Genomic DNA, 271339 nt, shown 5'->3' with positions numbered 1-271339 from the left:
AGAGCTATAATTTTTTTTCGACAGCATTTGTTATGTTTGCACGCAGATCAAGTTTGTTTCAAATTTTTGCCACGCCCACTTCCGCCCCCGCAAATCAAAAAAATCGAATAACAAGCGTAATTTTGAAGCTAGAGTTGTGAATTTTGGTATATACTATAATTACTATAGTAGTTATGATCCCTGAAAATTTGGTTGCGATCAGATAAAAATTGTGGATGTTATTAAAGAAATACTTTTGTATGGGCAAAAACGCCTACTTACTAGGGGTCTGAGTTGCTTTGGCCGACAATCTGGTACATTGTGCCGTCTATGGTATATTTTGAATGGTGTGCTGTATCGATATACCAAACATACAATTTGGTATATTTTTAGTATTTTTTTAGTATTTTCGGTATATTTTGAAAATAATACCGCAATATTTTGCCCTTATTAAAAATGGGTAGCGGGTATCCCACAGTCGAGCACACTCGACTGTAACTTTCTTACTTGTTTTTTGTGAGTGTGGCTGCTATTTGAAATGGAGCATTATTGTTATGTCGAGTTCAAAAAGCCAAATGAGTGCATTCACTTTGTGAAATTCGATTAAACAATGTGATTGAATGAATGGTCTGTACTTGGGCAATCTCCAAGTCCCTCCTAGCCGAATGTTTAGCATGTCATAACATGTTATTGAGAGGTATACATAAATATTTATTAGAGTATCATCGCCTTAGACAGGTTTTGCGGCATTTTTATTTTGGCCAAAATAAAAGCTAGAAATTCCAGAAATAAAATATTGATTTTTATAATGTACAATCAATAATTCGCAGAGCTGTGAAAATGATGGCAACAAGTTTGTCTAAATTATCGATCTTAACTGCGAGTAAACCCCGCAATATAATTATATAAACAATTGGCACGCGAATTCTTTGAACATTTTCGGAACAAAAATAGCCAAAAAATATTAAGGTTGAATTTATCAAAAAGTGACCCGAGCTGCTTGGTGGATGGTACAGGTAACACATATACTATATATGGACCCTAGAATCAGAACAAGTTATTTGTCTCGTTACCGGTTTTGGGCATTTAACTAAATTAATGCTAGAAATTCCAGAATTAAAATAAAATACGTATTTAAATAAAAAATAATCTCATGTCGATATGAAATATAAACAAGTTTCGCTTAAATTATGTAAGCTTAAAACATATTCTCGAGTTATACATATAAATACTTATGTTGGAAATGAAAGTTATCGATTAACGATAACGATTGCAAATAGTTTGAATTGATTGTAGTTAAAGATTTTACACAACTATTTGTAATTCAGATTCATCTTTAAAGATTTAATATAAAGAAAAACTTATAAATACTTAAAAGAATCGAAGCGATAGTTATTGATTAACGATAACGTTTAAATTTGAACCATTTCACAACTTTGCACCTGTGATTCATATTCATTTATTAGCATTTAGCTAGAAGTATAACAATATCCATCATGGGTTATTGAACTAACCAAAACAAAGGCCTAGGTCATTTGATTTTATTGTTTTTTTCTTTTTGGCGCTATGACTTCTCGCTCGAGAATGCATGGAGGCCAAGAAGGGGCTTTACTCATGTGTCTTTCCACTGCATTGATTATGAGTAGTGGTTAAGCATTTATGATACGGATATTTCTAATGGGAGTGAATCAGCATAAGCTCTATACTTAGAGCTGACGTCAGGCTCCTTTCACTAGATCAAGGCATCAAGATAATATAAGATTGATTGAACTTTAAATGATATGATAAACTGTTCCTATTCGAATCCTGTTTCAAAGCAAACAAAAGAATAATTAATAAAGCTTAGACAGTAGTTCAAAAGTCTTTAAAAATAATATATTTGTTTATGAGTTAATACCCTGGCAGGTTGTTACCAATAGCATTTATATTATTCGATTGACCATAGAAAGATTGCGACTAATTTGCATAGAAAGAAGTAATACTCTACATTCCTTTTTGGGGGTACAACAAAAAACTTAATCTGCAGCTCAACTCACAAAACTACATTTACCTAATAGAGTATGAAAACGATTTAAATTTATTGAAGAGCTGCATAATGCGAATGCGTTGAACTATTTTTGGTGCTCGAATTTGTTTGGGAAATATTTAAAAAATGTGATAATTTATTTAAAATCTCCACACTGAAAAGCCGAAATGTGGGTGAGACAACAAAACTATAAAACTAAATAGCCAATAACATAATATAAAATCAAATTTGATCTTTACCGGCAGTTTTATGACAAACGGAACTAAAGTCTTTGGCATTGTCAGAACTATTTCGTGGCGAGTGGAATATTTTTGTATATATCGAACTTGTCTTGTGTTTTTTACTTGTATTTTTTTCTGTATTTTGTTGTCGAATATGTTAGATAATTAAATTACATTTTTGGTTAAAATTAATTAGAATACGCGAGTTCATCATTGAAAAAGCAAATACCAAAAGCCACCACAACCAGCAGCCAGCAGCGGAAAAATTGAAAATGTCTGCGATTGATCGTGGTTGTGATTGTGCTCGTGGTCGTGGTGCCAAAATGCCCATTAAATCTATAAAAGTTGTAAATGGATTCTTAAAACATGCTCAGATCAAGTTCCAATGCTGCTTTATTAATCAGTGAAGCTGACAAATGTCTTTAAGCTACCGTATGCGCATGAGAGACTACCAAAAAATAAAAAGAAAAAATAGAAAAAATTAAGAAACCAAGAACACACACATTAAGAATGACACTGAACGACAGAGCGATGCTTCGACTACAACATACTCCACATTGTTTGGCAAGAAGAAGCAATCAATTAAATGTAAAGCTATACGATATTGATGAATTGCCCACAGATATTCACATATTGTCTCTGAGTATTTAGTGTCAGATTCTTTAAATACTTAAATTTGAAATTGTTAAACAGTCAAAAAATTTTCTTGATTCTCCTTGACTTAGCGGGAATTTGCAAATTAAAAAAATTTAATTAAATTTGAAGTGTTTTTAAATATTCATTGATCGGTTTTTAAGTCTAAGTGGAATCATTGAATTTTTAATAATTTCAGAATACTGTGAAATTTACTGACATTTAATTTCACTTTATATGTACATGCCCTATAATTGACTAGGTCCACTTTAAGGGTATGCCAGACCCAAGAAATTTGTCATTTTCATATTCTATTTAATTTTACACTTTAAAAGATAAACTCGTATGTATACTACAGAAAAGTTTATACTTTAGTGCAATATTTATTATTGTGCAGTTTAGACTATAGTGCAGTATAGACTATTATGCAGGATATACTATAGTGCAGAATATACTAGTATTCAGTATATACTATTATGTACTTTATACATAAGTGCAGTATATACTAGTATTCAGTATAATACTATTATGCAGTATTTAGTATTGTGCAGTATATACCATTATGTAGTATATACTTTAGTGCAGTATATACTAGTATTCAGTATATACTATTTTGCAGTATTTAGTATTGTGCAGTATATACTATTATACAGTATTTACTTTAGTTCAGTATTTAGTATTGTGTAGTATATACAATAGTGCAGTATATTCTTTAGTGTTTTGCCAATAATCCATAATAATAACTAATTATTTGCTCAATGCTTAGTATACCCTGTAAACCAGAGCTAGCAATACAGGGTATGTTAACCCAATGAACCAAATCGAGCAACTTTGTTGTGATTGCACCCCGTGGTGTGATGGCTCCCCTCATAAAAGCGGATATGCATATGATTACCGATTGTGGGGCCCCAAAATCGTGATAATGACTGCGGCCATAGATTCTATAGGTTATGGGTCTCGTGCCACTAAGCTGACGTAATTGAGCGCTGTCGTCGCATCGTCAAAGGCTCACTAAAAGGCGTTTGCGATTAACATAAGTTTGGCATAATCAAGTCGTTCAAAATTTCTGAATCGCTGTGCGAGAACTAGAACTATTTAAAAATTTTCTTGGATATCGAGAAGAGTCAGATTGAACTGGTTTCTGTCGAACCACATTTCGATATCATTTTATCGCACTAAATCAAGGCGCAACAAATTCAGTTTAATAGCCAGCTGACCCACAGCCAAATTTTAATTGGACTGCAGAGAGTGCGAGCTACACAACAAAAAATTAAAAAAAAAGAGAACTTGAATGGGGAGTTGTGTTGTACGAGATGATGCCAGTCATCTGGTTGCGTAGTTCCGACAAAGTCACAAAGCAAAATGTGTGTGTAATCACACACGTAGCTCTCTGGGCCATAATTATGTGGGTCTAAACCACATTTTGTAACAACATACGCTCGCAGCGCAGAGCAATTTCTTCTATTTTGTCGGCTCGTCTTCTTCATCGTCGTCGTCGTCGTCGTCGACGTCGTCTTCAGTTTCATCAGCAGCGTCAACAAACGGCCTTGAAGGCGGCAGCAAGTGAGATCTTCACATTGCTGTGGATGCTACCCAAGACTTGACCACAGTCAAGGTCAGAAACAGATGGACAAAGAATGTCGCTGCAGGAAAATCCCCAAGAGTGCAACATTAAGTGGTTCAACTCTTTGGTTCTTAATGTGGAATGTGGCCGGGGCAAGTCTGTTTTTAGAATCTCTGTAAATTAATCTGTTGACCATCTTCAGCGTTTGAGTTAATTGTGAAAGTCGCAATTAATGAAAAATTTTCGTGTCTTAACGATCGCAATTAAGTTTATACGACTGTTTTTGGTCTGTTGACTTCACACACAGAAAAATGTTCTCTTTCTCCGTTTTCGAAGTGACAAACAAACAAGTTTCGCGAATATTCGCGAATTTAAATCGAAAATCAAAAATCGCTCATTGCTCATCGATTATGTTTGCATATTTATGACAAATTGTACCTTTGATATTATAATTTTATTTTTTGATAATTGATATTTATTAGATTTTTACGAATGTATTTCTGGTATTTCCGATATGGTAAAATAATATTTTGTAATTAATTCAAAACAGCGTAGAACAATGGCAAATTCATATAGTCAACTCAATATTGCGATTGATTCGCTTCGTTTGATTAATGTCCAGACTCTGACTTAAAACTTGATGTGCAGCCCGAGTTGAGTTCTCTGGCAACACGTGTTGGCTCTCAGAAACTGATCCCAACCATAATAATAAAACACACTAATGCACACACAGTTGAGCATTTATAGCAAAAGTTAATATTTTATTTTCATATTTTGATCATAAAAATTTGCTTAATATGCAAAAATCATAATGGCCGCATATCAATCAATGGCTCGAAATAATCGTTAAACAACAATGGACAATTTTGCACAGTAGCTCTCAAGTTTTTAATCTCATCAGGCATGCGCATAAAATGTCCATTTGCTCAATGATTTCAATGAGATTATTGCGATTATAAAATAAAGAGAAGAAAACATCAGCAAAAGGGAAGCCACAACAACAGCAGTTAAAACGAAGGCAGACCGCGGAATGCCCTTTGTTAAATGACGATCATAAGTGGCAAATGATCTTAATTCGTATTTATTTCTCTCATTCAGGGCAAACACACTTTCAAAACTAATACACCCAATGCAGAAGCAGTGCAATGGAAACGAACGAATCGATAAAAATCAAATACAAATTATTGAAGCAGCCAAAGATTGAAGTTTACAGCATTTGGCCACAAGGCTGCAGCAGCAGCAGCAGATGTAGAAGAAGAATACAAATAATATTTGATAAACACAACAAATAATGTTAAGTTGTGAAAAATTGACAAGCAACTGGCAGTCAGCGAAGGAGGGGGAAAAAGAAGGGGACACACAGACAGACAGAGACTGCAAATTCAGCTGTCACTTGTTGCATTTTTTCTGATTACTCTGACAAATAACAAATAACCGTTAATATGTTGCATTAACATAGGTCAGTCATGTCCAGTCGGTGTGAATGGTGAATCATTATTCAATCTGCCAAGACAAAGCCTTGGATCAAAATGCCACTCGAATGGGGCGTAAGTTGTCCGTGTCGAGCCATTTGACTTGGACCCAGCCCTCCTCCATAGCCATACAAAACATTTAACGATCTGAACAAAATTAATTATTAAGAATATTTTTCAATATTAAATTTGCCGTTTCAACTCGTAACGCTATAAACTTGATGAGTCTGTCAATAATTAAAAAACTATAAACTGAAATTAGCTAATAAATGAACAAGATATCTTGTTGCTGTCAAATTGAATTATATTGATATTCACATATTTTAAAATGATTAAACTATTTTTAATTAAAATAAAAACAAGCAAAATATTAGTTGAAAAAAATATATTTCAAAGAAACTTTTTATTTTAATTATTTTTATATAATTTCAAACATGTTTCAGACAGAGTTTATCTTGTTGAATTGCAATGATAATATTGACATTATAATATGTGATTTAAGTTTAATATTTAACATAAAATTTATTAAATAAAAAAATATTTTCTTTGGTAGACTTATTAATATTTACATTTATTTCCATTGCTGCACATTGAAACGAAAAAAGTTTTTTTTTGCATTTTTAGTTGCATTTATTGAAAAGTAGAAAAAACACAGAGAATAAAATTGATGATTGCAGTCGAAAGCATAAATTAAATACAGTTGCTTGTGATTTTCCTTTTGGCCAACAGCCTTCGTGGTTTATTCTGTTTTTTGTTTGTGTTTATTTTAATTAAAATGCTGTGCGCACCACACGACGTATGCGCAATTTTGAATAGTTAAGCGATGCAGAGAGCAATTTATAAGATTTTTAATTGAGTTCGAGCTGCATTCGAAGCCTTTCAACTGGCACTTATAAATGCGCCGTCTGAGATAGACGAGTTTTGTATGCAATTTTCATGACAATTGCAAACAGTCAAAGCCTAAGTGAGAGAGAGAGAGAGAGAGAGAGAGACATATAGCGAAAAACTACAAGTTGAAGTCACATTCAGATTCAAATTAGGCGTAATTAATTACAGCTTGGAAGCAGGAATATTTAGTCAAAACAAGACATTGTCACTTAATGTGCGCTCATCAATAAACATTGTGCCGCAAAGGAGCTGATAGACAGAACTTTAAAAGACCCACACACACCTCCAAAAAGTTTAAATGTTGAATGTTCTATGCGGCCAAAAAGTAGAAAAAACCCGTTGCACAATGGCTGAAAAACACTTGGGCAGACAGCTGAATTAATGAGCGTGTCTACGAGAATAAAAGATGTTGCCTTCTCTGGCGACAAAAGCAATAAACAAAAGTAAAAGTTTACCCACCAACTAGTTTCCAAAGAAAAATAACTAAGAATAGTGCTAAAAGAGAAAATACGCTACAAGTTCTGAGAATTTGTTTTGATTGTAAAGCATTTAAATTCATAATGGGACTTGGTTGAAATATTTTTAATAGCTGCGAAAATGTATTTAAAATAGAGTTTAAGAATTCTTTTCGTTATGTAACTTCTTTCTAAGAAATTATTTTTAATTTTGTATGGTTTTAACTTAATCACAAATATGATAAATTTAACATATATTATTTTAAATCCCTTTCGCACATAATCTTTTAGCTTATCATTTAATTGCTAGTAATTTATTACAAATATTTTAAAGACGAGGATGCAGCCATTAAATGATGGCAGAAAAGATTATGCTAGAAAGAGATTAACAATATGTTATACTTTTAATGGGTTGTGATGTAAGTGTTGCCATTAAAATGTGGCACAAAGACATTAAGAATATAATATTCTGTTAATATGATGATATTCTGTTAGTATTATATTCATAATCTCTTTCTCTTTAATAGAACATCATATTCTTAATCTTTTTTAACATAATCTTTTATGCCATTATTTAATGGCTACACCTTCATCACACCCCATTCCGATAGCCATCAAACTACTGGGTATTCTTAATCGAAATGATTTTATTAAGGAGTTTGTTATGGTTTCATTCAGTTTCTGAAATGGATTTGTGCTGAAGTGTGCCGGCAATAAAACGAAATTAATGATTGCAAAACTGAGCATTATTTCAGCCTGAGAACTGAGATTCTAAACGGACTGAGAATCAGATAACGACAAAGTTATTCTGAACTATATACGATATATGCATATTTATGTTTATAACTCGATCATTTTGGCGTTTTTTATGCGCTTTTTATTGTTGTTCAGCGATCATTGCTTTACGCGGGGGAACAAAATTGATTTGTATTCATTTCATATTAATTAACCGATTGAAGTTTGCTAATTTTTTGTTTCTGTTGTTGTTTTGGGTTGAGCATAAATTAATTTATATTTATGAACGTGTATTTTTTGCATAGAGAACTTGCTTAAGGCTCAGCTTGATCGATATACGTTTGTCTTCCTCAATTCGTCGGCTTTTGTTTTTTGAATATGCAGCGAACATCTACCATAACCATATCAATATAACTTAAATACATATCGTATTGAAATGTTTAGGTGTTGTTCTTAAGAACATCAAATCGGAAAGAAGCTCAATAAGAAATTAACGTCGACGACGGCGATTTGCATATTGATTTAATTTGCATTTAGAAGAGCACGTAATGAGATCAGCTGAACGGGGATGATTCCCTGTGATTGAGGCGGCATCACAAAAGAATTATATGCATGCTTAAAGCCATTCCCATTGTCATTAGATTCCACAATAATTAACAGTCAAAGACAACAGCAGCGAAAAAACAGAAGGTGCGAAATATCAGCTGAACATGCTTCTTGGCCACTTTTATGTCTATTCTCAATGTCATTTGGCCATTGGTATTTGTCTTGGCTGTTGCTGTTGCGGTTGTTGCTGCTGCTGTGTTTACGCTTCGACAAATTGCTCATAATTCTACACCTGGGCTACTTTAAGTGCGTTCGTGTCCTCCGTTTTTCACACGCTAACACAATTTAATTCCGCCACATAATAAGCAATAATCGCCAAGTCTGTGTTTGCGAATGCGGAACTCTCCACTCGCAAAGCGCGAACAGCCCTTTCCTCACTCACTTGATTCACTCCGGAAAAGAGCGTGACAGTTTTATTAAAATTGTATTAGAGCATCCTCAAGTTTTTCTCACACACTCACACAGTGCAAACAGCTTTGTAAGCACATAAATGATATGAACTGAATGCCTTTAACCCAAACACATTTCGTGACTTTGAAACAATGACAACGCTTGGTTCGAGCATAATTGTAGAATTCAATAATTAAAGCACAGATTTATTTTTGCTTTAAAAGCACATTAACTCTTTTAGTGGCCACTAAGTTCTTCGAAACTGTAAAATCTAAAAATAGCATTAATAGACCGTGAATGTTTGGCATCTAGCTTGAGTGTTTGGCACTTAAATTACAATTTAAATCATTAAAGCATATTATTAATATCCATTAAAAAGAGATAAACAGACTTGCAGACTTGCAATAAATACTATAAAAGAGCCTAAGAGTTGACTGAGCTAAAGTACCAGCGACTTTAAAAGCTCTTAGAAGCAAATAGTGTACATTAAAGCTCAATAAAGCATTTAAATTACGTTTTAAATTTTTAAAGCATATTAAGAGACGACCATTAGAATAACATAATAATTGCAAAATTGCAATAAATTATTAAAATTTCCTAAAAGGGGCTTGAACTTAAATACAAGAAACTTTGAAAGCTCTTAGAAGAAAACAACTATAATTTTCAAGCCTTAATAAAAACTTAAAAGTCAATCTAAATAAATACTGCACTTTATTAAGGGGAATAAAAAAAATATTTGTATACTTTTATTAACATAAAGAAATTGTAGCTAAGATATATTTATAACAACTTTGAAAGCTCTTAGAAGGATAAGATTCGATAAGAAATCGAAATTACAATGTAAATAGTTAAATCCCATCAATAATGCTTATTAAAAAACATAAATAGATACAGTGTTGCTATGAATTATAAAAAATGACTAATGTTCTTAATTTTTTAAAAGGATTTGAGCTAAGATTCTATCAACTTTGAAAGCTCTTAGAGGAAAATACAGTGCTTTAAAGCTCTGCCAAGAGCTTATCCTACAAGCTTGACTTGCTTGCCTCAATTTGAGTCGCATTCAGTAGCTGTATTCCATAAACGATGAACTATTAAATCCAAATTTAAAATCAAATTTGTTACACTTGCCAGCGCAAGGACATTGACACTTTGCCAAGCAGCAGCGTAACGAACGAAAACAAACCTCCAAGCAGAGTGCCAAGTGCCAAGTTCGAAGTGTCAGTGGCAGTGGCAATGGTAGAAAAGGTAGCAGAGGCGGTGGCGATGGCGGTGGCAGTGACTTTGATTGATGAAATGAGCAAACAATAACAAAACGCGAGGAAAATAAAACTGAAACTGAAAGTGAATTAAAGCGCATGAACAACACAAATAATAAATAGCTTATGACATCAACCGCAGGCAATGAAGCTCATCAAATGTGTGTGTGAAGTGTTGTCGACCCGAGACGTAGAGAGGAGGGAAATCCATCTTGTGGTTGTTGTGATTGTTGTGGGCGTGTAACAGCCAATGGCTTTTTGATATTGGCCCAAAGCCAATCACGTAATCGAGGCGAGTAATACGACTCTGAGTGCGATTGCGATTGAAATTCAGGCAGTGACAATTTAAGCTCTTCAAAGTTGAGAGTGACCAGAGTTTGTCACATAGTTCGAGGCGATTTCTATAGGAAGAAGTTTGGATTATTAATCAAAAAACTTTTGGATTGTCCGATCAGCTTTTAATCGGCTCTAAAACCTTTCACGCTCCAAGCAACGAAGGTCTCCCCAGATCGGCGATCATTGATCGAAGCTAAGTGATTGCCCTATAGGCCCAGACCTGTCTGTCACTTAGGAAATTTATCGATTAACTGTTGTTTTAAACATGCCATTAGGTAGATCCCATAATTTGTTTGCCGCAGCTGTCAAAGCAATCGAATCGCTTATTAAACCATTTGTAGGCAGCATTTAAATGCATTTGCTTTGCCAGTTCGATTGGGACTGCGATTGCGATTGAAAAGGAGCCAGAGACTCGTAATGAGATTATTTGAAATCAAGAACGCCGACAAATATCAAGAGTCAAATTTGCAAATTCACGTTAGGCATTCAATTGTTTTATATGCATATAAATTTTTTGATTTGTTTATACTTTTAATTGGCCAACCATGTGTGGGGAAACTTTGACGACAGCTTGTGCTTCCCGTTGCCAGCAACTGTACTTCGATCGATCGAGCAGCAGACTGGAATTAAGAAGGCGTTGCCAAAGATGACTGTTCCAGTAGTCGTATGGCTAATTAGGTTGACACTTAATGGGTTAACATGTGTGTCAGCAATAATCGATACAAATTAATAAAAAGAAGCTGAATAAAAGTTGAATTTTTTTATATAGAACTTTTAATATAAAACAAAGAACTTTCTGAGAATAGAAAACTACTGAAGCTTTACCTAATTTGTATTTTAATTGTACGAATAAAGTAATAGTCAACATAAAGTCAAAAGTCATGAAGAAAGACTAAGAACGAATGATCTTGAGATTGCTGAACTGTGAGAACTCATGCGAAACTGATTCGCCTATTGGTTTTTCTTGTTTCATGTAAATTTTATTTTATAATTATATTTTAAATGCACTTGCAGATGGTAATAGCGTAGAACTTTGAGTGCCTGTGAAATTCACTAAAAATTGTTCAGAAGAAAGAAGTTTTTAGTTTTCGAATGCAAAACAGAGCAAGGAAATTGTCGTATATAGTTAGATAGATGTACAATCAAACATAAACTATAAATTTAAACGAATACGCAGTCTAAAAATTGCATTAGTAACAAAAACCCACCTAATTTCGAATTAAATCTTGCCTTGAATTCAAGAGTCACACAAGACGAAATTAGTAGAAAATGTGTCACCATTAAAATGTTTAATTGTTATCAAAAGTAGTTTAACGCCATCTTCAGGAAAAGTGTCATCAGCGAATGTATTGTGTTCAAATCTAATCGCTTAGAATCAGAGTCGAGTCAATGCGTTGTCAGTCTAGTGTAACGCCTTTAATGTCCACAATTGAATTATGTTCTACGGCGAATGCGTGACGCAACTTTACGGCCACAAGACGCAGCAGTCGTGGGCAGCAACCAAGTGGGCAAGTGGCAAGAGGTGAGTGGCGAGCAGCAAGTGCCAAGTGGCAGTTCAGTGAAACGGAAACGCCAATGCATAGCGACATTGCGGCAAAAGGCTTCACGCTGTGAGCAATGTGTGTGGCTTTTGGCCAACATGGCCTGCCTGTTGGCCAGCATGTTGTAGCTGCTGCTGCCGATGCCGCCGCCTGTTTTTGTTTATTATGCGTAAATAATGAGCGACATTAAAAGCAACGCGTCGCCAGTTGAACATAAACTCAAGCATCGCTCATACGCCCCATTGGACTGACTGTTTCGAGTTGTCTGTCCGTCTGTCTGTGTATCTGTCCGCTTGACTGCCGCCCGCTTTGCTGGCTGGCGGTCAGCCACATACTCATAAAGTTGCTCACTTTACTCGGCGCAGCAGAACACATCGACGACGACGACGCCAAATTGGCATCTGCATAGAACGAACTTGGCTAAAATACTTAGAAGAAGAAGCCACTAATTAATATAACGCCGTCAAGGAGAAACGATATTTATTTACTTACTTAGCTGCCTGTTGAATTCTTCTGTCTGTTTTTCTGTTTTGTTTTTTTTTAAATGCCCTTGCAGTTGGGTGTTCTTAGTTTGTGAGGAAAAGTGTAACGCATTAAGAATCGGGTGTCATTTAAGACTGGCTTAAAACTTGTTATTTTTATTATAATGGTTATGCACAATTTTATGGCCAACTTTAAATAAAAATATATAATATAAATTTGCGTTTTAGTAATTGCCAAATAAAAAAAGTAGTATTATTTTTGCACATTCACGTAAAAAATATGAATTTAAGAGATTATATATAAAATTGAAATATATTTTCAAATTGTACTATATTTTATTGTTTCAAATTTATAATAGAATTTAGGCTTCGTTAGATGTTTGCATTGCTTAAATTTGATTAAGAAAATACATGTAAGTAATACTATATAATATATTTATATACTCTACAATTGTTTTATATTGATAAATTTTAACAAATTTAAAAGAGCATTTAAGCTTCGCTTACCTTTTGCTTTGCTTGTTTGCTTTTTTCTGTGACTAATTTGCATTGATGCGACTCGAAAAAACTAATAGATCAGTTTCATATCAATCACGCATTATGTTTTCTATGAACACTGAACTGGTTTTAAAAAACACATAAACAGACTTCACACACACATAAACAACATCTACACACACACTCTTGCAATCGTCAGAATCGCGGAGCTGAAACTTGTTTTTGTTTAAAGTGTCAAATAAACATTTTTGAAATATTCATTTGGCGCCACATTTGGCGCCAGCTGCGCCCCAAACAAATTTTCCAAAACAACTTTGCATGTGCCTCATGCCTCACGCCCCATGCCCCACGCCCCATGCTGCATGCAGCGTTTAACACTCTGCGTGCTGCAGTTGCAGTTGCAGTTCATAAATAACGCAAATTTGGCGCATTTCAAATTATCTTATTAGAGAATTTCAACAGTTTTGGCAACAAGACATTGGCCAATATATTTTACAGCATGCATGGCTTCAGCTACTGTCTCGAACTCTGAACTTTGCGTAATTCAATTGATAAAATATAAAAAACTGCTGCTGCTGCTGCTGAGAACAGCATTCAGAATCGCCAAATAAATAAAAAAAACGCAAAAAAAAACTTACATTCAACTATTAAAAGAATGCCCATAAAGTTGCTAAAGCTCACAGCGAAAAAAATTTGATATCGATAATAAGAATTTAATTGGTTGTGCCTTTTTTTATGAGGAGATTTCTGCATTCAACCATCAAAATTCCATGTGATTTGGAAACGAATCAAACAACCGCAAAATGATGTCTTAATACATGAAGCCAAAGCCAGTTAGTGTTAACTGTAGTCAAAGTTCGAGCTTGCAATTGATGCAATTTAATTGCAGCTTAAATGCGATTTTATAGTAATCAGTCAACAATTAACATTTTAGATACTTAGATAAGATAAAACCCAAAGCTGCACAATTGCTTGCCGTAGTGTTCCTAATAGGACTTAATTGCAATGCAGTTTGCTTAAAGCAATGTGTTTTTAATGCATTTTATGTGGGGTGGTAATAAAGAGATAAAAATATCGATTCCGAATAAGATTTAATTCGTTGATAAGCTTAAGAAACGTGGCGAAATAAAGTTAAACAAATTTGTTAAAATTTTTAAATATACATATGTTAATTTATGAAAATTAAGCCGCTTAATTTAAAAATTATGAAATTATATATTTAATGATCTATCACTTAACTTAAAATATTCACAAATATTTTATAGAGCATTTTTTTTATAATATTCATTAATATGTTTATTTTTAATTATTTTCAAAATTTCTAGTTATGAAATTAATATATTTAAATTATACTTTTAACATAAATTTACATCAGCGCTTGCTTTGTTTAAAAATACCTAGACGAATATTTGATATGTTTGAAGCAAGCTGCATTTCAATTAATGAATTAAAGCTATATAATTTAGTTAATGTTTTCTATTATTTTACAGTGCAATATTTTAATAAATAACATTATGTTTAAAATAACCTTTCCATGACATTAATATTTAAATTATCAATAAATTTGGCTAATTTACTAATGTTCAAAGCACTTAGTCGGATGTTTAATTTATGTATCTAAGCCATAAAGCAAACTACAATTAATAAAATTTGAAGACCTATATTAAATTAATTAATATTTTGAATATTTTCTTATATTTTTAAGTGCAATTATTATTTAGTAATTACAAGTATAATATATAATCCCTTGGCATACATATTCTTTTTAATATACTTTAAATGCTTTGGAATAACGTTTCAACAAATCGACTTCAAGCTTTAATTTACTTTAGCTTTGCTCCAAGCATTTGTTCAATATGTCTAGTTAATTACTTTATATATGCAGCTGCATCATTAAGCAAGCTACTATTTAATTATATTTAAAATTAAAATTGAATTAAAATTTGATATATTTTGTAATATTTTGCAGTGCAATCATTTAAGAGTTAATATTTTAATTAAAATAATTTGACGTTTATTTTTTATTTATTATTTTGTGCTTTTAAGCAATGTCACTTTACTTTACTTAAGTTAACTATTTAATATTAGTGCACCTCAACAATTAAGCACGCTGCAATAAAATGCAGTTCACAAAGTTGCGCCAGCATAAAGCTTTAATGTGCTTTCGCAGCTTCGTCTGCATTCGCATGGAAATGAATTGCTTGAGATACGAGTACGTACATATATGTATGGTATGTGAGTGCATTTGTGAGGGTCAATTTGTTGATAGCCATCGATCAGTTAGTTGCAACATGCACATTGGCGTGACAAAATAAGTAGATTTCAAGTTGCAAGTGGCAAGTCCCGTTTCACTCATGACTTGAGACAAAAGCGCGTGCATTTTCGCTGCTCTTTTATACATACTATATGTGTGTAGTCACAATTTCAGATCCGATTCCGAGGCAATGCGTTGTGATCCGGTCAAAAGAGCTGGCTAGCTTGCTAGCTGGTCAAGCAACGTGTGTTGAAGTCGGTGTCGTGGCTTCGACTTGGCTGGCCCTCTGTTGATGATGTGACGTGTTGTCTGTCTCCATGTTGATGTGCAGCCGCTGGCTGAGTGGCGCTCAAGTTGCTGTGCATGTCACGTCTGACCTTGACGCCTCCTTCTGGCCAACAACAACAACAACAGCACAGCAATGAAAACAACAAATGAATAAACAAACAAAAGTGAAATGAAACACAAAAAATGTAGCAGAGCCAAAGATTATATCTGTGTGTAGCAGCAGCTGTGAGGCAAATGAAGCCATAAGCTATAAGCCAATGGCCATAATCATTGAGAGCAGGAATGCCATCTCGTGACGTCAACATTGAATGAACTCAAGTGCCAGCATATGTTAATACTACTCACATGTATTCACACTTGACCATTAAATCAAAGTCGAGGAAGCTAAAAAGCTAAACACTTTTTTCTGACTCAATGTCCGGGCTGTGGCACTTTAATTAAACACCAAAAACAAACCAATAAAATCAACTAAATCAAATTGAAATACACACCCCACAAAAAGTGATCATATTTATGATTCACTTTTATGGCATAATTAAGAGAACTGATGAGCTAATTGAAGACAACAAATGCAACACATTCTCAACTGTCCTTCGACTGTCGTTTTTGTGTCTGCCAATTAGAAAGGTTTTGGCAGCTTTATGACCAAGCGAGGCAGATGCAATGGGTTCTATCATAAATCCATATGATTCAGTTATTTTGTAACAGTTGCTCAACTGCTTCCGATAAAAGGCAAAAGCTAAAAGCCAAAAGCCAAAACCTCTCTCAGAGGTCTCAGTTTTCGTTTGCTGAAAATTCGGCTGAAGAGTTTTGCAAAATGTCTGAAGGCGCGTTAAACAAAGCGCTTCCGTTCAGAATGGCTTAAACCGTCTGCGAAAAACTGGGCCAACCATATAAACCATGGACCAAACAGTCAGCACCCAAGCCGCTAGCTTGGGCTGGGGCTCAAGTTCATTTCAACGGCTGGTTGGGCAGCAATGATCGCAGACCTTTTCCACTGTACCCCGAAAAACAACAAAAGCAACATAAACAGCAAAAGCAACTGCAACAACGACAATGGCAACAACAACAACAGCAACAACAACTCGTCACATGCAGTCAAATTTATTTGTTCATCTTGATCTATGAAAGCATAAAATTTAATGGAGCATTATGAAAGAGTTTTTCGTTGTAGTAGAACAAAAGGCAAACAGCCCAGACGATCGACGATCTCTCTCGCCAGCTTAAAGTATTACAAGTGAAGTTTCCACTTTGACAGCCACTGACAGACATCTGCAGACCCCGCACTACAGTGCCAGCGGACAGTCAACGGACAGCTCGTCACGTCAATGGCTTTTTGGCTTAAACATCGTCGTCTCTCAAGTGCTCAAGTCTTTTGCACATTGCACGCATTTACCGCGCGTTAATTGCAGATGCAAAAATGGCAAATGGTCAGCGTGAGACACGCCCCCTCCTCACCTTCATTCCCCCCCTCACTATCTGCCTCGGGGGCAGGGGCTGACATTAGACAATTAAAATGATATTCGGCTGCTTGATAATTACAGGCAGACGCGCATTGCAGCTGTGCAACTTTAATACAATGAATGCCCGTCTCCTCCCCCCGCTGCTGCTGCCCCTCACTCCCCCTTATTCAAGCATTTGTAGTGCGATCCGTTTGTGTGTGAAAAGTCATTAGAAAACTGAAACTGCTGAACCGCTGAACAAAGCAAATAACTGATTATACCCCGCAGCATCCGCAGTCAAGCTAATGAGGTAGTTTCACATCAATTATGCCATAGGGGGGCATAACTGTAGCTAGAACACACGAGCTGCAATGCCATGCTAATATTACGTATACGTAACGGATTGCCAATGTCTTTTAAAACTGTGTACATAGTATTTATTTAACTCGAGTGAACAGCGTTGAGTTTTTCATTTTCTTAGAGTGAACAACAAAATTTGCTTCTAATTCGAATAAAATACATTTTAAATTTCATTTATTTTTAGTTCATTCACTAATTCAATTGACTTAAAGGGTATCACAGCATTTAATATTCGATACTCATAGTGTCAAAAACAAAAAACAGGTTAAATTTATTTAATTCTAAAACAAAGGGTATCACTGCATTTCACACCATATTTTATCTTAGTGTCAAAAACAAAATTTGCGTTTTATTTGAATAGAAAACTGATTAAATTTCAAATAATAAATCATTCAACTAACGATTACTAAGTTTTATTTGCTTTTTAAGGTAGTTCAGTACTAAATACTTTATATTTAAATTCAAAATAAACTATATTGTGTATGAATATACGAATAAAAAAATGTGTTTTAATAGTTTATATAGTTTGCTAGCATAAAATATTAAACAACCTTTTTTGTAGGGTATCACAAAGTTGTAAGCATGCAGTTGCAGTATGAAAAATCGAAAATTCCCGCCATAATAAATGCCCTAAATTCGTATTCGTTTGCCATTAGATGATGAGCTGTGTGAGCTCGATTCGAAGCGACAGAGAGTCAGAGTCAGACCCAAATCCGCCCTGGCAACGCTTCTGTAGGCGGATGTGAATTTCGGGTTTTTACCAACAACAACTGAGAGTTGAGAGCGAACGACAACAGCGACAAAAACTTGTTGCTGCGGTTGGAACTTAAAACTAGAATTTATGACCGATTGTGGGGGGGCTTTCGTTAGACGATGTAAATTGCCTGTGACTGTGACTGAGACTGCGACTGAGACTCAGATTGCGATTGAAATTGAGACAGAAGTCTCGCGAACTGTGACGAAGATTGAAATTAGGATGAGCGAGCAACTAAGTATTAGATGCTTTTTAGCTAATTTTGTGCTAATTTGTGTGACTTTGGATCTCAAATTATTACACGATGCGTGTGAGTGTGTGTGTATTTAAAATGTATTTCATTTTAAGCCAAGATCAGACCAAAGAAGGTCAACGTGAATCAGCGCTGAGAGCGCTAAGAGGAGAGCTCAAAACAAAAGCTACACCCAACCTCCGCACAAATATAATACATACAACAAATGGACTTTTGTCGGTTGATTGAAGTCATCAGTTCTTGATGATTATTGTCTGTCTGCATAAATTATAAACGTACAATTCCAGAGGTTCGATGACTCGCCGAAAGAGTCAAATGAATTGGAAGACAAAAAAACAGGCAAAGAAACCACACACAATGTGATCGAACACTAATAAATACATAAACATAACATCGATGATCATCGCCCACAAAAGCAACAAAAAGCGCATTGTATGCCGATACCGATGCCGATGCCAATGCAAAGCGCAGCGATCATTAATCTCTCAACTTAACTGTCAGCATATTAGTTTTATGCTCAATAATCACAACACATATATCATACATTATAATAGATCAAACGATTCTTTTCTTCTTTTGTCTTATGACTGCACTTTTTAGGGGCGTATCTTAAACAATTTGGCTCTTCTAAGGTCTATGGAAAATTAATGCTTACACCAGAAGGTCGGATTCTGTTTGGTAATTGTAGATCAGCGAAGGTTTTTGAATGGAATGTTGTGGCATCTTCACTTCTTGTAGATCAATTGATCTATGTAATCGAGGTAAACTTCTGCTCACTTATTTGCTATGTAATCTTGTTATGGATCATTGCTTCTTTCCCAAATCATCTTTAATTGATGTGGCTCACGAAAGACATGATTATAAAGAATTTTCAGCTTCTGGATTACAGCAACAGTATTATTAACAATTGTAGATAAACAAAGCTCGTGTTGTAGTGTGAAATCTTCACGGCTGTTTCTCAATCTAAACTTTAAACTATGCTATCCAAAGATCTATTGAAGTCTTTTCTTATTATGTAGATCATAAAAGAGTTCTTATGGCATTGAAATCTTGTTAATCAACTAAGGCGTTTATTAGATTAATAACTATTTCCTAAACAACATTTTCCGATGCTACAGATCAACAAATAGATTGTATAATAATAATTAGATTCCGGAAACAAGCCAATAAATTTTATCGAATACAAATGTTTATTCTCCGAAATTACTGATTTCTTATCTCAAATTAAATATATTTACAATAGATTTTCAAACAAAGCTTCAGCTGCTGTCCACAATGATTTTTCTGTATCAAACTTCAGGTGTTGAAAACATTTTTTAAAGCCTATCTCGCAATTGGATTTTCCCACAGTTCAATTAATTTGCATATAATATGTTTACCGTCATCAGTTTACATTTGCCTCTTGCGCATCCATATGCATGACAAATAGGCTGCTGAGGGGGGGCCAAGAGCAAAGGGGAAACTGTTCGGTCTGACGACAGCAAAAAGGGCAGCAAAAGAAAGAAATAAAATAAAATACGCCCACATAAATTAACGAGCATTTTATTTACAACCAATCGACACTTTTACCGCATTGCTCTCTTTTTTTGTGTGCTTTTTTTGGTGGCATTTTTCTTTTATTTTATTTTTATTGGCATATAAATTTTAATGCCATTTTAATTTGCTCGGCACCTTAAGCCCCATTTGCATAACTTTTTGCAACAATGAGTTAATTTGCTCCTTTTTAGTCGCTGCGGCCGCTCGTGCTGCGTTTTAAATTTAACGTTCAATTAAATTTTATTGTTTCGTACATAATGAAGAAATAAAATGCGCCGCAAGGCAGCAGCCACAGCCACAGTCACAGCAGCAACATCATGAAGAGCAGCAACTGGCAACGGCAGCAGCTACACACTGCAGCATATCCAATCGAATGGAACCGAATGCGACGATGCGAGGTGAAGTGAAGTGCGACGCCACCAAATTGTTGCATGCCGCGGCGCTGACCTTCGAATTTGGTTTTTGGCTTTTGGGTATTCGACTGCGTATGAAACGCGCTGCACTTGATTTTTCAATTTCAATATTAATACCCTTGCCAAAGTGCAACAGAAGAGTCAACTTGTTAAGCAGATACTACGACTAGACCACTTTCAATAGTTGTGTTAAACGAAGAAGTATAACTTAATATGTACATATGTACAATAAATATGAATTAAATGATAATTCATTTAACAAAGAAAGAAATATTGTATTACATTTTAATTACGATTTAAAGAATTTTAATTTTTTATAAGTTACATATACATACATTTGATTGCTCTAAATAAGAAAATTTATATTTTGCATATTTATAACATACTTTTTTGAAAGAAAATGTTTTTCATAGTAATAAAAAAATGTTCTAGAAATCAAGATGAGTTTTCTTTTATAATTTTTAGAATCAAATTATTAGTACAATTAGTACTGAAAGCAAAATATATATATTTTTTTTTTAACTTTTATCCTACAGCTTACTTAAAATATCTTCCAAGAGCAATAATTCTAATACACCTTATTAATTCTCCACGTCAAACCAAAGCTGCCCCGCAAAAAACTCAAGAATATATCTTTATAAAATAAATAATTTAGTTGCTTATTTTCTAACTTGATATCTTACTAAAGAGTAAAAATATATAGTTTACAATTACAAAATAAAAATAAAAATAATTTACAAAATAAATAATAATTAATATCCTGAAGTACAATACTTAGTTACTCTCTAATACGTGCTTGTTAAATTCACTATTTAAAACGAAGTCAATTCAACAAAGTATCTTTATACAATATGCAAATTTTAGAAAACACTTTACTCAATATACATTCAACAAAATAATTAAATTATTATTATTACATTATCAAAATAAATGATAACAATCCAAAGTCCTTAGTAACTCTGGCAATAATGTTGCATTCTAACACTTCATTTTAATCCACAATTAAGTAAAAAATTTAATACTCATATCTAAAGGCACATATTACACAACCACTCATTATGAAAAAATGTGAGAGTAATTAAATTTTTTTATGTGTCATGTTTTTTATAATCTTAGCAGTTATAGTTAAACAAAATTATGAAATTGTTATTTGCACGACGTCCGGTTAGTCAGCAAATGTATTTTGAAGTTTCATTAAATAAAATATTATACAAAATCATTGAAAAAGAATTTGCAGTTAAAGTTTACTGTTTAAAATTTTCGTTACTTTACTTTGAGTAAATAACAAAATATTTCTTTTATTTATTTTATTCACTGTCACTTTAATTTTTATTAATCTAGGTGTAGATATAAATTCTTTTTTATTTATTCCACTCACTGTCACTAGAATTTGTATTGATTTCAGTGCAGGTATATTCTCGTCAATAAATTTTAGCAACATTTCGCGTGCATTCGCCACTTTTGATATTTCGATTTAGCGCTGACTTTGTTGAGGTATTTGTTGGCTGATTGGTTGACTTGTCGACTGTCTGGCTGACTGGCCGGTAACGCCCCATACATTTGAGGCGCCCCATGCATGCTATCATTTGTTAATTATGCGTATTATTTGCAACATATTTTGAGACTGCGACTGCGACAGCGACAGCGACAGAGACTGAAAGATTGAGCGTGTAATTTAAATTCGAAACTTGAATTGAGTTTTGGTTGTATATATTTTAATAGCGCAGCTTGCAGTGGCCTTTGAGCAAATGGTTAAACAGACCTTAATACAATTTGCCAGCGGCAAGTTGAGCGTATTTACAAGATTCCGCATACGCCAAGTGTGCCGGAGCCGCCCTCAGCATTAAAGTTAACTACACTTGTATATTTATAAACATTTCAAAATAGTTTATGATTTCAACAGTCAATTTCGTTTTCCCTTTTTTTTATTTTATTTTATTTTATTTTATATATATTTTAGGTTATTTATTTTTTTTGTTTTGGTCGCCGACTTCGACTTCGACTACGACTTGGTTTTCGTTTTCTGTTTCGGTTTTTTTCCTTCTCCTTTGCGCAATATTTCCGGCTGATGGACTCCCCGTGAAGCGCACGCATTTTAATGATAACATTTAATTTGATTCGATTTGCGTTATGAGTTCATTTCGTCGGCGGTTTAATGAACCTGGCCAAAATGGCAAGGACATCTGCAGCACGCTCAACACTAATGTTGATGGTGTTGCTGCTATGTAGTAGTAGTTCGGTGGCGCCAAAACATCAATTAACATGCACCGTTAAGGTTGTTAATAATCAATTTAAAACTGAGAAGCCACCGCAGTCACAGTCACAGTCACATTCACAGCCGAAGAAGCAACAGCAGCCGTTGTTATGACCACGTTAAGCAAAACCGTCAACAAAAGCAAAGCAAAACCACAACAGCGAAAAACGAAATCCACTAAATTAATGATGTCTTTTTCTCGAATCTTAAATCTCGTATTGCGAATCTCTCAAGTTTCAAATATCATTCGGTTTTCAATCATTTGGCAATTTGGCTAAAACACCCACCACCTGCAATTCCGGCTAAAACAACACAATTGCCATAAAACAACTATTTTTTATACGTTACGCATTGTTTTCTAATTGCCGAACTTGAACTTTGCTTTAATCAAGCGTTTATTTCAATAACTACTCTTTATTGTTTTTGTTTTTGTTTTTGCGCGCTTGTTTATAATTGTTAATTGTATTATTTGCATGGCAACTGACCTTTCCAGTTCTTAAGACTCTCTCAAGTCTACGACAGTCCTCTAGAGTCTAGACTGTGGCAAAGTCACCTCTCTTGACCAGCAGCAGTTATACTGCCCCCCGCAAAGGCCAAGCAATTAGCCATTTGCCAATGTTAAGTACCGGCTTTTTGACTCATTGTAAATTCTTTTCTTCTTCATCATTAGTTTTGACTGTCTGCTACGCAGTCATCTAAATGTGCTCAATTATGATAAATCTGCACGGATTATTAAGGCGAGGTTTACTCTTTAAACTACGCAGAAGTTGAGAAGTTTTATATTCGCATTTGTATTAATAATTGATTAAAATATTTTGGATTATAGAAGTATCAATTGAACATTGATTTTGATTATTATTCTTATTATTAATTTAATTATATCTTTAACTATTCAATTAATCATCAATCGATTATGATTAACAGCATTATCATTATAAGTTTTATTCATATCATTTTTATCCAAAATATTTAAATATAAATTGACTCATTGAATCTCTTGATTCTGATTATTATTGTCTAAAATTTTAAATATAAATTGAACATAAACTGATTCTAATTATTTTCATTATTATAAAACTTCTTCTATCTAAAATATTTAAATAAAAAATGACTCATTGAATCCTTTGATTATGATTATCATCATCTAAAATGTTAAATATAAATAAAACATTATCATCATTATAGTAAATTTTGGGCAAATCACTTTATCTAAAGTATTTATATATAAATTGAACATAAATCATTATCATTAATATACTTTTTATTCATATACGTTCTACCTAAAATATTTGAAATCTTTAATAGAGTATCTCGTCGCCTACAACACTAAACTAGACAACACAAGTCTTGGCTATTTCTTAGTTATTTCTAGAGTTATTAATAAATTGTTCATCAACCAATTAAAAGCGATTACAATTGCTGGAATTGCGATGCGTGCCAAAAATAGCTTTAAGATGCGCAAATTACTTTAAATTGAGATGTTTGAATAGTCAGCCAAAGTATTAGAAATAATTAAGATGCTATGTGATTTGTGATTCGTATTTTTTTGGGCAGCAGAGGAAAATCCCCTTGCGAGGAATAATCTAGAAAGTTTGTTTAGCTAATGAACGAGCGACAGACAGCCTCAGACTCAGACTCAGTCTCAGTCTCAGCCTTAGCCTGGCGGGCACAAAACCACACAAAATTCAACGCAACTCAATCTCATGTATGCAAATATCTAAAGTCTGGAATGCGAACAATGCAAACATCTCAGCTCGGGGCAACAGGTTAAGGTGTAAATTGGCAAAGTATGGGTTTCATCAAATCAGTCATTCACAGTTGGGCATTTGTTTGATTGCATTTCCAATGTACAGATCCATCAATCTGAGAAGTCAAAGCACATAACAATAACAAGCGACAACAACAACCGACATAGACAATGAAATAACCATAATCGACTATAAATATTTATTAAATTTAGCCCCAAATTGAAGACACAAATGTGCCGACCATCTAATTTATGGTGAAAGTATATTTTATTTTTTGTTGTTGTCCATGTCTTGACTACTCAGTCGCCGACAGGCTGTGATTATATAACAAGAAACACGTACATAATTATAGTATGTATTTTTTTTATTGAATTAATTTAAATGAGTTTGGGCCGAGTTCAACTTACGACCTGTCGCCAAATTAATTTAGATAAACGGCTGACGATTATCGCATTGCCATACAAGCTGAGCTATGGCTAGTCAGCAAATTAGTCAAAAACCTGAACAAATTATTACTAAATATGTCAATGACACTGGCTGAAAATATCTATGAGCGAAGCCTCAAAGATATTTAATATATTTTACCTTAAATGTCAATGACACTGGCTGAAAATACCTAAGAGAAGAGCATCACATTTATTTAATATATTTTACATTCAATATCAAACTGAACAAATTGAATACAACAAGCTTATCGAATTTAACTTTCAGCTCGTGTCATTAACAGCTGAGCCAGCCAAATAGCTTTGCTCGCTCCCACAGTCGATGTCAGATACACAAAAAATGAGTTAAGTTGACTTCTAGGGCACTTGAGAATGCCAAAAATAGATAGTTCCCTTTAGCTGTCGGTACACATTTCTTGGTGGGCATCAACTTCATCAAAATTCTTGGTGCGGCATACTTCCGATTGCTATTTGCGTTTTTTTGAAACCAGAACAAAAGGTCTGAGACAAATCTCAGTGTCAGAGCACACACAACAAGTGCGCAGCTGAACTGAAAACTATGAAGATGAAACTGAAACTGATGCGAAGCAGGAACCAAAACATTAACCACATGAGAGACAAAAGCCAAGCACAAGAAATAGTCAAATATGATAATTTTTTCGACAAGTCTTTAGCCGCGCAATGGAACTCTTGTCCATTGGCCCATTGTAATGAGCCCCGTTGGCGGGCACGACTTGACCTCATCGTGTTAATTGCTATTTTCCAAGGGGTCCAAAACCAAAAACTGTTAATCTCTGCCTAAATGCGTACAGCTTCAGGCAACTGCTTTGGCAGATCTCTCGCAGAGCTAATGTTAATGTGAATGTTAATGTTAATGGCAATTGCTTGTGTGTTGGTTACTTATGTGCTTGTCTCTCGCTGCTTGTGTTTGTGGTTTTGTTGCGCCGGTTGCGCCCTTTTCTTGTAGTCGCACTTGTCTTCTCTTTGTGGCGCTACCAATTGCGCGTGTAATTGACCTCGCATTTGTCTGCGTCCACTTGAACACTTTTCTTCTTCTTCATCGTCTTTATCTATGTGTTGCTGTTGCTGTTGCTGTTGTTGTCATTGTTGTGGTTGGTCAAGTCAAGTCAAGTCAACTCATCAGTTTTTCGTCTTTTCCCCAAACCAATTTGTTGTTTTTGTTGGCTCTGTTTCAGTTCAAGCTGCAAGTTGTTGGCGGAAATTGGCTTTGAGCTGCTTTTGTGTTAAGCTTCTTGTAACAATGTTGTAAGCATAATAAAGCTGCGCTGCGCTCGTACTTTGCCACACAAATAAAACAGCCATCAATTATGAAAATTAATTGTCATTTAAGCGCGCCCCAAATTGCCAAATACGACAAAGAGTTCCGAATATTCAGTTCGAATATAGTTTCATTTATACCTTAACTGCAATAAGAATTTGTTCGGCATTACAATAATTATATTTTGTAATAGTTAAATACAGATTCATATACATATATTAAGTGTCACCTTTAAGCACACATTTATAGCGAAAGTTGATTTTTTGTTGAACTATGTAACATTACAGAAACTATGTTGCATACTTTCAGGCTGCAGCATAATCTTCATGAATTTTTCAAGCGCAGCCTGAAGGTATGCAACAGTTTTTATTCAATGCAAAGCAACTTGGATATGCAACTAGTAGTATTTAATATGCTTCAAATAGGAAATTGCTGCATTTAATTAGCAGTGTTTGAAGAGTAGTAACTTAGAGTAATAAGTAACAGCAATTAAGGGTGCAACTACTTGAAACAATTTTCAATCTTCCCTCACAAACATTTCGCAATAATGGTAACGAGATAAATGCCAGTGAATGGTAATCAGCTTTTGCTAATAAGCCAACAACAGCAATTGTTTGGCAGCTGTCAAAGCCATCTCATGAATACTTACGCACAGCAAGGAGCTCAGCGTAAGTGGAGATACCGAAAGGTACATCATAACTGGCCAAACAGCAGCATGTCAGCTGGACACAAACACACATTGTAGTTTACCTTTGCTGCCTGTTGTTATTATACTCGATGTGGTTGTTGCTGTTGTTGTTACTCTTTGCTGTTGCTGTATGCTGCATTTTAGGGCTCAGCTTCAAGTGAGCATCTGCTCTTGCTTGGCATAAAATTTCTGAACCAAATGCCGCCGCAGGAGTCTCTCTCTCTTTCTCGTTGTGGCAATATAAACAAAAGGGCAAGGAGCATACATCGAGAACACACGTATCGCATCGATACATTTGGCACACTTTTGAAGGCCTGTCCATATGTGGCATAATGCGGAATTTGATGGCCCGGTAAGGGGATGCCAACGAAGGGGAAGTCATACCACATGGCAGCCAGAGATGTCGATAAGACGTGCGAATACTCGTACGGCAGCATGTGCAAATAAATATGATGGCAATGTCCGAAAGATGTCTGAAGCAATACCGAAAGGGAAGGGCTCACCCGAAAGAGGGAGTAACTGCGAGGGAAGAAGGTGAAGAAGTTGGGGTGTGTGTCGACTCATAATACGCTTACACATTCATAAACATCTCTCATGTTACTCAAGCAATATAAACGCCAGTGGCACATGCGACTATTGACAAATCATTAAGGTATGACCAAAAACGAGGGGATCTCCACCCCGTTCTCCCACTCTTCCTGTGATGTCTGCTCCTGCCCATGCCCCTGCCCCTGTCTCTTCCCCAGCCACTTGGCAATACTTATTTGCACAAATATTTGTGTTATTTTGTGTTTTTTTTTTGCACTGGGGCCAACGCTTCAAGTACAATTTCGAGTTGACGCTGAAGCGTGTAAACGAAAGGGAGAAAAGTGGGGTGAAAATTGTTTGCATTACTTTTTCCCTTGTTATATTGACATACTCTACTCGCACTCGCAAAGGCTTAGTTAGCTGTTGGAAGCGGCTTAAACATAAGTAAAGCATGAATATGAAGAGGCATACATTTGACGAATAATTGTAAGATATTCTTGATAAAGGAAACTAAAAAACTGACTGAAGAAGGAGATATTTTTATAGATTGGGGATTTACTTTACTACTTAACCATTTCAAGATATTCTCTAAATCTAAATTTATTCATTTTTAATAGAGTTAATCTTACATTAATTGATAACTAAAAGAACGGGTTTCCGTAAACATTTTCAACAGCAAACAGAGTATTAAGATTGTCGACTTTCCCATAATAATTATCTTTTCGCTATTTACTTTTACTTTTTATGCACTTGTTGTGAACCTTTTTTTACAAAAAGGAATTTAATGTACATGGGAATGTGAGTGGCAAAGGAAAGGGAAAGGGAAATGGAAATGCAAATGGGAGTTGGGTTATTGACCAGGCCATTTATGCTCTATAAAAAAGATGAAATATTAAAATTTTGATGGCAATATTTTTGTTGCCAGAGGAAACGACTTTTTTAATTGAAATTCATTGTTTCATTGTCTGCGGCGAAGTACAGAAATTGTCACATTGGTTGTTAATTAAGCGGCAAAGCGAAAGCAACCCTCAGTGTAAGCAACTACAAGATGAGGAAGTTGAAGGGGGGACTGAGGCTAAGCGACAACTGATTTACGTATTTTAATTAGAAAAGTTGTTGGGGAAATACAGACATAGATACAGAGAGAAGGAAGAGAGGGTGTCAACCGTTCCCAGGCATAAATCTGTTAACAAATTGTGCAGCAATTGAAATTGAAATTGATAATATTCGAAATTTGGCCAAGCCCTTTGCCTTTGGCTTGGCCTTTGACTTATGGGCCAAGTTGCGGCAATTTCCGGTGACCGCACAAAGCGGCACAGCAACAAATGCGCCAATATAAATCTTGGCTCTGCTCGCGGCATCTAATTACGGCCAACAAACTCAAATATCCGGCTACCTGACGGTGTCTCTCTTACGCGCAGCTCTCAAAGCAGAATTCTACACAATTTTTGTTTGTTGATTATAGTTTATGGTCACCGAAGGTAAGGAGAGTAAATGACTTTTTTATGATCTAGTTCTTGCCACACACAGCAAGCGACTTTGCTTCCACGAAAATCTAACGCTGTGATATTTGCATTGCTTCCCCCCGCTGCTCTCTCTTTTCTGGCTTCTCTCCCTTTATTTTTTGCTCCATTTGCTGTTTGAACAAATGCTCATTAGGGGGTCACGTGCCGTGGCGCCACCTTATCAGCCATGGCGTTAACAGCGAATGCCTTGAACAAACACAAATTATGCTCAGGGGGCAGATAAAGTCATCCAACCCAAAGTCCACCCAGCAACCCTCTGCAACCTTTCTCCCGTTTCCCACACTCCCACACATCCTGAGCATAATCAAAGGAAATTGTTCGATTATTTTGTAAGCGACAACTGATACCCAGAGTAAAGCAACGCAGTTAGCACTCAATTCTGTGCAATTAATATATCAAAAGTGAATGTGTCGCATCTGAGACACTTTTCCAGCTGCCTCTGGGTTGGTTTGGCGAACTTGCCACAATCGGTTGCACAGCATGAGATACCACAGGAAATGCAGGTTCACCTGCTCTCGTCCTCGTCCATTTATCAAACTATTTGCCCAGACTTTACAATAGAGTTAAAAATCAATTCTAAATGCAGTTTCACAAAAGCAAACGAATTCAATTGTTACAATTTGCCATTATGTTTGCCAGAGCCAGACAAACAGTCGAGTCATGTGGAAAAAAAGAGGGACGGGTTTTTCAACCAAGGATAGTTTTCGCTACCCTGCAAGCAGGACAATTAGGTAAAGGTGGCTTGAAGTGCCAGAACGTTGTGAAAATCGATTTGAATCGCAACAATAGGAATACATTTTTTACTTAAGGTGTTTCTATATATTCTATTTTTTTTATTTTTCCTACTTTGGTGACAGTAAAATTAAAAAGTTTTTCTAAGTGTTGTAAATTTACATACCCTGTAAATGTTAGAATAGCATTATTATTTAACATTGCAGACAACAACACGAAGAATACTTGCGGCTTAGTAGTAATCTATATAATAATATATATCCTAATAAAATATTTAATAATATTTAATGAAGTCTGAATTCACACATAAAGATTAGCAAAAAGTAAAAATTAATCTTTTGCGCCGAACTCTTTTTTCAACCTACTTTATATTATAGTATTAAAAAAGAAATTAAAACAACCATTAGCAATTTTACAATAAGATAATTATTATTATAGTAAAAAAAATGCTTACAAATGTTAAGCACTGTAAGTTATCTTTATAGAAAATGTTAAATATTGTTTTAGGGTATTTCAGCAATCTCTGCAATCGGATAATGCTTTGCTACCTGTTTCTTTGCAGGGTATTCACACATCTCACGCTGCCAACTGCTAATGAACTGCTACCTGTCTTGGCCGCATTCTGCTATTGACTGCATCATTTTTTTTATGTTTTTTGGTAAAAATTCGCTTTAAAGCGAAATTTAATTGATATAATACACCTCTGCTGCCTTTTCTATTCCCATTAGGAGGGCCACTTTGCTGGGGAAAAGCAATTTATATTCCTTTATCGTTTATCGCCTTTTTGTGTGCGCTATTTTTGGACAGGCATTCGAAACGCACCCAGAGGAGCAGCCGCTGGAAAAGATAACACAATAAATTAGCCCGAATGTCTAGTAAGGCAACGTTTGGGGAATTCCCTCTAACCCAATAGGCAAACGCTAAGACAAATAGCACAGCGAGTGTCCCCACAAACGTCCCCGCCCACTTGAGACAACACCATACCACAGCTCACCTCCATCATCCGATGTCCCTTTCCACGCTATCGATTTTAAATTTATCAGTTTTAGTGTAATACAATTTAAGAACCGCGACTGAGGTGAACACTGAAGACAGACAGCGACTGATAAAGGAAACCAAAGCCGCCGCATCCTGTCTGTCTGCCACTTGCCAGACATCCTCTTAGACACACACTCATCGTCGTCGTCGTCTGCTCGTCCTTGCGATACGCAATTCAATTTGCCAAGGCTTAGAAACGCCAGACTATGGAAAATTAATAGCCAAATCACATTAGCACGCGACGAAAGGCCTATTACACGGGCTACCCCCAACAACAGCAACACCAACAACAACAACACAGACAAAATGGGGGTAGCTATAAAAAAAAGAAGAAAAAACGCACCAAAAGAAAATCACAAATGCGAAATTTCCCTTTTAGCCTTTGTCGTTGTCGCTACTGTGCCAAATTGTTAAGTGCAGGGCATAAAAAATGCGCGAAATTCAAAGTTGAAGCACAACAACTTACGGATACCCTGAAAAGAGATACTTTTTATATTTTAAATACAATATTTAGCGTATATATTTTTTGTTATTATTTTTATTTTGTAATTACCAGAATTTTGGTTGTTTACTCAAATGCCTCTAAAAGTTGTTAAATTATTTATGATATCGAAAGTTGTGTAATTATTTCTGTTCTCAAATATAAATTCCAATAATCAAAATTTCATCTGAAATTTATTTAAGTTTTTATTTATAATCTTTTTAGCATATTTCATAAAAAAATGTGCCAGAAATTGACACTGCGAATATATAATATTTTTCTCGATTTTGTATAATCAGTAATTAGGTAACCCTTTCTGAATCACTTAAGTGTTTTGTTGGGTTAAGTAATTATAATCTCAGATTGCAACAGCAATTATACAGAATATTTAATTATACTTGACATCTGTTTATATACTTCTTTCCGACTTGATCTCAAATTGAAGATCGTATGAGTTATATAATTACACTATTTAAAACCCAAAATTTAAGATCATGTGAGTTATATAATTACCCAAGCTTATGCCCCAAATGTAAGATCATATGAGGTTTATAATTACCCAAGATAATGATTACATTACAACACTGATAATTACAGACTTTCTGTTTCCCACTGTGTCGATTTTAAGACAAAGACAAGTCGTTTGATATCTTTACACACAAAATGCACATCATTAGCTATGTACTCACAACTCTTTTGTAGAGTATCTGCCAGAGTCAAGCACGCATGACAATGGCAACCCTCGCTCACAGTTCGAGGGGAGTTACTCTGATGCTTCGACAACTGTTGAAAATTGCAAATTGATGCTGGCTATGCATTGATGCGACTTTGATTTAAGCGCAAAACTAACTTTTCAGCATCAGCGAGTTTTTTATTTCCTTTAACTAACTTTGCAGACAGTTTAAACTAATTTAAAGTTGTGCTGCTTTCTCAATTGCTAATTCATATAGAGACAGAGCATGTGGGCTGAGATTTCTTTACCCCCTAGATAACCGATTCATTGCCAGCTCCCCTGCCCTGTTGAGTTTGTGTAAGATTCGCGCTTCGCTGACTTTTACAATTTTGTTGTTCTATGCGGGGGTATAGATTCAATGCGGGGTACGGGAGGGGATAAGAGTATAGAGCACATCATAATAATGCAATAAAGGACCACATGGATATAGATGAGACTCTCTCCATCTCTCCATCTCCCTACCTCTATCTCTTCCTCTTTGTCTTTCACGCTCTCTCTTGTTTTCTGTTGGCTTTTATCAATACGCATGAAAAATAATAGCAAAAACTATCCAGGGAATCACAGACTGCAACACATATAAGTATTAAACACACACACCCCGCAAACACACACTCTCACACACACTACTCACACATTTACAGGCAGTACATGTGTGTTATATGGTCAATAAAAATAGCTCCTTTGGGTCTGCGCTATATTTGCTGCATTGACACTAATATAAATCGAATTTTTGCTTTCAACTTGCCCCACAGGACGCCTTGGCCAGGAATATGAGCTGCGAATTCATTTGCCACCAGAGCACACATTGCATACATTACACCAGTGGGGTTTTTCTTTTTGCTGTTGTTGTTGCTGAGGGTTAAAGTTACAATTCTGAGTCGTCTCTTTATATATGTATGTATGTTGAACTTGCGGTTAAACTGGCTTTTTAGCTTCGACTCACACCTTTCAAATGATGCCGAGAATTTTGAGTAGAGCTTCATTTATGCGTTGTCTTGTGGTTTACGCTTCATGTGCAACAAGTTAGCAGAAGCTGTCAACTTCAAATGTGGTCAGAGTGCATGCGAAATATGAATTGCGGTTGACAGTAGAGCAGAAATGCCTTTCAGACTTTAAGACTGATAAATTCCACATGATTTAAAAGCGAGCTTAGTGTAGAAAGTGATTGAAACAAAAGCTGACTGCTATGTAACTCACGTTACAAGTAATTAACGCATAAGCTCTTGTCTTTGACACTCAATTAAAATTGATAATTACACAGCGTGTGTGAATTCTATATAAATTAATTAAGTTAAGATAAAAAAAAATCACGTGTGTTTTGGAAAACCCCTTAGGGGAACAGCAAATTATAATTAGCTAATATGTAAGTCAGATATTATGAATAAAACATTTATTAAAAAACGTACTTAACCCAATTGGGAATTCAGAACTAACGTGATTTCAATTTCAAATGCGCATTAAAGCGATACAATAAATGATGATCAACTACTAAGCGCCAGAGGCTTTAAGATATTCTTCAAAGAGCTAACAATACCCTTAGGCAGTACTCGAGTTCAATTGAAACAATTGCGTAGCTTTTTGCATACGCCTTCCAAATAGCTCCATTAGATCAAAAAGCAGGCGGAAGGATTTGCATGCAAGGGGGGATGATGATGATGTGAAGACACTCCCACAACTCCCAAGACAATCAAAATGCGGCACACACACATATATAAATACAGATGCGTGTAGTTAGGCCAAAGTCTAATGCAATATCTTCAATAAAATTCAGTGCACGGGATCTTCAAGGGGTCGTCCATGCACAGTCAACCCTCCCCTGCACGGACAACGTGATAAAACGTGACAAATGCGAAGCTCTGCGGATTATTTGAGAGTTCTGAGAGACACGGGAAAAATTGTGGAATGAAAATTGTGTTGCGAAGAAAAGCGAAGAAAACTGGAACCCAGCTGCGTTGACTCTCGGCCGGCGCTTTAAAATTGATTTAAAAATGCATTTCTATTAGATGGAATTTGTTAAGCGATTTGAACTTCCCCCTCGAAAGTGGAAAAACGACCCCAGAATGCACTTGAACTTGTCCCTTATCATATACACACACACACACACAAAACACTCACACTTGCACTCACAACACAACTGTTCAGATTCGTGTGCAATTGAGTTTTCCGAGTTGGGCACTCATTTTCATACCCATTTTCCTGCTACTCCTCAACTGCTGCTGCTGCTGCTGCTTTAGCGTTCGCTTTGCCTGAGGAACCGCTCAATTAATTATGCGCATTTTCAAACGCTTCGTTGGCTAAATGATAACAAACTGTAAATAGTTTTGGGCAGGGTTGTCTCGACTAGGAGATATCCTAGAAAAGTTATGGTAGATATTTCTTAAATACATATTATTATTGTTACTTCTTTCTCCACCTTAGTTGCCTGTTGATATTTGTAGAAGAATTTTATGGAAAAGTATTTGTCTAAATTTTTTCTAATATATCTATGGTATACATATAGATACATATATAATAAGTTTCTTGTAATTTGTATATATTTATAATAGAAAATTCCCCAATACTTTTTTACTTTTTCATAAGTTATAAGATTAAAACACTTCTATCGAAGTGATCTACTGTATTTAACTTAGTAAAGAGTATCTCAATCAAAACATCAGTAAAAAAGTTTCTACAAGAAACATTCAAAAATTTTCTTTAAAATTTCGTCATTCCCTCATTGCTCTTAGTCACAGGGTATTTTAAGTCGAGGCTAAATCTCAGACCAACCACACTCGCACAAGTGTTTTTATGCATGGCTTATGGACGTTTCATGTTCAAACCAAAAACGTAGGACCCTCCCATGTGTCCCATTGCCCCGTTCCCCCTCCGCCGCAGTCGTCTGTGGTGCCTACCGCATTTATGGTTGCCGCTTGGGTGCTGATAACTTAACGGCATCAAGTACTTTGAAATGTACTACCATCAATATTGGTATGTGTGAGTGAGTGTGTGTGTGTGTGAGAGAGGATGGCATTTCCTGCTTTTCACGAGCGTCGTCGCTGGAAAATTGATTTGCTTTTAATTGTTTTTCGCTGCACTCGAGCGCGTTTTGCAGTTCGTGCATGAAAAAAGGCAAAACTCGAGTGTATTTCGAAATGCACTTGAAATGATTTTTTATTTCTTGCTTCCCAGACAGGATGAGACATGTTCGAGGGCACTAAAATGCGGGAGGTAATAACAACTATCAACTGCAATAGAGATGGAGAGATAACGATTAAAACAAATTCATTTAGCATTCCTGGAATTCAGATTTTGCTTTGACATGGCATTTTTGCCACAATATTTATTGATTTTCACAGCACTCCTTATGCAACTTTGTTTCGTTATTTCGTTATTTCTTATTTTTGGTATTTCTGTATTTTTCTACTAAAAGGAAAACACCCCCGAAAATGTTGTATTTGACATAGAATACCGCCCCCGGCATTGACATCAACACAGCGGGTTGCGGCCAGACATTCTACACTTCTCCCTCTCTTTCTCTCACTCTCTGTTTCCCTCTCTCTCTCGCTCTACTCGTAGAATTCTCATCGCTGTGGCAATTTATTTTGCTCGGGTTTCGGAGCTCAATAATAAAGTCCTCTAAATCTTTTTTTGGTCAAATTGCATTTGGGTTTTCGTTAGGCATAAATGAAAAGGATATGTTCTAGCTCTGTTCCTATGTTGTATATTCCTGCCTCCCCCCACACAATCGTATTCTGTGTTCCTTTCATTGGGGGTTGATCTGCTCCCTGCTCCCAGACAATGTCAACAAGCAAAGCAAAACTGGCCCATCAATATGTACGACACTCGTCCTTCGTCGCTCTCTCTCTCTCTCTCTCCCTCTCCCTTCTTTAAGTCCTGTGCAAACAAAAGACGAATTTCAATTGCGGCCGTAATATCGAACATAATCTTGTCAAAGAACTGCCAGCAGTAACTGTAAAGCGCATTTACCTTTAGAGTAGACAGGCCTAATTGTTTGCTCGTCTCTCCTCCTCGCTCCTCGCTGCCTCTCACAATCTCTTACTCAAATTGTATCTCATAGTTTGATGACTCCGCAATGAAAGCAAAATAAAAATTGTTAACTTAAATCCAACATAATAGTGTGCCAAATGAAAACCCTTTTTTTGCCGCTGCTTCTTAAAACTAGAGATGAAACCAAGCGTGAGTGAATCCAGAACTGCTGCTGATGAAGGCAAATACAATAAGAGAAGCCTTTGAATGAAACCAAAACAAGAAAACATAAAAAAATATAACATATATTGATGAGTTGTAATGGGGTTTCATTGACGATTAAATTTGCTACATATAAAATGCTACTAAAGAAGAACTAAATAGACAAACATAAATGTATATTAAAATTAAAAGTAAAATTAATGATTTTTCAATATAATATTTTAAGCACAATATTTCAAATAAGACTTTTAATTCAGAAAAATATGTTGAGAATAGACAGATATTCATGGGAAAAAAATTAAATGTCTTGTAACATGCTCAATTTTCCAGCATAGAAAACAAAAACTTAAATACAAGCCTTTAATGAGATAACTACACAGACAAAAAATCAAGAATAAAATTTTGAATCACGATTATATGATGTCCAAATTGAACCAAGATGGTTATATAAACATTAATATTCAACAAAAAATGTAGATTATTCAATCTTTTAATTCAAAATTTTAGTGATAATAACGAAATTATAAATATAAATTCTTTATTTGAAAAAATGAGATTTTCAATATGAGTTTTAATAATGTAAAAATTTAAAGTAAATAGACAGTTTTTTTTTTTTTAATTTCGATGAAAACAACATTTTCGATAAGAGTTTTTTTGATAAAGAAAACAATATGCAATAAGAAGTTACAATTTCAGATGTAATTAAAACATAACATTACCCAATATACATACGGCTTTTCATCATTGTCATTGATATCACTGAATCGTGCCCAACCCAGGTTGAGGTTCATCTCGAAGAGAAGCCACGCGCAGCTTCAATAGGAACAGAGGCAGAGGCGGCTAAAGATAAATCTGCAATTCGGTACAAAAATCAAATGTTTGAGGCAAATAAGCAAGCGAAGTTGCCGCTGCCGCTGACGCTGCCTCCAGGGCGCATCGGTCGGGCAGCTATACAAATGTATCTTAAAGATACGCCAGCAAAAAAAATATTTGAAAAATATAACATAAGTTGTGTTTTCAAACATTTCTCGCCTGCGATTCGCCCCGCGATTTATGTTATGTTATGTTATATTTTTAAAATATTTGAATATAATAATTGAAGTATTATTAAATAACTAATAATCGCGGGGCGAGAAAATTTAATAATAATAATCCGCCTGCGATCCGCGTGCGATCCGCCTGCGATCCGCCTGCGATCCGCTTGCGATCCGCCTACGATCCGCGTGCGATCCGCCTGCGATCCGCGTGCGATCCGCCTGCGATCCTCGTGCGATCCGCGTGCGATCCGCCTGCGATCCGCGTGCGATCCGCGTGCGATCCGCGTGCGATCCGCGTGCGATCCGCCTGCGATCCGCGTGCGATCCGCCTGCGATCCGCCTGCGATCCGCCTGCGATCCGCTTGCGATCCGCGTGCGATCCGCGTGCGATCCGCGTGCGATCCGCGTGCGATCCGCGTGCGATCCGCCTGCGATCCGCCTGCGATCCGCTTGCGATCCGCCTGCGATCCGCTTGCGATCCGCCTGCGATCCGCTTGCGATCCGCCTACGATCCGCGTGTGATCCGCCTGCGATCCGCGTGCGATCCGCCTGCGATTGTTAGTTATTTAATAATACTTCAACTTATGTTATATTTTAAAAATATTTGAATATAATAATTGAAGTATTATTAAATAATCGCGGGGCGAGAAAATTTAATAATAATAATCCGCCTGCGATCCGCCTGCGATCCGCTTGCGATCCGCGTGCGATCCGCTTGCGATCCGCCTACGATCCGCTTGCGATCCGCCTACGATCCGCGTGCGATCCGACTGCGATCCGCGTGCGATCCGCTTGCGATCCGCCTACGATCCGCTTGCGATCCGCTTGCGATCCGCCTACGATCCGCGTGCGATCCGCCTGCGATCCGCGTGCGATCCGCTTGCGATCCGCTTGCGATCCGCTTGCGATCCGCCTACGATCCGCTTGCGATCCGCCTACGATCCGCGTGCGATCCGCTTGCGATCCGCCTACGATCCGCTTGCGATCCGCCTACGATCCGCTTGCGATCCGCTTGCGATCCGCCTACGATCCGCGTGCGATCCGCCTGCGATCCGCGTGCGATCCGCTTGCGATCCGCTTGCGATCCGCCTACGATCCGCGTGCGATCCGCCTGCGATCCGCGTGCGATCCGCTTGCGATCCGCCTACGATCCGCGTGCGATCCGCCTGCGATCCGCCTGCGATCCGCGTGCGATCCGCGTGCGATCCGCCTGCGATCCGCGTGCGATCCGCCTACGATCCGCGTGCGATCCGCCTGCGATCCGCGTGCGATCCGCTTGCGATCCGCTTGCGATCCGCCTGCGATCCGCCTGCGATCCGCTTGCGATCCGCCTACGATCCGCGTGCGATCCGCCTGCGATCCGCCTACGATCCGCTTGCGATCCGCTTGCGATCCGCCTACGATCCGCGTGCGATCCGCGTGCGATTCGGTTGCGATTCGCTTGCGATTCGGTTGCGATTCGGTTGCGATTCGCCTGCGTTTCGCCTGCGATTCGCTTGCGATTCGGTTGCGATTCGGTTGCGATTCGGTTGCGTTTCGCCTGCGATTCGCTTGCGATTCGGTTGCGATTCGCCTGCGATTCGTCTGCGATTCGGTTGCGATTCGCATGCGATTCGGTTGCGATTCGGTTGCGATTCGCCTGCGATTCGGTTGCGATTCGCCTGCGATTCGCCTGCGATTCGGTTGCGATTCGCATGCGATTCGGTTGCGATTCGCATGGGAATCGCCTGCGATTCGCTTGCGATTCGGTTGCGATTCGACTGCGATTCGCATGCGATCCAATACTTCAATTATTATATTTAAATATTTTAAAAATATAACATAACATTAATCGCGGGGCGATTTATTCGCTCGCGATTCGCCTGCGATTTATTTGCATTATTATTTAAATGATTTTTGAAAAAAAGTTCAAACCTTAGTTATTTAATAATGCTTCAATTATTATATTCAAATATTTAAAAAATATAACATAAGTTGTGGTATGTCTGAAAACACAACTTATGTTATATTTTTTAAATATTTGAATATAATAATTGAAGTATTATTAAATAACTAAGGTTTGAACTTTTTTTCAAAATCGCAACCGAATCGCAGGCGAATCGCAGGCGAATCGCAACCGAATCGCAAGCGAATTGCGGGGCGAGAAAATGTCTGAAAACACAACTTATTATATTCAAATATTTAAAAAATATAACATAAGTTGTGTTTTCAGACATTTTCTCGCCCGCGCTTCGATTCGGTTGCGATTCGCCTGCGATTCGGTTGCGATTCGCCTGCGATTCGCATGGGAATCGCCTGCGATTCGCTTGCTATTCGCCTGCGATTCGACTGCGATTCGCATGCGATTCAATACTTCAATTATTATATTCAAATATTTTAAAAATATAACATAACATTAATCGCGGGGCGATTTATTCGCTCGCGATTCGCCTGCGATTTATTCGCATTATTATTTCAATGATTTTTGATATTCAAATATTTAAAAAATATAACATAAGTTGTGTTTTCAGACATGTTCTCGCCCCGCGATTCGCTTGCGATTCGGTTGCGATTCGCATGCGATTCGGTTGCGATTCGCTTGCGATTCGGTTGCGATTCGGTTGCGATTCGCTTGCGATTCGGTTGCGATTCGCATGCGATTCGGTTGCGATTCGCTTGCGATTCGGTTGCGATTCGGTTGCGTTTCGCCTGCGATTCGCTTGCGATTCGGTTGCGATTCGCCTGCGATTCGCTTGCGAATCGGTTGCGATTCGCTTGCTATTCGCCTGCGATTCGAATCGCAAGCGAATCGCAGGGCGAGAAAATGTCTGAAAACACAACTTATGTTATATTTTTTAAATATTTGAATATAATAATTGAAGCATTATTAAATAACTAAGGTTTGAACTTTTGCGATTCGGTTGCGATTCGGTTGCGATTCGCCTGCGATTCGGTTGCGATCCGCGTGTGATCTGCGTGCGATCCGCCTGCGATCCGCGTGCGATCCGCGTGCGATCCGCCTGCGATCCGCGTGCGATCCGCGTGCGATCCGCTTGCGATCCGCCTGCGATCCGCCTGCGATCCGCTTGCGATCCGCCTGCGATCCGCTTGCGATCCGCCTACGATCCGCGTGCGATCCGCTTGCGATCCGCCTACGATCCGCTTGCGATCCGCCTACGATCCGCTTGCGATCCGCCTGCGATCCGCGTGCGATCCGCCTACGATCCGCGTGCGATCCGCCTACGATCCGCTTGCGATCCGCTTGCGATCCGCCTACGATCCGCTTGCGATCCGCCTGCGATCCGCGTGCGATCCGCTTGCGATCCGCCTACGATCCGCTTGCGATCCGCTTGCGATCCGCCTACGATCCGCGTGCGATCCGCCTGCGATCCGCGTGCGATCCGCTTGCGATCCGCCTACGATCCGCGTGCGATCCGCCTGCGATCCGCCTGCGATCCGCGTGCGATCCGCGTGCGATCCGCCTGCGATCCGCGTGCGATCCGCCTACGATCGCCTGCGATCGCGTGCGATCCGCTTGCGATCCGCTTGCGATCCGCCTGCGATCCGCCTGCGATCCGCTTGCGATCCGCCTACGATCCGCGTGCGATCCGCCTGCGATCTGCGTGCGATCCGCTTGCGATCCGCCTACGATCCACTTGCGATCCGCTTGCGATCCGCCTACGATCCGCGTGCGATCCGCGTGCGATCCGCGTGCGATCCGCGTGCGATCCGCCTGCGATCCGCGTGCGATCCGCCTGCGATCCGCCTGCGATCCGCCTGCGATCCGCTTGCGATCCGCGTGCGATCCGCCTGCGATCCGCCTGCGATCCGCTTGCGATCCGCCTGCGATCCGCGTGCGATCCGCCTGCGATCCGCTTGCGATCCGCCTGCGATCCGCTTGCGATCCGCCTACGATCCGCGTGTGATCCGCCTGCGATCCGCGTGCGATCCGCGTGCGATCCGCCTGCGATCCGCGTGCGATCCGCCTGCGATCCGCTTGCGATCCGCGTGCGATCCGCCTGCGATCCGCCTGCGATCCGCTTGCGATCCGCCTGCGATCCGCGTGCGATCCGCCTGCGATCCGCTTGCGATCCGCCTGCGATCCGCTTGCGATCCGCCTACGATCCGCGTGTGATCCGCCTGCGATCCGCGTGCGATCCGCCTGCGATTATTAGTTATTTAATAATACTTCAACTTATGTTATATTTTAAAAATATTTGAATATAATAATTGAAGTATTATTAAATAATCGCGGGGCGAGAAAATTTAATAATAATAATCCGCCTGCGATCCGCGTGCGATCCGCCTGCGATCCGCGTGCGATCCGCTTGCGATCCGCCTACGATCCGCTTGCGATCCGCTTGCGATCCGCCTACGATCCGCGTGCGATCCGCCTGCGATCCGCGTGCGATCCGCTTGCGATCCGCCTACGATCCGCTTGCGATCCGCTTGCGATCCGCCTACGATCCGCGTGCGATCCGCCTACGATCCGCTTGCGATCCGCTTGCGATCCGCCTACGATCCGCGTGCGATCCGCTTGCGATCCGCCTACGATCCGCTTGCGATCCGCTTGCGATCCGCCTACGATCCGCGTGCGATCCGCTTGCGATCCGCTTGCGATCCGCTTGCGATCCGCCTACGATCCGCGTGCGATCCGCCTGCGATCCGCGTGCGATCCGCTTGCGATCCGCCTACGATCCGCTTGCGATCCGCCTACGATCCGCTTGCGATCCGCCTACGATCCGCTTGCGATCCGCTTGCGATCCGCCTACGATCCGCGTGCGATCCGCCTGCGATCCGCGTGCGATCCGCTTGCGATCCGCCTACGATCCGCGTGCGATCCGCCTGCGATCCGCCTGCGATCCGCCTGCGATCCGCGTGCGATCCGCCTACGATCCGCGTGCGATCCGCCTGCGATCCGCGTGCGATCCGCTTGCGATCCGCTTGCGATCCGCCTGCGATCCGCCTGCGATCCGCCTGCGATCCGCTTGCGATCCGCCTACGATCCGCGTGCGATCCGCGTGCGATCCGCTTGCGATCCGCCTACGATCCGCTTGCGATCCGCTTGCGATCCGCCTACGATCCGCGTGCGATCCGCCTGCGATCCGCGTGCGATCCGCTTGCGATCCGCCTACGATCCGCTTGCGATCCGCCTACGATCCGCTTGCGATCCGCTTGCGATCCGCGTGCGATCCGCCTGCGATCCGCCTGCGATCCGCGTGCGATCCGCCTGCGATCCGCTTGCGATCCGCCTGCGATCCGCTTGCGATCCGCCTACGATCCGCGTGTGATCCGCCTGCGATCCGCGTGCGATCCGCCTGCGATTATTAGTTATTTAATAATACTTCAACTTATGTTATATTTTAAAAATATTTGAATATAATAATTGAAGTATTATTAAATAATCGCGGCGCGAGAAAATTTAATAATAATAATCCGCCTGCGATCCGCGTGCGATCCGCGTGCGATCCGCCTGCGATCCGCGTGCGATCCGCCTGCGATCCGCGTGCGATCCGCCTGCGATCCGCTTGCGATCCGCCTGCGATCCGCTTGCGATCCGCCTACGATCCGCGTGTGATCCGCGTGTGATCCGCCTGCGATCCGCGTGCGATCCGCCTGCGATTATTAGTTATTTAATAATACTTCAACTTATGTTATATTTTAAAAATATTTGAATATAATAATTGAAGTATTATTAAATAATCGCGGCGCGAGAAAATTTAATAATAATAATCCGCCTGCGATCCGCTTGCGATCCGTGTGCGATCCGCTTGCGATCCGCGTGTGATCCGCCTGCGATCCGCCTACGATCCGCGTGTGATCCGCCTGCGATCCGCCTGCGATCCGCGTGCGATCCGCCTGCGATCCGCGTGCGATCCGCCTGCGATCCGCGTGCGATCCGCGTGCGATCCGCCTGCGATCCGCCTGTGATCCGCTTGCGATCCGCCTGCGATTCGCGTGCGATCCGCCTGCGATCTATTCGCCTGCGATTCACCCGCGATTCGCGCGCGATTCGCTCGCGATTATTAGTTATTTAATAATACTTTAATTATAATATTCAAATATTTTTAAAATATAACATAAGTTGTGTTTTCAAACATTTTCTCTGCGATTCGCTCGCGATTGAAGTATTATTAAATAACTAATAATACTTAAATTATAATATTCAATTATTTTAAAAATATAACATAACATAACATAAATCGCGGGGCGAATCGCAGGCGAATCGCGTTATATTATTATTCGCTCGCGATTATTAGTAATTTAATAATACGCGTGCGATCCGTGTGCGATCCGCTTGCGATCCGCATGCGATCCGCGTGTGATCCGCGTGCGATCCGCCTGCGATCCGCGTGTGATCCGCGTGCGATCCGCCTACGATCCGCGTGTGATCCGCCTGCGATCCGAACTAAATAGACAAACATAAATGTATATTAAAATTAAAAGTAAAATTAATGATTTTTCAATATAACATTTTAAGCACAATATTTCAAATAAGCCTTTTAATTCAGAAAAATATGTTGAGAATAGACAGATATTCATATTCATTCATATTCAAAATTTTAGTGATAATAACGAAATTATAAATATAAATTCTTTATTTGAAAAAATGAGATTTTCAATATGAGTTTTAATAATGTAAAAATTTAAAGTAAATAGAAAGTTTTTTTTTTTTAAATTTCGATGAAAACAACATTTTCGATAAGAGTTTTTTTGATAAAGAAAACAATATGCAATAAGAAGTTACAATTTCAGATGTAATTAAAACATAACATTACCCAATATACATACGGCTTTTCATCGTTGTCATTGATATCACTGAATCGTGCCCAACCCAGGTTGAGGTTCATCTCGAAGAGAAGCCACGCGCAGCTTCAATAGGAACAGAGGCAGAGGCGGCTAAAGATAAATCTGCAATTCGGTACAAAAATCAAATGTTTTCAGTTCAACGAATTTCAAATGAGGCAAATAAGCAAGCGAAGTTGCCGCTGCCGCTGACGCTGCCTCCAGGGCACATCGGTCGGGCAGCTATACAAATGTATCTTAAAGATACGCCAGCAAAAAAAATAACAAAAAAAATCTGAAACTGAAAATAACTCATTGTTTTCTTAGATTTGCATCTACTTAGGCTCAGTCTCTTTCTTTCTACGTGCGTGTGTGTTTGTGTGTATGTGAGTGTGCTACATGTTTTGCTTGCGGATTAGTTTAGCCCATAGATTATGTTGGCGAGATAAGAAAAATACGCATACAGAAAAAGTGTATTTTGAAATTGCTGTTTTACTCGTATTTCAAAACTGAAGTCTGCTGCTGTTATTGTTGTGCTCGAAGCTGTGTGCAAAGGGGCAAACAACAAACGCCCTGAAAGATCTCGTTTTACTCTTCTCGTTGTTGTGTTCATGTTTTCATAGTTCATTATGCGAGTTTAACACGTTGCATGCGCACACGTGTTGCACACGTTCAAGGGATTTAAGCACAACCAGGATTTGCCTGGATTTTTTTGCGAGCAACGGAAATATTAGCTTCATTAAATGAAGGGAACAACGAGCGTATAAGTGGGGTAAAGGGAAGGACATGGAAGGGGGGCATATTTCAGTTTAATTAGAGACGTCATTGTCCCAGACAGTCTCACTCTCAGCTGTCCTGTTCTCCTGTCCATCGCTCACACACTTTTCACAGCTGTGCTGAGTTCTCTGTTCTCTGTCGTAGCCGACACACATCCTGTCGCATCCTTTTTTTTTCTGGGGCATGACTTGTGGTTTCGTATTTCACTTTAAAAGGCAATCAATGAAGCGCTCGCTACCCTGCCTCTCGTTTATTATCATTCGCTTTTCTTTCTCTCAATTTTTTTTTTATCTTTTATATATACGTAGTATTTTTTTGAGGTACCCTTGAAGCATACATAAACTACGGATCAATGTAATTTTATACTTTATACGCCATTGATTTCGGTTTTTATGAATGTAAACAGGTTGACCCTAACGAAAATATGGCATTAATAACGTAAATACATAAATATTTAATGGAGCAGCAGACCATGCTACGTATACGCAATATTTGTGGTATTTCTTTCATCTTTTTTTCAGAGTAGCAAAATGAGATTTTTCAGACAACTTTAAAGTAGGAAGAAACAGTTCAAATGTGGTTCAACTTTTTTAAAGCTACTTCGATTATTGGATTTAGCTGAAATGATTATAAAAACAGAATTTTAATTAATAAATATTCTTGCTAAAAAAGTTAATAATCTTTATTTGTATATGGAAAATAACAGTACAATCGCGTATTTATAAGGAATTCTATTTTGTTTACTTCTTTACCCAAAACTCAAGCTTGCGTCATAAATTTCGTAGTATTCTAAAAGTTAAGGGTTAAACTGAAGTCCATCCCTTAGGCAAGCAATTCAATTAGAACTCATTCCAGTTGAATTATGCATATTATCAGGGAACATGACCATAAAACCATAAAAAATAACAACACTAATGGCAACTGTGCACAAATTATTTAGAATGCTAGTCAAACTAAATTCACTCACAAATTATGACTAATCGCCAAGGGTTTTCAGGGTGACCATATGGGACATTCCTGGCCGACGCCATCGAGTCAATTAAATCCAACTAATTGTTATGCACCCCCCGGTGCATCGAAATAGAATTAAATTTGGTGTTTGAGGGTAGCAAATGTTTAAAGTTAGATACGAAAGTAGCTGCGCTTAATTAAAGCATATGACTAATGCGAAATTTCATTCATTTCATTTACCTGCGTCATGATAATTTACGAAAATTTCATTATTTCATTATTTTTGTGCCGACAGTTTTTTGGCCTCCAGCCAGCCAGCCAGCCAGGTAGACAATTCATTTAGTTAGCTCGGTCGGCCACACAGCGAATTATTTACAGTCCATCCATCAAAAATTTGTACAAAGGCGCCGAAATGGCAAAATAAGCCAACATATGGTCAATTTCTACTCGTACATTGGGCAAATCCGCATCTGAGGGTTATCCGAGGGTTAGAACTTGCAGATATTATTTTGCCATTCTTTGGCAAAAATGTAGCTGTTGATTGAAATGTGAGATGATCTCTGAACATGTACGTCTAAGTGGAACAGGATATGAAAACTAATAATAACCAAAAAGAGAACTTCTTGTATAACTTTTGTGTTTCTCTAGCAATTGTTCTGAAATAATCAGGATTTTCAGATGATATGCTAAAATATGCACACACAAAGTGTCGAGGGTCGAAATTGCAGATTGATATCTTTAAACGAAGTCTCCGATGCAAAGGATTTGTCTATACAAAAGATGCTTTAATGAATATAGTCTCCGCAAGTATTATTCCAAAATAATAGGGATTTTGAGGTGACAAGTGGAAATATGAAACGACAAGAGTAGGGGACACATTTTGTTTACTGAAAAATGAGAGAACTCTTATTTTGTATAACCCGACCTAAGTAGCTAATTGAAAATTTGTATGCAAGATAAAAGATTATGAATGAGCTACTTCTCAGTTTCTTTTTTTTGCTGAAATATATTACAAAGAAAAATATGATAATGAAAATGGAAACATTTCTTAAGTAACTAAACTTTGAAAAGAGGGCTGAACCATTATTTTTTGCTTATCATAAATTAAAAATCGAAAATATCAAACTACAATAATAGCCCAATTATTGAAAATTTATATGGGAGAAAAAAGACTACGACAATAACTATTTTGCTTACAACTTTAAATATGCAAATTTCCAAAACTTTTGAGTAACAAAACTATGATGAAGAAGTTCAACAAATTATTTTTTAACTTCACTAGCTATCTGAATCTATCAAAAATATTTGCAAAACCGAAAATATCAAGCCACAAGCTAAAGAAGTTATTGGATATATGCAAAGAAAATAAAAATTATCCCATCACTTCCCATGTTTTATTTTTTTCCAACTCCAATCTACCTTTAAGCTTGCTTTGCCTTTACAGAGTATTATTTATTGGTAGTTTTTGTGGCGAATATCTATTCAAAGTACGAATGCAATTTATGACAGCTGTCAGCTGGAAAAAAGTGGCTTAATTTTTGGCAAAATACTATAGGATTTTAGCATAGAAATATCAGAGGGAAAGAGCGACAAGTTAAGGCATTCAACTGTAAAACGATAAAATATATAGCTGCTGGCATTGTCTGTCTGTTATGCAGAGAGTTGACAAATTTCACACGCACTCGCCGAATGCCATAAAATGCTATGAAATTGGGCTCGATGGTGAAGCAGGGGGGAAGGTTACGTCAAGAGAGCGAGAAAAGAGAAACAATGCGATGCAAAACAATAGGCAAAGCATTTGTCATAGATATATCTATAGAGGGGTAAATGTCATTGGACAGAGGGTGTCAACCCTGGCAGCGCCTTTTGTCCGGATTGCCATCTTTCACACGAAAACAAAACTAAAGAAATCTTATGTAATTAATACAAGTAAAAACCAAAAGGGCGAATTTTCATTTGGTTCACATTTTGGAAAAATCGTCTCACATTTCTCGTTTTATTTACACGGAAATGTGTTGCGTATTTTGTCAACTAACTGACAGGATGTGTCTCTTCTGTCCTTGGCTCCCGCTGAGTTCGACGATGATGACGAAATTCAATTAAACACAAAGCTTCAATCCACATTCGAAATCGAGGCTGCTAAACTAAAATCATTATTTGTTGCCACTCGTGAGTCTTGAGCAAATAAATACTTAACGGTCTGCCAGCTACTTTGCAGTATTTAATGAGGCAAACGTCGAGTTGAGGGGCAAACATTGAGAAAAAAAGATCCACAAGCAGACAAGAAAAACAATTAGAAACAGGCTGACAGACAGCCGCATCCCAGGGACAGCCGCAGTCAGTCAGACAAGGACCTGAAACAGGACTCAATGTGGCATACGCTAAGTAGAAGACGGCAAAATCAAATTGCCCGACGTCGCCAGACGCCAATAACAAATTTAAGAGGCTGCACACCCAATGCGTGTGTGTGTGTGTCTGTGTGCGTGTGTGTTTGAAGACCCAGCTGAAAATTTTAAGTGCCATCAACTACAAAGAGCATGAAGATGATGCAGACACATGTCATGCATTTTTAAATAGACATCTCGATTTCTAAGGCTTTTCAGAAAGAAATTTTTGATTTTTGAGAAACTAATTGCTTAACAAAACTCTGTCATAAAGTCAGTTCTTAACATTTTAAATGACAAGTCGAAAGTTCCGTATAAGCCTTGTTGTTTTGATCAAAATAAACTAAATTAAGTTTAATATAGAAAACAATAACACTTCAGGATACGAAATATTTGAAAGAAATGTAAATATATGACAAATAAATAAATAATATATAATCATATTTTTCATTTGAAGTTCGATTTCAAGAAAGTATAATAAAAAAAAGATGATTTTTTCATTCATTAATTTTTATTTTATCAGTTACAATTGCCTGCTTGATAAAAAAATCCCATTCACAGGGATATCTTTGATCTTTTATAAAGTTTCGTATAATCCCCGATATAAAATTTTTAACTGTATTACAAAACTAAACTAAATTATTCAAAAAATAAACTTAACTTCTGAATACTTAATATTTTAACAAAAAAATATATAAAAATTTAAATGCTTAAATTAACTTTTCTTTTTATTTTCTATAAAAATAAAGTGACTGAATAGGCAACTGATTATTTCATGTATGAAACACGCATTTGAAAACAGTATTTCAACTCAGTTTGTAATTAGTTGCATTGTAACAAGAATCCCTTTCATAGCAAAATGAGCATGCATTGTTCAGCTGACGATTCCTCAGCATCTTTGCTGCTGGGTCTGCCACGAATCGGGTCCAGTTTTTGGGTGCCTTCATCTTGTTGCCTGTGTAAACAGTTGCCATGCCGCTAAATCAGGCGTGTACAATTTCAGTTTGCTGCATTTTATGCCACACATTTTGTTGATGTTCCTCCTCCTTCTCTTTTTCGGTCTTCTTCTTCATCCACATCCACATCCACACATCTACACATCGACTCCTCGTCTCTGTCGGGGCAAGAAATTTCAAATGTTTGGCAGCAGATGTTTTTTTCATTTATACGAGAATATCGGCTTTTATCTTGGCAGCATTTTTGTGCTGCACTCAAAGGCTGTCGCTGATGCGATCTCTTGTGGTTCATTCTCATTCTACTTGATATGAACATCTTTTCGAGCCGTTCACCAAATTATGATAATGATAATACATATTGTGTGCTTCCCCTATCCACGCTCTCTCTCTCTCTCTCTCTCTCTCTCTCTCGCTGTCTCTGTAATTTCCTTTGTCCAACAGATCCTTTTGTTTGAGAGCGAGATCCTTTTCACACCGTTCACCTTTGCTTGGCTCTAACTAATGAGCCAAACCTTTGATGCCAAGCCTTTGATAAGGGAACGAAAAGAAAGGGCCTAGAGAAATGCGGGGCGTGCCGGATTTGTCATTTAAATTATGGACCAAGGCACTTGGGGAATTGAATCGAGGGCAGGTCCCCGAGTTGCAAATGCACTCCAAATATTTTCGAAAACGAAAACAAATTTGGAAAACTTCAACTTCCTGACATTTACCATGCGGTTGTACTAAGCAGAGCATTTAATCATTTACACACTTCAATTAGGCTAAACAAATGCGTGCAGTGAAATGAAACTGAAACATAACATTCGAAAGGGGAATTTCGGAAATTCAGTTGTAGTTCCGGTCGAAGGCGGAAGGCGGAAGGAAACGCGTGCCGAACGCGTGTGAGACGAAGCGAATCAATCCAACAATAATGCGAAGCAGCTGATAAAAACCAAACGAATATTTCACATTTCACATAAACCAAAACCAGCTGCAATGAAATTTGAGTCCCAGAGGAAAGAGAGAGAGTGCAAAACAGCTGTGATCTTTGCGTTCTTTTTGGGTACAAAATTTGCATGCAAAAATGCAGCCAATTTTTTTTCTTGTCTTGGCATTTGTCAGCTGCAAATTTTGCAGATGACTTTTTTTTGTTGACACTTCCGATGCAATTTAGCTGTAACCCAATGCTGTCAATGTCCCTACTAAACATCCTGCCCGGCCAGCTAGCCAGCCATGGGTGTTCCTTCTTCCTTCCGTGACTCGGAGTTGTCGCAAATTATTTGCCAAGCCCCGTTAGCTATGGTCATGTCGTGTCTGGTCTTTGTACACCCGCTTGCATCCTCGGCATCCTCAGTCAATGTCCTGTCGGCATATTGTAATTTGCTCAAGGTAAATTCAATTTGTACGGCCCCGGCAAACAAAAGGCGTCGGCGGGCGGCGTCTGTTTACACAAACGACGACATTACTCGTACTGCACTGTAAAGTAGCATGACAAATTGCCAACAGTCGCTCAAAGTATCTGCAACTCACAATCGAGTATCTCAAATTCATTGGTTTGCAAGCATAAACTTGCACATTATCAATTGTCATTTGACGGGCACTGTACTGTGTGCTACGTGTCGGACACAGTGAGTGCTGAAAGAATGCAGCTAGTAGAGAGCAGACATGAGAAAGCAACAGTTTACCTAACTATTTCAAAGATCTTTAACGCAATGTAATCTCTAATATGGCTCACGATTTCTATAACTATCAACTGATTAGTGCTTTACGTTGTTGTGTAGAACAGAGAGATTACAACCCAGAAGATTAATCATCACATGGTAAGAATTTAGCTAGTTCTGTGAAATTATACGACTCTTTGTCAAGGCCAAAATTAAGAAAAGAGAAATGTAGATTAAGTAACAAAAAATACAAATAAAATAAATCAAAATTAAAAGATGTCTTGCAAAACAATAGCGACGTAAAAACGAGAAAAACTTTCTTAATTTTAGTCTTTAATTTAAAAGGCATAACTTTGAAATATATTTTTATTAAAATTTCTAACGAATAAAATATAAAAATAAAATAACTCATTATAAAGATAATGTTTGAATGCACTCCACCTTAAACATAAACAATCTGAAAAACTACATATATCCAATTCTGATATATGTATCTGAAATTAAATAATAAACAGCAAACTTTCAACTTGATTAAAAATTATATTTCTTAAATTTGCTTAAAGTACAAATTTCTTAAATTCCACCTAAAATATTTCACCAATTACTCTTCATTCTCAAGTTCATAGCACGTAGCTTTTGTCAGTCTGCATGTTAGCAATTGCCCCTGAACTTTTCCACTTCATTTTCCCACTAAATCGCGACTGAGAAAATGTTTATTGTGCTTATACAAAGTGTGCGTATTTCGTCAGAATCAATTGAAAATAATTAAATATTTTTGTAAAGATTTTCGGGGCTACTTTTCAGCTGAATGGTAATTTGGCAAAGAATGCTGCTGTTTGATCTTCGCATCGCTGTTCAAATTAACGTAATTGTAGCAGCTAATTAATCAATCAGCCACATGTGCAAACTATCCATGAGATACACATAAATATTGATCCACAAAAGAAAAGTATTGACCACGCCTCAACAAAGCTTTTAATCCATTACATTTGACCTTGCCCTCGGTTGAAGAGCTCTTGAAAAAACAAGTTCATTAAGGTATTGCCTTATAATCAATATAGCCTAATCTAATATGTAATAACGTATGTAACCCACACTCACACAGACACACACAAACACACACGCAAATACATAAACACTTATGTATTATGAACTAATAGGCATTTCTCGTTAAGCAGAAATAATTCCCCTCAATATTATTAATGGCGTTTTCAGCACACGCTGTGCACAGTGTGGCTCAAGTTCAGCGCTCAGAGCTCCACAAAAATCAAACAGAGAGCTTGTCGTTTTTTATGACTAGCAATCCTAAAGATACAGATACCGATTCAGATACCGATACAGATACAGCTAAGAAGATGTCTAGCTTTGGAGCTGAAAGTCCGGTACTAGCCGTTTGCCCGGCACAAACTAATGAAAAATCAATTTAATGCTAATGCAGTGGAAGTGGGGGAGTACCTGAAGGTAGACTCGAAAACCTGGGGGCGGGGTGTGTGTGTGTTTGTGTGTGTTGTTTCGTTGTGTTCATTTTGTTGAAACGATCTAACAGATACGACGACGACAAAACTGTGCAAGATCAAAAGGTTCAGAAAAGTTTTCAACATTTTTTAGCAGCATCATAAAAATGTACATAACTTGCTGTTGTTGTTGCTATTGTTATTTTAGGCTAGAGTGGCCCTTTTACAACACACACACACACACAGTTACATGCATATGTGTGTGTCAGAATGATGTTGTGTCTCGCAGCAGTAAACAAACAAATGGCAACAAAATAAACAAATTGACGCGCTAACTCTTTGACATGCTGCTAAATATAGATGCATAGATAGATAGATAGAAATACAGATACAGATAGATAGATAGATAGATATTCAGTTGGCGGGATTCTACTTGATGAGCCAAATGAATATTGACCATTTCAATGATGAGAGAGCTGGACTAATCAAACAATAGACGTTCAGGCTGACTGCGAGTGAGTTATTTGAGCTGTCGCTGCACTTAAGTATCTTTGTGATACGCGAGTATCTTTTGTTTGCTTTAGCTAAATGCCATGCTAATGGCACAGCTACTCGTCTTGCCAACTAGTTAATCAAGCTGCTAATAATACAATTTGTGCCAATTACAAACCATTCAGTTTGTTTCTTCTTCTTTTTCTTCTCTCGAAACAGATTTGCATTAATTTCCATTTCGGAAATCGGAATTCGAATTTCGAACTGCATTAATCAAATGCAAATAGTTGACGTTTTTGGTTTTTACGTTCCTTTTTCGGTTTTGGCTTTTGACAATAGCGGAAACATTTGTACACATTTTTTGTTATCCGGAAACTGTAGAACATTTGATAACAAGTTTTGAAATTAAAAACAAGTCTGACTGTCGACGATAAGCTAGCCTCAAATTTCCGCCATCAAAGTGAAATGTTTGTGGTTTTTTTGGTTTTTCTACTCGACCCTACGTAATTTGATAAGCACAAATGCCGACTCATGTGGCAGCCACAGTCTGAAACAGGCAGGTACATCGTAGGACCCCAAGTGTTGTATGCAACGTGACCACAAAAAAAAAACACTGAAAAACTGAAATACAAAAGCCATGAGACAGCAACTTAACTACTACAACATGCAACGCCAGTTGAGGACTCGATCCAACCAAACAACCAAACAACCAACCGACCAACGAAGCACAGCTAACCATCCATCAACTTGGCCATGGCCAAGACGTGTTGAGCGCTGGCCGCAGCGAAAAATTGAAAAGCATCTAATTGGTAATTATGAGCTGAGCGCGTGCTTGTCCAAAAAAAAAAAGACAGCAAAACAAGAAGAAAACAAAAAACAGAACATAACATGCAGACAACACAGAAAAAAACAATTTTAAATAAAATAAAAATGATCCAATTGATGTTGCTCGACTTGAAAGTGCCCTGTATGAAAATGTACAGAAAAGTGTGAATAATAGATAAATGTGGTTAAATTTGGTTAATCTCTGAATTTATATAGCAATTTAGCTATTCTCATTAGTATCTAGCAGTGGTATCTCATAACTATATCTTCTTCACAAGAACTCTTACTCTACTTCAGCAAACCCCTTAACCTTAACCTACAGGGTATTAAAAGGGTATGGGTCAGGTCCCAAAACACAGCGACTCAGTTGCCCTGGCATTTTGAAGTCGCGCCTAATTTGCTCAAGAGCGCTGTATCTTATGATTAAGCCACATTTTGTCTGCGGGCCAATTGCCAAAAAAAAAAGAAGAAAAATACAAAAATAAAGACTGCAGAAGGCTAAGAAAAAGGTTGAAATTATATGGCAACGATATGCGTGTCTGAACAGATTGGTAATTGTCTAAAATGTGCAGTCGCCGTGACTTTGCGACTGACTCTCAACAATTTCTCTTGGCCTCAAGTCGCAGGTCCTCATTCTCCATCGAGTGGCGCTAATTTGGCCGAGTGGCCCGATACAAGTGTTATTAGGCTAATAGCCATTAGGCTAATAAGCTTACATCTCTGAGCTGAAGATGCGTCTTGTGTCAACATTTCAAAGTTTTAGCTCTGTTTGTCTGTCATTCCTTCTTCCTTCGTCCCCCTTTTGGAGCTGCTGAAGTACTAAAAATAATGGCAAATATTTGCATTCGTCGCTTTTGTGGAGTGGCACTTGAATTGCAGCAGAAAGCGCTTACAATTCACAACAAGTTAAGGCCAGAATTGAAGAGCCATCATCTAAGGAGTAAATTCCAATTTTTTTATTTATATATTTTTTTTTTGGTTTCTATCTTTATTTTCTGATGTTGTTTTGCTTTCACAAATGCTGCATTTTAATTAAATTCCTCAAAAGGCAACTGCAAATAAACTGAAGCATAGAAGAGAATACGTAAAAGAAAAAAAAAAGACTAGAAATTATTCCATATTATTAGATGGAGAGAGATGAGGTCCAAAGGGAAGATTTCATTGAAACTGTTCTGCAGCACAATAACAATATTTCACCCTCGCCAAAAAATGATGAGGCATTCAACACACAACACAACTTTAAGTAAGTGTGTGAGTGCGCGTGTATGTGTATGTGAGTGTATCTTGTAGATAGATTTCTGTTGCATACTGGGATTTTGTGGTGTTTGAGTTTCGAGTGCTGAGCTGTGCTGTCCCTTCCTGGCCACAGTTCTTGTTTGGCTTCATTTGTATTTCTCTTCTTTTGGTTTCTGGCCGAAAGAGAGTACAGGAGGAGGAGAGGGAGCGGCAGATACGCATCAGATGCGGGCCCAACCAGGGGCGCTACAGAAAGCCGCTCGTGATGTTCTTTTAGTAAAAGTGTGAAAAATTGAGCGCAGGAGCGGCACCATTAGAACATGGACATAGCATGCGCAGGGCCCAAGTGGTTGTTCCGCTCCTGGCTGGCAGCCATTCAGAGAGCACGATGTAAACAACCAACAAACATTGAAAACAGAGAGAAAGATTGAAGCGAGAGAGAGAGAGTGAGAAGGAGAGTTGAAGCCAAAAACTCGTCGGACATCTTTAAACGTGAGTGAGCGCGAGGGAGTTTCTTGTCTGCGCTGGTGTTTGTGCGTGCGAGTGTGTGTGCGTTGGTGTGCATGTTGTTTTGGGCTGCTCGTAGTGCAGCAGCAAGAGTGACGTCGCGACGTCAATGAGATGCAGCGCACGAAGTTCAACTTACTGTGTTGCTGCTGGTGGTTGTTTTTGCACCGAAACACATTAGCGACGTCGACGTCGTCACGAAGCCAAAACTGAGCGAGAGAGCGACTCGCACGAGAGAGCGTATTTGAAGTTGAAAAACCAGAAGCCGTAAACAACAAACGCATCAACAATACAAATCAGTTTTTGGCGGTACGCGCACCGAGAAGGTTCATATCACGACGGCAACGCAGCATCGCAAAACGTATTGTAGAAAATTGCTGAATGCTGCAAAACTCGTGTGCGTAAAAATTTTTTGGCGCGTACAGGCGAAAGTCGCAGTAAATAAATCTATAACAAGTTTTTTAGTGCTACAAAATGAATTAAGCTCTTGGCCAACTCAAGCAGTTAGGGACAACCACAAAATTGTGTTAAAGTGATTACAGCAAAAAGAAAATAAAGTGATTTCAGTGATGATGCCAGCCACGCCTACAATTGTGTTTGAGAACGGCACCATGCTGGGTGCTATGAGCGGCGAGCAGAGGAAACTGCAGCCGCCGAGCGCAGCATTTGTCATACCGGAAATTGTGATTAGCGGCAGCCAAAGCAGCAACAGCCTCAACCGGAGTCGCAATGACGTTGCCCACGAGGAAATGCCCGCGGAGTGCACAGCGCTGCTCGAGCAGCAACTGCAACAAACTGGAGCCGGAGCTGCCACCGAGGAGGACAACGAATTCGACCAATTCATATTGAATCGCACCACATCCGAGAGCAACATGCTCGAGTCGAGCATCTACAGCGAGCTGCAGTTCACCACCAGCAACAACAGTCCAGCTCCACCTGCAACACAATCTGTGGCAGCTGCACTCAACACGAGCGCCTGCTCTCGCAGTGATTCGCGGCAGAGCAAGCGCACGCGCCGCAAGTTGCACAAGAGCAAAAGTAAATGCAGCAACAATGTTGCCGTCGTTGCTGGCGCTGGCGCCACAACAGCAACAACAACTGTGGTGGCGCCACCTATTGGCAGCTATCCGCCACAATATACGGCCATCTTTTTGGATCATCATCAAGCAGCGGCAGCAGCAGCAGCAAACGCAGCAGCCGCATCGCCATTCCTGAGTGCATCAAATGCAGACGCGGCTGCAGCCAACTATTTGCAATATCATCAGTACTATCAGCAACGTCCCATGGGCATGGGCCATCCTCACCAGCATCCACATCATCATCATCTGCGCAGGTAAACTTAAAAGTGCCATAAAACGGACATAAAGATGACGCTAAAGTGTCTTGCTGCTGTTGCCCTTGGGGCCATTGAGGCTGCCACACAAATCGCGCCGCTGTTCAGGAAGTGGCCATTAAAGCCAAAACAACAACGAAAAAAATGGCCACTGTCTGGCCTGGTCAACAGGCAGCAGTAGCTGTGGCGGCTGCTTGAAACCGAAAGTTTTGACAGACGCATTTAAAATTATAATTGGCATGCTCCCGGGCGGAATGAGGCTTCAGCTTCTGCTTCAGCTTCTTCTTTTCGTTTGGCTTCTGTTCAAGAAATAAAACTTTATCATTCAACAAAAATCATGTCACGCACAACAGCAAGAGCAGCAGCAACATCGCAGCGTGCTCCAATCCCCATTGCCCCCGTACTACTTAAAAATAAAAAACTGGAGCACAGATTTGTTGCCTCTCGAGACACATACAAGGGCAGCCACTTCGTCTCTCTCAATCTCTAGACTTCCCCTACAACAACAACAATAACAGCAACCACACCATGGAGGGCAATTCATGCCTTATTGGGCAGATTAACTGACATTGATATGCACGCCAGAAGAATTCCATAAAGCTAAAAAGATACGCCCCAGACTCTCTTGTACTTGACGGCTTTACTGCAGAACCGCGTGCTGTGGTTGGTGGAGAGGGGGAGGAGGGAACGTTCGCGGGAGGGAAGTTGCTGCTGTTTAACATGTCACATGTACGGCCTCGGCGATTATCGCAAAGCTGTGTAGTAGAGTAGGCATACATAAAATACCCTGTAATCCGGCAGCAGTCGGGTATATTGTTTAAATAGAGCGGGAGTGTGTAGGAAAGCAAAGTTCATCAACTCTGCATGCATTTTAGTGTTATCGATAACTATCGATAAGATTATTCAAAGTTGCTGTTATACAAAATTAAAATTCTACAAGCAAAAGAAGAATATAAAAACGCAGAAAGTTATACGTTTGCATATATCGATTGATTGTTATCGATATTTAGAAAGTTATCGATAAGGTTAATCTAATATCAACATAAATATGATATCTTTACACAATTGTAATAATAACTTTGAAATTTTAAGTTTATACTTTCATAACTTAATTAGATATTCATTCAAACACCCTACGAAAAACTGTCATAAGGTATCTCGCAGTTTACTCCACCCCATGGTAGACTCATCAATTCTCGGAACTTCGTGCTAGAAGCATAAAAATTAATAGTGGCGCATAAATTTTGTCAGGCCGACAGACAAGAACACGAGACATGGCCCAAAAGTGCCTTTGATTAATTGTCATAGTTTATTTTCCGAGTTATTTTAAGGGAATTTTTAACTAAAAATTCCAAACAAAAAGCAACAGAAACAGAAACTGTAAAAATATTAATTAAAATAGTATATCAAAGTGATTAATGGAGTGTTGTGTATTGTTGTAATCTGAAAAAAAAGCGAAAAGCAAAACGGAAGCAGATGAGATATTAATGTTGTTAGTTACGCAATTTTACGAAACTTTTGATCGACACCTCAGCGATGGATCAAGGTAAGCTCCCCATCATAAAACTAAAATCCATTTGATCCAATCAAACCAAAGATCAAAAAGAAATGGATAAATTGACATGAGAGCTCGAATTGATGGACAGTGCAATTAGTGGACTAAAGAGCTGTCTACTGAGGCTGATAAGTTGGGAGTAATACTTTCTCTGCGGGAGAGAACCCCAAAGATCATTAAGAATGTAAAGTTATTATGACACGAACGCAGGCTCGCAGTCATAAATATTTGCTGTCAAATGAAAAGTGTTTGATAAGATGGAAATAAGTCTGAGTTGGAGGTTAATTGAAGGCAATGTTTGCTGTTTGTTGTTATTGTTGGTTGTTTGTTTGTTTGTTTGTTTATTGTTCGACTGTTGCCATGTCACAAAATATCAATTTCAAATTTCGAAAATATGAAACAAGCTCAAATCGAAACAGAATTCAATGGAAAAACGCTGAAAGTAAACTTCAGAAATGCCTAAACAAATCAAAAGAGACTTCAATAGTTTCGTGTGTGTGTATATTTGTTGTGCCCATAAAATCGATACTTTGTAACGCTCGAGTGCATCTGACAATTGGGTCTACGTAGAGTTCGTTTCGATTTTATAGCCAAGACACGAAATTCAGTTTGGTTCCTTGAACTCACCTCAAGGCATGCTTACCACTGTCATTTGACACCCAACAGAGCGAGACAGACACATCGACGGATGACAGAGTGAGAGAGAGGAAGTCGAAACCATAGACAGTTTTGGGTTTCAGTCTTGTGGTTATTTGCCTTCGACTCGACTCGTCCTCTACTCGGAGCACTTAAATAGCCAGCTCAAGCGCACAAGTCCTTGCGGCATGTCCTGATGAGAGTTCCTCCTCAATTGAGCACTTGCATATCGTATATCATATATCCCTTCTAATCTCTGCCACACACTGCTCTAAACTCATCAACCCATAAAATACTCATTAATTTTGTTGTTTGAAATCCTCAAGATGATTTTCTAAAAATTCGCCCCTTTGGCGTTTATTGATAATAAATGCTGTGTGTATGTGTGTGTGTGTCTGTTACCTTCATCTCGACATTTTTGTCAGCAACCCCAAAATCCAAATGTTGTCCACAATCCAGCCCCAGTCGCCACCCTCCCCCTTTGAGACGTAGCAACTACCCTTGTGGAAGTCTCGCTTGATTTTAGAACAAAATTGAATTTGGTTTTTTGGCACTTTTTATCAGCTCAATACAGGCGAAAGCTAAAATTTGAATCCAGTTGAGTGCATATTACTAGTAATAATTCTTAAGTGTTAAGCTTAGGGGTTGTCAAATGCTGTACCTTTTTTCTTTTTTTCTTTTTCCGGGTTAACCTTTGAGAAATCGTCAGTCAAAGTTTAAATTTAATGTAAATAGATTACAATTTCATATTGACTTTAATATACAACACTTTAAATTATGAATTTGATTTACAACATTTTGCAACACTCTCAGTCACAGTTAAGAGACTTTACCATTTTGCAACACTATTAATAACAGTTAAATGGTTTACAGTCAAACGGTTTAACCTTTGCAATAATTACTGATAATTAGCTCCGTAACTAAATGCACTTTTGACACCTTTAACCCTAGGCCTTGAAAACATTTATTGTTGACTTTACAACACTACTGTTTACCGTTACAGCGGCTTAAACTCTAAGGTATCTCTGCCTAGTATCAAACGCAGAAAAATCCATTAGTTGTAGTACAGTTACGACTGAAACTCTTAAGTAACTTAAGTGCAGCTTAATGTGGGGGCATTCATTAACAAAAGGCCCGCCACAAAAGAGCAGGAGAATTGGGAATACACCGAGAGTTGGAGAAGCTTCGGGTCAACCCCGAAAAGAAAAGCGAGCGAGCCGAGGGCCGTCAGAATGCGACTTGAGCCGCAGCTTGGTTTAATGATAGGCCGCCGGTCAGCGATGGCAGCTTAGGCGGCATCTCAGGCTCATCATCATTTTTCTTATTTTTAAGACTCGTCGCGAAGTGGAAACAGTAGCTCCACATAACACACAAACGTGCTTCGTCCAAAGCCGTAGGCCCAGTTAAGCTGTAAACAATAGCAAGAGCTGTGTATAGGGGCAATTTATGGCCTAAGCGGCTTAGGCGTTACAATTTAAGAACCATTTCGAGCTTGCAGCACGAAGACGAAGACGAAGACGACCTAAACCAAATTGATGGGGAAAATAATTTTGAATAATTCTAATTCACTTTTAATCATTTTATTATGTTTGGCTAGAAAGCTGCAGCCACGCCTCGAATGTAGAGGCGGCTAATTTCAAATGAAAACTATTTTAAGTACTTTAAGTGCATTTACATACATACAAGTCGCTTCCCTTTATTCCCATTTCCCTTTACGCACTTCCTACCTAAGTTTTTCTCGATTCTTTTCGTTTTTTTTTGGCACCCAATTACGGTTCTATTGTCTCCGGCACGTAGACAAACAATTTGCGCTCTAATGGCGTACTTAATTATGCCTTAAGAGACATGCGCAGCTGTTCTCAGCTCTCAGCTAAAGAAGTCTCCACTCGGGAGAATTGGTCAAACTCTCCGCGTTACGCATGCGCAATGTAAATGAATGCCAAAAAAAAATGAGCTGAAGAAGACGAAGTTAATGCTATTAGGGAAGTAATTATGCCTAATGACAGCAAACTGTTGCTCAGTCACAGTGAGGCAGTGAGTGGCCCTATAACTGGGTCAGCAAGTGGCTTAATGTCTTCTCTCCACTTGCCCGCTATCTACCTCTCTCTCTCTCTCTGTCTTGTGGTTAATGGCTAATGACGCGGCAAAGAAAGTCTAGTCTATTACGGCCAGACAATGGGCCGCTAAATTGCAACGGAAGTCGAGCCCGAGATTGTGTTGTATGCAACGTAATAACATCTAGCCAATGTAATACCCTATGTAATTAAATACAAAGGGGTTGTTGTGCATACAGCAGAGAATTAGCCAAGCCTCTAAGAAATTAGCTATAATGTTATATTGAAAACACTTACTCATTCCTACTGAACTCATTCCTAGTATTTACAATGGGTAAAAATGTTTTTATATCTAAAAACTTATACTATCGATAATGTCTCTATATGGATGTCATTGCATCCAAATACTATCGATAGTCTTAGTGAAGTCAGCGCTACTCTCCATAGACTCTCCATACATCTTTTACAATACTTCTTCTTTTATTGCTTCTTCAGCTCAAAACTTATGACATTTTACTGCCTCCATTAAAGTCTATCGATAGTCTCAGTGAATGCAGCGCTACTATCGATAACAGCTTTTTGTGTGTCAATTGAAAGAAAGGCTATCGAGCAGAAAGAAGCTCTGCACTTTTATAGTTATTTTATGTTTATGGTTCAACAACTGTCGCGCTCGCTGCCTGCCCCATGTTGCACGTTGAAAACGCGAGAAAATTGTGATGTGTCTGTGAGTGTGAGTGTGCGTGTGTGTTGATGTGTGTGCTGTCCCGATGCTTGCCCCATTTCAATTTCAATGCGCGCTGATTGAGCTTAAGAGCCGAAACTGAAACCGAGGCGAGAAATGTTTACGAGCTGCGCGAGTGCAACGAAACATTTTCGAATAACAATAAATGTTGCACACTACAAAAGCTCATAAATTAGCTCTGTGTGTGTGTGAGTGTGTGTTTGTGTGTTGGGTGTCATTAAAAATGGTGGCACTGTCAAAGGCATTGAAATCAAAGTACCAGAAGACGCCTTCAGCTTTGCCTTTGCCCGCGAGGCCAAACAAATATGTATCTAAGTATCTTTTTGTAGCATTGTATCTTGTGGATGTTACTACGATGTTCGGTAACAAATGATAAAAATTCTAAGCCAAGATCATTAGCGCTGTGGTTAAAAATATAGATTTGTGAGCCACAACTCCTGCTGTGCTCAATTTGGCTTTTGATAAAGTATCTTTCAGATACTCAGACTGCTTCCTATAGCTATTAATATAATGATGCGTAAACCTGCTTAAATGCACTCCATTGTAATAAAATGTGAAATGTAAAAAATAAAAAAAATAACTAGCGTACGTGTTGGCAATTGTTAATGAAGTCCACAGATTGAGTTATTCTATAAAATTTATGACTCGTCTTCCGTGCGTTGAACGAACATCAGTTTGATGTATGAATCATTTTTATGACATCTACAGAAATGTCATAAATAAGTGTGGCAATGTGTGGCTAAAAATAATATTAATAACTATGCCTACATTTTATTAAATGTACCAAAAGGGCTGCAACACTTTGATATATCTGAAATTGATGGCTCCGTGCACGCCCCAATTACGACCACAATTCCGATGTGTGTGTTCTGTATACTATATATTTTACGATGGGAATACCCCTATATTTTAACAGATTTTACGATGCTCTAACAGCAGGGTATTATCATTTACCCTATGAAAATACGAGTGTCTATGTGGAATTTAGCTGATGCAATTAAAGAGAACTATTTTTAGTCAGCACTCATCACTTAATGAATATTAATAATATTCCTCTGGGGAAAAGCCAATTTAAAAACCGCTCTAAACTATTAGTTTTAATGTTGCGTCTGAAATCTTTTAAGTAAAAATAACTAAACAGGTGCTGCACATATTTTCGACTTTCTTTTGTTTATTTACAAATTCGAATTATATATCAAATGAGCTATTCTTTATAGAGTATTTTCTTTGCGTTGTTCGCTGCTTAATTGATTTCCCTCGCAGTCATTTTTTCTAATTACTTTTCTGAGGGGGAAGTTCTTTCTTTTCCTTTTTTGTTAGTTGACAAATTGCAGACAATTGAGTGTGACGCTGTCAAGTTTGAATTAGCTGAGGGAGTTTGCACCCAGAAGTCAAACCTCGCCCGCAGCTGTTGCCTTGTTTTGTAATTAAACAGAAATCTCAAGTTGCCGCTAGCCACAGTCCCATCCCCATCCCCAACTCCTCCTCCCTCCCCCCAATATCTATGCTTACATGTGGATATTTTTTAAGAGTTTTCAAACGTTTCTTTCTTGGGGCTTTTTATGGCTTTATGCTTCCTTTTTGGGCATTCCCAAAAAAAGGGGGCGGGGCAACGCATTGATTTATGCGAAAGATTTTTGGTTTTTTATGGCGTAACAGAAATTTGTTTTCACACCTGAAAGTTCTGCAGTTTCATAGTTTTTTATAGAGTTTTAATATTGTGCGTTGTTTAAAAAAAAAACACTAAACAATTTTCGAATGCGATTTATGACTCTACAATATAAAAACCTGTTGCAAGTCGCCTTTTGTTTGCCACACAGAGCAAAAAATAAGAAACTCAACTAACAACAGTTCAAACAGATGAAAAGATACAAAACAAAGATAAAGCATAATAATAAATGCGACAGAGAGGGAAGAGAAAAGCAAAGAGCAAATCAAATGGGAAACAGCTGCCTATTTCTAAAATCAAATGGGACACGCACACGCACAGCAGGATACGCGGAGTATTGTCTCGAGGCGGGGCCACAGGATCAAGGGACAAGACAGGCAGGTGCAATGTGTCAGGCCGTAAGATTTTCTCTAAATTTATGCAGGCTCTCTCTCTGTCTGCAACTGGACAGCAACAAGAACAACAACTACTATCCACAAATATGTGTGTGCGTGTGTGTTCTAAATCATATATAGACAAAGGACAGGCTAAGACTAAGAGAGTGGGAGAGAGTGCAGGATAAGTGCAAAAGGAGCACCACATGTGGCAAACAATTCAAACTCTGCCATCATCATCCACTGTGATGTAATGTGAGACTAAGCAGCCACGACTCCACAACTCCGCTTTGCTACCTGCTTCTGCATCAGCTTCAGGTAGTCGAGAACAACTCGGAATGCTGATGACACTTTAACGCGTGCATCAGACACTGAGACAAAGAGGCGAGGACGAATGCAAGAAATCAAAAAATAATAGATTCAATTAAATTTATGGATTTTAGGCAGCTGAATTCTTCATAGAATTTATTTCGATCAGCCCAATTTTTTTATAAGCATATTGTTTATTTATTTATTTTGATATTCTTAATATTTCACGACATTCAGTGGGAATACTAAGCTTATTCTTTAGTATATTTATTTGCTAAGCTATCCTGAAAATTTCATGATGCCAGTTTGAATATACATATATATAAAAATCATTATTACTCATACTATTTATTTCTTTATTTAAAATTTCTTATTAATGATTATCGCTTCTTCATTCGCTGCCTAAGGTTGCCATTATAATTATTGTTTTCTCAGATTTATCCTAGAACTCAAATCTTCCTTTTCTTAAACCACAAAATAAAGCTATTTAATAAATCATTACTCCACAAAAAATATAGTTTTAGTTATCTCTATATGTTTAAGCTTATCCCATGCTTAAACTTTGTCCCCAACAAGACTTCTCACAGTGTAAACTAACGTGCATTCTCTTCCCTCCTCTCTCTTGCAGAACCCTCTTGGACGTGGCTGTACCACTCGCTGGAGGCAGCGGCGATGTGGCCACCAATCTGGCCAGCACCAATGTCAATCTCAACATGTCCGGCGTGGCGTCAGCCAACGGAGTGCTGGGAAGCAGCGAGCTGAGTGCAGCGCCACTCGGCTACAGCTTTCGGAAATGGTTTGCGCGACCCTCGCTACCCTTTGTCATTGGCATCTTTGCGCTGGGGGGCGTGGCCTGCACACTGGGCGGAATTGTGCTTGGCTCGACGGGATTGATCGAGCACTCGACACAGTATCTGAGTGCAGCGCTGCTCATGATTGGAATTGGCGTCTCGCTGCTCGTCATCTCGGGCGCCATTTGGCGACTGAGTTTGCCCGATGATGTCGACGATTGTCCGTGCTTCCGACGCATGGAGACGTGTCGCAACTGCAATAGTCCGCACTGCACGAATCGCCTGTTGCCGGGCAGTTATCTGTATCCCGAGTTCCAGCATCGTCCGCCGCCACCATCGTATCTGACCTCGTTGAACGAATACGCCTTTGTGTATCATGCCAGTGCGCATCCACAGCAGGCGGCTTATGCCACAGTTCGCATGAACACCCCGCCACCGCTCTATCGCTCCACCTACTCCCTGAAGTAAGTTGGTCACATCTTTGTTGTTGCCACTTGACACCTGACTAATCAATTGATTTTCTTCTATCTACTTCAGCACTTCGACGTCGCATGTGTTGGGCGGAGGCGTGGCATTGCCGCCCACCAGTGAGCAGCCAGCAGAGGAGCAGTTAACGGTGCTCTGCACACGCGAAGCCATCAGCCAGACGTCCTTCAAGGAGCTGGAGATCGATGAGCTGCATCACGAGGAGCCGCCCACACGAGAGGCCGAAAGCCAAACGCTCTTCAAGGAGGTCGAACTGGACTAGACTGTGCTGCCAAAGGAATCTCAATTCTGTCACCTGGTTCCCAGTTCTCAGCTCCCAGTTCACAGTTGTTGTCGCCTCCCCGCCCCCATCAACTCTTGACTGATTTTTACTATATACAAAACTTGATGCGTATCTTCAACATATGGAAATCCCAGAAAACTGTACAAATTATTTAGCGAATTTTAAGTGTACATAATTTATACATATTATATATATATCTCCTTTACATCCTATTAATATACATATACAATGCATATTATATACATATATCGATATACGATTTAATATTTAGTGTAGCGTTTAACTGCAGATGTTTTTCAGTTTTATGTTTATGTTGATCATATTCCAAATGCCAAATTTACTCGTAAATTAATAAATGTCTTTAAGTGGCCTAAATGTGAAATCAATATAGTTTTCTTTATGGATATGGGTTCGAGGGGTTGTTGCTTGAATGAAGATTTTCATTTAGTTGTTATATGGTGAAAAGTTGAACCTGAAAAACTTCCATAACATCAAAAGAACCAAGTCAATAAATTAAAAGGAGCCAACTTTTCAATAAGGAGAAAGACTAGTATGTCTGTAATGTATTTACTAAATATACAATAATTTATTTATGTATTTGTTGACAAATCTGTAGGCTTATATTAAAAAAACACAGTGAATAGAAAGAATTATTGCTACTTAGAGTCTCGTCGCTACAAAAAGAACTATTCATTATTAAATATAAATTATTGGAACAAATAAAATAAATTGATTCAGTTCTTTTAGAATTTTAAATAGTTAACTCGATTTTAAGTAACTGGATTCAATGGCTTGCTTATTTTAGACACCACTGTAAGACCACGAAAATATTCAGCACTGCTTCTTTATTTTAGACACCACTGTAAGACCAAGAAAATATTCAGCACTGCGCTTAGCAGATACACGAACCAATGGATGTTGTCCCAACTATAGTTCACTTGAAATAGAATCCACCTGTTGAATGTGGGCTGAATGAATGCATAATTCAAGTTAAATACAAACTGACCCAATTTTAAATTAAAATCGATATACTAATTACTTAATTATCGCCCAACAAAAAACAAAATAACTGTTAATTACTATGTGTAAATATTTATAAGCACATTGTTTACAGCATGTAGGGCGTCAAGTCATACAAATCAGCACCAAGTTCGGGAGTGTCCTTGACAGGTCCAGCTCACTTTCCTGTCGCTTGATTAAAATTTTATGGGATTTCCATTTAAAATGTACAAATTATGCCACATGCGACAGACCTATAAAAAGTTTTAAATGAGGACAAACAAGAAAATAGGGAATCAAAAGAAAAGGAACACTTGAGCAGTTCAAACAGTTCAGGTTGTAATGTATCTGAAAGTGGTTGTAGTGTCCTTTGTGGTGTTGCTTTTGGGCGCACTCATTGGTTTCCTAGCATTTCCCATGCTATTTCAGGAACTGGTGAAGCGAGTAAGCATTGGAAATCTATTACAGAAAAACATTTCTTAGTTCCCTTTTATTATGCAGAGCGTAAATTTAAAACCTGGAAGTGAAACGCGTCAGATGTGGGAAAAGTTGCCATTCCCCATGATCTTCAAGCTCTACGTCTTCAATGTGACCAATCCACAGGAGATTGAGGCTGGAGGCAAACCCAGGCTTCAAGAAGTGGGACCGTTGGTATTCGAGTAAGTCTCTGTAGATCAAAGTAAATACTTGCTGACCTTTCATGCTTTCTTAGAGAGTGGAAGGACAAGTTTGATGTGCTGGACATAGAAGAGGAGAATGCGATTAGCTTCAAGATGCGCAACACTTTCATTCTGCGTCCCGATTTGGGTCTCAGTGGTGACCAGTTAATAACAATGCCGCATCCGCTGTTGCAGGTCCTCTCCTTTGATTTCATATGCTAATCCAACTGTTGCTAATCTTCCACTATTGCCACACAGTTTATGGCCATTGGCACCTTGGGTCAGGCTGACGAGCTGCAGGCAGCTGTTGCCATGGGTCTGGAACTCATCTTCCAGCCACGCAGCGCCTTTATCACAGCCACCTTGATGCAGCTCTTCTTTGACGGCATCGATGTCAACTGTGCACATGAGGAGCCAGCGGCACAAGCCATCTGCCAGCAGTTCCATGCGGGTTCTGTGCCTGGTGCAGTTCCAGTGAATGCCACGCACTTTAAATTCTCACTAATGGGAGCGGTACGTTAACTAAATTGCAGCTAATCTTACATTTCGTTAGGCTATGTTTAAATTGTAGGGCAACCACACAAATGCTGGCAGCTTTAAAGTGGCGCGTAGTCGCTCCAAAGGCGCCACAGTGGGTCGTGTGCTGCAGTTCAATGGTGCGGATCAGTTGCAGGTGTGGACGGAAACGTTTAATGGCAGCAGCTGCAATCAATTGCGCGGCACCGATGGCACCATCTTTGCGCCCTTTATGCGACCCCAGCAAGGACTCTGGAGCTACTCTCCCCAATTGTGTCGCTCGCTGTCACCCAAGTGGGTGGGCAAGACCAGCTACAATGAGCTGCCGGCGCAGCGCTATGAGCTCAGCCTTGGTGCATCACGCGTAGGTACCAAGCTTGATAAATTGGCTCAATTTACTAACAATTTCTCTGCCAGCTGGAACCAGATTGGTCCTGTTACTGCACAAGTTATCCGGATGATTGCCCTGCTGATGGCACCATGGATCTAGTGCGATGCAGTGGTTTGCCCATGGTTGCCTCTTTGCCGCATTTTTATCGAGCACAGCCAGAGTTGGTGACACAAGTGGAAGGTTTGTGGCCATCAAAGGACAATCATGCGAGTACATTGATCTTTGAGCAGTTATCCGGCACTGTGCTCTCCGTGTTCAATCGCCTGCAGTTCAGCTTGAAGGTATCGTCAGTGCCGCAAGTGGCAGTGATGTCACAGCTACGCAATCTCACCATGCCGCTCTTCTGGATCGAAGAATCGCTGCAGCTGGATAAAACTATCACAGCTGTGTTGCACAAAAAGATATTTAGGTAGTATTAGTTTACGGGAAAGATTAATGAACTTTTACTAATGACAACTTTTACAGCGTGTTGAGTGCCAATAATTTGTTCCGCTGGCTGGCCATTGGATTGGGCAGCTTGGGCTGTGCATTGGGGGGACTTTTTCTGCATCTTCGGCGCGGCGATGCGAAGCGCGTGGGCGCCTCCGAGGAGCAGTAAAGGATTAGCTTTTAAACAATGATTCATATAACTCTGCAAATGCTCTTCGATGTCCATATATTTTGTTTATAGTTAATTTGAATGTATTGGATTAACGCTTTGTAGTTTCTATTTTTCTTGGGCCACATCCAGGAGGATGGCGGCAGCTTGGAACTTAAGTATTAAGCATATCTTAATCTTAAAGAGAGAGAATGTGTGCAGTGAATGTGAGTGTGATTGGGTGTTGTAGGTTGCTTGTGCTTGGAAGTGGATACAGTTCTGGGCGCAGCTTTAGTTTTGTCGACGCGATTGTCGCATGCCTTTCTCAATCTCAAACTGACGCAGATCCGTGCGCTGCAAGAAGTCTTGGCGCTCCAAGTAGCTGTAAGCAGAGTCATTAAAGTAAGAATTAATTTCCTAATTTACGTTCATTGAAACTCACCCATCCTTGCCCTTGTTGTGGGTGCGCAGCTCTTCATCGATGCCCTCGTCGCTCTTGAAAGACTTCCAATCCATCTGCGACTTCTCCAGTACTGACAGCTTTTTCTTCTTGCCCAGCTGATTGAGCAATGAACCTAATCCGCCGCCTCCGCCTCCCCCTCCGTTGGCTGGGCGTTTGCCGAACCCGAATGGCGGACGTGAGGTTGCCTCCTTGGCACTGACTGTGGCCGGCTGCTCCTGATTCTCTTTGGCACTGGAACTGGAGCTGGGTACACTTTTCACAGGTTCGCCGGCAAATTCCAGTACATCACTCGCTTTACTTGTGGCTGGAGGTGTGCGTTTGACGGGCGATGGCGGCTTTTCTTTGGGTTTTGTGTCGCGGCTGGACTTGCTCGGTTCAGTTTTAACGTCGCCCAGGAAATCGGCCCACAACGCATCGGAACGGGATTTATCCGCCTCCTCATCGGATTCCAATTCGTCTTTTTCGGCTGCCGCTCGCCCATTCTGTTTGGCTTCTGTTTGCCGCGTGCTGCGTGTGGAGGATGTTGAAGACTCAGCAGTGTCCTTTACTTTGTTCTTCACTTTGCTTTTCGCTGATGCTTTGGCTTTTTTTTCACTTGATTCGTCGTCTTCCTCCAATTCGCTCTCGTCGTCGTCTTCTTCCTCGTCGCCGGAAACGTCTTCTTCGTTTACGTTATCGGGACAAAAGTCTTCGTCGCTCTCGTCACTATCTGAGGCATGATCTTGCTCCTTGTTCATAATTAATGCAATTATTCTCTGTTCGGTTTAACACAATATAATAGTTGCGATTTTTCTCCGGCGTTTTTCCGGGCGCAACGAAAAACACTCCACACAAAACGAGCACAACGAAAAGTGTGACCAAGCGATCCAAAATATCATGCAGCCTAAAATAAATACTATTTTTAAACAGCTCCAATCACAAAAAAACGTATTAAACAAATGTAATTAAAAAGATTAATTTTTAGTTTTTATTAAAAAAAATTTTTAATGACATTAACTATAATAATACATTTTTTTTTCACAATATTGGAATATGTTTTCAAATAAAAAATTTAAAGTTATGACACCAAGATACTATCAGTTATTGAATTATTTTCATAGAAAACACTCCATTAACATGGTAATACTGGTCACACCTAGTAATCGATGGAAGTATATCGATAAGCAATGAAACAGCTGAGAGCTCTGCTTATCAAAGCCTGTTTCAGTTCCCAAAACGTTCCAGCTGCGTTGCTATGAAAAATAAAACCGCAGACGCGAAAACAATAATAATTAAAAGCAAATACAAGCACTAAATTGCTTAGTTCAGATCAGTTGTGCATTGTCACATCGAATATATTGCAATTCGCTGTGCAGTTAATACACAAACCAAGATGCTGAGCTAGGATACGGTGAATCACTGCCCACTGCAAGTTGGCCTTTGTGTGGCCTTTTTAATCGATTCCCCCAATTTAGGCTGCCAATCAAAGAAGCAACAACAAAAACAAAACCCATTTTGTTAAGTGAGTGTTGTTTAAGGCAGTCTAAAATAGCAACATCGAGAAGGCTTCGGCTACTGTGTGAATGTTGTGCTTGTGTGAGTAGTGCTCGAAAAGGCCAAAAGGTCAACTCATAACTGTTAAATTACAGGTGCAACAAAAATGAGCCAGCAACAACAACAACAAATGCAGCAGAAAAACAGCTAAAGCAACAAATGAGTAAAGAGGCAACGACAAGGAAAGCGCTGGCGCAACGCAAAGCAATAATTAGCAATTAAATAGCAAAGCAACAGCAACAACTAGACTCCTACTACTCCTCCTCCTGCATCCCTCGTCATGTTCTCCGAACCCAACGACGCCGATGAACTGGACGCCATCATCGATGTGCTGGGATTGCGTTCGCAGGCGCATCTCAACACCTTCCGTGAGATGTGGTACCATGTCTTTCTCTGGGCACTCTTCTCCTCCGTCTTCATTCACACCTGCGCCGCCCTCGTTGCGTTTGTGACGCTGCGCAAGCATAAATTCGGTCGCTTCTTCTCCATACTGATCCTGGTGATGGGTTTCCTTTCGCCGGCGGCAAGCGGCATCATCAGCAGCGCCGTCATTGCGTTTGTGCATCGTGCTTCCAGTTTGCCCATGTCACCGATCTATGCCATGATCTGGGGCCTCGGTCAGACGATAGTGTCCGCCTGTCTCGGCTTTACGCGAATTCTGGCCACGCTCTAGACCCCCGTGTGCCACACGTTGCATGCGACACACCACACGCCACTTGACGGACTGAATTCTCTCTTAGCATCCAAAAACAATATCGCAATTTCGTTTTGCTTTAATCTTAATTTAATTCGTATTATCTAGCTTAAGCTAATTATCAACCAAATAATGTAAATATTTAAATACGATAATTAAGTCTTAGAATTCATTCGACAAAATCTATCAAACAAATTATTCAGGTGTAACATCATTTCAAAAAACAACTAATTGTAGAAATCAAATTACAACAATTATGCAAATTTGTAAAGAATTATGTGATTTTTAAATATATAAACAACTTTCAACTAAAAACTTCAATTGAATTAAATACTGTACAATAGTTTAGCTCTTTTTTGGTAATAAATAATTCAACTCAAGCAGGGATTTCAAGTAATGGTTAAAAACTGAGATCTTTTATTTTTTACATTACAATTTCAATTTTTATTTATTTTTTTATTTAAAATGTATGAATATTATATATAGTGCATCGACGGATGTACATATATTATATTATCTAACTCCTTTAATTGAATTCATAATTATTTATAATGAATAATATGTAACTCTTAATTTATTTTTATTATATAAAAAAAAACTTATTAGGTAACCTTTAAATTCACAAATTTTTTAAAAATTATTTTCTTCTTATTCTTGTAAATGAGATTTATTTTTTAATTCAAAAATATATGGACTAACTATTAATTTACATTTCTTGACAATTTCCGGTTTTTAAACAATCACAACTTCTAATTATACCCGCTACCCATAGGGTAGAAGGGTATTATAACTTTGTGCCGGCAGGAAATGTATGTACCAGGTAGAAGGAGGCATCTCCCTATAAAGTATATATATTCTTGATCAGCGTCTACAGCCGAGACGATAGAGCCATGTCCGTCTGTCCGTCCGTCCGTATGAAACACTGGATCTCAGAGACTATAAGAGATAGAGCTATAATTTTTTTCGACAGCATTTGTTATGTTTGCACGCAGATCAAGTTTGTTTCAAATTTTTGCCACGCCCACTTCCGCCCCCGAAAATCAAAAAAATCGAATTACAAGCCTACTTTTAAAGCTAGAGTTGCGAATTTTGGTATATACCATAATTACTGTAGTACTTATGATTCCTGAAAATTTGGTTGCGATCCGATAAAAATTGTGGAAGTTATTAAAGAAATACTTTTGTATGGGCAAAAACGCCTACTTACTAGTTGCTTTGGCTGACAATCTGATATATGTTACCGTCTATGGTATATTTTGAATGGTGTACTATATCTATATACCAAATATACCATTTGGTCTATTTTTAGTATTTTCGGTATATTTTGAAAATGATACCGCAATATTTTGCCTTTATTAAAAATGGGTAGCGGGTATCTCACAGTCGAGCACACTCGACTGCAACTTTCTTACTTGTTTTATTATCAATAAGCCTCTCTCAGTCAGAGGTCATCGTTGAATCTTATCTGTCGTTTAGACCACAGATCAGCAATTGGGAGCTAAGCTCTTTGTAGATTATACGAAAAATTTAGTTCTTTCTTCATCTTGTTTCAATGCAGACATTCAATATGGGAAGAATAAAATCAAATGTAGTTCTGTTATTGATAGTCCTCAAAATATTCTTAGTAACCACAGCCACAGGACAAAAGGTAAAAATAATGACATACAACATATACTTACAATTAAAAGAGTGCTAAATCTATAGTATTTTTTTCTTATCAGACGTGTGAGCACGATCGACATATGGAAGAACTATGCCGCAGTCATACCTATAAAAGTATGAAGCCTTTGCTAGATTACTTTAGGCAAGTTCGAAATGAGTTAGACCAAAGTGAAATTAAGGAAAAGCAAATAAGTGAGATAAATTCTGATCTTATGAACAAGTATCATGAAATTGTAAAAATTCATGAAAAGCAAATAAGTGAGATAAATTCTGATGTTATGAACAAGTATCATGAAATTGTAGGAATTCATGAAAAGCTGATGAAGGAGGCATTTCAATTAGATGAGTATAAAAACGAAATATTAAGAAAAGAAAACGATTTGCAATTGTGTCAAAGTAAAGTTGATAAATTAGAATCTGACATTAATTCACAACAAACAACTATAAACAAATTAACACTACATGCAAATTTTCTTGCGAGTTATGATAAATGTAAAGAAGAACTATCAGATAAATCCGACCATTTGGAAATATGTGAAGATCAATCCAAAAAACTTAATTCTAGTATTATTGAAAAAGATGAGAAAATTTCTAGATACTCTGCAACAATTCAAAACATCACAGAACATCAGAAAATAATTAGTTCAAAATTAGAAGAGAGGCAAGCCATGTTAAAAAAAAAAGATAAAGACATAGAAATATGCCATGCAGAAATTACTAAATTAAATAGGACATCACATCTAAATATTCCTTCAAGTTGTCTCCCTTTCGGGGAACATTCTGGTGTGCATGAAATTAAAGTTTCTGGTGTTGGTTTCTTCGATGTTCTATGCGATAGTCAGTTAGCTGGGCCTGGTTGGATAGTAATACAACAGCGAATTGGTGGAAAAGAAAACTTTACCAGGGATTGGGCCACATATCGCAAAGGTTTCGGTCCATTAGATAGTGACTTTTTCCTAGGATTGGAAAAGATGTATCGACTAACGAGATTGCAACAATACGAACTCTACATACATTTGGTTGTCTTAAATGGCAGCATCTTCTACGCTCAATACGATGACTTCAAAATATCTGATGAAGACCATGGATACGCACTAAGCTTGGGTAAATTCAAGGGAAATATTAGGGATGCGATGAGATTCCACGAAAACAAGAAATTCACGACATTCGATCGCGATAACGACTCTGCTGATAATAACTGTGCAGTTGTGTATAATAGTGGCTGGTGGTACCAGAATTGTTCTTATAGGTAAATATTTCAAATTGTTATTTTTGATGTATTAGTTCACATGTTTAATAATTCATTCCTATTCAGTAACTTAAATGCATTATACGGCATGTATCTATCTTGGTGGACTGAAATAAGAAATGAACTCAAAGAAGCTAAGATGCTGATTCGCCCCAAAGAAAAAATTGTTTAATAATCAACTGAAAAGCGCCAAAATGTAATTAAAAGATTTGGGTATAACTGTCACTGCAATATATGCTTTTTCAATAAAAAGGAAAAAGAGATTTGGATATATGTATTTGGAATGTCTCAAAGAAAGAGGTGAGATTGTATTGTATGTATGTAGCTTCATCTTTAGATGGTCAACAATCTGGTTAATTTTGTACGTTATGGTTTGTTTTGAATGTAGTTGATTTTTGATGTATTTTAGCATTTTCTCAGTATATTATTTTTTTTATTGATGGATTTGAGGTACCTTTCTTACTAAAGAGTGGTTGCCAGAGTTCATCACGTCGAGGGGAACCACACAAGATTTTGGCGTGCAATCTGAAGATTAGTAAGGCAAAGAATCTGCTGCCAGTTGAGTTGATGAACAAATTATTATTATTTTGATATTCCTTCTGTTGAATTAAATAATATAACCAACATTATAAACGTATAATGTAATATTGTTCATTATCATAGTTTCACAATCTCATCTTACGACCTTATAGTACGTTTGCATCCTATCATCAATTGATGTCTCCCATTGGAGCTTAATCTAAGTTCTTTGCATACGTATTTGCTTTATATATAAACAGATCAGCAATTTAGAGCTAAGCTCTTCATCGATTTCAACGAAATATTTAGTTTTAGATTCATCTTTGGGTTAATCCGGTCAATGCATTCGAAATGGGTAGAACAAAAATAAACGTAGTTTTGTTAATGATCTTCAAACTATTCTTGGTGGGCACAACAACAGGAGAAGAGGTGAAAATAATGACATATGTATATACAGTTAAGAGAGTGCTAAATCTATAGTATTTTTTTCTTATCAGACGTGTGAGCACGATCGACAAATGGAAGAACTGTGCCGCAGTCATACCTATAAAAGTGTGAAGCCTTTGCTAGATTATTTTAGGCAAGTTCGAAATGAGTTAGACCAAAGTGCAATTAAGGAAAAGCAAATAAGTGAGATAAATTCTGATGTTATGAACAAGTATCATGAAATTGTAAAAATTCATGAAAAGCAAATAAGTGAAATAAATTCTGATCTTATGAACAAGTATCATGAAATTGTAGGAATTCATGAAAAGCTGATGAAGGAGGCATTTCAATTAGATGACTATAAAAACAAAATATTAAGAACAGAAAACGATTTGCAATTGTGTCAAAGTAAAGTTGAAAAATTAGAATCTGAGATTAATTCACAACAAACAACTATTAACAAATTAACACTACATGCAAATTTTCTTGCGAGTTATGATAAATGTAAAGAAGAACTATCAGATAAATCCGACAATTTGGAAATTTGTGAAGTTCAATCAAAAAAACTTAATTCTAGTATTATTGAAAAAGATATGAAAATTTCTAGATACTCTGCGACAATTCAAAATATGACAGAACATCAGAATACAGTTGAGTTGAAATTGGAAGCGAGTCAAACCAAGTTAATTAAAAAAGATAAAGACATTGAAATATGCCATGCAGAAAATATTAAATTAAATAGGACATCACACCTAAATATTCCTTCAAGTTGTCTCCCTTTCGGGGAACATTCTGGTGTGCATGAAATTAAAGTTTCTGGTGTTGGTTTCTTCGATGTTCTATGCGATAGTCAGTTAGCTGGGCCTGGTTGAATAGTAATACAACAGCGAATTGGTGGAAAAGAAAACTTTACCAGGGATTGGGCCACATATCGCAAAGGTTTCGGTTCATTGGATAGTGACTTTTTTCTAGGATTAGAAAAGATGTATCGAATAACGAGCTTGCAGCAATACGAACTCTACATACATTTGGTTGTCTTAAATGGCAGCATCTTCTACGCCCGATACGATGACTTCAAAATATCTGATGAAGACCATGGATACGCACTTAGTTTGGGAAAATTCAAGGGAAATATTGAGGATGCGATGAGAGTCAGCGAAAACATGAAATTCACAACGTTCGATCGGGATAACGACCATCATGCTAATAAAAATTGTGCAGTCGTATATAATAGTGGCTGGTGGTACCAGAAATGTTCTAATTGGTAAATATTTCATTTTCCTATTTTTGATGTACTATATTAGTACTCGTATACATGTTAAATAATGTTTTCCTATGCAGTATCTTAAATGCATTATACGGCGTGTATCTAAATTGGTGGACTGAAATAAGAAATCAACTTAAAGAAGCTAAGATGCTCATTCGCCCCAAAGAAAAAATTATCTATTGATCGACTGAAAAGCTCAAATCCAAAATGTAATTATATGCACTATATGCTTTCCCAATAAATATATGAAAGGCTATTTGAAAAAGAGATTTGGATATATTTTGAATGTCTCAAGGAAAGAGGTGAGATTGTATTGTATGTATGTAGTTTCATCTTTAGATGGTCAACAATCTGGTTAATTTTGTACGTTATAGTTTATTTTGAATGTAGTATATTTTCGATGTATTTTAGTATTTTCTCAGTATATTACTTTTTATACCCGCTACCCATAGGGTAAAAGGGTATTATAACTTTGTGCCGGCAGGAAATGTATGTAACAGGTAGAACGAGGCATCTCCGACCCTATAAAGTATATATATTCTTAATCAGTGTCAAGCCGAGACGATCTAGCCATGTCCGTCTGTCCGTCTGTGTGTCTGTCCGTCTGTGTGTCTGTCCGTCTGTCCGTATGAACACCTTGATCTCAGAGACTATAAGAGATAGAGCTATAATTTTTTTTCGGCAGCATTTTTTATGTTTGCACGCAGATCAAGTTTGTTTCAAATCTTTGCCACGCCCACTTCCGCCCCCACAAATCAAAAAAATCGAATAACAAGCGGTACTATTTTGATATACCAAATATACCATTTGGTATATTCTAAGTATTTTTGTAGTATATTTGGTATATTTTGAGAAAAATACCGCAAAATATATTTATTTTATTCAAAATGGGTAGCGGGTATCTCAAAGTCGAGTACAGTTGACTGTAGTTTTCTTACTTGTTTTTTAACTTTCTTACTAAAGAGTGTTAGAAAGCGTTCAAAAGATTTTGGCGTGCAATCTGAAGATTAGTGAAACAAAAAATCTGCTGCCAGTTGAGTTGATGAACAAATTATTATTATTTTGTTATTCCTTCTGTCGAATTAAATAATATAACCAACATTATAAACGTATAATGTAAAATTGTTCATTATCATAGTTTCAGAATCTCATCTTTTGACCTTACGTTTACGTACGTTTGCATCCTATCACCAATAAATGTCTCCCGTTAAAAAAATTTGAGCTTAATCTAAATTTTTGCACACGTATGTATTTGTTTTATATATACATAGATCAGCAATTAAAAGCTAAGCTCTTCATAGATTTCAATGAAATATTTAGTTTCAGATTCATCTTTGAGTTAATCCGGTTGATGCATTCGAAATGGGTAGAACAAAAATAAACGTAGTTTTGTTAATTATCATCAAACTATTCTTGGTGGGCACAACAACAGGAGAAGAGGTGAAAATAATGACATATGTATATACAGTTAAGAGAGTGCTAAATCTATAGTATTTTTTTCTTATCAGACGTGTGAGCACGATCGACAAATGGAAGAACTGTGCCGCAGTCATACCTATAAAAGTGTGAAGCCTTTGCTAGATTACTTTAGACAAGTTCGAAATGAGTTAGACCAAAATGAAATTAAGGAAAAGCAAATGAATGAGATAAATTCTGATCTTATGAACAAGTATCATGAAATTTTAAAAATTCATGAAAAGCAAATAAGTGAGATAAATTCTGATCTTACGAACAAGTATCATGAAATTGTAGGAATTCATGAAAAGCTGATGAAGGAGGCATTTCAATTAGATGACTATAAAAACAAAATATTAAGAAAAGAAAACGATTTGCAATTGTGTCAAAGTAAAGTTGATAAATTAGAATCTGAGATTAATTCACAACAAACAACTATAAACAAATTAACACTACATGCAAATTTTCTTACAAGTTATGATAAATGTAAAGAAGAATTATCAGATAAATCCGACAATTTGGAAACTTGTGAAGTTCAATCAAAAAAACTTAATTCTAGTATTATTGAGAAAGATATGAAAATTTCTAGATACTCTGCAACAATTCAAAATATGACAGAACATCAGAATACAGTTGAGTTGAAATTGGAAGCGAGTCAAACCAAGTTAATCAAAAAAGATAAAGACATTGAAATATGCCATGCAGAAAATATTAAATTAAATAGGACATCACACCTTAATATTCCTTCAAGTTGTCTCCCTTTCGGGGAACATTCTGGTGTGCATGAAATTAAAGTTTCTGGTGTTGGTTTCTTCGATGTTCTATGCGATAGTCAGTTAGCTGGGCCTGGTTGGATAGTAATACAACAGCGAATTGGTGGAAAAGAAAACTTTACCAGGGATTGGGCCACATATCGCAAAGGTTTCGGTTCTTTGAATAGTGACTTTTTCCTTGGGTTAGAAAAGATGTATCGACTAACGAGATTGCAACAATACGAACTCTACATACATTTGGTTGTCTTAAATGGCAGCATCTTCTACGCCCGATACGATGACTTCAAAATATCTGATGAAGACCATGGATACGCACTACGCTTGGGTAAATTCAAGGGAAATATTAATGATGCATTGAGAAACAGCAAAAACATGAAATTCACAACGTTCGATCGGGATAACGACTCTGCTGATAATAACTGTGCAGTTCTGTATAATAGTGGCTGGTGGTACAGCCAATGTTACGATTGGTAAATATTTCAATTTCTTATTTTTGATGTATTAGTCTACATGTTAAATAATATTTTTCTATGCAGTAACTTAAATGCATTATACGGCGTGTATCTAAATTGGTGGACTGAAATAAGAAATCAACTTAAAGCAGCTAAAATGCTTATTCGTCCCAAAGCAGAAATCAATAATTGAACAACTGAAAATCCAAAATCGTAGTCTTTTTTAAATCATTTAAGTTCCACTAAATATATTTGATAAACAGATTTACTTTAGAATGTACCAACGAAAGAGGTGAGATTGTATTGGGAATGACATTTCAAAACTTTAGTTTAGTAAACTTTAGATCTATACATGCTCTCCTACTTTTAACTTTTGATACAGCTGCAAATTCTGCTCATTTTCAGTGAGTATCAGATTAATCTTGCTTCTTATTTTGATTCGTGTTTTCGCATTCATAATTGCTTCAAAAATTGATTTATGTAAATAAAAACTATACAAGTTTACTTCAAAAATGTATAAATAATTTGTATTTTCCAATGTTGTACTTACTGAAGTCAAAGATAAAGACTATATTAAAGTGTTCGGATCCCTGGTGTTGTACAAAGTGTGCAGCTTGGTGCTGAGCACATTGCCAATGCGCCTCTCCGACTGCAATGGTTGAGGTCCATTGCTTCGCTTGATCTTGATATCCGCCAGCAGCTGGATTGCATCTTTAGGATCGTTATGAAAGTGCGCCAGCAGTCGCTTAGGACACGGGTACTGGGCTATGATAGATTCAGCTACTTCCAGCGTGACGAGTGGCAATCTATTTAGATGCTGCTGCCAGAGGCGACCAAAGCCATGTCCTTGCTCCACGCGCACACATTGCTTGTTGTCGTTGGCCAGATACTTTTTGAAGCTGCCGAGTATCGCCTGACGCTGCCGCTTGTAGGGCGTCTCAGCAATCGCTTTAGTGTAGCGCTGAAGCAGACCCAACAGCTCCTGGGCATGGGGCGGAGGCAGTTGCTCCACTTGCAGCTGTTGCAGCAACTGCAGCTCAATCAATGCATTTGCCTCGTTACCACGCAGTCGCGGCACAATCACTGTGAATTTACAGTTGGATATGGTGAAGGCTTCATGAAGTTGGACTCCAAGGCAGCCCAGTTGTTGCTCCTGAAATTCCCGCTTACTAAAGATTTTTAGAAGTTGTGGCTCCATTTGCCAGGCATCGTCCAAAGCAGCTGAGCCCGCCGCAAAAGTCTGCTGGCCCACATTACGTTCCCAGAGAATACAATTCCTTGCCGGCAAACTGCGTATTTCATATTTTAAATCTGTGCTATTTAGCAGTGCAATTAATTCCTGGCCCAGGGAATGTTGTTGCAGGCCGGTGTCCAACACGAGCCGCACATATTTCAGGCACTCGCCGGGTCGGATACGTTTCTGCTGCTCCCTGATGGCTTGTTTTTGTAATTTATCCACCTTGTTTGCCATTTTTAATTAAATTAAATGAATAACACGAAAATCGAGCGCCAACTTGGACAAAAACAATAGGAACAGTGTTGCAAACCTACGCAAAATGTTCCATTTTCCAAGCAAATTATTCCAGCGTTCCACTTACGATAGGTAGCTAGTAATCGATATGTCTGGCAAACGTTTTTCTTTTTCAAATTGGTCACACAGTACTTTGCACGCCACACGTGTTTATATTTTTACAGCGAAAAGACGCATAGCTTTTTAGAATTCATTTAATTCAAAATGTATCTCATGTACACAATTAACGAAAATGGCGAGCGCGTCTATACGCTGAAAGTAAGTGGCACTTTGCGCAACAACAATTAACAACACTAATTAATATATGTTTAAATTCAATCTAGAAACGCACTGAAGATGGACATCCCACCTTGTCGGCACACCCAGCGCGTTTCTCGCCCGAGGACAAGTACTCGCGTCAACGCATTACCATTAAGAAGCGCTTTGGACTGCTGCTCACCCAGAAGCCCGAGCCCATCTATTAAACTGAGGCAGTAGTTTTAAATTAGCTTACATGTGTATTTACAAATAATAAGATAATCAATAACAATAATCAAATGCGTCGCTTCAAGCCTGCAGTGTAATCAAACAATTGGGGGTTGCGGAACTCGCCACGCATGTCCAGCACATAGTAAAGCGACTTATTTTTCACCTTGATCGGTAACTGGACGCGTGCCAACTCACGGGACTCTTCTGCTGAGATGCACTTGAGAGGCACAGTCATAATGCGATTGCGATTAAACGGACCATAGGTGACAAAAGAGACACTTTGTCCGCCCTTGCGTAGAATTAGAAATCTTACAGAACGCAGCGTAAACATCCAAACAGCAAACAAGATGCCATAGCCTAAGCACGCACATTTTAATGATATTGGAATGTGAAATTAATACTCATAACTTACCTATCAGAAAACTGCAAATGGTTATGCCATTCTTATACTTGTTCTCGCCCAGATTGATACGTTGATACCATTTCAACTCCTCGCCTGGCTTCTCCACAACTGGGGCATCCTTTAGCGTGGTGAAGGCGAAATGAGATAAATATGTCCAAAACACAAACTGACAGACACCGAAGAAGTTTAGCATATTGTAGAAACGAGGATTTTCATACTTGAACAGCATCACATCCTTCGACACATTCGTGCTCATGTCAAAAGCAGCCCGAGTTGATTGAGCTCGAAGAGGCGCCGTAATAACCGGCAATTTGTGTGTTATCGCTGGCACGGTACACCTAAGGTTTTGCAAGGTGTGTCGCTTAAGGAAATTGACACCTTGTCGTAGTGCAAAATTAAGTAAATTGCTCATTTTGATTGATGAATTTGTTTCTACTGCATTTATTATAAAACCAAACTAACCTAACAAATAGCCAAACAGCTGTTTTTGTTTTGTTTCTCGTGGTCGCTCGCAAACGAACTAGTTTTGTTTACTGAGGCCAGGGCTGGTGACGTAGTGAACCAGTATTGCAGAGCAGTGAACATCCGTGCTTGAGGTGCAGCAGTCATCTAAATTTTAAATATTAATTACTATCATTTATGTCCTTAGATTTTAATATTCATATTGTAGTTATTTCATTTAAAAATTAACATTTACTTAGCCAAAAGTAATCCGATAGTATATATAATAAAAGTGCATATTATTTCTCCATACCTGCAGTTCGCATTTGTTTTTGTTAGCTAGCAGCAGTTAAGTTCCGTAGCGAACTAGTTGTGGCTCTGCGGAATCAAGAGGCGTTCAACTGGTTCATGGGACGCCACAATTGTTGTTGTCGGTTCAGATTTTAGTCTGCGTTTGGTATTCCAGTTGTTCAGGGCGGCAGTCCACAGTTCGGTGTAAACAAATCCACAAAAAGCCGTTTAGATTGTTGAATATTTAATTATAAATATATATAGCATGTTTTAAGTATTGTATTTTAATCCTTTAACGTGAAGTAAGACTAAAACCCAGAGGAATTCCAATCGGTAAGTCTATAGATAAATTAATTCAGATGTAGATACAGTGCGATGACTTCCATCAATGTCGTATAAGAAGATTGTTATTACTATCGTTTATAGACTAACTATAAACAAGTTTCACATAACGGAATATATTAGACATAATGAATTTAGTTTTATATTTCAGATATATATATATATATAAATATGTTTAATGAGTCCTCTGTATTGTTTGTTTTCGTTTTTAGGGTTGTCAAGCGCTGGTAGTGCAGCAACCCAAAACGTCAAACAGTCCCTACATTATCGTGCTTCTTTTGCGATGCAAACATTAAATGATAGTTTTGGTTTTTTATGTTTGCTGCTCTGACCTTGTTGAGATATTTTTTGATATTCCGATTTATGCATATAGTCATTTGCTGGCGATGGCAACTCTAATTATGTATATATATATATATATGTATATGAAAATGGCATGTGGGCGATAATTGCATGTATATATGTATATCTACCTGCATATATGTATGTATGTATGCAATTTATATCCAACATAATGTCAATTGGAGCCACTTGGCAGCCCTACAAACATTAAAATGAACAAACACAAAAACTACTTTGTTGCCCCGCTTTATATTGTTTACTTTTGCGCTTGACACACTCTGCACGTGATGTCTAGGATCGTTAGCGCCAGCAAACATATCGATAAAGTTAAAACCTTTCGACCAACAGATCCGTAATACTCAATGGAGTATATAGGGTTTTTCAACCTAACCTAACTTTACATCAAAATCGATACGTAACCTAAAAAGAATGTGAATGCGCCGCAAAATTATATACACACGTAATATATATACATACACACCTTGTTATACACACACATTGCCACTTCAGCAAGCGCAAGCTTGTGTGTGCGTATGTGTGAGAGCGAAACAGATATAATAGGCTTATAACTCCCAAAACAGGTCTGAACATATTTTATGCTAAATGCAATTTTCGGCGACAATTTATAGTAGAATACTGTTTTATATAATGCTTGCAGAGCATGAATAAAGAAAACCAAACAGATAAATTAAAAAAAGAGAGAACAAGACAAACAGAGAGAGAGCAAGAGAGAGAGAAATTTTAGTAGAGCGAATAAGAGAAACTGAAACATAATGTTAGATGTTCCGAAATGAAATCCAAGTACAAAGATCTGTTCATCCGATACTTCAGAATTATACGACTATATTATAAATTTAAAGCAGTCAATATGGCTGCCGACGCCTCAATTTGTCTGTATGTGTGCTTGCGTCTGTTTTAGTTGTTGCTTCTTTCTCGGTGTGCTGCTGTATTGTATCATTATTCCATTCATTCGGTACGCCTCGTTGTTGTCCGACAACCAGCGACTTTTCACGAGCGGTCTGGTAACACTTTTTTTTACATCTAATACTACACACATAAACATACATATGTACATATAAGTATGTATGAACATATAGTATCTTTTATAGAACATGTACATCTGTGCTTAAGTGCATATATTTTTTGTACCGCGTGTAAACATCCAACAGCGTGCCCCCCCTCTCCACCACCCCAATTAGCTTACGCTCTTGGTCGCTGCCTCTCTCTCTCTCTCACACACTCTCCCGATACCAAACCGGTATCCTGTCGAAAGTCCTAGTCAAATGCTCCAAGAAATAAAAAGTCCTCAGTTGCAGATCTTAGGCTCTTGTCACTTCATTACTCTTCCCCATCGCCCCCCTCTATCGACGTTGTTGCTCTTATGCGTCTAAGCCAAGTTGGCAGCATTTTGTGGGTTTTATGTGATTCCGCTGCTGTCGCTTGTTCTTCGCCTACATTTTCTTTAATATCATTCGAAAATAATAGTTTAAGATACCCATCCCCCCTTGCTCCCATGGTCGGCCATACAATGTAGCCTGTATCGTTGTCTCGCTCCAACACATAGCGTTCAGGCATCACGCTTGTTCGCTCGCACTGTGTGCAGCGTTGCTCAATTGTTGAAAACGAATTTACGGCAGCTTTACGTTTTCTGCTGATTTCTGTTCATTTTATTCAAACTGAACTGTCCAAAGATCCCCTACAGTAGCAACCGCGATGTGTGTTTGTTTCAACCCCCTGCCCCTGCCACTGAACCCCCATAATATTGCAGAGTTGCCAGACCGTTTTTCAAAATCGGTTTAAAATGCGCTTTGATTATTTCGCTGGGATGTATGTATGAAAATAATGAAATTCGCATTCTTGTTACAATTTGTCGCACCAAAAACACAAATACTCACACATTAACACATCGAATGTGGCTAGGGGTAAGCTTGTTGCCATTTTAAAGATGTGAAAGTTAATTTTTGTTTACTATTTCGGAAAGTAAAATCTTATCGAGCGTTATCAATTCAATTTACAACACCCGCGCCCGTCCCGCCTAGTAATCAAACCTCACACTCTCTCTCCCTCTCTCTGTCCCACTAGCGCTTCGCTCTCTATCTCTGTAGTACTCTCTTGTGTTGTACTCTTTCTCTTGCTCTCTCGCTGTCAGCTGGTTTTTTGCGTTCGCGTTTCGCGTTCACTTCGGGCAGTGTTTTAGTGTTGCCTTGAACTCGCTAAGAAATCTAGTTACAACAATTGTTTTTGATTTCTTCGAGTGTACATAAATCGTATTGAATACAAAGTTTAATTGTTAAGTCACACTGTAAGATGTTAATCAGTTCGTTGATGGTTCGTATGTAGGTTTATCTCTTCATTATTTATCAAATTATGTAAAAATTGTAGGGTACTCGCTTCAACATAACCTCACATTTGTTAACATATATCGTCGTTGAGCCTTAAAAACGCTATGTATCATATATCGACATAGTACGATATTTCGTCTGATTTGTCCAGATTACTTCCTCTTTATGTTCTCTGGTTTATCGCAAGTTCTTGCTGTATGCACGCTTAATTCTCTTGCCCGTTTGCTTTGTGTTTGCTTTTCTGCTGCAGTCATCTTGCTGTAGCGACCGCTGTTTCTTGTTGTTGTTGTTGGTGGCGTTGTTGCGTACGAACGAACGAGCGAGCGACCGAAAGACAGAGCAGACCGACCGTCCCACTGTCTGGTAGAGCGCCAAGCACACCGGTTAGTTAGGTAGGCACAATAGATACATACCGAAACCGAAATAGCGTCAGGCGAAAAGTCGTTGTGGTTTTTATATATTTCCGATTATTCGAGTTTTTGGATAAAACATCGGACACATCGTACTCATTGCTAGCATTTAACTTTTTTTTTATAATACCAAAAGCTTTTGAATAATGTGGAGCAGGAGGGGGTGTTGGGTGCATTAGGGGGGTACCGTTCAAGTAAGATTAACCCAACAACATTTTACCTAAATTAACAAATTTAATAATTTAATTTCCATTAACATTCATTGTTATTATTTATTCCACTATGAAATTGGCAACAAAAGCTTTCGCGGAGCTTTTGATGTAAAGCTTTTTTTGCACGACTATAATGCTTAAAATAATTTAATTAAAAGTAATGCAAATTTTAAAAATTGAAAGGTTTAGATTAATAGTTAAGGTCACAGGGTTGCCACTTTCGTGTTTAGTGTTGCCATAGAGTCACGTGGTATATATAACATACATACAATACTCTTGTCGCCCACAGTTCAATGTGTTACAAGTGAGCGTTGTATCTAAAGTTATCGCCTAAAAATGATGGAAGTAACGCAAAAGGTTGAACTGAAAGAATTGCCAACCGAAGATGAAATAATGCGAAGCATTGCTGCAGAACTCGACGAGGAAGTTGACAAACTAACCACCCCTGGTATGTGACAAATACGCATTAATCGATAAATATGCTGCGAACAATAAAAATCCCTTTGCAGACATTACATCGCCAGTGGGAAGTCGCAACTCCGTGGATGTGGAGCTGCAAAATGGTTTGGAAACCGACGAGTTGGACAATGGTATTGAGACGACACCGCCAAGTACCGAAAGTATTTCCAAGGACTGTGAGGATCAGGCTGCTGCTGTCATGGGCTTAAGCAAGGAGCGTGATGCAGGTAGCGATCTGGATGCTTTATTGGATAAAATAAGTTCTATTGTGGACTGTGATCCAAAGGAGTCGGTGGAAGAGGAGACTAAAGAAAACTGCGCAGCCGTGGAGGCTGGATGCAATGAACAGCATTCCGGGGATATCGATAACAAAAAAGAATGCGAGCCTGCTATCGATAACACAGATGCAGCAGTTATCGCTACTGACGAGGAACAAAAGGAAGAAGCTCACGATAAGAACGTGGATGCTGAAGTTCGTGAAGAAAAAGTCAAGGAATTGGAAGAAAAAGAAGATAAGCAAATAATTGCAGATCCCGTGGAAGACGCGACTACGGAAGCAGAAGAAAATATTGTGGATAGCAAAGAGGAAGCTAATCAAGCGAAAGCAATAGATAATCCTGAAGATACGTCTGCAGCTTCCGATATTTGTGAGACCGATTTAAATACCGCCAATGATGAGATTTTTATGGATGCATTGGAAACCATATCCAGCTCTGATGAATTTGATGCAGATCCAGAAGCAAAATCCAGTGCTGAGAAGGAAACAACAAACGGTCTAGAAGACATTACCTCTGAGGATAGCCTTGAGAAAAATAATCCCCCTGCTGAAAAGCCTATTAAAGAACCATCTATTATTGATCTAGACATACTGGATGAAAAGGCCAAAGAAAACACTGCGGGAGATACCAAGAAGGCTATGGAGGTTGATGCAATCAAAGAGAATGTCGAAGAGGAGGCAGAGGAAGTAAATGAGCACCTGGAGAAGGTTGATGCAGTAGAATTGACGGCAACGGAAGAATTGCGAGATGATGCCATAGATGACATGCTCGTGGAGACGGCTGAAATGTGTGAAGCCATAGACGAGCAGGCCAAAATTGAGGCAAAACCCGAAGATGCCAAGCCGAAGGACGGTAAAGATCTAGTCGAAGTAGAAGGGGACGATCTGGAACCGACTGAGAAAGTCAAGATAAATGGAACAGACGATAAAGTGGATGAGCAGAGCTTGAACGAAGTTTCAAAGAAAGATGAGGAAGAAGATGATGAAGTTATATTTTTTGAGTCCATTGAAAAGACAACAAATGAAACTGCAGCTACAACTGAGACTGCTAAGGAAACCCCCAAAGCAGACGACGAAGATGTGGTAGAGGTTAAGAAAGATGATGAAGTGGTGCTTGTGTCGGAGGATGAGGAGGAAGTGTCGGTGCCAATGAAGCAACTCGCTGAAGGGGAGTCGAGTAAAAAAACCGACGCAGCAGAAAAAACACCTCCCAAAATCGATGTAAAATCCAAGTCGAATTTACTCGTCGATAACTCCGACAATGCCTGCGATCAGTTTGAGAAGCAACGAGCACAGGAGAAGACACCCACGAAAGTAGGATCTGGCGAAAATAGCAACTCTAGCAATCTGCTGCAACCATCACTGAAAAGTAGCGATGAGATGGTCGAAGCTGGAGTCGAAGCCGAACCCGAAGTAGAAGCTGAAACTACAGTTGAGGGAGATCAGGGCGATGTGGAAGCCGAAGAGGAAACCGAGGAGCCATATGTGCCGGCCGTGAAGCGTATAAGACTGAGCACCGATGACAAGCCGGAGGCTAGCAATAGTTCCAGCTGTACAGCCGAGGCAACAACGTCCACTAGCAATATTACAAGCACCTCCAACATAGCGGACGAGAATGAGAATGAGGCTCAGCCCGCAGTTGCCAAACGGAATCACAGCGCCTCAGAGCCAAAGGATGATATACCAAGTAAAAAGCTCAAAACGGATGACACCGATTCGAACAGTTCCTGCGACGGCAATCTACAAATCGATCTAGATGCACACGATAATACCGAGGAATCAGATACGCCAGCAGACGTCACGAAAGAGAAGATTAAAGAGCCACCCATCGACCTGAAACCCGCACCGGAACTCAAGAGCGATGTGAAACCTTTTCGAATGGATTTTGTTCAGAAATTCGGCAAGAGTTTCGACAAAATGACGCGTTGTGATCTCGAGGAGCTGGTGCTCCAGAAGATCGTCGAGTGCATGCTGGTGAAGAGCGATTTTGCTGAGATCCGGCGTCAGGTGGACAAACAGGAGGTGACCCTGGCCAGCTACAGACGCAAGATCGCCGAAGTATCGAAACAGTTTCTCGATCTGGAAACTGTGCACAAGCGTGTGCTCAAGGATCTGGAGACACGCAACTCACAGTTTACAGCACCGGTACGCATCACACGCGCCGTTGGTCTTCAGGTGGGTATGGCGCTGATGAAGAAGCCCAGCGAGGAAGCGACACGCAACCAGGCTAGCCACCATACTGCAGGCAGTATGTCAGCTCCAGCTACATCAAGTTCCAGTACCGCGGCAGCTGCAACGTCAGCGCCCTCAACGAGTCAGCCTCAAAAGGCAACCACGTTGCCTAAGCCGGCACAACGGTCGCCACTGCGTGGCATGACCCGTGCGGCTCCCGTTATGCAGCATCCGCCACCGCAGCAACAACACTTACAGCAACAACATCAACAGCAGCACCAACAACAACAACAACGCTCGTCGTTGACCTATAACCAAACTGGAGGTAATGCCACACCGCCCGTGCGTCGCGGCTGCATGCAGAAAGTGACGCCCCAACGCCCCGTGAACAACTCACCTCAATCTTCTCCGGGACCAGCTGGTATGCAACGTCTGCAGACCTCACCAGGAAGTTGTTCCCGCATTTATGCTACGAAGCACACCGGCACCGCCGCAACTGCTTCAGCTGCCGCACCGACAACTACGCGTCCCCGTGGAGTCGTTGGCAAACCCGGTGCTACCTACATGTCAGCCAAGCAGCTCATGCAACAGCAACAACAGCAACAGCTGCAACAACAACAACAGCAGCAACAACAACAGCAACAATCACCTATGCCGTGAGTAAAACTCGATGCATCCCAGAAGGAAACCTCTTTAACCATAACTTTTTTTTTAGCGTACGCATTGGTCGCACTCCTGGCAAACAGAATAATGTTAAGTCCCGCCAGATGCCCATTGGTGGCGGCACTGTCTCTGTGCCCATGTCAAATACCGCGGGGGACAGTGCTGGCGGTGGTTACGGTCAGCCCAGTTTGGCGCCAGCTCGACCCAAGGAGAAGGCTGTCATCGATCTGACCGATGAGGATGATGCGGCTGCTGCGGCCGCAGCTGAGGTCACCGCTCGCCTGCGTCAGAATCCAAATGTGGGCATCAAACGCAGCGCGCAGTCAGCTGCAAGTGGCCAAGGAAGTGCACGTCCAGTGGCGGGCAGCGTGGTGCGAGTGTCGCCGATGAACGTGGGACGCGGTAATGTCGTTACCAGGCAGATTTTCAACAACAATTCAGCAGGTAAAATTGCCAAGTCATTAATTAAGCGTAAGCGATCGTGTGCTGGCTTTTTACAAAATTCTGGCTATCACGGGTATTATGCGCGTTCTATCAGCTTATTAAAAGAAATAAGAAGTGAGATACCCGCTACCCATTTTGAATAAATACAAAATATTGTGGTATTATCAAAATATACCACAAATATACTAAAAATGTGATATATTTGGTATATTTATATGAGGCTATATTCAAGAGATACTATAGAGAGCAAAATATACCAGATTGTCAACCAAAGCAACTAAGACTCCTAGAAAGTAGCGTTTTAGCGAATAGCAAAGGATTTCTTTAATAACTTCGACAATTTTTATCTGATCGCAACCAAATCGGAATCACTAAGACTATAGTTATTTGTTTATACCAAAATTCGCGACTCTAGTTTTGAAATAACACTTGTTATTCGAGGTAGTCAATTTGTGGGGGCGGAAGTGGGCGTGGCAAAAATTTGAAACAAACTTGATCGGCCTGCAAACATAACAAGTGATGTCGAAAAAATATATAGCTCCATCACTTATAGTCTCTGAGATCTAGGTGTTTACCTGTATTTTGAGGCCCGGGCCCACACGAAAACAAACTTTTTTCCGGCCCGGCCGAATACGAAACTTTTTCATCAAGGCCTGGGCCCGGCACGAAACTTACTTACACATATAATAATCATTCGAGAATAAAAACAAGTTAGAAAGCTACAGTCGAGTGTGCTCGACTGTGAGATACCCGCTATTTGAACCAATAAAAAAAAAAATTGTACCCTGACCGGGCTCGAACCCGAGCAACACAACATGTTCGGCTTGCAGTGCAAGTCTTGCACTCTATCACCAGAGCTATCGCAGTGCCTCTATGCATACAGATACAAATATAGGCGAGCATGTATATACGTATACGCATACATACAATACATACATAGCAGGCGTTTTTGCCCATACAAAAGTATTCCATTAATAACTTCCACAATTTTTATCTGATCGCGACCAAATTTTCAGAAATCACGAAGACTGTAGTCATTACTGTATATACCGAAACTCGCAGCACTAGCTTAAAAATAAGGCTTGTTATTTGATTTGCTGGGGCGGAAGTGGGCGTGGCAAAAATTTGAAACGAACTTGATCTGCGTGCAAACAACAAATGCTGTCGAATAAAAATTATTGCTCTATCTCTTATAGTCTCTGAGATCTAGGTGTTCATACGGACAGACGGACATGGCTAGATCGTCTCGGCTGTTAGCGCTGCTCAAGAATATACAGTAGATTCCGGTTATAGCGACATTCAAGGGACCGACGATTTTACGTCGTTATACCCGGAAGACGTACTAACCGAAAGGAGCAAAACACATTTTTTTTTTTATAGTTGCCATGTTCGTAATAGGGTTTTAAGATAAAACAAATTAATTTTTAAACAAAACAAAAAAAAATTATAAATTTCATTTAATCAGGCATGCTCCGGTTTTCACTTTCGGTTTTCGTTTTCAAAAAAAAATTATAAATTTAATTTAATCAGGCATGCTCCCGTTTTCACTTTCACAAGATTTTTTTGAATTCCAAAACGAGAAAATTTGTCTTGTAGAAATGAAAAGTAAATGCCTTTCTATATTAAATCGGATCTTATTTGCAAAAGGAAAAAAGTTGTCACCATAGAAATAAGTAATGAATGCATAATAATAAGTAATAAGTAATGAAGTCAAATATTTCAGTGGTGTGGCCATGCATTTTTGGTTTTTACCATTTTTATATCAAATGTAGGCATAAAACGGTTGTTAAAAATGGTCACACTAATATTTCAAATTTATTTTACAGGTCAACGCAGCTCGGCTGGAGCTAATGTCACAATGCAGATTCGATCGGAGAACACGCCGCCAAATCCAAGTCGCCTTCGCTTCTCGCATCCTGCACCGCTACCGCTGGCTCCCGCGCAAACCTTCCATCCCGACTGGAAGTTGCCCCCATCTCGTCCCGTAATTCGCATCAGTTTGCACGATACGGGCATCGTCATTTCGTGGACGCTTGAGGATACGGGCAGTCGGTTTGCCGAGTGTGTCACGTATCAGATCTACGCCTATCAGGAGACGATCAATGAGCCAAGCACCGATTCGTGGCGTCATGTGGGCGATGTGAAGGCCATGCTGCTGCCTATGGCCGTAACCCTGAATCAGTTTCAGGAGAATCAACGTTATTTCTTTGCGGTGCGCGGTGTGGATGCCCACGATCGTTATGGAGTATTTAGTCTGCCCAAGACGTGGTAATCCACGTTTTAATCTGTAATCTGTTTTATTTTAAGTATTACAACGCTGTCTCGTATCTTATTTTTTTTTTTATTTATTTTAATAATTTATCATTTTATTTATGGATCCCATTAATTAACCACTTCCACTCCCAGTAACCATCACAGATACATAGATTAACATCTTTGTTCCTTAAAGATCACTCACTCATGGGCAGCTGTTAATTATAATATTCGCCTTAATCCTAAGTTAGTCCTAAGGCAAGTGTTGATCTATATTAGCGCTTTGGAAGTTGAACCAATCGTACTCAAATTTTAGCTATCGCTTCGACTTCATAGACATGAAACGCAACAACACGAATATGTTAATAAATTGTAATTTAATTCTATATTTTAAATAAATAATTCACACTGAATAAATATCAAATGGATAAATCAAATTTGATAGATATTTTGCATTAAAAGTTTCGATTAGCTTATCTACCATTTAGATCGCGAAACTACGTTGAGAAAATATCCAAATACTACAAAGGGTAAACAGTATTTTAGTATTTAAAATACACAATTCGGTTACGCTGAGCGGTAGACGTGGTGCGTTTGTACGATAGCTACACACCATGTCTATCGCCAATATACGATTCCCAAAAATTGTTAGAGCATTAAATTTTAAGGTCGACGGTTTTTTAGTCGCCTTTCAATAAATAAATATAATTAAATACTACAAAGTATTTAAAATATCTAAGAAATAGCAAATTATTATTTTTTTTAAGCCAAAATAACAGGCCTCTGCAGTGCTGCCAACTTTTGACCAGCAAAAAAAGCTGTTTTTGACGGAATGAATGGAGAAAAAAACTCACAAAATTATTAAAAAATCCAAAAAAAAAAGCTAAAAACAAATGTATAAAAAAAAAGAGAAAAAATGTCTTCAAAAATAACAATTTATTAAGTTCATTTTTGTTTAAAAGATAAAGATTTGCATTATTTAATCGTTATCTCCTTAGTCTGTCTCATTTGCGTATAACATATTAGTGCCTATCATCTGTAGATATTTTATAGGCACTTCATAGTCGACGCAGCATTTTCCCATCCGTCACAATCCGATTCTCTATATTACAATAAAAATGAATAGAGTATATCTTTTGCTTGAAATTAATACTTTAACTTATGCTTAGAATGCATTCCTTAAATTGGTTAACCTGGCAAATAGCCAGATATCGCGTATGACCAGGGCAAACACAGTATTTGGATGGCCACAGTTGCCAACTCAAAAAATCTCCGGTTTTTACCAGAATCTTTAAAGATCAAAATTTGTTTGTGTTGCTGATGTTGGCCCACTTGATCAAATTGAAATGGAAACACTAAGCGAGTGATGAAATTAGCGTATTTCGAGAAAACAATCGATACACCAACACATTTTCTGGATTGTTTATAAATGACTATCGTAAATCTGTCACTTTTCCATATTTTGTACTTTTTGTACTTTTGTGTTAACAACACAAAAAAAGTCGGGAAAAAGCCAACAGTATTTCTAAAAAGCTAGAATTCCCGCTTTTCACAATTCCCGCAATTCACAAATTTTTCCCGCATTTAGCCTTCAAAAAAAGCCAGTTTTGACGGGAAAAAATCCAAATTGGCAGCACTGGGCCTCTGCTAAATTGAGTGATTTTCCCTTTTAGGTCTTGCAAATTAGCCAAATCTGGCTAGAAAATACCTAAGTTGGCAACACTGCTTTTAATGTGATTCTCTTACAGCCGGCCGCTAATTGGCATATTTTCCGCTAGATTTAGGACCAGCTAAATAGTTGAACTGACAGCTCTGTTAAGCACTCGCCGATCGATTTTATTTTTAGCATGAATAGTTATCGTTGAATGAGTATTTTTTTTATATTTTTACAAAATCATTCGCCAGAAATAATCTGCAATTTTCTCATAAAAATATAAATATTATTGAATAATGTATATTTGAATAATGAGGTGAAAGTATTATTAAATAAACATAAGTGCAATGATTTATTTCATTTTCTTGAAAACAATTTTAATAACAACAAAATATTTCTCATTATGAAGAACATATAAAGCAAAGAAAATTAAAAGGAAAATAGTGTTTTTCTTGTTATACAAAAATTAAACAATTTATAATTTAATTAACTTGACTTAATTAATTTTAACTTAAAACTTGATATGCATTTGAAAATGAAATAAATTAGAGAGTAGAACGAGGTAAAGAAAATTGTCGAAAGCTTTTTTCAATTGCTCAAGAGCATAACAAATTATAATACGAAACGAAGTTCGATGACGATAATGACCGGTTACAGATAAACCTTTGTCAGTTGAAGCCTAGTATTATGGCAATTTAAGGCTCAATTAGCCATTGGCTGGCAATAACGATGGCTGGCCTTAGGCAAAGGTTGAACGATTTTACAAATTAGCACAAATTGATATTGCAGAAGGCATGAGTATGCCAAGAGGGGAAGGGGAAGGGGGCAAGGGCATACGAGCAATGCAAAACGATGACACATAAAATATAGATACGCCCATTATCCATTGCCGTCCATTTGCCCAGGGGCAGGGGAGAAGAGGCTTTTGGGGCCTCAAATGGAACATGGCAACGTTGCATGTTAAGTGCCTCTCTCCCCCCCACACTGCCATCTCTGTCCCATTGCCCCTTTTGGACGCCATTGCCAGGCCAATTGCTCTCATGCACTTGACATTGGCTAAGCGTCGTGTCGCGTCGCGTCGCGTTCCGTTGCTTGAAATTTTCCTCACCATTTTCCTTTGCCTCGATGACCCGCTTTCCTCGCCTTTTTGCTGTGTCCTTTCCACTTGGCTGTTGCCTTGCATTTTTCCTTGTCGTTTGCCTCGCCAATTTCATCGCTTTGCTCTCACTATTGCCTTCATACTTGTGCTCAGCCCATTTGCTTCGTAATTTTCGCAATGCTTTTCCTTGGCCATTTCCTAGCCTGCTGCTGCTGCTGTGTCCATTCATGCGCTGCAAGTGGCAGCGAGCTACGTGATTGGTGGCACTAGAAGCGTTGTCAAGGCGCCGCCATGCAACTTTCGGTGGCAAGTTAGCAACGTGCCGCGTGCGCCACGTGCCACCGCATTTTGAACAGCAGCCAAAAAACCTTGACATTAGGCGCAGCCTGCAAGTGTCACTTTGTCTGTCTGACTGTATGTGTGTCTGTGTGTGTGTGTGTGTGTTGACTTTTGGGGCTGAGTGTGCTGAGTGCATTATTGAGTGGTGTGGCATGCATCCTGCTTCCTGTATCCGTATCCGGCGCACATAAGTTTTGTTTGTCGCTTTAATTCATTTGCGGGCGCAAATTGTTTGCATACATTCTATATACTTAACTGAACATGTTCCATCATGTCCTGTCCTGTTCGTGCTTGTTCTTTTCAGCTGTCCAGTTTAGTTGTTGTCATTGCCGCTCCAATTATTTGGCAATTGTCAAGGCAGCAACTCATTTAAATGAAATAACAGTAACATGCACACACACACACACACACACACACAGACTGAGACACGCATACAATCGCACACACAACAGCTGCAGTTGCGCCGCAATTAAATTGTTGTTGCTGCATCAGTTCCGGGAAATATCTTTGCACCTCTTCACCCCCCACAACGAACGCTTTCTCAGTCAAATACTTTGACTCCCCGCCACCTCCCAGTGTCACTTGCAAAGCATAACAAAAACACAGATGTTCAACTACTATTTGCGCTCAGTGTGCACTGCGCATGCGTTACACTTTCTGCTGGAAAGCAGCTCGGCAACACTGGCAACGTTTGTTGGTAGCAACTGCTTCGTCCTGTTGTCAGTTGTTTGTTATTCGCTCGCGAAACGCGCCACGTAACGGAACGTGCAACGTGCAACTCGCAACGCGTAACGCGGCAATCGTGCAACCTGCGGCGGCATGACGAAATTTTTGGACGTGTGTGTTGAACAACTGAAATTATGAATAATTATTGTTATTATTTAAATGCAATGACGAGTGAAGTGCAGATATAACTTTAAATAAATGTCTAGCGATAATCAAAAATTATAAATACGTATACAAGAAATATGTGTAATTGAAATGCCGCTTAAATATTGGCCGATTTAATTGTGTAATTATAAATAAACTTTAATTAAAATATCGATTAAAAGGGCAGCGGAATCGCGTCAATCGCTTTGTAAGTGTAACAATGCCCCAAAGCGTTCTACATTTTGTCCCCAGTGTATGCGCCTCTGTGTGTGTGTGTTTATGTATGTTAATTAAATTACCGTTATGTGTGCTTAACAGCAATGCCACAACACACACACAGACACACATATATATATATAATATAGAAACTTAGTGACACGCACAGGCAAACATATAAGGCGTAACCTCCATTGCCAGTAATTATAAAAAAACAACAGTTACATCAACAACAACAATAACAGCACACAAACAAAAACAACAACTATTCACTAACACACACGCACACACACTGACATACAACAATAACACATGAACTAGCGTACGTCAACTCAAAACCCATTTTCCCCCTTTTATTTTTCACGACTCCGTCTCCAACTTCGTCTCTCTTTTCTGTCTTGGCCCTGGCCACTTGGGGCCACATTTACGTTTGTATATTTGTATGTGTGTGTGTGTGTGTTAACTAGGCTATGCCTATGTCTATTACTTGTTTGAGCCATTTGCACGTAGCGCCTTACTATTATTAAGCGTCTTATTGCACAATGAGAGCAAGCCCACATAAGTATGCTACGTTTTCTGTGACTCAAGCAGTAGCTCAACTTAGCACACTAACACACGCACACACACAACCAAACTGGGTGTCTCTGTGAGTGCAATAAGCTGGCATTAGCCAACCGCATGTATTCTGAAGCTGCTTGACAGCTTATGAAGACAGCTTGAAAGCAGCTTGCACCGCAAATCGATGCAAATCGATGCAAATCATCGATAGAAATAATCCCCTTAAACAGCTGCCAATCGTCCCAGTTAATAACTAGATTTTATTTCATTTTTGCAAGCATTGAAATTTAATTCTAATGAATTTACGCTTTGCCACTGTGAACAAAACTTAATTGAAAATCGAAGTAAGTCTAATAAAGTGTCATCAATCTATATGTTTTATGTGTAAATACGACAAATTTCGAATACGATACTTTGATATGGTTTATGTGTGTTTTGTTTAGTCAATAAATTTAAGGACAACATTTGAAATCAACAATCTTACTTTGAGATTACAGATTAAAGACCTTTTGACACATCTGCTTTCTTTAACAGAGTGTTTGTCATTTTAAATGTTTGGGGTAAAGATTGATTAGAAACAATTCAACCTAATCAAAAGAACATATGTGAAACGTTTTAGCTTAAGTTGTTAATATCAAATTTCTAATTTTAAAGAAAGTTTATTAAAAAATTATATGAAATTATTATCGATGAAGTGCACACAAAAGTATTTAATTAGTAATCAACTAAAGGTGAGCAGCTAAATCATAGCTAATGACCTTGGGTGCCACAAAGCCACCATAGCCTTTGTTTCCTGCAAGGTAGATGCCGATGCCAGCCAAAGGAACTGGCGGAATGCAGGCGACATCTTGTATATCAATAAATGGCACCGTTGTTTGTGCTGCATCCTCAAACATTCCTGTGTTGGTAAATTCAACATATTGATCATCCTTTGACAATGGCTCTGCATAGTTGTAAGATCGCGTTTGTACATCCACATTGTCGAGATATATTTGCTGCCTATTGTAAATGTTGTCCTTCGATATCCAAATGCTATTCACCTCCGGATTGACTAATTTGCCCGTTACAAAATCGAATTTACTAAAGTGCACTTTGAGATTGAGATGATCCAAAAGCTGAAAACGCACGCCGGTTACCACAAATGTGCTATCAGCTGTTTTCAATGCTTCGTCGAGGTCAAGAGCACGGCTTTGGTAACTCAATGTGTGGAAATCGATTCCCTCCTTAACGCTCGGATCATTAATATCATATTCATCGACTGGTATCCACTCCACAGTTGATTCATTGATGACGACATGGGGCAAGAATTTCGCCTGCTGTATTTGCAAATGGAATACACGATGCTTCTTCACAAATCGCACGCCAGTCACCACTTTGTTGGCCTTAATATCCGAAAGAGTTGAACGCAAATTGAAATAACGATCCGACTTTGGACCAGGCTCATCACATAGACAAAAGCAGTAGCTGCATTCAATGAAAAACCATCTCCTCCAGCTCTCCGCACTATTGACATTGCGCCAACACTGTTTGGTCGATCCTTGGCGCTATCCTTTACTATCTTCAATATAGTCATAGCGACGATTACTGTTCTCTGGTGATTGGCAGATCCATATAGGCGAGTCGATGGATTGACAGTTGTGAATGCGACCCAAGCATTGAGGTTGTTGGGCACAAAACTTCGAATCGAAACAACCCGAGCGAGTTGTGTCGTAATAATTATGACATGACTGAGTACAGGACTCATCTTTGTTGAGATCCACTTCGTTCTCAATATATCCTTGGAGAACTCGTGTCACTTCGTCGTAGGTAACGTTCAGTTCGTGAGTGAAGTCAGAGTGCTCACAACGCCAAAGAAAACGATCGGCTTTTGTCGTCACATTTCTCAGAGAAGTGAGATCTTTTGTAGCAATCTCATCGAAGTTACGTCGAACAGTATTTCGTTTCTCGATCAAATCTCCACTACCAGAAACCTTTTGTATCATTATGGAATACTCAATGAGAAGATATGCCTTCAGTTTGGTTAGTGCGAGATCTTTATACAACGAGTAGAACAGTTGTTGTGGCGATTTTTGTTGCTTGCAACTTATTTGATTAGATACTTCATTAATATTCGGTAAATCGTTGATGTCCTTTATGAACAATCTGCAATCCTCATCGAACTTATCACATTCAAAACCGAAGAGTGGCATATAAAACAAGTGAACAGATCTTGTATAAAATTGTTTTGTCTGAACTATTGTTGCAGTAAAATTGAAGAGTGTATCTTCCTCCATTTCTCTCATATGTTTCATATGATCAAAGTGATCAGATATCGTGCCTATTGCTGAGTCTATATGACAGCCATAAGTCAAATAATAATATAAGCCCTTTTCAGACTTCTTTAAGTGCAGTTCCTCGATTCGATGAACTATTTTAGTCACATTTATTAAAAATGTTCAATCACCTTGCGTTGATTTTCGCGTTTCTTTGCTGCTTTAACTTCGCCCATCTCCTTATCCAATTCTTGAATGTCAAAGCGCACAAATGAGATAATCGCATTGGTAGAGTTTATAAAATTCAGGTGCACATAATTCGGCATCGATGTTAAATAAGAAGACTGACAAAAAATTGTTAAAGCCAGCATAAATGGCAACAGAAGCCAATTCATCACGTAAATATTTATTTTGGAAGTGTTTAAATAATTCAATAACTTAGCAGCGACCGCTCGCGAATAAAACGGAATTAAAACTGAACTGATTAAGTAAATTTTTCTAATCTATGCAATGTTAGCAAAGGTCAATCAAAAATATTTGGTACAAATTCGAAATTCGTTGGCTCATTAAGTATCACCCTTATTAAATGATTATTATAAAAATAAAATAATATAATTATGTATCTAATATAATATTACTGCAAGTAATATAAGTAAAATTGTAATTCCTTTTAATACAACCAGTCACAGTTGAATTAACTAAGCTCCAGAATTTGGACTTTGTCATAAAAAATATGTCAAAGTCAACGCATGAAAACACAAATGTGAATGGTCTCGATGTTTCAAATTAGTGAATTTCAATCTTGAACTTGGCAAAATATTTACATCTTTGAACAACTACTCAGAAAGACAATATTTCATACTGATTTTGGAATTTTTAATACGACTTGTCATTTCAATTCATTTGATAGGAATAAAGGAGAAAAACAAGGAGTTTATATCGAAAAGGTTTATAACCATAAAATGGCAAATCTTAAGTTATGCCATTATCGATATCCTTAGAAGTTTATTTTTCAACAGAACAAAAAACGACAACAAAATATTTTCATCAAAAGAATTTTATAAATTAAATTACATGTCTGTTTTTTTTTATTAAATTGCTGGATTTCTGCTGCTATTGTTAGCAATGCCTCTTTAAATTTGCTCATGTTTCGTTTGAGTTCTAAGGAAATTTATTTCGCGTGGTTCAAAGTTTGACAAATTCCTGTATCTCATGAACTGTTGATTAAAAACAAAATGTTTATTATACAAATAAAGTTGCTATTATAATAAAATCTATATATTTTGCGTTCAAAAAGAATTTCATTTTGCTTAGCAAAAAATATTAATTTTATGCATATTTTAAACGCTGGCAAATTCGTTTGGTGTTCCAATTTTGTATTTAACATTTTAATGGATCATGCAAGTATAGTTCTTTGATAAACTCTGTTAGAATTTTCAAACTAAATGCAAGTTCAAAAAATGAACCAATTATTTGCAATATTTTTGTACCACAAAAACTTTCCATTTTTATTATTATTATTATGTTAATCAATTTGTTGTAGACTTAGCTGGATAACAGTATAAAACCCTTTTGCTAAACTGAAACTCAATTAAATTGAGAATTTTGTTTGTTTCGCACATTGCTTGCTTAGAATGTCAGAAATGAGCTTAACTTTTCTTGGCTGCCATTTGGCTGAGGGCTGACAGCATGTTTTGGGCTTTAAGGCGATGTCATGTTTGGCCACAGGATATGTTTGCCCTCGACGCGTCGAGGTGTTGTAGCAGGGTGAGAGGGCAGACAGCGAGACAGAGAGAGAAAGAGAGAGAGAGAGGGAGAAACAGAGAAAGAGAGTTAGAGAGTGCGAGGAAAGGCGCATTAAATTGTGAGTAAGAAAAATGCATAGCTGTTGGATTTTTTCATGCATATTTCAACGAAATTGTGGAGACAAGTTTCTGCTGTTGAACAGAGCGAGAGAGGAGATGAAGTGAAAAAGAGAGGGAAGAAAAGAGAGAGAGAGGCGGAGGAAGTAAAGTGTCCCAATACACGTATGCAAATGTGCAAAGACCAGCATAAATGTGCCATAATAGCCGCCACTCGGCGAGTTGTGCATTGAATACTCATATCGAGCACTCACTACTGCGAGTGTGAGTGTGTGAGTACTCGCTATACAGTCTGAGTATTGAGTATTGATTATCAGTTTTGCATACTAATAAGCGAGCGCTTTGTTATTTCGATGATTGTGGAGACCAAGCACACAACACAGAACGCAGAACACAGGACATTCACATACAAATGTGACTGTAAGTGTCACTCCCTGTCCAAGTGAGTCAGTGTGTGTGTGTGTTTATATGGGTGTGCCATCTGTCTGTCTTTGTGTGTGTGTGTGTGTCTTGCTGTTTGTTGTTTGCCATGGCAGCTGCTCAGGGAGCGACCCACAGCAGTCGCTAAGGACGTGGTGCTCAATTTATTAGGGGTATTCCTCGCTGCGATAAATATGGGGGGCATCGTAAAATAGTTATTAATACTTAGGACATGTTTTCGTATTGCTATGATTTGCGCTTTATCGAAATTGATTTCCGTTCATTTATGATTTCAATATTCATTCACACTGCATACCCCTACTGTATTTTATTTTCGCTACAAGTACCGAGCATAGGCCCTTTGTTTTTTCTCGGCTTTTTTTTTTTGTGTTGTTCGATTTGCTTGGCGGCGCCTCAAAGGCTTTTTTCTGGCCTATTGTTTGACGAGGGGCGTCGGCAGCCATTCCCTTTTTATGCGTATACCCTGGAAGCAAAATAATATTAAGAAGAGTATTTGGAGAGGAGTATATTGTTTAAGTAAAGCTGATACAAATGACATTGAACAAATAAGGCAAAAACTATCAACGTAAATAAATTATATAATGAATGAAAAATATGATAAAAAATAGAAAAACAAATTTAAGGAAAATATAAAATAACTACTTAACAATTAAAAATAAATGCAAATGATTTACTACACTGAAATTAATAAAAAAGATGTGAAGCAAAATATATTTTTGAAATTCAAAATATATATTTGTAATAATATTTAAATAAGGAAACATTTTATTTACTATACAACTTTGATTAAAATTTAAGTATATGTACATGAAATACATACCTAAAATGCAAAATGTGAGCTCATAATAATAGAGACATATCTATATAAAGAGACATATTAAATAAATTTTACATAAAGAAATGAAATACAAAATACATTTAAAAATACTGCATGCTCATTTATACAGACGCCACTGTAGACTGTGACAATGCAATCTTTGGTCTTCGAAGTTGGTCACGCTGTGATTTTATTAACTCCAACTTATATGTAGGGTATCAAGAAGTCTGTCCACTTGACTTACTTTGCCTTTGTTTACATTTGCAGCCGTTGCCGTTGCCATTGCCATTGTTTTTTTTTTTTTGGGCCTGCTTCTGGTATTACGTATACGTCTAGTGTTTTTGGTGCGTTTTTTTTATTTTATTGGTTTTAGTTTTATTTCGCTTTCTCGTTCTCGTTCGTCGTTCGTAGTTCGCCGTTCTGCGCCTATTTCTATTTCTATTTTTATCGGTTAGTGTGTTAGTGTTGCCTGCCACTTTCCAGAATGTTTTGTTGTTGCTTTGTACATTTCCGCTACAGTCATAACACGACTAGCAAACAGCTGATAACACACACTAGAGTCAAGCTTGAGGGGAAGGTTGTTGCCCGGCTACTGTCCAGAGGCTCGGAAGTGGGAGGAAGCTATAAAAAAGTGTTGCCTCACGTTTTGGGGCGTGCAACGAGTGTTTTTAATTTTTTTTTGTGGGGTTGGGCTTTGCTGTTGTTGCTGCTGCTGCTTAGAGGGAGTTCCTGCTGGAAACGGGGGCACAAGCATTGTTTTGACGCCCTTTAGAATTTTGCCAGACGCGGTCTCAAGTTGCAAGCAAGCTCGATTAGGCGAGAGAGAGAGGGGAGAGAGTGGGGTAAGTGGGAGGCGACGTCGCGACGTCAGGAGAAATCAATACCCGCATTATAATCAATCATGAACCTGAGCATGATAAACGCTTCAACAATGCAAACAACTAAAACAACAAATAATCAAAATGGATGAACTTGTCGAGGGGGCTCCCACAACGCCTCCAATTCATCCTACTTTTTTACCCCTATACGTATATATACAGGGGAAGTTGGCAGTTGGTACGAAAGTTTGTGTGAGCTGCGAATTATTATTGCATTTGCCATTTGAATGGCAATTTTCTGATGAGAGATTTATGACTCTAGGCATGTGTGCGAGCAAAAGAGACAGACATGAAGAGAGGGAGCGGGGGTGTGTTGAAGGGAAAGTTTGAAGTGCCAGCACACGGGGCGTATGATAAATGTAAGCCGCATACAAATTTGTTAGCGGATATCGAATAACGGAAGCGCTTAAAACGAATATACCGGAAGCAAACAAACAAACAAAAAATAAAAACAAACAAAATAACCCAGTTGCAAAGTTGGAGCATGAATGTGCTATGGAAAAGGGAAGGCAGCTATTCAGCAGCCTATTGCAAATTGCCATAAATTCACGGAAATCGTTCACTTATTATTTAACTATAAGACAGACACTAAAAAGCTTCAATAAAACAATTGTTGCAATCGATGCTGAACTTTCTAATGAACAACTGCGGAATTTTCTCATGAATAACAGCTGTGTTCTTTGTTTGGCATGAGTAACTGCTGAACTGGCATGTGTTTCATGTGATCTGTGGTGCAGAGTCTAATTTGGACAGCATGACAGCCGCACACACGTGCATGCACGCACACTCGCACTCACACACACACACTCACAGTGAGCGCAAATAAAATGCTTACGCATTGATATACTTTTGCAATATTAATGATGTTGATGCTTATGTAAATGTAAATGTAAATGGAAGCGAAAACAGCAAATCAAATAAAGCAGAAAAATACACATACATATAGTAAACATAATCGACAACACACACACACACACCCACATCCATACACCCACACATATAGTGTCTGCAAACTACTAAAAGAAAATTGTTGTTATTTTTATTCATTTTTGCAGATAGAAACTGAAATCAAAACACTGGCAAAGACGAAGGCAAACAAATAGCAAAAGATACAGATACATATTGAGAACATACGTATATACATATATTTGTATGTGTGTCCGTGTGCGTGTGGATGTTGAGCATACGCCGCATAGGCCGACAACGACAACGGCAACGGAAATGGGGCCAACCAACAAATCCCCAAGCAACACTTAAGGCATAAATCTAAACTCAATCACGCAGCAAGGTAGCTACTAGCTGCCTCTTCACATTCACATCCTCGATTGAGGAAGGGGATCGAAAAAGAGACTGCGAGCAGTTACAATTTTTGTTTTTTTCGGGGAGACGGATACCGAAAACAGAGACAGAGACAAACGATGTAGTGTAGCTGCCCCAAGTGGCTGACTCTGATAGCATTGCCTGTAATCATCATCAGAGCATCATCAGCTTTATCTCTCTCGCCTGCCGCCTCACTCCGCTCTGGTTCAACTGACTGTTGAGCTGCTGCCCCCCACTCCTATGACAGTGCCTTCCAAAAAATGTTGATTTAGTTTGCGGCCAGGAGCTGAGCATTGTAAACATGCCAACCGAGCCCAGGAACAGACACTCAATGACATTTCGAGCCTGATTCAAGGACGACGTACAACACAACGGCAAAATCCAAAACGAAGGCCAAGAATTAGGCTAACTCCCGGCGCCTCTTGCTCTTTCCCTTACATACACACACACCGAGAAAGTTTCCTCCTCCGTTTGCATCAACAATTTCCACAAGGCACAAAACCTGAGCATCTGCGGGATATCAACATGGCACGGTAAGTCAGCTTCTGGTACTTCTTAAACGCTCCACCTCCAGCTCTCGACTTGCATAGCTTTGCTCTGCCCCTCAACAAGCAAATAAATATATAAAGCACAAATCATATAAAAAGAAAACAAGTCACAACTGTGCCAAGTTGACTAATAACGATGTGTTTAATACCCTGCGAATTTTAAATTAACTTCAAAGTGATTCAGTGAGTGATCTAAGTGATTTTCAAAATAAGGAATGGCAATACAATTTGTATTCCTCAGACAAATATTTTTTTGATAATCTAATGCAATTTATTATTATTTTAATTTTGTCATTTTAAACAAATTTCTGTAGTCAAATGTAGGGCTGAAAATCTGTCAATATTGAACAGCTTTTAATGCCATAATAAGCTTTCAATTCTTTATAGAAAATATGTATATTTAAATGCCATAAAATATAGCAAACTTTTATAATAATGCTTGTATATTATTATATGTTTTATTTACTACTATAAAAAAAGTCTTACTTGTATGCTTATCATATATATCAGGCTTTGATTTCATTATATATTTAATTTCCATAAGATAAAGCAATACTTTATAATATCAGTTAACTGATAAGCAAGTTAAATAAATTCTTATTTAAAAAAGCGTATTCATATTATTACTGTGATTATTCTACATATTGCCACATGACATTTAAAATTCATATGCATGCCATAACTCAATCAAAGTGCTAAGAATAAATCCCTGTTTTTGGGTTGCTCTAAACAAACATAAGTATTAAAGTTAGAGTATCTGGCGGCAGTAGAATGACTGGCAAATGTTTTCAGTTGAGTTCTCAAAGCAAACCGCAAACATTTTTAGGCATTTTCAACACAAACAAGACAAACAAAGCGGCGCAAACTCGCATTTATCATGCTGACTATGTAAGTTATGTTTGAATGTTGAATGTTGGCCATAGATAAATTTGCTCTTGAATACAGGCAACTTGCAAAGCGCAAGTTCAAAGCAAAATGAATGAGGTGAAATTCAGATTCGCACTCAGATTTATCGCCTTGAAATTAAACAACATTTTTGGGGTGATAAGAAAAATTGCAGACACCGCAACATAAATCAAGTGCTTTTCTTTTCCATTGATGCGTGAAGCTGTTTTTTAAATTTTGAAATGTTTAAAAAAAATAAATCGAAATATGTTTTCCCTACTTTAAAAATGTCTCAATTGATGGAAGTGCATTAAGGCTTTACAGCAGGACAGTTTTAACTTTAATTTCTTTTTTACTGCCACACAATGTTCTCTCTCTGATTTCTCATCTTTTCATATTATATCTGTGCTTTTCATTAATTTGAATAGTTTTGGCTTTTTAATGTATGGACGCATTTCTTCTTTAATATTCTTCAACAATTTTAATTCCTCATTTATATAGATGCGTATGAGTTGATTTTTATACCCGTTAACCATAGGATAGAAGGGTTTTATAACTTTGTGCCTTTAGGATATGTAATGAGAATTTGATTGTGATCGGATTACAATTTTAGTATTTAAAAAATACTCTTGTGTAAAAAACTCATACTGGTATATTTTTATATGGTATATTTTGAATACAGAAGTATATCGATATACCAAATATAGAATTCAGTATATTTTAGCATTTTTCGGTATGGTAATTTGGTATATTATCAGTACATGATTTTATTTAAAATGAGTAGCAGGTATCCCACAGTCAAGCCCAGCTTTCTCACTTGTTAACTTATATTTCTCAGTTCAGTTCAATTCAATTCATTTTCTTTTCTTTTTCCCTTTTCAATTCTATTTTAAGATAAAATATAATAATCTTCATAGCACGCCTTCAACTGTTTTTCTTTAGAATGTTTTTATTTAATTTCTCAATTCGCAATCTGTTAAAACTTCTATTCATGTTTTCAATATGGGCTAACCGCAAATGCCACTTTGAGCCGGGCTCAAAGGCATGTGCATGTATGTTATTTATTAATTAAATGCAAAAATTCTTCTGGGCTTAGGCGGTTGGATTCGATTCGGCAACCTCAGAGCACAAAACCGAGAAATGCACATATTGAAATTGCTGAGCACAAATCAAATTACATTTAAGCAGTATGTGTGTGTGTGTGGGCGTGTGTGTGTGTGTGTGCAACAATCAGCATGCAACGTGCAAACCTGCAACGGTGGCAGCTTCTAAGCTGACAAAGCCAAACCACAACATAGGCTTTTGGGCAAAGCTCTGATTAATTTGCCAGGGAAGGACAACGACGACGACGATGCAGACTTCGGGCTGAATTTGCAATTGCTGAGGCTGAGCAAATCCTTGAATTATCCTGTCACCTTGGTCCTTTGGACCAGAGCTTTTCATTTCCTTTTGCTGCCGACTGTGTGTTGACCGCAGGCAGCTTGCATAATTTGTAAATTCGTTTGATTTGCGGCAAAGTGTGAATAATTGAAAGCAAAGTCAACATAAAACAATGACACATTCGTCATGGTAACACGACAAAGGATTCCAACAGCCGATGGGAGACAGAAATCTGGGAGAAAAATGAGAAAATTCTTGGAAAACAAAATTGCGGCAAAGCAATTGTGTTGTTTATTGTTATTTGTCTGTATTTGCATGCGTTGCAATTGAATTGTGCAAAGTTGGAACGTTAATGACGGACTGCACTGTAGGCGAGTAAATCAACAGCTGAGATACCCTGTAAAAATTGTGGATAGACCTGTGAGTAAAGTACACCAAAGGGGAAAATTGAGAAAAGAGGTAAACGAAAGGAATCTTAAATTTCGGCTTAAAGTCGGATTTGACCGATTTTATGAATAAGAAATTAGTCATTGTAGATTAATATTTATAAAACTAAAAGTTTGCATTAAATAAAGGTTTACCATGTTAACTAAATTTAAAATTGAGTTGGTTAAAAGATAAATAAAAGGTTTACCATCAAAATTAACATAAGTTAGCAAATGAATTATTTTTCTTTATTATAAAAATAATATCGAAAATATCGAAGACAGTCCAATAAAGATCAAGACATTAATGAAAAGTCAATGAAGATTATAGCTATGAAATCTTATAAATGTAAAAATATTAGCATAAAGTTGGCAATAAATAATAGTTTACGATCTTAACTATAATTTATATAAATTTCAGATACTAAAAGATTTAACTGCTTTAATATAGAGTAAGGATATTCTTGAAATGTTAAAGCACTACTAAAGAATATTGATTTAGTACGAATTCTAGTTGAATTTGTTATGAAGATTTATAAAACAGAAAAGTGTTAAATGGCAAAAACAAATCTCTTATAAAGCTTGCCATAAATTAATGAATATAAAGCACCAAAAAAAGCAAATTGCGAAAAATAAATTGCAATCGATGGCTGAAAATGTTGACATATAAAAGAAAACTTGCCGTTTGCTCTCAGCATATACCCTGTATTTACAATGTAAATTTTACATGCATTTTATGGCCAAGAAGCAGGAAAAACTATGCCAACAAAAAAAAAAAAAAGAATAAAAGAAAAATGTTAATGGCGCAACTTGAGCTCAAACAATGGCCACTTCAATCATGGTCAACTTCCGACTTGTTACCAACAATTTCACGGCCAAAGTGCAGCGCAGGCAAATTGCAAATTGCAATTGTTTATGTCAGTGTGTGTGTGTGTGTGTGTGTGAGTGTGTGTGTTGGGTGTGTTGGGTGTGGCTGCAACTAAACGTTTAATATGCAAGGGGCGGAGACGTAGGCAGATGGCGAGTGAGGTCAAGTGAATTGTTGGCACAGCTGTCAATTATGGCGGCCCATTGGGTCTAATAGGGTCTGGGATTCTCCAAGTTGACCATGTCTGGCCATAAGTTTTATGATTCCTAATAGCTGATTCCCCTCGGTAGTAGCTGCTCTCTCCCCACTCTCCCTCCCTCTCTCTCTCTGCTGGTCAACCCCTTTCTCAGTCAAGGAGCTTTTAGTCAGGCAGCAGTTAACAGCTGTCGCTTTATGGATTCAGTTCGAGTTGTGACCGCTTGCCATGACAATTTGCAAGGTTCAAGAAGTGGCAAAGGGAAGAAGACGAGTGGAGAGGTGGAAATAGGCTCAGACTTGGTTGCGTCGGGCTGTTATATGGCTTCAAGGCGCCTTTTATACGGCCTGTAATTACGGCCTCACATTCGCAACTCGCAACTCGCAGTTCGCATTCCCATTCACTCAATCCCTCCTTCCCTTCCCCTTCTTTGCTAGCGAGGAAACAATGGAAAAATTTCAAACGGATGTGGATACATTTCCTGCGCGTGCAAAGTACGCAACAAGCCAAAAGACAGAGCAACAACAATCAACTGCAAAAAAAGACAATGAAAAGTTGTTTGTCATTAATTTCATTTCACTAAGCCAACAACACACGCACACCCAACACACACACACACCCACACACACGCACACATTCAGCAGACAGAGCGTAGGTGTGCAGTTTTAAATTTCACTTAATGTGCGACAGACACTAATACAAAACACACACACACTTACACGCACACAGCGTGAAAAGCACAAAAGGAAAAGTTCCATTGAGGATTCGCAGCAAAAAAAAAACAGATAAAGGGAAAGGAAAGGAAAGGATTGCTGGAAGGAGGAGGCCTGCTTATATGATGAGTAATAAACACGGTTAATTGTGAATGCGAAAGTGTAAAAAGCAAGTACTGAAGATGGAAACTCAGACAAAAGAAAGAATACTTGACTGTGGAAATGAATGTTTGAGACATGGCAAACTGATTGACGTTAAGTTAATGCAAACTTAAATGAAGCAATCTAAATTGTTTGCAATCGTAATAAATTAATTTGGTGACAATTTGAAGTGAATAGAATCAATGCAGAAGACAACAGAAAGGTTGTTTTTTATAGATTTATTTAAATGGATAGAAATAATGGGTTAAGATTCACAATAGAAATACATTTCATTGATTATGAGCTATACATTTTTGTTAAAACTACTTTGTTTGAGAAATATTTATATTTTCTACTTTATTAAATTAATAATAAAATTACAAAAATATGTATCTTTATTTATTTATTGTCGAATAAGAATTGATGAAAAGAAAAAAATAACTTTTGTATGAAAGAGAATATTAATAAAGTGTTTCAAAGCTATAAATGTGAAATTAAATATACATTTAAAATAGAGAATAAACACTTTTGATTAGCTTATAGTTATAAATTGTAAATTAGAGCTCCTAAAGTAGAGCATCAGTAATTACTAACTGTAATGTATGAATTTAATATAATATAATATATAATATATATGTATATATTTAAAGGAAAATGTCCTTATAATTAAACCTTCATCAGCTATTTAAAGTATGTAATTCACATTGCATATGGCATTTAAATAGTTAAAAGAATATAAGACTAGAAGGGATAATGCCATAGATCGATAAATATATTTATTTATATAATATATTTATTTATATTTATATTTAGTTTACGACTACAAAAGATTCGCCATAATAATAATATGCAAGTTATCAAATTATTGCCTCAAGTGGAACCCACAATAAAAAAGCCTTGCCCACAAATACTCGAAAATAAAACAATCAAATATAATGGATAGACCTAAGCTAAGCTTGACAAATAAATATAACAGACTAAAGGCTGGAGTTTATTATAAGGAAAAAGAAAAAAAGAAAGAGCGAGGGAGAGATAGAGAAAAACTCATGGAAAGAATTACAGATACTTCAGATCAGGAATTAATCCCCATCGAAATGCGAGCCATGTAAGAGGCTAATCAACATGTGGCAAGAGAGAAGAGTGAAGAGAGGAGTGTAGGGAAGAGAAGCCGACTTACATAGATAGATCTGTGCAGTCAAATGAAACGCAGGACGAACGATTGAGGAGGATTTGGCCAGTGCCACGCCCACTCGCCTAGTAACTGTAACAGAACATAAGCACATTACGCCCAGTCCCAAAGAGAGAGTGATAGCGAGAGAGGGGAAAGGTAAAGCAGCGGCAGGGGAGGAGAAAAAAGTGGGAGGGGATTATGATTGACATTGGCAGCAGGCGCAGGCTTAGGCTCTTTTCCAGGCAACGATGCTGACGTATTTGTTGCTGCGTACTATTGACTGTCTCTGTGTGTGTGTGATTGTGTGTGTGTGTGAATATTGTACGTGATGTGTGTCGGTGTGTGTGTGTATGTGTGTGTGCAACAAAGCAGAGATTAATTGGCTTTGTGTGGGGCTTCGAAATACGTTTGTTTACTCTTGTCATCGATTCGATTTGAGCCCTTTTTTTCCCTCTCTTTTCCAGTCCCTTCACCCCCTCTGCAACCCCTTAGCTGTCCTTTGTTTTTTACAGTTTTTTGCACACGCATTGCGTGATTATGCAAACTCACGTATTTCAAATGTATTCAGTGTAAACGTCAATCAGAAGTCGTTGACAATTCTGTTATTTTTTTCGTTTTTTACTCTTATGATTTTTCAAACATGATTTGCATGTTTCGAAATGCTGAAAACACAAATCAAATGAATAAATTTTGTGCTTGAGTTATGAATAGCAGTGCGTAGCTTGTGAATCACTATGAATACCTACACGCAAACTATGAATCATTGACTTGACTTGACAAAACAAAAATGGGAAAAACTATTTATGGAATATTACAACATTGTAAATATAAATTCTTGTTTGAATAGTTGCCTATCAGGTGTGAATACATAATGAATAAAGTTCGAAATAGTTTGGTGTGTTGGTGGTCAAATTGTTGTATTTAGTATTGAATTAAAGATTGAAAATACCTAAAAATATACCATAATTATTAAGACGTAAGAATATATTATCTTAAATTGAACATACTCAAAATATATTTTTAAATTTGTTTGCTAAATCATTCTACATATTTATTTTAATAAATAATTTCTAATAATTTAGTATATTGATAGCAAATACGTTTTAAGATAACTTATAGTTGATATCAGGGTATTTCATAGTCGAGCAATCACAACTAGAAATATCTTTATTTTCTAAACTTCCTCAACTCGTCTTCTCGTTGTCAACTAATCTGCATTTATGTAAAACCTATCAAAATCCAGAAAATGGCAAATAATTTGTAAATCAACAAAATGGCAATAGAGTAAAAAAAAAGCAAACACAGAGAGCAAGAAGGAGGAGACGAAAAAAAAAATGTTGTCAGTTTGCATTTGGTAGGCAACAAGATGTGAGCAAGTGAAATTTAATTTTCCACTTCAGTAAAACGTAGATTATTTTCATTTGATTGAATTTGAATTGATGCGCTTTCCACAAATCCAATTCATTTCATGCAGCCATCCATTCATCCATTTATCCATACAGCCACCAACCATTCATCCATCCATCGAGCCAACCCAACCATTCATCCATATTCATCCATTGACATCTAGCTCGTAATGCTAAGCTGCAGTTTGACCTTCTTTTTATTACTATACAACAGCAGCAACAACAAGAGAAACATTCTACAGCAGCAGCAGCATGTGTGTGCACACATGCGAGTGTCTACTGTACAGTGTACACTAAATACTATATATGTGCGACTCGAAGCTATATTGAAATCATTTCATTTACGTCACAGTTGTCGCTTTCATTAGGCCTTAACACAAAACCGTTTCGCTTGGCTTGATCCTGTGCTAAATTCCAGTTGTTCGAGTCAGCGAGGGTATTTCAAATAATATTTAGAGATTTATGAAATAAGTGCTCGAGATATTTATGAGTTGTTAAAGACTTATTGATATACGCGTTGAAGACTTTAGCTGGAATCTAAATTGAATTGGAAGAAAGCTACAGTCTTGTATGCTTGATAATATACCGAATATATACCATTCCATTTTAAAAATACCATACAGCAAAAAATATACTTTGAGTTGAATTTAAATGGAATTAAAAAAAGCTGAAGTATACTACTCCACTTAAAATACCATAAATACCAAAATATACCAGATTATCAGCTGCTTACAGAAGCAGTCGAGGTTGCGAATATAATAAAAATGTAAGTAAGTTGATTTACTTACTAAAGATTTTAAAATTGGAATAAATATAAACTTAAGTGAGCTGATTTACTTTCTAAATATTTACGATGAGAATAAAAAGTATATTAAAATAAATATACCGACTCAATTATTCATTGATATAGGATAATTGGCCAAATATTACAAATAATAATTATTAAGATTAAGTGATTCCTAATAGAAATTTATAAATTGGAATAACAATAACACAAAAAATTTGGAAACATGGCAAAAGGTAGCAAACACTACAATTTCGACAATTGAACTTCTAAAATTAAGCTGAATTGCACAGCGATCAGTTTATTAGCTCTTAATCTCTAAGCTAAGATTATTGCATAATTTTTAAAGCATCAAAGTATTCAATTTAACTCACAACAACTGTCAAGATTAACAATTTATCAGATTACACTTTTGCTTCAGCTTAATGCAATGCAATTATGTTTTAAGGTACAGCAGCTCAACAATAATTTGTAATATTTTCTTAAAACAGAAATAAATCCCAGAAATATTTGTATTTTAGTTGCAATGAACTTCCAAAACTGCCCTCGCAATTGTCCGTTGTGCCAGCAATGAATAGCTATGGTCGAGCTTATTTGCAAATGTGTTAGTATACGTATGTGTGTACGAGTGTGTGTGTAAGCTTCAGTGCATGTGCTTGCAAGTTCATTAAGAGGTCTCATTGAACGACTTGTGCGGCTGAAAAGGCGAAAGGCAGTCCAGCAAATTTATGCCAAAATCATTTTTGTTGTGCATTTGGCAAAATTCGAATTTCAATTTTCCACTCCGAGACTGAGGACAACACAAGTCCTTGTTGGTGGTCATTTGCATGGCTCTTTAGGTCAGTTTTCGACTTACGAGTGTGTGTGTGTCTGTGTGTGTGTGTGAGAGTGTGTGTCTGTGTGTGTGTGTGTGTTCTTGTCATGACCAGCAGCAATTAAGGCTTCGTCCTGGTGACGCTGCAAGGTATGCCATGAATTTCTGCTCAAGGGTTGAAACCCCAGAAGAGGAGTAAAAGAATGAAAGATTATTATATAGTATAGTTAGTGCATGATATTATAAAGAGTGGATGGGGAAGGAGGAAGTAAATGAGGAGAAATTAAGTGCTGGGCGAAAAGGAGCCAAAAAGCAAATGAGGCAAATTTGGGGCACTTTTCCCTTTCGTTATTCTTTTGGCTGTTTGGCTGGAAATTAACAAAATGAAGCGAAGAATCGCATTAAAGTAAAAAGCACAACGAGCAAAAGAAAAGCAAAAGAAAATAAATTAACAAGCACATAATAATCTAAACTTTTATTTTGCCTTCGAAGGGCAGCCAAAGAAAACCAGATGAAGTGGCAGAGTGGCAACTGTGAGACATTTGTGTTAAGCTGACCAGCATCAAATGAGCTATTAAGCCTGATGGACCCCATAGACAGCAACACTTTTTTGTTTTCCACTTTCCGTCTTTTTGTCGTTTTCCATTCTATTTTTTTTTTTTGTGTTTCGGTTTATTTTTTTTTGCTTTTTCCATTCGTGGCTTTGCTTTCCTTTTACTGTGCTGCGGCAAAAGGTCAACACAAACGGTCTGGGCCAAAAAATGTGAAATGAAAACAAGCTGCAAGAGTAGTTGGCAATGGCTTAAAAGTGCCTGAATGCCCTACAAGCAACTTGGATGCCCTACAAAGGGATTTAGGCTGCATCGTTTGGCAAAAGTTTCAAATTTCTTGAATGCACTATGAATTTAAATTAATTTCATTGGAGTATACAAATTGCATACAATAACTTTAGCATTAAACTTAATAAAATATCTTAAAGTAATTAATTAATTAATTAATTAATTCTCTACCATACATTTTTGAATATTATGCATATTTTTTTGTTTTCAACATTTTAAATGTTTTATTGCAATATCCCTGTCATAATTATCATGAAACTTTATGAGCTTATTTAAGAGAATATATACTTAAAATATATTATAGAATTTCAAGTATTCATATTTGATTAAACTATTTTAAAGTAATACAAATAAACTCCATATTATATATAAATTACATTTTTCTGATTCGAATATTTCATGGATTTTAAAACACGACACCTAAACTCTCTATTTTATACAAATTTTTGTATCTCAACTCATCATCATTAGAACTAATAAAGTCATTTAAAGTAAGGTATAAATTCTCCAAAAGGAAATGCATTATTATTAACCTTTTTTCTGACTAAAGTATTTCACATTTTTAAAAGTAGTAAACTAATTTTGCTATAATAAATTCAAGAATTTTTCTAGTAAGTATATTTTAAAGTAATATTATCTTAAAACAACTAAATTAAATTCTATTAAAATATACCTAAAAAAAATGCTAGGTAATTTTTGTTTAACTTTATTGAAACCAATCTAACCTGTAATCGATTACAAACTATTTATAAGCTCGAAACCTACTAACCCCATAACCTCTGCAATACCCTAAATGACTCTGCCCAGAATAGTAACTAATGACCAAAAGAGTATGCTCGCTTTGAGGTAGAGTATTCAAAGCGAACCTCACGCTTGGCCTCGATTGGTTTTTGCAGTTGCCCTTTTCAGCTGCTGTGCCGCAAATGAAAAGTCTAAACGGAAACGGAAATGACAGCCGAGTCGAGCCACAGACCCAGCCCAAGCTAGACCACGCCCCCCCCTCCCCCAGCCTCATCCCCCGCCCCACCGCAACCCGTTACAGTCCAGCGGTTGCCATTGAAACGCAATGAGGCGCTTTGCCTTGCCTTCACTGCGGTCGGTTTCTGCTCGTTTTTTCCCTTTCCTTTCTCCTCGTGGCCGGAATTCTGTTCTCGTATGTTGTGTAAATGGAGTCCTAACGCTTAATGAAGACATTACACTTACACACTGACATGTGCGTATGAGTGTGCATGTGGGTCTGTGTGTGTGAGTTAGTTTTGCGCACAGTAGTTTTTCATGTAACGCAAATAAATGAGCATTTTGTGAGCTGGAAAACGAGCGTAATTAATAATGCACCAAATGGAATTAAGTGCAATAGAAATTTGTAAAAACATGATTAAGCTCCACCTAATTGCCTTAGCCAACTGCAAACCCGATTAGAATCTTTAATTCGAATTAAATATTAAAGCAAACATATTTGCGATTTGCAAAATGCGAAATGCATTGATTGTGCGTCAATTTAAAGCTTTGCAAAGAGTTTAATGCGCATTTTTGATAATTAAGCGATAACAGAAATTGCTTAACAAAGCATTAAAATGCGCATTAGTAGACTGCATTTGATTGCACAAATATTTGCCAGTGCAGTTTAGATTTTAAGCCGTTAATAACTGTAGTGGAAAGTGCAGTTTGATAATAATTTATCAGCTTAATTACTACTGGATATGGAAATTTTCTCTCAACTAAAAATTTTGATTTTAATTGATTTTAAACATTTTTGGCACCTAAAATGTGGCTTACATATTATATAAAAGAACATTAATATTGAGCTTAAAGTTATGTAATTTATATTGGAAATAGGAAAATTAATAGTTCAGATTATCAACGAAAAAAGTCATAAATAGAATTAATTACTTATTTTAGCTTTTACAAGTTTTAACAATGTGCATTAACATAAGCATGTTATTTAAACTCTTCGAACACCCAAAGCATTGATTACGTATACGTATTATTAGGCATTTACATATAACACATTTAATAACTAAATAGTTATTACTGAATTTGAAACTAAATTAACTCACAGACTTCAGTTTATTGAGAACATTAATAGCAAATAAAATTTGGCCCGCTTTGTAAAAGAAACAAAAATAAAGTTAAGCCTAAAAAATTATTTTCAAATGTGATTTGTTTTGAATGTGCAGCCTAATAATTTAATAATAATTATTATTTCTGAATTTCATTTGAATCTTAGCAGTTTGCTTCATTTCATCACATATATTATTTAAACACTTCTAACCTACCAAAGGCATTTAGATATAAGAAATGTAGTAATTCAAAAAAATATTTAAAGCCTTCTATGCAAATGTGATTTATTTTTCCTTAGAGCTCTCTATTGAATAAACTGTTCTATGATAATTTCAGATAATTTTATCAGTTAGCAATAACATCCATAAAAGCATCAGCATTAAATCATAACTATTATTTAAACACTTCTAAAATGCAAAAGGTTGCTTGCGTATACGTAATGTTAAGCTTTCAACTCCTCTGTCGAATGTGATTTATTTTTGCTTGAGAATTGAAAGTAATTACCAACTCTTAAACTGTGTTTTTTTGTTAACGCAATTAATTAGCATTAATTTCGCCAATTAATTTGATTTGTGCATTAAATTTTGCACTTGTGTGTGTTTTTTCAACATTTAAGCAAAGCAAAGCAAAGCAAAGCAATTAAAAGCCATTTAGGCCACAGACGAGCTACAAATTAATTATAAACAATTTACATGAACACATTATTATTTGGGGCAAGTGAATTCAAAATGCCTGCATTCTGCTCTGGTTGCTGCTGCTGTTGCTGCCACTTCGGTTGCTCGTACAAGCGAAACTCCTGCTAACGATTATTTACACATTTTACGGCTTTAAATGCCATACAAATCCCAGCGAGACGGCCATATTTCAGTCTCTCTCCCCCACCCCTGAGTGCTCCACCTCATCCTCCTCATCGTGCGGCTTCAGCAGCATTTACTTCTGCTGTCTGCGCATACAAAATAACTCATTATAAAGCAAAACAAATTGTGGCTAACAATTCAGAGCGTCATCTCAGATAGCAACAACATCGTCCCTCTCTCTCTCTCTCTCTCCTTCCCCTCACCAACACACACATCGCAAGCGGAGACACGGTCCATGGGTAGTTAACGCTCTGCTGTTTATCTCAAAGTAACTTCGACATTTTATCAAGCTTAGCTAGACTGAAACGACACTTGGCGAAATTCACTTTAAGGCAAATGCTTTTGCTTGCCGCCATTTGTTGGTTCACGAGCAACTTTTAAGCTGCTTTAAAAGCACTTAAAAGCTCTTAATTGAGTTGCCAGTTTTTTTTTAGCAGCCAGCTGCATTTATTATAAAATTAGCTAAGGCAGATTATTAATTTTTTTATAAAACTTATAAAGCACTAGGCAAGCAAATTAAAATAGAGAACTTAAAACTAAAGCTTAAGTCGATATAAAAGGGAATATGATACATATTTGACAGCATTGAAATATTGTAATTTAATTTATGAATAAAGCTGATCATTTTTATTAAGTTTTAAACATCAAGTTTAATTTGTAATAGAATTAGCAGAAGTAGAAGTAGTTGTAGTAAAATTAGTATTACAATTTATAATGAAAAAAAAATTAAGTCAATTTATTCAATTTATGTTTACAACTTATTAATTATATTACAATTTATTCAATTTATGACTTAAACTTTTTAATATTATTACAATTTGTTCAATTTATGATTAAAACTTATTAAGAATATTAAAGTCTATTAATATTACAATTTACAAACGTATAGAAAACTAAGAACTTATACTTAGGTCGATAAAAGCTTTAAAATGTTAAAAGAATATATAAAATGTTCCACTGTATTTAGTATATAAAAATACTGTGAATCAAATTTTCAGTTGAAAAGCAATTCATAAACTAAGGATTTCATTAAATTTTATGATTCATGATTTTATTTAATTTATGATTAAAATTTTACTGTCAAATGTTAAACGAATACACGAAATGTTTTACTGTATTTAGTATACAAAAATACTGTGAACAGGTAACAGGCATAACATATGTATATATAAATTATGTACCATAAGATTTAATGAATGTTTAATCACTTGGGCAATCAAAGCACAAGACAGCTACATAAAATGTAATTTATTTGAAAATTGTATATTACCTAAGCTCAATGGCAACTTTGTATTTCGACTCATTTCCATTTGGTGCAAGCCTGGAAGCCAAAGCTTTTGGCTGTCACTTTCAGCTCGTGTCATTTTGTGGGTTTTTTGCAGTAGCTTAAATTGTGGCACCGAACACGAGGTTGGCAGCTTCCAAACCATTTGAGTTATTTAAACTGCGCTTGCGGTTAAATTAACGCGATTTATATGAATTTATCGCACTGCTTTTCCGCCGTTTTTCACCCCCTCGCATTTTGTGTGCTTTTCTTTTTATTTTATTTTTTGGGAGCTGGGAGGACAGTCGCATTAGTTGACTTGTTTCCATTGCCATTTCCCCATTTTCCCCTTACGTTGAATTGGCTTTGTTACGCGACGAAAAATGAAATTTTGCCGGGCTTTTGTTGAAGGTCCTTTTCGCCTGATACCGTTGAAAATCTTGAGGATTTGCATGCTTTCAGCGTGATTTCTGGCTTCATTCCGTGTTCTACGTGAGCTGCCGCATCGATTTATTGTCTTTGTCTACCCCGCCATTTCGCCCACGTTTTGTTTTGCTTTTGTTTTTCTCTTTTTTGCTTGTGGAGGCCAAAAGCGTGGCACACTCGCTGCCGTATTTGCCGTATTATAATATTATAATATTGATTCCCTTCAGGGCCTACGAAACTTCGATGTGTCACGAGGGCAACCTTGAGGCCATGCGATTATATAGCCTCGGGGCGAAATGCAATCAATAAATTGCTTGAATATTTCATCTGTTCATTATTAAAACGAAAATCATGTTAATTACATACATACATACTATATTGCAAAATTGCCAGACGGTTCAATTAGCAATGCGAATTCGAATTCGACACCACAAACAATTGAAAAACCTCAATGAATTTCAGTTCAACGCGTTCTGTATTACCAATTATGTGTGTAAATCCATTTTGGATTTTTGCTTTTTGCCATTTACCATTTTCCTTTTGCCATTTATCGTTTATCAATTGGCATTTCAGAGAAACCTTTGTCCTTTTATCAAGACCTCAAGTGAGAGTTAATTTTAAATTTTCCGGGCATACCATTGAAATAAATATATTATAAATGAATTCAACGTGTATTCCCTTAGGTGAATTATTTCGACTTTTATGAAGATTTAATTGTAGAAGATATTTTAGACTTTTGTATAGGCAATAAGTTTATGAATTTTGTACAGAATTGTATGTAATGTAATTTCTCAAAGCTTCAAGTGAGAATTACCTTTAAATATTAAGGAAAAATAAATAATAAATTTATTTATTATTATTCATTTAATATAATGATTATTCATTTTTCTAATAAATTTAAGCAACTGGTTTTTTTTTTTAAATTATTTCATTTTTTTATGAGGATTAAATTTTGATACTCAGTAAAAGTTTCTTAGAACTGCATTTATTTTTCATTTAATACTATTTCAGATTTTATAATTATTTTTTTCAATAAGTTACCAACGCTAACTTTAAACTTATTCGTATACCATTTATTTCCCCCATTTTAACCCTTCAATTGCCCCCCTCAGGCCTGCCACGCCCATTATAACAAGCCACGCTTGTTGGTTCAACAAATTGTGGGATTTGTTGTTCCCCTGACATGTCATTCGGGGCAATACACGTAATGCTCGTCTATTGAACTGTGTGATTTGCGCGATTTACAGCTTAAACGCAATTATTACGTATACGCCACATGTTACCCGATTTGCATTGTGTCACATTCGCATGCAAAGAGTAAACTCTGTAATTCACTGGAAATTATCATTACGAATTTCGCAAATTCACAAAAACTTTTCCATTGCGAAACGAAAGCCCCCCCAAATTGGTAATTGCATTAAATAAACCATCTAATTATACATTGATTTATATCCATGTTCATGCCCTTAAGCTGAATCGAAATCCAACTCAATTTATCGAATTGCAGCCATAAATCTGCCAAATAATACCGAAAATTAGAACACATGTGAACTAGATAAAAGTACAATGTAATTATTTCATAGGTAAGCGATTATTTTCAAGGATTAATTCAACTTGAAACTGCCAAAATTATTACCCAAACTTTTGTCATAATTTATTCTGTTTTCTACATATTTCTAAAAAAACTTTTTAATCATAATTCTTATGAATCTTATGGTATTCATTTAGATTATTCATTATTTGAATGATTTACAATCTATTTATTATTTATTTTTTGTAATAATTTAAGATATGAAAATATGATTAGCACTCAGCAAATTTTTAAATCTTGATGAAGGGAACTACTTTGTTTTATTAATATTATTCCCCCTTACAATAGTTATTTCAAACTAATAAATTGTTTCGAATCTTCAAGAAGTCTTTCAACAACTCGTTCAGATTACTAAAATTTGAAAATATTAATATATAGAATTAGTTGACACATTTAAGTTGCTTGGTTGATACTCAGCAAAAGGTCACTACGAGGACTCGAATGTTAAAATTGTGCTGACTGTCTGAGCTTTGATTGCTTGTCAGCACACACAGATATAGACAAAGCCATAGACTATACTATATTAGTAGGTAGAGCAGACATCAGCAGAAATCCGCTGCAAAAAAAAGGGGCTGCAAGAGGTAGCAAAACAAACAAAACAAAACAAAACAGAACAGAACAGCAACGACTTGAGCAATAGAAGAAACTGCAATCATTGGGGCAGACGTGGCACCAAAGTTGCAACAAATCTGCAGATGCCTCCAGTAATGCGCCGCTATACAAAAGAAGGCAAACAAAAAGCAAAGAACTGAACTCAACTGAACTGAACTCAACTCAACTCGACTGAACTGAACTGGTCAGGGATTAAGTGCGCTTTCATGTCCATCATTTAGAAAATGCCTGAGATTAGTTGTGTTGATGCGATGTCGAGCGATGTGAGCTAAAGATGGAGCCAAAGATGTGGAGGCAAGTTGCAATTGGGGTTGCCTTTTATCTACAACTGGCTGCAGGATTTGTCATCTATCAGGTGGCAGTTGCCAGTTGCCAGTTGCCAGTTGGAAGTCGTCGTCAGTTTGTCAGTTTGTTGTCTGGCTGCGTTTTTCATACTGTTGCTTCTTGGCTTTGCTGGCCAATTACTTAGCCAGCAGCAAAATACAGGGGGAAACGATGCTGTGTTGCTCGTCTTTAAAGAGTTCGCTGCAAATTAAAATGTGCATATTTTATGAGATTTTCTCTTGATTTTTTTTGTTGCACTCCCCTCGTTCAAGTTGGAAATTCGATTTTGTTGCTTTGGCGAACTTTGCTGTTTGTCATTGAGCTTAAATAGAAAAAGTTTCAAACATAATCACACAGTTCGCTCTCACAGATTCTCTCCTTCTGCGACTGCAGTCCATTTCGCTGACCCCTCAGCCATATAACTCCCTCTGCCACGCCTTCACTCCTCCACTCCCTTTTCCTTTATCGGTTTCTCTATCTTTGTCGACGTCTCTGGCTGTCACTTAGCGTGGCGCTTGTCGTAAATTTCAGTGTAAGCTTTGCTCTCATTATAACTCGGCAACACTTTTGCCTGCTTTAATGAACAGCCTGACGAGCGTACAGTGGGTCAAACAATTATGGTATCGATGTATATCTGTTTTATATTAATTTTTCAAAATTTACTACACTGAATTTAAGTTATGAAGGCAAAGCTTACCATTTCACATTCTATGTGAATCTTTCAGATATTAAAATTTTTTGATTTTTTTATAATAATAACAATTTAATATTTTTCACTGAATTGTTTAGTTTCATTTGCTGAATATAAAGTATACAAATAAATTTATTCAAAGTATGTTTACTCTATCATTTTTATAAGATAAATAATAATTCTCCTGAAATTTTTTTTAAATTTGAATTATTTTCAAATCGAATTGGCTCTAATTGCACAATAAACATTCTCTACACAAATATCTATATTAGCATTATCAGCATTTTATATGACGGATATATTTTCTTTGATGTATTTTTGAGTTTTCATAGAAATTTCGCCTTTTTAAAGACTTCTTCTTCCTTTAACAGACAAGAAGTATTCAACTAAAAGAGTTTTTATTAATATTTTATTTTTCTCAAATCTTTTAAATCTTTCTTAGTTTCATATTTTTTTGTTGCACTATTTCTTATTCACTTTTATGCTTGTTCGGGCTTTTAATATATTTTATTTCAACTTTTTTCAAAATGTTCGCCTGAAAATATATATTTTCGATGGTAGAATTAACTTCGTATTTTTTCATCACAAATCAAATATTACTATCGATAAAAAATTAAAGACAAACGACAAACCCATAAGCTGATGTTGCAGCAATGAAAGAAAGAGTGCTTGTCAATTGCACTTGCTCCACTGTACGTGGGCGTTGTGGGGGCATGGTCGGTGGAGGCATCATCATTATTGCTGCACGTTGCTGCTGCTGCGTTTGCTGTCATCATCATCAAAAACAGGAGCCGAGCATCAACTGCTGCTGTTGCTGTCGCTGATGTTGCTGTTGTCGCTGCTGTCGCTGACGATGCTGTTGCTGCTGTTGAGGCAAGTGTTGGTGCCGTTATTTCGCTTGACTTTATCGCTTGGCAGTTGGCAGGACCTGCCGCTGTGTATCCTGACAGACTCTTCTCCAGAGAGAGAGAGAGGCAGATAGGGAGGGGGATGGTTGGTAATCAGTGTGCTGCGCGACAGCAGCAACAAATGAATCTTGACGGCAGCAAAGCATTCAGCGCTACACATTGTCGACTTTTCTTTCAATTTTACTGCTTGAATTATGCGAGCCGCTGTCAGCATCTGATGATATTGTTGCTCTGATTTCTTTCCTCTTGTCAGTTAATTTATTTATTCAAAACAATACCAAAAAAAAAAAAGAAAAGGGTACTTTTTGGTCAGTTTTCCCTTTTTATGGATTTTGTCGCCGTCTGCTTCTAATTTGTGTAATTAAATTCAACGCTTGTTAATATTTATTTAAATATGTATTTAGGGGCCTTTAATGCCAAACGGAGAGTGAAATTAAGTTTCCTTTGAAAGCCGACGAGCAGCTGCCGAAAGGGATTACTTTGCTGTCCATATCTGAAATTTACAGTTGAGCGCACTTAATGAGCTTTAATGGATTTTATTGCACAACTCGCAAAAAGCGTTATGGAGCTAATTAAACACACAAACTGCCTTCAACTACATCAAAAGCATTTCCTTGAATATTCTGCCAGTTCACATCTTGAATATTTTAACGATTTAGGCGCTCGGTCCTTTGGCAGCTGTCGCCTTGACCATTTTCAAGGCCAGCCTAAAAGTATGCAACAGCCAAGGCCAATGTCACGCGAACAGTTGCACAACTGTTACAACCACTGAACGTTATCAGCTCGCTGCACTTATCGATAACTGCAGCCCTACTCTCATTAGCCTATCGATCTTTACCTTATTACAAAATTAAATTTTATAAAATTAACAAATTCCACTATTGACTATAAAAAACGCATAGTTTGAGTTTTTGTTGTGAAAAAATGGTATGTGCACATTAGTGAGAGCAGCAGAGTGCATTAACAGCACCCAGCAACACTCTCAAATCGTAATGGCTCTCACAGTGTTGCCACCTTTAAGCAAGCTAAACGGCTAAATGCACCAAACTCTTAGGTCAAACGGTAACATTGTTTAGTGCAAAGCAATAATTAAAGTAAAGTTTCTAAGGAATACGTTACTTTTCAGTATTTGAAAAAGATTTTTAACAAATAATACATCCAAATTGTTTGTTTGTAATATTTTCTCATTAGCCGAATTTAAAAAACTGCTAGATTTAGCTTGAAAACAATTGTAGTGACAACACTGCTGGTTGGTCGTGGCCAATTTAACACTGCGCCGTCGCCGTCGCTCACTCTCAGACCACTGGCAGTGCTCAGTTCCAATTGGAAGAACGGGCGAGCAAGACGCGGTGCACGACCAAAGCGTTGTTCAAAATAAAACACAAATAATAATCTTTCGCCTTATTTTTGCGCACAGAAAGTGCAGCAAACGCGTACGCATTAAAAGAAAGCAAGGGCTTATTAAAGTAACGGCATCGCTTGTGCTTGTGGGCGTGTGTAGTGAAAATGGATGAATGAATTGGTGCCAAAACAAAGAAAAAGTCAAAGACAACAGCAAAAGCAAAAGCATTAAGAAGCAGCAGGCAGCAGCAGCAACAGCAACAAAAAAAGCACGTACTTGAGTGTTGCTTGCCTGTGTGCGTGTGTTTGTGTGCGCGTGTGTGCTTCTGTTGTGTGTGAGGTCTTTGCATACGTGTGTGCGTGCTCAGAAATATTGCTTAACCCAGCAAAATAATCATGTAAAATTTTCAAGCAAAAAATAAGTTCACACTAAGCCAGAATAGAGAAAACACGTGAAAATTGTGAAAAACACAGTGGTAAATATATGGTGAAAGTGCATCAGCTGAAGCAGTAGCAGCGAGCGAGAAAATAGCTCGAAAAGAGATACAGTGAAAAGCAAATTTTGCCAGCGTCTTCTCTTTCTCGCTCTCTCTATTTTGCGTTTGCATTTGTGTTTGTTTTCATTTCAACAACAAGAGGTGTTAAGTGGAGCCTGTAACAACAATAACAACAACAGGGAGAAATGTAAGTTGATCAATTTTTTTGTGTAAATATATGTATTTGAATTAAAGACTGCTAAATAATAGCCAAATGTCGTCATCGGCCAATACGTTTGTGTTCGTTGCCAGCTTTATACTCGTTGCGCTTGCAAAACTTTTGTTGTTTGATTTTGTTTTTTTTTATTTGTTGTGTTTCATTTTGTCTCAATGGCCGACGAAGACAAACGCAGTCTCAGCTCTCAGCTGGTTCCAATTGGAGAGCGCGAGCGCGTCGGAGAGAGCCAGCTAGAGATGACAGATGTTGTTACTATATTACCGCAGTCACTGCTAATTGCAATGTGGATGACAGAAATACTGCAAAATTATATTAGTAATGCAAAAAATGAGGCATAATATAATAACAGAAATCCTCGAAAGAACTATATATGTAAAATTAATATGGCTGAGTGTAAATCACTTAAAGTTTAGCAATCACTGTTTCACTTACTTGCGCAGCTCTGTTGAACGTGACTGTGAGAGCGGCTCTGATTCGCTCTCAGAAATAAGCGTCAGCTGTGCTGTTCTGCCCTCTTCGTATTATTGTTGCTGTTGTGGTTGTTATTGCTGTTGCGCGGTTTATTTAGCACGTTTTTTTGAACGAAAATAAAAATAAATAAGCAAAGTGCGAATGGGAGTGAGTGCGACAGTCGTCATGGTGTTTAAATAAAGTCTGTTAATTGACTTTGCATTTGTATCCGTAAAGTTTTTAACAGCAGCGCGCCAAATAAACAGATTGAAAAATAATTTACAATTTCAGTTTTGAAGAATATTCGCAAATAAAAGCAACTCAAGTGTAAATTAAAGTGCACAACATCAATAACAATCAACAAAAATGAAGGTACAAGTTTCGAGCAATTGCAAAAATACAATAAGTTTTCATTATGCTTTTGGTAGCAAAAACACAGCAACAACAACTCACCTTGCTGCTCTTTTTCTCTCTGAGGAGAACAGAGTTGCCAGATTGTTGACAATTGCGCGAAATTAGTTTTGCAACAGCATAAAAATATAATTGTCCATTAATCGAAGCAACATAAAACTGCTGATTCAGCTGCATAAATTGCACATCTGATTTATATGTATATGTACATATGTATAAGTAAATCATTCAGATAGACACAAACATGTATTAATAGTTTCAAATTTGGTGCACGCTACGCTTGGACTTCAGTTGTGTTTAGTTGTCAGTTGTTGACATTGAATTTGAATTGCTTTATAGTGTGTGTACACACTGCAAACAAAAAAAAAAAACGTTAAATGTGTGTATACACACACCGTACGTACATACATATACATACATATATAAAAATACTTGTACATATTGTTTGTTATTTATATATGGATGTTTTTTTAATTACATATTTAATGCTCTTGTTGCCGCTTTTAAGAGCCACTCAAAGTGCAATAAATGCTCATGAACCCCCCCTCTGACCAGTTTGAAATGCTTGCTGACGCCGGTAGTCGGACTAACCTCTTACCTCCTCTTGCCCCCTTCTCCAATTGCACTTGGCTGCCATTGGCGCCAGCCGCGGCTACTGCTCTCTTTAAATATAATTGTTCATGTTAATCAGTTGCTACTATTTTATTTGCTGATTACACTGTGAATTTTACACTTGTGTTATTGAATTTTTGGTTTTGTTGATACACTGAGTTTACTCACGCACCGTACAGCTACATATGTATGTACATACATATATACACAATACATGTATGTATGTACATAAACATTGGCCAGTGTGTACTCATTGTATGTATTTCCTTTTTCCGTATTTCGTTTTTCGTATTCGATGAATCTTCATGTGTCGACAGCTGTGTTTGCGGCGCTCCTCAAATGACCCTCAAGTCATTTCTAAAGATTTTCATTTGGTGTCTACATATAGAAAATCAATTAGAATCGTAATTAATTTGCCAAAGTGTTTTCGGGTATTGCCGGCAAAAACCCCTCCGTAAAGATGTTTTGTTTAGTGCACGATGAGATTTCATTATAAATCCTAAATGATAAATATTCAAATTCGATAAAACTGTTTGTCTTAATACAAAAATCGATTAATAAATTCATAGAATAATGGATTGAGTCAGTTGCGGACTGCTCTAATTGATATTAGTTAGCTATCAGGTATTATTTGAATATTGTTTATTGCTTTATTATAAATTTCTATAAATATTTTGAATGAGTTTAACATTGAAATACAGCAATCTCTTTTCGAAGCATATTATTTATCCGGTGCTATATATTCTCCCGAAACTTTTTTGTTTTATTTATTCCTTTTTAATCATCATTATAAATCATTTATTTTACTCATTCTTTTTACATGTGTTTTTTCGATTTTAAATATTAATAGACATTAGCATATTGATTGATTGATTGGAGACAGACAATTTCAATTAGTTTTATGTCGACAATTTAATCTGATTGAGTCCAAATTATAGGTTCTACGAACCACTGTCTAAGGTCAATCACATGTGTCATACTGGTAATCAGATAAACCCCTTAATTGTAATTGGAAATGACCAGCATACAAAGCACAGCTCGTAATTGCAATAAAAATAAAAATATAAATGAAATTGAAAGGGCCTAAGTACCGACACGACCTGCCATAATACGAGAATTAAATAAAATCACAGCGAAAAAACTTGAAAAACCTCTGGCAATTAACTGTTGACTAGTTGAAAATAGGGTAAAATCGCTTAATTGAGTGGAATTTTCTGCGTAAAGATTTTCTAATTAATCTTTTGTTTATCAGTATATTAAATACATTTTTATTAGTGTTTTTATTAGTGTTGCACAACTCTTTTAGATGACTTCTTTATCATAATCACCGCTGCTAAGGTCGAATTAGCCATAAAGCAGCTGCTGAAGCCGGCAAAATAGACGTTGGTGTGTGTGAACAATGTGTACATATGGAAATGTGCAAAATAAATATGTTGACAGTAAAGCTGTGTGTACACACATAATCTAAAATGGCGACGCGACTTTGTTTATATTTGAACGCTAAAAATAAAGCTGGGAGCAAACTAATCTCTAGGGAGCATATTTGACTCCATGGAAAGAACAGAGTGACACGAGTTCAACGATAATTTAATTTGTACAGCAACTTAAAAAATTGGTAATAAAAATTGCTAAGTCAACGGCGACAGAATAATGCTTCATAAGAAAGTCAAAAAATGGAAGTCAGTCAGTCAGTCAGCCGGTTAGTCAATCGGCAATTTTCTTGCAATAGGAAAGAGAGACAGAGCTGTAGAGACCAAGAGCGAGAGAGAGAGGGAGATGGCATGCGTCTGGCTTTTTTGTAAAAGCAAAAAAGATAAAACAAAACAAAAAAAAAAAAAATCGACGACGAAGACAAAAATTATAAATTTTAACCTCAAAGTTGTTGTCTATTTGTATTTGTTGCTTATTTTTCGGCTTAATGGTCATGCAAGTTGTTGTTTTCATTATTGTTGCTGCTATTGTTGTTGTTGTTACTGCTGCTGCCTTGTGGCCGTCTCAACGTTTGTACGTCAGCTTCAACAAACGGGTTTTCGACCGAGTAAACAGCAAAAAAGCAAAAAAACAAAAACAACAGAAACTGAAGAAATATAAAAGCCGCATGGCGTTGCCAATCGGTTTTTAGACATTGCGTTGCCGCAAGCCCTGCACCACCCTGTACACCCCCAACAGCACCCTGTGCGCTGAGCCTCAAGAGCCTAGTCGAGAGGAAGTTGGCACATAAACTATTTACAGCTGTTTCTTCTTTTTATTTTATACTTAGTATTTGCTTATTTTTTTGTGTTTGGGTTTTTTAAGCAACTGTTGCTAGTATTTGCTATTTGCTATTTGCTTTTAACTTTTTGCTGTAATTTATTTGTTTTTTCTCTCAACGTTTTCCCACTTGCTTCTTGGGCTGTTGCTACGTTTTAATCAATGCGAAAATGAATGCATGAGAGAGACACAGAGAGAGATAGAGAGAGAGAAAACGTAGATTATATTATTATTTATTTGTCGTATTTACCGTTTGCGTTTATTTATTGTTCTGCCATTAGCGCATGGAGAATTTAAATTTCTAATTATTTTCATTAAAAAATAATATGTTATTGCAAATATATTCAATTGTGAGTACGATCGTTTTATTCTCTCGATCGAATTTTGTTGTGGGCGTTCCGAGAACACCTTTTTAAAAACGTAATAATATTGTATAAGTTCTATTGGTTTAAGGAATTAACTCTTTTTTTGTTAACGATTTGTTTGTTTGTTAATATTGTTGTTTCATCACACTTAAGCTCAATATTTATTGCGTCGATCTTAAATATATAGGTATATATATATTTCTAGATATATGCAGTTAAGAGACTTGAATTAATATTTATAAATGTCTTTTATACTGCCAATTATAACAATAATGTTAACTCATCTAGGCAACTGTCCAAACAAGCTTGGCAAACTGTGTATTGGCCCAGTTCAGAAGCTGTTTAACGAGCTGCCAACTAAAGATGAATTAAAAAAACACTGAAGCCAACATAAGGAAAATTGTGCAAGAACTTGAAAACCATGAAAATGAATCGTTTGTTGGTTTCTTTTGATCTCAATTAGCGAAGTCGTTGCTAGAATCTTAATGTTTAATATGAACTTGCAGTTGAGTTCCTTATTGTTGTCAGCAGTTTCTCAAACATTTAATCAAATGCAAAGGCAAGTGCAATTAAATGTAATTGAGCTTAGGAGGCAAATTGATAGGCACTTAAAGTCGCGAAACTGTTTATATTTAGTATAAATTAATGTCGAATCAGATTGCTCGCTGTGCTCAAACAACAAACCGTGTTATCGCTGGTCAACAAGGTTGTTTTACTTCTCTTCCAATAATAATAATAATACATACTAATAATGATAATAATAAAAAAAATATACTATATATAGTTTTCGACTTGCAATAAAGTTTTGTGCAGAGATAAACAAGATATGAATAATAAGGTGTTATTCCTTAAGTTCTTATCGCTGTACAGATAATGTATCTTATCAATGTATCTGTATCTACAGCTGTAGTTGTGGCTGGTATATCATTAAGGCAATTGCTGCTAGTCGAACTGAGGCCAAATGTGACCCTGTTACCGAAAGTCGTCTTGGCCATATTTCCAAACACACACACACACACACACACGTACACACACAGTTTTTCTCTGCAATTGCCTCCACTTTGGGGCGTTCTTCCTCGTACCTCTCTGTGCTTTCATTTATCATCATATTTCTTGCATTTACCGCACATTTCACCAACAGCAGCAGCAGCAGCAGCAGCAGTTGTTGTCGTCGTTTGCTGACCGTTTTTTGGTGTCACTTACGAGTTTTTCTGGTTGTTGTTGCTGCTGCTGCTTGTGGTCGGCAGTCGACCCACTTTTGGCAACTGCCAAACCATTTCTCATTTCTCGTAGCAGGCTCAGGCACAAATTCAAACAAATGCATTTTACAGCTCTCTCGACCAACTTTAGTTGGCCCAAAACTGCATATACAGCTGCTGGCCATATGTGTCTGTCGCTGTGTGTGTGTGTCTGTGTGTGTTTGTGTCTCGTATCTGTTACGGCTAAAGAAAGCCGCTCGTTCGTTTGCCATTCGCCACTCGCCATTCGCTCTTGGCACTTGGCTTTCACTCGAATCACGTTTTTGCCTCCCAGCCTCAGCCTGTCTCCTGCTTTTCCAAACAACCCACAGCTGTCAGCCTCTTACTACCAGCCACTCCTCTCTCACCTACCCCCCCGCCCTGCTTGAGGCCTCTCCTGGCCCATTACTCTTAATGTTCGGGTAGGTATGAACTTTATTGCATCGCATGCCATTATACAGATGCTGTAAATATTTTTCGTAGCGGTCATAAGTACGCGTTGAGTATATGACAGATACAAAGAAACTCACACACACACACACACACAGCACACACACATAGGACACACTCACCCACACATTCAGCTATACACTCCTCTATTAACAGTAAATGCTTTTTCGCCCCAAACAGAAAATTCCATTCCACGAGTTATTTCATCTCTTGCTGCATTCTAGTTTTTTCCTCTTCTGTTTTGTTTTGACTTTATGGAATGTACATCATCATATGATTGCCACGCCCCCATCCAGTTTCGCCTTTGTCATGTCATGCTCGTGATTTCATTTATTGGATTTGAAATTCATTTTCATTAAAATCAACTTGTGACTGTTAAATAAGTGGCAATTGCTTGATTAGATTTTCAGTTTCATTTCCATTCCGATTCCAATTGCGATTGCGATTGCGATTCTCATTCTCCTTCTCATTCTTATTCCCATTCCCATTGCCTCAGGCAGTTGTGCTTAATGTATAAAATGCAAAATATTCTGATCAAAAACATAAATATTTTATTCATTATTTCTTCTTTTCGATTATATAAAACGAGTTGCCAACACGCGAACGCGAGGCTTTGCCTTTGCCTCAGAATCCAACTAAATCACAGTCCCACTCAAATGCTTTGATGTATTCCTGATCCCGAGTTCTCTACAAAGTAGCATTTACATACGTCGAGCAAATGTTTAATCTACACTTTCATTAAGTGTTTTGCAATACAATATTTCAATCAATGCAGAAATAGGCACTCTCCGCTTACTGTCTAGATTTATGGCATTCATATTATTGAAATGCGTCACGCTGAACGTGTTTTCTACTTTGTGCTGAAACAGGAAAGCTCAGCTTGATCTCTGAGGCAGGCATATTTAATTAGGTAAATGCTTGTTCTATCTATTTATACTTAACCCGAAATATATTAAGAATTTAGCTAAAAAGTTTGTTATACTAAAATTGTATATTTCTATTTTTAAAGGTTTTGTTTGTATATAGTATATTAAAATCAGCGCATTAATCAAAAGCACAAAACTTTTTTTGGTCATGGATTTTTCTTTCTTTTTGATGTGAACACACAAGTTTTCAAACTTCATATGAAAAGGTATATTAAAATTAATATTAAATTAAATTAAATTATGATTCTTATTTTACTACAAATTGAATGAGTAACTTTCAAAAGCGCTTCTATGAAATTATCTATAATATTTTGTTTCTTTGCTATCAATTTTTTCTGATAGCACTTGTCTTTTTTTATAATATTATATTTAGTATATAAATTCATGATGATATTTTCTACGTATTTATACGTTCTGAGTAATTCTCTGTAAATAGGTTATTAGGTTCGCAACAGCTGGGCGAGAACAGAGCTCGTGAATAATAAAAATAGTAAATAATAAATGCGAAACAATATTTATTTAAAATAAGTTAAAGTGCACTCTCGACTTGTGTCGAGTGAATCATGTAGTATGTAAAGTATTCAAATTAAATGTCTGTTTGTGTATTTAAATTTCCCATTTTCAATTTGCATTTCTTGTTTTTTCTCGATTTATCTGTAAATCGATTGTAAAGCTGCATTTGCGTTTAATTTGATTTGAATATTGTTTAGTTATTTGCAGATTGTTGTTTTTTTCCCATCTCGTTTGTGTTTTTTCTTTTGCTTTTCAATTATTTGTTTCATGTGTTTTTCATACTAAGCCAACCCTCTGTGGAATTTTCATGGTACCGAAATGATTGCATGCGGTAAAAAGTGCCCATTAAATGCTTTCCAGCCACTGCAAATTACAATAAATGTGCAAAATCAACATTTGTTTATGGACTTTACAAGTTTTTGCGGTCGATTTTTGTTTTTATTTGCATTTCGGTTTTGTGTTATTTTGTTTTCGATTTTCACATTTCTTTTTTTTTCTTTGTGGGGGCGTTGAATGGTTTTTAATATATAATAATAATCATGCGCAAGTTAAAACAGTGTGCAAAAAATATTATTATTAAATTTGCATGCAGTAAAATGCAAAATAAACTTTCCATTTAGACCGCAAAAAGTGTTCAGCATCAAATATTCCACAGGAAAATTAACAGAGTAAAACTTTTAATGATCGCAATTAAAAATGTTAACAATTAATGGGCACAAGGCTAATATTGGTTATTACACTCAACAATAGCACATAAATCGTTTAATCTATAAAATATATTGTTAACAATATGGATCTATGGGAGTTCCCTGACTTTAACTTTATCGCTGTTTGTTTTCATCATTCTACTTAGATTACATTTTATTTTTGGGTCAAAGTCAAGGTGTGATATTTATACTTTGTCTTTGTATGTCAGTCTCTTTTTTGTATAGTTGCTTGTTCACAGTTGTTTAATATAATATTGAACAAAGAGTTCGTTTCTTTGTTGTATTGTTATTTTTAATATTAATTACGCTTTTTATAGCTACTCTTCAGAGTTATTGTTTCCCATACTTCATTGTTTTTTTTGCTGCTCCTTACTCTACTTAATTTAGTAACTTTATGATATGGAAATCTTCTGAACTAATAGGTTAAATTACTCGAAACAAATTGAGTAAATTGTTAAATTTTATTGGGTAATTTTTTAATATATATATATATTGCTTGGGCATTTCCTGTCTGTAATGCGTCATATTTGAAGAAGAAAAAGTTGTGTGAAAATGTTGTTAGCAATTTGTTAAGCAATTGCTCTTAATGCTTTTCCATTGACCTGTCCAGATCAATTTCGATGGCTGCAAAAGTTTATCTACGCTGAAATACATGAAGTTTTGTCTAGTGCCCGCTTCGGCCCGCATCTTGTGGCTTATCCATGACCATGACAAAGCATCGATGGCAAACTAAAGTTCCTTTTTAGCAAACTTGACATGAGAACCCTTAAATCAATTTGCGGCTATGGAAACAAGCGTCTCAGCTCTTAGCTCCTGGCAACTTTGACGGCTCTCAACGTTATTCAATTGCAGCGCAAAGTTTTTCAGCAAGAGGCTGGCAACAAAAATTGTTCCATTAATTGCTGAGCACAATGGAGCTGAGTGCGTCCGTCTCCCCCCCCTCTCCCGAAAAGCCAAGACAGGCGCCACAACAAGGCGTGGCAGGGGCAGAGACTGAGGAAGGGGGCTGGAACATTGTCGCCGCGTTCGCTGCACTTATAAATATGCAATTATGTGCTCGAGTCGAACAACATTGTGCTTGACGCTGCAGGCAGCGTAATAGTGTTGAGAACACGAGGGGGGAAGTTGGGGGAAGAAGCGTTGGCATTAACAAATCTTGTTACACAAAAGCTCTTTAAATATTTAATGATGCGCGGCATAAAGTGCAAGGCAGCCTGAAGTTTATTAGGCAGCCGATAAGAGAGTGGGAGTGAAAGAGATGGAGTAGTAAAAAGAGATAGAGAAAGAGCAGGAAAAGGAGCGAAAATGAGAGAGCTGCCTGCAGCGTGTGGACTGCAACTAATTAAACTACAAGACACACTTACAGCCCAACGCCCACTCGCCACGCTCTCTCTTTCACTCTACCACTCTCTCTTTCTCTCGTGCGCCACCGCAGACGTTGCCAAGTTTTAACGCGCTTATCTGAAGGCTCCATTTGCTGCATCCTTTTCGGCCAGCTGAAGTTACAGCTGCCTCGGTCGCTGCCTCTGCCTCTTCCTCTGCTGCCGTGTGTTGCCGCTGTTTGCTTAACAAGTTTGCCCATAAAGTTGGCAACTCTGGCACATGGCATATACACACTTCTAGTGTAAACGCCCCCATGTAAACGCCACAGACGTTGACTTAAGTCCAAAGTCGTGTTGGCGAAACTTTTCCACCCCCCCCAAAAAGATGAAACGATAACTGTGAACTATTTTTGCAGCATTCGCATTAAATTGCATACAATAACTGATTATATATTTCTGATTAGTAATTTATTACATTCGATTACAACATATTTATACAAAAATGACATAAGTGTGTAGTTTATTATAGTTGATTTACATTTTTAATGTTTGCACGTGTGAACCAAAGGTCTCAGCTTCTTTTTTTGCAGTCTCAGCTTGTCAATTAATTGTTCTTAATTATGCGCATTTATTAATAACAAAAAAGCCAGGAGAAAGACAGAGAGAGAAGAGATAAGAGACATTGTAGTTTGATTAAGTTGTTGGATTGTTGAATTGCCGGAATACGCCCATTAAAACGATCTCAATTGCTGTGACAACACACAACTCTATCGATGGCAATTTATTGATGTAATAATATTCTTTAGTGCTATAAACATTTTGAGCGGTATCTTTAAGTCGCTTACGCTTAGTTTATTCTACATGTTATTGCTACATTTTGTTGTCTTACTCTCTTGCCATAAAGCATTCTTTTTCACTCTTTCGCTCTTTGACTTTTTTGCGCTCTCTTTCGTGCGCTGTTTCTTGAGTGAATGCAATGAAGCGCAGCTAACAAAAGCGTTTTTGTATTCTACGCTTTTGTTTGTCTGCACGTGAGTGACTGCTGCCACTTCACTCCCCACCGCACTCACCCCTTTGTAGTCTGTTGTATTGGGGATCTGGGTGAATGCACTCTGCTGTTGTTGTTGCTGTTATTGTTGTTGTTGCGGTGTTGATGTAAAGGACCGCAACCTAAGGCTGACGCAACCCTCTCGCAACGTCAGCGTCGTGCTTTGTCTTATGAATGTGCGCAGGTGGTGGCAACCCTATCGCCCTTCTCTTTATTCTTCCTTGTTATGCGCTCATAAAAATGTATAAACTTAATAACCCGTTGGCAAAATGAGGGGCATCTTTATAACAACAACATTTTTGGAGCGGTTGTGGGGGGCGTTGGTCGAGTTGCAACCACAGCTGACCTTCCGGCTTTTGTTTGCGCTAAAATGTAAACGTTTATCGCTGTCGGCCTTTTTCGCATTTTCGCAATACGCAAAAGACGCAAGCAGCAATTTGTGCCCCAATCAACCGGAACTGTAACGATTTTTGCTTTTTTTTTTGTGGCATAATTACTCGACGTCGCAACGTGCCACACAAAATGCCATAAATATTTTAGTGTCTACCACTCGTAAAAGTAATCTAAAATATATGAAAACAAAGACAATGTACGTGGCGCGAGATAAATGCACGACGCGTAGATACGCTATAGGAAGTCTGATTATATACCAACGATAGCTGGGAAAGTTTTCTTACATTAGTGATTAGATATGGTGAATATGATAAACGAAGGGAATTGATTGTATAATGAGGAGGATACTATGTGGTGTGCTCTGAAAGAGTTAATTCAACACTTTTTCTAATGAATTTATTTTGTCCATTTTGATAAGTTGATTTTAAATAGTTTATATATATAATATATTATATTTGTTATACTTATAAAATATATATTCGTATATATATAGTCTAATTAAATTCAGTCTACAAATACTATTTTTTTTCTTATTAAAGACATTTCTTTTTAAGAGGTAATTCATCCTATCAGAAAGTATAGTTTTGTTTACAAACTACCCAATTGATGCGCACACTACTTACAGGGTATAGTTTGCCCACAATCTCTTACTGTTATTGCCTGACTCGACTGTTTGCTGACCCCAATGCACCGCACCTTTCCGCCCATGGCAAGTTGGGCGCTATTCAGTTCCATTTGCCTTTACAAATCTGTTGACACTTTTGAGGTGCTGCGCAAAAACTTCAGTGCCTACCCCACCCATTGCTGCGCCTTGTGCCCCTCCTCTCTCCTCTCACCTCTATAATGCGCTGCTGGCAATAAAAATACAAATAAATAAATAATAAAAATTTAAATTGTCGTGAGCTGAAATTTGCATATGAAATGATGAAAAATGCAAAAAATGCTGATGTTTGGTTTCGATGTGTGTGCGAGTGTTTGTGTGCGTGTGTGTATGTGTGTGTGTGTGTATGTGTGTGTGTGTGTGTGTGTGTGTGTGTTGATACGCAATTGCCAGAAATTACTGAATTACAATAAGTGAGAACGGCATGAAAACAAAGGCGAAAACGCGTGGTCGGAATGCCTAATTGCAGCTGAACAATAACGCGCATACGCCGCGTTATCCATTTGTCCGTTGTGTTGGCCAACACAACAGTTTTTCTTTTGTTTGCGCGCTTTTCGATTCCCAAAGCAACAGCAGGAAAATCGCCAACGGCGAGCTAAAAATTAATAACTAATTGTTCCAATAATTCAACGACTTTTTAAATGCTCTGCACTTATCAGAAATTTCATAGATTCTTTTAAAAAATATCATAATAAGCATTACTTTAGGAAGAGCATCATATTGAGCTTTGACCCTCCCTTTATGTTAATATTAATTATTCCGAAGTGCTTTGGCATACACAAATGAAGAGCAATTATCATTAGAATTTGATGACACAAATAATGTTTCACTTATTGAGTTTAGTATTCGTAATAACATAACCACAAACATTATGATTAATATTAGCATTCTCATTAGCATTGTTTCGACATTGAATACTTATCTAAACATTCTAAAAATTATTCTCTTTAGGATTATTACTGAAGTACTTTTTCTACAATTGTTTTCTATTTTTAGTGATACTATCATTACTATTGGAATTATCATTATTAATACAAGCATTTTCCCAAGCATTCACATATTTTTTACCAAGTCTCTTTTTATTTTCATTGAAATTATCATTTACATTTGGATTATTATTATTATATGCAATTTCCCAAGTATTCTCATATTTTTACTACAACTTTTTTCATTGAAATTAGCATTATTTCATTGGCAATAGCATTATTATTATGCACAAACCGAGGGAAGGGGACTTTATTGTATTGCCCTCAGACAATCGTTGGTCTGGGGCAAGTACTATACAACTTTCACGAGTTTCACTGTGATCAGTGCTGCGTTCACAAATGCCTTTCTCCTTGGTCGCTTCGCTTCGATGGATGCACTTGACTTCGTCGACTTGGGAGAGACACGCAATGCCGCCGATAAAGATCCCAGATACATTTTTATTGACCTTTCAAGTGTTCGGCTGGGTTGACTGCACTGCGTACAACAAAGAAATCATGTGAAAAGCGGCGAGAAAGACATTAATTTTCTTTTTACATTTTTACAAATGCTCGTCATATAATTATCCGCCAACACAACACAACAAAAGACAACACAGCGAGAAAACACAGCAATGAAGCCAGCCACAATAATTAACCCAATTAAATTGCCAGTTTTATGCTGTGTTTACATTTAATCAGAGTTTTTCATGTTTCATGTTTAATTTTTTAATTTTTTCGCTTTTCAATTCTCAGTTTCCTGTTTCACTTTTCATGTTTGTTTGTTACTTTAGCTTGTTTTCTTTACATATATATTTATTTTTGTTTTAATTTTGTTTGTGTTTTCTACGGTGTGGGGAAAGGTTAAAGGGGTGGGAGAGAAGACCTGAGAGAGAGTGAGAAAGAGAGAGAAAGGAATGCAAAATCAAAGCTAATTAACTGCATTGCATTTCCGCTGAGAATTTTAATTAAAAAAAACAAGATATGCCGGCGATTTACCAACGTGACAAATACCCTACAAATAAATAATATAAAAATATTCTAAATATATGATTAGTAAATCTGTTATTATTTAAGCTTTAATGACAAATTATACAAGCTCAAGTCTGCAGAGTATCAGAATATCGATGCAAAAAAAAAAAAAGTGTTGAGATACATTTGTATCTGTGACTAGTATTCTGAATCTGCATCAGATTGAAGCTGGTTCATTTGTACATTTCAATTATTATTATTATTGCAAAAGCCCCTGACAGTGAACTTGTCTGCGGTTGATTTTCATTTGGTGTGTGCCATTTTTCAGAGCTTTAGCTTTTGTTTTCATTGTGTTGAGTCAAATTTATGCCACAGACTTGGGGCACCGAAGCGTTTCAAATAGCCACCGAAGGTTGCAACATTGCATAATCACTGTCTATGTCTGTTTTTCGCTTATTTTTATGTATTGGTGTTTATCTGTGTGACCGACAACTCACAATCGAGCGTCTAGACCATTCTCATCGTACACATAAATAGCAAAGATAAATATTTGTGCAGACTCATGCTCAAGCTGGAAACTGGTTTCACAAAAATATCTAATTTGGCACATTTGCTCAATGTTTTAGCGATCTTATCTGATTGCTGATAACTGATTTGAGTGATAAACAAAACAAAGGAAACTCTTTAAGATTTAGCACATTCGATACACAAGTGTGTGTAATTAAAAATACCAAAAAAACTGAATCATGGTCACTATCTCAAATTAACGTTGATTAACAGCAACTGATGCGTAAATGTCGACACTTGACAATATACATATATGAAATGAGTCAGCTACAGGTATAATTTATGTCTCGCTATTTGTTTTTAATTTAATCACAGTTTCTGATAGAGTTTGTTGATCGTGCAGTAATTTTGATTCTGGAAAATTCTTATCAACTTTGAATAATTTTGTTGCTGATCTGCGAAAGGTGAAAATATGAATTTCAAATGAAGCATTTGTTTTGCTTTTTAAGTTGATAATCAAACTGAATATTTATAGACGAATCTCATGGCAAATGCTAAGCTGTCGTTAAAAAATAATTTATAATTAATAACGTACCAATTCAGCAAATCGTATGATTGCGCTTTAAAGTTTAATTGTTGTCAGAGACAGCGAGTGAGTTTTTTCAGAGCTGCTGTGAATAATGATTCACACTCAAATGAATCAAATGCATTAATCTTCATAACTATTCGAATATTATAAATTCAATGGCCACATTCAGCTCCGACTAAGTAGAAGCTTTACAATAACTCAATCAGTTGCCAATCGATGCATAAAATCAAAATCACAAAAAATACAAAAAAAAATGATATTGTGAAAAAATTGCATTGAAAATTCAATGAATGTCTATGACGCAATTTTCGCACTCAATTTGGAATCAGTTTATGCTGCCTCCAATTTAACGATAGTCGTATAGATATTGGTTTATATATCTGCTATATAGTATATAGTTGATTATACATAGATAGACGTTGTTCCCAAGTGCAATGTTTTGCGTGCCTGCAATTGCAAATCGAAAACTGTTTTGGAGTGAATGCAATTGTTGCGTCAGTGTGAATATGAGTGCGAGTACTCAATGTATTGGAAAATGGGACTCGTCAATTATTAGTTTTCGTTAGCCGTATTTATTGGAACTTGGTCAAAGCTAAAAACATTTATTTAATGACTTTTCGTGAGGCCTTAAACAAGGCTATCGCTTTTTTATGTGAGATGTCTGTAAACAAAACAAAACAAAGTGTGGGTAAAAATAAAGGGTATCAACGTGTTGAGTTACAGCTCAGTCGGTTTATAATCCATTAACAGCTCGCTATTAATTTATTTGTGAGTTTTCTCCCACATGTTTACGATTAGTTTTGGTTTTTTTCGCTACGGCAAAAACCAAATTAAATTTACAACTACACAAATATTTAGCCCAACTTTAATTAGAGTCGAAAATGTAATAAAAAAGTAAGAAAGATACAGTTGAGTGTGCTCGAATATGAGAAACCCGCTACACATTTTGAATATAGTAAAATGGGGCGGTATTATTTTTAAAATTGCCATACCATCATACCGCAAAAGTACTAAAATGTGCCAGATTGTCAGCCAAAGAGACTAACACACGTAGTAATTATCATTTTTCCGCTGTTGACGCTGATCACGATTATAGTTATATACTTAATAGGGCCGGAAATGCTTCCTTCCAAGTGTTGCCCTTAGGCTAGCGGGTATAAAAAGTGCATTGAAAATGCTTAGTGTAGGGAAACGCCTTCAATGATTACGATCGCATTATTAGATATAAGTTTATGGTGTATTTCAATGCAATTGTATATAATATACAATAAATCAGAGGGTCAGGTGCAATCAGTCGAGAACATTTGTGATTGCTTGCACAACTTGAGGAATTGTTAATCAAGTGCTCTACTTGGTCTTGTCTTGTCGCCGATTCACATCAGCATCAATCAAAGCTGTGCCAAGTTGCTATTTGCTGTTCCAGTTGAACTGATAAGACATGACACCTTGTTATTGCACGCCCACATAACGCCTCTTCCGTGTGCTCCTCCGGCTTTTGAACCAACAAATTGCAAATTGTCGTTGGTTGACTCGACTCAAGACTCAAGTCGTGTCGAGTTGAGTTGAGTTGAGTCGAAATGACTTCCTCGCGTTCTCGTAATTCAATTAAATGCGACGTGAACTGACTGATAAATCATATTGTTATTACAGAAGCTTTGCAATCAGCTTTTGCCTTATACCGTCCGTGTATACGGTATATACTTAAGTATACGGTATATACTATACATTACTTATCGTATACTAGTGCACACTGCACTCGATAGTTCACTAATTAGACTTTGTGTTGTGTTTGGGTCAGAACCGGTTTTATGTTGGTTCAGAGTGTCTTAGGTCGCCAAGCGTTTGAGCAAGTCAAGCATATTTGATTTGAATTGACGGTGTGGAAGCTTAATAGAGGATTAGTTGAACAATCGGTTAGAACTGGAATGCAAAATGTGCGGGTGATAATGTGGCTCTGTCTACGCAGTATTAAAATATGTGAGATATTATTCTGAAGTTTAATAAATGCATATATGAATATGAATAAACTGAATGTATTGAAAAGCTCTACTAGGAAATTCAGTTAAATTCGATTATTAACGAATTTCATATAATAAAATAACACTTTAAAGTACTAGTGATCAACGCTTTTAAGAAATTAAATATGAAAGTAAAGTAATTTTTATAAAATATAAAAGAATTACAATTTAATTTAAATGTGTTGACTTTTAAATATTATAAAAAATTTTATAGCTCTCTTGTGAAATTAAATTATACAATGACGAAGCAGATGTAGATATAGATTTTCAAATGTGTAATCTAATTAAATAACTGATAATTTCTATACTGGCAAATAATTTTGGTTATTTTTTCCCTAGAGAAATAAAATTATAATTGATAAGCTGACGAACTAAATATTTGATTGAATTTATAGAAAATAAAATGAAACTATTGCTGCATTCTACGAATGCTGCTCAATTTTGTTGCGTTTGCATGTTGATTACATATTATTCTTTTCAAATCAATTTAGTTGATTGCATAGGACTGATGCAAATCTAATAATCATAAAATATTGCAAATTGCTGACTGATCATACATATTGTTATTCAATTGCCAATACTTACATATACCATAAATGGCAGCTTTAACTCTATTGCAAATTCAATTAATAAAATGCATTTTCTTTTTGCTTTCTCTCGTTGCAGGTACGTGAACTTTATCAGACTCTTATTAATGCGCTCGTATCATGTGAATCATGTGAATAATATCAGGCTTGTATTTGAGTATTTACCTTATAATTATCTGCACAAACTGAATGGCATTGTGTGTCAGGCATTGCATGCTTATGCTCACTGTCTGATGAAATAGGTTTACAGTAATGCCGAGAAACAATGCCTCCATTGTTAAGCTTTGCTTGCTGGCAAAACAATGCAAAATACCATAATTGATATTTTATCGCATCGCCGGCACAAAAAAAAAGTATTAATTACTACAAAGGATCATTTGTGTGTGTGGGCCGTAGCTTTAATTAAATTATAATCACATATAGTGATAGAGAAAATGGATTTGCCGTTTAAGCGCAAACTTCAGACAAGAGAGGCTTTAAACTGAAACCTTTATTGTTTTATTCACAAATTGAATTACTTATTTGTTTGGATGGGCAAACATTTGTTCAAAATTCTGCACGCAAAATGCCTTCACATTCAGCAAAATGTAACAATTTGACTAAAATCTGTTAGCATAGTCAACACACACTCACACACACACACACGCTCAGGACTTGTGTGTCCTTTGGTCAGCCTTGGACCACACCTCTTGTGGCTTTTGCACTGGAATCCCTTGTGTTGCTCTTCAAAAAGGGGGACACAACAAATGCTCTCATGCAGCAAAGACAAATTTCAGCAGATATTTTTAATGCCAGGGGTGGTTCTTAAAGTTGACAAGAGGTCGACAAATTTACACGCTTTCAGTGTTTTGTGTTAAACACTTTAAAAGCGTTGTTGAAAAGTGGGTGTGTTTTTGATGTGGTATTTAAGATATGGTTAAGTGCAGTTTTGACCCGCTTTTTACGAAATTAGCTTTGCTTAAAGCCGTGGCCAGCTTTGGGTTAACAGACCAGTTTAAAACCTATTTTCAGTGTTTTATTGATCAATCATACAAAAAATTCAGTTTGCTTTTATTGTGCATGCTCTGAAGGCATTTTAAAAATTTTTTATACCCATTACCCATACCGTAGAAGGGTATTATAATTTTGCAGTTGTATGTTGATATACCAAATATAGTATTCGGTTTATTTAAATTTTTTTTCTATATTTATTTTTGGTAAAGTTGAATAAATATATTTGGCATATTTAAATATTTGCCGGTATATTTATTTGGTATTTTTATTTATCGATATACCAAATATAGCATTTGGTGTATTTAAGTATGTTTAGGATATACTTATTTGGTATAGTAGCATATTTAATTAGTATATTTCGTTATTTTCCAGTATATTTATTTGTATTTGTTGTGGATTAATATGGAATTTGGTATATTGAAGTATTTTTAGTGTATTTGCTAGGTATATTTCGTTTTTTACTTCTATTTAGGAATAGGTATCAGGTATCTAGAAATCTAGAACATTCGACGGTAAACCTATTCATAACTCAACTAGTAACTTTCTAGGCAAACCTCGGGGCTCCAAACATAAGTATAATAGCCGTGCAGATGCAAATGCATGTAGTATGCATACATATGCGACTGAGATACGAGAGTCAAGCTCGGGCTGTGGCAAATATGTATCCTGTGTGTGCAGCTTGCAACATCAAGTGTTCTGCGAACTTGTTCCCTGTGTCCATGACTTTTGTTTGCCTTGCTGTCAATATTTTGTAATGGCATGTGCCAAATTATGGTGTGTGTATGTACTGTGTGTGTGTGTGTGTGTGTGTGTGTGCGATGCTTGTGGTATGTGCAATGCGAGTGTGTGTGTGCAACAGTTTGTAGCTGACATGCGGGCAACGTTGTTCTGACCGCCTTTGTTTGCTTATCACTCTGGTTGGCCAACTGCAGTCTTGTTGTTTATTTGCAAGGGATATACAAATGTGAAATATATGGTAATACACTACGTTTGTATGCAAGCGAGGGTCGTTTGATGAGTAAGAGCAGATAAAAATAGGAGTGTCATTGGCAATACTCAAATTGGAATTGAATTCACAATTTCAGAATAATACAATTATTGTACGGATAGTATAAATGATATTCAAAGGGTATAGATGTATTTCATATTTTATTTATTGGTTTTGTTTATAATAAGAAAAAATAATAGTCATTAAATAATAATTTGAAGTCTGTTTTTTTCCCACAACTAAACTTCAAACACTTTCCATTTTTAATTTACTTTCATTTTATAATGAAAATACTTTCTTTAATCATTCCCAAATTACTTTTCATTTGTTTTTCATTTAAGTGATTATTTTCTATTTGAATGCTAGTGTTATAAAGCTCACTTACATTGCGATCAATTATCGAACCACTCTCTTGAAACGACCACTTTGTACAGTTTATGCGCTTAATTAAATGCCATGTAATTTAATTGAACCTATGGCATAATTAAGTGCTTAAATTAATTTGCCGTTGACTTTTAGTCGTTGTTGTATTTGTTTCATTTCTGTTGTTTTTGCCGTTTCGCGTTTATTATAAATTGCGCATACGCCCCGTTTGATTACATTTTGTTCCACTGCCTCTCATATGCAATGCATTCGACTTTTAATTGCACATTTTTCAATTAAAAACTATAAAAAACTGCACACACAAACAAATGCCCCACAATTTTGAGGGTGTTCTCTTGCCACAAAAAACAGTTGGAAACGAGAGCGAATGAAGAAGATGTTCGAATGCGAGAGAGAGAGAGAAATGGGAATGTTTATGTGTTTGTTGCAGATTTGTTTATACGATTGCATTGTTTAATTGAATTTGCTGTGCTGTAACAAATGGTTGCTAAAAAAAAGTAAAAACTGTATACGCTTAATGTGCGGGAGAAGAAAAACATGAAAGCATCAAGACTAAACGAAGAGCAAATGCTCTAAAATGTAGAACATTAAAAACTTGCCATTATTAGTTTGAAATTTTAAAATTCAACTTTGAACCCTTTTGCTATTTATATAGAAAAATATAATACTAATTTTTAATACTTTCGTTCTTCCTTTTTGTGTACCATAAGCATCGACCAAAAAGTTCAAAAGTGTAATTAATTTGTGGCTCTCTCTTTGATGTTGTTTTCATTATTTGCACGAAAAAACTCTGAATTCATTTAGTATACAATAAATCAGCAGAACTGTTTTCGGTTTTATTATTGTGATAAAAACTTTTCAAACATTATTTAAACTGCAATGGTTAAAGTTGCAGCTACCCATGAAAGCCGAACTTAACGATTGCACAAAATATTCGTTTAACAACCTTCCATTTTTATTTTTATTTTTATTATTATCAGTTTTCGTTTTTTATTTTGATTCTTTTGCATATGAAAGGAATTGCAATAATATTTCTCTTGTTTCTGCAGCGAGTCAAACAAACCTCAACGCAAATATTTTTGAAAGTTGAACTGAAAAAGTGAATGCAGAATGAATGTCATTAAATGCCTGACTGGTTGCCTGTGTTTTTTGGGGTAGTGTAGGGTCTCGTCTGGGTTGTCTGGCTAAAAGCCCTGCCTCTCCCTCCCTTTTGAAGGTGGCTCAACTGATGTTTTTTTCTCCTCCTCACAATGTTCTTGCTGATGGAGTGAAAAGTGCAAACGAGGGAGAGGAGAGAGAGCAGGGTGCAAGTGTATACAGTATCTGTGCATCTGCATTCGTATCACACGTCTGTCTGGCTGTCTGTCTGTCTATCTGCTTGTCTGCTCTGTCTCATGCACTTCCTTCTTTTATGTCAGTTTCGAACAGGAAATTTTAAGCACGGAAATCATGCGCAAGCGACAACGACAACGACAACTATAACAACAACTAAAGTTACGACAAAAGACTACGACAACGACAACGACGACAACGATGTCTACGCTGACATGTTTGTTAGTTTTTCACATTGTTTTTCTCATTGTTTTTCACATTGTTTTCTCTCGATGCGTCGTTCACTTGATATTCGCACTGTCACGTTTTGCCAACTTAAAGCCGCAAGCAAACTCAATGGTGCAAAATGTGCTAGCCGAAAATGTTCAGCACGATTTACTTTTCAGTTTGCACATACAGTTTACCGGCTTAACGTGGCAACTTTGTAGTCATCACACGCCCATTTCACCACTTTGCTGCTTTGCCACTTGTCACAAGGCAACAACGCCTTTTAATTAGCAAGCGCGTTCAACAATTTCATCTTCAATCAAGTTGAAACACAAAGCACAGTATTTAATTGTGCGATGATTTGTAACAAAATTGGGTTGTTCTCAATGCAAAGCCTTGCGAAGTGAAAATAAATTATAAGGAAAATGTAGGTATTTAAAAGGAATGAAACTATTTTTTTAATTGGGTTGTTTTAGCTTTATATTTACGGCTATCATTATTATTGTTGGGGATAGTAAAAGTAATACTATTATGTATATTATTTATTAGTATCAATCAAATTGCATTACATGGAAGAGCAGGTTTAAAGTGTTCTTAATTGATAAAACAACTTTTAAGAACAGAAAGATTTTTATAAATAAATTTTAGGAATTTCAAATAAAATGAAACTATTTATAATAATGAATATTTTAATACGTTGAATATTATCATTATCAGCGTAGTTGAAATATATTTTTGAACTTTTATATTAGTATTTATTGATGTTGAACTGAATCAAAACATTGCATCTTAAATTTTTCACAGACTTATTTATTAATTATTACCCAAATAGAGCCCTTGGTATATTTTAGTATTTTTGCAATATATTATTAGTATATTTGAAGAATATGGATTCATTGAAAATGGGTAGCGGGTATCAAGCACACTGGATTGTAACTTTCTTACTTGTTAATATGGAAATTTATTTTATAAATCTGTTTATAATCACCATTTTCCTAACTCTTCTTTTCTATTTGATATTACAAGAAGTTACTATACTTAGTTACTCATTATTCTTACAAAAAATTGTTCATCAGTGCGCAATTTTCCGTTGTCTTTGACAGCGTTGCTACAAAAAGTTGCAGGAACTCAGCAGCACTTTGCTGCAAAACGAGCTGACTTTTTTCCTCTGTTGTGTTTTACATCCAACGCAATTTGCACATTTGCTTTTGCTTTTGGCCTTTACTTTGGCTGCCTTTTAATTACACACGGGTAGCAAGGCGGAAAATGCTTTTCATTTAACCTTGTGCACAACATAAGCGAAGGAGGCAGCAACATGCAACATGAGGCAACAGCGAAGCACAGCATCTTTAAGAGTCTGCTATTGACACTTTAAAGACATCCTTTGCTTCAGTTGCAATTGCAGCGATGTGTTTTGCCAGCAGGCAACAGCTGTTGCAAGTCAATTTTGAGTGCGATGGCATGATGGTCATGGCACAGGGTTGCTTTGTATGCTTTGTGGTCGCTTGCAACATGCAACATGAAAATGGCGGCAGCTGCTGCAAGTGGAAGTGTATGCCTCTCAAAGATGGCGGCGGCTAACTGAATTCCATTTTCGGCATAGTAAATGTACTTGCCCCAAAATGCTGCACACACACACACTGGAAATACTCGTAGTGCAATTCTCTCAGCCCTAATGCCAATTTAAATGTATAATTGCCACGAAGCAAAGGCAAAAAACAAATTGCTGAATGCTGATTTCGTTACGAGTTTTGGCTTGCGTTTGTTCCTTGGCATTTGCTTGGCGCGTTCATTAAAAGCAAGTGTAACGGGCAAACGTTGTTATACAGATAAGACCACAAAAGGGTTGGCTGAAAAAAAAAAACACGCGATTTGTTAACAAGGCACAAGTTGGAGTGCCATGGTGGCGTATACTTAATGTGGAGGGATGCTGCATTTATTCATTATGTGACACAAAAACGAGGGGACTGCCATACTATGATGAGCTCTGCAGCCACTCACAGTCTAGACATTCAAGTGTCACACTCACATCCATTCACACACACACACATCCAACACTTGTGTGTAACTTTATCTTTAATGCAAGAAGTCAGTTCGCTCATTGAGAATCTCATTTAAGCAGCCAGAGGCCCAACTTCAATTGCAGTCATTTCATGCAATTTTCTGTGTTTAATTTTTTTTCTGCCGAACAGCCTGCCTGCCAGGTGGCTTTTCTCGTTTTTCCCTCAGCTGCAATGCGAGTACGTCACGTATTTGATTGAAATTCTATCTGATTATTGATGTCAACGTCGATGACGATGGCAGCTTGGCTGAACTTTGCTCTTCTCTCTGGGCTGTCTATATATACATTTTGTCGATGAATTCTATTTTTATTTTACTGTGCCCAAGCTGTCACATTTCGTATGTCTGCGTGCGTGTGTGTGTGTGTTGGCATACATTCAACGGTCACTGTGACAGCCTGATTATAGCGTGTGTAGCAAAGGATTACTCGACCAACTTAAACTCGGACTTTTACAAAAGAAACTTCTGCTGGCTATGTATGATTGTTAGCTTTAAGCTTGCTTGAAGTGTGTAGTAATTAAATTCGTGTGGGAATCGAAAAATATAATCAATGTTGCCCTTATCTCTCCATTACAATCAGTACAATAGAACCTTGGCAGCTGTAAATTCATAGATTGATGTTTTGAAAGCACATTTCCCAATTTTTAAAGCACTTCTCTCTGCTTGCTTTTAATGGCAGTGTGAATCAAAGCATTACTCGGACAGTGGCTCTTAGATGTAAGTGCACACACACACAAACGCACATACTCTGGTTCTCCCACAGTTTTGCGTAACTTCAATTTGTAGTTCTCTCATGGCGATTATGCTAATGTACATGGGAGTTTAGGATTTGGTTTTGGTTTTGGCTTTGCTTTTGCTTTGGCTTTGACTGCAATATGCGTTGTCCTGGCATTGACAGGACTTAGCACATAAGCAGCTTAGGCAGCAGTAAACCAGCTACAGCTACAGAAAGGACAACTGCTACTTGAGTTGCAGCAGCTTACACAAGTCGAGCAAATGCTTTAAATTGCAGATAATATAATTAAGCAAAGTTTAAAGTATTTCAATTGATTTAACTAGAGCTTGCAGGCAGATGAAAATTGTTAAATATATTGATTGATCGATTTAACGATAAGTGAATTGTGTGCAAGAAGCGAGAAAAGCTGATTGATTGCTATAGCCCAAAAGATTGCTTTGAATTTATGGCTTGATGTAGGAAGTAAATTGATTACAGATAAATAAATAGATTGCAGCAAATTTTAAGAATAAAATACGGAAAAATATTTTACAAATATTTCAAAGTAAAGTGAGAAATTTATTAGAAAAAATAGTTTCATTTGCCAGTAAAATTATTGTATTTCAGTTGAAAATAGATTGAATAAAATGCATAAGAGTATTTAGAAGCTAAATGACAAATATAGTTAGTTATGCCACTAAAATTATCAACTGATATATGGATAATATAAAAAATTTATTTATAGGAATAGATAAATGAATAGATTGATAAATATGCTAAGAATAAAGTGCAATAAAAAAGACTGATAAACAAAAATAATTTATGTTGCTAGTAAACTTAAAAATATATAGATAAGAAAACAGTTTGATGGTAAGAATATGTTATATTTCAGAGGAAATATATTTAAAACATAGATTTAAGTAAGTTATTATATTAAAAAATGAGCTAAGCATAAAATGCTGAAGAGTATTTAAAATCTTGGTTAAGGCAAAGTGAGAAATTGATTAGCACAAATAGTTAGTTATGCCAGTAAAATGATCGGTATGTGCGTATGGATAACATAAATAATGTATTAATAGATTATTTGCTAGACAAATTGACAGGTAAAATGATTTAGAGATTATTTAAATCATTATAGAGATCAAGAGAAAGGTTGAGAGAGGTATTGATTGATTGCTAAATGCACATGCAAATAATGGAGTTCAAGCAATGCATAACTGAGCTTAATAGATATATTTGGATAACCGTTTAATGGATGGCTCTTTAGATAAATGACGCCTACATGGCAATGACGTCAAAGCCAAGTTAACTTTGCGTGTTTGCTGCTTTTGCAATCGTTGTCAAAGTCGCACTTGGAATCGAAATCGAAGTCGCATTCGCAGTCGTTGTTATTATCGTTATTGTTTATTATGCAATTTAGGTGACATAAGCAGTTTGTCTCCGTCTCCGTCGCAGTTGCAGTCGCAGTCTGAGCTGCAATTTAGTGCTCGATAAACGCAGATAAATTTTCGACAGAGCGAAATGTATGACTAATCGATTGCCTCGAGAATGGAAATGGGTAGAAAATGAATAAACTGAAAATGATTTTATAATTAGCTATGCAATTACGGTGTCTTTCAGCAGAATGCAATTACGCTTTCAATTTCTGCCGCAGCTGTTTGTGGTCGCAGGCGCTTTAAAAATTAAATACAACACGAAGAGTCCTTGCTCGCTGGGTGTGTGTGGGTGTGGGCGTGGCCTGTGGCCAACGGTATGTTGCCAAGTGTCGCCACGTCTAATTAGCCGCTATAATTGGGCGCGGCATGCGGCTTTAGATGAAAGTTGTGCAATTAAAATTCCTTTGGCACAACTCAGCTCAGGCCAAGTCCTGGCCAAAGGCACAGCTCTCACACACACACACACTCATACACACAATACTCTGGACTGAAGCTAATTAATTGTCAAGTAGCATATCCTTTACTTCAACAACTTGTGGCACGCGGCACTTGCTGCTGCTGCATTGTTGTCATTATAAGCAGCTTTGGCTGTGTGTGAAGCATTCCGCTAATTGGTTGCTCAGGGCATGCAGCTTATTGAATTGCAACTTGAGTTTTGCCAATGCTCAACAGATTTAATGCAAATAATCGTAAAATATAATTTGTAAATGCAATTTCAAGTCGTTTAATCAATGTGTGTTTAACTTTGTTTATTTGCAGTTGCAGCAACAATTCGTGGCATTTGACATCGCTTCGTGCTGGCAGCCAGAATAATGGTAAGTTTTTGTTGTTGCCTCTAATTGAGCAATTGTTTTTGTGCTGAAATGTGTCTGCTGTCTATTCCCATGCTTATTAGCTATATCCTAATGCTGCATCCTTTAGTCTGTTGTGTTGTGGCATACTGACATTTACTGACTAATTAATTTCGTTGCCAATTGACGTGTGTCAATTAGTTGAACTCTAGAGTTCAACATGTGAATTGCACAAATTTCTACAGTTAATTAAGCCATAATCTAAATAGCCAAAGAGACAGTTGCAATTGATGTTGCTTGATGTTGATTCTATTATCCAATGAACATACAATGTATCATATATACATAAAGTAAACATTTGTGTTTTTGTTTTTTTGCTAATGAGCAGCTTTTGTTGCATGCAAATGACATGTCTGTAATTTATGGTCGAAATATGCTAATTCATTGGAGAAATGTGCAATTACAAACGATGCGATAAGAGCCAAGTAACCTTTAGTTTATTGAAATAGTAAAACAAATTAATGACACAGCAGTGAGTAAAGATAGCATTAAGATTAATTGACAGCTACGGACGGTACTTGTTTGCTTTGTTGACAGACTTGTAGATACACTTAAAAGCCATCATTAAAATCAATTAGTGCAAATAAATTTAAATTTCAAGTGTGGATAATAGCATAGATCACGTTTTTATATGAGAACAAGGTATAAAGCTACCAGCTAAGCGTTTTTCAAAAGAAATTTTTCGGTATTTTCATTTAAATAAACCAATTTAATATACCAAAATTATACTGTAATACTCCAAAATTAAAAATAATATTATAATTATAATATTATAATATGTCTCTATACCGAGTATAATAAAGTTAACCGCAGATCGCTCTTAATAAAGGCAAAACTTTGCAGTATAATCATTTGAATATACTAAATTAATATACCGGAAATATACTGCATTGTACTAAAATTTAAAAAAACTATATCGGGTATAAAAACTAGAATTTTTTAATTACCTTTATATCAATGACTCTTTCAGTTACGTGATCAATCGATATAGCTTCAATGAAATGCCCTTTTACTATTTGCAAACAATGTTTTATTATAGTAAGTTCTCAGAAAGATTATCAATTGCAAGCAATTGTAAATTTGCTTGGCTTTTAACTTTGACTTTGGAGCTGGCAAAAGTTTTGCACAATTGTCTATAGAGAGTTGACATATTAGCGGATGGGCATTAATCTTCGTTTTGTTTGTCAAGTCGACTGCTTCTGGCACTGCTGCTTAGCCTTGGCTTAAATGGCGTTAAATGAAAAGTAAAAGACAAATTTCGTGTTCACAATGTGCGCCGCGCTTGGCAAAAGCGATTAATTTGCGAATGTATGTGTATGTGTGTGGCAGATGTGGCAGCATTTAGGCGATGGAGCTCAGTCCTCGACTGAGAAGCAATTTATCTTTGGCACTCTGTCTGTTTGTCCTTGCGGCTTCTCCTTCTTCGACATTGTCTACTCAGTGCTCTGTTGTCTATCCTCTCTCTCTTTATTTCGCGCTCCGCAAATTATGCGAGTCGCGCATTTTTCTGCTGCATACTTTTGTGCGCTCGTCTTTTTCTCAGCATACCAAAAATTAATATACTGGCATACCTTGACTCTGCCCTGCTCTGCCCTGGCATGTGGCTTGGCTGCCTTTGTAATAAAGTCCAAATTACCGAAAGTAGAAGAGCGGTGAGGGAGGAGAGTAAACAGTGTGGCCAGCTTAAAGTTTGAACTGCAAATAACATTCATGTTGATTTTGCTAAAAGTTGCTCACGTTGCGCTTTTCCCATTGGAATTTCGCTAGCGTGTTTTCAACTTCAGCTAATTTGCCTGCTCCTCTGGGAGTATTTGGTCACACTGTCTATGTGTGTGTAAGTGTATGTGTGTGTGCAAATAGCTTAATTGACTTCACGTGCGTTTGCCACACAGTTTTTGCGGCATACTCTTTCTCCCTGGAGTCCTGTTGCTTTGCTGCTACAAAAGTTGTTGCATACTTTCGGGCTGTCGCTTCAACAAATTTTTCATTTAATTGCACGCAGATTGGCAACGCATTGTTGCCGACTAATTTGATTATTAGTGCTCCCAATAATGCAGTCTGTGCAATGTGCAACTGTGCAACCTAGCGAATTAAATCGAATTACAAATTTTGCGAATGATTTGACGGCAGCAGCAGCGGCATCGGCAGCAAAAGCGAATCACATCACGTGGGGATAAACATGATTGATTATGACGTGGAATGCGAGACAGAGAGCTACATTGAAATTCGCTTACGTGTAATGCATCAAACGAAGCGTATGAACTGTGCAAAGAATGTCTTTCCGTAGCTGTATCCGCATCAAATCCAATCAAACAAATCAAATCAATCGAGAGAGAGAGAGAGAGCCAACAGACGGACGCATTGATTTATACATGAGCCTTGACATTGATGCCATTAGTTCAGCATCCACTTACGGCGGAAATTACAATAACAGTTCATCATCTAATTAACTTGTTCAGACATCCTTGTGGGAATTACGCGAATAGTTAACGCCATCGCTTGACATTGGACTTGGGTCGAATTTATTTTGTGTGTGTTTTCCACCGCAAGTTGTCAGCTCGTAAAGTGAGCGAGAGAAACTCATAAAAATTCGCGTACAAATTGAATTTTCGTTGGCCACGTGACGATGCCATCAATTTTGGGGACTCCTCTAATCAAATACTACACACACACACACACACAGCTGGCCTGCCTTTCTCTTTCTCTCTGCCGTTCACATTTCCATTTTCAATTCGATCGAACCAAAAAATTGTATAAATTCCAGCACAGCAGGAATTGCAATAAATCAGACAAAGCAAAAATGCAAATCAGCTGACGGATGCCGACTACCGACTACCGAGTGTGGAGTGCACATAAAACGAATGCAACTCGTAAAGGTGGCATTTTAGCAAATACCCACCAAATTTGACTACTTTTGTGGGTAGCTGCAACTAATGGAAAGTAGAAAGGCAGGCTGTCATCATTAACTACATAGGAAACAAATATATTATTTCGAACACTTAATTAACTAATTGTATAAAAAAACTACAATTCTCTAATCGTATTTATAAGACACATACGAATTTGCCAATCAATTTTCATAGGATCTCAAATCATTATTTGGGTAGCTAATTCTTAATTAGATTATTTATAAAGTACGTTATTTAAAAAACAGTGGGAAATGTATATAATAGTATATTCGCGGTATATATGGAATTCTTTTACCAGCATAGTTTTGCTCTTATCAGCTTAAGTTCAGACGTACTTGTTTAATATTCAAATACTTGTTTAATATTCAAATAATTGTGTCGGTATATGGTATTTTTCTTATACAGACTTCTTGACTTCGACTTCAAAAACTTATAACTTAACTTTATATAAAATATATAACATACAAATATTTTGTATTGCAAGAATGACAGTTGAATAAAAGAGCAATTTCTCATTTCAAATCTATGTTTATGGCAATATCAAGCTATAGACACAAATTATGTTTTTTTGAATTAATTTGACTTCGGCTTTGATAAGTATCAATAACATGTAGTTTATTTAATGCAAATTTAAATGTTTGATAAATTATAAATGCACAACATATTGAATCGAAATTTTAATTTGTGTTAGTTATATTAAAAATTTTAACTGCATCAGTCTAGGGTATTTTGCAGTCGTTCGGTTTGCATCTCAGCTTTGGCCGTTTGTTTTACTTTATGGCTTTCTGAACTAACTAAGCAACTGGAGCTGACCGAACTGAACAATGCGGGGTCAGGTTTGGAAATGTGCTGAAAGCCGAGCACCACAGGAATTTGGCAGGTCAGCTGATTGGGGCAGACGCTGAAGCTGAAACCAATTTGAAAACCAAAACTCGGTAAAGCGAACAATACGGGGAGTGTCGAAGGGGGGGGATTAATCGAAGCAGCTCACTTTGTGTGTGTGTGTTTTGAGAAGGAAAAGGAGAACTTTTAGTACGCATATTTAATGGTTTACTAATGGCATATTTTTGGGAATTTTACTTGCAGGCCATATTCAAGATGTTGTCGTCGTTGCCAGCCACGGCTGAGCTGTGCCCAGTTCAGAGTTCATCATTCCAGCAGCAGCAGCAGTGCGAGATTCAGTGCCAAAATGCGGCCACCGATGCCGTTGCAGTCAGCAACAGCGTTGCAACAGAATGAGGCATTTCAGCAATCACCGCCAGCAACACAACAGCTACAGCTACAGCCATCACACACAGCCACACAGCCGCAGCTGGGACTGGGCTTGGAATTGACAGCACAGTCGACGCACAAGGCCAAACTGCCGCCACTGGAGCTGCTCGTGGAGCACAAGCTCAGCTATAGTTCAGCAGCAACATATCAGCAACAACAACAACAGCAACAGGATTCCAGGCAGTCAAACGATCTCAGAACCCAGTCACAGCTAAAGCGCAGCTCAATCAGCAGCCCATCGTCCAGTGAGGATTGCCAGACAGCGGCGCGTGCTTCGATCTTTGATGACGCTGCCGAGAATTTCATTATCAATTTTCCGGCCGAATCATCGTCGCAACAATTGCAACTGTTGCCGCTGTCCGAGACGGTGCCACTGCTGACCCATATCGAGGCGACGGTGGTGGATAAACAGCGTTCCATACGCTTGAATAAGAACAGCGCCTCGTTGATTTTCACACGCAAGGAGCTGAACAGCAACGTTGCCAGCAATTGCCAGCGGCGACAGCATCACAGTTTGTACGGTTCGGGGGAACGTCAGCGGAAGCAGACGAAACATTTGCCGCCCACACGCGGCCAGCAGCAGCGACGCAGTCTGCAGCTTAACTACAGCAACAACCAGAGCAGCAATAGCAACAATCACAGCAACAGCAACAGGAACAGCAACAACAATCACAACAACAACAATCTGGTGACCACAGCTGCCTGCGCCGCCGCGAGCACGGCTGGCCCCAATAACGCCGCCAACGGCGGCAAGCTTGTGCCCCACAAGCATCACACACACACTCACACCCACAGTCACAGTCACAGTCATAGTCACGCCCACAATCACAGTCACGGTCACGGTCACGGCGTGGGTTTGACATCGCCAACGGCAGCAAACGGCGCTGCAGGCGTCGCTGCCTCAGCGCGCAAGCAACTCTCCTACTCCTGGTACGCGCCAGTCTACAGTGCGCTCGAGGAGGAGCTGGAGCAGGATTCGAGGGTGAGTAAACCAGTCGAAATTAGCCAACTAAAGCACTAATTTTAAGCATTATTTAGTTTAAGTAACATCCTGTCATAACACTATCCAAGTTGTCTCAAATATTGTTGGATTTAGCATATCTATTAAGGATGTATAAATTTTCATCTTAATAATGCCATTTTGAATAAATAAATGCATTGATCAAAATATGATGTTGGTATCAATTGATATATAAAATGAAAATATACAACATCTGAGGACAATTTTGCAACACTTGAGTGCTGTATAACGCAGTGTTAGAGTACTTTAGGAATCAATAAAAATAGCTAAGTAATAGATTCTGATTAACTCACAAGATTTACTTAATATAAATCACGGTGAACTACCAAAGATATTTAAATAATGGAGTTTTTGACTGATATTTCTTAACATCATTTCTAAGCTCTCTAAGTTAACTTACTTGGTTTAACAGAATAAGTAAAGTTGTTTCTAATTTTAGATAACTTTATTTAAACATTTTAAATATTTCGCAAGTGAACGTGAATTAGTATCACAATACAAAAGTGTAGGTCTATATGACATTTTCTATTTAAATAAATTAATGTATTGAGAGAAAAACAATTTAAGAGGAAATAGGAAGAGCTGAAAAAGTAATAAGTAGGTAAATATAAATTATATAGTGTAACACAACAAGCAAATCTCGAAGTAACTAATCAAATACTATCAACTGGATAATCATATAGAATTAGAAGCAACTGCTGACGGAAATCAGTGTTGTATAACGGTGAAGTACTATGAAGCGTAAATATTGATCAGCATTAGATTGATCCGATGAATAATAAACTCTTCCAAGTTGATCAGAATAATTTGAAAGTATTCAGCTTATACAATTGAAAGTAATAAATAATTAAATAACACTAGTTATAATAAACTAACTCAACCAGTATTGTGTAGGACATCAAACTTTTATAATTCTGATCTGTATACACTAAATTCTTAGTGTATGAAAATATTGGCAATACTAATAGAAGATAGTAACCATTGCGTAGAGTGTAAATGTTGATTTAACATTTCAATGTTGAAATCAGCTGAAAAGCAACGTCTATTGGGAACCTCTTCTTGAAGCAACTATTAAGTTAGCATAATAAATGGAACAATTTGCATAGCTTATTAATTTTGTGGAACTCGTCTTTGCAGGATTCCTCGCCAATTCACAATCTGGCCAATACAAAGCATCAGCAACGCGCCAGCAGCCAGCAAAGTGCCACTGCCTCGCATGCCGCGCCGCAGCAGCAGCCACAGCAGCAGCAGCAGCCGTTGCAGCACTCGGACTCGGACACAAACGAGACAGTTGCGCTGCTGGAGACGCAGACGCGGAACAAGATCAACATCATTTCGGCAAGCGATGCTGGAGCTGAGCGCAAGGCGTCGCAGCCGACGCGCATCTCCCTCTCCCTGCCCCATGCCCCGCACAACTCGCACGCGCTGTCCACCAGCAGTCTGGGCAACGGCAACGTTGCAGCCCTGGCAGCCGGAAGTGGCGCAGCCTTGGCGGGCGGCGGCGGCGGAGCTGTCGATGTGGAGAGCTCACTTGGCTTATCGGGCGGACAGTTGCCGCGACGACGACGCTTCGAGAACTTTCTCAAATCGCTGGTCGGACTCAAGGGCAGCAGCAGTCGCAGTAGCGAACGGGAGCGAGATCGAGAACGGGATCGGGATAGGGAATCGATACAGCAGCGTCCCGCCTCGCCAGAGATACGCATCACACGCACTCCATCCGAACAGGATGTCGTGCTGCGTGATCCTTCCGGTCGACAGCAGCTAGCCAATGGCCATGCCACCAACTATGGCAGTCGGTTGAGCATCAGCGGCTCGAGCAGTTCGCTAAATGTGGTGCAACAGAAGCTGTGGCACATGATGCGACGCGAGGGCAGCGCCAGCAGCCTGCACCAGGAGAAGTCACAGTCCATTGTACAGTATACGGGTCTGCGCAAGTGCGAGACAGTCTTGGCCCTGACCCGACAGAGTCAGAGTCACAGTCACTCGCTGCATCCGATGGGAGCGAGTGAGCATGAGGCCAATTTGCTGATGGCTGCACGGCACGGAGGCAGCGGCATCTTCAGCGCTGGCGGCGTAGAGCAGATACGTCCGTTGAATCGACTGCGCAACAGTGTGACGAGCATCAATGCCACCTGTTCACGTTGCTCCAGTCTGCTATCGCTGGCGGCCACCGGATCGCGTTACTCGCTGGCCAATGGCTTTGTGCCGCGGCCCGAGTCGGTGCAATCGCTGAGCATGATGCCACCACGGCGCACCAGTTGCGAGGAGTCGACGACGCCGGAGCCGCACATCAATGTGAATGCGCAGATACGGCTGAGCAATGGCAGCGGCTGTGGCAGCGTGAATGCCCTTGGCTGCGGGTCACGCAAAAGTTCCGCTGGTCTGGCCAGCGTGAGTCCGAGTCCGCCGTCCAATGTGACCACAGCGACGCTGCACTCCAACTCCAACAACAGCAACAACAACAACAATAGTGTATCCATTGAGGAGCCGCCGCCTACGACTACGCCGAGCGGCGAAATGGGCGCCTTTGGCACAACTCATGCATATCCCTTGACGGTCAGTTCGCTGCTGTCGATGGCCAGCGCCAATCAGGCGGCGCAGGCTTGTTGTGTCCGCGATGGCATCACGCTCAAGCGGCGCGAGATGCTCGCCTCGGCGGAGGCAACGCCCTCGGCGGGTACACCGGCCACGCCCATGCTCACGAGTTTCCAGCAATTCACCTGCAAGCTGTGTCTCATCGATGTGGAGACTCTCGGCGAGTCCACGACACTAGTGCAATGCGGCTGTCAGTTCTGCACCGAGGTGAGTACCTACAATTATTTATAAGCACTTTAATTTCTGATGATATCGATAGTGTCATTTTTGTTTATCGATAGTAAGGTTCGATAGTCTTCCTTTTTTCTTAATCGATAGTAAGATTCGATGGTCTCTGCTTTTGTTAATCCACTGTAAGGTTAATATCAAATTGTAAGACACTTCGATAGCTTGCAATCATTTTTTTCTCAAGACGTCTATAGTTTAAAATATTTAAGAAATGGAAAAACAGATTTGATAAACATGAAACAACCAAAAATGTTGATTATTGAATAGATAGGATATTATAGTTTAACTTTCATGGTTAAAATTTCAGTCAGTTAATATGGACCTTATATTTAAGGTTTGGAAGGAAAATATGTGGGCCGAGATTGTCTTACACTATTTCGCTAAAAATACAAATTGTCTGCTTGAGTTTCGTTTTTGATAAATTAATCGATACAAACGAAAGTAAATTATCAGACACAATGTTCATAATGACCATGTTTATTTGCGTAAAACTCAAGGTTCTTTAATGTAAGAAATTATTTTAATTGTTGCCTATTCTGCAACTAAATTAATTACAATTTCGTTTTTTACTAAGCATCTGCAGTTAATAAAGCAATCGATTGAAGTGATATCGTTAGCATTGATAGCATATGCCTTTATTTATCGCCCACAACAATCTAGGGAATCTTTTGTGTTTTGTGTTTGTCTACTCACGTGAAATATGCCCCAAGTTTACTTTAAGCTTTCTCTATTTATATTCACTCACACACACACACTCAGGATGAAAGCATTCTGCAAAGCTATATGTTCGCTTTCTTATTATTATGTAGCCGACATGTGCACAGCTGCCCAAGCTGAAAAATTGAAAAATTGGCAGACGAAAAACGCTTTACGCTTTACGCCAGTAAAAAAGGCAGCTTTAGCCACAGCTTAACCCCTCAATACCTGTAAATAATACTGAGAATAGTCTGAATAATATTTGTTGTATTGTTGGTAGAATATATAAAATACAATTTGATACTTAAAATGTAAAGAAATGTATTTAAATGGTAAAATATACTTTGGTCGAATTTGATCTTTTGTAATTTCCCTCAAGCTTCACAATGTTGAAACTTTTTACATATTTCGAAATCTGCTAAGAATATAAGGAATATTTTATTTTACTATAACATATAATTTCCTTAAGCTTTGGCAAACACATTTCTTGATTATATACAACTTTGTGTTGGCTAGAACTAATTTGTGATATCAACAATTAATGGAGATTCGGCTGCAATTTCAATTTACATACGAAATTTTCAACTTGTTAAATATGAAAATCCATTAAAGGGTTAATGCAACTGCATTTGTTGTTACTCACTGTCTCTCCCTTTCGGCTTTTGTTGTCTGTTGCTTGCTGCTGGGTTAAAGTAATTCAAGGTAAAAATGTTCTACCGTCAGCTGTCTAGAGTTGAGTTGCTCCCAATTTCTCTGTCTCACTCTCTCTCTACCTTTGTGTGCTGTATCTCTGTATCTGTATCTTAGAGTATGTGTGTGTGTATATCTATATCTTTTTGTGCATTTTCGGTCTCGGTCTGGGTCTCGCTTCCTCGGGCAACGGTTTACTTCAGTTTATGGAAATATGCAGCATGTTGAATCAACAAATTGCATTTTGCAACAGTCTGAGAGCTAAAAATTGCCCCCATAAGTGCAAGAGTGCGAGTTTGGGTTGCACAACAGAGTTGCATGCAGCATTTTAAATAATTGAATCGACGCTAAAAATGAAGCTAGCAATGATTTCCACAAAACTGCAGCAATGCAGCAACATTTTCTCCAGGTCTCTTGAATCTGAATCTAATTTCATGTGTGTGTGCGTCTAATGCCCGACGTAATTCTTTTTCTCAACATAAATAAATTAAACGTAATTCACACGTAAGACACAAAAACAACGACGACGACGGCGACAACAAAATGGAAGAAAAGTGAGAAGGATGCTCAGATAAACTAAGCTAGAAATAGTTCAAGCTTGTTGAAGACTAGATAAATACACTGCAAGCGTTAAGAAGTTGTAAAGGAATAATAAATGAATAACTTAATTAAAAATATGTAATTTATGAAAATGGAAAGAAATGAGGGGGCTGCATAATAGCATAACATTAAGTTTCTTTTTTAGTTACTCGGAGAGTTGTGAAATAAAAGTTAGTTCGTTCAATTCTGATCAAAGAACTAAATCGTTTGTTTCGTTCTTTTGATTTTGTTCTTGGCATTGTTTATTGTTTAATGTCGTTCGCTAAAAGAACATCTAATCACAAATAGAATATGTGAAGAACAACCAACTTAAAAAATGTATCAACTAAACCAAAAACACTTTTCTGAATAGGTAATTTCAGCTTCTTCGTTTGTGGACGACCCATCACTAGTTTTTAGTTCTTTATATAGATGCCTTCGCTAAAAGAATAAATAAATAAATTAAAAATGTTTAATTTGGAAAATGCAAGCAAGAGAAAAAGGGCAGCATTATAATATCAAATATTATATTCCTCCTTTAGTTTCTACTTCTGTCAGCAGTTGCCTTGGCTAATAACAATTTCCAAGCACCTTGGCACTTCAGAGTATTGCAAAAAGTAAAAGAAGAAGTTTAGTTTGGCAGCTGCACTAAATAAGCGTGGAGCTTGTTGTCGTTGTTGCTTTTCTTCTCCTTGCTGCTCTAGTTGTTTATGTGCAGGTAAAATTTATTACACACAACCACTCTGTGCCATAGATAGTCGAAAAAAAAGTGTCTACAGTTGCTGGCTGACTCAGAGTCTCCAAACGTGTCCTGGCTGGCAATACGTGCCGCTTCCGACACATCGTCCGACGAGCTTCTCGCTCTACTCAACTGGCCTGGTTAGTTGGTTGAGTCAGCTCCATCTCCAGTTTCTGCCCAGTTGCGACTACGTGTCTAATGCTTACAAATGTCCCCCGCGCTCAAGTCACATCATTGCGCTCTCCCCTCTCATTTCCCAGGGTGTCGCTTTCCGCTGCCATTTGTCACCCTAAACTGTTGGGCATGATGCGCACTTCACAGTGCTCAGTAGTCACTTTACAGTATGCAGTCTATGTCTCCCTCTACCCCTTCCTTTCGTTATCCTTCGTTCCCCCTTTCGACTGCTTAAAGTTGAAGCAAATTGCTGGCATTGCACATACGCAGCGTTGGCAGCAGCGCTTAATTGAAAATCTACACGCGCAAATTCCAATGCAAACACAATTTTCATTTGCACTTGCGCTTGCTGGATTATTATTACTGTTGTTGTTGGTTGTTGTTGTTGGTTGTTTGTTTGTCTGATAGTCTGGAACATTGTCGCGCTCCATATAACTGCGCTTGTTTATGATTCACTGAGTTGACAAATTCGTTAAGCTTCACCCTCTAGCGCCCTGCCTTCACATCAACATCAGCATCAACCAGAAACCAGTTCAACCAAAACTAGTCTCAAAATAATGAAATCAAAAAAAACGAAACGGCAACAGCAGCAGCAGCAGCAACGACAACAAAATCGTCTAGAACAGCAAAATCAAAAAATAAAAAAAGAGAACTGTGTAGATTCTCGTATATGATATGGAATAGCATGTCACTTTTATGCAGCATCATCATAATTCATAGCAGCAGCAGCAACAGCAATACTCTCTAACTTCCATATTCGTGTTCGTATTCGTCCTCGTACAGCCAAAGCAAATGGTTGATAGAGCTCAGTTTTGCCCTCGGGTTGCATGTTCATACGTACAACGAGACACTGTGGAATATGAATGAGGATAACAAACTTGGGGAGCATCGTTTAATATGTAGCACAAGCAAGGGGGCAACGAGAGATTTCTGTTTAGTTTACAAATTTAATACTAAACGACTCTTTCAATAGCAGTAAATGAAGCGTAGCATTGAATATTTATTTATGCGATTGAAGAGTGATTGGTTACGCATATTTATTTATTAAGTTAAATAAACTTAAATAAATGTATTAGTATATTTACGAGCTTTGACCATATTATTAGCATATTTATGTGGAATATCAATCCACTATTCACATAAAATATTAGCTGTAAAAATGATTTACATTGATTTTCAATCTACTTTTAATTTTAATTTAAAATATTCTGCTATAATTTTTTCAACATCTTTTGTTTGACTTTTACTTTTGCATATCAATACATTTTCATACATATTTCGTACATTTATTTCACTTCAAGAGTAATTAATTATAATTATTGTAGTATAATTTCAGTGCATACTTAGTTATTATTTTATGTTGAATATAATTCAATTTTAAATACTTTCATAAAATATTTTCTTGGAGTAGTTAAATAGTCTTAAGGAAATATTTATATTTTCTACATAAATTTTAATTTTGTTTCATACTTTTGTTATTGAAAATTCATTTAATCTTCGATTTCGTTTTATTTAAAATATTGTGCCATCATTTTCTGTCATCTGCCATTAAAATTTTTCACACTCGTTTGACATTTTCTTTTAAATTTCAATACTTTTTCATTTGCCATTTATTTGGCTTATATTCCAATCCTTTCACAGAATACTATTTATTAATTTGTATTGAATATCAAGCAATTTCTTTGATAGAGAAGAGAAAACCAATATTTTTCAACTTTGATTTTCTTTATGTATTTAAAATTCATTTAATCTTCATTTTTATATTTTCTCTTCTATATAATTCCATTTTTCATATTTGGGTTAACGTTTAATTAATTATAGTTTTTGTGCTCATCTAAACCATTGAAAGTTATTATTTAGAAAATGTAAAAGTAGAAAAGGCAGCTCTTGAAAGTTTGGCATAAAAGGTTGACAAAATGCGTAGCCTGAATCATATGGCAAGTAGAGCGCATCGCTGAAATTGGCTTGTCAATTGAGTAAATGGATGCGAATGCTTAATACGATGCTTGAGTTGTGTGCCAACATTTTGCAGGGCGTGTAAGAGAACTCTTGATGCGCTGTGTTCCTCATAGTTGTTCGTCATCAGCGTCTGCCAGCTGTTCTTCCTCAGCTGGGACGATGGCAACAGTTAAGGGTCTGTTGCTGCTGCTCTGTTGACTGCGCATGAAAAATGGCGCTGCTTATTAAACATGCTCGAATGGACACGCAGACAGACAGAAAGAGAGAGCGAGAGGACACTCGAAAACATGTTGAGCTTTAAACTTTGCCCTGACAACTTTTAGTTTTCGAGTTTTCCCATTTATACTTATTCATCGTTTTTTTTTTTCATGAGAGTTGTGAATGCCAAATCATATTCAATGCACACGCGCACTTAGCGCTCATCTCTTGTGTGTGTCTATGTGTGTGTGCCACTAAAGTTGTTGCGTATACGTAATGTCATATCATACATAACGTATACGTAATAGAATATCGTGCGGACGGCCACTGAAAGTGCACACAAAAGGAGGCTGCCTGCTAAAATGACCTGAATTTATTTGACACCTAAGCGAGGACACACAACACACTCTCACGCACACACATTCACTAACACTCACTCGGATAGAGAGTCATCTGCGGCTGCTTAGGGCAAGTTGCAGTCGACGCCGCAAAGTAGGCAACTTATTGAAATTTATGCGACGCCGCCGCCGCAGCTTTTTCTCTTTTGCCCAAAGTGTACACAATGCCTTGGCTTTAAACCTTTGACATTTTAGCTCAGTGGCACACCCAAACAAAACACTCACACACACACACATACACTCAGAACACTCACTGCTGCATTCATGCATTTGTTTAGCTTGCATTTTTCTTGTGTTTTTTCTCATTTTGCAATTTGTTTGTCGCTGCTCGTTGCCAGCGTTTTGTTCGCTTTTCATTAAGCGCTGCAGCAATTTTTTTGTAAATTGAGCTGCTGGCCACAGGAATAACACAAGAGAATATACCGCCTCTCTCTCCTTTACATTGAGATGCTGTGAATGCAATTCACACATGAGCAGCGCTGCAAAGAAAGACAGAGAGAGAGAGAGTGGAAGGCAAAACAAACCAAATGCAAAGCGAAATAAACACGCGAGCAATTAAAATAGAATGCTGTGCAAAATAAAGAAGAAAAAATCAGCAGAGGCAAAAGAAATATGTGAAGGGAATGCAGCAGCAATGTCCAAGCACAAAGTCAAAGCTTTGGCACTTCAATTGCCGCAACCTGCTCTGTGTATCTCAAAAGTAAAAGAAGAAACAATTATTTCAAATTGGCAAATCGAGTTACGTATGCACAGAATGCTAATTGCAGTTTTCTTTTCGTAGAGCAAATAGTTGTCAAAGAAAATAACTAAATTTGCAAATGCAAATCAAACTCATCAAAGTACAAATTTGTATTCTTATTCCTTTCATCTGCACACTTTAAAGTTTCTAGCTTTAAAATTGGTGAGAGAGGGGGAGGGAAATCAAAGTGCAAAAGTTCAAGAACTGTTTGCAAGCAATGCACAGCTATATTGTATTCATTTTACTTTTGACAATCTCAGAGTTAAGTCTGTGAGCATAAACAAACAATCGCCTGGGCATTAGACTGGGCAATTTATGAGCAAACCGAAAGCATTTTATTTGTATTTACTTTGGCAAAGCATTTAAATGCCGCCCAATGCTCCGACTTCTCTTTTTTCTCATTCTCATTCCGTTGCTCCCCCGCTGTGGCCAAGTCCATGCCAAGGCCCCAAAAGCCCGCGACAATTTACGACATTGCCGCACAGAACTGGCTTAGAGCAAGACATTTCAGTAGCACTCGCAGTCATAGTCGCAGTCGCAGTAGCTGTAACAGTCGCGGTCTAAGTCCCAGTTCCTTGCCCCCCGTTGGCAGTTCTCGTAATTGTAGTCAACAAATAATTTTTTTCCTTCACATTTTTTACTTTGGTAAAATACCCTGTAATCTTTTAAGGTTACCTAAGGTGAGATCTTTTTGATTATATTTTAAATTAATTATTTATTTATAAATTTCATAATGTAGTAATTATTATTTTTTTTTATTTCCTAACATCTTTATCTATTTTTGTATTTATTTATTTAATTTTAAATTTATGTATTTAATTTTTTTTAGATATTTTGTTTAACAATGATACAAGAATAAACATTTGAGTGAGCTCACCTGTGCAATACTTGAAATCTATTTTAGTCAAATGCAAAAGAGTGCGAAAGCAGTATTAAAATATACCAAAATATATAAAAATCTATATATTGTATATCAATATACTACTACATTCAAAATATACCACATATTAATAAATATACCAGATTGTTAGTCAAAGCAATTAAGTCCCGCCAGTTGCAGCCAGCAAAGCTTTGTTGACGCAAAAAATTTATGTTAATTTTTTAGCTTATATTCAGTATTCTTTATGCACTTACTCCTTACAATGTCAACTGTTCGTTTAGAATGTGTGCACACATTTATTTAGAAGTCACACATCTTCGCCTTTGTTGAAGGCTTTGCTGCCATGGTAATTGTTATTGTCAATGTGTGCTCACTGATATGGAAGCCACTGTCTGCTTGCAGCATAGTAAGCTGTAGTCTCTATGCTTGCCTTGGAGTATTCACTTGTTGTTATTGTTATTTTTTTGCTTCTTTCTGTTTCATACTGTTTACTTTTCATGATGTCTTAAATACTGTTCACTGTTCGCTTACAGAGCATCTGGCAGTCGTTGCCTTTAAGCTGGACTCGTTTCTTGTTTCTTTCACTTTTTAAATGGCGCCCGAAAACAAACAGCAAAAACTGAAGCACGTGACCGGCATGCAATGGCATCGTCAACGGTTTGTTGAGGTTTCTTTTGCAGTCGCGCATCAAATGCAAATGTTTACAGCCCGTGCGAGGCGCGAGAAGCGTCGTCGGCGTTGGCGTCGTCGGCGTTGGCGTCGTCGCGGCACCAAATGGCCTTCAGATGGCCAAGTACATATATAATGACCAGCAGCAGCAGAGCCACACTTTGCCGCCCATTCCCTGCCCTTCGCTCTTACGAAAAAGAGAGGAGAAAAAATGAACTTGTTGACGATGAGCACTGGGAACTCTCTGGACATGGAAAAGCACTTCGAAAGGGCTGCAAGCGAAAGCAATTTCCGGCTGGCGGCCATTTGCTGTTTGCGCGTCATTTCCGCAGCTCTCCTCTCCTCTCCACTCCACTTCACTCCCTCCCACTCCCCTTGATTCCTTTGTGCGGCGCTTTCAATTTGGCAAACAAAAGCAAAGCAACGACAGGCGGCAAACAACATCCATTCAAATTAAATGCGTTACGTGATTTTGGGCCAAATTTAACGTGTGGAAAATTGACAATTCCGATTTGAGTTTTGACTTGTTTCAAGCTACCCCTTCCTCCCTTTTTCCCCCTCTCTTTATCTCTCTTTGTTTGTGTTCACCCTTAGCTGAGCTCATTTGGTATGCAAATCTGTTGGCCATAATGAATTGTTTTTATTTTTATTTGCCATTTGCCTAAGCAAATTGAATTCGTTTCGTTGGCATTCGAGCAACTACTCGTAGCAGAGAAATGTATCTCTGCATCTATGGCACTCGAATTGTATCTGCTTGGTCTGCTTGTTTGCTTGTCTGCGGCTTGCCACATCGGAAGTGCTATTTGGTTATTGCAACGGATGCGCCGCATGAACATGCCACTGCTGCTGCTGCTGCTGCTGCATGGGGCAGTCTAAACAGCCAAAACGGGGCAACAGCAACCACTCAACCAGCCACAGGAGTCGATTGCAACTGAATTCTCCGAGTGCCGCCGCTGGTTCAGTTAGTTTCGTCCTTTCGTAATTGCCGGTCAGCTTAGATGGCTCAATTGGGTCTGCTTCCATCTCTTTCTCCCTCTCCATTTCTATCTCTTTCCCTTGCTGTTTGTGTGTGTAATCGCTCGCTTAGAACAGTCCATAATTGCCCCAAATGTTACATAAAGACAATCGCAGCGCTAGCAACGGGGCTTCGAGCTGCAATTAACATAGATTGCAGCGCTAAGAGCATTTGATTTAGTCATCTCTTTGTTGATTTTATTGATTGATAACAGCATGGAGTCAAAGGAATAAGAAAAGTGTACTGTAAAGAAAATGATTTACTTTTGATCAATTTGAACTTTATCTTTATGTTGTTTTTGCTTAATGTGTATTTATTCTAAATAAATTATGTTTAGAATTACATATTTTCTTTACTCGTTTATATAAATGAATGTTATTATATATTTTCTTTACTTAAATTGATTGATAGAACTATGTTCACTTATCCTCTTGCCTTAAATGCATCTCGCAAGCATCTTTAGTATCAGCATAGAATCAATTTGTGTCAAATCTTTTTTGGATATACAAAGAAATAATAATGGGATAAGATTTGCTAAAATGTAAATTTGTATTTACTTATCGAATAACTTAAAGATTATAGGAATTCGTTTTTATATAAATTGCTCTAATTCTATCATTATTTTGCTCTTAAGCAACATTTATTCTAATTCTAAACTCAAGCAACAAAAACTGATGTGTAAGATCAGTTTTTCATCTTTCTGTTAATGTCAGACATTTCTTTTTTGGCTCCCATTACTTTAAAGACAAAGACTTACTTTTGACAATACTAAAATTTACATTAATGTTATTTTTACTTATTATTTTTATATATTTGCTCGATTTATACAATATATGCTATAACTTTGAATTAAAATCACAAGCTTTTACACAACTCTTTGCTCTAATTATATAATTTCCTTTTAAGCAACATTTGTTCATACTTTAAATTAAACTCGTAAGTAACTCTAACAGCAGTTGCATGTCCCATATATTCTTTCTATTTCTATCTTGGCTACTCGGTCAGTAACTTTAAAAAAAAGTTTACTACTCTCGGATGCAGTTAAAAACTGCCCTCGTTGGTCGGCTGACAGTTGTTGCTGCTTAATAAGTTTTCATGTACTTATTGTCAGCTGAAAGAGTTGTCGAGTTTTTGCGCTTTGAGCAAATAATTAAACTGTCCAACTTGTTGTTGTCTTCTTCTTTTTTATCTCGAACTCGAACACTACTCAAAAAAGCAGACAGTGGCACAATTGTTGTTGTTGTTGTTGTTGATGCTGTTGCTGCTTCAACGCGAATGCCACTCATAAATTGCAACTTCAAATGGCATAGAGCAAAATCCTTGAAGTAGAACTTCTTTTTCTACTTTTTAGCGGCATGTCTGAGACTTGCTCGCAAATGCATATTCTTTTCATATTTGATGACATGCCGAGTTAGGGGAAGTGGAAGTGGTAGTGGTAGTGGAAGGCATTTGGGAATTCTAGAAACCGAAACAAGTTGCAAACAAGCACAAACTTTGCTTTAACAAAATTTTTGTGTGAATGCGAATTGCAGCAGAAACGCAATAAACTTTGCAGTTGGCTGCCAAAGTGCTAGGCTGACTATAGAGAGTGGGATGGCAGTAAGGAGAAGGGGGAAGCCGGGGGTGGCAGCCACAACTGGGTATTTTTGGTATTTATAGCTGCAACAGCCGAAAAAGTTTTTAGTTCCAAAACGCGGCAAAGTTTCGACAAAAGCAAAATACGAGCGAGTTATCAGCGCGGGGGCGCAGCAAAGCAGCAGTCAGAGGAAGTTGGTGCTAGAGAGAGGAATGACATGTGCAAATAGACAACACACACACACACACACACAGCTCGACACACACACACACACTCCCACACATCCGACCACAAACACTCATCTACTTTTGCAGACCGCACAACAATCGCGTTATAGATACAAGCATTTATGTGTGTATCATTTACGCACGTCAAACATTTGACTTTGGCTCCTCTTGCAACACTTTTTCAACTTGCCACAAATTGAAAAAGTTTCACATACTGCTTGCCGCTGCTAGTATTTGTCATGCTCATATATAGTATACATATGTACTCCATATACTTTTACTTCTGTCTGTTGTAAAGTAACACAAAGAAGAACCTGAAGGAAGTGTTTAGGTGTCTCTGACATATCGACACACAAATACTTTACTAGATTGACGAACTAAGTGCTGCTTCATCTGCTTTGTGATGGAACTAAGAGCTACAATATGAATAATGTATTAATGAAATAGTTGTATTTTTATTTACTTGCAATATAAATCATATTATGACTCGGCAAATATGCTTTCAATTTTGCAGTTGCAATATGCATAGAATTATAGTAGTGAAATTTAATATAATTTGCTTTCCATATGAATCATATTATATTTCGGCAAATTTGTTTGTGAATATGTATAATTTATAGCAATATACATATGAATCATATTTTAATTAGAGCAATTCGTTATTCCCAAATGAGCATATTTATGTTGAAATTAATAAACTTTTTGTGAAAGCTATTATTATCAAATTCGCGAAGTCAGCAATATTTTGACAGTTATATGTATGTGAAGTTGCTAAAATATTTAGGCAATAATTCAGTTTGTCGTAAAATCAAATAAAAACGTATTGTAATAAAGTAGGTGTGACATATCGCTACACAAATACTCTAAATAGATAGATGAACTAACTGCTTTAAAAGCTACTTTAGTATCAAGAGTAGCTGAAAGAGTCTCGCCCGGGACAAATTCCGACATGGAATTACCCATATATTTTAATTAAGCTTCAATATCAATTATATTATATTGGTGCAAATATATCATAAATATGTTTCAATATAAATAATGAAATATATACGAGTATATTTTATGGTAATTATGTTACAATTTATCATATTTTAATTGGTTTCATTTTGACTATTCTCACATGAACATATTTAAGTTGAATTAAATTAATTTTGCATTAGGGCAAAACTTATTTAATATTTCGACAGATATTTATATAGTTTGGACAGCTAATTATGTTGTGCTGAAAATGTAAAGTAAATGAAAGTAAAGCAATGTAATGAAAGCAAAGTAAATTCCGAAAATATTAGTGAAATTTGTTGGACAGTTTACAAGTTTTGCGCGCCACAACTTTAAAAACCGCTTAAGAATTATAAAAAAGCATTTAAATCTCAATCAATCAAACAATTAAATTGTAGAAATATAGCTTAGATTTCTTAAAGCAAATGCGATTCTACAATTTAAGAAATTTTAATTACATAACCGCAAAAGTAGTGAAAGTTTCAGCTGCAGCCAATTGCAAATTGCTTTGTCATCCAAACCACATTATCTCTGGCTGAGCTCAAAGCCCTACTTTGCGAGATATATACTATCCCCTCCTCCCCACTCCCCTTTCATAACCTAGCACACAATTCTCAGAGCAGCAGCAGCAACGAATGAACGAACGAACTTTGACAATGGTGCGCCAAAAAGTATGCAATGGCATTTGACGCACAGCATGTCACGCGTCAAAGCACTTGGGTGTGTGTAGAGAGAGAGGGGTGAGGGAGATGAAGAGGGAGCCGAGGGAGGAGTGAGAGCAGAGGTCAGCTGGTGGCGTTATTCAATAAGGTTATTTGATATTTTGCAGCAATTGCATTTACGTCATGCTCGCACAATATGTCAAACATTGCGAGCGAACGCTTTGGAAAATTGTAGAGGGAAAAACGCGGGCAAAATGCTGCCAAATTGCATTTACACACATTTCGCACACTTTACACCTTCTACACATAGACACGTAGCTGCAGGCAACTTCAGCTGCTGCTGCTGTTGTGTATTATTTTTCACCTGCAAGTGTGTGTGTGTGTATTTCATTTTTATTTGGTTTTACCTTTTGCGATATTCTGCATTTCACTCACGCTTCAATTCCAGCTACAAAGTTCACTTTTATTATTAAATTCGCGCAAAGTTTTTGAAAAATGCAATATGCATTCACATACTGCGAAATGTGTGTGTGTGTGTGTGAGTGCGTGTTTGTGTATATGTGTGTGCAGTGTCATCACAATTAAAACGCATTTAAAATGTTAATTCATTTAGCAAGCAAAACGCGAAACGCGCGCAGCTTAAATTAAATTTTGCACTCAGCAAAGTTAAATTGCGCAGTGCAACTTTTGACTTCAGCTTCCCGAGCTATGCTGCATATTAAATGGTCTGCCACGATATCAAAATGAGAATGTTACAAGCGAAATTCCTTGACTCCTTGAAGTGCTTTAAGCAGTTTCCACTGACTAATTTAATCACTTTTGAAAAGTCTTTTGGGATATGTCATAAAATAAGTGGGTTGTAAATTTTATACAATTTGTTTCATTCTTCATTAAAAATTGTTGTTCGTATTCCATCTAAATGTCACTAACTTATAAATTCAGTTAAAAAGGATGGCTAATTTTGAATTCTTAAAAAGTAAATACTCTACACACATAAAAAATCACTCCTAAATTCTAGAAAACAATTGTTTAAATTAAATAACTAAAAATGAAATTTAAAAATTGGTACAAATTAAATTCAAATCCAAGTGTTAAACTTTAAACGTATTTCGAATACCAACTTAGTGAACTTAAAAGTTGTTTATTTTAAAGTCGTTTAAGCGTGGCCTTCAAACAACTTTTTAAATGTTCTGCAGATATAAAAAGCACATAAAATGTTATAAAAAAACTGCCTTAAATCGACTCAAGTACGACGTTTACAGAGTATCTTCAAGTCGCTTGCGCTAAATTGCTTGCTTTGTGAAGTGAACATAAGCATTTTCCTTGATGTCACGAAGATTGCGTTAGACTGCGAAAACGTGTGTGTGTGTGCGTGAGAATGTGGGTGTATGTGTGTGAGTGTGTGTACATTCAAAGACGGAAGCAAGCATTTGGCAACATGCAGCGCGTCAACGACGTTGACTTGATGACTTTTGACTTTTTGGTGCTGCTGGTTGCAAGTGCAATTGCCACAAGCAATATGTCGACACACTTGCCACACACGCACACACACGCACACTCACACCCCCATACATCCCACACCAGCTCTCATCTTGCATAAAGCTGTCGTAACATGTGTTTTGAGGGCAGCGAGCTGGCTTGAGCGAACGCTTGGGGGCAACATTTATCTCCTCAATTGCATAATTCTAAAGCAGCTGCTCCTCGGACAATTGCAACTCAATTGCAAGTTCTCCCGGTTGAATTTGCATTTGACAATTGCACTTGCAATTATTTAATATTTGTTGCAAATTGTTTGTTTTACATTTTTATGGCATCGCTTTCGATTGGGGGCAGCGTCTAGACAGGATGCAGCTTCCAAGCGGAAATTAATGACTGCCAACAGTCCGCACTCGAGCGAGGCTAAATGAAATGAAAGCTTTCCAAATAACTAGCTACATTTCAGCCTGACGACCAGTTAGTCCGGCCTTTTACAATGGGCAAAGGATACGTAGGGGAAACTCTCTACTTAGACTCTTTTTAATGAAAGCTAGTTCAGGGGTGGAACTGAAGATACCCTTTCTTTGAAAACGAATATTGTTGCACTGTTCGATTAAAACAAGTAAGGTGTAAAATTGTACTTAAAGAATGTCTATAGTATCTCAATTTAATACGATTTTTAAACTCAGATTGTTATAAATAACAACTTACTGCTTTAAATGCTCTTGGAGTATTTCTAAATCATCTCAACTTGAAACTATTTTGTAGCCCCGTTTGATTAATTATGATGATTGAAACAAATTATTCCTCAAGTTTGACTTTTGGAATTTCTACACCATTTCAATTGAAAACAAATTTTAGGCTTTTTCTGCTATGACTTTTCAACTTCAATCTTTCAAAATAATATTTCCAACAATAGTTCTTCAGAAACCGTCCACTTCAAGCCACTGTATCAATCTATATTCCGAATAGTCTCTCACAGAGACAGAACTTTAAAACCTACTCAGAAATATACCTTTCACTTCTTGCTCTTCTTTTCGTGCAGGGTATGTGAATTGCTTTCATCTTGCTTCTTTGTATATCTTTCATTTCAGTTCGAGTGCTTTAGAATAAATCAGCTCGGAACATTTTCTGCATAATTTGAATGAAACTTCGACGGGGGGAGGGGCGGAGTTGTAGTCAAAGAATTCAAGAGGAAGTGAGCGGGAAAGCCGCTTAAAAATGTATCTGACAGATACATTTATTCAGCTAGATAGATGCTGGACAAATAGTCGCGATGCGATCCGATGCGAATCGATTGAGTTTCGAAGCTCTGAGCTGCAATTTAAATTCAATTTTACACAAATATAAACAAACGAATGGAAATGCGTTCGAGTGGCAAGGGGAGGGGGGAAGCAGGAATCCTTTTCAACGTCGTCTCTTTATGATGATATTTCACGTTTTCCCTCTGTCGAGTTGAGTTGTGAATTGAAGTTTTTTGTGTAATGCTCGAAATGCATTTTAAACGGCCATCTCGCAAGTTGTTGCTGTTCAATTGCGCTGGCGGCATCATTAAATTTGCAATGTTTGCGGCTTGCGGCATGTTGAATGTGGCATGTGGCATGTGGCATGCGGCATGCGGCAGGTAGAGCTTTGTTTTATGGTACACATGAGGAAAGACTCGAGTTTGTGACAACATTGTTTTGTTTTTGTTATGGCTGCTCGCTTTCAATCAGAGAGCTTTCACAACAATTGCAACGTTGACAACGACAACGAGAATAGCAACGGGAAAGGGAACGGGAACAGCTAAGAGGATTCCATCTAATATCCTGCGAGGGAGTGAACAATGTTGTCCCGACAGTTGCAGCCTGTGTCTCCCACAAGTCCATCACCCGCTTTCAGACGCAAAGTCAGTCCGAATCCCTGTTGTTCCTGTCGCTTATTGGATTGACTTAAACCCACCAAAGGCATGGGAGTAAAGGGAGAAAGCCGCAGAGTGTGAGCAAAAAAAGGCGTAGCTAAAGTGAGAAAGAAGAAGCTATTGAAAGAGAGAGAGAAAGAGACGGAGAGTTGTAAAGAGCAGACAGTGCTCTGCACTCTGTGTGAGAAATACAAATAATAAAATGTAATAACTGTAGTATGAACTAGGATATTGAAAGAGAGGCTCTTAGCAGTAGGAGTTGAATGCAATAGAGAGCCAAAGAGGCTCTAAACGAGTGGTACACAACTGGAAAGAGTAAAAAGCAGTTGTAATAGAGCCAAGCAGGAGTAAATTGAGACAGCTATTGAAAGCATTAGTAACTAATAGCAGCACAAATTGATATTATAAAGTTGCATTAGCTAAAAGAAGAATTAAGTAGATGGGCAGAGCTTTTACTTAATGTATTTATAAAGCAATATATATTTAATGTTTTTATAACATATTTTTTCTTATTATTAGAAATTGTGAAGCGATATTTCTGTATGCAAAAAGAACAAAAAAGAGTTTAGGTCAATTAGTTCTTTTCTATTTAATACAGATTGACTTGACGAAAAAGAACAATGTAAGGATATATAGAATATAGAAGTGAAGCAGTCCCTTTTTATTTAAGTACTGATAAGTAAAGAACTTTATATTTGTATTATTATTAATAAGTACAATAAATGTAAGTAAAATTACTAGCAGCAAAGTGATAGAAACTGTAGTAAGAATATCTGTAATAAAACTAATATTATACAAGCAGTAGAAAAATTACTTGAAGTAAGCACACATATTACAAAAGTTATAGCACTATAATAGAATATAAAGCGTAGTTGGGATTAAGTTATAAGCAGTGGTCGTAAAATCATCCTTGCCAAAGAGAATAACAAAATTTTGTACAGTTCGCACACACACACATACACATACACAAAGTGCGACTGTCAAATCAAAGTCGATTAAGCAATTGCGAATCACTTGCATATTGCATTAATTAAATCAAACTGCAGCATTTTTAATGCGCATTAAATGTTTATGATGAACCAGAGGGGATGATGGACCGTAACGTAAGGGAAATGTTAACGTGACGTTTACGTAATGATTGTCATAAATTTGCATTTATTGCGCGTTGGCGAGGCAATTCATTTAGTGGCCGTGGTCATAGAGAACAACGGATACAACGAGATCTCGTCATGGGGATAAAGATGGTGGTGGCAAGGTGGCAAGATTCTGTTGATGCTGCGACTGTGACTGCTACTGCGACTACGATGTCCTGACATCCTGTCAGCTGACAGGACAGCAGAGTGAGCGTTGAGTCTATTAATTAAAGTGTCGTTGCTAATGAGTTAGATTAAAGCGCACGGCACACAGGACACTGACCAGCTATAGTCGAGTTGTGCTGTGTGCGTAATTGGCTGCAGGATAATATCGACTCGAGGCACACACACACACATGTCTGCTTGTGCTCGTGTGCGCGAAATTGGGCCAGCATTCATTATGCTTTTTATGCACGACAGACGACGACAAGGTCCTTTAATACCTGCCCAGCTTAATGTCCTGCAATTACTAGCAGCAGCCACAGAGCACAGAGACAACTACAGCTGCAGCATTTGTTTGTGCTCAGTTGCGATTTGACTCGTTAACTGCGTCCAAATTGTCCCCGGAAAGTATGCAACAATAAATTTGTTTATGATTGCGGCTAATTTCAACTTTTATTTGCACATTTTTACTTTATGATCGAACTGTCTGCGTCAATCAGGCTTAGCAGACATCAGCACATAAACGCCAACTGCAACAGCTTTGCAAAACATTTCTAACTGTTAGGCAAAGAGTGAAGTATTTAAAGAGAAGGCTTTGGGCTTAAAGCAAATTCCACGAATTTAATTCGAGAGCTAGACGTGTTGTTTAATGTGAAACATTGCGTTTACATTTAAATACTGATGAGAAAAGAAATTTAAGAAGTTGCTTAATCAGATATTCCAACGATGCTTTAACATTACTTTTGAACACTGAACAAAAGTGACTCAGAATATTTAACGATTTAATAGGTAGTAATTTTCTGCATTATGTGTATTATAGCTAACAAAAATATCAAGCATTTTTACCTTAAACTGATGAATTTAATTTGAGATTTGCATTTTAAAATAAACCATTTCCTATACATTTAAATACTGATAAGTTAAGAAATTTAGATATTTTAACACCAATTTTGAACATAGATGTCTTAAAATTCTTGCAAAATAAAATATTATTAGTAATTTTTTATATATATTCCGAGTCATAAGTTTTTGTCTTTTAAGTTATGAATTTAATTTGAGAGCTGTTGAAAGTTAAGTATTTCCTATATACATACTTAAATGCATATGAATCTGTCAACATCAACAAATTTGAAAGGTTTAAAGCGAGCATAGATGGATATTCTAAAGATGTTTTAATGTCCTCAAAAATCGATGCTTTTATCGATATATAGAAAAGATCTATAGGCAACAATTATATACGATGTGAATAATGAGCAGTTTTTACATTAGCAATAAACGATGCTTATTTGGTTTATATTTATAAAGCTTAATATGCTGTTCAAATAGAAACATTTCTTAACAAATAAGCTTTTAGATCTCTTACTTTAGCAAAGAACGTTTATAAAGCAAACAACAAAATGTGCTTTCATTTCATGTAATGTTTGTAAATTACACGCTTAGTAATCGTAAAGAAAATATTGTTTTAAAATTGGGTTTTTTCAGATCTAATGATTGATGTGTTATTGAGCAGCTTTTTAAGCAAATGTCATTGGCACTTAGGACTTTTCGTTTTCGTTTTTTTTTTTGGCCTATAGCAATAAATGGCGTACGAGAATATATTAAATGTTTGTTGTTGTTGCTGCTGGTGTAGCGCAAATGGAATGAAAGCGTTAACAAATGTTGTTTTATTGCTAACAATGTCGTGTGTCATAAAATGGCATCAGAACAGACGCGCAAACAGCGCAACCAACAGTGATAAACAGCCCAAAACGAGAGCTTTCAAAGAGGGCGGGGGGCGGGGCAGGGCGTTCATCGAGGTTGACTCTTAAATAAAGCACATAACATATATCAGCGTTTCATAGTCACAGTTACACACGTACACTCACGCACACACACACACACTCAAACATTTCGGCTGCTGCTGTTGAGGCTGATAAAAAAATGTTTCAACATGTATGTAAATGGCAACTTTGTCAATTTTTATTTGTTTATTTCGTTTGCAACTCCCACTTGGCTCAGTCGCTGCTCTCTCTCTCTTTCGCTTTCTCTCTACCTTTCTCTCCCACTTCATCGCTCTTTCCTCTGGTTGTCATTTTATAGATATTGTGAGCACTTTCCGCCTTCAATTTTTTGCTGCCTGCCCCGTAAAGTGCTTTATGTGGCACAGCCGGAAATTTACCAAGTGCCGTTATTAATACTAATATTTTTATATATCTCACTTTGTCCCTACCCCTACGTGTGTGTGTGTGTGTTCTGTGGCATTTGACTTTTAATGGGCCACACAATTGAGCGCTTAAAAACGTAAAACTGAAAAACTGTTGACATGACGAAAGGTTGCCAAGCGAGTGCCGAAAGCTTTTGTAAATTAATACAATTTGACTTTTGTTTCACTGTATGTATGTGTGTGTGTGTGTGTGTGAGTCGGTATGTGTGTGAGTGCGACCTCTAATGAGCTTAGCTGAATTTCATTTGTGTTCTAGTTGCGGTTACAAAATACGCCACCAATTAAATTTATGAATTCTCTCAAACTTTTCTAATTTGCTTTGAATTCGTCTGCAATTTTGATTGAATTAAATTTTAAATCATGCTTTTATTTATACCTTACAATGCAGAAGGCTCTTTTACTAGTGCGATTTTCTATTGCTATTACCAATTATATTAATTGCATATTGAATTAAATGTAATGTTGTAAAATAAATAAATTGAGCATTTTAGTGTTGAATATTGCATTTATAGAGGTTTACTTTATTGAATACATCATGTAAAATTGTTTGGAATATGATTAGAAATAAAATTTTATTTGTGGTTCCTAGCTCTGACTTTCAAAAAGTCTAACAAACTTTATAATAACTCAATCTGCATATTTTGAGTTGAAGACTTTTAAGTTAGCAAGAATTCTCTTAAAATACAATGCTGGAAATTTGGTTGAATTGTTCAATGTATAATAATAATAAAGTATTTTACTTTATTTAATCAAACATTTTTCATTTGTTGGTATTTTAATATTTCAAAATACTTGCGGAATGTGAATATGAATAGAAGATGTTTTATTTTTATTACGTTCATTCAAAGTGTTAACAAACTTTGCAACAACTAAATCTATACATTTTTCTCTTAAATTTATTATTGCACAGATGTGATAGAAAGAAAATATATTGAAATGTTCTAATCGAAGGTTTTATTTGTAAATATTTAAAAATAATATTAAACATGATTTTCAACCAACTTTCGAACTCAATATTTATTTTTTACTTACAAAACATATTTAAAGTTATCAACGTAATGCGTAAATCCTGCACACTAAAAGCTAAGCTTGAGCACTTTATTTTATTAAAATAAATTTGCTTTTCTACGAGAGCAGTTAATGCTTAAATTAAGCTCCACTTTGAGTCTTTCTCAAAGCTGCTTCAGCTCCACTTGCCTGGCATTGTTTTAATGTCGAAAAGCTATGTGAAAACTTAACCTCCATTATTCGCTATATAAATTGGAGGACACTGATGCAGCTGCTCCTGGCCGCAGGCCACTAAATTGTGGCAACAGCTGCTGGCTGCAGTCTCTGTTGCTGTTGCTGTTGCTGTTCCTATCGCTGCCTTTGCCGTTGCATATTCATTTCAGAAAGCTTTGTGCAGCTTATACCACGGCTGTGGCTGCCGCTGATGTTGCTGTTGCACTTGCTGTGGCTATGAGTGAGCAAGAGAGAGAGAGAGAGAGGGGGGGGAGAAGAATGCCACTCTGTGCGCTCTGACTGATGGCCAGGTAAGCCCGTTGCAAGCGTCAAGCTGCCGGCGGATTAAGTAAAATATGCAGCAAACGGGATTGCAGTTGATGGACGCGATTAAAAATATGATGCAGACACAAATTGCAGGCGGACTTTCGTAAATCTGCCGTTTTGCCTGCATAATGAAACAAAATGTCAATGCGGCAAATTCAAACGGGGAGATTTCCATCATTACGCAGTTGCCGAACATTAAATTGTCGTCGTATTTAATATTAATTATTAAAGACCCAACTGAAAACTTTGCAAAGTGACAAAAACGGCTTAAAGAGCGCTCAGAAAACGAACCACAACAAAAAATTGTATTTCTTTGCATTTTTCTTTTTGCTGCGAATTAAGGATTAATTTGCCGACTGAGCAAAAACTTTTTTGCTTTGTGCTTGCCCAACAAACTGTGCTACAATTTTGGCTGGCCATGACTTTAATTCATTAGACTAAAAACAGCAGCTTGACCTATAGAGAAAAAGTGGCTTCAAAAAAGAAAAAAAAGTGGAAAATATGTTAAAGTATAAAACACTTTATGCCAGATATCTAGGTATGTAGGTAGCAACAGCATTTGGCAGCTCTTCCGCTTCCATTTCCATTTCCGTTTCCGCTTGCAATTTCATTACCTTAATGCGCACCAAGTGAAAGCAGAGGCCGAACAAAAATACATATCGGACATGGCAGCAGGCCGAACGAAGAAGACCGGGGCAAAAGTTTTTAAATCTTTATTTATACAGCTTCCGCAGAGCATTTTGTCGCTTTGCCTGAAACTTTGTGGTTGTCACCGAATGTGTGTGTATACGGTGTGTATGTGTATGTGTGGGGGGTGCTTAAAAATGAAATAATTTTGACAGCCACACTTCTGTGGCTGCTGCTCTGGCTCCAACTCCAACTCCTGCTGCAGCATTTACAAAATGCCTTGACAAAAGTTTTGCCCAAGGGTCGTCACACACACTCCATGCTGCATTAAGGGATGTGATAGGGAGGGGAGGCTATGGGGAGCATTCTATTGGTTGCCATGGCAAGCTAATGGAATTGAGAGGCAAACCCAGCACCAAACTCTGCTTGAGTCGAGCTCAAAGCGGATTATGTGGCGCAACTTGCCAAATTGTTTAGTTGTTTTGTTAAAAACTTTTGCATCCTCTACTCGCCAACTATCTGCCTTACTTCCTTCCGTCCTTCCATTCTCGTCCCCTTCTCTCTTATCTCTGAGCGTATTAACTCGTATTCACATTTCCCCCTTTCCACTTTCAGTGCATGCGCGCCTATGTGGAGTTTGAGATAACCGAAGGCGCCTACGAGATCTCCTGCCCGGATGCCAAGTGTCCAGCCCAAGGCGCCATTTCGCTGCCCGAAATTGCGAATCTAACCACAACGAATCTGCTGAAGAAGCATCATCGTTATCGCTTAAATCGAGGTACGTGTTGTCGTCACCTGCTAATCTCTCTCGCCTAATCGAATCACATTTATCACACTTTGTTTGCCTTTCGTTCGTTCGCACAGAAATCGAATTGGACAAGACGCGCACCTGGTGCCCACGTGCGGGCTGCGAGACAATTTGCATGGTGGGTGCCCCAGCTCCATTTACAGCTGGAACCGCAGCAGCAGCCGCAGCAGCAGCTACTTCTCCTGCTTCCGCGCCAGCTGCTATGGTTGGCAATGGAACTGGCTCGATTTGCCAAATGGATGAATCGCCTTCGACATCGCAGAGCTATACACCGCAGCTGGAGGGCGTCAATACGCCCAGCGTCTTGCTCTCCATATCCGTGCACTGTCCGTCATGCAAGGATGAGTTCTGTGCACTCTGCAAGAAGGCGGTAAGTTTTAACTTTGCTTGTGAGTCAACAAATGTATTGAATTCGCGTCTCGTCTCGTTTGCAGTATCATCCAAACATTAGCTGCGAGGAATTCGGACGACGCCTGATTGCCGATGGACAGGATGATATTGGCATACCGTTCGATAATGAGCTCATCAAATGCTGCCCCATGTGCGCGGTGCCCATTGAGAAGGATGAGGGCTGCGCTCAGATGATGTGCAAGCGTTGCAAGCACGTCTTCTGCTGGTATTGCCTGGCCAGTCTCGATGTGAGTGTGCTCTCCGTACCCACTCTTCCACTTACTTATCCCATCTCTCTCGTTTTTCCATCCACAGGATGACTTTCTGCTGCGGCATTATGACAAGGGGCCATGCAAGAATAAATTGGGTCATTCGCGTGCCTCCGTTGTGTGGCATCGTGCTCAAGTTATTGGCATATTTGCTGGCTTTGGCATTTTATTATTGGTGGCATCACCGTTGCTGCTGCTTGCGGCGCCGTGCATTATTTGCTGCAAGTGTCGCGGCTGCAGCGGTTCCAAGATTGATGAGGTCGATGCCGAGCTGGAGGAGGAGGTCACCGCATTGCAGGGCTAGCTCGCTAACCGATTTTAATACTGTGTCTCTCATCCAACCCACTTGACTACATCGCCGCATCCGCCGCAGCTCCCCTGACGAGTTATTTGAAATGTTTTTCTTTTTTTGTTTTGTTTTGTTTGTGTCTGCTCTATGACAGCAAAACTATTGTTAATGACGAACCGTTTTAAATTGATTATACATATATTTTAATTGTATGCATTGTATAGTATGTGTTAACTAAATTGTGATATTTACAGTGATTCGATATACAAATCGAATCGAAAATTTGTTGAACCTATACAGAGAAAAAGCGCGCCTTTGATTCTTTTATAATTTTTAGGTTTTCGAGTCGATTTCTTCTTTTTAACATATGTACGTATATTCGTATCTGTATCCGTATCTGTATTCGTATCTCTATCTGTATCTGTATCTGTATATGTAAAAATCAATAATACATACATATATGTTTATTGTTTTATGTTCTTCTTTTCCACATTCAACAAGATTGTATAAATTATGTAAGCCCAAGCAACATTGTAGCCAGTAAGTTAGCCTAAATTTACTAGCCCACTCTAGCATTTTAAGTATATAACTAAATATATATTTCTCATAATTCAAAATGTGCTGCTATAATATCAAAACACATCCACAACCCCACACACACACACACCTTTTTCTGAAGTATTACAGAATGCAACTGCTACTAACGAATCCAACTAAACTGTTAAATGATTCCAAATGTTTGTGCAACTGCTTGGAAATGCTTTTAACTACTTATATACATACATAGACCCAACACACATGAACACACTATGTACGCAATTATTGCAAGAATATATATACATAACAAATAAAAAAATACTGCTGAAAACAAATGTACGTACATCTAAGAAAAGGTTTTGATCGATGTAAATTATTTAAATATTTAATGCATATTATCATATTAAAAAAATATATATATTAAATATATTAATGTGCGTGTATATTAAAAACAATATTTAAATTCTACTCTTAATGTGAAAATTAACGCGTATGCTGTTTGAAATAAAATGTTTAAAATGAATATTCAGTTACATTTTATTTGCTTTTGAATTGCCCGCTCACTTCTATCGATATCGATAAATTAAGGTTACCATACGTTGCGAACTAACAACACCAATCGGTTATCGATTTTGCAGTGTAGCCAGCTGGTAGTTGTTTTGGTATATTTTCTTATGCAAAATCGTATATTTTGCAATTCAAGCAGCGGTCACGCTGATTTTGTTAATTTTGGAAGAGTAATGCAATTTTGTTGTTGACTGTCGGCATTTTCAACTAAGTGCCGCCTGCTAATAAACATATTTATTTAACCATGGAGGAGCAGGCTTGCCCACGATGCAAGACCACAAAGTATCGCAACCCATCGCTCAAGTTGATGGTGAACGTTTGCGGGCACACACTTTGCGAATCATGCGTGGACATGCTCTTTCTCAAGGGCTCCGGCGCCTGTCCCGAGTGCATGGTTCCGTTGCGGCGCAACAACTTTCGGGAGCAGCTGTTTGAGGATCCCATGGTTGAGAAGGAGGTGGATATAAGAAGGCGCATATTGCGGGACTACAATAAGCGCGAAGAGGACTTTGCCTCGCTGGAGGAGTATAACGATTATCTGGAGGAGATTGAGGATATCATTTACAATCTGTGCAACAACATCGAAGTCATCGAGACCAACAAACGTATCGAAGCATACAAGCGTGACAATCGAGAAGTAATTCAGCGCAACAAAACACGTGTCGGACGCGACGAATACGCGCTGGAGGAACTGTTGGAGATAGAGCGGGCGCAGGAGGAATCACGCAAGAAGGAACTGGATGAACTGGAGACGGAACACAAGAAGAAGAAGGCACGCGACAAGCAGGCGCTCATTGAAGAGCTCATGTATAGCGGCAAAGATGCTGCCCAAATTGTCAGCGAGTTTGCAGAGAAGGCGGAAAAGCAGCGCGAGGAAGAGAAACAGCTGCCGCCGCCAAAAGCAGCAACAGAATTCTCCACAGGCATCAAATTTGGTCAATCGGCTGATCCAACGCTGCTGCCAGTGCCCAAATCTGAAGAAGGACCTCTATTCAACTACGAACCTTATTTACCATACACCGAGGGACCGATGGCGCCGCATGCCATCGATATAGAGACCATGGGCTACATTCATCACATACGAACCGAAACGCCACAGGAGAATGCCGGTGGCTTCACCTCCACATTGGCCTGCCAGCGTGCTCTCGAGGAGGCGCTGCAGTGTCTCTATTTTACGCCCACAGCTGGCCTCGGCGTGGGACTTTAGCATTAAGCATAGGATTTGTAAGAGCACAGCACGCTTAATAACCTTTGTTGAACAAATGTGTCTCCTATAGAAATGCATTATTTCCATACTCTATAATCTAATTTATACAGGCAAACTAATAAATATACATATATACACAATGTTCACTCACTAAATGAATGGACTAGCAACAGGTCAAAGGACGTTTAAATCATGCTGCTGTTGCTAACAAGAATTTTGTGTATGTAGAGAAAATTTTGTATAATTATCGATGTCATGTGATGGATTTCATATTCTCGAATCCATTCCAATAGGTCCTGTCCAAATGCGTGAGGATATGGCCGAACTAGGATAATTTTACGAATTTGTAAATAATGCAGCAGCAAATTATTTTTGTAGCATACTTTCAGGCTGTATCAAATGCAAATACTCATCTAATTCTAGCTATAACTCGGCAGGATCTGAACCGATTTCAAAAGGACATGAGTTTTTGTGATCCCACAAACGAAAACAATCTATTGGCATTCAAGGATTTTCAGAATCCGATAAAAAATATCACCGGAAATTTCTCTAAGGGGGTACCATGCAAAAATTGTGCAAAAATCAAGTTTTCCGCCATAACTTCGCCATTTACAGGACGATTCTGATGTCCTTTTAAGGATCGATAGATATTAGCATCTAAACAGAGAATCTAAAAGAATATCCTTCAAAATCCTTTACACATCCGAGGAAAAAGGACTTTTTCGTATACATAAAAATCGCAATATCCTTAATATCCTTGTAAGAATCAAGCTGAAATTAGTGTCAAACAATATTATTTTGAAAGGACTATTAACTGGCCAAAGGACATTCAAATCGTCCTGTTACTTTCGGAGCTAGCCAGAATTTTATGTTTTTGATAATTTTCCATTCGCCCTGAAGCCGAAATTTTTGAAGTGTTGGATTCTTAGATGACACCATAATTTTTTAATGCCAACCGATAGATTTAGGGTCCATAAATATAATATGAAAGGTCCTGTCAAAATGCGTAAGGAAATGGTCGACAAAGGACAATTTTTCTAATTTGCAAATAAGTAGCAAAAATTTTTTGTAGCATGCTTTGAGGCTGCATCGATGTAAATTTTTGTCTTAATTAAAGCTATAACACGCCATGATCTGAAAGGATTTCGAAAAGATATACGTTGTTGTGTTCGTATTTGTAAACTCTGTCGAACAGGATTTTAAATTTTTGACTATTTTCTCTAAACAACGAAATGGAAATTTTACAAGTGTTTTATTCTTTGATGATAATTTGAAGTACATTTGCACAATTTTACTAGATGGTAGTATCCCCAATTCAAATCAGAAGAGAGAGCACAGTTTACACGATTACAGACTTGGATCTTGTTTTTATTAAATACTTGTTTTAACAATAATTCTTCATAGGCGTAGCTAGTACATATGCTAAGTATAGTCGCAGACAGATATATAGATATATATTTTATATAGTAATATTTTATACATGGTATTAAACATAAGTATTTTAGCGAGTTGCTCGCCACATTTCGTAACCTAGTTGCACAATAAGAGGTAAATATGTTTTGCGAACGTGCCACATGAGAGATTTGTTGTTTTCTTTTGGCCACATTTGGATTCTCGTCCTTTTGCCAAATATATATGTATGTTGAATAAGGGTTTTCGATGTTCGATGGATTGAAATGATGTTTACAGTGCGATTGAATGTGATGTGAATGGCCGAAAAATTACAAAATGTGCTTGATGATTTGGACGAATCTTAATACGTAATACAAATAATATAGTACATCATACATACATATACATAATGAATACATTTTTGAAATGTTTTCCGACTAACGCTGCAATGTTGCCAACTGCACTTGAGTCTCGTTTATCAATTGGAAACTCAATGCACTTCTTCTTACAGACACACATTATATATTGTATATAATTTAAATGTTATAATTATATAGGTGTTGTTGTGATTATTATTTCAAAAAGGGTCAGCGAACAGCATGTTGACGTGGAATGTTGCTGCCACAGCCTGGTTGCAACACCAGAAAGGGATTTTGTTGATTGTTTTTGTGTTGTTGGTTGGGTTTTCACATTTTACAGATTAAGATTATTGTGTTAAGTTGTCTATAACATTTAATTTAGACGCTAATTTCGGTCCTTATAAATCTAATTTAAAATGTTAACATTTAATTATATTGTTTTCATGTTTGTTTTATACAGTTGCTTGTTGTTGTTTGTTGCTCATGTCGGTGTTGATTGTTTGCCATTTGCTTATTTTCTCCTTTCACATATATATTTATATATAATTATTTAACTGTTTTTTTGTTTTTCAATTTTTCAACCAGTGCGACGCATTTCCAATTTTCAATTGCATTTTGCTCTCAAAGTGCATTGTTTGATGTTGAGTGTGTGATTTTGTGTGTGTTCAGTTTAACAATGACATCGCTCCTCAACTGTCACAGGTAATTTAAATATTTATAAATGAATTGTTGTCTCTGGTAGCTTGTTTTGTGGCTGGTATATGAAATAGTTATTATTGGCGCTTTTGTTGGTCGCTATAAGGCGTTGTCCTTGCAGACAGGGCAACAATTGGCCATGCGGTTTTTATATTTTCTTGTGATGTTGTTGTATGCGCAACGCAAGCAGCAGGCAGTAGTCATAAATTGCAACGCTAACTAAACAGAATCATCTGCAATAAACAAACACAGAGACAGAGAGTCAGAGTCAGTATTTGAACAGATGTGCATCTGCTTCAACTGCATGTGAGAATGGAAAAATCACGCATACGTACCGTGATACCACCATTTAGTCTTTTTGGGATTCTTGTTGCAGGTCTTCACGTAGAGTGTATTGTCTGGCGGTCGCTTCTTCTCGCGACAGCTGCTCAACATGGAGGCTATGCTAAGGCACACCGATTGCACCGACAGCGCCGGCGACCAGTCCTCGGTCAATATGGATAGGCAGATGTGTCCATTGCTGTACACATGCGGATGCACGGGTATATTGCTGCCAATGAACGTTACCTAGTCACAAATTATAGTTATCAGGTTAATAATTGCTCTTATGTATGATTCTAAAGTGCAGACTCGCTTACCTCTGGCGAATCGAAGGGATATTTGTTGTTGAATTTGAACAGCAGTTGGAAGTCTTCGCCCTCGTAGAGTGTGCCCTCGAAACCTTTAATATTTATTTTCCATCTGTAATTAAAGCGCAGTGTTGTTATTGCACAGAGTCAACAATTAAACAAAAATACAAATCTGCTAAATTAAGCTAAACGAGTTTTGTGCGAACTTGGCCTAGTTGCGAGACGCGAGCATGTGGCAAATGTGGCACACACACCCCAAACAGAGAGGCAGACGGACAGACAGACGGATGGAGAAGGGGCTTCCACACACTTACTCTGATAAGTTTTGCTGCACGCTTTCGGTGTCAACGGTCACGCCTGGCGGCGGCTCCTTGATCAGGGACATCAACTCTTTGTGCAGACGGCGCTGTAAGTAGACAAAGAGAAAGAAAGAAAAGAGGGTGGGGTAATTAGAAACAATTTCACAGTTAGTCAGCTTATCTTATCTAGCACTGAAAATGCAGTCAAGAACTCAATTTCAAATGTACTCGATGCACACCTTAAACTTCTATTTCTATGTGCTGTTGTTTTAACTATCTTCTATTTTCTTTACGACTTGCACAAAGATCGCGTGTCTCGTTCCGTTGGCCTCACTATTTACTTGCATTTACAATCGTATACATGACTCTCCAGCTATATACTTTGCTTTACTTTTTATCGCCTACACATTTCCTTTCAGACTTACAAATGTCAATCTCCGTGTGTTATATGGTATATGGCCTACGATAGAGGCGGGCGTTGTACAGATTAGATAAAATTGCTCGTGCAATGCTCTGTGTGTGTTGATTGTTTTGTTATTCTGTTCCTCCTTTTTTTTGGCTATTATCAGCCTGCCATAAATACATTTATAAACCTAAATTCAACACACACACCACATACAAACACAAGTCAAGTATGTTCTTTTATAAGCCATAATTTTATCAGTTTGTTCGATAAGCGCTAAAAAAAAAACAAGTACTACTAAAGTTTTTTGCCATGTCGTGCTGTTCTTTTTGGCAAGGAAGATTAATTAACAAAATCACAAGACAAGGTGGATACTTGAGGCGCCCTTCTGATATTGAAAAATTATTGATAATGTCTCAAGTTGTTTGCCATAGTCGAGTTACCCTTTCTTCGCCTATTTTCACAGCGATATTTCAGGCGATAGACTCATAACTTGTTCCCCGAAACGTCAACTTAATGACGCAATTTTCGAATTTGCGAAGTGGAGAAACAGAGCACAACTATATATATGATCTATCAGTTGCTATATTTACAGCTGTGAAAAAGACTTTGTCTTGGATATTTGTCAGAGGCGCTAAAAGTCTTATGGCAGTGTAAATCCCGCAGTAAGGCGATAAGTACCAGCTCATTTAGATATGGCGCGTTATAATGGCCAAGGCCAAGTTGTCGCCCAAGGTTCAGAGTTCGATTAGAAATACGCATAAATATGTGTGTGCTGATACTACATATATTAGGTCTATATACTTGCCTCCCATCGCGTATTGTCGAGCAGCAGCGGCTTGCCGCATTTGGAGACCGGCGGAGTTTTTGGTTCTTTGGGTTCGGTTATGATTTCCGATTTGGGTATTTTATCTTTAGTTTTCTTGAAGAGTTTCAACATTTTGTCACGTTCAACTAGAGTCTCTGCGCGTTATTTCAATTGGGTACTTTTCAAACACTTTTATATCTTTAGTTCTTGTAAGTTTCCTTGATGTTTCGAAACTAAAATGTCACAAATTATTGTAGTTTTTATTTTGAATCATTATCATCGATCAATGGCAACTATGTTGAGATACTTTTGCCCAGGGCTCAGTTCAAAGTGTTAACGCACTAGCCACATTTTGCGTTGGCCACAAAAACTAAATGGTAAATTGCAATAAGCAACGCGATTGCCGCCGAGTGCGAATAAACGAGACGATTGAAAACGAAACAGCCAAGTGCCTCAACGTTCGGCCAACGACTGTGGCAATAGCGTCGAGAAATTTTGCTCGAAAGCCCCTTCAACCCAACAACGCTGCCTCAACCCAAACAGCCGTTCGAGACGAGGCGACGACGACAACGACGACGTCGGGAGTCATCGTTGGCAGCGTCAACGTGCCTCAGAGTACGTAGTGTATTTTCTCATGCCCTCACCGAGTGTACTATCAATGCGAGACACCGTTTAGTGAGCGATCAAGATCTTGTTCATGATTATTAGATATTAGGCTGTAAATATCCGGATGAGAGGAAATCGCAATCTAAGTCTTATCAGTTGAAAAAAAATTGTCGAAAAACGTGATGACTATACAATTTTGTAGCTTAACTATTAACAAAGAAGGGTCACTAATAATTAATTTCTACTAAAAATAAATGTACTTCTAACAGAACCACAATTATAAAATAATGAGTTTAATGAAATCAGACCTCAAAAGAGCCTTCAGTATATTTTCTGAATATGATTTGTAACATTCCATTGTTCAATATAAATTATCAATATAAACGAACTATATTTTTTTAATTAAATGTAAGTTTTAGATTTTATTTGCAATTATAAAAATCAAATTAAATTCTTTTTATTTTTATTACTGACATTAAATATTATTGTAACCATTCAAAAATGTTCCACATTATACTTCTCAAAAAAGCAAACGATCACTGATTTCTAATATATACAATTTGACAGTAATATTATTGTTAATTTCTTGTTAACATTTTGAGACAGCGAACTGCAAAGTCGATATAACTCGACTCACTCTGTTTTATTTCTTCTTTTTTGCATTATCAGTTTTGCACTATCAAAATAGGCATTTCATGTAGCCTGCCAGACGAGACTAGAAAACTCGTTTATGTGCCCAAACATGCTTATACACTCGCTTAGCCAGATATAGCTCTTATGTCTATATACACACAAACAAGAGTTCTCTCCACTGTCTTCTTTCTCGTATGTAATCTACAAATTTGGCTCTACCTGTGCAGCATCTGCAGACTGATGCAGCTCTGAGAAGATGATGAAACAATTGGCCCCCGGCTTGCCCTTCTCAGCCACAGTCCAACGGTTTGGCGACTTTGGCAGCGTTCCCGAGCTGTCAGCGTGGCAAATGGCACGCTCGGCACGCCTGATAAGAGCAGCTGAGCTGATAAGATAGCGATTCGAATATGGAAAATGAATGCAAAAATACATACTACATGCGAAAGCATTTATTTGTAAACAGGTCAGCATGAAACACAAGTGGCCCAAAAAACAAAAAAGAATGTGTGCGAGTAATTTTTGCGAATTAAGGCCGAAAGCACAATAAACAGGGCCATAAATGAGCCACAGTCATCGACATCAATATCGCCAAACGATTGCAACAGACGACGTCAATTGGAAAAATGCATTTCGAATTACAATTTACAATTGCGTACAATGGGCCGCAGCATTTGATGAAACTGCGGCAGACTTTCGCAATTGTGAATTGAAAACGTGCGAGAATAATAAAAATCAATCAGCAATCGACAATCGGCAGTGGAATCGATGATATATATGTTATATGGGGTAATTGGAACCGTTGTGGGATCTGCTTTTCGTTAACAAGCGAATTGCATCAGTTAGCTGCACAATATTGATTTATAGTATAGTTTTTTCCTGCTCTTAAATCAGCTGTATAAGTTTGCACACAATTCGGTACAATTCCTGTTGCCATCCTCATAAGGCCTGCCCCAAATTTATTTGATGTGGGAAGACGCATTGCCAGTCTAAAGATAGATGCGACGTATTTTCTAATTTTCAAATGTCTGCCCGCTTGTTGTCAAGCACTAAGAGAATATCCCCCGCTGGGAAATCTATATAAAACTATATGCTAATTGTTGGTGTGACTGAGAATTATTCTATAACAAGACTAGACAATAACAAATAACAATAAAAATAGGCCCAAAATTAATTCCTTTTAATGTGAAATATCTCAGTGGTTAACACCTTTTTTTTCAACAAAATGTTTTAAAATCGTTTCAAAATTTTCCAAAGTAAATAAAAACACATTTTCAGATGGTATTTAAAATGTTGAACCATCGAACATAAATAAATAAAAAACAAAGATATAAACAATCTGACTCGCAGTTTCTTGTTGTTGCGCGTTTTGTTTTTCTGATTGTTTTTTTCTAGAGAATTTCCTGCGTTTCGGGGTAAACAAAAAGAAAGAAATAGATTAAATCAAAAGGCCGATAAACTTGACAACAGCTGATAAAATTGCGACCAAGAGAGTGGGCGGTCTAAGTGGGCTGTGGGCAGTGGGCACTGGCCAAAATGAGTCGTCTGCCGCTGCTGGTGTGAAGGTCGCTGTGGACCATAGAAGCAACAACAACAACGCATCAAAAGGCCCCCTTAGTAGTCATATTCACAGAGAAACATCAACAGCAATAGAGATAGAGATAGAGATATACATTGGTGTAGAAAGGGAGATAGAGATAGCGGCAGGTGTGTGACGAAAGCTGTGAGTGTGTTGCCGAGTGTCTGGGGAGCAGCTCTGAGTCATGGTCAGCATTTGTATGTTGTTTGTTTTTGCCATACTTTTTCTTGTTTACTTGGCCAATTTAGGGGCCCAGCCTTCACAACTGATTCACGACCCGACCCACTGGGCCCAATTATGCAACTTTCACTTGCGATGCGATGCGCAGCTCGCGACAAGCCAAAAGCCATACAAAATGATTTCCTGATTGCCCAACTCTCTGCCCCTCGGTTGCTGTTGCTGCTGCTGCCGTTTACCGAGAACCTTAAGCTCATTACAAGACCAGAGCAAAAGAGAGAGCCGACAAAAATAGCAACGAGCTGTACCCCCGGGGTGGTGGACACCACTACATGTTGCAGCAATGGCATTGAGGAAGCGTGCAGCATAACCTTAAACTTGCAGTTGCTAAATCAACAATTTCGACCTTCATACAAAGGCTGCCGCTTCCTCTCTCGCACTCTTTTCGTGCAATCGATAAGAATGCACTTACACTGAAATACCCACAGCAAACTCGTGTTCGTTTAAATGGATGTAAACGAGCCGCTTTTGCGACGTCATTGTGGCGCAGCGCTCTGACGTTAGAGATTGATAGTTAATCGCTTTATTTTGGTTTTATTCTTTTATTTTGGTCCGCTGACTGTCGCTTCGTATAAATAAACGAAAAACCTGATGCGCTTGTTTTTTTTTTTTTAAGCCACTCCAAATAAACTCAGCACACAAGTTGAAAGAAAGAGTGAGAAGAAGGTAGGTAGGCCTGTATCACGTACTCGCCAAGTGATACACAGCTCATCTTTCAATTCAATTTTGATTCTTTATGAGCAATCAATGCGTAATATTGTAAATAACAAATGCTTTCAATTGAGAAACTAATCGAACGTGTCCTCAGTAACAGCACGTGAATTGTGCATGGAAATTGGCAATGAAAACGACAGTAGCTGATACAGCAATTACAAAAAAAAGAGCTCGATCTGGCAACCCTGCAAATGGCAATCAGCTTATTAAGTTGGCTGCGCATGATTTGACGACGAGGCGTCGTAGTAAATAGCAAATTTAAGTAGCTCAGTTAGTTGACAAATCACTTCTCCAGCTCCAGTTACATTCATGAGTGAAATGCGAGACTGGCGACAATAATTTAATTGAGATTAAATGTTGATATTATTGAAAATGACAACCTTTTAAAATGCACCGTTGCGAAATCACAGCCAATTGGCGACAATGCATTTTAATTATAATGATTAATTTGCATTTTCTTGATAAAAGTACAGTAAACAAGCGCTACAGCGGCTTACGATTAAAGCCAGATGCAAGCAGTATAAGTTGATGAGTAGATTAAAATGCTTTCTCAATAATAATTTAATTGCGCAGGCAAATAAATCGGCTTATCTGTTAAATAATATATTTATACACCAGGTGGGGGATTATTAGCAGTGTCGATAAGAGAAGATCAGGTGGAATTGCCCTCATAAATAATTTATGAGTTACCCAAATGGATTGAATGGCATCTGTAGCAAGGGAAAAGTATTAATTAACTCTCGTCACTCCATTGTTTATTTCAATTTACCCATAAGGAAGCTCTGACTTCTATGATATACTACGCTTTGTGTTGAGGGTGTGCAGCGTATCACATGCATATTTCATGACAGAGATCAGACAAAAGGGTGAATCTGAATAATACTTTTTTTTGTTATAGGCAACGATCGGAGGGAGGCTTGCTCTCAGTTGATTTTGAATGCAAAACTTCATGAACCGCGACGTAGAACTGATGCCAAAATTGCCTATATACGCGAGAATAACGACAGTGTATGCATACCAAATATAGAAACTGGTTCTTTTCGGACTCGGATCTAAAGATATGCACATAATCAAGTGGAGAATTATATATACATTGTGTATAGCGTAATGTGGTATTGTGGATATATACGCAAAACAGCTTTTGACATGCTATAAAAAGTTTATTAATTAATATTCGACTATAAGAACAAGTGTCGAAATCAAGCAAATACTTTGATCAGACTCTTGTTCCATTTCGAGCACATAAATTATAACTTGAACGCGTGCCAAAATCAGTTCACGCCAGCATCGAAATCCAGAATACATATACACAAAAGCTATTTATTTATTGAAAAAGATGTGCGAAAACGATGTGTGCGGTCAGCAAATATTTATATAAAAAAACAAAAACAAAAAAGCAATTTTCAAAAACTGGACATTGATTGGCGGAGCGTGCGCCCGGGTAATTAACGGTCTATCCAATTAGGTTAGTCTGAGAAGAATCGTTCACAGACAAACCGATAATTAAATCGATAATTAAAGCTTAGCTTTCGGCACAGTGCCCGTGAATTGTATAAACCTTCTTTATGTAAATACGGTTTTGTGTTGTTATTGGATTGTTTGTTTATTTTGGATTCTCTGTTTTTAGCCACTCGTTTGCCGGAACGAAGCGATTGCAAAATCGGCGCGTGCGAATCCGCGTGTCAACGAGAACTGAATGAAATCAACGGCGAAACAGAACACACGAAAAAACGAGAGCGAACCGCGCGTACGCGTTGAGCTTTTGGGCTTGAGTGAAGCGCTCTGTATGCAGAGCGGGCAGTTATATGGGGAGTGAAGATTGGCAAGATGGGTTGGCAGCGCAGGATCGATAGATGGCGCTGGCGTGCCAAGGCTTGTTTATGCCGCGTAAACAAAAACAGAGACAAGCAAGAAGCATTGCTGCTGCAAAATACAATAACAAACAGACAAATAAACAGTTAGAGGCGGCGGCAGCGGCATTGCAATTGGTTGCATAAACAAAAGCTGCATGGGTCGATAACTGAGTGTCTGTGTGTGTGAGAGGGCGTCACTGCAGGCTTAAAAAAGCCAATGAAACCGCCAAAGACCTTCAGGTGCAAAAGGTGAAAGTGACTGAAAGCAGTTGAGACAAAGAAGCGACATTTTAAACTGTTATATAACACAATTGTTCCTTATGGAGGTGATAAGTATGCTGCATCGATAAGATGACGTTGAACCTTTGCAATGCGCACAAAAACTCAACACAAACGCTGCCGGCAGCAGCTGAGACAGCGACGCAACGGCGGCGCTACGAAGGCGGAGGCAGCAGCAGCTGACTGCAAACATTTGCACAACTGTTTTTTTCGCTGTACGTTCACGCTTAATTTAATTGTTGTGGTTGAGTGTAGACGGCAGTCAAGGTCTTGAAGAGATTGAGAGTAATAACTTACCTCACTGGGCGACATTGAGGACATATTCCCGATGTTGTTTGGTGTCCGCTGTTGCTCTGCGTTTGTTGATCCGCTTCCACTTCTTGGCAGTGTTTGCTCTGTGGCACTCACTTCTGTGCACTTGCCGTTTGGCTTAATCTAGCTTGGAGCTGTACAATCTTTGCGATGATATAGAGCAGAATTTGGATTTACAAATGTTGATAGATATGCTTTAAGTTACATTGTCAACGAACAATATATATTTCACATAAAATTTTTATTTGGTTTCGTCAAAAGCTTTATTTCATACTAGCAGATAACAGCGTGACCGCAAGCCGTACTTTTAAATATACCGAAATGTCTTTTAGTATAAATGGCCACACTGCAGAAAAGAGTTCAAATCGACTGTAGTGCAGTGTGACCATCAATGGTGTTGTGAAACTGCAAACTGCCCCTTCGGTGATCTATCAGCTGTTACGAGTCCAAACACAAACTACATAAATATAAACAAAAACAAATAATAATTGTTTAAAAGATGAATTAAAGTGTATCAATTGTAAGATAAAAAATGCAAATAATTGCCGCTTAGTATAATCTGTGTTATTTGTAGGCTAGTGAAAATATTTTATGTTTGGCGTTAATTACGGTGGAACTGTTGTACAGTGGTGTCCAAAAATGTAGGCGCAGCGCAATTAATTGGCTGTAATCAGCGTTTGTTGCTGTTAATTGATATTGGGCACTGATAAGCATCCAACGGACAGCCTTAAATACACACGCTGCAGCGAAAGACAGTTCAGTGAAAAGTTTACTGTTCATCGATGCAAACATGCAGTTCGGCGTCTTGGGAAGCGGTATTATTGGACTAACCACAGCTCTGGAGCTGCAGCAGCAGTTTCCAACTGCTCAGGTTTCTATTATTGCCGATCGTTTCAATGAGGATACTGTGAGCTATGTGGCCGCTGGTATCTTCCGGCCGGGCACCAGCTTCATGGGCCCCACACAGGAAATTACGCAGTATGTAATGGGATTAGTTGAAAAGACGTAACACATTCTAATGTGAAATTGCAATTGCAGACAATGGATGACGGATGCATTTAATTATTGGGATGAACTGCGGCGCTCCAAAGAATCGGCTCTGGCTGGCGTGTGTCAGCTATCTGGCTACATATTCTCACGCACCACGCCCTCCATAGTGCGGGTAAGGTGACAACATTATCAGCTAATCAGCGTTGCTTATCTCGTTCTTTTGTGATTCGGATAGAATCACTTCATAGAGCAGTTGCTGCCCGTATATCGACGTGCTACAGAGGATGAGCTGAAGCTGTGCCATGGCGGCTGGAAGTACGGCTCCTTCTACACCACTTGCCTGACTGAGAGTCGCCTCTTCCTGCCCTACGCCACCAAGAAGTATGTCGCTCTCATATGATTTATTGTATTACTAGTAACTCGATTGCTTTGCAGATTCCTCGAGAACGGTGGCCAGGTGCTGCGACAGCATGTGAACAACTTCTTTGATGTGCCTCAGAACTTTGATGTGCTGCTCAACTGCACAGGCATGGGCGCCAAGGAACTGTGCAATGATCAGCATCTGGTGCCCATTCGTGGCCAAGTGCTGAAGGTGCGTGCTCCCTGGATTAAGACTGCCTTCTATGGCGATCTCGATACCTATGTGCTGCCTGGTTTCGAGACTGTCACACTGGGCGGTTGCAGGCAATACGATAGCTACAATACCGAGTGGTGCAAGTATGACAGCATGGCCATCAAGGAACGTTGTTATGACTTGCTGCCCAGTTTAAAGAAGGCGGAAATTGTACGTGAATGCGTTGGACTGCGTCCACATCGTTCTGTGGTGCGTGTGGAGCCGGAGTTGATTACGAATGCTCAGGGACGTCGCCTCAAGGTGGTGCACAACTATGGACATGGTGGCTACGGCGTTACCACGGCGCCAGGCACCGCCAAGTATGCGGTGAAAGTGGTGCGTGATATGCTTGCTGGTAACAGCAAGTTGTAGAGTGATTCCATTGTATTTCATCAATTGTTAATCTGTTGTTAATTAAACTGTTTTATAATGTGCAATCTGTTCTTTTATTTGCAATCTTTGACCCACAATACACTATAAATCAATTCAAGCGGAGGTGGGCAATTTAAACATAAAGATAAGATTTGTCTTGCATTTCGAAACTGCGCGCTCTCTGCCTGCCTATCGATAACTCAACCGCAGTGCTGGTAAACATTTAAACTGATGCCCACTGCGCAGCTGCGCGGCATGAATGGAAAGCTCGCGCGCTTGTCGCCGCAAAGCTTCGTCTGCGCCCACACAAACAACCCACTTGACGGATGGGCCCATCGATTTTCACCACTAGACACGGAAGAAGCAGCAGAGGAGTAAGAAGAAGCAGAAGAGGAAGCAGAAGAAGTAACAGCAGCTGCGCGTTTTGAAACAGTTTTCAATGATGAAAACGTATACAAAATACGAATACATTTGCTTATATTCGCCGCGCCACTAAATTCGCCGCAAGTAACAACACACACACACACACGCATACACTTAGAGAGTCCAGTTAACGGGGCAGAGACAGGAAAATTTTTGCCTCATTTGTGGTCCTGCGAAAGACGACGACGACGTGTACAACACACAAGAGCGAAAGAAAATTCTTACTGCGAAAAGAAAACGGTGAACGGAACTAAAAAAAACAACAACTGAGTAAAACACACATTGTCCCCCCATTCCTCGTGAGTAGCTGAATGAATAATTGAATAAATTGCGACTCCGGGCGAGACGAAACGCGCGTTAAACTGAATAATTGATTGAATAATCGTAAACAAGAAGCGCAAATTTGCAAACAGCAGGCAACGAGCAGAGCAGAGCAGAGCGAAGCAGCCAGCCAGTCAGTCAGTCAGTCAGTCATTCACTCAATCAGTCAGCAGAGACTCTAACCCAGTGCCAAGGCTAAAACTTCCCCTGAGCTCTGCACGCCACCAGCCCAAAAAAAAAACGAGTATAAAAAAGAAAAGTCAGTGCAAAAAAGAAAAAAGAAAAACAGTTAAAAGAGCGAAACGAGCGAGAAAAAAGTAACTCAGCGTCACATTATCGATTTGTGTATATGTGTGAAAAATAACAGAAAAGCGCTTACACCCACGCACACCAACAAAACACTCGAACACAACTACACACAGTCAGAGCCCGCATACGTCAACAAAAACAACAGCAGCAGCAGCCGCAGCAACGACAGTTGGTCACAAGGAGAAGCAGCAGCACTTAAGGAATTACCCCAGGATCTTCTACTAGCTTCCGGCGCAATTCAAGCTTGAAGACAACAACAAATACCTATACACATACAGACACACATACAGTGCTGTAGTTGCAGCAACAATACAGACGCAAGAACCGACGCAACCTCAAGACTAAGTCACAGTAAGTGCATTTGCATTACCCATAACAATAAGTATACGCCGCATGGTCCTCATCACTTATGCACACAGTATTTGCAAGTGTGTGTGTGTGAGAGAGAGGGGGGAATGTATATGTGTGCGTGCTCGACGTGTCCAGCTACATTTTCAGCTTCATTAGCTGCCCCCGGGCATGTCAACAACAGCAGCAACAACAACAACAGCAACCACATTCGTTTGTTGTCGTCGTGTTTTGCTTTTTTTTTGATGAATCGTTTTTTTTTTGTGTTTTTCTTGTTGCTGAAAGCTGGACGACAGTGAAAGTTGGCAATGTCAAATGTACACGCAGTAAATGAATATTTCATTGTTGTGGCTTCACACCTGGTTGCATTGCTGCAACAACAAACAGCAGGAAGCACAAACCATAGCATAGTGCAACCAGCTGAAGGTGAACAGTGTTGACGGCAGAACGGCTGTTTGACTGCATTATTCTAGCAGATAATATTATATGTAATACCTTAAATGATTGCAACTACTTTACTGCAAAAGGAGAAGCATATAAAGTTTCCCTTTCTTAGCCTTAAAACTTCTTTAAATTTCAATTGAATGCAGAGTGCAAAATATCGCTTGACTATCGCTTGACTACCGATAAATAATTTATGTCCAGCTATCGCAGTTGATAATACTTTAAATGATTGCAACTACTTTACTGCAAAAGAAGAAGCAAGAAATTAAGCACTCAAAGTTACCCTTTCATTAGCCTTTAGCTGTTGCTGTCATCGCTTTAAAACTTCTTTAAATTCCACTTGAATGCAGAGTGCAATCTATCGCTTGACTATCGATAAATAATTGATGTCTAGCTATCGCAGTTGGCCCCCATTTGGAAATATGTACCTAGGAAAAGTTGAGCAAATATTTGCTGTTAGCACTAAGTGCATTTCCATTTCCATTCGGAAAAGTTCAAGCCTCGACAAATACACACACAGACACACACACACACACACACACACACACACATTTGGGGGCAACCGTCAAAGTTGTTAAGCCCACAAAAGCTGGCAGCATATTGAATTGTTGTCTAAATGTCAGAAACTTTTCAATAGCTAAAATTTTGATTGAGAAATTGACAAGTTCTGTGCATAAGCAATCGAGCAAATACACACACACACACACACACACTCTCGATGTATATATAGCTGATAACTGTAACTGTGCTTTGTGATATTTGATGCGAAGTTTTGGTTATCAATAATTAAGTAAACCCACAGGTTGAGCGACCCTGTCGAGCAAATGGCAAATGGGGCAAGCAGCTGCTTAATGAGCGCAGCGTTTGCTTCGCTCCAAATTTGAAACATGAAACAACATCCAAAACAACAACAACAGCGACAATGAGAACAGGAATAATAACAGCATGACAGCAGTCAACCCTCGACAGGCAAAAAATCGATAATTACAGCTTGTCGGGGGCAGAGAGATAAAAGCAATGCTTTGATAACACAGCCTGTGCCTTATTCAGTTCAACTGAAGCATGGCATGTCTGTGCATGTCTATGCCAGTCTCTGCCTCAAGTGCCTCTCACAAGCAGCAGCAACAGCAGCAGCAGCCTCAACCAGAGCCTGAGCCTAAGTCGAAGCCATGTCTTTTTGCCTTGAGCGCCTCGAGGATGACGCGCGAATCTCTGCGTAACTTTTGACTTGATGGCCAAAGAGAAATGGAGAGAAGGGAGTGGGACTCGGATGGGATGTTGCCTAGTTGCCTATACATACAAATTATCGACACAATGTTGTGTACGCTGCGTGCATAAAAAATGTCACTCTTCAAACTCGCAAAGTTGGAATAACTAAAGAGAAGAACACATTGTTGCCACAACGTAATCGACTCTCTCTCTGACTCTCTACTCTTTCCCTTCGCTTTACACAAGTTTTCAAGGCCAACTTATTTTGCTGCGTTTGCTGTCAGTTGAGCCGTTATTTGAAAGACGTCAGAAGTCTTGTTAAAGCAAATGCGAAAATTCATAGCATACTTTCAAGCGTTGTAAAATACAGTTTAAAACTTAACAATTTAATACGTGGTATCTGTGGTGCAAGTCTCGCAGTCTTCCCCCTTCCTGCATAAGGTAGCCAACGCAATCTTGTCCTTTGTCCAGTTCAGCCCTTCATCCATTGCGAGTGTTCTGTGTTTCTGTTTTATGGCATCATCGATTGCGGAGTTTAAACAAAACTTATGTAGCAAATTTGTCATCAAAAAATTAGGTAGTTAAATGATCCCATTCATAGACTATTCAATAAGTTGAATGCGGGCGCCCACGCCCAACCCATCGCCCATGCCACAGATGCCCACATCATTGGACAGGTTCATCATCATTTCACCGGTCTGATCCAGCTGAAAGTGGCCATGGCCATTGCACTTGTCCATCAGGCTGGTGTCGCTGGCCGTGCTTCCCAGGCTGTTGCTGTTGTTTCTGTAATTGTTGTTCGAACTGAAAAAGATGATTGAATTGGGACAGCAAGAGTTGAGCTGCTGCTGCTGATGTTGCTGTGCCAGATTGTTGCCCTCACGATTGAGCACTGTGGCACAAACGCTGGTGCAAGAGTTCGTTGTGATGGTGGTTGTGGTGTCCAGCGATTCAATCAATTGTCCCTCGTCATCGGAGCTATTCATAGTCTTCAGTTTCATCTGTTGACGCTCCTGTTCCTCCTCGACATGTGTCTGTTCCGGTTCCTCCTCGATCTCCTGCTGATGTTGCTGCAACAGCTCGAGACGCATACGATCCAGCTGAGCTGTGTCATAGGGACAGAAGTAGTTCAGGTTGACGATGCGATTGCCCAGCGGCTGCACGGGTCGCGAGTTGCGCGAAATGGGCGTGAAGCAATCTCCGCTCAGCAGTTGGCGAAAGTGACGCAGCTGAAAGTCGCTGATGGCCAGTGATTCGGGAAAGATGAACCATTCGGTGCCCTGGTAGCAAGGTGGTTGGGTCAGCGAACCGCCATAGCTGTAGAATCCCGTACGGAATGGATAGACCAAATAGGAGAGTGGAAAGGGTGCAATCTGAACACGCTTGCCGGGCATCTGTACGAGCTTTAAGTTCTGCATGAGCGGATCCAGCAACGGGTTGTGTGCGGACAACTCAAAGATGTAGGCAACCATCAGCAGATCATAGCTGCTGGTGCAGCGACGCGGCACCGAGGCTCCAGTGCGATGTAGTACCTGCATCTCCAGTGGATACTTGCGATTGTTGAGCGTGTGCTCGGAGCCCTCGCTGTTCGACCAGCCCCAGTGGAAGCAGAGCTCTACAAAGGTGTAGCTGGTAAGCAGATCGGCGCCACTGATGGTCGGCACATTGCTGCGAAACTGGGCACGAAGCAGGAGCGTCTGTCCGGTATTCTCGAGAGTAATGCTTGCGGGCAGCTCATCGTAATGATTCCAGTTGAGAAGCTCATGGATGGCCAGGCGTTGGACCAGCTGCTCATCGATGTTCACCGGGCTCTGATTGCTGCCGGTCTGTGTCCAAGTGTGTGGCCCCTGCGACCAGCTGTAGTCGTAGTTGGGCATGGGATTGGGTTTGTATTTGCGTTTGAGGAACGAGAACGAGTAATGCTCTTTCATGCGCTGCCAGCGTGTGGCGACTTGTTGGCCAATCTCGTCACGCAATTGCTCGTCGGCGTGCGTGAAGAAGCCGAGCAGCAGACAGCATCCCGTGGTGAGCAGCGGATGCTGCCAGGCGTGGCCCAGCACGAGACAAATGCCTTGGGCCAGCCAGCTGACCAGTAGAGCCAATGTGGTATCGAACATCGTAACAGTTAGTAGCAAGTTGGTTGAGGTTTTAAAAAAATGCGAAAAATTTCAATTGATTTGGAACGGTTATTTTTTTTTGAGAACTGAATTCGAGCAGTGTCTAACTATTGTAGTGAATGACAATCTATTTTCACACTGAATTCAATAATGTATGAAGCAATGACTACGCTGATTATAAAATATATTTTTCTCTCTCTCTCCCTCTCGTTTTATAGCAAAACAATGGCTGGCGGTGGTGATCCCAAATGGCAAAAGGATGCGGCCGATCAGAATTTCGATTACATGTTCAAGCTGCTCATCATTGGCAACTCAAGCGTGGGCAAGACTAGCTTCCTCTTTCGCTACGCAGACGATAGCTTCACATCGGCCTTTGTGTCCACCGTGGGCATTGACTTCAAGGTCAAGACTGTATTTCGCCACGACAAGCGTGTGAAGCTGCAAATTTGGGTAAGTGCAATGACTGCATAAGCTGAGTTCATTTGTAATGTGAACACATAAATTCCATTAAGTGACTGCAGCACGCGTCGTTTACTTAATAAAAGAGTTGAGTCATGTGAAAAAATGCAGCATACTTTTAAGCGCAGCACAGTTTGTCCGCAGTGCAAAAATATGCAGCATACTTTTGTGTGCCAACAGAATTTGCATGCAATTTGGCAATGTGACAAGTTTGCCCAGTTAACATACACATACACACACACAGACTCACACACATGCTTAGGCATATTGATTGCTGAGCTGTGAGCTGTGTCTATTTTGAATGTATGCTGGGGCAACAAGTTTCACAGGTGAGCGCACGCCGAAGTGTTCTCACATCCCACATCCACACAACAGCCGCAGCTATGCAGGCAAGGGTTTGTATGTCTGTCCGTCTGTCTGTCGGTCGGCGTGTGTGGGCAGCACTAATTGCGTTTGCGTTTTATGCACATATCTCAAGCACACCCACACTCATCTACAAAAGCCACTACTAGACATGTCACTGACCAAACGCTTCTTGTCACTCTGTTTATCCGTCTGCCAATAACAGGATACAGCTGGCCAAGAGCGTTACCGCACCATTACCACAGCCTACTACCGCGGCGCCATGGGTTTCATTCTGATGTATGATGTCACCAACGAGGACAGCTTCAACTCTGTGCAGGACTGGTGAGTGTAATCGATGTGCTTGCTGTCTCGTCTACGTGCCCGATTAACTTCCAATTATGTCATTTGATTTTTCGAACAGGGTGACACAGATTAAAACGTATTCGTGGGACAACGCTCAGGTCATACTGGTGGGCAACAAATGCGACATGGAGGATCAACGTGTGATTAGCTTCGAGCGTGGACGTCAATTGGCCGATCAACTGGGCGTTGAATTCTTTGAGACATCGGCCAAGGAGAATGTGAATGTTAAGGTGAGTTCACAGTGAAGTCTCAGTAATTAGAATGCGATTCAATTCGATTTATTTTTGCAGGCTGTCTTTGAGCGTTTGGTGGATATTATATGCGACAAGATGTCCGAGAGTCTCGATGCGGATCCAACGTTAGTTGGTGGCTCACAGAAGGGACAACGTTTGACGGATCAGCCGCAGGGCACGCCCAATGCCAATTGTAATTGTTAAACAGTGCTGTTGTTGTAGACAACTAACTAGCCTAACATACACACCCACACCCAGACACACACACAAGTATACACAAGCATACACGCATTCCACACACAGTTACAATTTTGAAGTTAGCAAAGTTTAGAGAAAGGCATCGACAGATGAAGATAGAAGATGCTCGAGAAAAGACATAAGTAATACCCGTATATAGAACTTACATATGTATTATTATTATTATTATATATGAATACATGTATACATTGTATTTATACAACTAATTTCCGTTAGTCGGTCGCTCCGTGTAAATGTCAATGTTAATGTGCATGAATATTATCAATGTTTCCATTTGTTGAGATTTATATTCAGAAAACGAAAAACCAAAATGAAAAATGATAATGAACAAAACATAACGAGATAACGCAAAGCTGTTTGTTTGTTCAATGTGCTTTTGGGCAATTGCTAATTTTGTCAATGTGTTGTGTGTAAATTGATAAACGATTACGATTACGATAAAAGTAAAAACGATAAACGATAACAATAACTCATGTACATGTGCTGAATTGAGTTTGGCACTTATTAAATCTGCACATATTTTGTGCTATTTTCCTCAATTTCCCAACTCAACTCAACTTAACTCCTTCTTCTTCGCTCCGCTGAACAGTATTCATAAGAGTTGCGACTCTCTTGGCGATTTAAGCTATTTTTATTGTACATATGCTGGCAGCAATTTTTACAGTTACTAGTCAGAAAGATACAAATTAATATGAAAAGTTTCCTTTTCCCGTTCAAATGAAAAGAAAAAGAAAATTGCAAAAAAAGGCAAAAACGCACAAAAGGCTAGCGAATTGGTGAAATTAACTTAAACATAACTTTAATGAATGATCTATTTATGATTATCCATCAACTGCACACACACACACATCTAAACAAAGAGACACACACACACATACACATACATAGGCGTTGTATATGCATCAGCGAGTTCTAGTCAAGAAAAAAAAGAAAGTCATTATTATTATAATTATGATTATGATTATCATGTATGTATGTATTTATGTAGTAAAATGAACAATTGAATGTGTTGCGTATTATAAATGAATAAAATATACCTATTATATATATATATATATACACATACATATATAAAAAATTACAAATTATACCAATACCATATACCACATACATACATATATAAAGGCAATTACCGTATCCACAGCTAAGCAAAATTCCTTTTTCGAAATCCTTGTATAAAGATGGCATCAAATTTTACAAATTATTTCCATTAGTTTCCTATCGAGCAATTGGATCATCTTTACTTAACGCACAATGTTCCTTTTTGTTTTGCTGTTTTTTGCTACTAAACAATTGACACTTAACCCACCGTGCGATACTTAACTGCACAGTGCAACAAAATCAATGACAAATCGGTGCATTTAATTTGACTAAACTTTCTCGATCTTTTGATATGCACAACCAAGAAATGAATGATTCGTTCAACTTCGATTTTATTTACAAAATAATAAACTAAATGCCAGCTGACTTTGAGATAATTATTAATAATAATTATATATACACAAACATACATACATACATTGATATATGCTCTTATATGAGCATGTATTTTTTGTATAGCTAAACAAAAATGCTGAAGAAAAAATATACTTGAAAGATTTGCAGAGTTTCACTTGAAAATATTAATTAAAAGGCATATCGCTGTATTATAAATACCTCCCATTCCCGCTACCCCCGCAATCCCCGATGCACAACGAGCAGAAGCATAGCAAACGTATCTGACAGATACAACATTTTGAGATACAAGATACAAATTGAATTTAAAGATTGGAGTGTATTAAGTTTGTTCCGAATTGGGAGTATTATAACATATATAACATACATATAGAGAAAGGGAAAATGCCTTAGAGAGAACACGGCTTGGCATTTCGTACTGTTTGTAATGTAAGCATAACAATTGCATTATACGATATATATATATATAAATCGAATATATATTTATATATATCTGTGTATCTCTTATACGATTATTGTATATGGATTTGCTTCTAACATTGTTAAAACACAAAATGAATCTCATAAATAAAACTGAATTTGCGCTACATTGTTGTCATTTGAATAAATACTTATTGTGAAAGCAAATGAAAAACTCAAAAGCATCATTTATACTTAGCCGTGGTGTAATCAAGCTAAATTCAATTTCAATAAAAAATAATTCAATAAAAATTATAATAGAGCGAAGATATATAGAAATCTAATTCAGGAGATTACAATAACCCAATTAGAAATTGCATTATTTATGGATGAATCGTTTTAAAGTAATTAAGTAAAAACAATATTTAGTGCATATACACACACTAACACACACTCAAACACATACTTACTTCTATTATATTTGAACAGACACACATACACACATGCATACATACAAATGTATTGAGTTTAATCCAAACCAAAACCAAAAAAAGAAAAGAAAGAAAATATAGCAAAGATATAATAATAATAATAATTATAATAGCAACAATAATAATATGAAATTATTAACATGAATAAACGTAACAATTCTAAATATGAAAAAAAAACATAACCGAATATTTTCCATTTAGTTGCTCTGAAAAAGAAATGATCGCTTGGAAATGAAACAAGTTTAGATTATTTTTTGCATTTGTTTAATTTAATAATATACACATTTTATTCATATACGGTTTTTTTTTGTATTTGTCTAACGAAATATTTGCTTAAATTTGTTGCATTTGCATTTTGCGTAATTTACATTTAAATATATCAATTCACATACAGTTACATATTAATAATTTTACTTTTAGTTTGCCAGCTCATGAGCAGAGTGCCACAAATCCTTTGGAATGTACTTGATTTATTTATTTCTTTATTGTAAGCAGCTTAAATTTTGTTTATTTCGAATACAAGTTGGCCAAGTTATCCATTGTGGCCAGCAATAAATTATTTATAATTGTTGCACATTGCGAACACAAAAACTGTTCTAGCTACAACTATTAAATATGTTATCCGATTATTTTCATAGACATTTACCGCTTGGATATGTTCTGTGTGTGTATTTGTGTGATGTGTTGTGTTGTTTCATAGCAATATTTGTATTTATAATTTTTGCATTGATTTTGATTCATTCGTTCGGTATTTATGCGAGTTGCACACACATATTTCAATTGTACAACTTTCGACAGGCTTCAACTGCGTTGTGTGTGTATATCTAATTAAATGGCAACGTTTGCAAATTAATTATAATTTCATTTCATTTCATTTAGCATTTTGTGCAGTTTTTGGCGATTTCCATTTCGGGCTCAACTGAACTTTAACTAATTTGGCATAATAATAAGCTCTACTCGTGCGATACGAGTCATAATGAGGCACACATGACTTTTGTTATGCTATGTTATTTCAATCAACGCAAATTGAATAAGCTCGAAAATATACATACATATATAGACGAACTGTTACCCAGCACATACAGTGCGTATACGTAATGAGGGTAGCCAGTTTAATAGTTTAAAATTTGCAAAGGAAAATATTAAATTTTTGTTATTTTGGAATGTATTTTTTTGTTTGTTTTTAACGTCGCCATTCACTGGGCATTTAAACTAGACTTAAATACAATATCTATAGAGATGTGTGGGTGAGTATGTTGTGTCTTGAGCTTACTTAACTTTTATGGTAATTTGTAATTTAATCGAAAAAATGCATAAAATCAGTCTGAGTTTTATTTAATACAAATACAATTTCAAGTTAGTTTAGATTGATGTACTTATTGTAGCACATACATATGATACATAGAAATGATCTAAGTAAATGCAAGATTTCGTTATGTAGTATTATCAATAAAATTATTATTTTAATTTAAATGTTATTTAAATTAATTAAATATACTTATTCAAAAATATATATATTCATATTTGTATGTATATGTGTTTAATGTTATAGACTTATTAGTTCGTATGTTTCTGATGTATACTGCTTCGTATTACGGTCCAAGTTTTCAACTCCTCTTCTCAATTCTCCTCTCCTTCTCTTTTCTTATGTACATGATGCCACACACGTTGAGTGTGTGTGTGCGTGTGTCTTTTTTTTTTGTGTGAGTATTTCAATGCGCGTGTTAAGCACTAAATAATAATTTTAAACATTTGGCTGCCTTTTGTATTGCGGCTTGCGTCTGATGGTTGCAAACTGATTTGTTGCCAGCTGTTGTTGCCTCAGTTGCTGCTGCAGCTGCAGTTTATGTTGCACTTGTCGCTTTGCAGTCGTCAGTCGTCACACTGTGGTCTCATCGTCATCAATATTCCGCCTGCGAAAATTACACATCAATATTTATTATTTGCTTTTAATTATTTAACTACTGCGCTGATCACAACTTATGCATGCGATTTATAACTAGATTATTACAGTATTTACATTTATTCAATCTGGTTATCAAAAGCATGCCAATCAAACTAATTTCGATACGATTTATTCTATTTTATTTTTAGTTGAAATGCGTTTTGATGATGATGGTGAAAAATTGCGAAAAATATCTATGTATACAATAATATGCAAAAAAGTACGTTGTGCAAGGATGCAAAGTGTGTGAGTGAGATTGTGTTTATGTTTGATATTATGTGTGTAAATTATTTGTGTGGGGTTTAGGCGTGTTAATGTGTGTGTCTAGGCTTATCGACAGCCTTCAATCTGCATTAGATTAATTACTGATAAATGTTCGTTAATTTCATATACTCGTAAATAGATTTAGAATGCGAATCTCGTGACCCTATTATGTCAGTTTGCTTGTAAATTGTTAAGCTTAAGGCGTATTTTGCGTGTATTTTGGTTAACATAAATCAGATTTCATTAATTCGCCCAGGGGTGAAAATCTATTTAAATTTGTGGGGACACATTATGTGAGTTTCGTTAATTTTACACTTTCTGCACACTTGTTGTTGCTCTGATATAATATTAAATAGTTTGATATAATTGGCACTGAATCTTGGGACAGCATTTTGTGACTTTATTTGAACAATTTTATGACTCAATTATTTTTAAAGTATATGAATTTTAAATTAATTTGAAATGTATTATGACTCAGCAAAGAGGGTCTAAGTATTTTAGGGAGTGAGTTAAGTCACTGTTTTTAGGACAGTGTAGATTGATGGAATGAAATGAAATTTATTGATTTGCCATGAAAGCAGTTGAATTATGCTATCTTAGCTGGCACTAAAATTCGACTGCTTCAAATGTGACATTTGAATAAGCAAAGTTGTAAATTTAGTTGATGACAAAAGTCGAGTCAAGTAAAGCGAAGTCGTTGTAAATTTGACAGCAAACAGAAATTTCTTTACATAATTTATTACACAGAAAGATTATAAATTTTAAAATCAGCAAACTCTTTAATCAATTTATCAGCACCGAAATTATTTGTTATTCAATTAATTAAGTTTATTGCGTATACGCCTAGTTATTACATACATAACTCTAGCCATTGGTTTAATTTAGTTAAAGTTGAATTTACTATTTGACAATTTTGAATCTGGTGCAAAGTTGATCTAATATTTATGGGTAGGAATTGATTGAATTGCTAGTTCTATGGTTTGAGGGGATTTGATTTGGTTGTATGTACATATCCTGATACCATATTGTAAGCGACCAGGGATAATGTTGCCTCTGTTGCCTGCGATGCAGCCAAATAATGTCGAACTGTGGAAAATGTTTGCATAGTTGTTTTTTTCTTGTTGTGTAATGTTCTTGTTTCTCGTTGCAATGACAATGATAAAATGCGTGAGACAATCAAACAAATGGGCAAATAAGCAAAAAACACAAGAGAAAAACATGAAAATTGCATTCGAATTTGCGACAAATCAACAAATCAAATAAACAAATGTTTTAATTAAAATGAGAGAACTATTTATATATTGATTTAAACAAATTGAATCGAATTGCGATAAAAACGAATGCAAACCATTTACATTTATTTATGCAAAAACTCAAACAAATGAAATCAATTATTTCATTTACATTTAATTGAGCGAAATACTCGTTTGCCATTTTTTTTTGTTTTCATTTTTGGTAAGTAAATAAAATTTAATGTGCGTTTGTTTAGTTAAAGAATTTCAATTGTATTTACACTTAGGCTAGTGGACAAAAAACTAAATGAAAATGAAAGATTGGAAAAACGGAAGAGCAACAATCAAAGGAAAGGAAAATCTTGTGATGATGCAATACGATGATAAAGTTGAAAAATATGGAAAATGCTTTTCGTTGTGGTTTACCTCAGAGCTGTTGTTGTTCAATTGATTTGTTGTTGTTGTTGTTGGGAGTTTGTCAGTGTTGTTGTTGTTCGTGTTATTTGTATTTGTTGTTTTGAGTCGGGTATTTGGGTTAAGAAAACGCAATTGGCCCCGCCATTGTTTTTGCATTGCGTGCACATGAGTGTGTGAGTGTGTGTATGAGTGTTTTTGTGAATGTTGTTGTTGATTCAATTGTTGTTGTTGTTGTTAGCAAAGCGCAAAGCAAAGAGATAGGGAGGAGAATAGAAGTGAAAGATAGTCAAATTAGATTTGCTTCAAACGTTCCCAGTTCCAGCTGAAAGTTTCAATCATATGTGCGTGTATGTGTGTGTGTGTTTGAGTATAAGATGTGTGAGTGTGTGTGTGTGTGTGTTCATATCATATTCATTTGCATTGTTTGTAGTTTTCATTGTTGTTTGGATATCGCATCGGGTGTATGGGGCCAAAAAGGAGAGCGACGGGATAAAAGAACAAGGAAGAATTTTTTAGACAATTTTGTTTTATGTTTTATGTGAGAATGTCATGTGTGTGTGTATGCAAGTGTCTATGTGTGTGTGGTTAGTATGCCATAAAGCAAAGAGAATTAGAAACAAAAGAGTCGAGATTAAAATGGAATCAAAGCAAAAGACTGAAATGAAATCTCAACGTTTAAATTAAACGAAATGAAACGAACCGAATATGAGAATGAATGTATGAGTATGAGTATGCGTATGAGTATGAGTGTTTGGTATGTGGGGATAGTTATGGGTATGAGTACGAGAGCAAATCAAATTGAATTCATGTAGGAATTTGAACTAAAGATTGCATTGTACAATTGGGAAGTACAAAAGCAGCATACGATTTGCCGGCTAATTACGAATGTGGACCAACAGAAGCCACAATGAATGAGAAGCAGCTCACTTCATACAAGGACCATACTACACACACACATCGAGTCAAAAGTTAAAGAGTTGAAAGGAAAACCAAAGGAAACGAGAACCAACAAAAAAAGAAAAAGACCGAAACACAAAAACCCGTAAAGGAAACCAAACCAAATGAAATGCCGTGGAAAACAAAAGCAAGACAGGATTACTCACTCTGTGTCCGTGATGCTGGCCAAAGGACCCAGCGGTTGCATGGGTGCCACCATGTTCGAGGGCGGCGACGAGGCACGCGAACTGTGCCTTGAACCGCCGCCTCCCCCTCCTACTCCGTTGACTCCCAAACCATTGGGCGTGACGAGGCCATGGCCATTGAGCGTGTGCCTCGCGAGCAGTCCAGGATTATTCATGTCGTTCACAAGTGCCGCATGCGGATGCATTGGCATCAGGTGGCTGGCGCTCAGTTTGCGTGCCTGCTGCTGCAGATGATCCTCCTCGGCGGTGTAGGGAAAGTGATACCCGTTCTTGTCCGATCCCTCCGACAAGCGATCCGCATGCTGTGCCTGCTGCTGTTGTTGTTGCTGCTGCTGTTGATAGTCGTTCTTCAGCAGCGAATGTACCGAGTGTAATGAATCTGTGGCATAGGTTGGCTGCCGTTTCAGGCTGTAGTGACCATCACGTGAGCCATAGATGTCGGGCGTAATGCGATCCTTGGACAGATAGGGTGACTCCGACTTCGCCCCCAGATAGCCGCTGCCCAAGGTGCGTTGCTTGTCATAGATGTTGTCGCTGAGGTACGCGGCATCCGGGTGGAAGCTACGTAGATGTCCAATTGTCTGGGAGCCACTAGCACCACCATTGCCGCCTGGGTAATCCTTCTCGCTGCCGTAGTGACTGGGCGGCTTATAGGAGCCATATTTATCGGGATAATCGTTACGCCGTCCGTACAAGCTGTCCTCGTAGCCATCGCGTGCATCTCGTATATTCTCCAGGATCGAGGGCGTCATGTTGATCTTGTTGTGATGCTGCTGCATGTAGCTGGTATCGGTGAGATCGGGATTGGGCAACGGATTCGGTGAGATGGTCATCTTCTGCCCGTGCACATGCTCGTTGTCAGAGCCCGTGTCCTGCGACCAGCGTCCAATGTTTGGTGGGGACTGCAAATAGGCATCGGGCAGCTGACTGGACCAGCGAGGCGCATAGATGGGTTTGTTGACGCTTGGGAAGAGCTGCGGACTCTGAACCACATTCAATTCTGGCGGCGTTGTGGCCTGCACATGCTCTGTGATGTTGGGCAAATAGGCGGGCGTGGCACTCGCCGCTGTGCTGCGATGTGTGCCCGAGGAGCGTGCGGTTCTCGACTCGTCATCGTCGCTGGAGTGACTTGAGGCTAATTCCAGCGAGCGTCCATCGGTCTCTGAACCTGAATCGGAATCCTTGCGCTGTCTCCGAGACTTCTCCTCGCGTTCGCCGCGACTGCGACCTGTTGTGGAGGATTCAAAGCCACGCAGAAAACTGGGAGCATCGCTAGCCGAATTGTAGTTCGAGGTGGAGGTGGAAGTTTGCCGCAGCTGGCCATCGCTATAGGGACTAGAGCTAGTTTTGGCAGTGCTTCTTGAAGTGGTGCTCGAAGCACTGATTCCAATGTTGCGCCGTGTTGTGTCGTAGTTGCCGGCCAGGAAGTTGTTTGGTCTGGCTGCGCCGTTAACATTGTGCGAACTGTTGCTGACTACCATGGAGGAGTCCAGCAGCGGCACCTTACGGCCCATGCAACGCAGGCAGGTTCTTTGCAGATTTTCGCGCACTCGCTTGTTGATGATGCAGTAGCCAATGAGGCAGAAGAGTGCATGCAACAGCACCACACCAGAGAGCAGCAGACTCAGCAACTGCGAGTGCTCCGAGGCAGCTAACACAGCCAGCACCCACATTACACCCATGAGGGGCAAGGAGACCACCGAAAGCCAGAGCAGCGTGCGCAGATTGCCAAAGCCCAGCACGTGGTCCTTGAGCGTAAAGGCGGCTTTTACTGAGACAAAGAGTATCAGCAGATTGACTACAGACATGCCGGCTATGGGTCCGACCAGCCACCAAACCACGGGCTCGTAGACTGACAGCCAACAGCTAGAAAGGAAAGAAGTAAGGAAGCTATATTTATGTCTGATTGATTCACAGAAAAAGGATTGTCTTTATAATTACCCAAGTGTATCTACTGTGAGCACGTAAAAAGTATTATTGAACTTTAAAAAGTAATTTGCTAATATTGTAATTACACTTGCGGACATTATAAAATAAGAAATTACCCGATTTCTAGCTGAATATGACGTTTTCAATTAAATTGTTAATATCCCTGAATGTTAAATTAATAGATGAGATTTAGGTGTTAAAAAACGCGGGCAGAAATATAAATGCAGAAAGACGGACTGGACGGCTCTATCATCAATTATAACTTAGCATGCTCAAAGATGCCTGCATTTTCTTGAGGGTTTGACTTTCAATAGACTATGAGTGGTTATGGTATAGCCATAGAGAACTAAAATAAGGGGACTAATAAAATTGTCTTTATACTTACAACAAACTGTTGCCGTACTCGTGGGCCCGCACACCAACCGAAAGGCCAACGACGACGGCAGGTGCGCCATAGCCCATGGCAAAGTAGAAGCCCATAGGGCCGTGGTTGATGTCCCGCATCTCCGTAAGCATGCGATAGAGATGTACACAGTCCACGGTGGTCCAGGCGAATGCGGCCAACCAGAAGTAGTGCAGACAGATGGCAATCAGCTTGCAGGGAAACTCGTTCTCGAGCAGATGACGCCTTGACTGCATGCCCACAAAGAAGAGCAGCTCGGCACAAAAGACGCAGAGCACAATATTCTGATGAATCGTATTCGAATTCGTTTGCTGACCACGCAACAAAGCCAAGGCCAAGAGCACGCCCAGCAGTAGAGGCAGCGATACCATGAAGGCTGAGTACGAGGTGATCTGCACCAACAACGATGGCTCGGGAATATCCTCGGGATCGATGATGTCCACAATGACCGCATAGTTAGAGATGTGTGTGCAGCTGCAGTTGATCAAAATCGGCAATTGTGAGACTGTGGCAAAGTCGCCATCAAAGTCAGGTATCTCCGTCTGGCAGCCGAGGCGGGTCCATTGATTGGTGAACGAATTCCAGCGAACACACTGCGGATTCGAACGTGGTCCAAAGCGGGCAGCATCCATGTCTAGCCACATTTGCAATTTGATCGGTTGCGAAAGGTGCGGAGAACCAAGGGAGCGATAGACCATGTGCTCTGGCTTCAGCAGCTGCTCCGAGGGATAGATAACTTCCACCTGCCGCTTGACCAGACGTCGATCCCTGTAGATGGCATCGTTCTCGCCCTTAGGCTGCTCGTTGCTATCCGCATTGCCTTCATAGTTAGGATTTAGCTGCTCGGGGGAATTGTCGCCACTTAGCTCTTCTCCAGAGTTGCCATGGAACTCAATATCTTCCAGGTTAAGTCGTATGTGCGGTTGTTCGCCCACCTCGATGGCTTCGTTGCTGTTGGCTTCCTGCTGCTCTGCTGAGGCAGGCGGAGGAATCTCGTGTGCTGTGATGCGTATGTCCTCGATCTGTTGCTCGCTGCTGCTAGTTGGTGCCTTGGGCACATCGAAGACCTCCACAAACTGTTGCTCCGAGCTGCCAGAGTTAAAAGTGCTGGAAGGGTTGCGACTGCTGCCAGTTGTAGATGGAGAGGAACCAGCAGTAGCGGATGAAGTTGAAGAAGAGGAAGAGGAACCAGTTCCGGAAGAGTAGCTGCCTCCCGCTGAGGATATTTTGCGTGAGGGAATCTCCAGTCGCTGCTGTTCCCTTTCTGCCGATGGCACGAGTATTTGCAATGAAAGAATGGGCGTTGCCAGCTCCACGTCTACGCCCCAACGCCTAGTGATCGTCTCATCATACAGATCCGGCAGCAATTGTCCCACATCCTTGTACTGAGCATAGGCCACAATGGCGCGATAATCATTGCCTCGACTGCCCTGAGTCACCTCATCGCTCTCGGGTGGAGTTATGCCCAGCATCTCGAGGGGTACCAGCACCTTGGTGTATTTATCGAACTTGTGTTTATCGAGAATGTAATTGTTGTACTTGGGGAAGCTAATCACAGGCTTCTGTTTCGCCGAGTGCTGCAGAAAGCCGCTGGTATCGGGCAGTATGACGCTCTCTGTGGTAAAGGCATTCGGTTTCAGGTACTTGGCTTTGTGGTACTCGCTGAGCTGTTCGGGTTCATAGCCAAACAGCGATTCAGTGGTGACAATATCCAACCCGAGGACCATGTTGCGCTGTACAATCTCAAAGGGGTTGGTGTAGGTGTCGTGCTGGGAGCGTGCCAAGACAACCATGTACTTGTTAAAGGCATCCACGAGGTCGTCGGGTCCACGCTGTATCAACTCTGTGGCACGCTTCCACTCTGCATCGTACTTACGATCCAGTATCACGCTGGCCGCATCCACCAAATTCTTGATAAAGTACTTGTCTTGACTGTGCGTCAGATTAAGGCCACTCTGCATGAGCTCATAGTTAATAAGTTCCTGCAGTATGCCCTCGGTTACCAGGAGATCAGCACCGTAAAGACGATCGTGTGAGAATTTCAGTTCATCGGACAGATAGTCCATCTCCAGCTCATGTGACCAGACGGTACCGCCTGCGCCACCAGCATTCTGCAGGAACGACGACTCCATTTTGTATCTTCGGTTGTGCTTCGGGGCTGGTGGCTTACTCACTGCACTACGATCAACAGCCTCGCAGGCATGCTGCAGTTGCTCGGCCATTTTGATGGCTACAAACGAGTTCAGCTCCAGCTCCAGTTTCTCCAGCTGTGACAGTTGTCGACGCAGCTCCACAAATGGCTCCGAAGTGCAGTTGTACATGTCTGGCGTGCTCCAACTGCCCGTCTGACTGTCGCAACTGCGTTGTCCTTTACCACGGGCAGGCAGCGGACAATTCTCGATAGTTACACTGCCCAGCGGAGTGCGTGGCCACCAGATGCCTGCGGCAAAGGAGCGCGGACAGGCATCGTACACTACCTCGCAGCCATTGAGCGTGACCTCTGCATAGGGATTGGAGCAAGAATCACAGCGCCTGCCAATGACGCCCTCGCGGCACTCACATTGTCCCGTCAGTCGATTGCAGGCACTGTTGAAGCTGCCAATGGAGTAGCAATCACAGGCCAAGCAAGCCGTTTCATTGGGAGGCTGGTAGTGATTCGTCTTGCAGTAGCATTGACCCGTCGTCTTGTTGCAGTCCGGATGATAGCCTTGCTTGATGTTGCACTTGCAGGGACCGCAAACACGCTCGCCCCACCAGCCTCCCGGGCAAGGTTGTTGCAAGGTGCGTTCGCAGTAATCTCCGTGCTGATAGCTGCTGTTGCATTCGCAGCTATAACCTCTTGACAGGCTGACATTGGCTCGACAAACACCTGCGGCACAAGGTTTCACAGTGCAAATGGGCGCACAGTCTGTTCCTACATATCCAGAGCTGCATTCGCATTTCGCTTCATCCCAGCTGCTGACACAGCTCGAGTGGGCAGGACAACTGCTGGGACACTGTGCCCTTGACTCGCAGCCATCCTCGACATTCTCGCGAATAGTGGGACGCGATAACACTGATTGACTGGCACCAATGCGCACATCCTGAAGACAACCCTCAAAGGGCACTGCATCTTGTACAGTGCCAATGGTACCATCCACGCTGCCCATCACAATCTTGCCTACGTAGAGTCCTTGCACCTTCTGAGACATGGGTACAGAGCCAGTGCGTTGGCCATAGTCCACGGAGAATTGTATTTCCGAGCCCTGCTGCCATTTGATCTCTACCCGATGCCAGTCGCCATCGGAGAGATAAGCGCCTGCCAGATACATGGGTTCATTGTCGTAGATATAGTAGAGTATGCCGTGCTTTAGGCATATGACCGTCGAACTATTCTGTCCGATCTGGATTTGCATGATGAATGCATCCTCCTGACGCGTGCGTATCGAGAACGATGTCAGCCAGGGCAATTGAATGGGACGCAGCAGCGGATTGAAGCTCAAGCTGCCATCACCAGAGAAGCGCCAGGGGGCAGGTATATTGTCCTGGCAGTTGTTGCCTGCATAACCTTCGGGACACTCGCAGCTGTAGGTGCTCCAGCCCTCGTGACAGGTTCCTCCATTAAAGCAGGGCTCCGAGGAGCAAAGCGGTGACTTTTGTGGACAACCCGAAATGGTGCCATTATCCGCCACATACGAATTTAGGTCCACATAGCGCTCATCAATGCGCAGATCCGAAATGCAGCCCACAAAGTCACGATTGGCCACCGGGAAGTGGGCAGGAATGCGAGGCAAACCTCCCACTTGCAGTGGTCCAGTGAGATCAAGGAAACGATGACAGGTCTCGGTAAGTAGCGCACAACGCTTGTCCAGTTTCAGTGTGGTCTGATTGGCACAGTTCCAAGGCGCGCTCAGCTGTCCGGACAGGGCAATTGCCGTGTCGCACTTGTCCAGAACCAAGGTGACAGTACGATTGAAGTAAATGATCTCCACCTCATGCCACTTGCCATCTGAAACTTTGCTGGGTTGAACCAGAGACACACGCTCGCTGCTGTCGCCTAGGGAGAAGGAAAAGCCAATGTGTCCGTCGAGCAACTCCAGAGCAATGTAGTCATGCAGCTCATTGTAGCGCCCGTTGTAGAGTAGGAGTCCATTGTCTTGAACGGTAGCAAAGCGCAGCTTGAGATTAAAACGGTGTCGTTGTTTGAGACTCTCGAAAGTAAGAAAAGAGTTGCGCGAGAAGGAGCGGGAACGGAGCTCACAGGTCGAAGTATAAGGCGGCGGCTGAGAACTTAGATAGTTCTGCATGCATGATAATCCGCCCTCGCAAGCATCGGACATGCAGGGTCGCAGCTTGCTGATGCTCGTCTCGCAACTAGGGCCTGTGTGGGTGTCGGGACAGACGCAGGTGTAACCACCTTCTCGCCGGACGCAACTACCGCCATTCTGGCAGGGATCGGAGTAGCAGAGATCCACTTCAGTGTCGCACAGGTAATGCTCTTTGCTTCCTGTAAAGCCTTCGGGACATGAGCAGGCAAAGGTGTTGACTGGATAAATTGGTCGGAAGAGCACCGTGTCGCTGTGTATAAACTCCGAGGCATTTCCGAATTTTAGCACTGTCAGGCACTCCTCAAAGTTCAAGCAAGGCTCACGCACGCAGAGATTGTCATCAAATGGCAGCACTTCGACTGTGGCCAACCTAGCGAGGATTGCACGATTGAGATAGACTCGCTCCTGCAGATACTGTGGCGTATAATATTCCTCATGGGAGACATCTGGTCGCTTAGCGGAGAAGCTGACGTTAAGTATACGTGACGTGACGTCTGTGTCATCTTGTATGCTAAAGATGAAGATGTTCTCCTTGGGACAGGGAATAATAGCAGCTAAACCATCGAGGAAGAAGTTCAGCAGCGGAGAGAGAAATGCCTCCTCGGTCATCTCGTTGAGTCGCACTGTTACCGAGTTGAACAACATGTCTTCGGTGATCAGACGCACGGAGAGCTGCATGATAGCTTTGGCCTCGTTAATGCCATCGGATACAGACACCTCCATGGTGGCAAATTTGGGCACGTTCGTATTCAGCTGCGGACTCAGTATCAAGCCACCAGAGCTGCTGTTTAAGCGCAATAGATTTGCATTGTTGCCCGAGAGTATGCGATAGTTGAGCTTATCGCTGACATCAGCATCAAATGCAGGAATGCGTCCGATTTCTCCACTTGGAAAATGATCGCGGAAATTGTTGAAGATCACTTGAAAGTCGCGCAACTCGGGCGCATTGTCATTAACATCAGTGACAAGGATTTCGATGTGCGCATCATTACGTAGCGGAGGACTCGCTGCCCGTACTACAAGCTCGAAACGCTTGCGGGAGGATTCATAGTCCAATTCCGTCATGGTCAGCAGCTGGGCACGCTCGGAACCGGGACGTGTGACGAGTGAGAATGAATTGGAATCATCGCCACCGATGATGGAATAATGCACTACCGCATTGACACCCTCATCGGGATCATGAGCATGTATCTCACCCACCACAGATCCAACTGGCGAGTTCTCTGGCACGTAGAGTGTAATCTTGTCAGAAGCAAATGTGGGCGGGGAGTCGTTGACATCTTCCAGGCGTATCTGCACCTCCACAGTGCTTGAGAGCGGTGGCGATCCCTTGTCTACAGCAATGGCCGTCAGATGATAGACGGCAACACTCTCGCGATCCAAGCCCTTATTAGTCCTGATGGTGCCCGAAGTGGGATCAATGACAAAAGAACCATCCTCGACATCGCGATCGCTGAGCAGATACTTGATGCGTCCATTGAGACCGATATCAGGATCACTGGCAGACACCTGTATCACTGAGGTGCCCACTAATGCGTCCTCCAGTATAGAGGATTGATAGAGAGGATTTTTAAAAGCCGGAGCGTTGTCATTCACGTCCGTTACGCTGATCTCCACATCGGTGGTGTCACTGAGCGAGGGATTGCCGCCATCCTTGGCTGTCACAGTCAAAAGATAACCACTTGTGGTCTCTCTGTCTAGCGCTGCACTCGTAATAATCGCACCCGTCTGTGGATTAATAGTAAATGGATCTGGACTACTCAAGCCATTGATGCTTTCCTCGTTTAGCGAGTAGGTGATCTGCGCATTGATGCCTACATCACTGTCCGTTGCCGAAACGACAAGCACTGTGGTGCCTACAGGAGCGTCCTCAAACACCGAGGCGCTATACGGAGCATTCTCAAAGATGGGCGCAAAATTATTCGCATCCGTGATGTTGATGTGCACAGTAGCAGTGTCGGAACGTCCACCTGAATCTGTGGCTGTCACCGTGAGCAGGAATCGTTTCTCTTGCTTGTAGTCCAATGGCTGGGCAATGGTGATGAGACCCCTGCCATTCTGTGAGGTGATAGCAAAGCGTCCTCGCGTATTCCCGGTGCTGATTTCGTAGTGCAGTCGCGAGTCCTCATCGGGATCGGTGGCTGTCACTGTAGTTACTGGCGTGCCAGGCGGCTGATCCTCGCCCACATTGGCCTCGTAGTACTTGGGATTAAAGGTGGGATCGTTGTCATTCACATCCTGCACCGTAATTACAACCGAAGAGCTGGCTGACTTGGGCGGTACTCCACCATCCTTGGCTACAACTTGAAAGGCAAAACGACTTTGTTCCTCGCGATCCAGTTGCTTGATGGTCTGCACCCAGCCAGTGCGTGGATCAACAGCAAGCGGAAAGTTGTCGTCCCTCTCCGAGATGCTGTAACTAATCTCCGCATTGGCGCCCTCATCTGAATCGTAGGCTTGCACCCGAATGATGTTGTAGCCCACTGGGACATTCTCGAGCACGCTTTCCTGGAACTGCGAAGTGTAGAAACGTGGCGCATTGTCATTGGCATCAATGACGTTCACCAGCAGCTGTGTGGTATTACTTCTGGACGGACTGCCGCCATCTTGAGCACGTATAACGAGGCGATAGCTTCTCACACTCTCGTAGTCCAAAGGCTTAACCAGACTGACATCTCCACTCATGGAATCAATGGAAAACTGCGACTGTGTGTTTCCTCCAATGATGGCATACCGAATGGCCGCATTGTTGCCCTGATCCGCATCTGTGGCTCGTATATGTGCCACATTGTTATCGTCACCCCACTGATCCTCCGGCACCTGAACCGTGTAGGTGCGTTCACTGAACTGCGGATAGTTGTCGTTGTCGTCGAGGATCTTGACGAGCACGCTTGCTGTGGCTGTCTTGCGTTCGCTTTGAGCTGCCGCCATGTCTGAAGCGGTTACTAGCAGGTGATAGCTGTCCGAGGTCTCGCGGTCCAGGCTGCTTCTCGTTGAGATGACACCCGAGCGCGAATCGATGCGAAAGATGGGCATCTCCTGGTCCTGCGCATTGCCAACACCATCTAGGAGACAGAGAGCAGAGAAATAACAATCAGTAAAAAATCAAAGACGAGTCTTCTTATCACTTACCTGTCACGCCTTCGATGCCGTACTCAATTTCCGAGTTCTTGCCAATGTCCTGGTCCGTGGCACGTAGCGTTATCACCGTCGAACCCACCGTGGCGCCCTCGCGTATGCTCGCCTCAAACTGTTCGGCTTCGAAGGTGGGACTGTGATCGTTACAGTCGAGAACATTCACCTGCAGCGTTGTGGTGCCACTTCGTGGCGGAAAGCTATCATCTGTGGCCACCACTCGAAAGTAATGCACATCCATAAGTTCGCGATCCAGACTGGCCGAAGTGGTAACCACACCAGTGCGAGAATCCACCTTGAACAGCGACTGCGAGCGTGAATCCAACAGCGAGACCATAGAGTACACCACAGGTGAATCCTCAGGATCACGAGCACGCACCGTGGTCACAGCAGCGCCAGCTGGCTGCTCCTCGAGCACCGAGGCCACATACAAAGCCTGCTCAAAGTAAGGAGATTGATTGCGCAGCTCGCGACGTACTCGCTTCGCAATGTCGGTGTCATTGAACTCCTGATGATGGTAAACGATCTTTAGACGATGATCTGAGTCCACAATATCGTTCCGATTGCACCGTATGTTGAACGTGATGCTCACTTTCCACATTGATTCGTGTATGCAGACATCACGACTGGCTACCAGATCACGATTCTGGTGTTCAATGGCAAATCGCTCATCGTTCACGTCGAGGAAATTCACTTTGCAGTGTTGACACACAGACTTGGGCAGAAAGGCGCTTAGATTGTTGATCAACTGCGATTTCCGCAAACAGATCTGATTCCATTTGTCCGTTGTGTGGATAGCATACGAGGCATAAGTCTCTGATATCCATTGTTTGGCATCTGTGATGCGTCTGTGTAACGCTGGCTGCAACTGCAATGGATCCGTGGAGACGCCACGACGCTTACGACTAAGGATGCGATGTCGCATCTCGTTGTCAAAACTGTTGCCGAAAATAAGATCCCCCGGCCGAAAGTCTGTACTGTTTTCACTGTACGCTTGCTCCAGCTGGTTTCCATCGAGTTGCGGGAATTCTTGTCGCAAATCTCGACGTCGTCGTCTCCGCTTCGAGTAGCCCGTGTTGTCCTCCTCCTCGAAGTGATGCAGATGATGCAGTTCCTGCTCAATACGTCTGTCCTCATTGCAGCTATGGCCCGAGATAAAGATGCGCACGGGCAGACTGTAGTAGTCAATCGATCGCAGGCGATTTGATGTGGAGTCCACATAGAAGGTGAACAGATTGGGATAGTAGATGCCATCGCATTTAAGCGATTTCTTTAGCTGTATCTGTCCATCCTTGTGGCTGACCGCGACTAGATGATGCACAAAGTTGGCCGATTTGTGCGCATTGATTTTGTAATGACGCTCCGAGCCCAATTTGTAAACGGAAGCATTAAAGATGACAGCGCCCGGCGGTGTTTGTTCGTGCACAATAATTAGATAGCCCGAGATCTGTGCAATTTGAATTGCCAGCTGCAGCAGAAGCAGCAGCAGCAACGGCGACCGCAGACTGGACTTTGTTTGCATTGCAAATGCACTTGATTATGTTTCTTGTGTTACACTGTAAATCTCCTGCACAGCTTCCACCGTTGTGTGTGTATCTCTCTTTATGCTTGTTGCTGTCTCTTTTGCTCTGTGTGTGTGTGCGATGGCAAACAAACCACAGTGCAATTAATGCCTCTATTCAATTATCATTCGTGCGCTGCATTGCCTGCGGAATAGAGTTAACGTGTACACAAGTTAGGAATTGATTTACACATGCACACAGACTTGCACACTCGTGTGTCTGCGAGTCATGTTTGTTTATCGTATATATTAAATGTACGCTAAAAAGTAGGCAACACTTTTTACTTGAACATCGCATCACATATCACGCATACGCCCCGCTGTTCGTGCTGAACCAAATCTGTCACAGCTGCCAACATGGCATTGCTGCCATTTTGGCTTAATTAAACCAGACTGAGATGAACACTTAATGTGATCGACTTGCAGATACCTCGCAAACAAAATAAATTCTATACTTTACACTCAATGCAAGTCAAAGCTTGACAAAAAATTGTCTTGTCCCCTCTGCTGTGCTCTGTTTGACTTTGTTAATTCAATTAGGCCGTAGTTTACGTTGCCAATAATTATATTTTCTTTTCGTATTAAATCAGTAGCTCGACTGGCCTATTTCATTATTTACACTGATAAACATAACAAAATTATGTCAGAAGTTCTCTTTAAAGGCAACAGTGCCTGACTTTATGTCAGCAATAATTATGGTTTCATTGCATGCTGCACAAGTCGTGAAAAGATGGTCGACTTGCAGACTCTACGTACATATATAAAATTATACACTGATGAGCACATCATAATCAACCATTTAATGCCTTACTCTGCAGGTTTTCTGTGCCTGACTTTATATGTGTAATAATTATTGTTTTATTACAGACTTTTATTTTACTTATCATACTTTCACTTTGTTTATCTGTTAATAATGTTTCACCTTATTACTACTATTTTCCGTTTAATTGTTGATCTTCACACATTGCTTAATACAAGGCTGGTCGGCAAACATAATCTAAAAAATTCGTAGCTGTGTTTGGCTTTCGGCTTTGCTTTAATATCTTAATCTATGTGCGACCCTTGCGATTCTTTCCATGTTTATAGAGTATTAAAAACGCGTCCTGCCCTGCTGTTTGCTCTCGCAAATTTATGTCGACAGCACTGCGCAGCGGATAACACAGACGACAGACAACGGAGAGACGATTTTTAATTTAATTTTTGTTGTGCATGTGAAAACGTGCACGTTGAAACACAAAACTTTTCATTCATCACATCACTTTGCTAACAAACGACTTGCTTTTTTTTTTGGCTGTTTTTGGACTGTTGTTGTTCTTTTTCGTTTTCTATTTGTGTGCACCCCTTTGCCATTCGCTGACATTGTCCGAAAAATGAAATACAGCTTAATCTGATAACGAGCGTAGCAGGCAGCCAACAAAATGCCACAAATTCGCACGTAGAGAACTCCTGTCTCACATGACGGGGCCAGAGTTGCATGCCCCCTCAGGCCATTATTGCAAATTTAATGAAATTCGATTCAGTATAGTTTCGTTTAGCAGCTAATTAGCAGAATTCGAGCTGAAGTGGGCAGCAGGCAGACAGAAGAGCTAACACAAGGGGCCAAAGGACATTTGGGCCAACCAACTAATTCACATGCGAATTTTGGCTCAACGTGTTCAATTACAATGCACACAACGTTGGCTTTTCCCACACATTCTCATTGCGCATACGCCACGCTGCGTTGAGTATGCTAAGCCAGGCAAAGCTGTCGAGGGGAGGGCAACGAGAGCCTGTAAGTTCTCTTTTAATTGCAGTGTTAACATGTTTAATTAAAATTGCTGCTTGAACGCGCCCAAACGCGGCGCTATGAAAAATGCAAAAGTCGAGACGGCTGCCAGACAACAACAACATCAACAACAACAACAACGTCGACTGAGACTTTCTGTTGTTGATGTTTCTGGCGCTGTTGCTGCTGTTGTTGCTGTGTGTGGCATGCGGCTGCAACTGCGATTGGGAGTCAACAAGCATGTGCTCAACTAAATGCAAGCTCTTTTCATGCTACGCCAAGCCTGAAACGAAAAACAAAACATAAACCAGCACAGCACAGCACAACCCAAACCGAGCCGAGTTGAGGCAACGCAACGCAATGCGACGCTAAAGTCAGCAACATGAAATTATTAAATTTTCACACGCTGACGGCAACAATTAAAAAAAATGTAGAGCTGAAAACTGCAGTTGACGACGACGTTGGCATACGCTTTAAATAAATTAAAAGACCTTAAACTTCTCCACGCTCTGCTGCCTCGCTCCCTCTTAAACAAATATCTTGCAACAATGTTGCACTTAATCTCTCTCTTGATGTCATATCGCATGACTATCCGGAGCTACCCCGCTGTGCATACTCTATGCTCTCAGCAGACATGTGTCTGATGCGTCCAGGTGTGAACATGTTAAAATTTTGTTAAGCTGCCTTCAGTGTCGACTGCATTTAGTTAAAATTCTCTTTTTGGTTTCGCAACTTTTTGTTGCACTATTTTGAGTGAATTTACCGCAACAGTTGCACAACTAATTAATGTTTTATGACATAGCAAAGTAGTTGTCTAACGTTCCTGATAAGTTACAATCGGAAAGCGAAGTCTGCATAATTAATGCGTAGAAACTTAAGACGCGATAATTAACAATAGGTAAGAAGACTTCCTCTGCAATTACAAGTTGCAAATTTTACAATTAGAAGCGGGAGGGGGAGGCGGAATGGAGTAAGTATTGTGGCAGGTGTGGCAGGCAATGACAAGCTGCCTGAAGACAGTTTGTAATTCAAGTTATGCGCCGCAGTTGAAATATGGCTTCTGCCTCGCCCCCGCCCCACAAAATGGCGTCACTTGGCAGCCTACTAAAACCTATCAACGTGTGTGCCACACACATATGCACACACACCAACACATACTCCCCCACAATACAGTGAAACGCCACACAACAACAGCCGAAATGGGCTGTCAAATTCAGGAAGCCAGCCAAAATTTGCAACATGTAACACACACCAGCCAGCTACGAGGCTGTCTCTGTGTGTGTGTGTGTGTGGTGTGGGAATTTCTTTGGGTGGTTTGTTGCTTTGGTTATTCGACATGCGAAAGGGTTGCTTCGGCTTCGACTCCGACTCCAACTCTCCCTCACTGACATAAACATGCGAATTTTACGGGACAACCGCCTGGCGGCGCTAAACTTTTTTAAGTAGCGCCATCTTAACGCTACCTGAAATATAATACCGCCACCGCCCAAATTTGGCCAAGCACCACCCGCTGCTGTTGGCAACTTTTTTTTCAGCTGCCGCTGCTTCTGTTGTTTGAGCAAGGCAACTGATAACATTTCAGCAGCAGCAAAAAGTGAAGAAAAAGAAAGAAATGATGCAAAGGGAAACCAAACGAAACGGAGCGAAAGGAAACCAAACAAAACAGATTTGGGCAAAGAGAGTCTGGAGATTGCCGGAAAAGTCAAAGTTAAGCTTGATATAAATTTAATACAGCCCGCTAAGTGGGCGTGGCTGACAGCTGGCTTTGTCGCTTAGCGCAGCTAATGAGCGCACACAACTTTTTCTATCATTTTTTTCAGCTCTTGTTGTTGTTGTTGTTGGCCCTCAACATTGTTTTATGTAATCTGAACTCAAAAGCTTCTCTCGGCAGGAGTTGGAATTTTTTTGATGAAAATTGCCTTAGCGTGGGCGTAGAGATAGGGGTAGTTAAATGGGTGGGCACACTAATGAAAATTGATCAACATGGTGGGCTGAGAGAGAACTTCGCATTATTGTCACTTGGCCAAATTGCTTTGATGACTTTGCTGTTGTTTTTTAATTAGCTTTGAGCGACGCCTCAATTGTTGCTTTTGTTGTTCGGCCCTTTAAGGTAATTTTCAGGATGCAAGCAAATCAATTAAACAAAGGATGCCATCGCGTGCCAAAGCAACAATGCGAAGCAGAAGCCATATTAATGATAATAATAATCATAAATAATGCGGGGCTCAACAAGGTGTCAAATATTTATTTGTAGCATACTTTTCTGGGGCGTGACTCATATAAAACTTAATTACCATAAATTTCGGCAAACATTATGGCTTCGCGTGTTATGTGCCACGCCCTCTCTACGCTTCCGAGCAGAACATGACACAAACATGTTGTGCAATAAAATATTCGGTTTTACTCGACAGGTTTGCGTGCAGGAAATGCGATTCCGGTCTAGACACAATAAGGATAACTACTTTCTAAATAATATTACATGCAGCCCCATGAAAACGATGATGACGATGATGACGACGACGATGATAATAGCAAACACGAAAACTGCAGACAGACATTTAACTGCATTAAAAGCGCATTAGTTGTGTGCCACCACATTGCGTTTACTTAATAGTTGAGCGCCAACATTTCGTATACGTAATATGCGGCAGCAGTTGCTCACTCTAGGGGCACTCACACACACTCCAGCTGATTTTTAGCTGTGGCCAAGTGAGTGCTCGCTGCCACACACTCTATTAAATGCCAAGGTGTGTGTGTGTGTGGGAGGTGCTGTGTGTCGAGGGACCTCGCAAACACTTGATGCAGACAGCAAGTTATTTTGAGCTGTGGCTGAAATGACAGCGCCAACAGCGGAGCTCAAATAACAATTAATTCGGTATTAAATCTGGATTATTACGTATACGCGCAGGCTGAATAAATAAATACAATTGATTAAGGCAACAGGAAGCGGGGACAAGGCAGCGGAAGTTACAGCAACAGCAACAGCAGCAGCGAAAGCCACAGCAAAAGCAAGAGCACACAATGGGAACCCACGTAGAGGGCGAAGATAAAGATGAAGGAGCACACAAGAGCATGCCGGAAGAGGCTGCGAAACATGAACTGTACACGAGCAAACAACAATGGCCGTTGGGCGAAGAGAGCGTGCAGAGAAACGGAGAAGAATTTTACTCTACTTTCGTTGGACATGCAACAAGAAAAGCGCTGCAAAGGCTGCCAACCAACCAAACAAGCCAAGCCAAGCTAAACCGAGCTGAGACGAGAGCAAAGTAATAGTAGCAACCATGTCTCGAGCTATTTGCGTCCATTTTTCCTCAGTCTTCCTTTCTCTCTCTTGCTGCTTGTGGCCTGCCTCCCACGTCGTGCCACACACGCAGCAATGCAATTGAGTTTAAACGGCAACAATTCTGTCGAGTCGAGCTGCTTGTTTGCATAGAATTCGCATAGAAGAATCCAGTCGAAAGTATTCAACGAATACGATTATATGATACTGCAGTCAGTGTCTGTGCACTGGCATTGCTATCCGACCAAGCTCAAACTCCAACTCAAACCAAGTTGACTTGCCACATGCTGTACAAATTAAAAATGCACCAGAGGCGTGACAAAAAACGCAAACTTGTAACAGGATCTTCTCGTTCTCATGATGTTCTTCGTCCTCGCACTAACGATGAAGCAGCAATATTGCAAAACACAGAGCCAAACAACCGAGAGCCGAAAGCTATTAAACTGCAAACGGGGGAATCCATTTTCATTGCGCGATTGCGATTGCACATCAAAGACATGTCAGTTGCATAAGGCTCTTCATTTGTATGTGAGCGAAGGAGAAGAGCAAAAGCTCAGTTTAAAGCTTGCAAAAGTTGCAAGCGAGGAATTAAGTCAACTACCACTTGATTGACTTTTGCGAGCAGTCTAGATTAAGTACTAAGATTAGCTTTGAAAGCACATTAAAGCAATATCGATATAGTTAATCTGAGAATAAATTGTAAAAGAAAAACTATAACTTTAATCTTTGATTTACAATTTATGTATGTTCTTTTCACTAAAAGCACATTAAAGAAATGTTCCACTTTCATGGTTTCAATATAAAATTTTTGTTATCGATATAGTTAATCTGAGCATAAATTAAAGAAAACGGATATACTAAAACTTGAACATACTTTGATGTAAAATAAAAGTAGTCTACAGCTTCCTATTTACTATATATGAAAGCTCATGTTAAACATTAAAGGAAGAAACATGAAAGAGAGACAAGCAAAGTGCATGTGATACTTTAATGTTTGCCTAATGCAAATGAAGCAAATAAAATTTGCAAACTCACAATTAAATAACAACTTTACGTGTAGTTAAACATTGAACTGACTTTAAGGCTCAAGGCCAGTTATGTGAGCCCAAGCGTTTGCAATAAATTTTGGCATCAGCTTAGCATTAGCATACGAGTATAGTGCATCGTCTTGATTACAGTTTTAAGCTCTACAGAGATTAAAAGGTGTAGCAAAAAAAAAACAAACTAAAGAAAAATAAGTATATATTTATGTGGACTCATGAACATCTATAAAAGTATATTCTATAATTTTCATGCAACATGCAAAATTTATGGCTTTAAGTGCCAAGCGATAGACAAGACGCAACAGCAGCAAGTTGTTGCCCCAAAGCAGTCATATATTATAAGAGAACATCCACACAGAGTGTAGATGTGTGTGTGTGTATATGTATATAAATTTAAATGCAAATCAGGATAGCAGCACTTACGAAGAGCACGAAAAGTCTCAGTTCAAGGAGAGATAGAGAGAGTGAGATTTGAAAATAGCTTTAAAATAAAGTTGGTACAACGACAAAACACTTCATTAGTGGCTTGTGGCAATTGGCGCGTATCGTTGAATTTATTTGCCACTGTCAGCTGACTGACATTTTCATTTAATTGCGTGCCTTTACGTGGGAAAAGTGGCAAACCAGCGACACAGACAGCGAGAGAGAGAGAGTGGAAGAGAGACGGAGAGAAACATCAAGAGAGCGAACGAATAAAATACCGAAAGTTTTAACGCAGTGACACAAAATCAATAAGCGGTTGCAATTAATGTGCCACAATGAGAACATAATTAAAAGACTTGCAACTTTTCAATTGCCGACGATACGTTCCATTTTACAAGGCTGCCATGCCTGAATTAAAGCGACTTGCAATCGCAACTGGGAGAATGTCACACAAACGCAGCGCTGAAAAGTGTGCTATGAAAAAGCAAAAAGCCTCGAGGTAAGCACGCTTCTTGCTTTCTGCTGCTCTGTCCCCTGCTTTCTGTAGCTATTTTTGCTTCTGTTGCTTTTTCTGACCAGTAAACTGCGTAAAAGTAAATGAAATGAACGAGTACTTGAATAAATGAGGTCAACTATGAGTGCTTTGTATTCGCATCTATTTCTATGTCCTTTGTATCTTTTTTTATCTTTGTATCTGCAATGGCAACTGCAACAGAAACTGTGTCTTTCTATATCTGTTTAACTTTTGCCTGAGCCCTCAAGTTAATGGAAATGCAGCCGTGCGTTTTGTTAAATCTCAAATGATAAATGTTGCCAGCAGCAGCAGTAGCAGCAACAGCATCAGACAGTGGGAGTCGCCACGCTTTATGTTGCTGCTCCTGCTGCTGCTGTGCGGCATTGTCTGCAATTAAGTTCCATGACAGCAAAGGCACTCAGAACATATGCCAACGCTTAATCAGGAAAACAATGGCTGACGGAAATATATATGCAGACACTCTCTCGTCCTTCTCAGCGCCTGCAACTTGTGGCACAAAGTGCGTGCCACTCATCATGCGTTGCCCTGACAAAAGCACTCCTCTAAGTAACTGTAACCAGCGACGAGTATGGCAGCTAGTAGGAATATCTTTTGGGATGTAGAAGCTCAGTGAAGCGCAAATCCCATTGAATTTATTTACGGCGGACGAAGCATCGAAAATTTATACGCATGTAGTTTGTCTACTCGCATTTATGTTAATGCATCGTCGTTCTTAATACCATTCAACACAGTTTTATGGCAAATTTATGCACGAAACACTATGAAATATTGTGGCTTTAAGTGCCGCATTTAGATCGAAACTGAAAAGTGATTTAAATAAATCGACTGCAAAGCCAAGCATACAGTGAGTATATAGTATGGTATATAGTATATATTTGTTAGCATGGTATATATGTAGATAGAGGAAAGCCAAAGTCGAGGCGTATTGAGCTGTCAATTAATCGAAAGCATTCTCGGCACATGCAATGCTATTTTGCTGGCTGGCAATGGCAATGAGAATACATAGCAATCGCAATAGCTGCCATCGGCTTAGCTAATGACGCCCAGCAAACAAGCCGAAAGCGAGAGCACAAACAACTGCTTGCTACCCTGCAGAGATAAGTACAGCCTTTGGCTGTCGCACACCACTAATTACAGGGTATTAGCAACTGCAGACAGCACCGACAGCAACAAATGTGATTTAAGCTGTTGCTGTTGCTGCTGGAAATAGAAGAACTCCCAGAGAGAGAGAGAAAGAGAGCTAACTCAGTTGAGTGTCTATCAACGAAAAGTGGAACAACAGCAGCAGCTCCAATGACAGCTAAAACAATGGCAACCATTATCAGAGAGTAGGAATTGTGTGTTATCCTAACTGCCAACAAGTCTTGTCCGGCAACGGGGCGTATGCGCAATGTTTGCTTGTGTTGTTGTTCTTAGTTTGCTTGCATAAGAATGACAAGTTTCGCTTACCTTTTAGCAGAATTACAGCAATTAAGAGACTGGCGTTTATTATTTAAAGCACACATGTTGCAGGCTGCAAAACAAAGCAGAAAAAGAAATTAGTAAGAAACCAAGTGTACACATATCATTTAATTGAGTCTCCCGAGAGAGAATGATTGACTGCAGTCCAACAACATTTAATGGCCACTAATTAGCAGCAATTTCATTTATTTCCTCTTTTTCCAGCCACAGTTTGTCTTGGTTTATCTGCACACATACCCGCACACATGTGTGTCAGCCAAAACTCAGGTTAAACAAACGCAAATTACACAACTTTTTCGTAATATTTGGCAACTGCTGTCGTCGTCGTCGTCGTCGTAGTCCTAAGTCAAAGGCACACAAAAACCTACAAAAGGTTTCAACTTTTACGACTCGCATGCGGAGTTGTTTTTGGTACTACTATGTCAAAGACTTGCCTCGAAAATTAACTTTTGCCAGATCAACTACAATATAAGCACATTTTAAGCAGGAGAAAGAGAATGCTGCTGATGTGCGGCAGATACTCTTTGATTTTTAACTTGTTCATTCAAATATTGTCACTACAAACAGTGAGGAGTTAATTAAATGAGTTTAATGGAATTATTCGGTTGAAACGAAACGCTGAATGGAATGGTAAAAGTTGAGTTAAGCTTGCTTATTTCTTTAATCAATTGAATTTATGGTAGGAATTTATTGTACTTTGATTGAGACGATCACTTCTGGTGCAAATAACTTTAAAAATCCTGAACCATATGTAGTAGGTAATATTGTTTGAGTCGACTTTTTGATTTGAATTAATGAAGATCCTAAAAAAAAATGGAATTTGAAATAAACATATTTCTTATAAGAATTTGCTTCGCATTCCTTGGCTATAAAATCATCAAATTTTAATGATTTTGGAGTATAACTTTAATTCTTTTATATAATGTGCTTCCATCAATAAAATAATACTACTTCAGTAGTCGAAATTTGGCTCAGACGATCAATTTTGATACTAAATAAGTTCATAAATTTCGAACTGTGAATTTTGGATTAGAATTAATAAAGTCTTAACAAATCTAGAAAATATATATATTTTTTTTATTTTTAAATTATTTACATTGACATCTTAAACTCTTTATTTAATTTTATTTCTATCAACCAAATAAAGACGCTTTAAAATTCAGTAGCAGGTAATATGCTTCGCATGTCAGCTCGTTATGAGGTATTACTTGATTACATACAGAAAAACTTGCAAGCATAAACAAGCGCACAGCTGGCATATGAATTGCTAAAACAGTAAAGATAGCAACCACATTAGGCAACTTTATGCAAGTGTGTGTGTGTGCGAGTGTGTGCTAGTGTGTGTGTGTGCGACAGTTATAAGTTACAGCTTTCGAGTGCATACTTTAGTGCGCCGGCAAAAGGCAACAAACTCTTTCAGGCATTATTAATGCGAGTGGCAGCCACTTGAAGGCAAGAGTGTGTGTGTGTGCGTGTATAATGTATGTGCGAGTGTGTGGTGTGGTGTGTGTGGAGGATAGTTGTAACTGGAAAAGCTAGTGGCTGCCACTGTTGCTGCTGCTCTTGCTGCTGGTAATCAGCATTGACAGTTGTTGAAAGTTTGTCAAGCTAATGCCGAGCTGTTTATGACAGCGAGTTGAAGTTGCAACTTCAAACTCGAATCGATGCGACGAGCATTGCGAAACGTTGCAACAGCGTTTGAGGTGTGGCAAGTGCTGCTTAAATTTGTCAAACTGAATGCCTCAGCTAGTACAGAGTACGGAGCTCAAGCAATCAGCATTAAGCAACGCGTTGACAGCAACTTAATCAGCATTAAGTGCAAAGAGCCAGCAACAGCGACAACGACGAGGACAACGACGAGGACAACGACGACGTCGACGACAGACGTTAAAAATAAAGGATGAAGGATAAAGAATACAGAATACAGGATAATACAGGAGTATACGGAGTGTAAGTTAACCACGCCTCGCCGTAGGCAGGCCAAATGGATTTTTATTGTTTGTCGCGGCTGTTTCCACTCGCGTTTCTCGATTCGCAACTCGCGAGTCGAAACAAATTGCGAAAGTAAATAAAAACAAAAGGCGCGGCAACAGGCGCAGCAAGCCAGCAAGCAAAAGGATGTTTGTACGTGGCAAAGCGGCCACAAAGGACATAATGAATACGCTTAACTTTTAAGTCACGCTGAGAGATAACTTTTCCAAGAAGGAATAATGGCGCGAATAATGACGCTGACAACAACAACAGCAACAACAGCAACAACAACAAGGAGCAAAGACAAAAGGCAAGCCACATAGCCATAGATATGCCATGGAATATAAAGCAGCTCTCCATCTGTGAGTGTGTGTGTGTGTGTGTGTGTCTGTAATTGTGTGTGTTTGCCATTAATGTAAATGAGTCGCATTAAAGTGTCAATACGACTCTCAATATGGCACGCGGCATGTGGCAAGCTGGAGGAGCGCAAATGTGTCTTAAATCAATATGAATTTCATTTATCCTGTAGGCCAAAGAGGCGGCAGGGTCGCCACCAAAGGCTGCCCGAAAAACTCATTAAAGCGTTACGCGCTGTTTCAGCAAATGAGTCATCATTGAGCAAATACACATAGCAAACAATCACACACACAGAGCCACACTAAAAGCAAAAAAGGGAGAGAGAGAGAGAGAGCAAGTGAGATGGCAAGTCGACAGGCTATGTCAACGCCCGAAATTTATTCGCGTTTTGTGTTGTTGGCAAATGCAATCATTTTGTTACGTGGTTTCATTTCATGCTGCCAACCCGCTTCCACCCCCCGTCTCGTATCTCACCCCCTGCTGCACCACGTAATCCAATAACATGCAAAAAGTTCGTTTATAGACGCCACACATAGAGCGAAAGCTGGGAGCTGGCTTGCAACATGTGCAACATGGCGTATGTGTAACGTGTGTGCAAATATTGTCTCAATTTGGCGCTGGCTCCACACTTGGCTGCCTGGTTTTTGGGTAAATTGAGTCGTCACAGCTTATGCAGATGCTGCAACCGCCAACTCCAGCTTTTCAGTTATCCTCCCTTACACCCACCCAACCTCATCCTGTCGTGCTCTCACTCTCTCTCTCTTCGCACTCTCTCACTCTCTCTGAGGGTTTCCTTGAGCTTCATGTGGAAATAAACAATTTGTATGCGAATTTCGCCTTTGCAGTGAGCAAAACCATGAATATGAAAATTTTCCCCAGTTTCTGCAATTTGCTTGCACTTCGCAAAGTTGTCAGCCAGTTGTCGATAGATGGCGCCACCTACTACTACAACCAATCCAACCCCCTCCCCAACAGAAAGTGCCTTTTGCCAACAAACAGCTAGAAAATTGAAAGCAAAATATGATGATGTTCGATTTAGAGATTTTCTATGCACATAATCCTTCACCTTCCACACTCCTCATTCCACTCACTCCGCTCACTTTCTAAGCTATTTCAATTTTGGAGAGCGGTATACAAATATTAAGCTAACCGAATTTTGCGTAGTCCATCAAGCAGAAATTGAAGGCTCATGCAAATTTGTAGACGTATTCATTTCGAGTATTTCAGTCTGCTTAGCATATTCATACAATATGAAAGCCATAAGCTGCTTTGCTGCAAAACAAAAGTCCAGAAGATGCGTGCTGTTATTTTACGCAAACACAAATACAAACACCAACACAAATGTTGCATTTGCTATAAGATGCAAGCACGAAATGGCAAATGGAAAGCTAGAAACATATTCGACGCATTTTCTAGAGAGAAGAGCTCGTAATTTTCATTGCATAAAATAAACACTGAGCAGGAAATTGCATTACTCTCAAGTTCAGTGAGAGAGAGTTTTGTGACTGCATTAATAACATCAACAATATCCCGGGTATATTGCATTTAATTAATGCACTGAGCATTTTGTCCTCATATCCTCAAGTTGAACTCTTTGTGCGCCTTTTCATTTGCCACATGCCGCGGCGCATGCCACTTCAGACATAATCACCAGAGAGGCTTTAAGAGCTGCCTCTGCTTGCTTGGCTTATGCTTATGCTCATGCTTATGTTTATGCTTTTGATTCTACTTCTGCTTCAGCTTCTGCCTGATGTGAAGCTGTCAAAGTGCTGCGAGCAAAAGTGACGCATTTGTATTAATGGCAACCCAAACGAGACTCTGTGTGTGTGGCACGGTCAGGTGGCAGGAGTCGAGTCTACGTTTGCTGCTGCTACTGCTGCTGCTGCTGCTCTGGTATTTGGCTGCTGCCTCTTTTGGCATTTGAAGTGCATCGCAATTCACATGCGAATGCTTTTGAGAACCAACTCATTCAGAGAGCCGCAAAAGACTCCCCGTTGCTCCGCTTCCCCTTCCCATTCATCCGCTCTACTCCACTCGACAACTGAATAAACTGAATCTGTGAATTGCGAGTGCATCAGGCATTGCATTTATTTTGCAATTACTCAACTCGTGCATAAACATGATACTCATACGTGGGTAGATCAATAAACTGCGCACCCAACCAGCTAAAATCAGACAAAACGAGTTTATTTCCTCTGCACTCTCTCTCTCTCTTAGTTGCAATTCACAATTCGCAATGAGCCATAACTCTGACAGAGTCAAGTCCTTATACAGATTGTACTCGACTCGACTCGACTCTTGAAACTGTTTTGCTATTAAATGCAATAGCCAACATGATGGATGGCTTAGTGCAAATCGAAGCGTGGCATTATAGATATCAACTTCAGTTTGGCATACTCTATAAAGCAACTTGTTATACATGCCTCATCAATTCAGACTGTCAAAGAGCTAACGAATTATTAAGTGCAGCTCAGCAAAAATACTTGACCATGAAATAAAAATCTTTTCAAAATTCGACAAGCCTGAAAACTCAGAGCCGAAACTAATTCTTGTTGTCAGCATCGTTTTTCTTGATTTTTCGCAATATTTCTACAATTATCTCTTGCTGGTTTTCTTAATTTTAGTTGCCTCCAAAAGTAACCATACATCACTTTAGCAACCCTCGCTGCCACTGCGAATGGAAAACGTTTCAAGTGTCCTTTATGGAGTTGAAAAACAGTTAAAAACTGCAAAAACCCAGCCAATTTATGGCACAAAGTGCTGTTGTCCAAGTGGATTTACCAAGTTGAGAGCCAAATTGCAACATAATTCCATATAATAATATTAATAATAATAATGATAATAAAATTTAACTTAATACACTTCCAACTCGCAATTTGCTGCTTAAAGCGAGCGAAATTTATTATTATATTTATTAGTGGTCCAAAATACTTTACTGCCCAATTAGACGCGTCACAGCTGGAAAAACTGCTGGCTGGCGAAGCAGTCAAAATAAAAATGAACAAACTGAAAACTAAAAATGCAGCAGACCATGTTAAAGTGGGACACTAAAACAGAGAGCGATGGAAAATGGAAAATCACAAGTTGGCCAAAATTAGCACAGATTTTTCGGAGCTGCAAAATTTTGATGAAATTAGCGTTCTTCTTTTGTGAGAGGGTATGATAATGAAGTTCTAAAGTGGGTAACTCAAAGAATGAGTACGAAGTTTTTGGCTTTTTAAGTTCCCTTTCTCATCACAAAGATATTAAAAAGAGGAAAAGCAAGATTAAAATTTATAGCAAAAACATATTCTGTCACCTCAATTTGCTCTAACTTAAATTAGAGATAATTTGACTACATGTAGAGTATTTGAGTTTCGCCTAATTGCCACTCATTTTTTTGAACAGGGAGAGGGAGGGTAAGAAAATTAAGTTCTAAAATAGGTAACCAAAAGAAGAACGAATAAAAAGATTTTCTTTGATGAAAACCTAAATTAAAGACGAAGGGAGTCAAAGGGAAATATTTACAGAAGAACATATTCTGTTACTTTACATTTTCTCAAATTTAAAAAAGATATTAAAAAGATTTTAATAGTTAAGCTATGGTAGGGTATTTGAATTCATCTAACTTATATTGAATATTAACATCATTTTGGTATTTTAAGTTATCATTTTTATGATGAACTTGAATTAAAGAGAGAAATCATAATAAAATATTCGTTATATCTTCAAATCTGTAATCTCAATTTGCTGGAATTTAAATTAGAAGTAATTTAGTAGAGTATTTGAGCTTCGACTAATTTCAGCTCACGTTTTTTGAGCTTGTCGCATTAACAAGTTGTCAATTAGCCCATGGAAGAAAATGTACATAATTAAGGTGGACAAATTAAACACAAGCTGCAAAAAGGAGGAGCATAGAGAAGGAGGATGAAAACTAGGCGGTGGGCGTAATGGGCGTGGTGTCCATGACCGGTCACTTAAAATGCATTGCATTGCAAATGATGCCACAAGGCAGCTGCAAAAAACGGAAAAGTTTTTTAGCAGCAAGAGTTGTCTAGTCTTTCAACTTTGGTGGCAAATACCAGCTTTGACGATGATGATTCAAATGAATAGGCAACTATGCCAAAGAGTGAAAAGCGACAGTTCAAATGTCGCAGGTCACTCTCAGTTGTCAAAAACAACAACAACACGAACAACATGAGGTGACAATGACAACAACAACAACAGCAAGGTGAAGTGTTCACTGACAATCTCTAGTTTCTTCGTTTTGCAGTTTGTCATTTCTTAGTTTGCTGCTCGCTTTGAAGACAATTTGCATCGTCGTGGCAGTGACTTTTCTTTTGTCTTTTTTGCACATTAGCTACCCATCACAGTCAGTACCCTTCCCCTCTCTCCCCTCTCTCTCTAGCTCAGTCCCCTCTCCGTTCCCTCTCTATACTCTTTCTGTCATGCTGATGCTCACCTTTGCATTATGAGCTGCTAGAAACAGAGAGAACTCGCTATCGTCGTTGTCTATAAACTACTTTTAGTCTCTCTCTCTCTCTCTGTCTCTTGCACTTCCCCCTCTCTCTCTCTCTCTCTGTCCTCTCGCGACTGTTTGCCTTTGGCCAACTGTGTCAACCAGTTTGACCAGTTGACTGAGTTGCCGAGTCGCCTCCTTTGTGGCGAAACGTTGATTGCTCCTCAGTAGCCTCGACTTGGACTCCGGCTTCAATTGATTGGAATAGTTGTTATTCCCCACGCCACCTCTTCCGTTCTCCCTCTCTTGGGCTATTTGTCTCTCTCTCTCTCTCTCTCTCTCTCTCTCTCTTTTGCTTTTTTGACAGTCAACTTTTATTTGGACTTTACCGTTTTCGCGTTTCAGTTACAAAATTTTGCAATTCATGCCACGAACCGAGCCCAGTTTTCCTGCTCAAACTCAGCACAGCTTTGCTGCTGCTCTGCATCCAAGTCTCAATGCTATTTATAACATTTGTCGGCTTTTGGTTTTCGATTTGTGTTTTGCTACAACAGCAAACAGCAAACTGCAACTGCAACTGAAAGAGAGCAACAGCAACAGCAAAAGCCAGAGTAACTGCAGCTGAGTGAAGAAAAATGCGCCCCTTGTGAACTGCGCCCAATTTATAATGTGCACTTTTGAAGGCCTTCGCTTCGTGGACAGTTCCAACTACTGACAGTGCCCAGGGAATGGGAGACTGTGTGTTGAATGTGCAGCGAACATAGCAATTGTTATACAAAAGCCAACCAAAACATTGTTGCCGAACGTTGGGTATAATATTTTGTTGAATAGCAAATATGATGGATACATTTGTTGATATAAATTTTAAATGCGTTGAAATAGTATACGATTGAAAACTCTGTAGTATAGAATTATTCAATGGCCAGCTATAATATTGTGTTAATGCTAAATAGCAATAATACGTTAACAATTATAATAAAGCTGCCTAAAAAGTGTGAGCACCATCCTATTATACTTATGTACATATATCCGATTAAGTTATTAAAGGCAGCAATCTTAAAAATAGTGAGCAGATAATAAAACAAAATTGGTTAGTTTTTCAGTCGGAGAAATAATATTTAAAATGTCATATCAAATCATTTAAGATAACTAAACTGATAACTGATATTATCATCACTTAAGACGACAGCAAACTTTAAAAGAATTTTTATAAATAGTGGAAAAATATATAAACTCATATTGCATTTCCAGTAGTATAATCAACATTAAAAACGTCATATTAAATCATTAAAAGTAGCTCAACTTGCAACTGTTAATTGCTCAAATGAATCTTCTCTGAATAGTAGAACAAATATTTAAGATATTAGACAAATATCAGATAAAAAAAAGAGTCTAACGATAAGCCAAACGAATTTCCATTATTGGAAGCAATATTAAAACTATAATTAAAATTTCAGGATAACTCACAAGTATAAGAATATGGCTATTTAAAATAATATACTTAATACCATACAATTAATTGCATTTATAATTTAAGCTACAAATTTCCGACTTTGAAAAGTCACATAGTACCAACAAGTTTTTATGTGAGCTGTGTGCAAATGTTTCTGCTGTCCGAAGAGAATGTTCTATTTGTTGTTTTTGAGGTTGGTATCTGCGCGTCGAGCTGCCAATTGCCAGCGATGCTTATTTGTTTAATCGACCAACAAGAGCGTTGGCCACAAAAACGAAACCAGCTGAAAAGCAAGACCAAAACATCGAAAACCGTGCGCCTTTTTGTTATGGAGTGTCCAGTTGTTGTTTGGCTCTTGTTGAATGGCGACTTTTATGCGTTTTGTTGCCGTTTCTCGTTGTTCGCTTTGCATGGCGTGAATGTTGCCCGATCGGAAAGATACGAGTTTCTGGCCCCCCAAATGCAATCTACATGCAGCCACAGCCACAGCAGCAGCAGCGTATTCGTGACGTTCACACCCAAAAGAGCAGTTATTAGGTAATTGAATGGAACACATGAAACTCTTATATAAGAGCCGACAAAAACGACACAACACCCAAACAAAACACAATTAAAACGACCAGCTGAAGCAGCCAAAAAATATAGTTTTTCGCTTTCTAAAAAACAAATTTAATGGAATTTGATTTGTCATAGAACTAAAATTGTTTGTCAGCTGTTCATTAAATTGTTGTAAATGTTGTGGAGAAAAGTTTGCTTTGCTATTTCATTCGAATATTTTAGTTTCGACTCGAGTTCGCTGAAATGATTTTGCACAATTTTTGTCAAAGCGTTTTGTTGTCAAACATTTTAATGCAAAAAGTTTTGTACAAACATTTTGAATGTGTGTAGAGAGAAGAATAAATGTAAATATGTACCTAACGTGTGCTGCATGCAACATCATAAACGTGCCGCAAATTGAGTGGCAAACAAACCAAGAACCAAAGTGAAAAAGGAAAAAGCAACAAAAAGAAGCCGCAGCTACTGAAGCATGTAAACTTTATTGAAATGTTTCAGCTTTTTTTCAACACACACACATTCCTCTATATATGTTATAATTGCAATTGCCTCGCAGATGAACTCGATAGATAAAGCAGACCTGCAAATATTTCTATTAAATTGCCAGCACATACTGTGCATACCCTGTAAATATGGCAGATAGAGAAAGGCTTCGCATTTATATACATTTAATATATAAAACTTCCACTGGCCTTCGTTAACTTTATACTATAAATATCCATAGACCATCTGCTAGTCGTAAACTCTTTGGGCATAATTACTTATTCATTGCCAGCAAAGCTGCAGCAAAATCTTGCTGTTTTATGTGCATTTTCCTCACAATTTTCCCTATGCTTTTCCACAGCTTTTTGCTTCATGTCGACCACAAAACCCGAGACTCAAGCGTCGAATTTTAAAGAGCATTCTTATTGCAGTTGTTGGTTTTGTGCCCGCAAAACAAATTAAAACATTTCGCACTAATAATGTTATTAAATGCATAGCTGAATTGTGATGTTTGCGGCTCTTGCAATGCAGTTAATGCCACTTGCAACGAGCAAAAACAGCTTGCCACAAAAAAAGAAAACATTCAGCCCATTTCGGGTGTCCATTGCCACACTCAACTCCTGATGGCTCAATTAATTGCCAAAGTTATTGTTGTAATGCGTATTGCTGACGTCGTTGTTTATGGTCTCAAATTAATCACATTTAATTAATCAACTGCTGATTGCCCACTTTCCCATTTCTCTTCCATCGCTAACCAAATTGTGCGCTGGGCTTAGAAAACAATCAACGAAAAATAGCATCAGAAATTACGAAAAGAGCTTATGCAGCATTAAAGCTGATTATCAATTGCATTTTCATATGCTAATTAATCATATTGAAAGCGATGACAAAAAAATAGAAAAATGTAAATTTTCAAATCCTAATTAATATTCATTCACGCTATTTCGGTGTAAAAGAATAAATCTAAATTAATTCCATTTGCAGTACAGCTAATGAATAATAAGCTTACTAACCGCAAAGAATGTTTAATACCCAGCTGTTTAGATGTAAAATAAATGTAATATAAAACAAGTATGAAATCTACAGTCGAAAGTGCTCGACTGTGAGATACCCGCTACTCATTGTGAATTGTGCGGCAATTTTAAAATTTAAAATCTATCAAATTAATATACCTTAAAAATACTAATAATATAACAATGGATATATTTGGTATATTGGTACATGTAAAATATACAATATATTGGTATAGTACTACATGCTAAATATACCATAGAGTGCAAAATATATAAAATTACATATCTAACTCTTACTGATCCATGTGTTCATTTGGACAGATGGATATATCGACTAGGCTCTTGACTCTGATCAAGAATATATATACTTATGTTCCTTCTGACTGTTACATACATTTCCTGGATGCATAAAGTTGTAAAATACCCTTCTACTCTATGAGTAGCGATAATAAAGAAAATACAAGGCATTACTTGCTTCCCAACGAAAAATTGCTTGCAAGTGAAAATGTAATTGATATGTTTCTAATAAAAGTAATCCTCGGAGCTCAGCTCCTATTACAACGATCGCTGAAGTTAAGTTCTATCAGATTTAAGCTTAATTTAAAGTCATTATGTTTACACCTTGCTGCAGCCATAAGCTGCTTTAGAATGAGCCATTTTATGCTTCAATAATGAGTCAATTCTTGCAGCAACTCAAAGCATCAGTTTAAGCAGTTTTTTTTTGCTGGAATTTAAAGTGTTAACTGATCAGCATTGAGTTTGAGAATCTCAAGTGTTCAGCCATGGCTAATACAGCTAGTTGGCAGCTGTTTAACCGTTTTGGATTTGTCTGTGGTCAGTGACCCAGGCAAATGGCTAGAGAGTAACAATTCCCCATACCTCCGGAACTCTAAGATGAAGCGAAAAAAAAACATAGAAAACAAAAAACAAACATGTTTTAAAGCCCGTTGCAAGACGAGAGAGAAACATAGACAAGAGAAGAAGCTATTAAACTATGTGGCCTGCTACAATTTAATGCCTTCGGGCTGGGGCTGCGACTGCGAGATGAGAGGTTGGGGTAGCTGTGCCAGCAAAAAGACATTAACCGTATGAATATGAATGCTCGTTAACAGAGAGTGAGTGAGTGAGATAGAGAGAGAGCGGTGGCGAGTTTGCGTGTTAAATGCCATCACAAAGATGGATAACCAGAACAAGAACAAGCACAAGAGGTGAACTTATAGAACGCACCAGGTAAATACGCTTACATACATATAATTTTCATCCATTGGGCGTAATTAAGTTCGGCCAAGACAAACGCGATCGGCAAGTTCGTTGTTTGAGTCTTTCGTTTCGTTTCGTTTGGAGAAATCTGTCCCTCATTACAAGACACAAATGGATGCTACCGGAGCGTAAGTAAACTACATAATGAAGGTGCGTTCACATCGAAATTAATTCAACCTCTACTAGAATGTCCGTTTCTTGATTTGCATGCGTGTGAAACTTAAAGGGAACTTGTCTCACATTTGGCTAAATTATTTAATTAAGTACTCACATTTCCGCAGCGAAAGAATCACTCAATGTTAATGCCAGCCAACCGCCTGCAATGAGAAAAAAGTCGAAAGAACAGAAATGAGTGTAAAGTATAAAGAAATTAACACAAATACGCAGTGAGAATCCATTAAACTGTGAGTACAACTAAAAGAAAAAAGAGAATTTAATGATCGCTCATAAGCCAAAATGCCAGCAGCACAATCTTAATAGCAATCCATTAACAGTGTTGTTCCAGTTACTAACAAAACAAAAAAATTAAAAACGAAGAAGTACTCAGAAATAAAAATATGCACATGTTTTGCTCAAGTCACGTACGTGAAGAAGGAGTCTCATGTCTTCAATTTAAAATAGTGAAATGAAAAGATGCACTCAACTCAATCAGTCCAAACAAGTTTTGGGAGTTGCGTCGAAAAAGTTCTAAAGGAGCCATCCAAAAAGAGAAATGCTGCGAGTATGTGAAAATGTTTGTGCCTCGGCAGCTGTGAAAGATTTATAGTTAATCTGCTCAGTACTCAACTATCAATGCACAGCTAACAGATACTCTGCAAGCAGACGTAAATTTAAAGAAAGCAGCATTTCCAACTGTCACAACTTTGATTTCATATTTGCAGGGTGCTTAAGCTATTTATAACACAACTGAATGAATTTCAATTGAAGCGTCTTTAGCTTTAAATCATCACTCAATTGCAGATTTCAAACTTATCTGTCGTATACTCACTAAAAATTAATCTTTCTTAATTTAATCCTCTACAAATTTCAGTTTGGAAGGAATTTGTTTTAATTACAAGCCTTATCTAAAAAATTATCATTCTTGACTGAACTGACTTCAAAATATTTCAAGTATTTAAAAGCTTTGTCCATTTTAAGATTGTATTTTTATTTGATTTTTCTATAAAATTAATCAATTTAAGCTAAACTTATTTATCCTCTGATAATTTTATGTTTAATTGCGTTTTGTCTTGGCTATAATTGAATTTTGATTTGTTTTGTATATATAATATAATTTTTAAGAGAATTTTTTTAGCTACTATTATCTTTTATCTTTCAATGTCTTTTGTCTTAGTTAAAATTTTTATGCGATTTTGTTCAAAATATTTATATACAAACAATTTGAACTTAACTTGTTTATCCTCTGCATATTTTAGTTTTTATTTGAGATATAATTGAATTTATTTGTATAAAAAATGATTATTCTGAAAAGTATTTCTTTAGCTACTGTTTTCTATTAGTTCTTCTTTTCTAAAACATAATCATATTAAACTAAACTTGTTTATCCTCTGAATATATTAGTTTTTAGTGTCTCGTCTTTTATATGTAATTGATCATTCCGAACTGAACTTTTTTATATTCAACATATTTCAGTTTTTAATGCTTTTGCTTTTTATGTGTTTGCTTTGATTGATCTCATTTGCATGACGTTGATTAAATTTTACTCCAACAGTGGCTCCCATTTGTATCTCCATCATATCAACTGCAGAATCTGCACACTCTCTCTACTAGTTTAACTCTCACTCTGCGTCTTGGGAAATGAAATCAGTAGTTCTTTTATAATGCCGACATATCTGTGCTGCATCTACTATGAAGTATAAAGTTTGCTGCGGCAATTGTTTAAACAAAATGCTGATTCAAACTTTGGTTTTGCATGTGGATCAGCAGCAGCGCCCGAAGCAGCATCTTCAGCAGAAGCATGCTGGCAACAATTTGCTTGTACCTCGAGACCTCCATATATCAAGCGCTAATTAAGCACCCGCCGCAGCGTCTGACAAACTGGTGGGGGAAGCATGGGAAAGCAAGTCTATGACTAAAACTACGACCGACTGCAGCAGCAGCAGCAGCAGTAGCTGAGGTAAAAGTTTTAGTTGAAGCGAACGTTTGTGGCCACGTCAAACTGTGTGCAGCAGAGAAAAGTTGCAACTGAAAAGCGAAAAGAACTAAAAGTGGGTAGCAAAATTAAATTAAACGCAAGTGTGGGAATATCACCTCAAGCGTAAAGTAATAAGAAAATTTTGTGGGCTGTGCTGAGAGGCAACGAAGCGTTCAGCTTTAAAGACAGGCAGACAGACACACAGTTTACACACACAGGTTGCCTAGGCCTTACACATGTGTCAAGGTTGGCCAAAAGTCTTCTAAGAAAGTGATTGAAACGGAACCCAAAAAAAAAGTTTCAGCAAATTTTACCGGCAAGCGTGGCAAGAACTTGCTGACAATTATCCGAGCTGAGATGTGGCAGACATATTGGAATTTTTATTGCCATAAGTGGAACAGACATAAAGAAGAAGGACGTGCTTGCCACACACACACACTCACACACATAATGCAAGTTGCAATCTCTCAGTTGTTGCCACAGTTGAATCAACAACAATAGCTGCACTGCAACTGCTGAGCAGATTTCCTCTCTTCTGGCTCCACTCTGAAGTAAAGTAAGTAAAGTAAAGTAATTGTTGGCAAAAGTTATAACTGCAGCAGCAAGATTGAAATGAAGCTGCGGCAGCATGAATTGATTGGACAGAAGAGAGCCCAAAAAGTGAACCAAGTACAAAATTCAATTGATTTTCCATCAATGGGAACAACATGTAGCTACAGCTACAACTACAACTACCACTACAACAACAATAATAACAGCAAAACATGTAGCTATGGTCATGTCGAAGCTCTGTCTGATACACACACACACACAGACTCCCACACACATTTACTGACTGCCACACAAAACCCATCAAAACGAGCATTGAAACCCAAGCAAAAAAACCCTATGGGGCATTTATTACACATGCAAAGAGGGATGCAGAAAGGGGTGTGGAGAAGAAAGGGGTTAAAAACGGGAAAATGTTTATGCCTTGACCATTGAATTTGTGTACCGAAAATTTAATTTTCCATGAAATACAATTTCGCTCTTCTCTTCTTTTTTTTTCCTAGAAATCCTTTTTGGCTGCAAGGCGACTGCTGTCTGCGTGTGTGTATAATTTGAATGTATGTATGTATGTGTGTGTTTGTATTAATAGATTGCATGCCCCCAAAAACTGGCCCGCGGTATGGGATACACTATAAATGGAAATTCACAATTTACAATTTCGATTTAACGTATTATATTTACAGACAATTTCAGTGTTGAGCCAGTTATTTATGTTATTTATATTATTTACATTTGCCGCCTGCGATAATAAACGTTTAAAATACGCCTCACACACACCCAAACACTCACACATTATTTTAATCTTGAAATAAATATTTATATTTAAGCTGCATATTTCATTTCACATTCGTGTATAATGACTTGCAATTAAATACCTTCCGAATTTAATTCGTTTCAATTGCTGCAAAACAAGCAAACTGCGAGCATCTGTACACACAGTGCCAGCCAACAGACATCAGACACTGGACACTGGACACTGGAGACGGACACACGAGACACTTCATTATGTGCGAAACCCAAAGCAAACAGCACATGAAATGCGAAAAGTTGAAGGCATTAATACCCTCAAAGATACTTATCGCCACAGCACAGCATTCGCTTCTATACAAGCTATTCTCATATAGTATTTCAACAACAAAAAAAGTGATTTTTTTATAGAAAACATTCTATATAACTGTTATGTACATATATTTACTGCAGTACTAAATTTACGGCAAATATGTTTAAATTCTTTGTGCTACAATATTTGTGAAAACAACGAATTATAAAAGGAACATAAATTATTCTGAAGTATGAACTAAAAGTTATATGTTAGCAGCATGTAATTGTCTTTAATATTGTCATTCAAAACAATTCATCATATATTTTTGTACATTTTTCATTTTATTGTTTTTTCTTTATTTCATATTTCGTATTTTATTATACTAACACATTATTATTATTATTATACACAATCACAAGATGGAAGGTGAATATTTTACAACGATAACCTATTTGAATTAGTTATTGACTGATATTTAATAATCTTCTTAACTTGTTTTTCTATCAATAAATATTATATATGTAATATTTAACCTCTTAAGTTATTTTTGAAGTTAATTTATTTTAAAAAATTTTTGTTATTTTATTAATATGTTTATGCAGTAGACAACACTCAATCTTTTTCGTAAGTCATCTAATTGATATAGTTGTTTACTGATCTCTAAAGATCTTCTTAATTGTACATTTTTATAAAGTCATATCCTTTATTATATGTTTTCCTTATCTTAGAATTTTAGTTTATTTCTGAACTATTTCCTTTGTAGCTCTCAAGTCCCAGTGCAAATATGTGATATGTATTTATGGAATTATCCTCAATAAGCTGCATAAATAGTATTTTTATTCAATAACTTGAAAGGGTCAATAAAAATTAATCAAACATTGAAATTCTATTACGGTTGTCGCAATATCAATAGAAACCCTAGATATCCGTCTCTGTCTCTGTCTGTCATGCGATTCTGGGAGGCACTTTTTAATATGGCAAAAGGCATAAAGTCTCGCATGCTCGTATTCTGTCAAAAGGGTATAAAAATCAACTTTGATTAACTGCCGCCACTTGGCGTGGTTTTTATCCTTGGCCTCCTCCGCAGCCGTTTCGCCAAAAAAAGAAAAGGAGCCACGTGACCGCGTCGGGATGCAGCAGTTTAAGACGAACATCACGTACGGCACATCAAACACTTTTGAAAACTGTTCTCGCTGTCGGGTCCGAGAAATGCGAAATGACAAACATTTTAACGGCTGTGTAGAATGTGCGGCGCCTGGAAAATGGCAGCTTTTCAATGTCTGCGACGTGACATAAATTAAATTCTTGCCATTAATTGCAACACAGCGGGGTGACTGAAGATACAAGCAAAATTGTATCTCTCGTTACTTGTTACTTAATAGATGACGTCACTAATGTCATCGGTGCCAAAACTTTATCCATTGCATGACACAAAAGTTGCGCGAAGAAAACATCTGCAAAAGCTGCAAGTTAAGCGAGGGCCAAACAATTGAAAAAGTATTTCAATTTGTAAGGCCAAGATGAAAACATTGTAAATAAGATTTCAGTTGCGAGCGAGAGAAACTAAACTTCAATCCATTCAAGTCAATGCCAAACGTTAAAGTTTCCCAGAAACTTGCCTTCTTAAAAGTAATTCAATTTCAATTTCAAGTATCATTCGACTGATGCCAACTGCTGTTATCTCGTCCAATGCATTAAAAAACGAGATACTCCCAACAGTTTTGCGACAGCAAAAAAACAACTGAAATACAATTTAAATATATAATTTATGTAGCATTTTTGCAATTGCAAATTGTTCACAGTATGCAGAGTATTCTCTTCTTGTATTTCGCACATATGTTGTACTCATTTTTTCACACTCTCTTTTTCCTCCTCTACTCGATGATATCGATGTGCAGTCATTCATGAATGTGGATGTTGGAAGTCCATGAGTGTCCGTGTATCTGTGTTTTGACACTCCACTCCGCCGTGAAGCTTGCACAATTTGCAGTGCACATATTTACATATTTTGCATGAATGATTTCAGCTCAACAATTGGCAGAATCATAAAAAAATCATAAAACCATTTACTCTACATTTTTACCGAAACTAACAACAACACAAGCGGAAAGTGACAGCTTGGAGTTGCACCTTAAAAAATGTATGAACTAATGCAGTCATTTTTTTACGGACTGTTACTAACGGGAGATCAATGTTAATAAAATATTTAATTCGCCCCAAAGAACCTATTCTAATAATGTTAGGAATATAATTTAAAATTACTTTTATTTCAGCAGATTTCACTGCTGTCTTAGACTTTTGCTAAAAATATTACAATCACTAGTAAGTTGTTCGCAAATTCTGAATTATCAACAGCTTATAAATTATATCTTCAGCTTATAATATTAAAAGATTTTAATTCATAATGTAAATAAAATATTCATTTCATTTTTTCATTTATGAGCTGTCTTAAAAAATTATAGAGGAAACAGAAAATGTTGTACATAATATTAAAAAAAAATATAATATTGAACGATAGCGATCTAATATTTAAGTCGCTTTTTAAACTCTCCTAAGGAAATTTGTAAGCTTGTAGGTTTTTTCCAAATTTCCAAATAATAATAATTGTGAAAATTATTTTAGCAGTTTTGCCTTTTCATAAATGTATGGAATATTGCACATTTTCACGTATAAAATTAAGAAAGATAAATTTTAAAAAAATATTAAAGTTTGAAAGGGAAACTTTTCTAATAATGTCTGTAAGTTTATCTCAAATCACTGGAACATTGCAGAAATTTTACAGAACGTTTCTTTATATAAATCAATGCTTACAGTTGATGTAATACTTAATTCGCCTTTTATACCTTCCCCAATAATCGTAGTAAGTTCTTCTCAAATAGTCGTATTATAAAATGCAATTTATTTCAGCAACTTTCAAAGCTCTACACATCTCATGTAATCAGAATTCGAGAACACTTGCATATTTAGCAGCTCCAGCAAAGCGCATTGAAGTGCCAAGCAGCAAGCAGCAAGTGGAATGTGGAAAATGGAAAGTGGAAGGAGGCAGCAGTCAGTGTCATTGAGAGTTATGTAAGTGGGAAGAATGCTCAGTTGTGTCCAAGCTCACGGCCCGCATAAGTAGGCAACAATTTAAGTGCAAAGCCCAATGAACATAACAACTAAGTGGCCAACAGCAACACAAACAATGAAAACACTTGAGAAATGTTGCACAAATGCAGCTGCAGCAGCAACAACTGCAACATTATCTAAGCAGACTACAAACTAAGCCAGCGACTTGAGTCCCAAAGGGCTGAGCTTGGATGTGACCTGAACTATTGTGTGTTTGTGTGTTAGTGTGTGTGTGTGTGTGTGAAGGCGTGAAAGTGCAACTGAATGATACAAGTTTCGAGAGCCGAAACGTTTTCGGACTGCGGCTTACACTCTCGATCTCTCTCACTCGCTCTCACTCTCACTCTCATTGCGGTCCCTTGACCGAATTGCAGCTGACCAACAACAAAACGAATTCATTCTAGTGCTCTATGTTTGGGTTTAGGTTTGGGATTTTGTTGTGTTGCCTGTTTATGTGCTTTTGCGCTATTTCATTTGGCAGCCAACCCAATACTTAGTCCTGCGGCACAATTCGCGCACATAAAGATTTAAGGACCAAGGCACGTTTCGCATTCGCTCCAAATGCGTGTAAATAGCTTTCACTTGCTGCAGTCGCAGCACAAAATGGGAAACTGCGAACTGTGAAATGAAAATGAAACTAAAAACGCTGCTCGACTGTTAAATAGTTAAGAGCGCCGCCCAAAAATTCTCATTCCATCCATTGCCATCTAGCGCAAATGTTAAATGTTTGCATTTATAAACGTGACGGCGTCCATAAAATGTTGCCCGAAAAAAGGAAAGAACGGGAAGGGCAGCGCGCGAAAAAAGCAAAAAGGATAATGGCAACTGCAAAATTCAACGCTATAGAAGAGGAGAGGAGGGAGAAAAAGCAGTTACCAGCTGGCTGGCAGCTGAACTCCTCGTAAAAGCGAAACATAGAAAAAATGTAATAACAAAGTTTGTAGGCCCCTCGGTTTTAGTTCGGGGTTTGCGTTTGCGTTTATTACGCGACTCCAACTCCCAACTCCAACTCCAACTCAACTCGATTCGGTTGCGAGGGCAATTACTTAGACTCGCACTTAGTTACTACAAATACAAAGGCACCATAAATGGCACCAGCACAACAAATGCTAATGCGTGAGCACAAAGAGCTCAAAGACCTCAATACACATACAGCTGTATAATAGTTTCCCCTTTGGGTTTTGATAAATCTGTGCAAAGTCATAGTTCAGAGGGTTGTTCAATGACTTATTGAAACAGCCAGCGGAGAGGGAAAGGCAACTTGTCAATAAAGTTTCATGCAAGATGACTTTCAAGTCGTTAAGTCAATGGCTTCAAATTGGTTCAGCATCATAATTCAACAGCTAATTGAGCTGCTTTGCGTTGGCTTCAAGAGGAAGTTGTTTATAATTCAGCATGTGAGATAGCAAACAAAGTTTTTAAAATATGTCTAGACAACATTAAAAAAACAAAGTTGAACAAAAACAACTTTTAAGTAGCTCTTAATATGTAGTTAAGCACTCTTCAAATAGTTTGCAGATAATGTAATCAATTCTGGGCAAACATTTAATAGGTTTATAGCACTCTTATAGTGCCACCCTCGTTTATATCCTGCAGCTTATAATGTATGCATATTTAGCTCATTGGCTTTGCACGCCTCACTGAATGTCCTGTCAGACATTTATGTTGTGACAGCTGCCATGCCGGGCTTTACCTTACTTTTATTTTTTGGTTTTTTTTTTGCAGCTGCGTTCCACACAGGCCAAAAATGAAATTTAAATATGCAAGGTAATGAAATGTAATAAAAAGTAAAAGCCTAAAGAACTGCCATCTCGGAACTCGGAACCCGCAACTCGCAACTCGCAACTTGCAACAACAAGGCCATTAATAATGCTTAAAATCTAAGACCTGGCAAATTGGTTTAGCCCACAAAACGACAGCAGAAGCAAGAAAAAAAGTGCCGCAAAAGCAGCAGCCAAAAATGTCGCAGTTAATTATGATGCCTAAGCCGAATGGGGGTTTTCATTATCTCTCTCTCTCTCTCTCGCTTTCACTCTTACTCTTTCTCCCTCTCTTTTGCTCCCACACACGGTTGGGGTTACTTTACCTGCCAGTGCGTTAATAATTTAGTGCAACCGCAGAAAACTCTGCCACAAAACTGAAACTAAACAACAACAAAAAAAGTGCCTCAAAATGCTTTGTATAATGGATTTATAATAAAGGAGCAGCCCTATATAGTGTTATATTATATGTATGTGCCCAGTCCAACTATATATTTTTCAGCATAAAGTTGCTTACTCGTCTCGTAAATGTTTCAAATGAATGAGACTGACTAAAAATGGAAATGAAAATTTATTTGATTTTTGCCAACACGAGAATCACATTAAAATTGACTTTAATGCGACCAAGCATCCTGTATAGTTAATGTGTGTGCTCCACACACACATACACACCAACACACATACAGCTAGCGGACAATTGTTGAGCAAATATTCTGGACACCTGATGGGCCCTCAAGTTGGTTTAATTAAACATAATGTGCAGTCCGGCCATTTGCCCGGGACAGTTATCAGCCTCGGGCCCGAAGCAATTTTAAATGCCAAAGGACCTTTTTTGGAGTATCTATACCCTGTAACCACACTTAAACGCAAAAAGGGTCAGCCGATTGTCTTATCTACAAGTGGTAAATACACGTTATCTAGATTGTAGCTGCCTGCTTCTAGGGTATCTTGATCTGCCACAGCTTTGGTATTTGCTAGCCTTTTTCATCTTTTGCTTTACTTTTTCATCTTTTGCCTCTTTTTGTGTGTTTTTTTGACTGTGCGCCTAAAAGCAAACATTCATTTGGAATTTGTTTAGGCGGCATCATGTTTCAAATTTTATTGGCATATTTAACGTAAATTAAATGGTGCGGAAAGTAACACTCCACCCCTTCCCCCTCCTACACATACTCCTACTACTTGAGTGGAGGAGTGCTCGCACACGTTGCGTATACGCAATTTGTATGCCATTAGAGCAAGCGCATTGAGGCAGTAACAACAAAGCGAAGCGAAGCAAATGGAGATGGAGATGGAGAACAAAAAGGAGCAGGAGAGAAAAACAAATTACATTAATTGCTTACAAGCGCAATCCAGAAAGCAACCCCCCTCGATTCCCCCCCTCACTCCATCCCCCTTGAGCCATCTTTTGTGCTACGCATATCCTTCTTATGCCTCTGATGACTGCCATCCCTCATTATGCTGCTCTTTCTTATTTTCTTTCTTATTTTTAACATATTCATTTGTTTGGCCAGTTTCTTTGTCCCTCAACTCTCTCTCTCCCTCTTCCGTTCTCCCCAAGCACTTCGAAATGAATTCAATTGTAAATTTTTCAATTTTCCAAGACTCTTCCTTGTTTATTTTCCAGCAACAGCTGCCTCCCCCAATCGAGAGGGTCGCTTCCCTTCCCCCTCTCTCTCACTCTCTCTCTCTCGCTCTTTATCGTTCGAAGTGATTCATTGTTTGATAATTGCGTTCAATCTATTCAGCAATTGATTCCATAATGAAATGCTCAATGCAAAAATTTTGAAATATTTTCCAATGAAATTAATTAAAATGCAAATTAATTTGCAATTAAAAGGCAAGCACAAAATTTCTCTCTTTTATATTTTCGATCTCTCTTTTGACATCGTAAGCAGTTTTCCATTAAATCACATTGCATGTCTGTAGTTATATATCTGCACTATATATCGATATCAAAATGTAAATCAGCTCAACTTGTGCATAATTATTACAAACTCACACATTACTATTTGGCTTTGGGTTTTGCTTTTGCTTTTGCTTTTGTTTTTCAATTAATTAATGCTTATGATGTAAATCATCACTTCAATGGAAGTTCATTAAAATGATTTATTCCACAATTTTAATACGCTTCAATTGCCATAAGGGAAATGTTTATAATTTTCTGCAAAATTATTTATTTTCCATCTTTAATTGGCGTTTATTGCATTCATTACTTGTGTTTATATTTAGTTTCTGTTAAATATTGACTTATTGGCATTGAATCAAATGTCATGCTGACGTCCCACATTTACTATATTTAAATGGCCTTCATGCTCATTTGACTACGCGTTGCAGTTTATCTTTAAATCAATGATTAATAATTTAATGCTTAGCTTATGAATTTAATTATAGTTGTATAAATTGTTACAAACTCTTAAAGTTTGCATTTCAATCTGAATTTAATAAATTATTAAATTTATAATCTCACATTTAATACCAATTTATTTATATTGCAATGAATTTGATTTTCAATTTAAATGTAGTTTTACTAATTGTCATAAGCTTTTTTAATATTCAAACTTTCTTAACACCTTGTGAAATTTAAAATGTCTTATCTTGCTTTTAATATTTTTTTTATTTTACTTTTTTTTTACTTTTTAAATTTCTTTTAATATGGTGATTTTATTATCCTACACTTAATATCAAATTTTTTCATTTATTTGCATTGCTAATGAACTTAACTTATGTTTCCTTTCTAAAGACTTCAATTTATTTTATGAAATATTAAATTTTATACGAATTTCTTTTGTTTTGAGAAATCTTTTCTTATTTTTATTCATAAACTTATTTTAATATATCAACTTTCTTAACATTTTATTTAATTGTATATCCTATGAAATAAATCGTTTGTTATCCTACATTTGATACCAATTTTCTTAGTTTTGGTAGACGTTAATGTGATGAAATCTTTTCTTATTTTATTGTTTTAAAATTTCAACTTTCTTATCTCTTTTTTTCAGCTTAAGAGTTTATAAAACTCATCATTTATTATCCTGTATTTAATGCCAATTTCTTTGGAGTTTGAAAATGTTTTCTCATTTTTATTGCTTAGTATTTACACTTTGTTATCGTCGAATCTCGCATTATCCCTGCCATATCTTCCGATCTCTTTTGCAGCTGCTTCTCTTATTTGTTCGTCACATGATTTCGACTCACACTAATTCCCCACCTCTGGTTTTGTCTCATTCTTTCATGTGGTTTTCCTGCCACAATTCGCAATCACTAAGCTGATGAAATATCGAGATATGTACATCGAGATACATCTCATGGTATCCATGACCACATAAGTACGTGCAATGAGAGGGACGAAAGTATTTGTCAGATAAACAATGCAAATAATCATGCGAGTGCATGATGGGAATATATGTACATACATACATATGTATGAATGTTATGTGGAGGGAACCAAACAAAATGGCAATAATCGCATTACCGTTAGTCAAATCCACTTAAATGGAAATCAATCAGGGCCATTATCTAGCCGAGAACAACAACAATCTGGGCAATCAGCAAAGATTTATACATAACATATCGAAGAGTATATGAAAAAAAAAGCGTAGGCAAAGAGCAGCAAAAAGGTTGAAGCCAAAGTGAAAAAGCAGCTAACGACGAGGCCCCAAGTTCGAGTGCGAAATGGGAGTTGGGAGTTGTTGGGAGTCGCATATGTTGTTGGGATCAGTCAGCGCGATAGCAATCGACTGGCAGCAAGTGGTTGCAAGTCAAAGGTTAATCACCCCCAACACACACGCACACACATACACACACACACCTAAGAGGAAGAGAATTGTCAGACGGTGTAGAACATTGCTTCTAGCTCCCTGACTAAGGCTGAAGCCAAGAGTGCAGGTTTGCCCAACCCTCGAAGCTTTTTGCAAAATGGCGCACACACACACACACAGATATATGCACACTCATGTGTGTGTGTGCTAAGCACTCTGTGAATGCGCCCAAGTTCTCGATTTGACTCCAACTGAACTTTTGCGTGTTTCAATACCATAAATTCTGCATGCCTGTCTAAGCAGCAACAATAACACACACCGACCGAGGGTAGTCGAGGGGTTAAAGGGAAAACACTATGTATGTGTGTGTGTGCCAAAGAGTTTCAGTTAAACTTTGCGGCTTAGTAAAGCATAAAACATTTCCAATTGCATTATTGTTGCCAACTTTTTGCAACAAAGTTATACACATTTATTTAATTTTTAGTATTTGTTCTTTTTCCTTCTTTTGCTTTTTTTGGTTTTTTTTTTTTAAAGAGGAATTCAAATCCGCAGCCAAAATCTCTTAGATCCAATCAGCGAAAGTGCCGGAAACTCTTGAAGCAGCCAAACTGACAAATGACTGACAGCGTGCCGCGTGCAAAGCGATGAATCATCCCCTGATAGAATCATCATTAAAACAGCCCCCAACTCCAACTTCCAACGTCAACTTCTAACTCTTGCCCCAAGAGAGAAGGAGAGTGGAAATGAATGAAGTCCAAGTTCTAAGCGCATTTTAGCACACAATCAAAATACATACGAAATGAGTTGCTGATTATTTTTTCATTAGCACGCAAACAATTTCATATTATAATGGAGACTTTCGGGTTTGGGGTTGAGTTCTTGAGTCGTCGTTGGGTTGCGTGTTTCTTTTATTTTTTGGGGGTTTCTTCATAAAGAAAATGTCACAGTTCATTTTTATTTATTGGCATTAGTTTCTCTCTATCTGTGGGGTGGCGAATGATTCATTTGACTTTGTTTTTTTTTTGAGGGGGAAGTTCCAAAACATAAAAACGCCAAACAAAAAAAAAAAGCGAAAGCTGAAATGGAGAAAAAATGTAAAGCTAAGCTGAGTGCACACAACGTAAACATTTGTTTGTAGCCTGCCTGCCTTTGATGCAGTTTGTCAAAGGACTAACACACACACACACGCTTCCATTCACACACATAGAGAGTGAAGAAGAGGAAGAGAGCGAGAGAGAGAGTGCTATACACCCTCGCAGACCAAAAAGGCACAGCACCCCTTTTGCCTATTATATAATAGAATTTAAATGCAACTCTTGCGGCAAGCAAAGCCCAACACAAACTTCACTCTCCCTTCTCTCTCTCTCTCTGTCGCTCTTTTATTCGTTTGCTCTCTCTCTCTATTTCTGTTTTTGTGTATGTTTAGCGCAGCATAAGCGCGTCAACAGCAAGAACATCGTGTATTTGCCGGCATTTGCCACCCGAAAAAAAGGACGAGCTGCCGTCGAGCTTGCCGCATGCCGCATATTGATTTTTGTCAGGGTCGCATCAACCACCGTTGCGCCCCCCTGTGTGTGTCTGACTCTATGGAGGGTGGGAGGGTTGTTTTTCCAACACAGCATAACGGTAAATGCAATCTGCGTGTGGCACAAACACAATCACAACCCGTGACCAGCTGTTTTTCGCTTTATGTGTGTTTGTGGATTGCATGTGGACCGCTTGTGGATTGCAAACCAACGATCGCCTTTGCCATGCGATTGAGGTTGCTTATGATATGCAAATATTTGGTCACTCCAAATGAGGCACATACACACACTCCCCGCAAAACACACATACACACACACATACATAGTCACACACATAATCATAGAGTGTACGCATGCCAAATGAAACAACAACAACAACAAAAAGCCAACCATCGACATCGACAGCGTTTGGCAAATGGGGCTACAAGTGTTTTGCCGCAGACAGGCGACTGTCTGCTTCTGTTGTACACTTCTGTGTGTATTTATGTGTGTTTCTATGTGTGTATGTATGCGTCAAAAAGGAAACTCGGCAAATTACTACAAACAACACGGGAACAAAAAACACAAACCAGGCGTTCTGGCTGGCTTTGCTTGTCTTGCCTTGCCTGCATTACACATACATGAATGAACAAACAAAACAAGCAAAAATTGCAAAAAAAAAAAAAAAAGACTTTTTAATGAACGAATAAGATATACCTCGCATTAATAATGATTTAGTTTATGGTGCAAGTATTTAGTCTGATTTTACTAACAAACTGTTTGCCTGCGCTGCGTATACTTAATAAGCTCACGGAATATTAAATGCACTTAAATTTCCTCTACTAACTAGCCGAATTTAATGCACTGCGTATACTTAATATGTCTATACTATTAGTCAGTATAGTATAGATTGCCGACGTTATATTTACTATTACTTCTTATACGTAATGTGCCAAAGAACCACAAATAAACTGTGAAAGTGAACACCACTCTCAACAGTTATTCCGCCTCATGATAATTTTACTTTTATTACATTAAGGCATCACTAAATTTAAAAAAATAATACATTTTTGAAATACTTATGACAAAATTTGTTCCTTGTTTTATTTCGACAGCTGTACAGTCAAAATTGCCCACTTTCTATATGCTTTCTCGTTACAGGATATTAGAAAGCATTGGGCTGCAGCATTTAAAGGCTGCAGTCTCGACGGTCGCAGCGACTAAGCCCCAAAAGGGGAAGCCAAATGGAAGCCACGCCCCCTTAAAATGCACATTAAACACACCTTGCATGAGTCATGCGTCAGTCGGGCTGGGCTGCTGCTGTTGCTGTTGTTGTTGTTGTTGTTGCTGCTGCTGCCTGTCGCATTTTCAGTTCCATGCGCTCGCTCGACTTTATTATGGCCCAAAAGCAGCCTGGCAGGAAGGACAAGCTGAAGCAACCCTCTTAGCATATGTGTATGTGTGATTGTGTGTATGTATTTGTATTGGTGTTTGCTGCACGCAAGCCGGCTTCTGTCGTCCCTCTCGATGTCTGTACGTCTGGTGCCTGTGGCAGCGTCGTTTATGGCGCAAACTTGTTTAATATAATGAACAGTGCGGCAGAGCCTTGCAGCCAGTGGCAGTCAGAAGGCAGCAGGCAGCAGCCAGCAGCAGGCTGTAGTCTGTGGCAAGCAGCACGTGAGTCAGCCTAACTGAGAAAAACCAACCCCTGTGGGGTTGCACTAGGAAAACAACCACCAAACACAACCAACAACAAACGCCTAGAGCAGCCTGTCTGTCAGACTGTCTGTCTGTCTGTCTGCTGTCCTTTCATTCGACAGGCAACAAAAACTGCATAAGACTCTCTCAATTTGTCCGAACTTTAATCAATATTTGAGTGCTCAGTACGTATGTATGTTACATATGTTACGTTCTGTTTTAACTCATTAGCCAAGCACAAAACGAATTGCAAAATCTCATTCCCATTCATTAAATTGCAGAAAGTCGTCGGCTCAGTTGTCATGGCTTCTCTATATCGAATCGAATCGAGTCGTCTCCTCTAATCAAGTGGTTTAACTTTAGTAAATATTTCAGCAAACAAGCACGTTGCTTGAGTATGCAACACACACTCTATAATTTTTTATAAAGCACATTCCTCTTTACTTATCCAATCCAGCAATCGCATATATATTTCCGACAGAGTTCAAATGGGTTATAATTATTGTGCTCCGTTCGTCTAGTTCGTCTGATTATGTCTAGTCCATGTGGCGCCGACGCTTGTCTGCTTTATGGACATATCCTTTTGCCGTTCGTTGGTCAGTCGTCTGCATTTGACTGCAATGAGTTTTTTGCAGCTTTTGCTGAATTTTCAGCACAAATTTACATGAAAAGCAGCAAAGGAAATTGTCGGACAGAAAGGAAAGCATAATTGCCAGAGAGAGAGCACAATTTGAAAGGGAAATACAATTGACACGAGATATGAGATGACAAACAAAAAAAAAACTGAAAAAAAAGTGGAAAAACAAAACTGAAAAACAAACAGTTCAAAAGCAAAAAACGAAATGGAGCTGACAATTGTCAGGAGATTGTCATTAAAAGGATGCCAAGGCAGCTGCGGCAGAAGCAGCAAAAAAGAACGTGAATGAAAGGGCAAAAGTTGTGCCAAGGCAGCAGCAAGCAACAAGACACTACAATTTTCAAGTAATCTGTTAAATTATAAGTTTCAGCATAAAACTGACAAAACTTTGCGTGTCTCTTTTGCCAACTGAAGCACAGAGTTGAAGGCGCCTCAAAATACCCTGTAAACAGGCAGTTTCAAATGGAGTTGAGTTGATTTTGTTCTTGATTTCATTCTCCATTCATTCATTATTAAAATATTAGGCAAGTTTCTACAGCATATCTGCTCGTCTTGCATACCCAACTGCCTAACTTGTTTGTCTGTTTAAAGGTGCAATTGCAATCAAGTTAACTTTAATCTTCATTTTTACTTTTTTCATGAAATATCTGCCAAGTTTCTAGAGCATATCTTCTCGTCTTGCATACCCATCTACCTAACTTGTTTGTCTGTTTATAGCTGCAATCTCATCAAAAGTTTTCGTACCTCGCATTCCCAGCCGATTCGATTTTAATCTGCCCATCAAAAATCATCATCAACTTTAAGCCTGACAAATCGCATAGCCAAATACCAAAAAAAATGACAAAAACATTTTGTGTCGTCGGCAAAGGCCACAAAATGTCCCACTAAATCGCTCATAATTGTTAATGGCAATAAATTCCAGGCGCAAAAGGGACTAAACTCTATTTATCTCTCTCTGTCTGTCTGTCTATCTGTCAACTGCCGCGTGCCACTTGCCACTTGCCACATGCCACATGCCGCAGGCTTGCTTACTTTTTGCTGCTTATCGCAAGAAACAGACAATAAAATGCGAGTTGAATATTTAGATGAGCTTACATGCTCAACTTTTATCAACGAGTTAAACTTTGGCTAATCGCATGAAAGCAATAAACATTCGACTAGTGTGCGTGTGTGTGGGTGTGTGGGTGTTTTTATGTATATGTGTGTGTGAGATGCTGCATGCTTGGCAACACTCGCTCCGAATTCAATTCAATTTACCCAAATTGAAAATGTGGCGTCGACTGCATCGGCCGAACTTCCGTATTGATAGCAGCCGCAATACACAGCTACGTTCACACACACACACACACATACTCCTACTCACACACACAGTCACATAATTGTCAGTGTTGCCAACTGCGCGAAAAGCACGTTCGCTGACGGCTTAACAACTTATTTATGCTTAGCTATGCTACCCAACGCCATTGCTGATGTCGCTATTGCCTTTTTTACCCTATATTAAAAGAAGAAGCGGTTATAACGAACTTAGCTGAAGTCTATTTTACAATTTTTAAATTTGTTGATAATTAAATAATATAAAAACTGGCTTTGTAAATAAAAGTGTTCAAAAAAAGAGAAAAAAACAAGCAGAGACCAATTTGGTTGTTTTTACAAAATTAAACCAAATTAATGAAAAATGCATGAATATATTAAAGAATATATTAAAGAATTTAAGATTCAAAGTAAAGTTAGTTCACACCATATTTATTAATTTATATTATTTAGATAGTTCACTCTCAAAAATGGTCAAAAACCAACTTTTATATTTAATGACTCCAAAATTCAAAATATAAAATTTTCCTTTTCTTAATCAAATTAAAAAAAACAACATAAGAAATATAATGTACGATTTTTAAATACAATTTATAAATTTATTTTTTTATAATCCATTAAAAAACATGAAAAAATATGTGTTACTTTTTAATGTGTTGCGATATTTATAAATTTTATAATTAACGCTTTCAGATCCCTAAAAAAGGGGGAAAAATTATAAAATATCCATTTATTAAGTCAGAAATTTATTAATTTACGTCTTTGGATACTTCACTTTAAAAAATACTGAAAAATATACTATTATGCTTAAACTCTTTAACCTTATACATTTTAATTTACAACTTTTACTTCTTTCTTTTTTTTGCAGGGTATCTGCTAGTCGCATACAAATCTCTGTTGGCGCGTCCCTACTTGTTTGCACACGACGACCTTACATTTGGCTGCGACACGGCGTTGTCTGCCTGCGGATTCAGCACTGAGTAGGAGGCTGAAGGCTAAAGGTTGAAGGATGAGGCAGAGGCAGGGGCAGAGGCAGCTGCTGGTGGTTGAATTGAAGGTGGTGCTCTTGTTATTCCTGCTGCTGCTGCTGCTGTTGCTGATGGTGGTTGAGTGTTGATTCTTACGTTCGGCAATTTTTGTTGATTTTTCCCAGCCACATTGTGCGCGCTCGTCAAATATCATTTAAATTTAATTCCGCTTTTCAGGCGAGCACGCTGCTCTTGCCGCAATTTCAGTCGCGCTGAGTTGCGTCGCGTTGCGTTGAATTGAGTTCAGTTTGTTCAAGTTGTGTGGATCTATGGCTTTATCATATTCTAGGGCAGCTCAAATGAATTTATAATGAAGCGGACGTCAAGTTGTTGCTTTGATATTTTAGATATATGTATACATACACCAATTTCTATATATATACACAAAAGTGTCTGCTATATAAATCGTGGAGCATCGTTTCATCGAGCAACATTTTGTGGAATGCGCATAAAAAGCGAATAGCGCGCTGTTATCTAATAAAAATAAATTGCAATATGAAACTATTTTGCACAACACACAACTACACACATACAGCACACACACACACACACACTGAGACCAAACTGAAAGACGCAACCAAAAAGCGCGCTACACAAAACAATGGCAAAAGCCCAGCGCCCAAAGCAACAGCAGACAAAAATAGAGAAATACACACACGCACACACACTTACACACTCAGGATAAATGGCCAAGTAACATGAGCAGCCAACTTACAGCCACTATATGTCCTCTTTCCCTCCTCCTCCTCCTGCTCACTTGTGTTGTGTCTGCAGCATACAAATAGTTTGGCAATAAAGCGAACGCAGAGACTTTTATAGCTTGTGATATTCCAGTTTTGCCTGTTGTAACTGAAACCCTTACGTTGCCTTATTCCTTTCGCCGTATTAATGCGAAATCTATGTAAACAGTTCTACAAATGCGTGTCTATGTATGTGTGTGTGAGTCACACCTTCATGGCTAGGCAGCCGCAGCACTTTGATGTGCATTTCATGCGATAACGCTGACTGGCAGCCAAACAATCGGCATCATTATGATAATGACTTCAGGGGGCAGCAGACGAGTAGAGGAAGGAGAAGGGGAAGCTGAGAGGGCAGAGAGTCAGCACAGTTGGCGACAAAAGAAATAGGAATACCAATCGCAAATACGAAAGCGAGGCACATACAAAAATCATAGCATACTTTCGAGCGCAGAAAGCAAAAGCCACAAAACAGGAAGAAAAAAAACCTTCGATACGAATTGGGTCAACTGATAAGCGTGGCAGTTAGATAAATGCAAATGCTGATAAATTGCATGCAATTCATATGCCAAAAGAAGCGTGACTGACATGCAAAATTGTGATAAATTAGCCCACGCCTTGGGGGTGGACTTTTAATAATAAAGCGAGGGTTGTAAACTACAAAATAGTAAAATACAATACAAGCATGTTAGCTGCGAAGGGTTGCGACTCCAACTGACGTCAAAGTCTGATAAGCAGCTGAAGCAGCGGCTGCCAACTTGACGCCTGTCATGTCTGATAACCTGTCGAGCTCAGCTCTTGCTCTCTCTCTCAGTGTGTGAAGTGGGCGTGGCAGTGCACTCGATTGACTCATTAAGATGGCAAATTGCCTGGCATTGGGTCGGTCAACTTCATTAGGCCAATAAATAGTCGCAACAACAAGCTGTGCACTTTAATTATTAAATTTATACTCTAATTAAGCATAATTGCAGCTCTCTTTCTCCCCCTCTCCTCCTGCTCCTCGTCTCTTGCCTTGTCTATCTCTGTCTGCTTCTCTCTGTTTTATTTGTCTGGAATTGTAGTTTTAATCAAATGAATGCGAGGCGAGCATGTTGTGCGTTCAATTATGCAATCTGTTGCAAGTGTCGTTTGTTGCAGCTACGAAATTAAACAAGTGCCAACAAGTCAAACAGCTGCTGTTGCTCAACTAGCAGTTATTCTACAATTTGCATAAACACAAAATGCAACTAGTTGCTCTTTATTAAATTTCGGAAATACCTATTGAATTTTTAAATTAAAATCTTACCTCAGAAAAGTTAATTTAAAAGGTATAATTATTATTAAAACTTAAGCTTCTTATAATTGTTCTTATATTTGGATGTTTCAATTAAATTTTGGAAAAACTTCTGATGGAATATATTACATTTCAAAATACTTTCTTTAACAGAATAGTTCAGATAAAAACAAGTAAGAAAGCTGAGTTCGAGTTTATTCGACTTTGAGTCGAATCAATTTAGGAAATTCCTTTTCCTTTTTTTAAATTAATATCTTACATTAAAAATACTCTTAGAATAGTTAAATTAAAAACTAAAACTCTTTATATTGTTTCGTTTAGTTTAAACGCAAACAAAACTCGCTTTCGTCTCACTTTCAATTCCATTTAAAAATTGTCATAATAAAATATGACTTCTTCTAATCCCCTTCAAAAATGCAGCTGACATAATTTGTTTGATAAAAATTTAATATGTTCAATATGAGAGCATTCCCACTGCCAAGTTAATAATAAATTAAAGAATTTAATACAAAAAATAAAGCCATATGCAAATTGTATAGCTGCCAGACACACACACAAACGCAAATGTTGTATACGTTGTATGTTGTGTCTGTCTAATTAATGCAATTGAAGCAAATTGTGTTTGCGTTGAGCGAATAGCGAGGAGAGCAATCGAATCACTGGGCAGGCTGTCTGACTGTCTGACTGGTTGACTGCCTCATTAGCCAGAAGTGCCGCAAGCTGCCAGCTGCCTAATTGAATTAACATTAATGAGCAGCAGCTTAAACTATGGGGCAAACAGTTACTGCCATACTATAGTTTGTGCCGCATCTCGGATTGCATCTTTATTGCATTGAAATTGTTAACACTTGACTGCTGACACAGTTCTCGACACACACACACACACGCTCTCTCAGGTTAAAGCCCATGGCCAAAGCTAGGCTGGCCTGATCTGGTCTGCCACACATCCTGTTCGTGCACTGACAGCTCAATAAATTTCCGGAAAATAAAAGAAAAAAAAACAGTAGAGAGAGAAGTAAAAATGAAAACGAAGCTGTGACCCAGATAAAGGCAGCTCTAAAAGCCAAAAACATTTAGAATTTGCACTCGCACACGAATACATTTAGATATAGAAATATATGTATATATGTATAGCGACAGATACAGATACAGATATAAATGCTAGAGCTACGTGTTCAGGTGTTGAATTAGCGAACAGTTTCACATATCCCAAAGTGCTCGCCAATTAACCAATTTTACACTGACAGATACATGCTCTATAGCTCCTACTCCATAACACATAGCTAACTGACTGAGTGACCATCACATTCGTGTTGCATTGGTTCGTTGCAGTTGCCACACTTGCCACCGATACAGTTATTAGCGCTTACTCCATGCGTATGGCATACTAATCAGTTGAATGATTTATTCTAGAGAGAGAGAGAGAGAGCTGCCAAATTTCATTCGTTCAATTCGTTCTCTTGATTGCGGCGACTCTTTCAATTAGCGAGCCAATTAAACTTTACAATTACGAGTGCCCAAAAATGCTGCAACTCGACTCTAAATCAACATTTAATTGAGCTAAACTATAATCAGCACAAAAATGAAATACGTGCACTGTTATCCTAGCATTAACAAATAGCAATCAGTGCTGTTTGCTAAAGAGCTTGTAGTTGAAATTTAGCTGAAATAGTTTAAAATGATACCGCTTAAAATTGTTTACAGCGATGAAATTTACCATGAAATTCACAAGAATATCAAATGAAAAGCTAAATAAATTCAAAAAATCATTAAACTACATTTTGCTTGTGCATATTTTCAACATTTTCAAATGTATTACATTCTATAATTGGATATTGCAAGATTTCCATAATTAATTAACGAGAATAACCAGCAAGACCATTGATCGCCATAATTATGTCAACAATAGCTCAGTCTTTTGTTAATAATTTTATTAAACTAACAAAGAAAAAAAACACATATTCTGTGCTTTAGTATAGTAGCCTGAAATCATTCCCAGTTTCCGTTCTACTTTGCTGTGCAACACAAGAAAAAGCCGCTTAATTATTATATATTATGAACACAATTAATAATATATAACAATAAATACAATGTTGCCGCTATTGACAACTGAATTGCAGCTCATTGCAAATTAAGTGCACATTGATTAGCTATAAAAGAGAATACATAAATCCAAGTATATTAGTTGAATAATACACACTTCAGTTATTGAAAGATACACTTTTTTCATATTTCATTTAAAGTTAACTTTATTATGAAATATTAGCTATAAAACAGAACATATAAAACTAGCTTTTTCAGCTGAATTATTCACACTTTATCTATTGAAAGATACTCTTTTTTATACTTCATTTATAGTTAACTTTATTAGCTATAAAACAGAATATATAAATCGAACTAATTGAGCTGAATAATTCAAACTTTAGCTATTGAAAGATGTACGTTTTGACTTTATTAAAGTTTAATTTACTGTGCTTCACATGAATCTAACCATTTTAGTTGAATAACTCAGCTCTTAGTTATTGTAAAAGATGTGCTTATACTTCACTTAAGGTTAACTGAACTGTTCTACATAAATCTAACATTTTTAAGACTCGATTTATGAAAAGAAATACCTTTCAAACTTCCCCCATAATCAACTTTATAGTGCTGCATAAAGTTTGTCAATTAGTTCTACTATTTTATCCCATCAAAGAACCAACTAATAACAGATGTAGTCATTGATTAGCAATCTTCGTCCGCACCCAAAATCCCGCACGTGTTACTCTACGTCAGCCAAAAAGCAAAAAGCGGGTACAAATCAGAATTTGATGGTTCTCACAAACAAATTGAAGGCAATCTCGAATTTCTTATTGGAAATTCGTTTTATTTTTTGGAGGGAGAGCGAGAGCTACAAGCAGAGTTCATCAATCATATGCTAGTCGCCGCATGACATAACTGATCCAGCTGCGAGTTGGGCTGCCAAGAGCTGCTGCTGAGCTGCTGCCACAAACAATCAAATAACCAAAATAAAAAAATAACAAAAAATCAAAGATTGAGTAGTGTATAAGTTGGTATGCATCAATTAAGCTTTCATTCTAACATAACAATTTGGAGTTTGGCCCAAAATGAGAACCGGTTTTGGGTCGCATGTTATGAAAGACATTCAGAGCCAACGGCAGCCTACACAAATTACGACGAAGTATCTCAAAGATACACTCGTACTCGCAGAGAAACAGGGCTCACTCTGAAGTGTTTGCTTGGGTCAATTGACATCGATGTGGGCCGAGCAAATATCAAACTTTATTGTATACGATATCTGTATATATTGTATTTATAGGTATGTAAACATAAATATCAGACTTACCATTTATGCAGAGGCTGCCATGTGAATGGGCGAAACGTTGTCCTATTGGCCAACAGCTGTGTAAATAGAATGGAGAGAAGAGATATGAGAGAACAATAGGAAAAACCGGCTTAAACAAATGTATCTTGTATCTATAGAGTATACAATATCTAATTTAATAAATTTAACTTAACAAAGACCGTTGCTGATATTATGGGCTCACAGAATTGTGCATAAATCAGCGCGTGTCTGGCACGCAACGAGCCTAATCAGAGAGCCAACGACAACGACAACCAGAACGAGAACAACAACAACAACAACAGCAACAAAGCAAACTTTGTCGCATTTTAATGTTAATTAATGAGCAGTGAGTGTGCGTGTGTGTGTGAGCACAGAAACAAGTTATTAAAATGCGAATGAAAAAATGAAACCGGCCGGCTTGCGTTTTTCTTGACTGAGGTTAGTTAAGGTGAGTTGCCATTTCTCTGCCTCACACATTCACATAATGCGGCAAGTCATGTGGCAACCCTGCCTGGCTGTAAAATGTAACAAACAGCCTCAAACAACAACAAAAAAATGCTAACAGCCGATCAAACAACATTTTGACAGGCAACCTGAGAAACCGGAAAATGCTGCAGAAGCACTTAAAACAAGAGATGATCTAAGCAGAAATATTTCTGTGAACAAATAACCTTTAAGCAAGGATTTCCTGCACCTATTATTTATTATTATTTGTACTTATAATCTGCAAATATGTCTCTTTGAGATGCATACTTATTATCTGCAAATATGTATCTTTCAGATACATACTTATTATCCACAAATATATATATTTTGCTTGCAAAGAAAGCAACTAAAGGTAGTTGGATTATGAATCGTGCTTGTTACATTTTTGGTTTGCTGTTGCATTTTAAACTTTTTAGCATAGTTTGCTTGCTTTTCAACTGCTTACTCCCACTTTTACAGGGTCGAACAAAATAAAAAAGAGAGCTGAGAGCACAGGAAATCTTAAAGTTCGTCTGCCAAATTGTGGCTGGTGCCAGGTGAAAACCGGCTTAGGCGACAGGTTGCCGCTGCAATTTACAATAAGTATTTGCCACATAACACTGCGTCCAAGCAGTTGCCGTTGTTGCTGTTGTTGTTGCAGGGGCAGGTTATGACCAGGATAGCTGGCAAGGCGACAGCTGCAACTTGAGCAGCAGCAACTCATTTTGGTGGCCAACTACGCACAGAAACGTTGCTCCCGGCCAACATGTTATGGCAAGAGAGAGAGAAAGAGAGACCACAAGAGAAAGAGATTCAGAGAGAGAGAGAGAGAGAGAGGAGGCCACAACAAGTAGCAAACAGCATTAGGGAAGCTACAAAAGAAACAAAAAAAACCCGTTTTACAACAAATTTGCTGCTGCTACTTGCAGTCCAAGCCAGCAGCAACAACAACTACAACAACTTGCCACAAAACTCCAAGCCGCAGCAACTCCAGTCGGAGACTCTCACAAGCCAGAAACTGGACTTGCCTTCTGATTGGCGCGACATTCCAACTAGAAGAAAAATACACAGACTGAAGAACAAGAAGCAGAGAAACAAGAAAGAAGAAGACACAGAAGAAACTGTCGAAGAAGAGGAAGAGCAGGAGTTGGTATCTGGCAGTTTGAAGCAATTATGTTTTATGATTGCATGTGGCCCCAAAAAAATAAAAAAAAATGAAATGAAGTGAAGTGAAATAAAATGAAATGAAATGAGCAGCTTCTGCAGCTCAGCTTCAACTAACTAAAACGCTCTGTGAATAATGTATCTGACAGATACAAGCTACAAGCGGCGCTGAAATATTTATGCAGATAGCGTGTAAATGCCGCAATTGCGCTCAACACTTGCCACTAAACGCCAAAAACGCAGCCAAAAACACACACACACACACACACAATGAGCTATGGCGCTCACTGTGAGATACATTTGTATCTTGTAGGGATACATTGGATTTATTTTGCTTTGTCTTTTCATTTCGAGTCTTTTTGTTTCTTCGTCTTCTGTCTTCCTCTTTACACTCTCTCACACACATGTGCTGTTGTTGTCTGTGTCTGTTGTTGTTTTCCACACGTTTTAATGTGACTTTTATTGTGTTGCCTGCTTTGTTGTCTCATTTCGTATTCAAGTTTGTCTGTTTGCCTTCGCTTTGAACCTGGCGAACTGAACTTTAGCTAACCCAAAGTGTAAATACAACCAGCAAAGATACAATTCTCAGTTCTTAGTTTTTTTTTCCCTCGACTTTTTTTCTTATGTTTATTTCTTTTTTTTCTCTCTTAAATGTTTCTTAAGTTTAGGCCACAACTAATTGGCCTCTGCGTCTTTTGGCTTTAGCATTAGCTTCGGCTTCAACTTTTATGTGTTTAGGATTAGTTGTCAAATTTAATTAGAGCCTCTCGAAGCCCTATCGAAGCAACAGTTAGCTTAACCGACCAAATCTAGACCAAAGCACCAAGTGTTTACACTGAAGAAAGACACAAAACTTGCACGATTTAACTAAGAAAAACTGTTAAAGGTGACTTGAAAGACAGAAATACGAAGAACTTAATCTGCTCTGGTAGAAATTGTCTCTGTCATTAGCTAATCTATTTATATATTTTTACAAATATGTTTTACAAGTATTCTAATAATACTGAGAATTCAATCTGTTGACCAATTATTGATAATATTCACCAAACTGTTGAATCATTGCTTGACATTAAGATTGGCAATCTGATTGGAAGGTGAGATTATCACTGCTAACATATATATGAATATATTTATTTGAATCTTTAAAGTATTTAAAAGTTTACTAATAACAATCAGAGTAGGAACAAAAATGGATGCTAAGGAAATATCTTTTAAATCATATTTAACTTTTTTCAATATTAAAAAAATAGAATAATTCCATTTAAAGATACATGTTTGTCATAATTATGATTTTATTTCTTATAAGAAGCTAAGGAAAGGGTAAACTACAAAAACTTTAACCAATACATAACAGAATAATGTCAAATGTCAGCTGGAATGAATTTTTGACATTATAAATTACAATCTAGTAGAAAAGTTGTGCGGTTTCTCTATCAACCCCCAAAAGTAGCGAGTGCTGCACCGCTTCCTTTGTCAGCCACACTTTCAGCCGTCAACTGAAACTGTTGCAATTCTGTGGCATAATAAAACTGTCAGAATTTCTAGTTTGTGCTCCACATACAATATGCGTTCCCAATTTGAGTCTGAACTCTGTTTGTTTTTCTAGGCCAAAATGTGCAGCATCCGAAATTATTAACAATAATCGTTGTTGTTGTTGTTGAGCAACAAAATGTCATGTGCCGGCGTCGAGCCTGCAACAACATGGCGCCCACAACCACAAACTCAGACACACACACACCCACACCAACACAAACACGTTGAGGGAGAGAGACACACACAAACATACACAGACAGGTTAATGGTGGAAACTTACGAGCTTTTGTTTGCTTTTGTTTGTATTTTAACGCGCGCCGCTGTGAATAATCCGCTTTAGAGATCAACAACGACAATAAGAAGAAGAACTACAATAACTATAGGTTGCTGCCATAAAAACTGTGCAAACTGCGAAACATTTTTCATATTATATTTATGATTTTTATGGCATTTAAATTGCGGCGAACACAGCACAAATATTTACGTACATATGTGTATATGTATTTGTATGTATGATTATAATTTTGTAATATTTCTCTCTTTTCTCTTATTCGTTTCACTTTGCACTTTTAATTTCTCGCTGTAAATGAACACACAACAAATATTTTGCATTTAAGCCGCTGCAATTATTTTGACATTTTCCAATCATTTCTCTTTTTTGTTGCGTTTTTGCCAAGCCGAAAAGCCAACGCACTTTTCCAACTTGATTTTTAACGTTCGCCACACAAAGCAAAGTCGTAAAAGCCAAACGCAAAAGCAAAAAAAAAAGACAAACACAAAGACATAGGCAAAAACGTGCAATTATTTGCAGGCTGCGACGCGACGCAGCAGCGCGCTAAAATTCACAGCGTCGCCGACACTGAAACCGGTAATTTGAACGTCGGCGTCGCTGCTCTTTTTTCTCTCCTGTCGCTCTGCCACTGACCAAGAAATGCTACTGCCTGCTGCTGCGTCTGCTGTTGTCGTTGTGTTTGCTTTGCATTTGCAATAGGTTTTTGCTTTTGTTTTCGTTTTCTGCCTTTGCTAAGAGCGCGCGCACGCGTACCGTATGCAGTCGATAGGGGGCGCTTTTTGTTATGCGCTCGCACATCCGAACGGCTCGAAGTCACAACGTAAACTAACGAGACGTAAGACAGCTGCTGAAGACAACCACCACAAAACACGCACCATGGTGAGTATGGCATATGGTGAAAACGTAACGTTAAATGTTGCAGCAACGTAAGCGAAGTACTCTTAAGCAGCAGCGCTCTCACAGCTCAGCAGGCTGTGTTTATTGTTTACAATTGTTTTTGAATGGCTATTTAAATTATGTACAAAAATAAAATTAACTTAATAGTTATTAATTTATATTAACTGCCTAAGTTACTCGCTAATGTAAACGTTGCAAAGGATGCTATGTAGCACAATATTATTGCTGGTCACATGCTAGCTTAGCAACATTTCGTATAATTAAGTAAAG

General features: G+C 38.4%; 18 protein-coding genes across 35 annotated transcripts; 11 read left to right on the top strand and 7 right to left on the bottom strand.

The window, feature by feature from the left end:
• The first annotated feature begins 55341 nt into the window (after positions 1-55341).
• Positions 55342-65638, top strand: LOC133843180 (uncharacterized). Of its 3 annotated transcripts, none has more exons than XM_062276613.1 (3): positions 55342-56377; positions 64345-64971; positions 65045-65638. In XM_062276613.1, exons 1-3 carry the CDS (start codon positions 55614-55616, stop codon positions 65253-65255), a joined length of 1602 nt encoding a protein of 533 aa, XP_062132597.1. In that variant the 5' UTR covers positions 55342-55613; the 3' UTR covers positions 65256-65638. The 3 variants fall into 3 exon arrangements, with proteins under 3 accessions (XP_062132597.1, XP_062132598.1, XP_062132599.1); XM_062276614.1 differs by lacking the exon at positions 55342-56377 and adding an exon at positions 57744-57923 and having other exon boundaries at positions 65045-65634; XM_062276615.1 differs by lacking the exon at positions 55342-56377 and adding an exon at positions 61324-61346 and having other exon boundaries at positions 65045-65634.
• A 902-nt stretch (positions 65639-66540) lies between these two features.
• LOC133842927 (sensory neuron membrane protein 1-like) lies at positions 66541-68439 on the top strand. The gene is made up of 6 exons (XM_062276233.1): positions 66541-66934; positions 66988-67129; positions 67193-67447; positions 67506-67814; positions 67868-68250; positions 68307-68439. Exons 1-6 carry the CDS (start codon positions 66771-66773, stop codon positions 68437-68439), a joined length of 1386 nt encoding a protein of 461 aa, XP_062132217.1. The 5' UTR covers positions 66541-66770.
• A 40-nt stretch (positions 68440-68479) lies between these two features.
• Positions 68480-69736, bottom strand: LOC133842928 (craniofacial development protein 1). The gene is made up of 2 exons (XM_062276235.1): positions 68861-69736; positions 68480-68800 (listed from the first exon to the last, which is right to left on the bottom strand). Exons 1-2 carry the CDS (start codon positions 69616-69618, stop codon positions 68710-68712), a joined length of 849 nt encoding a protein of 282 aa, XP_062132219.1. The 5' UTR covers positions 69619-69736; the 3' UTR covers positions 68480-68709.
• Positions 69737-69963: 227 nt separating this feature from the next.
• Positions 69964-80471, bottom strand: LOC133846335 (crossover junction endonuclease EME1). 4 transcript variants are annotated; one of them, XM_062281259.1, is made up of 2 exons: positions 79462-80471; positions 69964-70113 (listed from the first exon to the last, which is right to left on the bottom strand). In XM_062281259.1, exon 1 carries the CDS (start codon positions 80380-80382, stop codon positions 79480-79482), a length of 903 nt encoding a protein of 300 aa, XP_062137243.1. In that variant the 5' UTR covers positions 80383-80471; the 3' UTR covers positions 69964-70113; positions 79462-79479. The 4 variants fall into 4 exon arrangements, with proteins under 4 accessions (XP_062137243.1, XP_062137244.1, XP_062137245.1 ...); XM_062281260.1 differs by lacking the exon at positions 69964-70113 and adding an exon at positions 72562-72651; XM_062281261.1 differs by lacking the exon at positions 69964-70113 and adding an exon at positions 79214-79293.
• Positions 70098-71466, top strand: LOC133846337 (transmembrane protein 170A). Its single transcript, XM_062281263.1, has 2 exons — positions 70098-70456; positions 70510-71466. Exon 2 carries the CDS (start codon positions 70695-70697, stop codon positions 71085-71087), a length of 393 nt encoding a protein of 130 aa, XP_062137247.1. The 5' UTR covers positions 70098-70456; positions 70510-70694; the 3' UTR covers positions 71088-71466.
• On the top strand, positions 72576-76441 carry LOC133846334 (fibrinogen-like protein 1). Of its 5 annotated transcripts, XR_009894866.1 has the most exons (4): positions 74769-74967; positions 75036-75732; positions 75823-76228; positions 76306-76441. XR_009894866.1 is itself a non-coding variant. In XM_062281255.1 (2 exons), exons 1-2 carry the CDS (start codon positions 72851-72853, stop codon positions 76412-76414), a joined length of 1278 nt encoding a protein of 425 aa, XP_062137239.1. In that variant the 5' UTR covers positions 72820-72850; the 3' UTR covers positions 76415-76441. The 5 variants fall into 5 exon arrangements, 2 of the variants coding, with proteins under 2 accessions (XP_062137239.1, XP_062137241.1); XR_009894865.1 differs by lacking the exon at positions 74769-74967 and adding an exon at positions 72576-72756 and having other exon boundaries at positions 75036-76228; XR_009894864.1 differs by having other exon boundaries at positions 74775-74967; positions 75036-76228.
• LOC133846333 (fibrinogen-like protein 1) lies at positions 77561-79104 on the top strand. The gene is made up of 3 exons (XM_062281254.1): positions 77561-77671; positions 77740-78929; positions 78996-79104. The coding sequence occupies exons 1-3, from the start codon at positions 77594-77596 to the stop codon at positions 79102-79104; spliced, it is 1377 nt and encodes a 458-aa protein (XP_062137238.1). The 5' UTR covers positions 77561-77593.
• A 92-nt stretch (positions 80472-80563) lies between the features above and the next one.
• On the top strand, positions 80564-80992 carry LOC133846339 (H/ACA ribonucleoprotein complex subunit 3). The gene is made up of 2 exons (XM_062281264.1): positions 80564-80700; positions 80766-80992. The coding sequence occupies exons 1-2, from the start codon at positions 80647-80649 to the stop codon at positions 80904-80906; spliced, it is 195 nt and encodes a 64-aa protein (XP_062137248.1). The 5' UTR covers positions 80564-80646; the 3' UTR covers positions 80907-80992.
• Positions 80613-81895, bottom strand: LOC133846336 (transmembrane protein 223). Its single transcript, XM_062281262.1, has 2 exons — positions 81323-81895; positions 80613-81267 (listed from the first exon to the last, which is right to left on the bottom strand). The coding sequence occupies exons 1-2, from the start codon at positions 81723-81725 to the stop codon at positions 80975-80977; spliced, it is 696 nt and encodes a 231-aa protein (XP_062137246.1). The 5' UTR covers positions 81726-81895; the 3' UTR covers positions 80613-80974.
• Positions 81896-82206: 311 nt separating this feature from the next.
• On the top strand, positions 82207-92398 carry LOC133846331 (activating transcription factor 7-interacting protein 1). Of its 3 annotated transcripts, none has more exons than XM_062281253.1 (5): positions 82207-82378; positions 85983-86141; positions 86203-89250; positions 89322-89708; positions 91535-92398. In XM_062281253.1, the coding sequence occupies exons 2-5, from the start codon at positions 86030-86032 to the stop codon at positions 91978-91980; spliced, it is 3993 nt and encodes a 1330-aa protein (XP_062137237.1). In that variant the 5' UTR covers positions 82207-82378; positions 85983-86029; the 3' UTR covers positions 91981-92398. The 3 variants fall into 3 exon arrangements, with proteins under 3 accessions (XP_062137237.1, XP_062137235.1, XP_062137236.1); XM_062281251.1 differs by having other exon boundaries at positions 86203-89257; positions 89317-89708; XM_062281252.1 differs by lacking the exon at positions 82207-82378 and adding an exon at positions 85039-85057 and having other exon boundaries at positions 86203-89257; positions 89317-89708.
• Positions 92399-96020: 3622 nt separating this feature from the next.
• Positions 96021-182821, top strand: LOC133840825 (uncharacterized). Of its 2 annotated transcripts, XM_062272916.1 has the most exons (9): positions 96021-96131; positions 104003-104800; positions 151083-151138; positions 155170-156337; positions 157514-159178; positions 181064-181226; positions 181313-181626; positions 181691-181894; positions 181962-182821. In XM_062272916.1, exons 4-9 carry the CDS (start codon positions 155273-155275, stop codon positions 182217-182219), a joined length of 3669 nt encoding a protein of 1222 aa, XP_062128900.1. In that variant the 5' UTR covers positions 96021-96131; positions 104003-104800; positions 151083-151138; positions 155170-155272; the 3' UTR covers positions 182220-182821. The 2 variants fall into 2 exon arrangements, with proteins under 2 accessions (XP_062128900.1, XP_062128899.1); XM_062272915.1 differs by lacking the exons at positions 96021-96131; positions 104003-104800 and adding an exon at positions 124487-125196.
• On the bottom strand, positions 97307-98679 carry LOC133839978 (uncharacterized). Its single transcript, XM_062271632.1, has 2 exons — positions 98458-98679; positions 97307-98241 (listed from the first exon to the last, which is right to left on the bottom strand). The coding sequence occupies exons 1-2, from the start codon at positions 98677-98679 to the stop codon at positions 97423-97425; spliced, it is 1041 nt and encodes a 346-aa protein (XP_062127616.1). The 3' UTR covers positions 97307-97422.
• A 627-nt stretch (positions 182822-183448) lies between the features above and the next one.
• LOC133840260 (CDK-activating kinase assembly factor MAT1) lies at positions 183449-184688 on the top strand. The gene has a single exon (XM_062272002.1). It carries the CDS (start codon positions 183553-183555, stop codon positions 184513-184515), a length of 963 nt encoding a protein of 320 aa, XP_062127986.1. The 5' UTR covers positions 183449-183552; the 3' UTR covers positions 184516-184688.
• A 1165-nt stretch (positions 184689-185853) lies between these two features.
• LOC133845117 (ubiquitin-conjugating enzyme E2 W) lies at positions 185854-195537 on the bottom strand. 3 transcript variants are annotated; one of them, XM_062279481.1, is made up of 6 exons: positions 194426-194598; positions 189102-189334; positions 187906-187997; positions 187601-187703; positions 187298-187529; positions 185854-187195 (listed from the first exon to the last, which is right to left on the bottom strand). In XM_062279481.1, exons 2-6 carry the CDS (start codon positions 189231-189233, stop codon positions 187182-187184), a joined length of 573 nt encoding a protein of 190 aa, XP_062135465.1. In that variant the 5' UTR covers positions 189234-189334; positions 194426-194598; the 3' UTR covers positions 185854-187181. The 3 variants fall into 3 exon arrangements, with proteins under 3 accessions (XP_062135465.1, XP_062135466.1, XP_062135464.1); XM_062279482.1 differs by lacking the exons at positions 189102-189334; positions 194426-194598 and adding an exon at positions 195297-195537; XM_062279480.1 differs by lacking the exon at positions 194426-194598 and having other exon boundaries at positions 189102-189581.
• A 166-nt stretch (positions 195538-195703) lies between these two features.
• Positions 195704-197351, top strand: LOC133845115 (D-aspartate oxidase). The gene is made up of 5 exons (XM_062279476.1): positions 195704-195831; positions 195886-196289; positions 196350-196473; positions 196537-196682; positions 196737-197351. The coding sequence occupies exons 2-5, from the start codon at positions 196102-196104 to the stop codon at positions 197284-197286; spliced, it is 1008 nt and encodes a 335-aa protein (XP_062135460.1). The 5' UTR covers positions 195704-195831; positions 195886-196101; the 3' UTR covers positions 197287-197351.
• Positions 197352-197683: 332 nt separating this feature from the next.
• On the top strand, positions 197684-207036 carry LOC133845116 (ras-related protein Rab-3). 2 transcript variants are annotated; one of them, XM_062279479.1, is made up of 5 exons: positions 197684-198008; positions 202676-202907; positions 203485-203603; positions 203683-203854; positions 203915-207036. In XM_062279479.1, exons 2-5 carry the CDS (start codon positions 202683-202685, stop codon positions 204059-204061), a joined length of 663 nt encoding a protein of 220 aa, XP_062135463.1. In that variant the 5' UTR covers positions 197684-198008; positions 202676-202682; the 3' UTR covers positions 204062-207036. The 2 variants fall into 2 exon arrangements, with proteins under 2 accessions (XP_062135463.1, XP_062135462.1); XM_062279478.1 differs by having other exon boundaries at positions 197684-198690.
• Positions 200654-202579, bottom strand: LOC133845114 (carbonic anhydrase 5A, mitochondrial). Its single transcript, XM_062279475.1, has one exon. It carries the CDS (start codon positions 202455-202457, stop codon positions 200943-200945), a length of 1515 nt encoding a protein of 504 aa, XP_062135459.1. The 5' UTR covers positions 202458-202579; the 3' UTR covers positions 200654-200942.
• Positions 207037-207624: 588 nt separating the features above from the next.
• LOC133845112 (protocadherin-like wing polarity protein stan) lies at positions 207625-270968 on the bottom strand. Of its 3 annotated transcripts, XM_062279474.1 has the most exons (10): positions 270161-270968; positions 266719-266774; positions 243104-243149; positions 231291-231354; positions 221232-222940; positions 213775-221164; positions 211422-213326; positions 210328-210334; positions 209691-209755; positions 207625-208373 (listed from the first exon to the last, which is right to left on the bottom strand). In XM_062279474.1, exons 5-10 carry the CDS (start codon positions 222754-222756, stop codon positions 208340-208342), a joined length of 10926 nt encoding a protein of 3641 aa, XP_062135458.1. In that variant the 5' UTR covers positions 222757-222940; positions 231291-231354; positions 243104-243149; positions 266719-266774; positions 270161-270968; the 3' UTR covers positions 207625-208339. The 3 variants fall into 3 exon arrangements, 2 of the variants coding, with proteins under 2 accessions (XP_062135458.1, XP_062135457.1); XR_009894695.1 differs by lacking the exon at positions 209691-209755 and having other exon boundaries at positions 210328-210640; XM_062279473.1 differs by lacking the exons at positions 209691-209755; positions 210328-210334 and having other exon boundaries at positions 270161-270967.
• Positions 270969-271339: the final 371 nt, after the last annotated feature.

The sequence above is a fragment of the Drosophila sulfurigaster genome, chromosome 3 (genome assembly GCF_023558435.1).
Source record: "Drosophila sulfurigaster albostrigata strain 15112-1811.04 chromosome 3, ASM2355843v2, whole genome shotgun sequence".
Taxonomy (NCBI): Eukaryota; Metazoa; Arthropoda; class Insecta; order Diptera; family Drosophilidae; genus Drosophila; species Drosophila sulfurigaster.
Note: the sequence above shows the minus strand (reverse complement) of the source record. Positions and strands in the feature narration are given on the sequence as shown.

Excerpts from the sequence above, each read along its gene's own strand:
- LOC133843180 (XM_062276613.1), top strand. The coding sequence starts at position 55,614 with ATGATGCCAGCCACGCCTACAATTGTGTTTGAGAACGGCACCATGCTG. Across the intron at positions 56,378-64,344 it reads CATCATCATCATCTGCGCAG|AACCCTCTTGGACGTGGCTG; the intron begins GTAAACTTAAAA and ends TCTCTCTTGCAG. Across the intron at positions 64,972-65,044 it reads CGCTCCACCTACTCCCTGAA|CACTTCGACGTCGCATGTGT; the intron begins GTAAGTTGGTCA and ends TATCTACTTCAG.
- LOC133842927 (XM_062276233.1), top strand. The coding sequence starts at position 66,771 with ATGCAGAGCGTAAATTTAAAACCTGGAAGTGAAACGCGTCAGATGTGG. Across the intron at positions 67,130-67,192 it reads TGCCGCATCCGCTGTTGCAG|TTTATGGCCATTGGCACCTT; the intron begins GTCCTCTCCTTT and ends ATTGCCACACAG. Across the intron at positions 68,251-68,306 it reads TTGCACAAAAAGATATTTAG|CGTGTTGAGTGCCAATAATT; the intron begins GTAGTATTAGTT and ends CAACTTTTACAG.
- LOC133842928 (XM_062276235.1), bottom strand. The coding sequence starts at position 69,618 with ATGAACAAGGAGCAAGATCATGCCTCAGATAGTGACGAGAGCGACGAA. Across the intron at positions 68,801-68,860 it reads CACAACAAGGGCAAGGATGG|CTACTTGGAGCGCCAAGACT; the intron begins GTGAGTTTCAAT and ends CTCTGCTTACAG.
- LOC133846337 (XM_062281263.1), top strand. The coding sequence starts at position 70,695 with ATGTTCTCCGAACCCAACGACGCCGATGAACTGGACGCCATCATCGAT.
- LOC133846334 (XM_062281255.1), top strand. The coding sequence starts at position 72,851 with ATGGAAGAACTATGCCGCAGTCATACCTATAAAAGTATGAAGCCTTTG. Across the intron at positions 74,020-76,305 it reads TACCAGAATTGTTCTTATAG|TATCTTAAATGCATTATACG; the intron begins GTAAATATTTCA and ends TTTCCTATGCAG.
- LOC133846333 (XM_062281254.1), top strand. The coding sequence starts at position 77,594 with ATGGGTAGAACAAAAATAAACGTAGTTTTGTTAATTATCATCAAACTA. Across the intron at positions 77,672-77,739 it reads GCACAACAACAGGAGAAGAG|ACGTGTGAGCACGATCGACA; the intron begins GTGAAAATAATG and ends TTTTCTTATCAG. Across the intron at positions 78,930-78,995 it reads TACAGCCAATGTTACGATTG|TAACTTAAATGCATTATACG; the intron begins GTAAATATTTCA and ends TTTTCTATGCAG.
- LOC133846335 (XM_062281259.1), bottom strand. The coding sequence starts at position 80,382 with ATGGCAAACAAGGTGGATAAATTACAAAAACAAGCCATCAGGGAGCAG.
- LOC133846339 (XM_062281264.1), top strand. The coding sequence starts at position 80,647 with ATGTATCTCATGTACACAATTAACGAAAATGGCGAGCGCGTCTATACG. Across the intron at positions 80,701-80,765 it reads AGCGCGTCTATACGCTGAAA|AAACGCACTGAAGATGGACA; the intron begins GTAAGTGGCACT and ends AATTCAATCTAG.
- LOC133846336 (XM_062281262.1), bottom strand. The coding sequence starts at position 81,725 with ATGAGCAATTTACTTAATTTTGCACTACGACAAGGTGTCAATTTCCTT. Across the intron at positions 81,268-81,322 it reads CATTTGCAGTTTTCTGATAG|GCTATGGCATCTTGTTTGCT; the intron begins GTAAGTTATGAG and ends GTGCGTGCTTAG.
- LOC133846331 (XM_062281251.1), top strand. The coding sequence starts at position 86,030 with ATGATGGAAGTAACGCAAAAGGTTGAACTGAAAGAATTGCCAACCGAA. Across the intron at positions 86,142-86,202 it reads TGACAAACTAACCACCCCTG|ACATTACATCGCCAGTGGGA; the intron begins GTATGTGACAAA and ends ATCCCTTTGCAG. Across the intron at positions 89,709-91,534 it reads TTTCAACAACAATTCAGCAG|GTCAACGCAGCTCGGCTGGA; the intron begins GTAAAATTGCCA and ends TTTATTTTACAG.
- LOC133839978 (XM_062271632.1), bottom strand. The coding sequence starts at position 98,679 with ATGATACAAAAGGTTTCTGGTAGTGGAGATTTGATCGAGAAACGAAAT. Across the intron at positions 98,242-98,457 it reads AAGGATATATTGAGAACGAA|CGCCAAGGATCGACCAAACA; the intron begins GTGGATCTCAAC and ends AGTAAAGGATAG.
- LOC133840825 (XM_062272916.1), top strand. The coding sequence starts at position 155,273 with ATGCGGCCACCGATGCCGTTGCAGTCAGCAACAGCGTTGCAACAGAAT. Across the intron at positions 159,179-181,063 it reads GCTGTCAGTTCTGCACCGAG|TGCATGCGCGCCTATGTGGA; the intron begins GTGAGTACCTAC and ends TTCCACTTTCAG. Across the intron at positions 181,627-181,690 it reads GTGCACTCTGCAAGAAGGCG|TATCATCCAAACATTAGCTG; the intron begins GTAAGTTTTAAC and ends TCTCGTTTGCAG.
- LOC133840260 (XM_062272002.1), top strand. The coding sequence starts at position 183,553 with ATGGAGGAGCAGGCTTGCCCACGATGCAAGACCACAAAGTATCGCAAC.
- LOC133845117 (XM_062279481.1), bottom strand. The coding sequence starts at position 189,233 with ATGTTGAAACTCTTCAAGAAAACTAAAGATAAAATACCCAAATCGGAA. Across the intron at positions 187,998-189,101 it reads TCGACAATACGCGATGGGAG|CGCCGTCTGCACAAAGAGTT; the intron begins GCAAGTATATAG and ends GTCTACTTACAG. Across the intron at positions 187,530-187,600 it reads ATCCCTTCGATTCGCCAGAG|GTAACGTTCATTGGCAGCAA; the intron begins GTAAGCGAGTCT and ends ATTTGTGACTAG.
- LOC133845115 (XM_062279476.1), top strand. The coding sequence starts at position 196,102 with ATGCAGTTCGGCGTCTTGGGAAGCGGTATTATTGGACTAACCACAGCT. Across the intron at positions 196,290-196,349 it reads CCCACACAGGAAATTACGCA|ACAATGGATGACGGATGCAT; the intron begins GTATGTAATGGG and ends TTGCAATTGCAG. Across the intron at positions 196,474-196,536 it reads CCACGCCCTCCATAGTGCGG|AATCACTTCATAGAGCAGTT; the intron begins GTAAGGTGACAA and ends TGATTCGGATAG.
- LOC133845114 (XM_062279475.1), bottom strand. The coding sequence starts at position 202,457 with ATGTTCGATACCACATTGGCTCTACTGGTCAGCTGGCTGGCCCAAGGC.
- LOC133845116 (XM_062279479.1), top strand. The coding sequence starts at position 202,683 with ATGGCTGGCGGTGGTGATCCCAAATGGCAAAAGGATGCGGCCGATCAG. Across the intron at positions 202,908-203,484 it reads GTGTGAAGCTGCAAATTTGG|GATACAGCTGGCCAAGAGCG; the intron begins GTAAGTGCAATG and ends TGCCAATAACAG. Across the intron at positions 203,604-203,682 it reads TTCAACTCTGTGCAGGACTG|GGTGACACAGATTAAAACGT; the intron begins GTGAGTGTAATC and ends TTTTTCGAACAG.
- LOC133845112 (XM_062279474.1), bottom strand. The coding sequence starts at position 222,756 with ATGCAAACAAAGTCCAGTCTGCGGTCGCCGTTGCTGCTGCTGCTTCTG. Across the intron at positions 221,165-221,231 it reads CGGCATCGAAGGCGTGACAG|ATGGTGTTGGCAATGCGCAG; the intron begins GTAAGTGATAAG and ends TCTGTCTCCTAG. Across the intron at positions 213,327-213,774 it reads GAGTACGGCAACAGTTTGTT|CTGTTGGCTGTCAGTCTACG; the intron begins GTAAGTATAAAG and ends TTTCCTTTCTAG.